We start from the raw sequence: 279,755 nt of genomic DNA on the forward strand, positions 1-279,755 counted from the left end.
GTCTTAGTGTGTGGATTACTTCATCTTCCTTTGGGGGATGGAGAGGCCCCGTGTGACAGATGACCTTATGGGTACTGACCAGAAAATTCTTGACTGACCAGTTAAGACTACATTTCTGGAGGAGATTGTAAGTGCAATTAAGTTAGGTTTTAAGCCCCAGTTTGGTGACATGCCCTAGCATAAGTGACTCCATTTGGGGCCTGTAGCTTTCTTTTTGACATTGGAGAAGAGTGAGTTCAGGATATGAATACAAGTTTAAGGTCATAAACTCAGATGCTTTTGGGGGCCAGACAAATGACATGCATGAGGGGCATGTGCCAGGCAGGGACGAGGGGCAGTTGGAGAATACCTGCCCATCTGCTATACTCCAAGGAAGCATGGCCCTGCAAAAGGGAGCATCAAAAGGCCTTGGGCTTCTTCTATGTCATTGTTGGTTTTGGGTTTTTGTTTTTAATGTTCAGTCTCCTGATTTTCAAACATTGAGCATTATTTTTCTGGAAATATTGTGTGTGGTCTGTGAGCTGCATTTGGCTTACAAGCCAATCATCTGCAAGCTGATAACTGTGCACAAGAACATCATACTGGGAGCTAATCCGTTTACAACAATAACTTATAAGAAGAAATATAATTGTTGGGTCCCCTCAGTGGCTCAGTCAGGTAAGCATCCTACTCTTGATTCAGCTCAGGTTATGATCTCACCATTTGTGAGATCAAGCCCTGCATCGGGCTCTGTGCTGACAGCCAGAGCCTGATTGGGATTCTCTCTCTCTCTCTCTCTCTCTCTCTCTCTCTCTCTCTGTCCCTTCCCCTGCTCAAATAAGCATGCATGCACATGCTCTCTCTCTCTCAAAGTAAATAAACATTTAAAAACTACATAACTGTTAAGTTCAAATGAATTCTCATGCTGGCTGATCTGAGCAGTGTATATGAGAGAGTCAGCAAATAGGAAAAGGTTGCTTGGTGGCTTAAGAATCACAGTAAATAGAGCTGCAGGATCCTTGATGATAATATCATCCAGTGATAATAACTTGACACCCTCATTTACTCAGCAGATTGAGGGTCCTGAGTGTATTGAGTGCCCTGCATGTGCCAAGCACTGTGTCAGGCACCAGAAATACAGCTGAGAACAAATACAAAGTACCTGTCTAGAGGCAGGAGGTAGTAAATAAATAAGTAAACGAGAGAACAAGTACTTAGCAAGAGCTATCACCCAGAAGATTAAAAGAGGGTAATGAGATAGTGGGTGCCGGATTGGCTCCCCCATACTAGCTGGTGAACCTCTATCCTTACCCTGAAGGTTATCAGAGTGTTAAATTCTCCCTTCCTTCTTGCAGTCTAGCTTTCTCTGTGAAGCCATTGGTGATGTCTTAATGAATTGAAGTCCAGTGTAATTTAAATTAGTTACTTTTTAATCTTGACTACATTTGGAGGGGGGAGAACCTTGTTCTGAGAGGGATTTAGGGAAACATCTAATCTAATCAGGAACTTAATTAAAGTTAAGTCAGGGCTGGGTCAGGGCTGCAGACGGCTAATTGCAAACATTTTATATTGGTTCCTTTTAGTTTGAATTTTAGAGGGTACCATTTTCTAGTGCACTTCCAAATTCTGAGAATGTACCATTTGAGGATTTTTTTTTTTCAACGTTTATTTATTTTTGGGACAGAGAGAGACAGAGCATGAACGGGGGAGGGGCAGAGAGAGAGGGAGACACAGAATCGGAAGCAGGCTCCAGGCTCTGAGCCATCAGCCCAGAGCCCGACGCGGGGCTCGAACTCACGGACCGCAAGATCGTGACCTGGCCGAAGTCGGACGCTCAACCGACTGCGCCACCCAGGCGCCCCTCATTTGAGGATTTTTATCACCTTTGGGGACAAGGACTAATAACAACATGGCAATGAAACTTCTCCCCAGGGCTAGGGTTTCTCCCACCTAAAAATGTATATTAACAAGTATCTCTTAAAACTCTTCTTGGGTCATCTGACTGGCTCAGTCATTGGAGGGTGTGACTATTGATCTCAGGGTTGAGTTCGAGTCCCACTTTGGTATAGAGACTACTTAAAAATAAAATCTTTAAAAAAATGTTTTAAACCAAAAAACCCCCAAACTCTTCCTGTGGTATTATAATCTGCCCCTGCATGTTAAAATGGAGACATCCTGGAATGTCAGGTCAGAAGATCTGGGTTCAAAGCCAGTTATTTGGCTCTGCTGTGGGCAAACACTGTTATCTGACACACTTGACCTTTATAGCCTCATCTTGGAGACCCACCACTTGGGGGTCCTGTGAGGACTGAACGAGAGTGTGTATTAGAAAACTAACCTTGCAGAGTTCAATATTATTTATTCTTATGATTGGAATGGCCGTCAAGGTCACTGGCAATCCTTATTTTGTGATGAGTTCTAAAAAAATAAATGTGTCCTTGTGACTTCGGGGTACGGAGGCAGAGCCCAACACAAAACAGAATGCTTCTGGAAAAATCAGCTACTGAAAAGGAAATTAATATCTGTAAAGCCATATTTAAATTCAGAAATAAAACGTAGATTTTATATAATAGTAACAGCGGTGGTAATAAGAAACAGCTACTATTAAGCACTTTCTCTGTTCCAGGCATGGTCAGCACTTTGCATTTATAATCCTTTCTAATGGCGAAAGGGGAAGAGAGAGAAAAAAATCAAGGTAATAAATAATATGAACTTGGAAAAGAAATCATTACTATACAATGTGCCCTATCACCCCCAAAAGCTCTTTAAATGCGTGCAGGTTTTGAGACCCATTTCTCGGAAGATTGGTGTCTTCTGCAGCCCTGCTGGCCCCTTTGGCCTACAGTTATCTAATCTCCCCTTCCAGCCACCCAAGAAAGTCCATGACCTCCTCCCATCCCCAAGGCCCAGCTCACCAACAGCCTTCAGAAATAGTTCTCTCAGATGTGCCAGTATTTTAGTAGTAAGCACATAATGCCCACAACAACAACAAAAAGAACTGCAGGTTTAAAATGTAAGCAAATAACGGAAATGCAAACGAATACCTTTTTTATATGTAGCTTAGAGTGTATTCTTTTGTAAAGCAAAAGCATTTCTTTTACATTCCCCCCCCCCCCCCAATCCTACTGGAAATGGATTGCTCTAAGACTTCCATTAATAAACTTCTCAGAATGTGAAATGTCTCCAACATGCGGGGACGCTGGGGTGAAAGGTGCCACGCTATTCTCATTTCTGCCAGTCCCCGGGTGCAGGAGGAAATATGCTAATGCAGCCGTTTGCCGCAGGGCTGGTGTTATTTATATAGTGCTGGCTGGGCAAGGTTCGCGCTGGAGCACGGGAGAGGAGGGAGAGGTTTGTCTTCATGTGTGTGAATATAGACGCGTGCGCCTGTGCACTTGGCATTCAAAACGTGAATTCAAGATCTTGGGGAGGGGGTGGGGAATACCATCACCATTCACGTTTATGTGTATACAGTATAACTCGTGTTGGCCATGTATCCTTCTAGCATTGTACTTATACAGCATGCACTCTGGAGTGGGGAAGAAATGGCGATTTGGGAGTAGGTGCCGCGGTCGGTCGCGGGTGACCCGACGCTGCGGGTGACGAGCGACCTGATATTGGCAAATGCGCATTCTTGACGCTGCTCCGTGGATACAAAAATCAACCGTATCTGAATCCCTAAAAAGTGCGAGGGGGTTGTCCCCGAACGCTGGCTACTCTTGGGCTCAAGACTGGGAATGGGGTGTGGACAGCGGGATTGCAGGCACCTCTGAAGCCAACAGAGGTCACCGAGCCCCGGCGCAGGGGGTGGGTGGAAACCCCTCGAGGCTTCGGGAGCCAAAGCCTTGAAGACAACCCGATTCACACGCTCCGCGCGCACGCCGACTCCTCCGGGACCCTCAGCCCACCCGCGCCCGCAGCTGCGCGCTCCTGCTCCTGCTCCTGCTCCTCCTCCGCCTCGCTCAGCGCGGAGGGGGAACAAGCAGGGGATCCTCCAGCCTGGCAGGAGCGGGGTGTCCCGTTTCCCCGCCCTCCCCCACCCCTCGGCTCCCGTGGATCCCGCGGCGGCGGCGGCGCGTCCCGGCTGGAGGGGGCGCTCGCGCGCAGGAGCCGGGCGCAGCAGGTGCCGCGGTTACCTCCACCTCGGCGGGGGGAGAGGGGGCGGGCCGGGGGCAGGGGAGGAGGAGGAGAAGGGAGGCCGGCTCGCGGAGCCGGAGAGCGCGGCGGCTCGGCAGGCTGGGACCCGAGCTCGCGGCTTCCGGGAGGCGCCCGAGGCCGGATAAATACATCCCGGGCTCCCGGGGAGCAGCGGACGCTACCCGCACCGCCGCCCGCGCCGCCTGCACAGCGGTCCGCAGAGCACCGAGCCGCCCGGCTTAGGCGCGGAGCCCGCTCCTCCCCCTGCGGCCGGCGCGGAGCAGCGGAGAGCGGCGGGCTCGGCCGCCGGCGCCCGGGCCTCGGAGCCGATGAGCGGCGGCGGCTGAGGGCCCGGGCCGGCCTCTGCCCGCCCTCTGCCCGGCGCCCGAGCGGGGCCGCAGCGCCCGGGGCGCAGGGTCCGGGCCGGTGACATGGGGGCGGACTGAAGCACCCGGGGCGGCCGAGCGCTCTCTCTCGAGCCGCGGGCCCTCCTCCGCGGCGGCGGCGGCTGCGGGCGCCCGGCCCGGCGCGCTCTGCTCGGAGCGCCCGCGGGAGCCTCCGCCGCGCTTCTATGCGCCTTTGCGGGCGCCGTGGGCCCGGGCCATGGCGATAGACCGGCGGCGCGAGGCGGCGGGTGGCGGGCCCGGGCGGCAGCCGCCCCCGGCCGAGGAGAACGGCTCCCTGCCGCCCGGAGACGCGGCGGCCTCGGCGCCCCTCGGGGGACGCGCGGGCCCCAGCGGCGGTGGCGGGGAGATCCAGCCGCTGCCCGCCCCGCATCCCGCCGCCGGCGGCCAGCACCCGGGCTGCAGCTCGGCGGCGGCGGCGGCCCCGAGCCTCCTGTTGCTGGACTACGACGGGTCGGTGCTGCCCTTCCTCGGGGGCCTGGGCGGGGGCTACCAGAAGACCCTCGTGCTGCTCACCTGGATCCCGGCGCTGTTCATCGGCTTTAGCCAGTTCTCGGACTCTTTCCTCTTGGACCAGCCGAACTTCTGGTGCCGCGGAGCCGGCAAAGGCGCGGAGCTGGCGGGAGTCACCGCCACGGGCCAGTGGGACTCAGGCGACGTGGCCAACTGGACCAGCCCCCCGACCACCCCCTTCTCCACTGCCTCCTGGGGGGCCGCAGGCAACCTTAGCAACAGCAGCGGCGCGGACGGGGGCGACACGCCACCCCTGCCGTCCCCTCCGGACAAGGGGGACAACGCCTCCAACTGCGACTGCCACGCGTGGGACTACGGCATCCGCACAGGCCTCGTCCAAAACGTGGTCAGCAAGGTAAGGGCTGCGACCGCCCGGGCCTCGCGTCCTTCTCCCGAGCCTTTTACTCCTGGATCTCTTCCACCCTTCCCTCCGTCTCCCTCCGAGCAGACCGAGGTCCCTCAAAGCGATGCCAGCCTGTGTGTATGCATCTCGCGTTGGCTTCGTCCTCCGTCCCCCAAACCAGATGCGCTTGCTTGGGTGTGAAGCAGGGGCTTTTCGCCTCCCTCCTCGGGGACACTGCCTCCCAACCCTAAGGGGGCTCCACAGCCTTTTCTAGTTTTCACCGGAACTCCCGTCCGAGTGCACATTTGGGGAGAGCGCCCCTCCCCCTAAAATGACTTGGACTCCCTTCACCTATCCTTCAAACTATCACCCCGGTTCAGCCGGGGGTGTCCCTTGCAAGGATAAGGCTGCTGACCTGTCAGCCGTCCAGCTCTGGAAGACTCGCCTCATCCAGGGTCTGATGGCTAGAGCCAGGACCATGGCTCTGGCTCTAGTCTTCTGTGGGGCTAGAGTGTCCTTATGCCTCCCACAAAGAAATATCTATCCGTGGGACCGATGTCATATTCCCAGGTGTTCATTCCCGCAGACCTCAGTCATCCCGCGCCAGGTTTGGAAACAGACTATTAAAGCCAACTAAAGAACCCAGGTGCTGGCCACAAAAGCAAAGAGCTTGGGAAAATTCCCTTTCCCCCCTCATCATGCTCATCCCTCTCCAAAGATTGGGATGTTTGACTTTAGATTTTGCCACCCAAGTGTTCCCTCAAGTGTTTTCTTGGGACTTTAGTCATATCCCTATAGAGTAGAGGAAGGAAACTAAGAATCTGTTTTGTATTCCGGGCCCACCACTGCTCTTATATAGCAGCTGCTTTTGTCTGAGTGAGGCGTTGAGACCTTGGTAAGATTTTAGCAGAGCGGCTGCCTTGCTGAGAGTCCTGTAGCCCCTCTACAGAGGTGTTGCATTGTGTGAAATGGAGCAGCAGTGTTTTTTGAGAAGATGTGTGCCAGCAGAAAAATGCAGAATGGGCAATGTCTGAAATCCAGTCCCTAAGACATCTGTATTTTCTGCTTTTCTTAACATTTAGGAGACATCGTATGCCCATTTGTTAAGCAAGTTGTGTTTTTTGCCCTTTCTGTGTTTTAAATAACAAATTTACATTTCCAAGTAGTGTAGACCTTTCCCCTCCCACCCTTCTGGGCAGTTCTGGGCAGAATTTTAAATACGTTGTTTAAAGTGAGACTGAAATTGGACAGTTTGTAAAAATCAATGTGCATGCACTTTCTCCCCCAAATGAGTGTTAGTAAACAGTTGTAGCTCATGGATGTGTAAGATGAAACTCTTACATCATCATAATCGCTGTTTTAATCTTGTACCAGACTGGCAAGAAATGATCTGTCCTGTGGGAATTGACAGGATTCACTGTTAATGGGGAAGATCCTTCAGGCTAGGTTCACCTTGAGGTGTACCCCACCCCCAGCCCCAGCCCCACAGCCTCTCCTTTCCAAAGGTGTTTTGCTGTGACCCTCTCCCATCCACGGAGGGCAGTGTTTGTTTTTTTGTTACCATCATGGAAAAATTCAGAACAATGACTACAGTGACAATTTTAATACTCTGTGAAAGTAAGAATTTGGCAACATTTTCAAATACTTTAAACCCCTTTTTTTAAAGTAGAAGAGGAATAATATAGGTGAAAGCGAATGTGTTTAGAAGCTGTTCCATCCTGGGGTCCAAGGGGAGGGGAACTTGAAAGTTAGGAGGTGGGAGAGAGCATCATTATCCTAGTGGTGGGGACCCATGAACAGCTATTTACACTGCCATGGAGGGCGGGATGAAAAAACTAAAATAGTTCTTGAAAACTGGCTTTTAAGGCATATTGGAGAGCTGGACAATTTTTCTAAATTAGCACTCAAGAGGGTCAAAGATGGTAGGAATGTGTGCACTATGCTTTAGGGGTGCTTGATAGCTGTGCCATGGTTACGTGTAGCAGACACAGTGAAACTGGGAGCTGAAGACCTCCGGACAATAGTTAGAGATGCATTTTCCTGTAAAATAAAGACTAGAAAGGACATATTGATTTTCACGCACAAATGAGATCTAAATAAAGGACTGTCCTGCCACAGCATTCTATTTCCATAACAAATGCTTCAAAGAGCTCCTTGAGCACATTTGGCATATACTAAGGCCAGACTTGCACTGAAGCGGGCTGTGCACAGCGGATACTGTATCAGATGTACAAATATGGAATGTATACTGTGATGGGTGCAGCATTCTAGAGGTCAGGTGCCTGTCAGCTTTGTTTGTATGTAGGAGCAGAAGTGGAGACGGTTCGCTTTCTGTCTGTAGATTGAAAGTTCAGAGTCTGAGAAGTTGCCTTTTGTACCCTCTTTCCTCACTCCAAACCATGATCTTCCCACTTGCAAATAATCTCACGCAGTGCCTTTGTCATTAGATTTGCCTCAGCCTATCCGTGGCCCTCCAATATGTGTCCTGTTCTGTCCCTAAGTGTTAGGTGGGGTGGGGAACATAGAAAATCTGCCAGGCATATATTATATTGTATTGCATTATATTATAAATATATATTATATTCTGAACATAGGTTGTATTATAAATATACCATTATAAATATACATTATTAATATATATTATATGCATTACATAGGCTATCACATATTTTATACGCATATAATACTACCTACACATGTGAAACTGCCAAGCCACTGGAATCCCAGGTTATAACACTTAAAAGGGATCTTTGGGCTGATGAGCCTATCTCCCCTCCTGATTAATATCCCTGACATGGATACCATTTCCAGGATGGGAAGGGAGGGCCCCATTGGCTATTGGCTAGGCAGCTCGCTCCATAATTGCAGCCAAGCTTTTTTTTTTTTGGTGAATATAACTCAGGTCATCTCACACTTATTTGTATGGCTTGCCCCCTCTGAAGGGTTCTTTTTCCTTTGTATAATACGTGTTCAGATATTTGAGGATACCCAAGTGGTTTCTTCCCTGGCTAAAAAATCCCCAGCTACTTCAGACATTCCACACATAACAAAATTGGCCATAGCAATTGCTCTACTTGACATATGTGTGTCTTAAACAGGACACTCTGAAAACAGCCTGGCAGACCCCATGTGTTCTAATTAAAAGGGACCATAGATGGACCCTATGCTTCCGATGACAAAACCTGCAATTGATGCATGAAAGGCTTTCAGTAAACATGACAAGCTTCTGTCTTTATAGGATTACATTAAGTGAAGAGATTTCTCAGGCTGCACTTTGGTGACATGGCACATGATGTAGATTTCATCATAGTTTTGCGTTATTAAATCTTTCCTGTTAGGATCTTTTTATTTCTGTTTTATGCCTTGGTCCTTGGTATTTGTTATCTGTCCCAAAATTTCCAATGCCTTCAAAATAATCATAATAATAATATGACTTTTTGTGTGCAACCATATAAAGTTCTCCAAACATTTATCATGTTATTTCTTTTTATTAAGAATGTTGAGGGGCGCCTGGGTGGCTCAGTGGGTTGAGCGTCCAACTTCAGCTCAGGTCATTGTCTCGCAGTTTGTAGGTCCAGCCCTGCATCAGGCTCTGTGCTGACAGCTCAGAGCCTGGAGCCTGCTTCAGATTCTGTGTTTCTCTGTCTCTCTACCACCTCCTGCTCATGCTGTCTCTCTCTCTCTGTGTCTCTCAAAAATAAATAAACATTAAAAAATTAAAAAAAAAAAAAGAATGTTGAATAATCCAGGTACCTGGGTGGCTCAGTTGGTTAAGCGTCCAACTCCTGATTTCTGCTCAAGTCATGATCTCACGGTTTGTGGGTTCGAGCCCTGCGTCAGGCTCTGTGCTAATGGCATGGGACCTGCTGGGCGTTCTCTCTCTCCCTGTCTCTGCCCCTCCCCTGCTCATGCACACTCTTTCTCTCTCTCTCTCAAAAATAAGTAAATAAAACTTAAAAAAAAAATGTTGAATAATCCAAAGCCCACCTTAACACTGAGCATTATTGTGGATTTCCAGGTAACACATACCTGAGTGGGCCAGGTGTGGTGTACCTTGAGCCCTGTGTTCAACTGCATAGCTCTGCATTTTATCTCCCAGCCATGTTGAAAACCGTGTCTGTGTCTTCCTGAAACGAATCTAACCAAGCTCTGCAGTCACTTAGAGGTCAGCTGTGGAAGAACTGAGGCCGGACGTGAGCATTCCCTGGCAGCTCAGATGGTCAGAGATTTTACACAAGGTTAACAAAACCCCACGATTCTGTTGCCTTTAAAATATTCTTCTTAATAATTTGCATCGTTATCCCACGTTGTTCCGAGTGAATCTTCCTTGGTTTCCAGTGCTCACGACTTCCTTGAGTAATAAGCACGATCCTTTTCCTGTATATGAAGCTTTGGATGTTTGTCCCCAGTCTGATTCTTCTTCTGTTCTCCATGAATTCTCAAAAATTGCTGGCTTTCATCCTGTAAGTACATCTGAGAGTTGTTTAAATATCCTGGGAAGTAATTTGTATTCTTTTTCTGGGGCTCAAGTCTAGAAGTATTTAAAGTGATTCAGTACAATTTAATTAGGGTTAAAAATAATTACAATTTCATTGCAATGGTAATATTTTAAAAATAACCCAGTGTTAGGTCATCCTAATGGTATTTCATTTATTTTGTCTAGTGTATACAACACAGTAGTGAACATCTTTATGCATATCTATTTTTAGAAATTGACTGTAATAGATAATACATGCACATGTTACAGAAAGCGGACAGTAAAAGTAACATTTCTAGCCATCCCTGCCTCCAGTTTCCCTCTTCAGAAGCAACCATGGTTACCAGTTTCTTATGTATCCTTCCAGAAATAGTCTAAGTATATTTTCATTTATATATTTTCCTCTCACAAACAATGACATAATATATACATTGTTCTATGCCTTTTTTCACCTAAATTGGGGATGGGTGCGTATCACTACTTAGAGAGCCCCTCATTGTTCATCCATTGTATGACCAGGCCATAATTTATTTAATTAGTCGCCTACTAAGGGGGCATTTAGGTTGTTTCCAGTCTTTGCTGTTACATAATATATAATGAAATTCTGATATGCATGAAATTCTTAGAAGTGAGGGGTCATGGGCACATTGGTGGCTCAGTGTGTTAGGCGGCTGACTCTTGATTTTGGGTGGTGATCTCACACATTGTGAGTTCGAGCCCTATATTGGGCTCTTGCTGACAGGTGCAGAGTCTGCTTGAGATCCTCTCTCTCTCCCTCTCTCTCTGCCCCCTCATCTGCTCTTTCTCTCTCTCTAAAAGTATAAATAAACTTTTTTTTTTTTAAAAAAGTGGAAGGTCAAAGTAGGCTCTGTTTTTATTTTGATACATGTTGTCAAAATGCTCTCTCTAGAGATCTTAACCAATTTACACTGCCATCAGTAATGCTTGAGGTCCTCTTCCCCACACCCTCCCTGGCCAAGGACTTACACACTTGAACATGTCTCCTAGTTTGATATGTGAGGTGCATATGGTTATTGTTGTATTCTGCATCTCTATTGTTATGAGCCAGGTTAAAGACGGCTCTGAAATTTCTTGAGCCATTCATGTGGCCTTTTCTTTGAACTGCCTCCTTAGGGACTTTGCCTTTGTGTGTGGTTTGGGGGAGGGGGTTTATTTTCTTACTGATCTGTCAGAGTACTTCAAGCAGAAAGTAAATTAACTCTTTGGATGTCATGTGAATGTTTTTTCCCATGGTTTTTTTGTGTGTCTTTTTATTCTATTTATGCTGGTTTTGTTATGCAGAAACTTTTGATTTGTAGAGAGTCAAATTAATCTTTTCTGTTACGATTTCTGGGTTCTGCATTAAGATTTAGGGCTCCCGTAATCCTGGAATATCAGGAAAACACCCGTACTTTCTTCTAATTTTTTTTTTAATCTTAGTTCCTCTTTAATTTAGTGTTGCAGGTATCAGTTTTGTTTTTATTGAGCTAGTAGGATAAATTGCTAGAAAGGGAAGTAAATATTGGGTCTGTGGGTATAACCAGCATTTCATGTGGGCTTTGACTTGCTCCTAACAGTGTCCTAAACATTGCATTTGGCAGTGGCCCCGGCGAGAAGACCAGAAGCTACACAGTTGTTAGCAGCTCTTGACATGTTTTGGGATGTTTTCCCCACGCACCAGGGTTCACCTTTCCTTCATTGTCTTGTCCTGAGCCAGCTGCAAAACCTCTTCTTTCTTTCTTTGTTTTTGTTTTTGTTTTTTTTTTGTCTTTTTCCTCTATTTGTCCGTAGCATTTTCTGCAGGTCTCGATTCATTTTGGCCTTCAGCCCAAGGTAGGACTGAGTCAAAAGTTGATGTCATTTAAAAACATGATAGGCTTTGTGGATCTCAGTGTGGGCGTCGCCACAAACCAGCATTGTGCAGGGGCCAGCTGGGCCTCTCCGGACTCTGAGCCCGTGCCCCCATCTCCATCCACCTGCACACTCAGGAATGTCTTACCGTGGCTTGGAATCAGCCATGGTGGGAACAGTTACCCCATGGAACTGGCAAACGCTACACATGGGGTTTTCTTTTTTCTGCAGAGAGCCAGTTGTTAAACAATTATTGTGCCACCAAGTGTGACCCTAGGCCACCCCTTTCCTTTTTTTTCTTTCTTTTTTTAACTTTTCTGCCTCCTTCCTTCCATAGATGAGTCCCTTTTCTGGGCCAAGCCTTGTGCTATGTGTTCGGGATACAATGACATGTAGACAGCTCAGCTCACATAGAGCTTATAGACTAATGAGGGAGTCACACCTTAACTAATTAATAATAATCCTTTGAGGTGCCTGGGTTTGCTTTTGGCTTAGGTCATGATCTCACAGTTCGTGAGACTGGCCTGGGCTCCAAGCTGATGGTGCAGAGCTTGCTTGGGATTCTCTCCCTCCCTCTCTCTGCCCCTTCCCCTCTCTCTCTCAAAATAAATAAGTACACATTGAAATAATAATTCTTTAATTACAAACTGAGTTAAGTGTGTAGAAAGAAAGGGAAATGAAAGACTAAAACAAAAAGCCTGGCCTAAACTGACTGGTCTCTGAGTGCAGCTGACATCTGAGTTAAGATCTTAGGTTTGAGTGGGAGAGAGAGAGAGAGAGAGAGAGAGAGAGAGAACGGCACTTGCACAGGCCCTCTGGTATGTGCCAGCTTAGAACTGACAGGAGGCAGGGAAGGTGGGAAGGTGGGGAGGGGTGGCTCATGAGTCATGTTCAGAACGTCAGCCATGAGATGAAGAGCTGAGGGGGTGAACCGGGATGGAGGGCGGCCAGGCAGAGCATGTGAAGTGAGAAGGGACCTAGGACTCAGGGTGTGGGGCTCTGAAGAGAGGTTGGGGGGAGCGGAGGGGGTCAGATGGGGAGAGGCAGTCTGACCAAAGTCTCAGGTTGGGAGGTGGGGCGGGGAACCGGGTAGCTTGGGCTGTAGGGAGGAGGCCGGCCAGCCCAGACCAGACCCCGGGCAAGTGGGCCTGAAGCCTCTTTCCAGGGCTATTGATAGGAAGCAGCACTGGCCCATTCGAGTGTTCTAGCATTTTCTCCTGCTCTCCTGGTCAAAAGAGGAGAATGCTGATTTCCACAAAGCTGAAAGACCCTGACAGGGGAAACCATCAGTCTAGAATTTACTTTGATTCAACCAGCTTTACCTTTACCGAATGCCTAGTGTAGGTTAAAAAAATGAATTGTCCTGGGCATGGCTAACGTATAATATTCTCTTCCTAGTCCAAAGTCCTCAGTTTACGGATGAGAAGACTGAGGCTGGAGTGAGTGTGGGGGGTGTCGCTGACTTAGAGCCACCAGCCTATTAGGGCTAGAGTCTGGTTCCCCTCACCTGTAGGGTACTCTTGCCTCTGGCCAGGAGCAGCCCCCATGAGGGGAGAGGGGCCGGGAAGAGCTGGAAGAATGGCTCCTGCCCATTCTCTTGGACTTGATCCCTTTCACTGGCCTGTCAGGGTCCATCCTCCTGTGCTGCCTGAGGGGGGTCATACCTGTCAGGAACTGCACGCTGAGGTGTGGTTGGCTACACTGTGGCTTCTGGGGTGGGCTCGTGCCGACCACCTCTCTGTGCAGATGTCACTGACCTCTGCTCCTTCTGCCTTGTTAGCCCACTTTCCTGGGATGCCCTTTCCTCCTTCCTTCATCCGTTTGGTCCCTGTTCCTTCTCCAGGTCTGCTCATCCTCACTCGGTGTTTCTAGCACCCAACCATCCCTTTGTCCTAACACTGGCTGTATGGTGATCAATGTGCTCCCTGTCCCCCTCCCGACCGGAGGTGTGCCTTGTTCGGCTTTTACCCACAGTCTTCCCTGTAAATGTCTGAGCTCACCTGAGTTTGCTGTCATGAAAAGAGGAAGGGCTTTTTAGTTTGGCAGGTGTGGGTTTAGGTCCTGACTCTGCTGCTTACGCTCAGCAGTTATTACCAGCAGCTGTAACAGTTACAGGTCTAACTCTATTATCTGTATCTTTGGGAGCGGCAGGAACCTCGTCAGCAAAGTGGGTCATTGCTCACCTTACCTCGAGGGCTGTTGTGAGGCTAGGATGAGAAAAGCTGGGGAGAGCCTACTGCCCTCCCTCCAGGCACCTGGCAAATCAGGAGGAACCTGGGAATCTCAGATCCCTTTCTCCTTCCTATCTGTGGGGTGAGGACCAGCGGAATGAGTCATCTGAGAAATACTTAGGTGGGGAGGAGCTGACAGGCCACACCTGGAAGTGATTTATTCCTCGGGCAATCCGAGGTGTCTTTCTCCTCCGCCCAGAAACTGATAACATAGGGGAGCAGGTGTGCCCTTCTACAGGACACAGGAATCCAGGGAGGCCTGAGGAGTCAAACCAAAAAGGACCCCTAGTCTGATGAAAAAGACCATTTAATGGCTTTGTTTTCAGGTCACTGGTCACAGAGCTCCAAAGGATCTGAAAAGGAAACGCCTTTTCTGGCCCACCTTGAGGAATGGGAGGGCAGGGCCCTGCCAGAGGCTTCATGCCCCCACAGAGGTCTTCGCTCAGAAACCTGACTTCATGCCCCTGGGTGGAGAATGATCTAAACATGTTAAAACTTCTGGGTTAGCTGTGCTGTTGAAAACAGATCAGAGAAACCGTGGACTTTTAGAGGAGTTGATGGTAACTTTGGACTTCAATGGCAGGCATCAGGGGGCTAACTTCAGGGGGTGGGTGAAGACCAGCCCCTGCCCCACCCACCTGGAGTGCTGTCCTTGCAGACTGACCCCAGGAACCTTCAGACTTTGATCTTCTGCAACTTGGGGTCTGTTCCTTCGTTTGCTCCAGGCTGCTCAGTGCTGGTCATTATGTGTGGGCAGATCTTCCTCTGAACAAGTGACCTAGAGATTGACAAGCCCTATATTGCTAGGAAAGAGGAACAGTGGTTATTGACAGATTTAGCTGGATGTCCCCTAAAATAAATCTTTGCTGAAAAAGAACCCTGCTGGGGGCTCTCCAGGCCACCCCATTTGCATAGGATTATATTCTACAAAACCTCTCCTGGGACTCTTTTGGTTTGCAAGTAACGAGAACAAATTTCAAATTCACAAAACAGAAAGGAAATCTCTTGGAACGATGCAGAAATGGCTCACGGAACCCGGGATGGGATCTGAATATTGAGGGACAGGGGGTTGGATCTTTCGAGAGTCCACATGTGCTCTCGACCCTTTCTCCAGAAGTCCGCTTTGTTCCCCCTGCGGACTGGCTTTGTCCATGCTTTTGCTTACCTGGTCAGGCAAGTCAGCACAGAGGCCAGCATTCCTCTGTCGATTCCAGATTTTCGGGTGTAGATCTGATGTCCAGCTTGGGGCTGGGGTGTCAGAGCAGGGGATACAGTCACCTAGCTCTGGGACAGCTCCTTTGAACCGTGTGACAGGAGGTGGGAGTGGCAGTTCTTTATTGGGATGCAAGGGATTAGAGATGAATCTTTTTGGCAATTAATTGGGAATAATTGAATATTGACAGTTTAACTATTAAATGCTTTAAATGAAGTATTCTTTTTCTTCCCAAAGACTCGGGATGTAACTTACCTGGCTGCTTAAGCTTAGTATGGAATTGGCAAGAATACCCTCCTGAGGCTTTTTTTTTTTTTCTTTTCTAGAAATAGTGATAAATGGTTTCATTTATTAGCTCCAGATCACAGAGGGAGCTTGGAACCAGCCCTTGGGCGGTCACTGAAACAGTTTTACAAATAGTCACCCCCACCCCTGCGTCCACACAGGGTGAGTCTCCTTGTTTTTCCAAACCTTTCTGGTCAGGACCAGCAACATGATTTGTGGGGCCCATTGCCAAAGGAAACGCAGAAGATCAAGACAGTGACTGCCGAGCATGAAGCCAAATGTGGGCCCTTCTGAGTAGCAACGCTTCTGGTGACCTCCAGCCTGTGGTCTCTCACCAAGCCAGCTGTCACTGCTAAGCAAGCGTCCCCAAGGCGTTCCAAGCCTTTCTTCCTGACTTGTCAGTGTCTTTTCTGCTTCTCTGTTCCTTGGTTGTGTTTTGTATCTTTTTCTAGATTTCTTGTAGTAAAAGTGAAACACACTTTTTGTGGGTCTGTTTTTCCCAGGGAACAGCTTCAGAAAGTCCTGGCCAGTTTCGTTTTGAATGTTGAGTTTGCTCAAGGTGTGCCACAGCCAGAAGGAGCCAGGGAGCATTCTTACATTTGAAAACACTGCCCCAGAAGTGGGACAGTTGGTTTACTTATCTGAGCAGTAAACCAAACAGCTGAGTCATAGGAATGTGTGGTAAAGAATGTTAAGTCATAGGAATGCTAGTTAAGTGTTTATCAGCCTTTTTTTCTTTTTTTTTTAGGGGAGAAGAGGGTCAGCCCTCCCTCTAATTTAATTCTGTTTTAGCTAGCAGTCACACTTTATTTCTTCATATCATTTGAAGAAGTGCAAAGGAGATGATGCCAGTGTAAAGCCATCACGAGCATCCCAGTGGTCATATTAAATTATGGATGGGTTATGCACTCGGCATAGTAATTTGCACTACAGAGTGTTTCCTCCCAGATTAGATTAAAAGCTGCTTTTTTTTTCTGTGTGTTTAAAAGATGCTTTACAAATTGGGCACCCTTGATTGTTACATACTGAGAAACTCCACTGTTCTCAAATGAATATACATGAGCATTTGCAGTGAACACAAAGTTTTGTCCTACTTTTTCAAGTTTTTTTTAATTGTGGTAAAATGCACATAACAGAAAATTTACCATTTTAACCATGTTTAAATGTACAGTCGAGTGGGATTCAGGACAGTCACACTGTTGGGTGATCACCACCACCATCCGTGTCCAGAACTTTGTCATCTTTCCAAACTGAAACTCTGTATCCATTAAACACTAACTGCCCACTCCCCTCCCCCAGCCCCTGGCAAGCACCCTTCCACTTTCTGTCTCTGAATCTGACTATTCTGGGGATCTCGTGTGAGTGGAACCATTATAGGACTTGCTCTTTTGTCACTGGCTTCTTTTACTTCGCGTGACATTCTCAGGCTTCATCCAAGTTGGAGCCTGTGTCAATTTCCTTCCTGTTTAATGCCGAACAATATTCCATTGTACGTATAGACCACGTTCTGCTTATCCAGTCATCCGTTGATGGACACGTAGGTTGCTTTCACCCTTTGGCTGTTGGAAATAATGCTGCTGTGGACATAGGTGTTGTCCTACTTTTTTGAAGACAGTTACATACAGCCCCTCCTTCCCTCCGCTCCCCTGTTAGAGGGATTTCCGCAGCCACATGTGTGGCACTTGGCCCTGGCCCATCTCTGCAGGCAGGCCTTCTGCCCTGCCTTGGGTAGGTGACACAGAGGGGTAGAAGATGGTTTGTGCCCTGGAGAAGGAGCTCATGATGTAGCTGAGACCATCAGTAAGTGGAAGGTTAGTGTGGGACCAGCTAAGAGGAGGGTGTGGGGGCCAGGAGCCGAGGGTGTGGGGTGCTGAAGTGAGCATGCCCAGGAGAGCAGGTGAGGTATGTGCCCTGACCTGTGAGTCCTCACCATGGGTGAGGGGATTTGGGTGCTATGGCATTGGAGCTGGGTCCTGAAGGTGGGCTGGGGTCTTAAAAGATGGAAAGGATTGAGAAAGGGCCTTGTGTGCACAGGAACTGACAAGGGCTGGGAAGAGATGAGTGCAGGGTGCAGGGCGGGGGGCCGTCACACAGGCCACCAGAGTCAGTCCTTGGAGATAAGTTTGGTTTTCCCCCAGTGGACAGTGAGTCATCTGAGCTTTGTAATGGAGAAATGACAGTAGAGACCCAGGGCAGGGGTACGCCCAGCCCCAGCCTGGGTCCACATGGCCCTGTGTCCTTGGGACCCCTGCAGCAGCCCTCTTGGCCTCTCCGGCTGCCACATGCATCTCCTGCAGCACGCATGTTGGTTTGGGCCTCCATGAAAAACGCTCGCCAAGCTCCCATCACAAGTGTGGCCAAGTCCCAGGGGCTGCGGCCCTCCCCTGGAAAGCACTGGCTTGGCCCAGCATCCCTGCCTCGCCTGCTGGGCCTTGTGGTCTCTGTGCCACAGATGGTGTCAGTTTGCCTGATGCCAGATCACTGGGACTGCTTCAGTGATCTTGGTCAGCCTCTGCATGGCATTGGCAGTGACCATTCAGTCTTCAGCACTCTCTCTTTGGGATGGGGGCAGGGGGCAGGGGCTGGTGAATGCTGCTTTTCCTTGATTTTTCTTCTGCCTCACTGGCTTCTCTTCTCTTTCGGGAATCCTTTCCATCACCCTCTATCTTCAGATCATTCCCCAGTGTCTCAGTCAGCTCGGGCTGCGTAACAAGTACCATAGACTGGGGGACTTACCCAACAGACATTTAGTTCCTCTTGGTTCTGGAAGTCTGAGATCAAATGTCCACAGGCCTTCCAAGGCCTCTCTTCTTGCCTTGTGCATGGCGTCTTCTCCCTGTGACCTCTGTGTATGTATCTGTGTCCTAATCTCTTATTACAAGGACACCAGCCCTGTTGGATTATGGCTCATCCCAATGACCTCACTTTAAGTTAATCACCTCTGTAAGGGCCCTGTCTCTATTTACATTCACATTCTGAGGTACTAGTGGTCAGGACTCCCAACATTTGAGGGCTTGGGGGGCTTTTTTGGAGGGTGATAGGCCACAGTTCAGCCCATAACATCCAAGTTCCAGCACACCTGAGTAGGGCAGCACCAGATCTTTATCTGTAGCCTGAATGTTTCCTCAAAGCCCTAAACCTGTGTATTTGGTTAACTACTGGCCTGGACCTCTCATCTGGCCCCTGATCTTTTCCACCCCCTTGCTTCAAATCCCAGTGTTTTGGTCCTAAATTGAAGATGAGAAGCTTCTTTGACTTCCTTGCTTCAAATCATTTGTGGTTTGTGGTGCCCCATGACCCTCAGGATGAGGTTGGGTCTGGTTGGTTGCTTCTCGGGGTCCTTGATGGTCTGAACCCTGCACACTTCTCCTGCACTGCCCCCCCCAACCACCACCATCATGCCTGTACAGGGACTCTGTGCTCCAGCCCCCAGTTTCTCAAACAATACTTGACCTTTGTATGTGGTGCTCTTTTGGCCCAGAATACACCTGCCCTCCCCATCATCCTGTCACCTTCTTCAAGCCTTTCCTGCCTCCTTATTCCTCCACCCTAATCCTCTGTCCCTGCTTTCCTGGCCCAGATCTGCATCCATGGTACCTGGATCTAGTAGGTGCTCAATTAACATTTCTTGAATGGTGAAGGTAAAGGAATAGTAAAGGGGCCTTTACTCTCATCTGGGCAAAGTAAGGTGATTTAATTCTAGGATGATAATAATAAGCCAGAGGACAGGTACATAGGCCAGCTCAGACCTAAAGTCTAATTTCAGTGAGTTATTAAAAACTAAGGAAGGTGATGTAATATATTTGAAATAGCAGCTAATCAAACTTGAATTCATGCTAGGCTATAGAATAGATTGTATGTTTACTTTAAGTCCTGGTTTTTCAGAACTTTAAGTCACAGAGCCTTTTCTTCTCATGAAAGTGACACATAGAACTGGTCTGAATCTAGGACTGCAGTGGTGGTGGCTGGGGCTCTTCAGGTCACCCGGGAACTTTTGGAACCATCTATGGGACCCCAGCATCAGTTGTTTAAAAACATTCTCTGGATGATTTCCACATGATACAGTTTTTCCCCCAGGGGACATTTGGCAATGTCCAGAAACATTTTGGGTGGTCACAGCTGAGAAGGGAGTGCTACTGGCATCTGGTGGGTAGAGACCAGGGATGCTGCTGAATATCCCACAATGCACAGGACAGCCCCCACAGCAAAGAATGATCCAGTTGAGCATGCCAAGTTTGAGAAATCCTGGTCTAGGCTAATACAGAAGTTCATTGTTTTTTCTAACCATACCCAGCAGATGGCCGGGGTCAGCCCGGGTGAGACCTTGGTTCCTCTGTAACCCACAAGGGGAGCATTGGTATGCAGGCTCAGGAGTTATAGAAGAGAGATTCATCACACCAGGAATTATCACAGTTCAGCCAGGGCCCCTCTGCCCTCTGTGAAGAATGGGTTTGCTAAGTGCATTAGTGGTGTAAACTAAGTGTCAGCAGGCACGTTTAGCCTACCTAGGGAAGCACATTATGAAACACTGCCTTAGCATATTTATGTACAAATGAATGTTGCTAAACGACCAAGTCACTCATTAAAGGAGGTCCTTTGAAACTGCTTGGAATAATGGTTAATTACTTGAAAAGGAAACATTTATTTGGAAGTAAAAGGTATTTATTTTCAAAACGTCTCTAATTCAGACCAGCTTTTTCCATAATTAATTCCCATTAAGGTGGTTTGATAATGTTTTCAGCAGCAGGAAACAAGAACTCCCCCAGGGGACAGAGGCCAAGAAGTAGAGTTCAGAATCAAACATAAGCACTGTTTACATTGACTGAGTAGCAGCTCAGGCTTGACCTTTCCCTTGGGCACAGGCAGTGAACCTTAAGTGGTCCTCTTGTGACATTTACCTGTGCTTATCTGTGAAAGTGAGGATGTGAGGTATCAGCTAGGGATGCTGGTGAGGCACCCCCTTAATTAACCTAAGCCAACTCCCCACCTCAGGGAGGTCCTGACCCCAGTCAGCTTCCATGCCCTCCTCAGCAGTGGACTCTTTCCCTCCTTAGATGTTCATGGCATAACCTGGCTGTCCCACTCATTTATATTACATTTGGAGAGTTTGTGCTTGATATCCTTGATATCCCTGATAAAGAACTGTCAAGGGCCACAGATGGTGAGACAGCTGAGTGTCCTGGGGCAGGGCAGAGAGTCCTATCTCGCTCTTAGAAGGAACTTTCAAGTAGTAAATAAAGGTGCTTCAACTAGAGGTCATCCAGTGAGAGGTAGTGAAATGCAGGAAGGCGATGTGTCTTCATAGGAGCCTGGTAGTTTCTGGAGCCGTGATGTATGGTGAGTCATCGGATCTTCTGTGTTCCAAGGTAGGATTTTTATTGTTTCATCTTAATAGAAGATTTATTTTTAATCTTTTTTCTGGGAAGTCCCATAAGAAACAAGTTTTCAAATATGTGTATCATCTAGGCTGTGAGAGTGTTTTGGGGTTTTGTTTTTGTTTTTGTTTTATTTTTGGTTTATTTTATTTTGTTTTATTTTTGTGTAGCTGCTGATAACACGTTTGAATTAAACTGAATTGTGCTTAAGTATAAGCAGTGGTTTCTCTAATTAATTTCTCATCTGCCATTGGATTTATCCCCATTTATAATTCTAGTTCTTCTTTGACAGGACCTCAGATAAGTGACTAATGGGAGGGATGGTGAAAAGGAAAACTATAACCTCGATTATGAATCTCATCTCCAAAATCAATTTGGGGGAAACTGAAATGACCTTGAACAGGCAAAAGGTTACCAGGGAATTTAAAGACTCATAGTTTATCCTACTGAAAATAGGTTTTTAAATCTACATTCCTTTAGTATGGGGAGGCAGGACACACAGCAGTCTTTTTTCAATGATCTGTTTGTATAGCAAATATAGTGGCCTAATCTCATATAGTTAAAAGTATGTGCAGGGAAGACACCCCCGAGAAAAGTCCAGAGCAGCATGTGATATGCACATGTTCACTGAGCAGGCTGTCTGGGCAAGGCACTGTGCTGGGGCTGCTGGGGAGAAGGAGCCCGTGGGCCGTGCCTTGAAGATAGGCAGAGACGGGCAGTAAGAGAGCAGTCTGGGCAGAGGGAAGAATGGAGCAAACTGATGATGAAGAGGGGGAGCAGGTATGAGCGGGGGAATAACCAGAACGTAAGGCCTGTGCAAGGAATGGGAAGAAGTATGTGTTTTCAGCGAGATGGGTGAGCACGTATGATAGTGTAAAGGGTTTGAAAGCTTGGAGGGTTCATGAGGGTGCTGTCTGCTGCACATCGTAGAGAACCTCAGAGCAAATGCGCTTAAAAATTATCTAGAGGGGTGCCTGGGTGGCTCAGTTGGTTGAGCCTGAGTCTTGGTTTCAGCCCAGGTCATGATCTCACAGTTCGTGAGTTTGAGCCCCATGTCAGGCTCTGCGCTAATGGTGAGAGCCCCACCTCTCTCCCTGTCTCTCTCTGTCATAAAATAAATAAACTTAGATTTTTTTTTAAATAGACAGAAATACGTGTGATGTTTCCAGAAATCCAGAGATAGAATGGGCTCCCCTGCATGCTTCTGGGCCTTCTTCAGCATTGCTTCACACTAATGCTGTGTTAGTCCATACTGCAGACTGTGGGCCTTGAACCACAGAACTCCTTCTTCACAGCTCTGGAGGCCAGAATCCCGAGATCAGGGTGCCGGCAGGATAGTTCCTTCCGAGGCCTCTCTCTTTGGCTTGCAGATGGCCATCTTCTCCCTGTGTCTTCACATGGTCTTCTCTCTGCGTGTGTCTGCTTCCGAATCTCTTCTTATAAGGACACTGGTCAGCGACCTCATTTTAACTTAAACCTCTGTACAAACCCTTTCTCTAAATACAGTCACATTCTGAGGAATGGGGGTGGGGAATGGAGGGGGTTAGGACTTCAACAGGTGTATTTTTTTTTAATTTTTTTTTTTAACATTTATTTATTTTTGAGACAGAGAGAGACAGAGCATGAACGGGGGAGGGCCAGAGAGAGAGGGAGGCACAGAATCTGAAACAGGCTCCAGGCTCTGAGCTGTCAGCACAGAGCCTGACGTGGGGCTCGAACTCACAGACCGTGAGATCATGACCTGAGCCGAAGTCAGATGCTTAACCGACTGAGCCACCCAGGCACCCCTCAACAGGTGTATTTTGAGGGGATACAATTCAGCCCATAACAAACACCGAGTTCCTTATAGTGTCAAAGTGGCTTCCTATGACAGGTTATTTGCTGTCCCCCCAGCCCCCTGATGACTTGGAGAAGAGGGAACCAACAGCCTTCTCCTTGAGCACCGGGCACAAATCCTTCTCTGTCATCTGCCCTCCCTTATCACATGCCTGCCCCTGGACTGACACCACTCACTGGGAAATGCTGTGTGTGCACTAGGGATGGGCCACCTTACCCTGGGTGCTGTGGAAGGAGGGTGTCTGTGTAAGCTGACTTCTGCAAAGAATGGCACTGGTGAGAGGAGGCACTGTAAGTTACCAGCACAGCCCATCGCTCTCTGCAGAGAGTTCAGATTTCCTCTGGCAGGTGATGGGGGGTATTGAAGGATTTAAAGAAAATTTTTTTATGTTTATTTATTTTTGAGACAGAAACAGAGCATGAGTCGGGGAGGGGCAGAGAGAGGGGGAAACACAGAATCTAAAGCAGGCTCCAGGCTCTGAGCTGTCAGCACAGAGCCCAACGCGGGGCTTGAACCCAGGAACTGTGAGATCATGACCTGAGCCGAAGGCAGACGCTCGACCAGCTGAGCCACCCAGGCGCCCCAAGGATTTTTTAAGCAAGGTCACGGCAGCATGACCTTCCCAGGTGCCTTTTATATTCCCAGCCGTGTACTGGCTGCTCTAAGCGGGCCCCTTGATTCACCCTTGGGAGAAGCCAATGAGGCTGCCCTGTTATCAGCATCTGCCAGGTGAGGAAACTGACATGAAGGTGCTAAGAAACTCGACCGGGGTCACGCTGTGGACAGGTGGTGAAGTCAGCAGCCTACCAGGCATCACCCCAGCTCCAATATCTATGCTCGTTCTATGATGGCAGTGCCACATTTTCAGAAGACAAAGCTGGCTGTGCTGGAGGAGGGGGTAAGGTGCCAAGTGGTGGTGCTGCTGACGCTGGAGACCCAGGCCAGGGGTGCTGGAGAAGGAAGATAGAGCAAAGTCACTGATGTATCTGACGGAGGGAGATGGGAGGGCATGAAGCTTCGAGGGGGTCTGAAATCCAGGTGTCTGTGGGGTTGCCTCCTTCCAATGGCTGGGGGAAGACTGCTCCAGCCCCTGGTGGTTGCTGCCGTCTTTGGTTTCTTTTCGGCTCATAAATGCATCACTCCCATCTTCCACCCTCCCGCAGCCTTCACCCCATGTCTTCCTATCTCCACCTCATCCTCCCTCCCTGTGTGTCTCTGTGTCCAAGTTGCCCCTTTTCATACAGATACCAGTCGCACTGGGTTGGGGCCCACTTTAATGATGTCATTGTAACTTGATTACCTCTGTGAAGGCCCTGTTTCCAAATGAGATCACGTTCTGCGGCCCCCCAGGGTAACACTTCACCAGAACTTAGAGGGGGTGGCGGGGGTGGGGAGACACAATTCACCCACCACAGAGCCCTTTCAGGGAGAAGGGAGAAGGTTCCAATCACTGGAACTCTGGTGATTGTATCTTTCACGTCAGTTTTGCAAGAAGGGGGCTTTCCATCCATTTTGGTGCTGTTGGAATCAAGGTGGTGACAGAAAGGGGCAGGTAAAGAGAAGAGGTAGCTGTGAACAGTGTGGGTACCTGTGGGGTACTTCACACGGCGGGGAGGGGAAGGAGGAGGACACAGAGGCTGTGGCAGGTTTACTGGGGCCCAGTGTCTTACATGTGTCATCGCTGAGTCCTGACCACAGCCCTTCTGAGAAGTAGGACTGGTTCCGGCTTACTCATAAGGAACTTGGACTTAAGAGAGATTAAGGGAACGTGGCTAAATGGACCCAGCTGACCAAAACGGCAGGGGTGGTGGGATTTGGGCCCCTGAGGATCAGTGTTCCAGTTCTGGGGATGCATCACTGTCCCTGTGAACGGGCTTCTGAAGGCAGGCATTCGCGGAGGCTCCTTACCAGGGTGGTCGTAGCCCTGCATTTCTAGGGAGGAGCGTAAACCCAGGGTAGGGATCTGTTTTGCTTGCGTTTTGATACAGTAACAATAACACTCTTGTTTGGAACTGACGTACAACCCATAAGCACATTTGTTTAGAATCTCAGGCCTTGAAATAGCAACTGTGTAATTCCCTCTGTTCTGAGTGCTTGGCCTCCAGATCTACTGTAGAAGGGGAAAGTACAAACACATGCCTTCCCTCTTTGTGGTTAATCCAGCTATTTGAGATGTATTGTTAGCCAGGGGTCTGTGCCCTGTGCGGCTCCTTCCCCTTTCCCTCTGGCCAGTGGGAGGAGGAAACTGGGAAGCCTCCTGTCTTTGGGTATTCCTGTCTTATCTTTGGGGACCCATTTAAAACAATTTCCCAGATTTTTGAAGGTGGAGGTATCATTAACATGTTGGTAAAAGGCACATATCTTTTTTTTTTTTTCAACGTTTATTTATTTTTGGGACAGAGAGAGACAGAGCATGAACGGGGGAGGGGGCAGAGAGAGAGGGAGACAGGAATCAGAAACAGGCTCCAGGCTCTGAACCATCAGCCCAGAGCCTGACGCGGGGCTCGAACTCATGGACCGCGAGATCGTGACCTGGCTGAAGTCGGACGCTTAACCGACTGCGCCACCCAGGCGCCCCAAAAGGCATATATCTTAACTGTATAGGTTAGTGGGTTTCAACTCCTCTTCCACCCATTAAGTACCATCTACATGAAGACAGAGAACATCTCCCTCACCCTGTTCAGTTCCCTCATGCCTGTCCAATCAGCTCACCCCCACAGGCAGCCACTGGTTTAATTTCCAGTACCCCAGCTTAGCTTTGCCTGGTGCAGAATGTCACAGAAATGCAGCCACACAGTATGCAGGCTTTTGTGTCTGCTGCTCCACCCAGCCCCATCTTTGAGACTCGTTCCAGCTACCGTGTAAACCAATAGTCTCTCCCTTTTGCTGCCACACAGTATCCCATTTTGTTTCTCTCTTCACCAGTCGATGGACCCATGGGTTGTTTCCTGCTTCTGGCTATTATGCATTGACTGCCAAGAACATTCATCCTTTCTGGTCCTTACTACCTTCTAGCTCTAATATTTAAAAGTTGATTGACAGAATCAGAGCAGCTAGAGAGAAATCTTGACTTGTTTATAATCTAGGTAACTTTCCTTCTTTGTCTTTTCTTTTTATGGGTAGAAGCAGGAGTGACAGGGTGCCTGTGGGAAGGAGGGGCCCCCGACTCTGTGGGGTGGGAATCTCGATACTATTTCCCTGGCCCTAGAGAGTTCTGGCACCACAGCTCCAGTGACTCACTCCCCAGGTTGAGGAGGAGGCCCTAAGGATGGTGGTTGCGACAGACCAGGAATAAGGACAGGCAGGGAGAGGCCACACCTGGACAAGGTACTGCCAGGCAGCTGCTGTCACCAAAGGGTTCTGATGTACACTTGACCCTTGAGCAACACAGATGTGAGCTCCAAGGGTCTACTTATGCATGGATTTCTTTCAAGAAATACAGGGCACTAAACTTATTTCCTTTCTGATTTTCTTGATAACATTTTCTTTTCCCTGGCTCACTTTATTGTAAGAATATAGTATGTAATACATATATAACACATGTATTAATCAACTGTTTATGTTATCAGTAAGACTTCTGGTCAACCGTAGACTGTTAGTAAAGTTTTGGAGGAATTAAAAGTTCTATGTGGATTTTCAGCTACATGGGAGGTCAGTGCCCCTAGCTCCCACCTTATTCAAAGGTCAGCTGTAGTTTCCTCCCATCTCTTGTGACACAGAGCCCCGGGCAGCTGCTCCTGTGACACAGAGAACCCCGTGCAGCAGCCAGGCCTTCCTGCCTGTTTTGTAGCTACCTCCCACTGGTGGCAACTTTGCTGACAACCTCCTCTTCCTTTCTTTCTTTAACAAGACAAAGGTCAGGGGCTCCTGGGTGGCTCAGTCAGTTAAGCATCTGACTTTGGCTCAGGTCATGATCTTCCAGTTTGTGGGTTCAAACCCTGTGTCAGGCTCTGTGCTCAAAGCACAGCTCAGAGCCTGGAGCCTGCTTCAGATTCTGTGTCTCCCTGTCTCTCTCTGCTCCTCCCCCCACCCCTCAAAAAATGAATATGCTTTAAAAAAAAAAAGAAGAAGAAGATGATGATAACGACCCAGGTCAGTCTTGTGAGGGCAGAGACCTCAAGGTTTAAAGAACCTTTGGAGAAAAACCCAGACAAAACACATGGTACATCCCCTATCAGCCAGCCCACAGCTGGATGGAAATGGTGGCAAGGCCCCAGTTTGCAGGGGCCCTAGCAAGGGGAATTCTTCTCTGATGGAAAACCCTGTTTGTTCCCTTCACTGGATTAAGGGCGGAGTTAGGGGAGTATTTTTTTGTTCATGTTTATTTTTTGAGAGTGAGAGAGAGCACACCCATGCACACACACACATAAGCAGGGGAGGGGCAGAGAGAGGAGGACATAGGATCCAAAGCAGGCTCTGCATTGACAGCACAGAACCCGACACGGGGCTTGAACTCACAAACCACGAGATCATGACCTGAGCCCAAGTCGGACACAACTGACTGAGCCACCCAGGCACCCCTAGGGAAGTAATTCTCAACAGGAATGAGGGAATGAGAGGAGAGTAGGCCCTCCCAGGCTCTCAGTACCTGTCTGAAAACCTTAAAGGAAGCCATAAAATGTAGGCAGACGTTGCCCACCATTTTTAAACATATGACCATGTGGCATTTTTCACAGGGTTTTCACATTTCTGTTTGCAAATCACTCGGCGTTTTGTCAGGAGGTGTGTTTGTGCCTGTGCACACGTGTCAACCCAAGATGACCTGCATTTTTTTAAAGCTGGTGAAGCAACCAGGGGTGCACTTTTAGTGAATAACCATTTAGAGATTGGAGACCCCAACACGTTCACCGTACTCACCCATTCATCATGATGGCTGTTGAAATGACAAAGCCCAAGAAGAAGGTTCTCCCTACATTTAGGCATTTAGCGTTTTGAACAACGTTTTTACACAGGAGCAAAGAAGCTTGGTCCCTTTAGGCTTTGTGAAAGCAGTCCCATGATTTGAAAAAAGACGTTTTTTTTAAAATGATTTTCGGTGTGGGCTTTTTCATGGTCTCGCAGCCAGCTCCCCTGCAAACCCTGAGTGGTTGGGAGGAATTCAGTGCGCGTCCAGCGGGGATCCGGGCTCTCCTGCGTGCGGGTGCTGCGTGGAGTGGCGGTGGGGAGCCCAGCGTGGAGCTCAGTGCAGAAGACCCAGGTCTGAATCCTGGTGCTGCCTCTTCGCCTCTATGAAAAGCTGGGGGGTTCTTTAGCCTCTGGGAACCCCACTGCCAAGGTGGAGACGACGTTTACTGCATGAGGCTTTGTGGGGATTAAACCAAATGACTGATGTGCTCGCTCTGTCTCAGCAGAGTGTGTATTTTGAGTCCTTCTCTGCAAGAGGCTCGCGTTGCACTTAGGAGGGCAGTCACGCAGTCAGCTCTGTAATGCACCTTGGAGCTTGCTGCACTGTCCCAGCCATTAACGTTAGACCTTTACAACAAGTATGGAAGGTCACCGGACGTAATTAAGATCAGCCCTGGCAAATGCCAGCGTTTGCAGCCTGTGGCCAGCCAGCTGAGCCATGGAGACAGGCGGCTATTCCACTCTCTCTCACTTTGAGAAACCCTCTTCCTTTGGCCCCACCTCATCTCCAGGCTAGTCAACTGTTCCTCATTTAGGTGCATTTTCCTAGGTCTCCTTAAATGCTCTGGTTCTCAAAATCTCCTCTCCCTGTTTTCTAAAACATCCAGGGGTGCCTGGGTGGCTCAGTAGGTTAAGCGTCTGACTTCAGCTCAGGTCATGATCTCATGGTTCACAAGTTCGAGCCCTACATTGGGCTCTGTGCTGACAGCTCAGAGCCTGGAGCCTGCTTCAGATTCTGTCTCCCTCTCTCTCTGCCCCTCCCCCACTTGCACGCGCTCTCTCTCTCTCTCTCTCTCTCTCTCTCTCTCTTTCTCAAAAATAATTAAAAACATTTAAAAACAAAATATCTGTGCAACTCTCCTAGCTAAGAAATGAAAGCAGTTCACACCTAGGTATAAATGACTGATAGGATTAATTCTCTTCCTTTCTGGGTTCATCCACATTTTTAAACCTGTTAATCAATGACTAACCAACAACCTGCAACCCTCATGCTCACCCATGGGCAGGCTGTTTTGAAAGTCTTTACCACCCTCCCTCCCACCCTGTCCCATGAAGAGCCAGGGTCAGGGATTTGGTTGTCTTCCTCTGAAAAAGGCTGAGATCTTTGATCAGGATATGTGTAACAACAGCAGCATCAAGCAAAAGCTAAAAGAAGGTTTTCTTTCAGTTAACATTTTAATTCCATTTAAAATTTGTTTTGGATCAATTTCAGCTCTGTAACATGGTGTGGGAGGCCCCCCGCAGCATTTGCCCCCTTGCTTGTTCCCACCTTTGTTCTAACTCCGTGTCGGGCCCAGGCGTGGGTCTCCTTCCTGCCCCATGTCAGGCCCAGGTGTGGGTCTCCTTCCTTCCCCATGCTTCTGCCGTCTTCTAGTGCAGCTTTCTGCTCACCCATAGCCCCATACATGCCCAAGGCTTGGAAGGTTCCCACAAAGAAGTCATGATGAGAAATGGAAACTTAGACCCCCTCTGATGCACTGCTCGGGCACCTAATACACATCCACCATCAAGGCCCTTCATTTCTCAGAGTTGTCATTCTTATTTGTGGCCGTTTTCCATTCTTAGACTTTCAACTCTTCAGAGCCAGGACAGTGTTATTCACCTGGGGTGTGGCACCCTGTAGGTGAGCAGTACATGGTCATTAAACACTGAAGCTGTGCCGTACTCTGCAACACGCAGATGAGCTCCTGGTGGGCCTGAAGGAGAAAGCAAAACTGCTTACGTTGAGGGCCGGCCCTAAGAGCTTGGGGTAACCTGCCTGGAACGTCGTGTGAGGTTGATGGTGAAGGTTGAGGGGCACGGGTGACAATGTGACACAGGAAGGTGCGGTCACTCTTCCTTTATTGTGGGGGATTTTCCTTTCCACTGTTCATTCATGGGCAAGTTGGAGGGGAAAAGATATCTCCCTGCATGATATAGTCACTCCAGTGGCAAGAGGGTGCCATGCAGAGGGGTCCGGACCTTGCAGATTTTCCTTGGTGTTAGAATCCACAGGGCTGATGATACACAGGAAGGAAGTGGTTGCATCACTATACTCTGCTAAGATCTTAATTTGGGGCTCTCTTCAAAGCGGTAATGCTGTCTGTGCGTGAGTTACATGGAACACTGGTGAGCCCACATCCCCGTCCCACATCTTGAGTTTGTCATTAGCAGCACTGGAATACAGTGAACAGTTGAAGCTAAGACTTGAAAATACACTAACAAAAATTGTTTTCTCAATGGTGGTAAAATACACATAAAATTTACCATCTTAGCCATTTTTAAGTGTAGAGTTCAGCGGCAGTAACGCTCACACTGTCGTACATCCATCATCGCCATGCTTCTCCAGAACTTCATGTTGCCCAACTGAAGCTCTGTCCCCGTCTCACTTCTTTGGTGTAGACGACTTTTAAAAGAACAAGAGAGTGTGTGCAGTTTCGTACAGAGTACACGCAACCGGTTGTGGGCTGGTGAGGGGGTGTCCTCCTTCGAGGGAAGCAGGGACGCACAAGGGCAGTTACGTTGCTTTTGGAGGAGGCTGGATTTTACACAGCTGATTGTCTCTTGTGGTGGTTGACCTTTTGCATATCATTTCCTAAGAGTATTTCATGTTTGTCCATCTGTTATCAATGATCTTTTATGATCTCTTGCAAAGACAGAGGAAAATAGTTATCATTTTTTTCTCTGACCAAAAGGAGGGAAAACAAATCCCTGTGCTTGCTTTCAGTGGCCCTCGAGTCATGTGATTAGCGCCCCGCCTCCCCACACGTGGCTTGCTGGAGTTGACGGGACTCCTTCACTCCAGCCTTAAAATCCAAGAATCGTCATGTTGTAATTCACATTGTGATCAGAGAGTAGTATGTCATGAAGGGCAAACAGAAAACACATGGCCAACATCTCTCGTATGCTGTAGTCCAAAAACACACCCTTTGAAGGGGGAGAGGGTTTCCAAGGTCAAATAAGTTTGGGAAATGCCATGTGTAGATCCCACCCTTCAGGATTCGTGATGCATGTGAACATAGTCAAGGCTCTGACAGACCCGGCAAATGAGACCCCAGCTGCACTTCGTTTAACTGGATGTCACCACAAATTATGTGACCGTCCATTCCCTTTTTGAAATGAACATTTCCTGGTGCTTTTTCAGGCATGCTGCCTTGAGAAAATGCTTTAAATGCTGACTCAGAGGTGAATGGGTTTTAAAGATGCAGCCACACATGGGAGCACAGTCCAGGGGCAAGGTTTCGTTTATGGACCATTCACTTTATCTCATCGTTTGCTTCCTGTCTGCCTTAGAAAGAGGAGGAGTGGGGAGCACCTAATGTGTGGACAAGCTTTGTAAAGGCTGCTCTGTTGAATCAGTGGTTAATGGAGAATAGTTTTTTTTTTTCTTAACGTTTATTTTTGAGATGCAAGTGGGGGTGGGGCAGATCCCCAAGCTGACAGCACAGAGCCTGATGTGGGGCTTGAACTCACCAACTGTGAGATCATGACCTGAGCTGAAGCCAGCCGCTTAACTGCCTGAGCCACCTAGGCGCCCCTGTGGTTAATGGAGAATATGAATTTGGATTGTATGAATTGAACCTTTTCAGAGCACGCCTTAGGGCTGGGATGGAATTCAGATGCCCTGGCTTAGCTAAGCCAGGCCAAGTTCATCCAGATAGTGATTGCAGTTAGCACTATAGCAGAAACACCACGGTTTTCTGAGGCTCACTGGGATCAGAACAGCTGTTTATTGTGTTCACTGGAAGGGGCTCCTCGAGACAAGTTCCCGGGTCCTGTAACTTAATTCTAGCCCATTAGCAGCAGAAGGATGTCCTCTCTGGAGCTAGCCCCTCCAGGCCTGTCATCAGCATTAAATACGATATAATTCTGACCACCTGCAGCATTGGGTGGGCTGAGGACATCCAGAAAAGTCACATTGGAGGGCCACTGGGAAACCACCTGAAAGCCATGGTCTTATAACTTTGCAGCTATGTTGGCTTGAAAGGGTCCCTTGTAACTCTTTCTCCTCTTGGTGAGATTCAGAACACCTAGCACATTCTCCATTTCCTTCTCCCATACATCTGGCTAGGCCCACGTGGGCTCCTGGGATCTGTCCTCAGGAGAATGAATTCATGGTAGGAAGCAGGGCCCCCAGCGAGATGATTCTGGCTTTGACTTCAGGATGCTTTTGAGTTTTATTTGAGGCAGAGTCTTAGAGAACTGTCTGCCAGTGAACTTGTGCCCAGGGTGTCAGAGGCATCCAAAGTGGAAGGTAAAGGGCCCTTTCCTGGGGCAGGGCAGCCCCCCTACTGCTCCTCGTGCCCGTGGGCTGTGTCTGCATGTTAACACCCTCCCCGCCAGCCCCGGGCATCTGAGGAGACAAAGTGCATAGTCACATTTTGCTGTCACGTTGCCAGCTCGGCACAGTGTTTGTAGAAGATTAATAGTTCAGGGGGGAAAAATATAAACGTGGCTTTGGGTAGAATAGTGTTGTCTGCTGCTTTTTCTCTTTTTGATCAGAGAAATAGTATTTTTACTGAATGACTGTGGAGGCTGGGAAATGGAGCTGTTGCTGCTGATGAGGTCAAAGTGAAGGGCGTTGCATCCTGAGATCTGGCGGGGACTTGGAGAGCATGTAGAAACCCTGTGCAGAGCTGTGCCCCTTCTCCTGATGGTCCCTCCCCAGCCGTGAGCACAGCTGTCCCCTCGGGGGGCAGCTTCTTTACTGGCCTCTCCTACCTTCTGTTCTGGCAACTAGCTATGCAGACAGTATATACAGCCAGTAAGATACCCCTTCATTTGGATCCATTAGGGGTAAGCCTATGTGAGTAACACAGACTCGAAATATCAAAACCCCTTTTGAAAATAGCTTAATTATTCTCACATTCAGGTGTTACTTATCAACAGACATCAGCCCCCAAGGAGCTGCTTAAATGACAGAATTAATGAGTGATCCTCACCTTGTACCAGTGACTACTAGAGGCACATTCTTTATGTTATTGACTCAGAACAAACCTACAGTGTAGGTTTTGTGACTGCCCTATCACAGATGTTGAAACTCAAGCCACTAGAGGTGAAATTACTTCCCATGGTCACACGACTATCTGGGGCAACAAGGGAATCAAAACTCAGGTGCATCTGATGCAGAATCTGTGCCTCCCAGACATGACACCACCTCCCAACAGTCACATCCGGACCCTGGGCTCAGCCCTCATGTTGGGTTAGGTTTCATTCTTCCAGTGTTCTTGTTCCTCCTATGATGCTCTTCCTCGGGGGTGATGACAAACAGCTCAGCCCAAGTGCAATGAAGACAAAATTGGTAAAAATTCAACGACTTGTGCTGTCCTCTAGTTAGACCATTTGTTGTGTGCAATAACGTGGGCCAGGGCACAGGCCAGGTGCAGCCTGTGGGCTCTGTGCACGTTGTCCTCAGCAGGTCCGTGTTGGCTGTCTTCATGGAAAAGGTGGTACTGCTTTCCAGTCCGAGTCAGACAAAGCAAAAACATCCTTGTTCAAAGAGACCTTTTCACCTAATATTCACGCCCTTTCAAGATGCATAGAGCAGAGTTGAAACAGAAGAAAAGCTGGGTTAGCTTCTCAACTACTCTGGTTCGTACTATATTATAAAAAAGATAGCCATTCGACAGGAAGCCCAAAATTTGGTCTCCATTAAAATGCTGACCTTGACTTTTCCCAGCACTTTGGTGCTAAAATTTTTCTATGAATACTAAAGATACTGTGATATTCTTATTTTTAACAGTTACCATTTATGAAACACCTGCTATTCACAGGCACTTTCTAAGTTGCTTTGGTTCCGTCACTGTAACAACGAAATAACACCAAAGCCTGTCCTACTTCCACTATAATGCTTTGCTTCTGTGTCCACGAAGTGTTGCATACCCAGCAACACCAAAGCTGTATAACCTATGACAATTGGGGCTCCTGAGTGGCTCAGTCGATTAAGCATTTGGCTCAGGTCTGATCTCACCGTTTGTGAGTTTGAGCCCTGCATCAGGCTCTGTGCTGACAGCTCAGAGCCTGGAGGCCGCTTCAGATTCTGTGTCTACCTCTCTCTCTGACCCTCCCCCACTCGCACTCTGTCTCTCTCTCTCTCTCTCAAAAATAAATAAACATTAAAAAAAATTTATAACCTGTGTAATACAAACCAGGGAGTTGTTTTTATTTGCATGAACTAGAGCTGTTTCTTTGAGTTTACTGGGGGAAAGGATAGTAGTTTTCATCAGACATGGATTTCTTATCTTCTCTTAAAGATCCATTTGACCTCAGACTAGTTGCTTCATGTCTCTTAGCCTTGGTTTCTTCATCTGTAAAATGGGCACACTGATAATGATACCTGTGTTGTAGGATCGTTGTGATATCTGAATGAGAGAGGCTGGTCACAGCAGCTTGCAGAGTGCTAGACTATGGTAGTTAACAAATGTTAGTTCCTTTCTTCTTAAAACAATGCCTAATTTAGAATAGATATTTATTCTATTAGAGAGTTCTTTATTGTTTTAAGAAAAATTTCTCATATATTGAATATTCTATTGGTTTTTGTAATAAAACTAGAATTATCTTTCCCTGGAGGTAAGTTGCTAATAGTGGAAAGGTAAGCGGAAACATTTAAAACTATATTGCCTATATAAATTTTGTATAATAATTATGTATTAATTATTTAAATTAAATTATATTTGAAGAACTACAGTCACGGTGGGGGGAAGAGTAGAAGATGCATGGTTCAGTGAACACAAGCAAATACAAAGAAATTCTGGGAGTGGGAGCTCCTGGGTGAGGATGCAGCTTTGCATATCCCCCCTTCCAGACATTAGCTTAGAGATTAGGGTTATAGAAATAAGACATGGTCCCTTTCTTGCAGGGACTCACAGTTTAGTTTTGGGGTTGGCAAGCTTTAACTGCGAAGGGCCAAATAATAAATATTTTCAGCTTTGCAGGCCTTATGGTCTCTATTGTAACTACCTAACCCTGCATAAGCAGTGGAAATGCCTAAGCAGTCAGAGACAATATGTAAATGAATGAGTGTGTCTGTGTTCCAATAAAACTTTATTTACAAGTCAAGTGGCAGCGCAGTACTTGGCCTGCAGGCTGTAGTTTGCTGATCCCTGAGCTAGTAAAGAAAAACTTGTAAACAATAGGTGATTACAATATGCATGTTACATAGTCTGCATGTTTGTCATGATACAGGATGTCATAGAATAGGGAGAAGGGGTCTCTGATCCAGTACAGGAACAAGAGACACCCTCAATTGAGTTTATTGAACTTGATAGATCTATGGAAATGTGTTCATTTGAATCTTTGTAATTTTGTACCCCTCTCCCTGTTCATTTAATTGTGTGCTTACAAAGATAATGCATGCTCATTGAAAGAAAACAATGCAAGCAGTACAGAAAGTCAGCACACTACAATGCACTGGTGATATACAATGTCATTGTATATCATTGGCTGAAATGAGTTTTGTCCTTCAGATGGGCATTGAGCCCAAAAAATTGGGGTGTATGTGGATATTGTGGGGCAGGTGCAGAAGAGCAATGCAGGCGAGGACCACGAGGCTTTTGGGGACCTGGCGGGTGCTTTGGTATGGCTGGACCATGCCAGGGGTTGGCAGGCAGGTGGGGCAGGCATGTGAATTGGAGGGGAGGGACAGCTCAGGTCATACAGAGAACTTAACAGGGCTGTGTTAAGTCAGGCAGTAGGATGGGATTGAGGCATTTGTTTTCAGCAAACGAAAGATGATTTTCCTTCTGCCTCTGAATTCTTCTATGATTGATCACCTGGCTCATCAAATTCTTCTCATTCCAAAGGTTCCCTGATCCAACTGTCAAAAGTTTCCCATACTTGGCTCCTTCCAGAATTAGTGGAGCTATTTTAAATGTTAATGTTACAGTCCAGTTTTGCTCAGGCATTGTGTCATACTAAAAGATGTCCTCTAGTAACATATGAAGCAACTTTTTAATTTTTCAAGTTAAAAGTCTTCCAGTTACTTAAATATGAATTAGTGTGCTAAGGAGCCTGTGTGTTGATTTCACTCAGGGCATTAATAGTTCCTCCTGTTTAATGCCTAGGACTGTGGAAGTTTTTCTTTCTTTCTTTCTGGCTTTGCAATAGGCCTCTTTAATTTAGAGGGCTTACTCTTAATTTCCCTTTATAAGGGTAGCTGGTGAGAGCCATTAGTAAAATATGCATTTTGGAATTTGGAAAGACTCTCCAAGGTTTTGGTTGGTAGAAGGGCATTACTTATTTATAATCTCATTGCCTTGTGGGATATAGATACAGTTTCCCCAAATGCCAAAGGGGGCATTAAACCAAATGAATAAGAATATTCAGTAATATAAACCTCTGCTGAGAACAATACATGTCTTTATTTCCTTTAAGAAAAAGTAAAGGAAAATCAGTGTCTCCCATAGATGATCCTACATTGACTAGTAAGGGCCTGTTCAGGTGGTTATTTTTCTGTTTACTTTTAAAATTCTCTTCGATCACAGTTTTGTATTTCTAGCCCTTTAAAAAATGGTCAAATTCAGGAAGAACCAGGGAAGCCCCCAGTATCAATAACTAAAGCATTGCAGTTTTCATTTCTCTTCCTGGGAACGTGACAGCAGGAAGTGGCAGGCAGTAAGAGTTGTCATTGGAAAAAGAAATGAAGAAACGAGATAGAGATCCCTGCATGAGGGTTAGAATGAATCCAAAATTACTACATTAATCAGAAATGGGGCTGTGTGAACTTTAAGAAACATAATCAACTTTAATGCCTTGGTTCTGGATTGGGTGTCCTGCAAATGATTGGGAATGAAGGATTTCTAGTCGCAGTGTGTCTTATATCTAGCATGAACGGGCTTGCAATAGATTTTTGGTGCAACTGTTCCCTTCGACGTGTCTTGGTTTTTTGGCACTATGTTAAGAAAAAAAAAAAAAGAAAGTTAAAGAGCAATTTCAGTAGCAATTAATGAAAGACAGAGAAACAAAGCTAAAAAAAAAAAAAAATCCCCCCAGAGTACCTGGCAAGGGTGTTTATTATGTCATATAAGGAAGCTTGCAAGGATGCCAACTTTAATTGTCAGTTGTGTTGGCTACTGTTGGCAGTGAATCTCCTAGAATTGGAGGGTGAGCTTAGAGGCAAAAAGCAGAGAGCAATTTGGGGTTTTCAGGACATGCAGTATATTTTGAATTTTGATGAAGTCTTTTAGGGAAAAAAAATCCACGTACTGCTAGACTAAAAAATTATTTAAAAACACAGGGTAGAAGAGGCTGCCTAAATGTCGAGGAGCTGATTGTAGCTAATGTGCTTTGTCAGATTGCTCACGTAGAGTGTGTGCGTCCATGACTGATCTTGCAGGTGGATGGGTGTGTGCGCACTTGCCCATTTCTATATTCTCTAATTAAGAAATGTGGAAATGGCAAATCCATAGTCTATAAACCAGTGGTTCATGAGAAGCTGCTGGAATGCTACTTTAGGGAGAAAAATGGTGGCAGAAGAATGCTGACCTTATATCTCTCTAAATTCCTACAGCTCAGTTAGGAGTTTTATTTAAGCTTTTGAAATTTTAGGTGGCATTATCCCCTTTGTAGTGCTGAACAGAAATGTTTCCTTTTATCTCAACAGACTGTCCTCAGCTTTAGAACAGAGGACTTGCAGAGTGATGGGTGAAAGCATGTGGCTTCTAATGGAGCGAGCTCATCACTACAAGAGATGAGCTTGGGGAAAATTTTCTTTTTCCCATTTGTAAGAAATATGCCTTTGCTTTAGTCAATGAGCATTAACATAAGCAATCTTTAGGCCCTGAAGATCTGGTTTTAAGTCAGTTTCCACACCAGCTTCCTCTAGGCTTGAGTTTTTAAATTGTGTTAAAATGCACATCCCTGAAAAGGTGGCAAGGTTTTTGAGTGTTATTTTTAATTTTTAATGATTTTTGTCTTACCCTCAACCACCACCATTTCTGCCTACCATTGTGGGAGTTTACATTATATTTGCTGTATTTTTTCTGTCATTATAAGGTTCATAGATTCATTGTAGAAAGTTTGAGAAAGTCAAGGAAAGAATAAAATAAAAAATAAAGCTCAGTCTTAATTCAGCCCTCCAGAGATAATCACTTTAATAGTTTGGAATACCTTCTAATAATATTCCCTACATACTTAAATATCTCTTCTATTCACTGGGTTCTTTTTTATTCTGAGTTTTTTTCATACCATTACATCATGAGCATTTTTCTCAATCATTAGTTTTCAAAGGTAAATTTTGTTTTAATGGGTGTTTTGAATTTTATTTATTTTGAGAGAGAGAGCGAGAGCGCATGCACACATGAGTTGGAGAGAGGCAGAGAGGGAGAGAGACAATCCCAAGCAGGCTGCGCTATCAGTACAGAGCCCATTGCAGGGCTCGATCTCACCATGAGGTCATGACCTGAGCTGAAATCAAGAGTCAGAAGCTTAACTGACTGAGCCACCCAGGTCCCCCAAGGCAGATTTTGTTTTAACTGACACATGGTGTTACATTAGTTTCAGGAGTCCAACATAGTGACTCAACAAGTCTCTACATTATGCAGTACTCATCACTGTAAGTATGTTACCATCTGTCATCATACAACATTATTATAATATTTATTGGCTGTATTCCTTATGCTATACATTTCATCCAGGTGAAACTTTCTACCTGGAAGTTTGTACCTCTTAATCCCCTTTACTCATTTCACCCATCCCCTACCCCATCCCCTCTGGCAACCACCAGTGTTTTCTCTGTATTTATGAGTCTGTTTTTGTTTTTGTTTGTTCACTTATTTCATTTTTTAGATTCCACATGTAAGTGCAATTATATGATATTTGTCTGACTTATTTCAGATGGCCCTCTGTGTCCATCTATGTCATCACAAATGGCAAGATCTCATTCTTTTTTATAGCTGAGTAATATTTCATTGTATATATCAGAGGCAAAATTTTAATGACTGTATAGTATTGAACATTTAGTCAAGTTCCCATTTTTTATTTTTATAGGTTAGCAATCAGTGAACATCATTGCACTGAGACCTCTGTGGGTATCTCTGATAATTTCCTTGGGAAAAAGTTCCAAGAAAGGGAATTACTGGGGTAGAGTGCACACTGTTTAAAGTAACGTGATGTGTATTGTTAAACTGCCTTCTGGAAACAGGGTCTAGTTTACATTCCTAGCACAGATTTGCACCTTGGTGTTTCTCCTACATCTTTAAGAAATTTAAAAAAAAAATCTTTTTTTTTTTGGAATCAAAGTGTTGTGCTTTGATTTTCATTAGAGGAATTGAGTATTTCTCAAATGTTTTTTAACCATTTGTTTCATATTTTGTTAATTGAGTGCTTGACCCATTTCTAGTTGGAGTATTAGTCTATATTGTTATGTAAATGCTTATTAAATATTAAGGATATTAACTCTTTGGATATTGTAAAATACACTTTTCCCTCTACCCTCCTAGGTTCTGTGGCCGGGGCCCTGGAAATTAGACTGGCAAAAGGTCGATGAACAAGAGAAAAGAGAGTTTATGAACGTATGCAGTGTGAAAACACACAGGAGAAACTCAGTGATAGTAACTCAAAGGGGTGTTAGAATCTGAGCTTATACAAATTCTGAACAAAGTACAGTAAATTTTTAGAGAAGTGACAAGACAAAGGAAAAGGGGGTTTGGCTGTCAGGGGAAGCAAACCTGGGAAGATAAATATGTGGGGAAACTCATGGAAGATAAGGTTCCCTGTAGTGAGTTTTGTTTGCAGACCCATTTCTGTGCAGACTTTCTGTCTTGTTCATGGCCATAAAACTTCCCAGGAGAGGGGATTTATAGCAGTCCTCATTTCTGAGAAGTTTCTGCTTTTAGTCAGATAAAAGAAACGGTGAGAAGGCTTCTTTTTGTATATGTTGACTCTCATTTGCCTTCAGCTCAAAATAATCTTTATGCCAACATGACATATTTTGGAACGGCATACTCTGATCCCCTAATATATTTGACAAATTTAGATCTTTATAATTTTGTTTATGGTATTTTTAACCCATGGAAGTTTCAAATAATAAATAAGCAATAATTTACATAATTTAAATCATAGTAAATAAATGAATAGTAATTAATTCATAAGGGTTAAAGTGTTATAAAACTGTCCATTCTTTCCTTAGGCACTTTTGTTTTTTCTCCCTTAATTTTTAGAGATTTCATCTCCATTTCAAAATTGAAGAAGTAATCTGTTTTCTTCCAATATTTTCATGTTCTTGTTTTACATTTACTTTATCATAGGATTTATTATTACCGAAAATAAGATTGCTTTTCTTATCTCCCATTGATTTTGCATCTTCTTTAGAAATTTCATTAGTTTCCTTGATGAATATTTTTCTACTCTGGCAAGTCAAGCAATTAGATGATTCCTTTGAAAATAATGCAAATTTTATTTCTTTTCTTTTAGCTTATCCTTAAAATATATAGATAGAAAACAGTCTGCCAGATTTTCCACAACCTCTGCCTTTTTTTTTTTTTTTTAAACAGAACATGTGCAGCTAAAATTGAGAACACTTTTTAGGGTCAGCTGTCTCACCATTTAGTCATGGCTGGCAAGCATCATGAGGCATCTCCATAGAATGTCCCTGGTTTGGGAACAATGGCAAAGAAAGCAAGCCTAAGATTACGAAACGGGGCCATGACTTTAACGCTTTTATGGTCGTGTTAAACCTGCTGATGAAGTGTTAACATGCTTAATTAGAGGATTGTTTTCATTGTTCTGTAGGGAATGGATTTGAGGGAGTCCAGAGTTAATGCATGGAGACGCTTGTATTAGTTCAGGAAGGGAGAATGGTGACATGGCCCACATCCTGTCCTCACCCTGCCAACTCGTCCCAAGGAAGTTTAATCAGGTTCTTTGGTTCAATTTGCAGATAACAGAAACTACTCCAGGTGTTTAGGGAGTAGGGATCAAATACAGGGAAACAGTGCTCACTAAATTGCAGGAGCAGCTGTAGGCTGGGCCTCCAGAAGGTTTCCTAGAACAACTCCCTAGAACTGGCCCGCCCAGTGAGGAGGCTAAAGAATCAGGAGGTCACTGTCCAACTGCTGGGTCACGATTACACCTGAGCCACCTCCAGATGGAGCACTGCTAGATCCAAACAGCAGAATGGATGGCCCACTTACCCCCACTGCACACTCTTCCTAATGCAAGTGATCCCCCAAATTAGGTCTGGGTTGTGTACTGGAAGTTATTTTAGGGTGTGCAGCTGATTGACAGAACCTAAATCACCGCCGAAACCTTAGCTGGAAGGGAGTCCGGAAGTGGTTTGTTTTTAGCCTCCCAGCTCACATTGCAGAAACACACACCAGAATGATGAGTGCATCCCTGCCAAGTCCAGGTCAGTCAGGTTGCCCGTAGTGAAGACGGAGTGTGGGGGATGGGGGCAGGATATGTTTGAAAGGGAGAATCCTCTGGATTCTGTGATTGTTTTGGTGGCATGCAAAGGGTGTAGAGACTAATGTCAGGGACAAAGTACATTTTAGATTCTTTTTAAAAGTCTATTTGTTTATTTTGAGAGAGAGAGAGAGAGAGAGAGAGAGAGAGAGAGAGAGAGATTGATTGAATCCCAAGCAGGCTCTCTGTAGCATCAGTGCAGAGCCCGACGCAGGGCTTGAACTCATGGAACCATGAGATCATGACCTGAGCTGAAAACCAAGAGCCAGACACTCAACCGACTGAGCCACCCAGATACTACATACATTTTAGATTTTTAAAAGTCTCTTAGTCCTTGCTTAGCGAAATGACTAATTGCTCTATTTTATCAAGAGTTGGTGTGAACATATTTCAAGAGAAAGGTGATCTCAAAGCTTCCTTGTGCTTCTGAAATTCTTTTGGAGATATTACTGTGTCTGAACACATTTTGTCTTCCAGTTACTTTTGTCCATCCTAGAAGTAGAAGTCAAAGGAAGGGATGCCATCTCCATGGATTCCCTCAGCCCCACCCTACCCAGCTTCTGGAATGTGCCCCAGGGGTGGTGTTACAGACAGATCCCCAGGCATGAGACACCTTATCTTGGGGAGTCTGGAGGCAGTTTGCTTATTGTCTCAGAGAAGTTGTCTAGTCTTGTGCCTAATTGAGGGGGTCAGGGCACCCTCTGGGTTCCCTGACCCCCTACCCCAAGCTGAGAACAACCATGCTGGCCGACACTTCTAGGCAGGCTTTCTTTCCTTACTGGCCGTGGAAGCAGTTCTGTCTCTCTCAACTGTGTTTTCTTTCATTCCAGCACTGTTAATTGATACAAGTTGTGTTAGGTAACCATGGAAAGTCTTATTAGGTAGCAACTAAATGGGGTTGTGGCTGCCCTCGGCTGGGTACCATTATTGCTCAGGTGGCTGAGCTCACAACAGTATTGGCATTATCCCCATCTCCCTGAATGTTTTCATTAAAATCTCTTTTGTCTCCTGGCCATCTAATGTAAGCATAATGTACTCTTTTGCATCACTTAGCCTCAAATAAACTCATCAATGGGAAGTTTGGGTGGAGACATAAGCCAGTGATTCTTTGCCATAGAGCCAGCAGCTGGTGCCCTCCTCCTCAGCAGCAGCCTGGGACCAGGAGGCTCTCCTGCCAAGAATGTGCCATGCTGAGGTGCAGGACAATCTGACGTGATTGGGACATTAATGATTACAGGTGTTGTAGGCACCTCCTCTTCAGATTGGCCAGGTGTGCTTATAGACGTAGCTCTTAGTCTTGGAATCAGTTGCTCTGTGGGCAGGATCTGTGCTGGGCAGAGAGGAGAGAAAACAATTCAGAAATGGTTTCAGAATATATAAACCTAGCCGGAGAAACCGAATATACACACATAGTTATGATGCCGTAACTCACATTATAAAGCAGAACCTGTATTTCTGAAGATGGGTTGCACCTTGAAAGGTGTTTATTATTAAAATATATATTTACTCCAGGGGTACCTGGGTGGCTCAGTCAGTTAAATGTCCGACTTTGCTCAGGTCATGATCTCACAGTTCGTAAGTTTGAGCCCCATGGCCAGCTCTGCCCTGACAGCTCAGAGCCTGGAGCCTGCTTCAAATTCTGTGTCTCCCTCTGTCTCTGCCCCTCCCCTGCTTGTGCGCTCTTTCTCTCAAAAATAAATAATAAGACATTAAAAAAATTTTTAATATATTTATTCCTGGAAACAATATATACATGAATATTGGTTTTCCAGATTTGCCTCCAAAAAGCCCACTTAAATCTAGTTTTACATTCCTTCATTTGCAGTACCAGATAATAGACAGTACTGTCGTATGTGTTTCATGCAGTTTTTGGCTGCATCCTGCCTTTGGTGAGTTGATTAAACCCCAGCCTTGGACTTCGAAGCTCATTCACCAACCTCAAAATGACAGGGAAATGGCAGGACAGGGCTGGCCACTGGTTCTCAGACTTAAGCAGGCATCAGAATTGCCTGGAAGGCTTGTAAACTACATTCCTGTGATTCATTCCAGGAGTTCTCATTCAATAGGTCTGGGGTGGGGCCCAAGAATTTGTATTTCCAACATGTTCCCAGGTGATGCTGAGGTTGCTGGTTGCTGGAGCACAGTTTGAAGACCACTGGAGTAGACACAGGAGGAAATTCACTCCCTAACGTATCTCAATTCTTAATGATGAGATTCTGTGCAAGCAGCAGTGCCCTGCTCCCAAACACCTGAATAAATCCGGACAAGAACCAAGCACAAACCATCCTTTGTTGACAAGGCCTGTGTGGTCTGTGCTTGCATTCCCTTTCTTCCTGAGCCTGGCATTGGACATCACTCTGCAAACAGATGGGGTAGAAGAGAAATTTATTCTCTCCAAGGTCTCTGGAATTCGAACATGCCTTGGGGGCATCAGGGAACAAATGTGTGTCCCAAGGAGTCATGGAACAGTGTGACAGGCGGCTGCCTTCCTGCTTTGTCTAGGCCCAGTGCTCTACTCTGCAATGGCAGGTGCAGAAGCTTGGCTTTTCCCAAAGTCTGTTGAAGTCGAGACCCACAGCTAAGAGTTCCCAGGGAGGCTCCCTCAGGCTTTCCAGAAGTTTGGAAACGGGGGACAGGACCAGAGCTTGCCATCTAGGTCTCAAGATGGACAGAAAAGGGGGCAGTGGGAGGTATTGAGTAAGACACAGCTAAGATCAGGTTTCATCCCAACGAATTCCCATTTCTGCTTCCAGAACTTCTGACATGTCCAGCTCCCCTGCCTTTTGTGCATCTCTCCATCTCCACTGACCTGAAGTTCTTTAGCCACTTCTTTGTGCCAGAAGGAGGACATCAATGGGGTGATGTGGGGTGGGGGCCGCAGCCTTCATAGCGTCACCAGCGGAGATCCTGCTGGTTTGCTCCTGGGGCCCAGATATTTGTGGATTTGAACGCTGTGCCCTCCTCACATATCTTCCACTTGGACACACATCACCTCCAGGGAACAAACATGGTTTTCTCTTCTGATTTTGCAAAAGGACAACAAAAACTTTGGAGACTTGTTTTATTTTTTATTAAATAATAAAATGGAATTGTAAAAAGCGTCTAAATGCTGTATTTACCAATTGATTGGCTTTCTCTCTCTTTTCTAAGCAGATAGCCTCAGAATGGAATAAGGGAAAGCATAAGGGACACTTACAAGGGAAAAAGTGAGAATGTTTTGTTAGTTGATATTTCAACATTAACTATTAAATATTTTTCAGACTGCTTATAAAGCACAGGGGAGGTTTGGAGGATGGAAACACAGAAGTTGCCTTTAATTTTCTCATGTTGTGATACCTCTTGCAAAAAGTTGACAGGGCCTTCCCTCCCTGCACATGTGACAGCTCTGTGGGTGAGAAGGGGTGTTGGTGCCCAGCCTCCTAGCTGCTTCCTCTCCCTCAGGTTATGTCCCCAAGTAGCTGGCACAGAAGAGCATGTGCCCCCACATTTCATGGGGTGCTCCCTGCAGCCTTTTATGGTCTGTTCTGGACTAAAACATTACACTGCCTTTTGTGGGCAAATTCTGTTTCTCATTGTTGCATTTTCAAACACATGGAAGGGAGTCTTCATGGGATGTGTGACTTGGTGCTCCAAATAGTGTCATGATCCTTACTGTAGTTGTTATATTGCCCTTATGATTAACTACAACTGGCATCTGTGTATGTTTCTCTCTGATTTATTTTCTATTTGCCCCTCTCTAGTGGGATCTTGTGTGTGATAATGCCTGGAAGGTCCATATCGCTAAGTTCTCCTTACTGGTTGGATTAATCTTTGGCTACCTAATAACTGGATGCATTGCTGACTGGTGAGTACCAACATGCCGTGTGCACGAACCTTTGGAAGCCACAGCAAGCCTTTGCTGGCTAAAGAAGAATGGTCAGTGTTAGCTTACTGTCACTAGGTTTTTTCTCTGCCCTGGTGTTGGTGCTGGTGCAGAGGGCTGAAGCCATCACCTGGAGAATCCAGAACCAAAAGGATTGGCCAGTGCATACAACAGACCCTTTTGAAGTGAGAATTTAAAGTCATTGCAATTTGCTAGCTGCTAAGTCTAGCAAAACCTGCATGCAACTTGCAGCCCCATCTGCTCCTGATGTTTATTGTTGTGTTGGGAAGAGTTTGAGGGCATAGGTTCAGGGCTCTGTGGGCTGGGCTCTGAGGAGGTAGGTGTATGAGATGCATCAAAAAATGGGGAGAGGAGGAGCTAGAAAGTCCACCCACATGATTTGAATGGGTAGGCTGATGACATTTCCAAATACCATGCAGATTTCAGAGAGGCACAGTCCTTTACAGTTGGCTTGGCCAGGAGACACCTCTGCAGGGTCCATGGGGAAGGTGGATCTTGTAAGGTAGACAGCATTTGGATAATGGATGGATATTTGCAGGTGGAGGAAGGGTGGTGACCAGAGGTGAGAATGAATATGCTTTACTTGGGTGGGTAAGGAGTTCTTAGTGCCTGGAGCAAAGTGTGTGGTTCATGATAAAGTGAGAAGGTTAGAAAGATGGAGAGGAGTAGTGAAGAGAATTATAATGATGATGATAATAATGATGATAGCAACAATATTAGCAGCTAACACTTACTGATTATTGTTGCCAGGCACTGTGCTAAATATTTCTATGCATTAAAATATCCCATCCTCAGAGCACCCCTGTTAGGTAGATACTATTTATTATCTTTGTTTTTTGGTAGAAAAACAGAAGCACAGAAGTCTAAGTAAAATCCCAGGTTTACTCAGCTTTTCAAGCTGGATTTGAACGAAAGCCCAGTGGCTCCAGAGCCTGCCTCTTCACAAGCATGCTACAGCACTTTTATTTAAGGCACCATGTGGTCACAAGGACAGCAGCGAGCACACATCTGAGCAGCATTGCCCAATGGTGACAGGGTTGTCCAGTAATGGGACTGCTCTAGGAGAGAGGTGTGGGGTAGCTGTTCTCCCACTCTTGACATTGTTTTGTTTTTAAAGGGACTTTTTGTGAATAGGGACTTCTTGGACCCAGTGATGTAATAAGGGCTAAGAGTGATATGGAGCAAACTCCTGACATCGTGGCTTTGCTCTGCACTGTTCCTGTACCCTGGTTAGCTGACACAGCTGGTTGAGGCCGTCCAGCAAGAGGCTGGAGGGGTGCAGGGGAGCAATAGAGCAGCAGGTGGGGCCCAGAGGGGTTCCAAAAGCACTTTCAAGTTCTGGAAATTTCTTTCCAAAAGCAAACATCTATTTGGGAGTTCCTTGCATTCACAGGTAATGTGACTTCCTGTGTGTTCAGAATTTGCTTTATCAGCATTTGTAAATGCTTCTTAAGGACAAGTTCCCTGGGAACGGTAACAGAGAAGCTGTCAGTGACCTCTGAAAACCTATACTACAGCCCCCTTGAGGGTTTTTTTTTGACATGGTCATGGGGAGGAGTGGGGAAGTGGGAGGAGCGTAGGGTTTTTTTCACCAAATACTTGAGCGTATAGGTTATCAGAGTAAACTGTTACTAATTTGGAACATACTATAATCCCAATATTTTCACCACAAGGACTTTTGTTTCCCAGTGATCTGCGTTGAAATAGATGAGGAAGATATACTAATATAATCCATGTCACTTCTTTCTAAAAACTGCAGAGTTGGCTGAGGTTTGAGTGTCCTTATTCAATTATATAATGGGAAAGTAAACATGGACTTCTATTAATGGATCAGTCTGTAATGGCTTCAACTGTTTAGAAGTTGTTTTTGTGATTTCTTATCTCTGGCACATACCTGCTGTTTGGCGTCCCTGATCACACACCAGGCCTGGGGACAAAAGGCAGAGGAGTTTGGAGGTCTCCTTTTGCAAATAGCCAGAGCCTCGTGCTGCAAATCCACGTCTCTTGCGGTTGCTTTTCCAAAGTCTGGGGTGAGTGGGCGAGGGGTGCCCGGAGAGCCAGGCCAGGCTGCTTTGTGCTGTGGTTCTTGAACATCTTGAGAGGGCCTCAGTTCCAGCTTGAAAGTTTGGTGTTTTCCACCCTGTATTTATTATAATTTATTTTTGGCCTTTGACTCCCTGCTAGAGCCTTGCTGAAAGGAAATAAGCACAATTAGAAGGAACTTCAAACTTCACAGCTGCTAGCACCCGTTTCATGGCTACATAGGGAAGTTGACCAAGTCCTAGGTTAAGCTTTCTAAGACTGAAGTCAGCATATAATGAAATTCAGGAATACACTTTTTTTTTAAAAGTCATCTCTACACCCAATGTGGGACTTGAACTTACAACCCTGAGATCAAGAGTCAAATGCTTTATTGGCTGAGCCAGCCAGACACCCCAGTACACCTTTTTCTTTAAAAAGGTATCATTTTCCACACAAATCTTGTTTGGGGATATACATTATATACTGTCCTATAATGTGTTAGTTGAGACGTTTGAAAGGGAGTAGCCCAGTCTCTGTTCTTGCTAGATGAGCTCCCTTCCTTCCGTGGTTGGTTCTGTTGCTGGATATTGAGCACGCTTCCCTCCACGAGCCCTCTACATAGTCTCCAACTGGCACTGGGCCCTGGGTCCTGGGCCCTGGCCTTTCTAGACTGCACCAGAGGACCCCTTGCCCTCTAGCTCCTGGCTGAACCTGGCCATGGGGAGAGAGTACCAGCTAGAGGTCTGAAGGAGAGATGATAGTGAGGCGGGATGTTTTTGTCCCCAGCTGGGTCTCTGCAGGGCTATCAGAGGCTAGCTGCCTCCCATTAGGAGCCCCTCCACATGGCACCTCTCTCTCTGGGTTCCCAGACCATCTTCCCCCTTATCCCCCTTCTGCTAGCAGACCCAAATTTCTCTTACAGCCTGCCCAGCCTTTTGCAAATAATCCCTTTATTAAAATCTCCTCAACTCATTTTGAGTGGGGCATCTGTTCCCTATTGAGAGCCTGTATTACTTCTCAATGGCTGCTGTGACGAATTACCATGCGCTTGGTGGCTTCAATTAATGAACTCACAGGTCTGCAGTTCATGGAAGGCTAAATTCTAGGTGCCGACAGAGTTGCATTTCTTTCTGGAGGCCCCAGGAAGTAATCCTTTCCTGTGCTTTTTCCAGCTTCCAGAAGCTGCCCACATTTCTTGGCTTGTGGCCCCTTTTCTAACCTCAAAGCCAGCAATGGCAATCAGGTCCTGTTCACGCTAATATCTCTCTGGCTCCCTACGGCCAGAAGAGGGTCTCCATGTACTTAGACTGGATCCACCTGAACGAATCACCACCTCGTCTCAGGGTCTTTAATCGTATTTGCATCTGCAGAGCACTTTTGCCATGAAAGGTAGCATATTCACATGTTCTGAGGAGTAGGACGTGGACATCCTTGAGGGCCACTCTTCTGCCCCCCCTTAGGTCCCCCCTCTGCATTATAGGAGTGTAGTTTTGTCAGACATCTCTGAGCGGGATCCTGCTCTGGATGGAGCCAGTTCACACTAAGACTCCAGCGATTGTAACAGTTGTTGAATGCTTACTGAATCACATATCCCCACCTGACAGTAGCCCCCTTAGGTCGGCAGTAACTGGTCCCTCCTAAAGAAAACTCAAGGCCCGTTTGAACAAGCTTAGTCTTTCCCAAGATCACATAGTTTCTGAGTGGTGAGCCTGGATTCAAGACCAGGGTGTCTGCTTTCAAAGACCATGTTTTCCCCAGAGTTCCTAAAAATAATTTTTACTTCATGATTTTAGCAACCATTTGGGATGGAGAGATTTAGAATAGTTTCTACAAGTTAAAAAAAAATCAGGATCTTTTCTAAAGTATTGGAACAGGGCAAACCATGTTTGGTGGGCAGCTGGGGTGTAGATGTGTAGGAAGGAATCATACAAGCTAAACATTTAACTGTTTGGTCTGTGCTACACATTGTGCCTGTATCTGCCATCTCTTAATGATCTTGATGCTGTGAAGTCAGACTGTTATCCCCACTTTACAAACAAGGGGAGTAAAGGGAAATAAAAATGGAGAAGGTAGATCTCATCTTTGTTTTCCTTCATTTCAGGAGACCAACTAAGCCATATTCTAAATTTATTTCTTTAAATGAATTGGGTTTGGATAAAACTACGTATAGAGTCTTACGCAACAAGGGCTTAATGACCCCAGCACCAGTCAAAGGGACATAATGGCTAAAAACTCTTGACAGGATAGTTGACTTCCATTGGCATTGAGTTCATGGCCTTGGCTTCATTTCATTAAACTAGTGTGACTAATGGGGATGGTTAGAAGCCTAAGAAATTATGGATGAAATTGTTTCCTGTAGTACCCTCCCCCCAAATTTTCTTGAAATTACATCCATTTCTTTCATAGGACAAGGATATGCATTACAGAGTATTGGTTTTTTCTTAATAGCTTTATTGAGAGGTAATTTATATACCATAAAACTCACTCAGTTTAAGTGTATAACTCAATAAACATTAGTATCTTTACAGAGTTATACAACCATCACCACATTCTAAGTGTCAAACATTTCCAGCACCTTAAAAGGAAATCTTGCATTCACTTCCAGTCATTTCCCTATTCTCATCCTGAGCCCTAGGCTGTGAATCTACTTTCTGTTTTTATTGGTCATAAGACTGTCACAAGGATGTCTAGGCGAGCTTAAGCCATTCAGCAACTCTTTAGGTGTTTGGGGTGCCAGGCTTAGATTTTTTTTCCCCTTGGCAGATAGTCCACTACTCCAGTTTTTCTGTGAGCTAGCCTTCTAGTTCAAGCCGATTATATTTATGTTAATTTGTGTGATGGAGAGTTTGGTTTTGTTTTTTGGTTTTTTTCCTGATGAGTTGATAAAGGAAAAGATGGAAAGGTAGCACTGGAAGGATGGAGAACTAGTGACTTCCTTTCCCTGGGACCACCCCTACTGTCCTGCCAGCCCCACCTAGAAGCACATCGCCCCCTAGCGGTCACCGATCTTGCACAAGCCCACTCTGTAGCCCGCCAACCTAGTGTTTGTGCTGCCCTTTTCAGAAGCACAGTGGGCTGGGTTCTTTCCACCACCGCCACCCCCCCCCCCCCCCCACCGCCTTGCTGCCTGGTAGGCTTCACTTTCAGGTCCACACTCCTTATTTAAAGTTCAGCCTGTCCTAGTTTAGCCTGTGATCCCTTAAAAAAAACAAGCCAGCAGCCATCAGGGCCCTGATTCTGATAGGCCACATGTACCTGAGGTCAGGTAGGACGACTTAACATCCCAGAAAAAGGAAATGAAGCCACTCAGCTCAGTGTCCTTGTTGACTTTGGAGCCAAATCCAAAGGTCAGCGATTTCTCAGCACATTTTATGCTGGGTGTGTCGAGGTTTGTGTTTGGGGAGTTACTATTGATTTTGTTACTCTTGCCTTGAATCATCCTCCTACATACTTAGAAACAGACTTGCCAACAGGAATGGAGTCCCTGTCTCAATTCTGTTCAGTAGCTGTTTGACCTCTGTCCCCTTATGTACAAAACAAGGGTTTGGGCTGAATGTCTCCTGAGGGACCCCTAGATCTACCAAGTTGGTGTAGACACTACAAAGCCTTTTACTGTAGTGAGTACAGATCAAAATCTGTAGAGCACCAGCTGGATACAGGGTTTCAGCATCTAGCATTCATCCTGTTTAACGATGATTCCTAATTTTTTCCCTCTCCATATGCAGGGTTGGCCGGCGGCCTGTGCTGCTTTTTTCCATCATCTTCATTCTGATCTTCGGACTAACTGTGGCACTGTCAGTGAATGTGACAATGTTCAGCACACTCAGGTTCTTTGAAGGATTCTGCCTGGCTGGGATAATTCTTACCTTGTATGCATTACGTAAGTAAGAGCCTTCACAATTGTCTTGAAAAAATTAGTAAAAGTAATTGCTGCTGCCTATGAGGTTATGGGCAGGGCGCCCTGCGTGCTGGTGGTTTGGGATGACAGTCTTTTGGAAGCACAAACTTTAGTGGCCTCAACTGTTCTGGAAAAGTTTTTCAGGCAATGTCATCCAACACTCCGTTCTGATTTCCAGCTTCGGCTCAGGGCTCATGAGAGGACGTGGAGGGTCACACAATTGCTTGGAGGAGTGGGGGTCAGCCCGCTCCTGATATGGAGGGGCTTTTGCTTTCCTCCAGAATCTTCTGTGTTGACATTCTGTGTACTTCCAAATCCAGTGCGTAATTGGGCATCCCTGAACTTAGTTCCGGAACAGCACACTGAGTCCCACTGTTGGTTGGTCTAGACTCAGCATTCTGATTGGCTGTTTCTTACTTTTTTTCTCAAGGGTTATGTGGAGTCCAAATTTTCCACATTCTGTCGTGTCCAGATGTGGCCTTATGTAATCTGGACTTGAACCCTCAGCATTGGTATTTGAAGAGCAAATGGTAGCATTTGTTAGTATTTGCTCTTTTTAGGGTGAAGAAAAATGTCCTGCACTGACCTATCATGCTCGTTGGCTGTATTAATTCCCTTGTCAGATGTGGTTATATGTCACCTCTTTGTAGTTGAGATATAGCTGCAAACTCACAGGGAGGAGGAAGGTTTTAGGCATTGATGTTTTACTTATTTCCTGGTTTTATACTTTCTAATTACCTTGTGGAAAGATCTGTTAGGGACAATGTAAAATGATTCATAACGTATTTTGCCTGTTTCTTTCCTTTTGACAACATGGGTAGGAATCACATCAAGTGGCAATGCCCTATAGTTCTGATTTTCTTAGATTTGTATATTAGACTCAGTAGCACTTTTGGGTAACCTGAATTTTTGCTCCCTATTGTAGAGAATAGAAATAGGATCACTTTATAACATAGGCTTATAGTCACAAAGGAGGAATGAGCACAGAGAAAGGTGACAGATGTATTCTTCCAGATCCACAGCGGGCAGGGTCTGTCTTCCTCTTCCAACACTCAACTGAATTTTACTTTCTTAGAAATCACCGTTGCCAGTTTTTATTTGCATTTATTTTGGAACCCTTGCTTCTGGCAAGGAGGGTTTCTTTAGGAATATGTGCATTCAAGGTCAGTGGGTCTGGGTGATGGCTGTTTGGAGGTTTTGTTTCTTTGAGCAAACAACATGGGCATCAGGCTTGAACGTTTGCAGACAAAATGCCAGTGCCAGTGTTTGGCCCTATCCACCCTGTGGTCTGTGGAGAGGAGGAGGTTCCTTGCTCTGTTTTCTGGAGGAGAGCCCTGGCCCTGCTCTCAGATGCTCACCTGCCCCACACGTGTGCAGGTGTGATGGGTTTTCCCCTTTAGGCAGCCGTCCTTGCCAAGCTCCAGGTTCTCTCAGGAGGACATCAGCCCAGTGCATCCTCACGCATGCTGTGAGAGGCAGAATAGAATGGCTCTGCTCAGGAGCATTTCCTCCATCTCACCACCCCGGCACTTCTCAGACTCAGAGAGGGAGTGTTAATGGAAAACTGTCGGAAAACAAAGATGGCATACCAGTGTACCTTGCATGCCAATCGCTAGTGGATGTCTGAGGCTGCCAGAGAACTCAGAGAAGCCTTCGGAGGACACTGGGTGAAACCACCTGGAGCCATTGGCCATGTCTGCCCATGATAAGCGAGGAGGGTGGGGAGGCACTTGCCATCTGTACGACTCTCCCTGAATGAAGCCAAAGCAGGAGACCAATTCTCCTGACCTGCATTGTTTCAGCCTCACATGGAATGGTTTCACTGACGTGTGTGGTGACATCATGCCATCCGCCCTGCAAAACCTGTTGTTGTGTTTACTGTGGAAAATAAAGCGAAGGATGTGTCTTCATGAGATTACACAGTAGAAAGTTCTCTGCCACTACAGAACCATGCTTGGGTGTGCTTGTCCCAGGAAACTGCTGTGCACAGAATCATATAACCTGGTCATCTTCAGACTTTTTTCTGTAAAGGGCCAGATAGTAAACACTTCAGATTTTGCAGGTCTCTGTTGCAGCCACTGGACTCTGCCACTGTATCTTGAAAACGACTGTAAATAATATGTAAATGAGTAGGTGTGGCTGTGTGCCAACAAAAATTCACTTACTGAAACAGAAAGCGGGCCAGGTTTGACCAATGAGCCATAATATTTCAGCCACTGATATGTGTGAGTCTCTCTCTGTCCACTGGCTTCTAGGGAGCTCTAAAAAGCTTAGACTCTAATCTAGCATGTGTGTGATGGGCCTGTCAAGCTGAGCTTTAAACTCTGGCCTCTCTCCTAATTCCTTCTGAACGTTCCTGCCTTCATTTGTCTTTCGCCCCATTTTCCTATTTCCGTAATGCAAGTGTTAACTTTTGCATGTGTTTGTGCTAGGAGCCTTACATTTTTTTGGGAAATGAAGCCAGGCATGAATAAATAATTATTTTCTTAAATCGGGATTCCACGTCAAATACTGTGACAAATATCATTGCAACGAACATTTTCAAGTATCAACCTAGCAGTCCTCTGAGTTAATACCGTATCTGATAGAGCAAAGTTAAAGCAAAAAAGGATGTCAGCGAGTAGTGGGAGTTCATTGACTAATATCTAGACAGTGTAAATTAGGGGGAGGTTGAGTCATAGCAGGAGAGCTAAGACTGGCAAGGGGAATCGAAAGTGGAAATGAAGTTGTAATGGGCAGACCAGATGGGGTAGGATATGGAATGTGCTGGGCTGAGATAGCCCATCTCTCTGGCAGTTTGGGGCAAAGACAGAGGCTGGTGATAAAACGTTGAGAGGCAAGCTCCCCAGTCAGTCGGGCAAGCTGAGTCTACGTGCCTGCTAGTGTTTATACCTGGGTAGTATATGTGCTTAGTTAATGCTTGGGAATTTGTTTTGCATAAAGGAAAGGTCACAGGGTTGAAATATTTATTGACTCTGAAGAAAAGTTTTTATATTTGGGACATTGATTATTTGGAAAATACATTCTTAATGGTCCCAACGTTTTCTCCCTGCTTCAGCCGTGAGGTTTTTTATCTCACTTAATGCATCTGCTGGAAAGGCCTGTACTGTCTCAGAAGAGAACTGGATATTGTCCTTTTTTTAGCCTTGCAGGTGCTTGGCGATGTAAGGAGGGGAAGTACTGATTTGTGCACATTTTGTTTCTTGTGTAGCTTGCCGTGAGCGTGGACTCTCAGTTTTGAGAAATGCTGCTGACTCGTGAAAGTTTTCGGCTTTATGTGCAAGGCGGCCTGAGGTTTTTTGCTTTTTGGGTTTTTTTTTGTTTTTGATTTTTGTGGGTTTTTTCTGCTTTGGAATTTTTCTAAGGTACATTCCAGTTAAATACGCCATCCTTTAAACTTTTGTTTCTTTCAAGTCATCAAAGGGAGATGTGGTTGTGTAATTAGGACATAAAATAGAGATTATTGGCATCTTCCCCAGGAGTTTTTACATGGAAGCGGAGTGCTTGGCACCAGAGTGAACCAGTGAAGGTGGATGGGTTTGTGTGTCCCTGTCTTCCTGGGAGGCCATCATGAGACACTGAAATAATTAAATATACTTGGGCTCAATCGGGGGCTTAATTGTATCCCTTTGCCTCTGGACTGAAAAAAAAAAAATAAGGGAGAAAATCTTGACTCTGCTAAGCAAGGGGTGGGGAACCACAGACTGAGAAAGGAAGCAATGGATTACATTTCCTTATTTGTTTATGAATGAAGTCTTCTCAAAGACTAAAGAAATAGTCACTTTTCAGTACAGGCTGTCATGATGCCTTGTGGTATGAATTCTTTCTCCAGCTGGGTTTCATAACATCACAGAAGGGTACTGCAGTATCATTTCAAATGTATCTTTCTTCAAAAGAAGCCCATACGAGATGATTGTTTTTAAGTTAATTTGATGTTGATGTAATAAGTCTTATGGGAGACAATTTTTTTAAATATAAATAATTTTTCTAGTCTCTCTCCTCATTTGATCTCTGTCTTCCCCCTCCCCATCACTGCCAACCTCCCCTGCCCCCAATTTGAAATAATGAACACTACTTTTTGCTGGCAGAGACCATATTTTAGTTAATATGGGCAAATGAATGTCACCTCCTTTGTTTTGTTTTTGGACCTAACAACTGTGAACACTTTTCTTGAAAATTGCTCTCAAAGCTTCATGTTCTCAGTAGAACAACCCTCCCTAAACCCAATCAGCCTCAATAACTGGATGATTTTTACACATAATCAGGCAGTAACCAGAAGTGTCACAGGTGACTAAGGTACTGAGTATTTCACAAAATTAGAAGCCAGGTCTAATTGGCAGATAGACTCAGAAAAGGCTTGAGTTTGCTCAAGGGGTGATGTTCTCTGTCTCACATGGCACTGATGGTTTTAACTTCACACTGAAGTGGTCAAGTAATTCCTAATGTGCTGGTGTTGGGTGACTCTTCCTCACAATTGCATATATTTCTGTAACATGCTGTCTTTCTTAACTATTATTCCTTGGAACATATTTCAGTCAGATGGGTTGTTAACACCAAAGTCATACTGTACATTAACAAGAAGAAGAAGAAGAAGAAGAAGAAGAAGAAGAAGAAGAAGAAGAAGAAGAATTGACTGAGCCAAAACTCTTCAGGTAGTGAGTTGCTGAACTGTGGAATAAATAGAAAGAACGGTGATTGCCACTATCCGGTACAAATGACCTCCCCTGGCTTGTGGTTCTCTTCTTCTGCGGAGCAAATATTGGCAGTGCGTTTGGGCAGAGGGGAAGTTTCACGTGAATTTGTGGTTGTCCACCACAGCCTTCCTCTTTCCCCTCTCACCCCTCCCCATCTTCAGATTCTGGGCCCTCCCCAGAGCAGCAAGACAGAGCCAGAACCCCGATCTTCTGGCAGGACCAGCTCTACTGACAGGGCTTTTTTCCACCAAGGAAATGAATCAGAGTTTACCAAAAGCCTTTGACAAATGCTTTTTTTTTTTTTTTTAAGCTTGGGAAGAATTTTGGGTTTATCCAGATTCAGACTGGAGTAGCTGGGAAATCAGAACAGACTGGGGCTTCCCCACCAGTCTTTTTCTTCACTGGAAACTTTACTAAGCACGCAGACAGACTGTGAAGAGTAAGGGAGTAAATCTATAAGCAAATACATACATACATACATACATATATATATATATATATATATATATATATATATATATATATATATATCCTCTCCCTCTCTACCTGCCTCTGTCACAGCTCTGAGGAACCATCGCTTCTTGGGGGTAACCAGGAAATATTGAGTCAGTACAGAAGCTCCTGGGTCTGTGAGCTCTAGTCCCCAGGAGGGAGACAGTGTGGCAGCCAGTTAGGGCCATGCTTCTCACTGGCCCCACACGCTGGGGATGAGTTGTCCAACAGAGAACCAGAAAATGCCACTGAGGACTGATTTTTCTCACTTTAAATAAAAATTATTAAACATCTCTATCCCTACTTACATGTTAGCCCAAACTTGAATTTATATTGAGACTTTTCTCTGGAAAAAATACAATGTCTACAGGGAAAGTAGAAAGATCTAGAAATCAGGAGATCTGAGCTATGGTGTGAGCTCTGCCATGGACCGACTCTGTGTCAGTGACAAATTGCTTTATCTGTAAGCTTCTGTCTCCCCTGTCTATTAAGTCAGGGCACAGGCTTTCAAACTGTGTCCTGTGGAACTGTGCGATCCCTTCCTGGAACCATGTGTGGGGGAGATGGACAGAAAACAACAAAAAACAAACAAACAAAAACAATGGATTCTATATGACAACACTTAATATTGCTGTAAAAAAATAAACCAATAACAACAAAACCAAATGGAAAACCACAAGTCTCCACCATTCCTTCTATGGCTCTTGAGTTCTAAGCTCAACTTCAGTGTTGGAGGGGCATGAAACCAGATGTGCTTGGACCTTGCATTGTGTTACTGTGTCTTGCCAGATAAACCCTCCTTTCAATAGTTTACCTTTTGGTCTTTGGTGACCCTCATGGAAACACAAGACTGCTTTCTTCTTCACTCACTTGCTTGGCAAACATGTGAGGGCTTACTAGGTGCCTGGGGAATGACTTGGGCACTTACCAGGCACTGTCAAGTGCTGAGCACACAAAGGCAGACGCACCTTCCTGCCGTCCAGGACCGTCAGAGGTTAATGAGTAAAGATGAGAGACAGGCCCTGGTTGAAGTGAGAGTGTCAGGAAGCGACCTCTGAACCATGAGGTTGGGGTCAGGGAGAATAGGTGCTTGCTGTTTGCAGTGGGTGCTCAGAGGTCAAGGAGACTAGTAATTCTGGGGACTGTGGGTGATTTGGGACTGATTGGAACCCAGAGTCTGAATCACGAATGGCACAGCCTGGGAAGGAGGCTGGGACATGCACAAAGTCCCATCCTCCATGACCCTGGAACAGTGTCAGGCTACTGAAGGGTCTCAAGCAAGAAAAGTAAACCTTTATGTGCTTTGTGGGAATCACTTAGGCTGTGCCAGTGGAGAGCAGACCAAGGAAGAAGGTCGTGCTAAAAGCTGGGAGCTGGTGCAGGATCCAAGTGCAGAAGAAGAGCCTGAAGAAAGCCATGGCCACAAGGAAAGAGACTTTAAGGAGGTGGAATCCACAGCCTAGCTGATTGAAGAACTGGGAGAAGGGAGAGGGGGGACCAGGTGGCCAGCTTGGACAATTGGATGGATTTCCCCCCAAGTGATGAGACAAGGGATGCAGCCCAGGCATCCTGATTCCAAATCCTTTAGGATTTAGAAGCTACTGTCCACTCCCTTCCTCTGGCAGGTTTGGTAGGGGAAGATGACAGCTTCAGTCTCAGGGTGACTCGATGGTGCCTTAGGGATATCTGAGGGGGTTGCTTAGCAGGTGATTGGCTATTCAGAAGTTCAGGAGTAAGGTCTGTGTGTCCTCAGCATAAAGGTAGCAGTTAAGGGTTATGGATAACTGAGATCACCCAGACTCTGTGGAACATGAGGAATAAATGGGTGGAGGTAGAAGAACTAGTTGAGGGAGATGGGAAGGGATAGCCTGCATAGTCAGTGGAAAGTCTGAATAGGCTAATAAGCAGGGAGTCAGGGAAGGGGCCGAGTGTCAAATGATGCAAGACTGGGATTGAGAAATGTCCATTGGATGTAGCCATGATTGCCCAGTAGGTCAGAGTTAACTAGAGCAAAAGCTACCATAATTCAATTTAGTGATTAATGTAATCTAAATCATTTCAAAGATAGGTTTTACTTCCTGTCCTCCCCAGAGCAGCACTGCCTTGTCCTTAACGTCAAGTATTTTGAGAAAGGAAATAACGGGGTTTTTTTTATTGTGATTAAATATATATAGCATAAAATTTACCGTTTCAACCACTAAGTGTACAATTCAGTGGCTTAATTATACCCCATGTTGCTGTGCAAGGAAATACATTTTTAACAATGGCAAATGTTCATTATAATTGAGAGAAAAAATTGAACTGGAAGGCAAATCTGGAATGACTATTTTTCTTTGAAGTCACCTGAAACAGTACATTTTTATGGCTCGAAATGGGGCATTTAGAACTACAGTTGAATTAGAGATGTGGTTTTCGGGGTATTATTATTATTATTATTAAGTTTATTTATTTTGAAAGAGACAGCATGAGTTGGGGAGGGGCAGAGAGGGAGAGAGAGAATCCCAAGCAGGCTCCACACTGGCAGTGCAGAGTCCAACACAGGGCTCAAACTCATGAACCATGAGATCATGACCTGAGCCGAAGTCAAGAGTCAGACCCCTAATCAACTGAGCCACCCAGGTGCCCCTTTTATTCTCTATACTTTTATTTATCTTTTATTTTTTTAATGTTTATGTATTTTTGGGAGAGAGAGACAGACAGAATGTGAGTAGTGGAGGGGCAGAGAGAGAGGGAGACACAGAATCTGAAGCAGGCTCCAGGCTCTGAGCTGTCAGCATAGGACTCGAACTCATAAACTGCAAGATCATGACCTGAGCTGAAGTCAGACACTTAACTGACTGAGCCACCCAGGCACCCGTTTTAAATGGTAACTCAGAAAACTTGCTTGCAGGCCCTTCATGCAGCTATTGGCCTATTGTGGTCCTGTTGTCTGCCATGTTCTGCCATGATATTTCCAAACCCCCAAGCACATACACTTTAAGGTCCAAGTGAGATTCTGGGGGTCTGCTTAGGATTAACTGATGTGTCCCTGCACAAGCATCCTCCTTGTCTTTGGAAACTGAAAGGTACTTGTGTCCCTTCCAACCTGTGCCTTTTGAAAATATATTTGTGTCATTTGCCCTCCTCTGTGTCAGGAAGATGGCAACTCCTATTTTTGACATGATTTGTGTGAAAATGTCTGCTCCCAGGACAGGTGTGAGTGGGGTGTGAAGAGAAGTTTTACTTTGACATGGCACAAGGTTCGTTTTCTGTTGTTCTTCCCAAATGACTCTTCAGGAGGAAAAGCTGTTCAGGAGCCACTTTCCAGTTGCTGGTCCAAGAATCCAGAAGACTTGGCCACTATGTGGGATGACATGATGGACAGCACCTGGTTTTATTTGTTGGTTTTGCTGCCCCCTCTGGAGAAGTGTTCCCTCTGCCGGAACAAGGCCCCCCAACCCAGCATCCAGGCTTTTAGGGACCATGTGTCAGAGGCTGAGCTGGGACGTCCTGTTAGGCTCTCTCCTGGGTTGTGGGGACCCACTCGGTTCTTCTACCTGGAACCCACTAAACTCTATGGCGGGCAGGCCCTCCCTTCACCCCGTGTACAGCTCTTGCTGGCCGGGTCTCTGGATGTGGTGATTCTATGTGAAGTTGGACCCCCCGGGGCCTCTGGGCATCTTTAAGGCTGTGACTCTACCCTGATGGAAACCAGTCTCGGGGAGTCTGAGGAGCCCAGCAGCATAACAGCTGGGCCAGATGCCCCAGAATGAGACCGCAGGGCCTCCCCGGGCAGCATTCTCAGGTGACCAAGTAGGACAGCTCAGAGGCCCAGGTTTCGAGTTCCCCCTGAGCCTCCTGCATGCAACACAGAGCCTGGAAAACTATGGGTCTCCGATTGAGGGCTACTATTTTCCCCTCCTTCCTCCTTCTGTGGGGCCTTTGACGATTTTTGTAGAAAAGGGTACTTTGTGTCCAACCGGAGTTGGTTCTGACCACACTTCTTTGAAAACTGAAAGGTGCCTGTGTCCCTTCCAACCTGTGCCTTTTGAAAGCATCAAGGCTTGATATCTGCTTTGTGCCAGTTCTGGGAAAGGGCTCAGAACTCTCTCCAAACCCCTGTCAGAGTGGGGGCAGGGGAGGAATTAGGGCCATTTAGGTCTAGCCCAGCCCCCAGTCACAGCAGTTTTACATAAGAAAGAGCTATTGCTAGTTCTGCTGTGACTTGGAATTTCTGTTTCTTCCCTGACATCTATGTAATTTGTCAAGCTGGCACAGCCCTGTCTATCTGGCCATGGGCTCTAATTGCAGAGGCGACCAGGGGTTCCTGAGATGGAGTAGTGTGTAGGGATAAAAATGATTTACTATGTTGGGGTGTCTGGGTGTCACAGTTGGTTAAACATCCGACTCTTGATCTCGGCTCAGGCTCAGGTCATGATCTTGCGGTTTTTGAGTTCAAGCCCTGTGTCGGGCTCTGCGCTGACAGTGTGGAGCCTGCTTAGGATTCTGTCTCTCCTTCTCTCTGACCCTCCCCTGCTTGTGATCTCTCTCTCAAAATAAATAAATCAACTTTAAAAACAAAAACAAAGGACCATGTTTGTAAATGTTATTAGCTTCTTTTGTGTGTGTGGATGGGAGGGCGTGTGACTGCCCTTCCTTACTGTGTAGGAGGTCATGCTGGGAGGCTGCCTGGCCCTTCATCCCCAGTCATTTGCTCACTCTTTAGCTGGTCTCAGTGCTTGAAGCATGATTTTGTCTGGTATCTCATTATATCACTCCCTTGCTTGGATGGATGGATGGATGGATGGATGGATGGATGGATGGATAAGTAGATAATGTCCCTTCTTTCCTTTTAGAAAGAGGCACAGGCAACTCTAATGTGCAAGGGTTCGACAGAATATCTAAGGGAAGCCTTGTCTGTGACCTCCCTTTTCACACAGTCCATCATGTGCATGGCATGTATGTAGCATGGTATTTCACAACTGAGTAGTATTTTGATGTTGAGGAGTAAAAAGGAGAAACTGAAGAGGTCACGATGATAGTTGTTTGGTAACAATAATGTATTTATTGAGCATTTTCTAAGTTCAGATACTATGCTAAGTTATTAATTTATACACACACACCCACATGCACACAACGTTTCAAATTTCATACTAACCTAGTAGATCCTAATAATGGGCATGTTTTAGAGATAAGGAAACTGAGACCTCTAGTCCCTGTACCTGCCTGCCTACCTCACTAGTAGGGCCTTTAAGTAAGAGCTAATACTTACTGGGTTTTTACAACGTACATTGCTGCTATGCTGAGTGTAATACAAATATTTAATTTAATCCACCCCATCATTCTATGTGTGGGCACTGTTATTTAACCCATTTAACAAATGGAAACTTGACATGTGGGTGAGGGTAACTTGCCCAAGGTCCCTTACCAGAGGTAGAGGAGCCAGAACTGAAAGCCAGGTCTGCATGGCTCCAGTGTTGTTTCAAACAGCCCTCTTTTTCTTTTTCTTAAAACATGTTGTTATAAGATTATTTAAATGTGTAAAAATATCTTATAAGGAGTACATTACTTCTTATAACTTCAAAATAACTATAAGATCAAAATATTGACAACATCCAATTGGAAAACCGATACTATCCAAATTAATTGCGATACTTTAATGTGATAGATGATGGTCTTTTCTTGAAGGGGAATCCCCGCTCACCCCTGTTGGGTTAAATAGCAGAAAGGCAGAGCTTCAGGTGCAATTTCATATTTAATCTACTTTGGCATTTGGACTTGAAAAATTCCAGTGTGCATGATGCCTTTTCACATATTTTGCTGTCTAAACCACTGCGAGCCATTCTAAGGCTTTGCCGTCATGGAACACTCCAACCTCCTCCTGTCCCATCCCTGCCCATGAGCGCACCCGTGTCACTCATTCTAACAGGGTGCCTCCTGAGGGCTCTACCAACCCATCTACTTCTCTTGAAGGTAAAGGTAGATTCATGGCATTATTCAAATACTAACTAAACTAGTGTTTAATCCACTTATGACTGGAATCGAGACTAGAAACCATCATTACCACCTGTTGCCTAGTACTCTTGTGCTATGTGATGGATACCCTCTGCCCGATGCCAGGCTCCACTGAGACCTGTGTGCCTATGCCATGGCACACATGTGGCCACTCCATTCTCTTACTACTGTGTGTGGACTCCTGGGAAGCCTGCATTTGTGTAGCCTGTCATGATGACATTTGGTCTTTGTGAGTATACATCCAGATGCAGATGTAAGCTTGGAAATCTTAGGTCCACACTGGGTTACAAACTCCTCATCTAGATGAGCCAGGTTACGACTAAGATTTTCATTGACACTAGAATATAAAATTTAAAAATTCTTGTAGACCTCCAAGAACGCATCCACAGATGGCCACAGTCTTCCCGCCCCACTTCAGAAGTCCGTGTTCTAGAATGTGACCCTACCGAGGTGACCCATTCTCCCTGTCCTCTTTCCTTCTGCCCTCAATTCCCACTTTGTTACTGTGCTGCGGCTCAGCTCAGACCTGCTCCCTGCTCCGTTGTCCCTGTCGTGGTTCAGCTTCCACTCTGACTCTTGGCCTCATTCTCCAGCATCCCAACACCTACCTCAGCCCCTGTCACTAAGAAGCCTGGCCAGCCCATATAGGACCTCTCTACAGGTGGCGGCCGTGCAAAGATGGAACAGAGGAGGAACTGGGAAGGTTTTCCCAAAGGGGTCAGGCCATGGGGACAAGATGTTTGGGCTTTCTCTGTGGGCAGTGGAGAGTCGTCATCAGCTTTTGTTTTCTTTTGTGGGGAGATAACTCTCGGGATCTTTCCCTTGTCCCATGGGCTGCCAGGAAGCAATACTCATTTGAGCAGTTTGACAAGTTTGACCCCTAAATTCCCCCTTTGATGTATATGGCATCCCTGGGAAAAGTTAAATAGAGAACTAGTCTTCCAAATCTGTATTTCCCACAAATGAAATTTACCAAAACCATTCCTTTTCTTGACAGTGCTGTCACTGACAAGATGATCTTCTTTGGAATCATCGGGCAGCTTCCTCAGGCTTCTGGTGGACTCTTGAGTCTCACGCATAAAGAGCCTACGAACCACATACAAGAATTATTGTTAGAACTTTCATGTGAGCTTGGAATTGTCAGGGAGTATCGAGCTCCCCTAGGATACATGAATCTTGTTCTTTAAAAGGGTTTAATTGAATTACAGAAGGCGCCACCCAGTGAGTCCCCGGATGAAGTCCTGGGATATCACAGTGCCCAAATCCTGTTTTACCCAAGAACACAGTGGTGTTCTCTGACCTGTCCATGGTTGGATCTTATTTTCCATTTCCTTTGTGGGGTCACTGTACGGTCTTATTTCATGTTCTCTTCAGGGGGTAATTGCTCTTTTGCTGTTTTTCCAAACTCTCCTTTTTGGCCTGTTTCCTTTCTGTCTTGTGACGCTGGAAGTGAATGTTTGCACAGTTGGCCTTTCCATTCCGTCACTGCTGCTTCGGTGTTTGTGTGGAGTGGGGAGGGAAGGGGACATGCAGGGGACAGCCTCTGCCGCCTCCAGCACACTGAAAGATCACTTTTGCTTCCATCCACCCTTTTTTAAAGGGGACGACAAGGCAATTCGAAATGGAAGAACAAATGAAACTCTTTGGACAATTACCTTCTGAAGTTGTAAAAAAAAAAAAAAAAGAAAACCAAATGGGGAACGTATGCTTTTATTTTCTCTCCCATTCTCTCTCACATGTGATCCTATGAGACAAGGCAAAGCAATCATAATAAACTATTTCTAAAGAGTTTTGGAGCACAGCTTTCTAAGAGGACTTGCTGTAACAGTGGGAATGTCCTCTCTCTGCACTGGCCAGTGCTCTAACCGCTGGTCACACTGGACATGCGGGTGGTGCCACTGAGGAACTGAATCTGTAATTTCTGTTCATTTTATTGTATTTATTTTTCAAGTTTTCTAATGTTTATTTTTGAGAGAGAGAAAAAGAGAGAGAGAGAGAGAGCAGGGGGAGGGTCAGAGAGAGAGGGAGACACAGAATCTGAAGCAGGCTCCAGGTTCTGAGCAGTCAGCACAGAGCCCGATGCAGGGTTCGAACCCACAAACCATGAGCCGAGGGTGGACGCGGAACCGAGTGAGCCACCCAGGTGCCCTTTCTGTTCATTTTAATTAATCAAACTTAAGTAGCTTCAAGTGGCTAGTGGCCACTATATTGGTAGATCTGATGGAAATGTGGCATTTAATCATCTCCATATGGTTTATATCATAAACTTTGGCCTCACTACCAGGTTCGACACTCCTATATCCACCTGCCTAGTGGATATTCCACTTGGTAGTCCCATAGGCATTTAAATTCCGTCTGGCCACCGTAGTACCCTCCTCCTCCTCCTGCAGCTTCAAACCTCCTCCTCCCTCATCTTTCCAGTCTCAGTAAGGAGAAACACCACCTGTGCACTCGTTTAGGCAAAGATATTTGAGCCACCCCTTCTTCCCTCTCTCTTGATCAGCCTCAGCCCTTCTCCAGAGTGTATACTGAGTCCCTGGATTTCTGTCCACCTCCACCGCAGCCCCCGAGGCAAAGCCTTTCATTTCTTGCCTGGATAATCATAACTTCCTGATGGATCTCCCAGCTTCCTGCCCAAACCTCTACAACTAATTCTTCCCCTACGACGAGGGTGATATTTCTGCAACGTGAATCAGACCTTATGCTCGCCTACTTCAAACGTTCTGTGTTAGTTAGCAACAGCTTCACTGTGAAACACTGAAAACTAAAACAACAGGGATTTAAACAAAGTAGAAGTTTGTTTCTGCCATCAGTATAGTCCAGGGCTGACAAGGAGAGTCTCGTGACACTGGGGTCCCAGACCCTTCCTGTGTGCCAGTCTGGCTGTCATGTCCATGTGCTAGCCAGCAGAGGAATGGAAAAGAAGAGGAGGGAGCCCTTCTTCCCAGTAAGGTTACTTTCCAGAACTTATAGTTACCACTTTGTACACCCCACTGGCCACAGCTTAGTAACCTGCCCACCCCAGTTGCAAGGTGGCTGGGAAATACTGTCCCGTTTTGTATAGACATATGCCTGCAGGAAGAAGGGGAGAATGGTGTCTGGGATGACTACGGTCTTTGCCACACCCTCCAGAGGCTTTTATTGTGCAATGTAAGCTGCTCACCATGGCCCTGAGGTTCTATGGGGACTGACCCCTGCTGATCTCCCACGCATTCCAGCCAAATTGACCTTCTTTTGTTTCTTTACATGCCAAGCTCTCACTTGTTCCCTAGATCATTTGTACCAGCCTTTCCCCTTGCCAGAAACGTTCCATCCCTGACATCTGTGGGCCCAGCCATGTCTTGTCACTATGATTCTGCTCCTGTGACATCTGCAGAGCTTTCTCAGACCACCTATCCAATCCGCACTCAAAATTTCCTTAAAATCATCTGCCTTGTTTTAAGCATCTACCATTCCCTGAAAATAGATTTATTTATTTGCATTCCCATGCATACCACTCACCCACTCTAGAGTAAACTGCACAAAAGCAGGACCTTATCATTCTTTTTCTCTACTATGTCTTCTGCATCTGGCACAGAAAAAGCATCTAAATATGAGTTGGATGAACGAATGGACTCATGGAACATGATGAAAATCTATGCAGCAGTAGTTCCGAGTAGATGTAGGTGTATGACTGTAAATTAGTAAAGCTGGAAGGGCTGGAGTTCTTAGTTCAATTCCCACATAGTAAAGATAAGGATAACGGACAACTGATGTCACATAGGAGGTTATAAATAGTAGAGATAATGTGCTGAGACTTCCCGTGACATCTTCATGCACTGGATCGATTTGGACAGGACACCAAAAAAGTTGGTTGGGTTTAAAGATGGCCTCAACCATGTCCCACAACTATTGATTAATGAACTGGTAGCAGTCAGATAAGCTCTTGGCGACTTGATGAGGACATTTATGTGCCAATAATGTTGTAATGAGCATAAAGTTAAGGGCTGGTCAAGAATGAATGATGACATAGGGTCGCCATCTTCCTTTTATTTACCATAATTAGTTGATTTCCCCCAGGGTCATTGCTATTATCTTCATCATAGCTCCATGAGAGAGGGGACAGAACCTGTCTTGCATCCTCTGTGTGACACACAGTGCCTTCCCAATAGCCCAATAAAAACTTCTGAGGAATGATCAATGCATCACTAAAAGATGGGGGGGGAAATCCCATCAGGGGTTTCTGGTAAGTTTGGGAAACTTTCCATTGTTATAAAGAATCAGGGTATTGTTCTGTCCATGCAGTTCACCAGATTCATTTAAAAAGTGGAACCAACGTCAACAGTAAGTCTTCTGGTTCGCTCATACTGGTGTGTGAGGCTTTTCGGCAGGACTCCAGCTTCCGTGTTAGAGTCCTTGGCTCTAACTCTGTCCAGCCAATGGTGTGATTGACAGCCAGCATTTTATTTCAGCCCATAGGACCTGAAACCAATGTTTTGAAAATAAAGAAAGCAGAGTTTCATATATTCTGTGTCCTCCCTCAGGGTCCAGTGACACATAGCAGTCCAATATGGGGTACATGCCAGCTCCCCCGTTTTCACCCAACCTTCCATATGTGACACAGATTGATCATGAAATGGAGCCAAGGTGGCTGTAGGGGAAGCGTCTCAGCCCAGATCATTCCTTAGCATATATTAAAACCTGCTGGTGGGCATAAAGTATACCCACAGCTCTGTCCGCCTGGAAGGACTAGTTTACTCTGGGCTCTAAGGCTCTCCCTCATGGAGAGCCTGGGGGCTAAGGTCATTGCAACCATGAATAGAATTCTGGGCCTGCATAGGTTTGAATGGGGACTTGACTAGGCATTCGCATGGAGGAAAGAGGCACTAAGGCAGGCAGAAGGACACAGGATGTGCCTAGATCTCTCTCCATTCTCATGGAGGGGATCTTTAGAATTGTGATGAGTGTGTTCTGTGATTTGAAGCCAGTTACTTGAGATGGCTGAGTGTATGTAAATTTTCCAGGCAATTGTTCATTTTTCTTCCAAACGTTTTCTTCTTCAGTGTCATCAGATATAAAATTTAGTTCAGGCCAAGAGGTTGTGAAGAGAGCACCATTCCCTTATGCCTGACTGTCGCTTACAGCTGGTAGCTGTTCCAAAGGAGCTAAGAGACAGATGGCAGTACCCAGCCTGGTGATGGCATGCCAGGAGAGGTCTGTGCATTTTATCCAACACTGGACCTTTTTTGAAACACAAAATTATGATGTCACTTTCATCTATTAACTCACCCTTGGACTGGCTGAGTATTCTCTTTTGAGGACAAGTGACATCAACTTTGCAGAGTTAGCAAAAAAGGCAAATATTTGAAACTGGTTCCAACAAGGCACTTCTTCAGTAACAACTGCATAATGCTGGTTGGTTTCCAGCATCTGGCCACAACTTGAAATGTGCTTTCCCCTCATGCCTGGTTTGCATGTGTTCATTATGATGCTTTCACAAATCAGGAACAATAGCCTTTTCCCTCGCGCGGGCCGAATACCTGTATATTAGCTCCTTCACCCTGATGAGTCTAGACCTTCATGAGGTTGGAGTAGGAGGGGATTGCCAGAAAATAGCCTGCAAAGGTAAAAGACATGGAGTGGTCAGAGAGCAGCAGAAACAAAAGCTGCCAGAGATCTCTGCCTAGACATTTGTCCTGCCCCCCACCCAACTTCCTCCCTCAGAGAGCCCTTCCTCGACTCTTCACTCAGAATTCACTAGCTTACTTCTATAAGCACACTCCAATTCTTTGCTTCCAAGAACATTTCAATTGTGGTAAAGTAGAAGACCACATAAGATTGACTATCTTAACCACATCTAAGCTTGTAGCTCTGTGGATGGTATTGTTGTGCAGTATCACCACCATCCATTTCTGACTGAAACTCTGTCCCCATTGAACACCAACTCCCCATTCCCCTCTCCCCGCCCAGCCCCTGGCACCCACCCTTCTGTTTTCTGCCTCTGTGAATCTGACTGCTCTAAGGACCTCATAGAAGTGGGCTCGTCCACGTTGGAGCCTGTGATAGAGGCGCCTTTTCATGCCTGGGTAATAGTCCAGTATATGTATATACATTTTGTTTGCCCCTTCATCTGCTAACGGGCCCTTGGGTTACCTCCACCCTCTGGCTATTGTCAGGAATGCTGCAGTGAACATGGCCGTACAAACACTACTTTCAGTTCTTCTGGACATTCACCCAGAAGTGGGATTGCTGGATCCCACAGACCCCCTTTCCTCATCTGTGAAACCAGAGGTTGGTCCTCGAAGCCCACTCTGTGCTCTGGTGCTATCTCCAGCAATGCTTGGCATGACTGCTGAGGAACAAGGGCCCTCAGAGCCCCCAGCCTGCGGGGTGGGAGTTGCCCAGCGGTGCCAGTCACCTCTGTGGCACTAAGAACAAGGCTCTTGGAAGAACTTCCAGCCTCCGTGGCTGCTTTGTTTTGAGCCCCTCCTTCGATTTTGCAAACAGGCCAAGTGTTTGAGGAGGGATAGGGAGAAATGAGTTACAAGTGCCCACTTCCAGGGCTCATAGATGTTGGCTTTGTGTATGGTTTCTGTGGAACAAGTGAGTATTTCTTTTTCCTTCTCTCTTTTCATCTGGGAGGCTTGTCTGCCTCCTGCAATATCTGTATGGCCACCTCCCCACAGCAGCCCTGCCTGCTTTCCTCTCTCCCCTCTCCTCTGTTCCCGTTCTAAACTCCTAACTGTGCTTTCTGAGCCTTGGTGGCGTCCGGGGCATGTTTCTAGCTAATGTTGAGCGGGGTCACTTAAAAATCCGTCTTGCCAAGTACGTAAAGATGTAGGAAAGATATTTGTTAAAGCTTATTGGCAATGTCTTCTCCAAGTCCAGCAGGGACTGATGTTTAATGGGGAATTTTCTCGCTGCATCAGTTAGGGCGCGATGCGTTTAATTTGGCAGCATGCTGCTTGAACTCAGAGCGGGGTCACTTGTCACAGTATTTTGGCAGCCTAATGGATTATTCTGTGGATGTTCTCTAGAGAAGATGAACTGAAAAAACTTGGGTGACCAAATTTGCCCTCACAGCATCCCACCTCTAATGCATCTTTCTGTCCTGGCAACAAAGTGTTCTCTGAGGAATGTTTGGCTCTGAGGACAGGGTTTTTTGTTTTCCATATGGGCCAGTAACAGGTGCTTGTGTGGGGTACCATAGATAGGTGGTCGGCGATACTCTGACCCCAGGCCAAACACTTGCTGTGACCTTAAGGGACTTCCCCAAGGAAGTTTTTAAGGGAACCCAGACGATTGAGTCCAACAATGAGGGGCAAGTCTAGTCTGTAATAAACTCAGCACTTGTGTGGCATCCATTGAGGCATCCGTGTTTTGGAACTCTTTTGTTTCATTGTGAAAAAACATGCATAACGTAAAATTGACCACTTAAACCATTTTTAAGTGTACAGCTCAGTGACATTAAGTACATTCACACTGTTTTGCAGCCATCACCACCATCCCTCTCAGAACTTTTTCCATCTTGCAAAAATGATACTCTGTACCCATTCAGCACTAACTCCCCTGCCCCCTCCTCCCTGGAAACCACCCTTCTGCTTCCTGTCTCCAGGAGTTTGACTACTCTAAGGACCTCATGTAAGTGAAGTCATCCAGCATGTGTCCTTTGTGCCTGGCTTATTTCACCTGGCACAGTGTCCAAGGCTCATCTGTGCTGTAGCCTGTGTCAGAATCTCCTTCCTAGTTAAGGCTGAATAATGTTTCATTATATGTCTCTACCACATTTTGTTTATCCACTTATCTGTTGATGGACACTTGGATTTCTTCTGCCTTCTGGCCATGGTGAATAATGCTGCGATAAACATGGCTGTCCCCTATAAACATGACTGTCTGAGTATTTGTTTAAGACCCTGCTTTCAATTCTTTTAGATACATCCTCTGAAACAGAGTTACTGGATCAGAGTTTTAAGGACTCTTAAACTCACTCTGTTCTTTGGAGAATATCTTTGGAATTCTGGCCTAACTTGTCATAAGAATTTAATCCATAAAAGATTCTGTTGACATTTTTCAAAATAGAAGTAACAGGAGGCAAAAAACGTGGTCATTATTTAGTAATTAAGGTACAAGTTTGAACTAGGAGGCGTGATGATGAAACCAGAAGAGAAGACAGTGCTGGGTTTGTTTTTTTAATCTGAGAAAGAGAAAGAGCCCAAGCTGGGGAGAGTGGAAGAAGGAGAGAGAGAGAATTTTCAGCTAAGCGTGGAGAGCTCAATCCCATGACCCTGGGATCATGACCTGAGCTGGAATCAAGAGTCAGATGGTCAACCAACTGAGCCACCCAGACGTCCCTTCTTTGTAACATTATGTATATCCAAGTTTATTCTTGCCACTAGAGAAGTGTGGTTTTTAACTTATTTTCCTACTGCTATGATTTAAAGATATTTATAGCACTCACAGTCTTCACTTGTCTATACTTTAAAAGTATTTTTAGGTAAATTTAAGCATTTTTAGATAGAATGCTTGTTTAAAGATAGAATGCTGATAGATTAAAATCTATTGTTGTAAATTTGGTATATTGTAGGAGATTCTTTATTTTAGAGAAGGAACATCTGCTTTGCAAAGATCCACCATAGAGTGTCTTTACCATTGTTAGCTGGTGCGCTAATATTTATTTATTCCAGTGCACTAATATTTAATTCAATGTACAAAAAATTCACTTACACAAAATTTTATATTTCTGCTTATAACAGTCTCTAATCAATAAGCATCTGCTGTATTAATGAAGTACCTGGTAATTTTGGCCTGACACCTTCTTGGTTTTGTTCATAGGTTTAAGTAGTAGGAGTATACATCATTGCTCCGCACATAACAGGAACTGTCATTGTTCTCAGCCCGGCAGAAAGCAGAGGAGACTTTCGGATAGCAGAGTAAACATGTTGCCACGGCAAGAACCGTCTTTATAAAAGACAACTCTGATCACATCTCTGTACTCCCTGGCTTCAATCTTTCAAAGGCTCAAGTTGCTTTTGGAATACAGTACACATTTTTCACTGCGGCTTGCAAGGCTTACTAGCGTGGCCCCAGGGGATCCTTGCCAGCCTGAGTTCCCTACGCTGCATGTTCCTTGCTGGTTTCAATTCCTTGAAAACGGTGTAATCTGTTGCATCTCTGGACTCTTGTACAGACTATTCTTAGCTAGAACACTCTTTCCTGACTTTTTCTCAGGGTGAAATTTGCTTTTTAAGTCCTCAAGTGACATGTGCCATTTTCTCTAGGGATTCTCTCCAGAGATCCGCGTCTGAGTTAGCCGTGCCTCCTCTCTGCTGGCCCCTCCCCTCCCAAAGCATTCTCTGCTGTCTTTTTTTTTTTTTCATGTTTATTTATTTTTGAGAGAAAGAGAGACAGAGCTCAAGCAGGGAGGGACAGAGAGAGAGGGAGACACAGAATCCAAAGCAGGCTCCAGGCTCTGAGCTGTCAGCACAGAGCCTAACACAGGGCTTGAACTCACGAGCCATGGGATCATGACCTGAGCCACGGTTGGAGGCCCAACTGACTGAGCCACCCAGGCGCCCCTCTGCTGTCTTTCTTACTGAATCCTAGCGCCCATCACAGTGACTCTACTTGTAAAATTCAGTTCAATTAAATATCAAGTACACATCGAAGGACCAATAAAATACATCAAGTATAAAAGATTCTGACACTATGCACATTTGTGCATATACCACCCAGTTCTAGAGAAGGAATATGGTCATGACTTTTGAAATGCCCTGTGTGCCCCGCCCAAGCCCTCCCTGTGTCCCTGCTGACCTCCCAGTAACCATGAGCCTGGCTTTGGTGTTCCTCCTTACCCTGCTTTTCTGTATGATTTTGCCTCATTTTTTAGGATCCTTAAACAATATATCATTTCATTTTGCATGGCTTGAGGCTTTTAGTAAGTCGAATCATAGAGCGTGTGTTTTTCTGTGTGTGGTTTCTTTTTTTCACTCCTCATTATCCCTTAGATGCATCTACATTGACCTTTATAGCTGTAATTCATTTCACTGCCATGTGAATATACCACCATTATCTGGCTTGTACTTGTCTTTTTACATATTTCTATGCCTTTTCTTTCCCTTATGCCCCATCTTTATCCCAAGAGACAATTTTAAATTCCCCAAGGGCAAAGATTGAGTTTATCTTGCCCACTGTTAGGTCCTAGTGTCCTGCATGTAAGAAAAGATCTGTTAAATGAGCCCCAGCAAATTTTGGTCTGAGAGTTTTCTGGTGAATGGTAATCAGTACAACCGCATTCTTGGTTGACAGAGGCTTTTCCTCCCTGCACCTTCCCGGGCTCTAGCACTCTGGACCAGGGCTCAGGTAACTTTTTATGTATCTAGCCAGATGGTAAGTATTTTATGCTTTGAGCCATATGGCTTCTCATGTGACTACTCAACTCAGCTACTGTAGAGTGAAAGCAGCCATAGATGATACATAAACAAATGGGTGGTCCAATAAAACTTTATTTACAAGAATAGGCATTGGGCCGTATTTGGCCCACAGCCTATATAGCGTGCCAACCTCTGCTATAAAGTACTTTCCTGGTTCCATGTGTCTGGTTCTGGCCAGTGAGTAGAAATGACACGTTTCTTCTGGTCTGGAGCATTTAATTACTATTGACCAGTACAGCTACTGGGTCAAGAAAGGAAGCCTTGATCATCTTGTGCCTCCCAGGGGGACCCTCCCAGTCTAGCACAGACAAAGACAAATATGGTGGGCTATGGCACCTTATCAGGCCTTAAGCAATATGATACAGCTATAGTCAAAGTGGAAAAGTAGCAGTTTTCAGACTAGGACCAACATGCATGTTCAAGGTTGTCATGAATGTATATAACATAAAGACTATGTTACAAAGGCATGGATCAAAATACTACTATAATATTTGAGTTGCAGGCCGGGTAAGAGTTTGGATACCCATCTTACCATCTTTTATCCCTACGCTTTCTTTTCTGGTTCCTTTCTAACATCTGAGGCTTGAGCCTGGCTGGCTCTGCATACAGACAACTGAGAGCTGGTGTCTTAACTGTGTCAAGCACACCAAATATAGCCTGATGGAGGAAATGCTGACTTCTGTTTGTTGAGTTGAGCAGAACAGCTTCTTTGGAGAGTTCTAAGTATAAATGGAGGGATGTGATGTCCTGGGTCATTTTCCTTACATTAAAGTGGACCCCCTTGTTTTCATGATATGGGCAAACCCATATCATGGGTAGAACGCCACAGTGCAAGAATGCAGGCTCGGACAAACAGATCTGAAACCTGGCCCAGTGTTGGTCTTCTCATCATTTAAGTGAGAATACTTATACCTGCTTCACAGGATTATTGTGAGAAATACAACTTGCTCGTTGCGGTAGCAAATTAGTTTCAAAGCAATATGGCTGAAAGGAGGTCCAGATGATGAGGATAAGCAAAAGAATAGGAATGACAAAAGCCAGAACGTACCATGCACTGCCAGGCACTGTTCTAGCTTGTTAGTCCTCCTTATACCCTCACAGTGACAAGGAGGGTACTGTTACTGGCCCCCTTCATAGATGGTGAATAAAGCACCAGAGAAGGTAGGTCACTTCGCTAGTAAATGGTGGAAACAGGATTGTTACACATGTGTCTGGCTGGAGAGTCCCCACCCTTCACCAGGGCACTGCTTATCATGGTATTGGTACTGAGGCTTTAAGTCTGGCTATAGCAATAGCCAGTTGTGATTGGGGAATGCTCCTGAAATCCCTCACCACTGAGGTGACTTGGTCAGCCCATGCGGCTCTCCTGTAGTTGATTATACCCACCTATGGCAAATTGAAAAGAGCCAAAGCTACACTGTGATACAGGTGCTGTGGTCATTGGCCAGGCAGACATCGCTAAGCCAGGAGTCCTGTCTCCCACCTCCTCAAGATGTTGTGCCTCAGTGCTCTATAAACATAACATGGCAAGGGACTTCAGTTAGTCCCAGGGATGGTTCTAGGGCTCTGATGAAGGAGACAGGAAGTGATCTAGAGATGTCAGCCATTTCTCTAAGGACACAAAGCAACCAGGAAATCACGTCAGTGTCTTCACATATGATATGTATTTGGAACATTTTAAAAGAATTAACTGCACATAACAAAGTATAGATGTCACTGGTGCCTTTTGCCAGTATTTCCCTTGAGATTGGGCAGGTCTATGTGTCTAGTTCTGGCCAATGAGCTGTGAGCAGAATTGACATGTCCCTTCTGGTCTGGAGCATTTAATTACCCATGAGACACCCTCTAGGCCTCTAGCATTTCAACCAACAACCTTCAAGATGGAGTCTGATCTTTGAACCTGCATCCCAAGTGACAGTGATGAGCAGAGCCGGACCCCCCCGCCCCACCCGCTGCCAACCCTCAATGGAAATGTAGTGTGAGCAAGAAATAAATTTATGGTGTTTTAAGCCTCTAAAATTGTCAAGAGTTGTTTATTACTGTAGCATGACATAGTTCATGACTAATATATAAACATACTGCAGTTTTCTTGCAAACAGCTTTTTTATACAATTTTTTATTACTATTACTTGATAAGAGTTAAGCATGAAAGAAATGTTAGTGTTGACCTTGGGTGTATAGAGTTTTTTAGAGAGTAAATAAGTTCCAAAAATAGAGTCCAGTTCCATAAGACCTTGTAACATATTGATAAATATACCAAAATGTCTGGGTTCCTGATACTGTCAAGAAATGTTTATTTCCTTGGCAGGCCATTGTTAGGGGACTCAGATGTTTATAAATACTGTTAACTGATACATGCAAGTTACTCCCTTGATATTCTTCCTATCAATTCCTTATTGTGGTTTGAAATCACTCTTTATAGGAAGACCTTCTACTAACATCTTACCCAACTATGTCAGACGTTACAGGATAGGTCAGTGTAGGTGTGGTGTTCAACAACATCATTCCTATTGGCCTGAACTGATTTCTGTTCATTTGCAACTTCCACCTAAATATTTTAAAAACCTGCTTAAATTGTCAAGTTTGGGCAAACCATTCACCCCACTAGCCCTGTAGAGTTAGTGTATTGTCCCTATACAAGCACTATTCCAGCCCAGAACCTGTTTTCCATTCATCATGTCTTGAACAGCTACCATTTAGGATTTCTATGTCTTTCACCTTCTCTCCCTCTTATCCCTCATCATGTTCTTCATATTTTTCTCTTTCTCTCACTCACACACTGGCATTCTCTCTCTCCCTCTCCCTTGTCCCCCTACACCCAAAGATTTAAATTGGTCCTGTTGTAAGATCCCTGACACTGGGGAAAATGTCTGCACGTTACTCATCACCCCCACTGAACACAGCTGTAGGAACCCTTTGAAACGCTTCTGCTGGGAACTTAGGGAGACTGGAGTAGTGCTCAGTAATCTGAGCCCACCCAGCTGCATGACTTCAGTTTGAACTGCCTAAGTTTCTGCCTCAAGCACGTACTCCAGAGGCTTAGGTTTTCAACTTGTGTTCAAGGTGATAGGGAGCAGGGGTAGAATGTGTGGGGGAAATTTAATATTGAGGGAAAGGAAAGATGGCAGTGTTCCAATCCCCACAAGGTATGTTTGCCTTTCTCTTTCACATAAGCTAAAGTTTCCAAAACCAAGTAGAAATGCTGTCCATCCTCCCCTCTCCCTCCCTGTGCGCTGTAAGTGTGATGCCTTGAGTTTGCCACATGGTGCCCTTTAGTTCACTGACAGCGTCCCATAGCCTGGGATGAAAATTTCATCCTTGAAAAGGAGAAGCACAAGGAGAACCCTGAACTTTCTCAGGGAGCCCTTGATGATCTTTAAGGTTTATCGATTATCATTAAAAAGTGGGCCTTTCTGGGGCACCTGGGTGGCTCAGTCAGTTGAACATCCGACATCAGCTCAGGTTATGATCTTGCAGTTCCTGGGTTCGAGCCCTGTGTTGGGCTCTGTGCTGACAGCTCAGAGCCTGGAGCCTGCTTTGGATTCTGTGTCTCCCTGTCTCTCTGCCCCTCCCCCACTTGTGCTTGGACTCTCTCCTTCTCAAAAATAAAAAAGTAAATATATGCTTAAAAAAAAAGTGGGACTGTCTCTCAGAGAGCTTCTAGTTTAGTAGGTTATAAGACATTTGCCAAGAAGAAAGCACCTGTTGGGGAGAAGTCTCTAAAGCCCCTTTGCTCTGCTCTCTTGCCTATACTCAGCATTAGAGTGGAGCTTGTCTCAGAGGTAGGCCAGGTAGAGGAGAGAATCTCCAGGGAGCTTGTTAAGTAAGGACTCAGGCTTACATCATGGAGAAAACAATGCAGACAGGGGCAGGCTGGCATGGAGGCCCAGACCAGGCTGTCCTATAAAGACAGGCCTTGCTGGAGCTGTAACATTGGGCCCAGACTGCAGTCCAGCTCCTCCCTCCTGGGAAAATCTGATGCTACGGGAGGTTAAGAGATGTACCTACGTCCAGACAGTGTCTGAACCAGAGTCAGAACAGAAACCTATGAATAACTGTCAGATGCCCCTCAGATACTAGAAGGAGAGCGGAGTTGTCAGGGAATGTACAGAAAGTAAAGGGAATGATGGCTTCACATGGAAAATGGAGGTCCATTGCCTGAGTAGTAATGATGGCAATGGCCACTTTGTAAAAAGTTTTGTTTCAGTGCCCTTCAAGTCTTGCTGACACATGGGCTTTTAATTCCTGGGAGAACTACCCAGATTCCCCTTGTGCTCACCTGATGACCATGTTGACCACAATGGCCATGGTGACCTCTGACCTTCCAGTGCACCCATCTAATGGACTAATTAATGCAGGCCCCCCTGGAGGGGCTGTCCAGAGTGTCAGCAGTGCTAAATATTATAGAGAGTTGAGAACATGCAGGAATTAGTTACAAATGTGTTAAGTGTGTACCATTGTTGATACTTTCCTGATAAACAGATGGCATAGCGATGTCACCCATCTCCGATCTGTGCATCCTGGTCGGTAGTAGAACCACTCATAGGAGCTGCCTAACAGCATTGTCTTCAGCCAGCAGACTGTGTATGTCCTTTTGACCTTGGAGTGGCCACCAAGCCATGGGGGAGACTTGATATGTTCTCGGAATGTACATTCTATGGAAGAGATAAGACCCTAGATGTGAGGCATCACCACCTCCTTCCCATGGGGCAACTGCCCTGGCCAGGAGTGTGGAGGCCCCCCTGGAGGAGGTGCCATCTGAACTTCAGGAGGGGTCTTTGATCCCCTTCCCGGGGCTCATTCCTGTGGACCCACCCCCCCCCCCCCGCCTTTACTCTGCTCCTAACCCCTTCTCCATGCCTTCGTTTGTACTTGAAATGCCTTCCCCCTCCATCCACCATTTGCAGTTCCAAATTCTACCAATGTCTCATTGAGCCAAGTCAAAAGGCCCCTTTTTTTTTTCTCTTTTAAAATCCGGGATGCTTCATGAATTTGTCTGTCATCTTGTGCAAGGGCCATGCTAGTCTTCCCTGTATCATTCCAGTGTTCGTACATGTGCCGCCCAAGTGGGCACAAAATGCCCTTTTTCTACAGAGATCCTCCACCCCCCACACACCAAGCCAGGGTGCAGCCCCCTCAGTCTCTGAGCCCCTGCCCCACTTGACTATACTTTTTGTATAATCAGTGTTCCTCTCCAGCCAGCTTACAGGGTAAATGTGTGTCCCACTGGGCTTTGTCCAGCTGACCCCACACAGTGTTTGTACAGTGAACTACACCCAAATACACTGACCTGTATTTAACGGATCATAAAGTATTTGTAATAGCAGTGCGTGAATTAAGGATTGATGCAGGGGGCGTTAAAAGTCATTGGAAATTCAGGAGTAGAGAAGAAGGACATGAGCACTGAGAGCTGAGAAAGCCTTCCTGTGGGAACAAGGGCTGGAAGCAGAGGTGTTTCGTGGCAGGGAGAAGAAGGTACATTCTAGAATGAAAGAAGGCACGAGGTGACAGTGTCAGATGCCAGCTGCAGGGTATGAGCACAGGGGCAGTGGAAGGGGGCAGGGTTGATAGGGGCTCACACCTAGCCCGGAAAGGCCGGCTTGCGAGGAGAGCTAGGGGAGCATTCGCTTTGCACCATGATTTGGTGTTGGCCTTGTTTGGCCAAGGCTCACATGAATTGCTCAAATCAGACCATGAAATGAAGTGGGAGGAGGAAGAGGCTGGGTGTCCATCCTTTGGTCTGGCTTCCCACTAGTGGGTGCCACCCTGAAATGATTGCACAATAAATGTTTGTCTTCTGAAGCCAGCATTACTGTTTATTGCTGTGTTCTTACTGGCACAGTTGTTTAATGAAATCTGCAGGATCTTTATTACCCCAAATGCAATGTGTTTTTCCAGAGAAATATCTATGGCTATAAAGCATTCAAAGATGAGATATAGAAAAGTCTTCCTAGTGCCTGCTAGAAATGGAATGGAAATACACACAGCACCAAATGAATTTGTTGCTAGTATTAAAATTCCTAGTTTGCCAAGTACTTGAAAGGCAAATTCAAGTAAACAGAAGAGACATGTGCTTTCCTCTAAGGGGAATGTTTTAATCAGAATAGAGACAGTTGATAGACATTTATATCCGGATCTCTTCTTTCTGCCCCATTAAACTAGAAATTGGTGTTTGCCAGTAGTGACCTAGTATATGTGTACAAGGCAAGATAATTAACTGGAAGGGGGCCATTTTGCAGAACTGCTTAGCCTGTCGTATTTAACACCAGCCTTGTATATTCGGTACAGATATACAACATTAGAGGCTTTACCTCCCCTCCCTGGAAAGAGAGATTGTACACAGAGCAGTAAGTCCGGTAGGACTGAACCATTTCTCCCCAGAGCTCCTCTCTCTGCCGCACTCACAGCCGCGGCACTGGCCCACTGGCCCTCGATACTCCCCAGTGATCAAGTTCGCTATAATGCATGGCCACCGTAGTAGGAGCGAATGGTTTAGCTGGATGTGTAACTGTGCAGGATATGTGGAAAAGCAATTAGCTTCCTGAGGGTCAGGAGCTGATATTCTATTTCAAAACACAGAGTGTGCTCAGATATAATCATGAGAATTAATCTGACTTAACTGTAGTCGTATAAGCAATATTGTGACAGGGGGTGGTTTGTTTTGAAGCTGGGCGTACTGGAAACTTTAAATGATGAATAGCGGTGGATAAAGCAACTATCCACTCATTCATTTCTTGTTGGGCTTGCTTTTAATTTTTTTCTGCTTTTTTTTTTTTCTTGTAGCTTATTGTCATTTAAAGGCTCACGGCTTATAGCTCTTAAGATTGTTCCTGTAAACACATTGTTTGTGTGTGAAATAGACAACGTCTGTATTTTCTTTCTGGACTTCCTTACTCCTGTCCTGTTAGTATCACCATGACTCACTCAGTTGCCTGCCTTTAACACTCCTGCTACTGTCATTAGATACCAGATCCATCCATTCTCTCTTTAGAAATGGTTCTTTAAGAACACAGCTCCCATCCTACTTCCATCCTGAATTTGTTGGAATCCTGAAGGGTGAGAGCGGGGGAGAATGACTGAGATGGTCAGGGACCACACGTCAGCTGGTTGCATTGTCCTGACCCTGATGGCCTTCACAGCAGACCTGGCACCGGCCCCACAGTGGGTCTGGGGCTGTGGCCACACCTCATGCTGGGTGGCATCACTTTGTCCAGCAGCCTCTAACCTCCTCACCCTGCTGCGGGGCTCTGGCCCATCAAGCCATCCATCTCTCTGCCCCAAGATAAATCTTACCAAATCATCCCTTGGAACACCATCACTCTCTTCCTCACGGGCTGCCCATCGGTTTGAAACTCTGTTCATTTAAGGGTTGCCATGGTTTGGTTTCACCCGGTTTTACCCAGGCACACCTGTATTCCAGCCAGTCTTCTCTTGGTGCTCTCACCATATATGCTGGTCATTGCAGGGTCCACCTCTTTGCTCATACTGTTACTGCCACATGGATTGCCTGTTTCCCCTTCTGACTATTCAGAACTTACCTTTGAGATCCCCCTCAGTGTTCCCTGAGACCTGTCATTACAGTTTCAGACCACGCTGACTTTCTCCTCCTGAATGGTGGTTCTCTTCCATCCATCTGTGCCTAAATGCTTATCGTCTGCAAAGTGCGGTGCCATACAGGAGACCCAGAGGTGTGCTGCATGTGAGCCTGGCCACACAGCTCAGAGGCTAGCACAGGCATTAAAACATGCATATAAATGATGTTAATGCTGGGTGGAATGTAATAAGGACTGTGGTTGTTAAAGATGTAGGTAAAATTGAGCCTGTTTACACTAGTTCAGATTCACCTCTGGGTCCAGAGAGGGAGATGATGCAGCATCGTAGTTAAGGACTCAGATTCTGAAGCCAGAGGAGGTGTTGGCAATAACAAGGCAGGTGTGTATTATGTGACCTGGGGCAGTACGTCTCCTTTATGAGCTTAGCTTCCTCCTCTGGAAGAATGGAGATAATAACTGTGCCCACCTCCCGGGGCCGCTGGGAGAATCAAATGAGTTAACACTGGAAGTGCGCAGGAGAGTGTCAAACACACGGTAAGCACCAGGTGAGTGTTAGCCATTATCATCTCCACCTGCCATCACCTTGGTTCTCATGGTCCTCCCCATCGTCATCTCTTACACGTGACTGCAAATTTCAGGGACAGAAATGACAAGGTTAATATCTCCCTGAGCATGTGATGGGTGCTTGGTCAACATTTGAATAGAACAGTAGGTCATCTGATACCTGGTTTCCCGTGTACTCTGCTTCAGGACCAGCAGAGTAAGTGGGCTGTCTTTCTGCACCCCCCCCCACCAACTTCCTATGCCTGGCACAGCACAGAAGGACAGTGTTCTGAAGTGAATTGGTTGAGGGTGGTTGTGTCAAGAGTCCCCAGGAGCACCCCCAGGATCAACGGGGGAGTCACTAGGTCTCACAGGACTCAGCATCTCAGCATCTAGTTTGGCTTATAGCAAAAGGATACAGAGAAAAATTAGCAAAGGGAAAAACACATGGGACAAAGTGCAGAGGAAAGCAGCCTTCGAGAGTCCCCTCCGAGTGGGGTCATACGGGATGTGCTTCGCTGCTCCAGCAGTGAATTGTGACATGTGACAATTGTGACAACATAAATGTTGTCTACCGGGGAAGGTCCTTAGAGACCCAGCACCCAAGGTTTTTCCCAGAGGCTGTTCACACAGGCACCTTCTGCTGAGCATGTACCAAACTCCAGACTCTCAGAAGGAATGCAGGTGCTCAACATGAACCACATTGTCTGTACAAACAGTATGGGCACAGTGTGAGATACTCATCAGCTAAGGAATGGTAGGATTCCTGAAGTCCAAGTTCCCAGATGCCCGCCGAGGGCCAGCCATGCAAGGAGGCCCTTACTGAGGATGGCATTCTTGGGTCTGCTGTGTTGACGCCTCTGAGCACAACAACTCAGACCGAAGCTACATGTTGAGCAAGCTTTTGACTAATTGGAATTTTACAGGGAATCTCATCCCACTGAGCATATTTTAAGCACTTTATTAATATTTGGTGATGAATTAATAATGGGGAGAAAGAGATTTGAGGCTAAACTTTTGAGAGGAGAAACAATTCTAAATTTGAAAGCGAATTTTGGCCCAGATTCTTCTGTAATTTCTGCGTTCACAGGCTTGCACCTAACACCTGCACTGTGCTTCCTGCTCTCAGTGGCTGACATGGCGACTAAGCCAGGAGGCCAGAATGTGTCCTGAGCCCCCTGTGCAGAGACCCAGGGGAGCATGATTCCACAGGCACCAGAGCTGCCGGCTGGTCTCTGGCCTTGGTCTCCACCCCCAAACATTCCTTCCCCACAAGAAAATACATCTCAAGGATAGGAAACCTCTCCCTGGCCTTCTCTGCCCTGCTCTGCCCATGATCTGGACAGGATGCCCAGTATAGCTGTTACAAGGAATCTGCAAGCTTAGATGTTAGTGCGCCTTGCCATTGTTACTCTGTATTTTAGAATTCCTATTTTCCAGGGGTGCCTGGGTGGCTCAGTCAGTTAAGCATCTGACTCTTGATTTCAACTCAGGTTATGATCTCACGGTTTGTGAGTTTGAGTCCCTCATCAGGCTCCATGCTGATAAGTGCAGAGCCTGCTTGGGATTCTCTCTCTCCCTCTCTCTGACTTTCCCACCCTCTCCCTCCCCCCCACTCTGTTTCTCAAAATAAATAAGTAAACTTAAAAAAAAAAGCTTAAAAAAAACTTAAGAATTCCTGTTTCCCATTACCTCTTGCTGCACTAGCACCCTACTTTGAAATACCAGAGGGACATGATTGGTGTGAGGTGTGTCCCCTCACTGAAGAAAAAGTTCACTTGTGCCAAGACTCCTCGAAGTGGATCGTGTTCCCGAAGTTCCAGCTGTTTCGGCTTCCAAGTGTTCATGCCCTTAAGGCACAGCTTCAGCTCTAGACCAGGTTAACCTGCCTGTTTTACAAAGCACTGACACTTCTAGGTTTTTGAGCACAGACCGAAACGGTCCCTCAGTTTCCTCATCTGTAAACTAGGGATGATAATAGGGATGATAGGTAATACCTATCCTACAGGATTGTTTTTGGCTTAACAGAGATACTGTTTTTATTGGTTCTAAAATGCATCCTCCCCTGCCCCCCCCCACACACACATTTCAGCATTTGTGAAATCAGAACGCATCTTACAATCAATGCTGTGTCAGAGGTTAACTGGCAGCTTTTTCTTTTTAGTGGTACATTCAGTAATGGTACACCCTAAAATCAATAGCACCATAGATTAGATGAAATACTGTAGAAGTTTATAGCACTTAACACAATGCCTCATAGGGAACAAATGTGCAGGATAGTTAGTTGTCATTGCCATTATCAAGTTCATTGTCATCATCAAACAGAGTACTCCTCCAGGAAGGAGAACAGCTCTTTTTCCTGTTTAGGTATAGGAGCTTTAGAACTCACAAGACAAAGATTCCTATCCCCACTTGACAGATGAGCCAAGTGAGGTTCAGGAAGTCCTGGTGGCTTAGCTTCTCCCACGGAGCTGGCAAAGTGCACACCTGGAGTCTGCAAGCTACAGTCCACGACCAGACCTGGGCAGCCTTTCTAAAATTTTTTATTTTTAATGTTTATTTTTGAGAGAGAGAGAGAGAGTACGAGTGGGGGTGGAACAGAGAGAGAGGGAGACAGAGAATCTGAAGCAGGCTCCAGGCTCTGAGCTGTCAGCACAGAGCCTGATGCGGGGCTCGAACCCACAAACCGTGAGATCATGACCTGAGCTAAAGTCGGATGCTTAACCAACTGAGCCACCCAGGTGCCCCTAGCCAGCTGCTTTTTTAATGTAGTCTGTGAACAATGAGTGGTGTTTAGATTTTTTTTTTAATTGTAAACATCAGAAGAAGATTCATGTTTTTTGACACATAGAGATTATAAGAAATTCAAGTTTCAGTGTGTATTCAATAAAGTTTTATTGGAACCCAGCCCTGTTCATACATTTACGTCTAGTCTGTCATGGCCTTTGCACGACAGTGGCAGAGGTGAGTACAACAGAAACCACATGGCCCCATGACACCTAAAATATTTGCCATTTGGTTTTTTTAAGGGGAAAATTTTGCCAGCTCCTCTTTGCACTCTGACGGGTGTCCTTTTGAGGAAAGAGAGTTTCTTGTTCATCATTTTATCTTCCAGCCTCGGTAAGCACTCAGTAAGTGCTTGCTGAATTGAATTTCTGTAATCGGTCCTAAGTCTAGGAAGTAAATCTCAAGTCATGCTGGTTACCATGGCACCAGATAAACATCAAAATAAAATGCCCATAAGCTCAAGGAGAGGAAAACCAGTTACAGAAACTCTCTAAGACACTTTTTCACATGTTCACATTTGTTTTGCAGTATCTCTTAGAGAATAAATAAAATAAAATGATTCCCTAAGGACAAGGCCACATTCTAGGAGCAGCTGAATGGGTAAATAAGTCTCAGGTAGGAGATGTTTTCAGAAAACCGAGCACTTACAGTTCCCTGCTCATCAGCCCTCAGAAGGTGTGCCATACAGCTGCCACAGGGCCAAGTGCAGATGGCAGGGGGTTCAGCTGTCAGAAGACCCTTCAGCAGGTGTGTGAAGAAATGAATCCATGATGTCCTGGCATTGAAGGCCCTGTTAGTTTCAAGAGATCAATCAAATTATTGAAACTAAACCAGGATCAATGTTTCCTCCTCATTAAATGTTTACAACGTAGGCAAGCATAGACACACGCAAGGTCATTGTAGGGCTTGCTCAACTTGGAGTTTGAGCCAGCTGTGGGGCACATGGGTCCACAGTCAGGCGATGGGTGCTGAGGTGAATGAGGAGCTCCACTCTGTCTGACTGCAGGAAGTAAGTGGCACAGGAACACCCTGGGGGCTTCCTGTGCTGGGAGCTAGAGCAGACTTAGACCAGCATAGCTGGCCAGTGCCCCAGCCAGCTCTGCAGTTATAGCCCTCTCTCCCTGCCCACCTGGAGACTGCTTGCTCTGGAGCTCAGGGGTCCCTCAGGAGAGAGCTCCATTATTACACCCCAGTGGAGAAAGCCTCATGCAAAGTCAGAACCAAGAGCTGGGGCCACCTGCCCTTGGAAGTTTGCATGGACACTGCCCCCCGCCCCCAGCCCCCTGGGAAGACCTGAAGTTCCTCAAGGACCAATTCAAGATTCTTCAAAACTAGTTTTAAGCATTTAAATTATTTTACCAAGTAATTTCCCTTTTTAAGTCATTCCCCCCACCAAAAAACAATTTTAAAAATACTTCTTTGCATTCCTACATGTGGCTAACCACCTTCAGTTTTATATAGAAAATCAGTGGAAAAATAAGTTTAGGAGAAAAAAAGCTCCAACCAAGGGATTTTTTAAAATAGAAGTGTATGTTACATAAAGTGAAGTTCAGGACACTGTAATCCATTCTCTAATGGTCATCCTCATAAAATTGGATCTATTTTCATATAATTTGCCTCATTCTCTTAAAAGTGTGATGCATAACAAATATTAATTGTGGTTATAATGTAGTGAGTTTTTTTTTCTCTTGAATATGGAAATGTACCTCTATGGGGGCACCTGGGTGGCTCAGTCGGTTAAGCATCTGACTCTTGATCTCGGGTCTTGATCTCAGGATTGTGAGTTCAAACCCCATGTTGGGCTCCATGCTGGGCATAAAGGAAAGGAAAGCAAAGGGAAGGGAAGGGAAGGGAAGGGAAGGGAAGGGAAGGGAAGGGAAGGGAAGGGAAGGGAAGGGAAGGGAGAAGAAAAGAGAGGGGGAGGGAGGGAGGAAGGAAGGAAAGGAAGGAAGGAAGGAAGGAAGGAAGGAAGGAAGGAAAAGAAAGGAGGGAGGGAGGAAGGAAGGAGAGAAAGAAAGAAAGAAGGGAAGGAAGGAAGAGAAAGAAAGAGAAAGGGAGGGAGGGAGAGAGAAAGAAAGGAAGAAAGAAAAGGAAGGAAGAAAAAGTATCTATATGGAAGGGAAACCACTTCTAATATTGAAGAAGTATTGATTGTTTCAACATAGACATGTTTTAAGACTGACGCATCTCAGCAGTCTTTGGGTTAAAAATGCTTGTGTGGATGAGGCTAGGGCCTCTAAAAAAAGTGCTTCTAGTTGAGAATCTAAACCAATGTTTACACCATTATTTCTTTTTTTTTAATGTGTATTCATTTATTTTGAGAGAGAGAGCACATGCATGCATACCAGCAGGGGAGGGGCAGAGAGAGAGGGAGAGGAAGAATCCCAAACAGGCTCCGTGCTGTCAGTGCAGAGCCCAGTGCAGGGCTTGAACTCAGAACTGTGAGATCATGACCTGAGCCAAAATCAATCAGTTGGATGCTGAACAGACTAAGCCACCCATGCTCCCCTACACCATTATTTCTAATAAGCAAGTTACACATCAACTTTTGAAAAGCATTTGTGAGGTGGAAATTGCCTCGAACATAGGGTTAGAGGAAAATTATAGAGAGTTGTGACTATAGTCCTTGCTTGTCATAATTTTTTTTTGTCCTTGTGTTTTTAATTAGGGGCCCCAAAGGGTGGGACACAGGATTCACCTGCTTTCATTAGTTCCCTTCTGCCTGGAGTGTCCCTATCTGTCTTGTGAAGAGATGCTTGAAGGGGTCTGGAGGAATTATCAGCTGCGCTAAATTATTCATGGGAATATTAAGAAGGAAAAAGTGTATTTTCCTTAAAAAAAAAAAAGTAAACCTTACACGTTAAGTGACAGTCAGAATGAGGTTAAAAATAGAGCCATCTCTGGGAAAGACCACAGAATTTTAATTAGCTCATCACTCTGAGCAGTTCTGACGTGTCAGCAGGTTGGTCCCAGAGGGGATGCCAGGACCTCTGTGCTGCATTCACATTTTTTTCAGTACGTTGAGGTAAAAATAGGAACTGGTGCGCAGCCTCGACAGGCTGCCCATAGAGCCCACCTTATGAGCAGCATACATCTTGGCAACTGGAATTGGTTGGTAGCAAGCCCCGTGTGGAACTCCCTTTTCCGTTTTTCATTTCTGCTGGTTCTTGCTCTCCTTCCCTGATTCCTATTCTTGTGCCCCCGCCCCTTCACAGCTGGTGAGCCCCCATTCTGTGGGGATCCTTTTTGCAGAGCATCAGAGGGTTTGTTTTAATTTCCCTGAAATCTTACAGATTGAATTGCCCATCCTTGACTTTTTTCAGCTTTTAATCGCTCTGACCCACTTTATGTTGAAATTTGGCCAATTTGACAGAAACGAAAGCTCCTTTTAAAGCAATACTTTTGAGTCTTCTGAATCTTTTTTGGGTCAGAGACCCCTTCAAGAATTTGATGAAAACAATGGGTCCTTCCCCTGGAAAAAAATGCATCTCTCTGTCTCTCTCTCTGTCTCTGTCTCTCTCTCTCTCTCTGTGTGTCTCTCTCTCTCTCTGTTTCTCTCTCTCTCTCTCTCTCTCTCACACACACACACACACACACACACGTGCCCACACAGTTTTACATAAAACTACAGAATATTCATGGTTATCCCTAAAACATATCTGTGGATCCTAGGTTGAGAACTACAGGCTCTGGCTGAGCACCAGGGCCAGGGGACCTGGACAGAGCCTGACTTGTGACCTAAACACTAGGATCTTGTGGAAGATGCATTCTGGGAAGAACCAGAGTGAGAAGCATAAAACCAAGATGGAGGTGCTGTCAATTACTTTGTCATATTGAACCAAGGATTCAAATTTGGGTTGAAAACCCCGGTGCCAGAAAATACCTTTGGCCAAAAGGGTGGGGATTTCAGTGGTTGCGACTTCCCACCCCAGAAGGCCTCCCAGCTTCTCTCCACCCTCAGTGGCCTTGACCTCGCTGGAACCCAGTGATGGGCTTTCCACGTGACAGGCGCTTGGGATGCCTGTAAAGCTGCAGAGAGCCTGAGTTTCTGGATGAGGCTGAGACAGCATAGTAGGACTTAGCATTCAAGAAAATGTGACTTAGCCCACTGAGAAGGGTGTGGGGACCAGTGCCTGGGTTTTGCCCTGTGGTAAGCAGAAGGAACGCTGGTTACTCATTTGAGTCCCAATTGAGGACATGGGGTGTAAGTGGGGATGGGGCACATCTAATCCCTTTTTTGCCTCATGTAACTAATCTTTAAGTGCTAATGAGATCCTTCGGCAGAGCAGCCACTAGAAAACCTCACCTAGGATGTAGTCTGCGTCCTTCTGCTACCACAGCTGTGTGAGTTCGGGCAACCTGACTCACTTCCTTGAGCCTCAGTTTCCTCATCTGTGAGATGAGAATACCAGTATCTTCCTCTTGGGGTGGTTATAAAGCCATGTAGTGAATGTCTGGCCCCTCCTCTATGCTCTCCATGACCCAAATGTGGCTCGGTCCTGGCTGGGGTGGCCATGGGCCTGCACTGATTGTGGGGGAGGGGGCATTGGCAGCGAGATACATAAGGCTATCTGCAGGTGCTGCTGAGGCCTGGGCCTGGGGCTGCGAGAGGATGGCCCTGCAGGTGCCATCAAGCCTGGCTCACTGATGCCTGAGGTGATGGCATATAGAAATAGACTTTTTCAAAGATGACCAAAGGACAAGGCTTTGAATATCCCAACTAATTGCACTTGCCTGGACTCCTCATCCTGCCTTGAAAATTTGATTTCTGGACTACTTATGTGCTTTGAATTCCTGAAGCTTGTGAGACAGAAGCAGCAGTGACCTCCGAGAAGCCCAAGAAAGCAGGAAGCTCCTCGAAAAAGAGCATTTCCCGTGATCTACACGTGCGCTTTCTCTAAAGGTTTGCTAGCAGCAATGTCTGGCATGAAAAAACAAAGATGTTTGATCAGAAGTTCATGGGGCACATGGATTGACCGATGGCTTTGTTTGTGTGTAGGTAGGATCCTGTTCATCTGCTCACTGCCCCAGACTTGAGATAGTCCCCTGCCCTTTCCTTCTAGAGGAAATACCTAGGGCGATTGCTGTAACACTGACAGATTTCAATGAAGTTTTATTTTTAAGTAGAGGACGGGGTGGGGACACAGGTCACTTGCTTAAGCTAAATTTTGCCTACCATTGCTCCAGGGCCCACAGTGGCTCCTGGCAGGGGAGAAGTGGGGTGAACTCTGTGGTTTAGTATTCCTCTAAGACTGATATTTGGGGTGGGTGTTTTGCTTATAAAAAAGGTCTGTGTGAGTTCTGTGGACTTCAGCTCAACACCTGTCTTACAGTAACAACAGAAAAGGAGATTTTTAATGGAATTATTCTGGAAAATCCATAATGGATAGTTTCCATGGTTATAGTTTTAAACTATGTTTTTTAATGTTTAATCCTTTGCCAGAAATGCTGTGAAATGGAAAACGTATGCTCTCCAAGGGCAGGTGTATCCTGCCAGCTTTGCTCACTGCCACATCTGCAGAGCCCGAACAGGGACAGGCACACAATGGGGACTCAGCATATACTTAGTGCCTGATTGGGCTGTTCTGGAAGCCAGTGTTAAAGGAAGTCCTGTCCTTTCTCCAGGCTCTGTGCCAAGCTAGGTTGATTGTGGTCTCCTTCCATGTTCTCCAGACCCAGAATACTGGTTGGAGGACTCGTCCATCTCTAGTCACAGCTTAGCGACAAGCAGATCCCTGTGTCTTATCCTCTTGTTCCTTTCTTTTCCCCGTGGCTCCCAGGGACCAAGAACAGCTTCTGATCCTCCCTCTGATCCCTTCTCCACTCCACAGCCAGAGTGACCTGTCTAAACCCCAAACCCATCACATCACTGTGTAGCATCAGATCCTTTCAGGGACCTGTGTCCCAGGCATCCTGAGCAGAAGGCCCAGCAGTGGATATGGGGCATGTCTCCTCCTTCCCTGGGTGGCTTCCTTAGCCTGGAGTAACTGTTCCCTCTCCCGCAGCTCCTTCACATGTGCGCTTCATGAACTGACGCTGAAATGAAGCAGTGGGGGGACCTCCTGAAACCCTCCCTCACTTCTGTATCAACTTTAGATGACCTTCCTGTAAGACCTCATCCCATGGTGTGAGCAAGGCACTTGGGACAGGTGTGACCTCATCCTGTAGGAAGAGCAAGGTACCCGGGCGGGTCATCACACAGAGGGAATAGGGCACGTGGGACAGATGTGACTTCATCCACAGTGCTTTACTTGTCCTGACTATTGGTTTTTGGTTTTTGTTTGAATAAGGGAATGAGCATGAACGAACTTTAACCTAGGAGCCTAAAAATGTGGATTATGGCCCTAAAGTGAGAAATTTACTAGCTCTGTAACCGAGGCCAATTCACTTCAGAGAGCTGAGAGTTGAGTTATACCTATTCCATTTTACCCCCATCACACAGGATCAAACATGCTCGCATGCATGGAAAGGGTTTTGTAAACTAGAAAACTCCGTGCAGGTGTTCATTGGCACTGTCAGGGCATTTGGTGTTCATCTTCAAGGGAGGGAATATTGCATATTTGTGTGCAGATTGGATAATGAGCTTTTTTCTTCTATATATGCCTTACCTTTGTCCAATCCCAAAGGGACTGGTAAGAGTGCCCCAGCAGAGCTGGACGGCAGAGGCAGAGTTTGGTAAGGGGCATGGACGTAGGCCCACGCTGAGGTCCTGTGCTTTCTGGGCCAGTGGGTCAGGCCAGGTAAAGTCAGCATTCATCTGGGCCTCTAGACCAGACTCGAATCTCATGGCCTGAAGTTTAATGATACCCTTTGGCTGTGCCTGGTAGGTGGCTAATGACTCGTGGGGCCAGGCAGTCCCTTGCTCTGTCCCATGTCTCTGTGTCCTCTTGGAGACATAAAGCTAGTACCGGTGAGTGTGCCAGGATAGGAGGGGTGGGGGCAGTGGGGTAATTGCTGAAGTGGAGCCTGAGTAGGGGTTGAGTTGGGCCCCTCTCAGCACTGCCCCTGGAAGAATCTGCTTCTTTCTCCCCACAGCATGGCAGTGGCTGGAGCAAGAAAGAGCCAGCCTACAGTGCTAGGGTTTCCTTTTTTTGGAAAGGAAAACCATTGTCCTTGTAGAGTAGGAGGCAGAGAGAGTAGGAGGCAGGACCCTCAGTTCCTAGTCTTAATCTGGGTGTGGCAGCAGGGCCCCCCACTAGTCCTGGAGCTCGCCTCAGGCATCATCCTGTCTCATCAAGGTGACCCCTGGATGGCCAGGCAGTGAAAAGGGAACTGAGCCCCTGAGCCATGTTCTTACTTCCTCCTACTCGCTTTATCCCTCCCAGCCTCCCCTAAGCCTGTGCCCCCTGGGCCATCAGTGTTCTCTGAGGAGGAAGCCTGCTGTGGCCGCAGCATCCCAGTTGGGCCATGTCTTACGTCCTGTTTTGGCTGGTGGCCTGGCCCCTGGGACAGAGCACCACAGGCCCCTGCTGGCTGTCAGCCCTGATGTTACATGGCTATCTAAGCTCTCTGAACCTCTCCCCTGCTTCTGTGCACAGTGAGGACAGGTGAGGCAGGGCTGCAGAGAGAAAAAAACTGGTGAAGGGAGAGACAACTGCTTGTGTTTTCTTGTTTGTTTTGAAACAGTACAAACCTGAGTCACATGGAAAAAATGCCACTGCTCAAGCATGTCACACTTTTTTTTTTTTAACAAAGAAAAATCGTCCTTAAGGAAAAAGCAAAAACAAAAAACTGAGGTCAAATGGTTAGATTTCAAATACTGAAAATTGCAGTTCTAATTATCCCCTCTTAAAAGAACTGTAGAAGTGAAGATTCTCCTAATCTGGCCCAACCATCACTATTAGTGTTCATATCAATGTGAACCAAAATAAATATTCATTGAACAGCTGCTTCCAAACTGAAAAAGAAGCAGCATTCTGGCCTCAGTTTGTAACCACTGAATCTGGACCTCCTGTCTACATCTTCTATCACACCCTGTACCCTATTTCCTGCAATTGTCTGCTAAAAATGGTGCCTTCCACTGCTGCCTCTGAAGCAGGTTAGCAAACTATGGCCCGCCACCTGTTTTTGTAAATAAAGTTTTATTGGAACACAGCCAAACAAAACAAAACAAAAAACCCACGTTATGTCCTCAGCTGAGTGGAGGGCCCGTTTCTGACCTCGTCAGAAGTTACGGGTGGTGGGCTGCAGGACAGACCCTGAGGGTAGCAGGGAAGGGCCCTTGCTAGACTTTCTCAGAGCAGGGGATGTCACCTGCTTTAGGCACAGGGATCAGGCCGCCTAGGCTGGCCGTAGACTGCCGGAAGCTGTGGTGGGCACAGATCCCATCAAGTGCTGCCAGCTTGGTAGGAAGTGAGGTGAGCAGAATGCTAATAACAGCAGAACAGGAAACTGTTCCCGGCTGAGTGCTGAGCCATCAAGTGCGAATGCGGATCAAAACTCAGTTCCTCAGCCTTGGAGCATCCGTCACTGAAAGGCTGTTAATTGGCTGAGCCTGTTTAATATTTCATTCACACCCATGGAAACAAAGAGGCTGGCCCGTGGCAGAGGCTGGCACAGAACTTTCCCCTTTCCCCGCCACCCTGTCCCCCTTGCCCTCAAAAATCTTGATTTGATGGTCCTCTAACATCTCCACTTAATTCAGGTTGTGTCTCCTGGCTAAGAGGGGCCCACAGGCTTCTGGGACCTGCAGCTGTGAACTGCTGTTTTCCACTGTGCGGTCTGAGTGGTGGAGAGACAAACCACGTTCATAGATGACACATTGGGGATCTCCTCCTGCCCCAGAATTCTGGTCCTGCACTATCTTCTTCAGGAAGATTGGTCTGGGGCTTTGTGAGTGTCATTAATCCTAATCCTACAAAGCTTGGCTCCATGAGAGATCCCAGGAGGACCCCAGCAGGCCCTTGCCTATTGAACAACTATTTAGGTTAAGAACGGGTTTCAATGCCTGATTAAAATGTACACTAATTTTTTTTGTTGTTTTGTTTTGTTTTTAATGTTCATTTTCTTTCTGAAAGAGTGCGAGTTGGGGAGGGGTAGAGAGAGAGGGGGACAGAGGATCCAAAACAGGATCTGTGCTAACAGCAGACAGCCTGATGCAGGGCTCAAACTCAGGAACCATGAGATCATGACCTCAGCTGACGTCAGACGCTTAACCAACTCAGCCACCCAGATGCCCCTATACTAACATTTTTTGAGTATACTTTAAGATGATACCATGTGTGTGTACATGCACGCATGCCCAGTAGAGGTTTGCAGAGCCTTTAACTTACTGATATGCATATGAATCTCCGAGGAAGGTGAGCCACATGTTTTCTGTGTTTCTTTATGGTCTCTGCGTAGCAGCATGAGACAGAGCAATGTTGGGATTTGGGGGGTTTTCTGGATCTCACTGTAGTTCACCCAGGGTAGGGACTGTGTCTGTATGCTCTTAGCTATTCACATGGGAATGACTCATGTGTCATACTTCACTAATGTTTATTGCACAAATGCCTCTTATAGTCCATGGAGATGGCCTTGTGTTTCTTATCACCCCAATGATATGTTTCAACAGAAAGAATATTAAGAAACAAAGCTATTGAGGGTTTTTCTTGGATCACATAGGGCTTGCTCTTGTCAAGACTGTGCTTTGTAGAGAGGGTGTTCCCAGCACTTTCAAAAGAGAGTGAGGTATTGGTGATGCAGAGAGATCTCTCCAGGGCATCAGCCCAGTCACTTGCCCTGAAACTGGGAATAAAAGTGTAAATCTGAGGAGCCAAACCCCAGAGTTTTGGAAATTGAACTAGTGATAGGTAGGCTCCCCACCTCCTCTCAGGACCTTGGCCTGTGTGACCTCTCCTAGCCGCTGAATTTCAGATACCTCCATTACTGTGACAGGTTGGCCCTTACCTGGCCATGCTATATGAGGTGACTCAAGGCACTCGAAGGACAGAGAAGGACAGGATGTGGGATAAACCACCCATTGGCACAGGTTTAATTCATCCAAGTTTTTAAAAAGATGAAAAATGATGTAGAAATCATCCTAAAGCATCTTAAAAAGGGAAGGCTTAGGGAACCCAACATCCTCCCTCTCAAAATGCCATTTGATGTGGATTGTTGATGTTTTGGTAGAAAGGTGACACAGAGGGTATGTTTTGTGGGATGCAGCTACAGGTCTTCTTTGGGAAGGAAGCCCCAATCTAAATCCCAGCTAGTTGATGTCCTAAGTCATTTGAAGAATTTAAGTTGGGGACAAACATAAAATGCATAGAAATAGAAAATAAATTATCTGTGGATATGTAAAATGTGGGGTGCTTTCTGCAGCCTGGATGTGGGGTCCTTCCAGCCTCGTGCTCCTCTGTTGCTGCGTGCACCCTGCTCTCCTTCATTACTGACCCACTGTGCTCTAGCTCCTGGTGTGCCCCTCCTCCCACCATCCCATCCTAGGGAAGTCCCCTTCAGTTCGCCCTTCTCAGCCTGCTCTTGGCCCAGGCAGGATGCCCACATCATGTGCAGTGTCTGTTGGAGGACACCTCCTTCTCTCCTGTCTCTATCATGGAGGGCTCAGCTCCTGGTTCTCTTTGTTCCCTAAGTACCTGGGACAGCATCTGAGGCTGAGTTGAGCATTGAACCATAGGTATAAGTGAAAGTATGGAGATGTGTGTAATGAGATTGTCAGGGTTAACCTTAGGAGATGAAAAGGCCCTGAAGCAACCTCCCCCTGCTATTGAGCCAGTGCCTGAAATCTGACCATTCGAATGTCATTTTCTATTTTAAGCCACATCGGACAGAGACTTGACCACTGAGAATGGTAACACAGCAAGCTCTATGAATCACTTCCATGTCTTGGTGATTGAATTTATCTGATCCTCTGAAGGAAAAGAGGGGCCAGCACGAGGATCCTTGTGTCCTTGTGCAGGTAGAATAAGGTAGGGATGGTCATAGACCCTGGGGGTCAGTGTCCCCAAGGGCAAATACACCTACTTTACATCTTGGGGTTTTTTTGTTTGTTTGTTTCTTTCTTTCTTTGTTTAGAGGAGGCTTTTTTTTATTATGATAAAATACACCTTAAATAAATTTTACCCATTTTAATTATTTTAAAGTGTACAATTCAGTGACATTAAGTACTTCACATTATCATTCCAGAACTTTTTCATCTTGCAAAACTGAAACTCTGTACCCATTAAACACTAACTTTTCATTTTCCCTCCCCGACCCCCTGGCAGCCACCTTCCTACTTTCTATCTCCATGAATTTAATGACTCTAGGGACCTCATGTGAGTGGGATAATACGTATTAATCCTTTTGTTACTGGCTTATTTCACTGAGCATAATGCCCTCAGGGTTCATGCATGTTGTGTCCTGTGTCAGAACTTCCTTCCTTTTTAAGGCGGAACACTATTGTATTAATGAGGGATATACCCCATTTTGTTTACCCATTCATTAGCCAGTGAACATTTGGGTTGCTTCCACCTTTTGGCTGCTGTGAATAATGCTGCCGTGAACATGAGTATACCAATATCGTTTTGAGTCCTTGCTTTCAGTTATTGTGGGTACATATTCAGAGGTGGAATTGCTGGGTCATATAATAATTCTGTGTTTAGCTTTTTGAGGACCCACCATGCTGTTTTCCACAAAGGCTGCACCATGTTAAGTTCCTACCAGCAGGGCACAGAGGCTCCTCTTTCCCCACATTCTTGCCGTTCTGGCGGGGGCAAAGCGGTATCACATCGTGGTTTGGATTTGCATTTCCTGAATGATCAGAGATGTTGAGCGCCTTTCCATGTGCTTATTGGCTATCTTCTATCTTCCTTGGTTTCTATTTTGTTTTAAGCTTGAACTCATGATACTCATTCATGTGGATACTTATGTGTGTGACCTGAGAAGAACCCCTCAATGATGAAAGATAGATGAGATGAGCAGCCAGCCTGGCTCACAGCATCTGCTGCCTGCCCAAAGGAGGCAGCTCCTCAGGGAGATGCTCATTCTTGCACTGCCCCAGAGTGACGTGTTCCAGGGTCCTACTCCTCACTCCCCCTTCTCAGTGCCCGTCCAGCTCTCAGTTGCAATGATCTGTGACTTTGGGTGTGGCCTGTCTCTCTGTGGCACTGAATTTATCAGGAGTTTTGTTTTTTGCAGGCACGTAACCTGGACTTCCCGTCCTGTCATGCTAAGTGACTGGGATGCACAGGGGTGAAGGACGGGGAGGAGGGGGCAGCGAACCTGATGGAGAAATACCACAGGTAGGGGGAGAGAAAGCAGGGGATGCCAGAGCTTCCGTTTGATGTTGGGCAACATCTCCCAATGCCTTTGCCAGCCTCCCAAAGGCAAATCCCTGCTGTCTGCTTTTCACCAGAGCTGGGGCTCCTTATGGTCCTGTAGTTGGTTGATGACACAGAAACCCTCCCAGAGACTTTTCGACACTGATAACCAAACCCGTTCTCTCAGCCTCTTCTGCACAGGCCCTTTTTCTCCAAGGAGTTGCCTCCCACCCTGTCTTAGTGCCCTTTTCTCCCCCAACACTCTACCAGGCAGGACAGTCCTACTGACTTTCCCCTTCAAGGTCAAATTCAAATGCTGATTCCTCTGCAAAATCCTCCCCAGGATTCACTCCTGCAGCATAGGCATCATACCTGGGTGTGCCTTGTCATGTGTCTCCTCCATCAGACTGCTGGCCCCTGAGGCCAGGAATGCGGCTTAGTCATCTCAGCATCTCCCCAGGCATAGCACCACTGCATCATCTTTGCTGCATAAGTAGACAGGATGCATTCATTATGCACAACCATCCTTCTGTTTTCCCTTATTCACCATTATTCAGTGTTTTCCCTGGGTCAGGAGCTGAGCATGGGACATTGAGTAAGAAATGTCTCTAAACTCAAGGAGATGTTAATTTGGTTTAAAAAAAAAAAAGACACTAAGTTTCGATTTATGACATGGTTTTAGATATTGTTTTGATACTTAAAACAATTTTTTTTAATCTTTATTTTTTTGAAGGGGGAGGGGCAGAGAGAGAAGGAGACACAAAATCTGAAGCAGGTTCCAGGCTCTGAGCTGTCAGCACAGAGCCGGATGCAGGGATCAAACTTAAGAGCCACGAGTTCATGACCTGAGCCGAAGTTGGACACTTAACTGACTGAGCCACCCAGGCGCCCCTTGTTTTGATATTTAGAAAGGCATAACCAACACAACATATGGAGTTGAGTTTTTGAAATAGTTGAGATCTGTGGCTAGTACAGTGTGTAAAAAGCTGGGGAAAACACACCTACTCTGTGCTTGAAGTCATTGTTTCATGCTAATTGACAAAGGACTAGTCTGTGTAACATTGCTGAACCACATGTGTTTACATATGAAAGCTGTCTGGATAATTATTAGCGAACACTTTACTGAGGCTATGACAAGTCCTCCCAGCTGGTTGTTTGCACTGGGGGTTTTACAGTGCATTTGACCTTCGCTTAAGGTAAGGGAGGGTTTGTTTGGCAGAAACAGTGATAAATATTCCCATGGCATTTCAGAGCTGCCGGATTTTTGAGACTGGTAATGTGAGGTGGGCGCTGCACCGAATGGAGCTTTTCCTACAGTGCCTGCCTCGTTCGTGTCTTATTTCTCGTTCTGTTTTGGTTTTCTCTTCTAGGCTGCATTGATAGATTGTCTGCTTCAAGGTTGGGTGTGTAGTCTTGGCTGCTTTTCCCCCCAGGTGTGTTTTCCCCAGCTTTTTACACACTGTACTAGCCACAGATCTCAACTATTTCAAAAACTCAACTCCATACATTGTGCTGGGGCTTGCCACAGTGGTTGGAATCTAGAAACCTCTCTTGGAGACACTACTTGGCATCAGTGTGCCCATGAACTGACCTTCCAAAGGGCCATTTCCTATGTTAGAGATGGGAATAGTACTTCACGTCCCTATTTATAGGATTTGGTGAGGGCCTAGGAGGTAACACCTCCAAAAGTGCTTTGAAGGGCTTGGGCGTAACTGGACACCTTAGTATGTGTGGTTGTTGGTATCCAAAGCCAAGGGTCCAAGCCAGCCAGTCCTTACACCACACGGGTAGGAGGGAGATGGCCCGGCTACAACAAAGCTCCTGACTTGAGAGGTTGCACACCTGGCCTCCCAGCTCAGTGCTAAAATAAACATCCCTGTGTCTTGAGCTGAAGATTTGCCCAGAGAAATAGAAAGGCCCCATGTGTAGTGGCAAAGTTTAGGGTCAGCTGCATTTGCAGAAGCAGAGGAGGAAGTGAGGGGCTGCCAGGATCACTCCCCAGAGGTTTTCCTTTCCTTGAGAAGGTTGGCGCCCCCCCCCAGCCCCACCCTGCCCCATGGGGGTATGGCCCTTTACCCTTGCAGGCCATTAGGTTGGGTTTAATACATTATTTTATGATCCATCCGGTTCTGTGAGCTGTTTAGTTGCTCACCATCTCCTTCTGAACAGTCCCTGTAGCCCCAGGTCCACATGCCAAGGGCTGACAGGCTTAGGGAAGGCACTCAGAAGAAGCATGTGTGCTTTGATTTCTTCTATCATTATTAATGATGAACTAATTCTGACATCAGGTATCTACCCGCCCACTCCCCAGACTCAGAAACAGAGCTTTATTAGCGTAGTCTGACCCTCTTGCCCCACATCTTCCTCTTCCCCACCATTTCCAGAAGTTTTGCATTGCTCTTTATCATCCCTGTGAATTTCCTTTGGTTTTTACTAACATCTCTACTCACCCTGCCACCTAGTGCTCTCTAGAACGCTGGAGGGTACTGTTTTGCCCTTTTTAAAAGCTCAAAATAAGTGATAATCATACTGTATTTGTTCTTCTGAACTCCCCCCCCCCACCTTTTTTTTCCTTTTTGAACACTCAGTTTTATGTTTGGGAGGTCCCTACATGTCGACAGGGGTAGAAGGGATGAACTGGAATAGTACCAATTTTGATAGTTGGGGCTGATTCAGGATTGAACAAGACTTAGACCCTCCCTGAAGAAATAGCACAGGGGTGAAGTAGATGAGCCAGGAAATAATGTGGTTCTGTTTCGTCTGTGTTAAAGTTTGGAAATTGTCTTTCTCCTAGTTTTTAAGTTCAAAGCCTTCTACCACACGTAATAAGTTCATCTCTCTCCTCTGATACTCTTACTTCAGATTTTCAGTTTGAAGATAAGACAATTGATAGTTAGGGCCTTTCTGTTCATCCTATTTCACAATGTAAAGATGAAGAGATTCTAGTCCATACTGGGGAGTGAGATGATTTTTTTGATTGGTGAGGGCAGTAACCACCAAAGGAGGGGACCGTTTCCAAGCTGCTGGGGGACAAGAACCCCAAGATAAGGATTTAAATACCAACATGCTGTAGAGGTATTGAAGCAATGTGTTGTTTGTTTGTTTCATTTTTGTGAACTCATTAATAGAAGCCTCTGTATTTTTCCTGTTTCCTATTTAAAGAAAATCATGGAGCACAAAGGCATTCAAATACTTCATGCTTTTAGGGACAGAATCAATGCTGTAATCCTCTGACCCTCAGATCATTGCTTTTCTATTACACCATCTCACCCACCCATGAACTGACAAAGCCACCATCTTAATTGACGTGGAAGGACAATTACTAATTGAAGGAGATGACATTGAATTATGAGATTCAGCAACCAATTACATGGTAACTTGGCTCAGCATATTACCTTCCCCATTATAGACATTCACTAATTATTTGATTGATTAGTAGGAAATTAGAGATGGTGTTGTTAATTGAAATCTAAGCAACCCCTCCAACTTCTTGTCTTCCCCCTAAGGCTCTTAATGGGCATCTACTAAAAAACAGAGCATGTTTCAATTTATGCTGTAGTTTATCCACTAACAAATGGCTCACCCATCATTTATTGAGTGCCTGCTGGATGCTGGGGCTCTAAAGATGAAAAGATACTGTCCTGACATTGAGGTGCATGGTCTCTAGTATGACTATGGCATCTGACCATGGTACAGTGTTCGCTGTGATGGAGGCACATACTGAATGCAGTGGAGATATCAGAGAAGGACAGTCTCAACCTTTCCGAGATTTTCTTTCCTTCGCTTAATTCGCCTTTAGGTAAAGGTGTTGTTTAACAAAAGGCAAGAGAAGGGGGAGTCTCTGAGTACCCTTATTTACTAGCTTTTTGGCAAACGTACATGTCCTGCTGATTTTACTATGGAGTCTTCTTGAAAGGAGTATCTGTGCCTCTGTGGGGAAAGGATCATTCTGTCATGCTAAGCTGTCTGTGTGTTTCTGGCTTGGAAGTTTCTCCCAGCCTTTCTTGGGGCTCTTGTCTGGGACTTGCCAACTCTAAGGAATAAATACCTATGATTGTCATTGAAATTCGCACAAGCCATTCAAGTCTGCCAGTGAGGTTTACCTAATCGGGAACTAATCAGTCACTCCTGGGAACACATCCGAGAATTCAGTCAACCTGCCCAAGGAGTGGTATTTTTTCCCACTGTCTTCCTAGAAAAGCAAAGCAGCCCACCCCCAGGAGATCTAGAAAACTGTCTGGCTAGGATTTGGAAGGAGCCTCTGCATGTGGCTTCTTTGGTACTGTCATGTTCAGAGCTAGGGTCCTGGGAAACATTCGCCAGTGGAGGAGAGGGGTCCGCCCCTACTAAGAAAGGGGCTGCAGGGGCTCCTTGAGTCGAGGCCCTTGGGGACAGCATTCCTGGAAGGAGAACTCACAGGAACACATTGGAGTGGCAGTGGGAGGGACACAAAGAACTTGTCAGAGCTTCTGTAAGAAGAAGAGGAGGCTCCCCCACGACCTCCCCACCCCCTTCCCCACCCCACCGCCCACCTGGGAGAGTAACACTTGGCCCATTTGGTGATTTGGGACCAAAATACTAGCAGTTCTAGTCTTTTTGTTTTCATTTGAACTTTTTTCCTGATGGCTATACCTATATGATTTTTTTAAGGGTAATAGACACCTAATTTAGAGCAGTGGGATGTTTCAAAACCAAGGGTCTCAGCGTTCTCAACTGGGTATGATCCAGGCCACTTGACCTGAGAGATTTTGAGGAGACACGGGCTGTTGTATAAACTAAAACAGCCACAGAAAAGGGTAAATTTGGCAACTTGAGAGGCTTGGGGAAGGGAGGCACCTCTTAATTGGAGTTCTGGCTGCAGTGTGGGGAATCGAACAGACAGAGCCTCTCTGTTTTTGTTCATTTATTGGAGAACAAGGTTTCAGTTCCGGCAGCCAGGTAAAGCCCCTAGTCATATGTGTTTTGCAGCACTCTGCTGTCTCTTCTTCCAAAAGATAAAGGTTATTCTTTTGGGCACAAGCAATTCTTATATGTAATTTTAGATTAAGCAGAGTTTTGGCAAGTCTTGGCTTCACCTGATGTATTGTGGGACAGTCAATATTTGTACAGTAATTATATTGACTTACCGCCTTCCTTTTTAAGTAAGACTTTTTGCCCTGCTTCTCAGCAACAAAGTTCTCTTGAAAGCAAGCCAGTCATCAGGGGTTGGTTCTGTTCACAGCAGGAAGGTCAGGTGGGCTATCTAATGTTCTCCCAGATGTTTGCACTGCTCTCAACACATCCGCATGTCGGACCCGAATGAGTTTCCAAAGTGTTGTGCAAGCTGAGGTTTTGCTACGTGCTTTCCCTTCTCAGCAAAAACCTCTCACTCGGATTAATGACAGAATTGTAGTCTTTTCTTTTACCACTGGTAAGCAGCACTAATCGTTCTCAGAAGTCACAGAAACTTGCTGCTAAGACATTGGCAGTTTTCACATGATGTGAGAATATGATTTAAGGACCCAGGTGATTCCTTTTTCCATGATTCCGGTGAGTCCCCGTAGAGACTTCTGATTTACAGGTGGAAAAATGAGACTCAGATGGAAACAAAGGGCAAAGCCTGTAGAAATTAAACCCTTGCAGTGAGCTTTCTTCAAACCCTTTTGTTGTAAACCATTGTTATTGTTGAAGCTTGACACTCTAGCGCACTCCTGGTCTCTCACTCTGTGTGTGTGTGTGTGTGTGTGTGTGTGTGTGTGTGTGTGTGTGTGTTTAGTTTTTCCCTGGCAGGGTACAAAGACAAGAGACACTTTTCCCTTCATAACCTGCCCTTCTCTGTGGTCCCTGTAGGCCCAGGTTTGTTCTTTGCCTTTCTTGCCCACCTTCCAGCAGAGGGAGGCTGGAGAAAGCTTCCCCCTCCATTCTGATCTCACCCATCTGGGAAGGAGCAGCCCTGCCAGTTGGGCCTTGGGCGATCACCAACCCTGAGCATTCCTTCCTGCTCTCCTGTTTGCCAGGCCATGAGGGAACCAGGGCTGCCTCAGGGGGATCCCACCATCTGCAGAGCACAGGACAGGCCTTGGCATTGTTTTCCTTATTCCTTAATCCTGCCCAGGTAGGGGTATGCATATCTAATGAGAATACATTAGAGCCTTGGTCTCCTGACTCTGTCCAAAAGGAAGCAGCTAGTTTCCTTGGTACCATTTTGGTACCAAATAGCAGAAATATGGCCTCCATTAGGCCAGCTGCTATGGGAAGTGGCGGGGGGGGGGGGGGGGGTTGGGAGAGAGGTGGTGAATCTTCAGAGTGGCCAGTGGTACGTTCTCGGGCTGAAGCTGGGACAGGCAAAGAGGAGAGGTTTTTAGAGCTGCTAGGGTTGGGTGGGAATGGAGGTCGGGGAAGAAAGGGCCATTTATTCAGCCATAGTGACTGCTCATTAGTTCTGACTATACACACTTGGCGAAGGCTGCACATGGGCCTCGCATTCTCAGACAAAACCCCAGGGTTTGTCGTCCATTGCCCACCTCAACCATCCCACCCCCATAAAATCTTGAGATTTCTTTCTGCCAGCATGAGTGATAACATCAGATTACTTTTCCCTTCACCTTTTCCTTCTCCCCTCCTTTTTTCTACCCCAAGAGGCTAAATCCCCAGCATTTTCCACCATACTCTGATTACACTGGACAAAGAACCATGTGCTGTGATGCTAACAGGGAGATTTCTTTTCTATGCCGTGTGAGCCTCACAAAAGCCGAGGCTTTAGCTGCGGGGCCTCCCCAGCTCTCACTTTCTTTCCTGTAATTCTATACAAATGGCATTAGCCTTTTACGATGCCTTTGTTTGCAACTATTCTGAGGGTACTTTTCAGCTGACATTGGTTTCCTGAATTTTAAGTGAACTTTGTTCTAATCAGCCTGGTGGTATTTCTTGTAGAGGAAATGCAGGCTCATGATTTGTAAGTTACTAAAATGCAAAAGAGATTGCTTTTTAAAAATCTTTCTCTCCCACCACAAATTAAATGCCTCAATAAGAGAAGAGCATTAAAAATTAAAACGCCCTTTGATGATGCTAGCTCATTGCCCTCGGAATACGTGAGCATGGCCATCTCCCCCACACCCTGAGAAATTCCATTTGTGTTATCTCTGATATGAAGATAGCTCAGCCTCCTTGAGGACTCTGTTCTCATAATAAAAATCATTATTTGCTTTCTTCAAGTGATATTACTGATTTTTCTGTTACAAGCTGAAGTAAAACTAGAACGTCTTAGCTCTGAAAACCAATTTGACAAATTAATCAGATAATCCAGTCTGCACCTATCATAGCCTTAGAACACATGTCAGCAAACTTTTTCCGTAAAAGGTCAAAAACTCAGTACATCAGGCCACCTGGGCTGTACAGGCTATGTTACGGCCACTCAGCACCAATGTTCTGGTGTGAAAGCAGCCACAGACAATCTGCAAGTGAATGAAAGTGGCTGTGTTCCAATAAAACGTTGTTGGCAGACACTAAAATGTGAATTTCACATAAATTTCACACAAGAAATATTATTCTTCTTTGGTTGTTTTGAACCACTTGAAAATGTAAAAACCATTCTTAGCTCACACGCTGAATAAAAATAGGCAGCAGTCTGTGCAAAAACAGGCCGCGGGCAGCATTTGGCCCACAGGTCATAGTTTCCTGAGCTCTACTTGACATTTGATCTTAACCAAAAGGCCAAGCGATGATTCTGAATCCTATTATAAAGCCATATTTTATTTTATTTTTATTTCTTTAATGTTTATTTTATTTATTTTGAGAGAGAGAGAGGTAGAGTGCCAGCAGAGGAGGGGCAGAGACAGAGGGAAAGAGAGAGAATCCCAAGCAGGCTCCAAGCCACCAGCGCACAGCCTGGCATGGGGCTCAGACTCACAAATGGTGAGATGTTGACCTGAGCTGAAATCAAGTCAAAGGCTTAACTGGCTGAGCCACTCAGGTGCCTTCTAAAGCTGTATTTTCAAACTACAGTTCAGAACGAATCAGTCAAGGGGAGCCTGGGTGGCTCAGTCGGTTGAGCGTCCAACTTCGGCTCAGGTCATGATTTCCCGGCTGGTGGGTTCAGCCCTGTGTCAGGCTCTGTGCTGACAGCTCAGAGCCTGGAGCCTGCTTCAGATTCTGTGTCTCCCCTCTCTGCCACTCCCCTGCTCATGCTCTATGTGTGTGTCTCTCTCTCAAAAATAAACATTAAAAGAAAAAAATTTTTTAATGCATCTGTGGGTTATGAAGTCCATTTGGGGGGTCCTCTCAGCATCTTAAAAGAAAAAGAAAAGGATTTAGTGCATCACACATAGTAAGAGTTAAATGTACTGGGTCACTGTGTTGAGCTTTCAGAAAGAATTTTATGTCAGCCGTGGCCCTCCCCATCCCCAGACTTTGTATACCCCAAGGAACATAAAGAGTCAGAATCAACAGAGTGCTCAGGTTGTTAGCCAACAAGAGGGACAGAAGCGAGTGTGGTCACCTTACTTCATGTGTCAGAGCAGTCAAGACTCAACATCGATTTTCTCTCCTAGATCTGTAGTTGGAGAGAGATAACAGCAACAAGCAAATATCTATGCTTATGATATTAAGTTGGTTGGGGCACTGCACATGAAAGAAATTGCCTACTTTCATGCTTTGTTTCTTTCTAAGCAGTTCTAAGAATCCTTCTTTAGCTCTCTGCTCTTCTGCCACCCCAGACTCTGTGATATTTAAAGCACTTCGTTGGGTATTCAGTATTCTTCACCAAACAGAAACACAATTGTGTGTGGGAAGAGGGGTGGTGCATTTTAATCTGATAAAAACAACTTATGCCAACCATAACTGTTAGCCTAACTGCAAGCCAGGCTGTGAGGAGGTGGAGGAGGAGGAAGCAAGGAATATTTGGGCACTATAATAATTCCGGGCCCACAGGGGATGCCCTGGAGGTCATCCACATCCTAGAGAAGGTTCCAGGAACTCCAGGGGCCCTAAGGCTCTCTGGGACTGTGGCTTTGCATTCTGGTGGTCAGGGTCGGTCGGTCGGGCTGAAGAGTGTTCCAGCCGGTAAGATGGGGGAGGTGGCAGGAGAGATGGACCATTAGTTTCCTGCCTCTCAGACCAGTTCTAGAAAATGAGAGTGGGGAGGAAGAAGAAAAAGTGAGGGATAGAAACATGTCTGGAAACTGAACAGTGTGAAGCTTCAGCTCAGCCCTGTGCTTCCTGGTGCTTGGGGATGGCCTCCCTAGAGGCCTCTGGGCCTCCTCAGCTCTGTAGGCCTCCACAGAGGGGACATAAAAGGAGCAGGGCGAATAGCCCTGAGGCCAGCTGGATGCTTCTGGCCGATGAGTGGGAAACACTCCATCTAGGAGCTTTTGGGAGGAGAGGAGTTGCTGGCTGAAGCACAAGGAGAGTCATGCTTCCGTGTTCTCTGGCTGAGATGATGCTTTGTGGCTTTCTTATTTACCCAAGGGGAGAAATGTTTACTCTTCTGAAGGGATAATGAAAGATTAGCTTCTATTTCCAGGGTGGTGATGAAGGTTGAAGTACAGGGTAGAAGGGAAGAGTGTCAGATGCTTCCCCTTCAGAACAAAGACTCTAACTGACACCAGATGTCTTCTCCCCTGCCCTGACCTTTGGGTAACTGCTTCTGACCTGTAGGTTGGCTGGGAGGGATTATCTCCTCATGGTCAAGGACCCTTGTTGTAAGGTCCTTGATCAGGGAATCTTCCCTAGGTGGAAGGTGTGAAGCCCCCTGTCCCCCGTGCAGTTTGTCAGTTGGATTTGGAGTGAGTAGACATGTAGTGAGGTGTCGAGCCTCAGATGTTGGGCAGGCAGGTCCTGGGAGTAAAGGAAAGCTTCACACCCAGCTCAGTATCTGAAACATGGTGGACACTCAAGGAATTGCTGAGTTAGTAAATGCAGAATGGCAGGGTGTGTCATTCTGTCAACAGGGCCAATGTCCTATATGGATGGGACAGATGGGAGCCAGCAAACCAGGCAGTGGCCCGCCTCAACACAGAATCATGAGAGAGGAAGATGAATAAAATACAGATTGGTATTGTCATTCGAAGCAAATGGCCACAAATCAGCCAGAGCACACCCTTGCAGATGTAGGCAGGTAAAACGGAAGCTCATGGAAAATAGAACCCCTGCTCCAGGGAAGATGGTGGTTGGGCTTTGCTTTAAAGTTAGGACCCCATCATTTGGAGTAGTTGTATTGGGCAGTGGTCAGAAAGCAACTTCCTCCCTCCCTTCCCCACTTCCTTCCTTCCACAAGCACAGAACACCTCTAATGTTCAGGAGGATTAGAGATACAGTGTTAAAGATGTGATATGGTATGTCCTTAGGTCTAGGACAAGATGGAGATCTATATCTGATTATACAGATAATCAGCCCCCCAGGTGGGACAAGTGCTATGAAGGAGGACTCTAGGGTGACTTAAAGTAACACGGAAGAACTGATTTTAGGTGAGGGGACAGAGGGAAAAAAAAAAGGCTCTCTGAGGACATGTCACCCTCACAGGGACCTCGAGGGCTAGCAAGGGGAAAGACAGGAGGAGAGCATCTGGGCAGAGGCTTCAACCCCAGATGTCCTGTGGCTGGGAGAACAGAGTAGCCCAGCATGGGGACAGGCAGAGAGGGAGAAGATGTGGCATGGGGATGGCTGGGAGAATGAGGACAGTGTCAGGAAGAATCACCAGGTCTCCAGCATGAGCTGTGAGCAGGTATAGGTGCTTCTTACTGAGGAGGGGAAGCTGGAGGAGAAACAGTGTGGGAGATCCAGGAGACCCAAACAGAGATCCAAGCCCTTGGGGAGTTCATGCCGTGGTTGGGTCTTGCTTCCTGTTAGGTGGGAAAATGACCAGGTATTTCTGCTGCAGTTGAATTCCATACTCTACATACAGTTCTGCTATTAGAAGTAAGATCTGGGGAAGCTCAGACATTAGCAGGTACAGCACTTAAATCAGTCAACCAACTGACCTTTATCCAGGGCTGGGTCAGTTTTTACTACATCATGGGGGACTGCCAGGAAGTAAGCGAGGAGGACCTGACCCTGACGCAAGTTAAGATGCATTTTAGGAGCTAAATACATATACATATAAGATAAAATGACGATACAAAATGGGAAGAAGCTAGGTGTCTGGCAGTGAAGAAATGGGTAGGGTCATTAATGGTGTAGCCATCAGTCACACCTCACACACTCACGAAACACCATATTTTAGGGGAATATTTAATGACTTGAGAAAATTTTTACAATGTCATGCTAAATAAGGAAAGCAAACTTATAACCAATATCGTTTTTTTAAGTAACTCTTTAAAAGATGGAGAGGAAATGTTGTGGAATATCAACACTGGGCATTTGGATTACTGGTGATTCACTTAATGTAGACTTAACCTATATTTTCAAAATTTCCTGCATTGTTATGTGTCTTAATGTTTGAAGTTAAAATGTAAGTGTTGCTCTTTAAATGCTACAAGGGAACATGTGCCCTGTGTCAAATGTATGTCCTGACCCCAGGCAGTTTCACCAGGTCCTAGGACTCTAAGCTAGATCTTAGAAGGTGAGTAGCATTTGTCTTGGGGGTCAGCAAGGGCAGAATGTTTTTTGTAATGTTTATTTATTTCGAGAGAGAGAGAGAGAGCGTGCACATGTGCACACAAGCAGAGGAGGGCAGAGCTGGGGGGGAGTGCGGGGCGGAGAGACAGAGAGGGAGGAAATCCCAAGCAGGCTCCATGCTCAGCATGGAGCCCCACACAGGGCTTGATCTCACGACTGTAAGATCATGACCTAGGCCAATGTCAAGAGTTGGACACTTAACTGACTGAGCCATCCAGGCATCCCCAGAATATTTCTAATGGGAGGACTGGGATTAGCAATGGCACCACAGAAAATAGACCAGAAGGCATCTGCAGGACAGCAAGGGAATGAGTACCGCTCAGGTGCGCTACCTGGATGGTGGTGGGAAGGCACAGCTAGAAGAGTCACAGGAGGTGCTGGAATTCTAGCAACTATAGGAGTAGAATGCCAGCAGAAGGGTTTCAATAGCAACTTGATGGTTGAGGAATGATCTTGTAAGCTCTGTGGCAGATTTGGAGGGGGAGAAGAAGGGGACCCACCTAAGCTGGAGCAGTAGGACAGAAATGGGGAGGACAGTCAGATCTTAGATCCAGAAATCTTGCTGGATCCAAAGACAGAGTCCTGACAGGGGGAGGAAGAGGCCCCCAGCTCTCACCTGGGGTGGTGAAGGGGTGTATATGCCATTAACAGATGTAAGAGGTCAGCAGAAGAGTTGACTTCTGTGGAGGAGGGCAGGGGCAATGAGCAATTTCGTTTCAGATGTTAAGTATTGGGTTTTCAACACAGCAGAAACTTGCAAGCTGAGAAGCAGAGATGTAGAGCTGGAACTTAGAGGGAAGACAGTGCTGGCAGGGCACGGTGGCATCCTTCACGTACCAGAGGGGAGTCCGTGTCTCTAAAGGACAGCAGCCCGTCTCTGGCTTTGAGCAGCTGGAGCACAGAAGAGGTTCAGTGGTACCAGGGTGAACTGCACCCAGGTTGTAAGTAGTCTCTGTGCCCAACATGGGTGTTGAACTCACAACCCCGAGATCAAGAGTCCTGTGCTCCACCAACTGAGCCAGCCAGGCACCCGTGAAACACTTCACATGCTTGGATAGAAGCCCTTTAGTAGCCCAGGGCAGCTGACAGCAAGGCTGGGTTCCATGTCCCTTCAGAGTCATGTGGTGTGTTCTCCAAAACCAAAGAAGCCTACAGCAGACTACATGCTTTAGAGAATAAGAGACCCCCAAATAAGGGAAAGGCTCATCTGTATGTGTAGTAGGTTATAAATACAAAACAAGAACAAAACTGAAATCTGTTTACCATCAGGTAGGCAGTTCTTTTACAATGATTATTTGGGGGCAGAGCAATTATTTGGGGTTTCTAAGCAATGGGAACGTATTACTGTCGTCAGCTGCTCAGATCACATGGACCATGCCACCTCGCATTTGTGTGAATACAAGTCCCACTTCTTATCCTGGGAAAGATGGCATGTTTTTAGAAATCTAGGCTACGTGTACTTTCTTTATAATTTAAAAGTGAGTGGTTTCCTGCTAAGAAACTATTTTCTTCGGGTGAGTAAAGATGGATCGCACGAAACTAAGCACGTGTCTTCGCATTTTTTTCTCCATCATTGAAGTCTCTGTGGCCATTGAAACCCTTCCGTGCTCATTCCCCAAACGCTGATGCCTGGATTCTCCTGGATTTGAGAACATAATAGAAGTGGCACTAAAGTAGAAGAGTGTAAAGAATTCTGACCAAGCCATGCATTCATCACATTTGGATGAGGGACATATTTATTACAGACTTAGCAATGGATCTTTTGTCAAGTATTGGACGATAAAGAGCCATTTTCTTTGTATAATGGAAGCTTACTCAGTGAGGGGTCCCCTTGTTTCCTGACACTGAATATTTATTGAATGATTTACCAAGAGTACAGAGATAGCCGCCTCAACCCAGGTTCCCAGAGCTGCCTAAAGACAAAGCAAAACAAAAACAAACAAACAAACAAAAACAAAAAAAAACAGTGCTTCCTGTGAATTTGCTTATAGCTACACAAGCACCTTCATTCTGTTTTAAGGAGGCAGCTGGCAGATAGCTTGCAAGAAGCTTGTTCCTGAAGTTATTTATAAAGATCAAAGGTTATGATATTGAGGGAGGGGTATGTGATTGCATAATGATTACTTATTTCAATATGCTTAAAGTTTGAAATTGGTTCTTTTAAGATGTGCTGGCCATTTCTACCTCGAGAAGAAGGATATTTATGAATCATTCCCTGCATTCAAATTAGTTTTGCTTTAACATTCAAAGAAACTCCAAACATTCTAGAATTGTTCTTAGTTGTCCAGGAAACTTAGAACCCCCATGCAGTCTGGTTCTAGAGTCCAGGCAGGATCTTAACCACAGAGTTGTGTCGAACACCATTGCTTGTATGCTTTGAACTCTTCAGTAGAGCATTTACTGGATTCATTTAAGGGGTCCAGGGGGGGCTTCTATATCTGTTGTGTTTTATTTCTTATCCTCACTTAAGCAAAGGGGGAGAAGGAAGATGACAAATGGAAAGATTTGACCAAGCCAAATGTTGGACACCCAAATGTTTTCTATTATCTCTTATACTTTTTCCATTATACAGTTGACCCTTGAACAACACAGGTTTGAACTGTGTGAATCCACTTATACATGTTTTTTTTTTCAATAAATACAATGCATTAATGTAAATGTATTTTCTCTTCCTTACTATTTTCTTAATAACATTTTTTCTGTAGATTACTTTATGGTAGGAGTACAGTATATAATACATGTAACATAAAATGTGTGTTAATTAGGGGCTCCTGTGTGGCTCAATCAGATAAGTGTCTAACTTTGGCTCAGGTCATGATCTTGTGGTTCATGGGTTCAAGCCCCACATCAGGCTCTGTGCTGACAGCTCAGAACCTGGAGCCTGCTTTGGATTCTGTGTCTCCCTCTCTCTCTGCCCCTCCCCTGTTCACACTCCATTTCTCTCTGCTTCTCAAAAATAAATTAAAAACATTAAAAATGTTTTTAAATGTGTGTTAATTTACTGCTTATGTTACCAGTGAACGATAAGCTACTGATAGTTAAGTTTGGGGGAAGTCGAAAGTTATATAGGGATTTTCAATTGCATGAGAGTGTCAGTTCCCCTAAATCCCTTATTGTTCAAGGATCGACTGTACTTGAAATATTTCACGATGTGAAAAAAATTCAAGTTCAATTTGACCTTTGTATTTATATTTTCTTGCAAATGTCTTTACTTTGACACTTTAACATCAGAGTTTAGATCAGTGTTGTCTAATAGAATACTTGAAATGTGGCTAGTGCAACTGAACAACTACATTTTAAATTTTATTTAATTTCAAGTTTAGTAAATTTAAGTTTAATTTCAACTTTATTAAATTTAAGTTTAATTTTAAATAGCCATATGTGGCTGCCATAGTGGACAGGTGGAGTTCTGGAAGAAAAAGCTGCAAAAACCAGGATAGTCCTTCAGTGCTATCAGAGACTGGGCTGTATATTCTAATTTGTGAATCATTCCTTAGGAAAAAAAAAATCCTCTTAAAGGCTTATTAGGAATTAATGAACCAGTCTAAAATTTACCAAAGGAAATAATATCCTAAATATTTATAGAATGTAAGTTCCTTCCAGTGCCTTCTTGTACTTCTCCTTGTCCTTTTCCAGATGAAACCTCTTGTTCCCTTCCTGGTAAGAGCTACTCTCTAGCAGATACTAGTGTTTGACAAAGATTAGCTCTTCACTAGGTTTAACTGCATCCTAGTCCCTGAGGTCATCAATCAGTGTCATTATGTTTGGAAGCAGATGGACAATTCAAAAGCAACCTATGGTCCTTAGACATTTGACTGGTTGCTGAGTGTTTAATTATGTCTCGGCAAACACTGGATAGAGCCCTCGTTGATAAGCGTAGTTTATTAAGGGCTGGTCTTGTTAACAGTCCTGGTGATAAATTGTGCTAGTCTTATTGAAAAGACATGACTAAAAGGAAGCTAGTGTGTTTGGAGGATGTGTTGTTTGCTTTGTTCTGAAAGGATAAATATGGTGTTTAAAATCAAAAGCTCTGAATTCTGGATATCATAAACCATATGACCTGATGCCTAGTTGGTAACCAATCTCCTGGGACCACCCTGTAAAATGGGATTAATTCTTGTTTACATGACAAGAATATGGTTAGGACTAAATACAGGGATGCAGCTGACTGTGTTTGCTAATGAAGGAGTCCAGAATATACCACTGTGGCATAAGGGTTATTTTGAGATGAAGACATTTGAGAATCGATAGATGCAGGACAAGGCTTTCTCTGTGCTCCCTTTACTGCCTGAAAGCAGATCCTTCCAAAAGAATTCAACTGTCATAAATCCTCCTTTAAGAGAGGCTTCCTGTACCAGAGAGAGGAGTGACCCTGTCACCAGAGATGAGAAATTGCTTACATAGACTTTACTAAAACAAACTTCGCCTTTCACTGCTTTCATTCATCTGTTTTGCAGTCATTTGCCACCATTTACTGTTTGTTAAAATCCTAACTCCCTCCCCATGTTAAGATGGTAGATAAGCCCCTAAATTCTAACCACTTCTTTGAGCCACCTTCTTTATGATCCCTTGCAAGCACACGTTCACCAACAAACTTTGTCTTTTCTCTTCCTAATCTTTTGTTGGTTTAATTTACAGGCCCCAGTGATTGAATATAAGAGTATATAGAAAAGATTTTCCTCCCCAACACTAACAGGTGAAGGTGTTCTTTGTACAGTAGTGGTTTGTGATGGATGGAAAATCCCGGCAATTTTGCTGACACTTGATGACAAAAGTTCTCAAACTTTAATGTGCATCAGAACCTCTTGGGCCCCCTGTTAAACTCTGGCCTCTGGGGTTCTACCCCGAAAGTATCTTGATACTGTAGGTCTGGGCCTAGGGCCCCAGGGAAGACTGATGCAGAGGGTTAAGGAACCCACACTTCAAGAAGCACTGTTTTCAGGGACCTCTGCATATAGGAAGATCAAAAAGTGTAGGCAATGACCCAGGATGGCCCAACCTTGCATGGTTTCTGGGCTGTACTTCATTCTGAATTTCCATTTTAAGTTTAGGGTTTGGTTTATTTCAGTTTGTTAGCTACGGTTAAATAACAAAAATTCAACGGAGTAAATTTTCAAGCTCTAGTTGGCTTTATTAATTGATTTGTGATGCAGGCAGCCTCCCATGTAGCAAGTAGAGGGCAGCTCCGAGGAGTTGTACAAATTGGAAGGCTTATAGGAAGAAGGGTGGGACAGGGAAGAGATTAGCAAAATGAACAAAGAATTGTTGGGGCGCCTGGGTATCTCAGTCGGTTAAGCATCCAACTTCGGCTCAGGTCATGATCTCAGGTCTGTGGGTTCAAGCCCCGTGTCAGGCTCTGTGCTGACAGCTCAGAGCCTGGAGCCTGTTTCAGATTCTGTGTCTCCCTCTTTCTCTGACCCTCCCCTGTTCATGCTCTCTCTTTCTCTCTCTGTCTCAAAAATAAATAAATGTTAAAAAAAATTTTTTTTAATAAAATTAAAAAAAAGAATTGTTTCAGGCAAGGTCACCTTCCCTTAGGGGGAAGTGCTGGGGGTCTTATTAGGTGGACTACTTCATCCTCCTTTGGGGGATGGAGAGGGCCCATGTGACAGATTGATTGGTGTGACCAGAAAATTCCAGACTCAATGGTGAAGACCACATTTCTGGGGGAGGTTGAAACTGCAATTAGGTTAGGTATTAAGGCCCAGTTTGGTGACTTGGCCTGGCAAAAATGACTCCATTTTGGGCCTGTGGTTTTCTTTTTAACACTACACAAAGACTTTTTGAAAGAGTTGAATTATGATAAGGAGATATATATCCTTGAAATATCAAACCATAACGAGTTGATTTGAAATTCAGAGCTCTTCTGTAGCTGGGGCACAGGGATGTGGGAGCATCTGGCTCGGGGGGGTCCCAGATGGACTAGGTTCGGCCACTCACTGCTGACAAAATCCACAGGCAGAGAGATGAGGGGTCATGATGCAAGAAAGGAATTTATTTCCATGAGGCCAACACTGGGAGGACGTGGACTAGAGTCTCAAAGACTGTTGCCAAAGTACTGACAATCCTAGCAGGTTTAAGTCAGGAAGATGTGGGACAGAGATGGGCAGGTACGTGCAGGTGGGCCATGAAGGTCAGGTGGGGTGGCTGTGGGATCAGTCACAGGGGTCTTGATGGCTCAGGACAGCCCTTGATGCTCAAGGGGGTAGTTTTGGCTCCCACAGGGAACACAGTGTCTTCTGCCCCAGTTCAGAGATGAGCAGGAATGAAGAACTTAATCAGTTAGAAAGTACTGACAACAGAATGCAGGTGCCAAAGTCCTCTTTCATCAGCTTGAAACAAAATGGTCACTAAAAATAAGTTTTCACTCTTGACACCCCTAGCACTTAAACCGACACTATTTACCTAAAGGAAGAAAATGCTAGCTTCGGAATTGTTAAATCTAGATGATCTTCCTACCTCCACAAGTCAGATTGCTTCCTGTCTCCCTGAACCAAAGTTTAGGTGCACCTGAGTGGCTCAGTCAGTTAAGCACCCAACTCTTGGTTTCGGCTCAGGTCATGATCTCATGGTTCACAGGTTCGAGCCCCATGTCAGGTTCTGCAGTTGGCAGCACAGAGCCTTCTTGGGATTCTCTCTCTCTTCCCTCTCTCTCTGACCCTCCACTGCTCTGTCTCTCTCAAAACAAATAAATAAACTTAAAATATATATATGTTTAATCACTTGGGCCCTAGGAATTGTTTATGAAATGAGAGAAGTACATGGAAATTAGTTATATGACTTAAAAAAAAAACTGTTAACTTTTCTTTGAAAGTATTTACTTCAGTTATTTATTTGGCATAAAGCACATCACTTGAATTTTATTTTTTTCCCCAAACCAGGCATGGGGAGGGTGAGGCATGGGCTGGAGCTGTTCTCCATTTGTATTTCGTGGCCAAGCGGGGCTTCGGCTTCTCTCCCTCTGCCCCACCCCCAACTCTGGTAGGAAAGCCATGGCTTTGGTCTCATAGATGGTAAATGAATTGTTCACTTGGTTTCTGCTCTTTTGCCTCCTTCTCTTCTGTCAACTTTGTCAAAGGCAGCCCAGCATGAGTCAGAAGTGCTGGCTGAACATTTACCCCCAGAGTCTGGGAGTGTTTTGTGTGGTGGCATTTCCATGTGAATGTCGTCTGATACCGCAGAAATGATTAACCAGGGACTGCTGCATCACCTCCAAAGTGCTGTAAATGGAATGGCTTCTTCTGTGTTTTTATGTCCTGGGCCGAAGGGACAGGGGGAGAGAGAACAAAACAAACCCACCAAAGGAGTTTTCCAGTGAGGTTGGACAGTTGTCTTACCAAACATGAGCATCAGGTGTGCCCTCGCAACTTCCAAATGGCCCCTTGGGCCATATAAAAGGTAGACTTCTGGAATAACATCTTTTGAACAACAAAAACAACAAATTTCTGTGGCGTAACTTTTCTAAACTTTAAATCCTTTGCATTTAAGGTTTTCCTCCCAACTCAATATGAGGGAATGCTTTCTGAGAAGCTCATCCCACTGGGAAGAGCATTTGAGAATAGGGCCAGCCTGTCTAAGGCATTAATGTGCAGAGTATTTCTCTTCAAAAAATACTATGTGTTCTGAACATTTTTCTTTCAGAACCAAGCACTCGCAGGAGCCATATAATCCCTGACTTCACAGCAGGCCGTTTTCAATAGTATAAAATGATCGGAAGGCATTGTTGCGTGCAAAATGTGATTTTAATGACCATGTGCACACGGAACATAAAACAGGCCTCCTGACCGCTCAGCTTTCCCCCTAAAGAAAGAATGTAGTGTGAAAACACTGCCCTTTTAAACATAAATATTCCAGACCTATATTATCTCCATTTCTGCTTTTCCAACTACTAAATGTGTCTGTTCCAAGTGGATCTCCATCAAAATCCACAAATATCTTGAGGAGATCTCCCTGCTCTCCCATTTTCAGCACACTGTGGGGCTGTGTGTTCTCTGTCAACCCCTGTCTGTTTTCCATAAGAATTGCACTCTGTTGCTCTGTAAATTTGCTATGGCAATTGTCTCATCCTTTTTCACGTAGGACCTTGGAAATCTTTTCTTTTTTCCCCCTTTACACAGTAGATCATTTAGCAAGGCCTTTATATTGTGGTTAGAAATCCAGTCATTTTGGAAGTTGCCATTCTTAGGCAAAAAGTCCCCAACTTTTGCAAGAGTTAGAGACTTTTACAAAAGTTCTTTTATATCATGGTTACCTGGAACTAAAGGGACATTTTTGTCACAGTCTCTGTTATGGTTGTGAACAGGCCCCCTGGCCAGCCCACAGTCGAGCTATGTCCTTGAATTATACTGATGTGCTATGTCAAGGGACTATCATTTATTTTCTTCAATTCTTGCTCCCATTCTTCCAGATGGTGCCTATGATCATTTCATAAGAGAGACAGGAGTACGCGAAGTACCCTGCTTAATGCCACTCACTTGGTACCTAAGTGGGAGATGGAAAGTCCAACCAACTTCAAAGCTTCCATTCTCTCCACTGCCTTCTCCAGTCTGTCACGCTTGGATAAAACTGTTTTTGTAGGAGAGCCTATGGGGAAGCAAGAAAAAGAAGGTGGATTCTCGTGGATACAGTCATTTTTAATCCCATACATCTGTCTACATCAGGAGGCCAGCCTTTGGGCATATATCCGAAAGCATTATGAGTTGGAAAGCTAAAGTTCTCACCCCAGGAGGCATGGGGCCAGGGCTCGGGAACTCAGCTGCACTGGGGAGTGGGCAGGAAACAAAAAGCTTTAGAGCAAAGCTTGACACAGTCTTTGAAGACGGATCATCATCTGTCTCCATCGAAGGCCTGTGCACGCGGTGCTATATTATTGGGTTAGGGATAGCATGGGGAGGGCAGGGGAAAGTATACTAGTTTTCTTTTTAATCAGAATTGGTGGGGAGTTTTAAGAGATGTGAAACCCTGATTGGCAGGCAGGAAGCTGGCATGGATTTGAGTTGTGATGGGAATAATAGCCACAGAGCCATTGTGTCACCTAAGGGATGACCGACTACCCTCTCCCTTGACCCTCCCTTTCTCTGTGTGTTCTCTCCACACCCCATCATGTGCCACTGCCACCACATCTCTTAGGTTTCAGCTTAGGGATTCATGTTCTCTGTTAAGCCCTCCTGTACCCCCACTCCCTGCAGCTCTCCCCCTGAAGCCCCTACCTTGATATCTCTCTTGCCTCTTATTCTCTATCTTATCATTCTTGCTGGAATAGCACTCTGGGCTGGAAAGAGCCAATATTCTCAGACAAAAGGAGAAAATTCAAACGTCTACATCTTCTTGTACAATTGAACACTTTTATTTTTGCACACACACTTTTCTTTCTCAACATTGTTCCTTTTTAATAATTACTACCAAAAAAAATCATCACACAATTATAAAATGTTACAATTTTAAGAATGCAGGGGCACCCAGGTGGCTAAGTCAATTAAGCATCCGACCTTGGCTCACAGTTCGTGATCTCACAGTTTGTAAGTTCAAGCCCCTCATCGGGCTCTGCAATGACAGTGTGGAGCCTGCTTGGGATTCTCTCTGCCTCTCTCTCTGCCCCTTCCCCACTAGCACTCTCTATCTCAAAATAAATAAAACTTAAAAGAATGCAACTGTAGGAGAGGAAAAGTCTTTTCCTTTACTCTCTTAGATTCAATTATCTGGGGCCATGTAAGTTAAATGGACAAAAGGCAGATTAACAGGAGAAAAGACAAACAAATTTTATTTGATGTTAATATTGTAACTTTTGTGTGTACATAAGGTCTCACAGAAAATAAAGTGAAAACCCAAAGAAGCGATAGCTCTGAGAGGTTATATATAATTTTAACAAGGGGCGATAATAGCAATAATATATGGAGATGGAGAGGTTACCTGCAAAAGAAAAAGGGTTTAGATTTCTAAGATTGGTCAGTTGTGGAGATGTAACTATGTGGGGGAAAGCAATGGGAGATAAGGGCAACTTCAGAGAGTTGTGTTATGAGGACTCTAGTTGGTGGCATCTCCAGTGACAAGAGTCATCTCGTTTCCTCATCCTGGAAGAGGGACACCTTCAGACAAGCAAATGTATTGCCCTGCTTTAGGCAGAAAGGAGGAGGGCAGGGGCACCTGGGTGGCTCAGTGGGTTGAGTGTCCTACTTCGGCCCAGGTCATGATCTCGCAGTTTGTGGCTTTGAGCCCCATGTCAGGCTCTGTGTTGACAACTGGGAGCCTGGAGCCTGCTTCCAATTCTGTGTCTCCCTCTCTCTCTGCCCTTTCCCTGCTTGTGTGCTCTCTTTCTCTCTCTCTTGCTCAGAAACAATAAATAAATTTTACTTAAAAAAAAAAAAAAAAAAAAAAAAGGAAGGCCGAGAAGCTTTTCTATATCTGATGTTTCTCAGCTGCCTTCAGCTCAAAGCAGTTTTTCCACCAGAGTGGCATATCTTGGAGTGGCAAACTCAGATCTCCAACGTTCCTTTTACAAATGAGAAAACTAAGTACCCAGGGGAGTGCTCGAGGGTCACTGAGGCAGAGCCGAGCCTGGGGCCTCGCTGGGCCTTTCTCCCACTCTGGCTGTCTACACCCTTTGTAGAGCGCGTGCACACCAGCACACAGGGAATACTGACCCGAGTCCTGTGCCGTCCTCTCCTATTACCATTCCACTGGGACTCCACAGAGACCTGGGCTTCAAATCTGCCCCTTCCCTTCACCAGCTGTGTGTTTGTGAGCCAGTCAAGTAACTTTGCTGAGCCTCACATAAGAATGTTAACACCTAGGGGCACCTGGGTGGCTAGTCTGTTAAGCATCTGACTTCAGCTCAGGTCATGATCTTACTGTTTGTGGGTTTGAGCCCCACGTTAGGCTCTGTACTGGCAGCTCAGAGCCTGGAGACTGCTTTTGATTCTGTGTCTCCCTCTCTCTCTGCCCCTCCCCCGCTCACTCACACGCAGTCTCTCTCTCTCTCAAAAATAAATAAACATTAAAAACAAGAAAAGAATATTAACACCTACCTAAGAGGGGGGCTGTGCAGATGAAATTTAAACAAGATGTGTGTATAGTACCCCACCCCACCGTGCATGAATCTGTGTGCATTACTGAGCCTGTCGCAGCCTGTTCATTCATTGGCACAAAACAGATCATAATCACACACTTTCGAGTTTCCCTGCAAGAATACAAAGAAAAAATAAAATAAAAATACAAGGTGCCATGCACAGTGACTGGCACATAGAAGCCCTCTGTAAATGGTACGTGTGTCCCCCACCCCCAGCACCACCATAGGAGCTCAGTAAATATCCATCGGAAGCCCTAGGGGGGGAGGGGGAGATTCTCTAACAAATAGGCCTGCAAGCTCTTCTGTTGTAGAACAGCTTTGAGAAGCTCATCACATCTGTGTTTGGTGCAAAGAGCCCTCCCAGGCTCTACTCATGATGGATCCTCATGCCCTCACGTCAGTGTGCTTCTTAATAAAAAGCTACAGTCCTTAGTTTACCAGATTCTCTGGCTCCTGTAGAAAATTGTGCCTCTCTCATTCCTGTGTTTTAAGTCAGCAGACACTTACTGAGCATCTGGCAGGTGCTGAAGCAACGCTAGATATGATGGAGGACGCAGAGAGGGGCAAGCATGCATCCTCCTTCTCAAGGATCCTGTGTCCGCACAAGGGGAAGGCTGTGTAAGAGCTGCTAGAATGCACTGGCCGAGTGCTCTGGGGTCCAGAAGGAAGAGGTTGCATCTGGCTTGGCTGTCAGGGAACGTACAGAGACAGCTGGGCCTTAGAAGGTGGGTAGAGAGAGGCATGGCAGCTGGGAAGGGCAAGGGTGGAGGGCACAGTGTTAAGGCTTGGAATGGCCTGATTTGCCCGGCACATTGAGTTATGCAGGGAGAGCAGAGAATGAGAGAGAAATGGGCCAGGAAGGCGAAATCAGAGAGAACTGTCAACAGCATGCTCAGAATTTGGACTTGACTGGGCATTTTCAGTAATAGTGAAATATAACGGAGCCATGCTTTAGGGTCAGTAGTCTGTCAGCACTCTCAGACGAATTTAGGCGAGAACCTTCTTGAGAAGCTATTGTAGCAGTCCAAGTGAGAAACAACGTGGGTAGCAGAGGAAACGTGCCATGAAGACTCTGTCTTCTGCCTCCAACCGCCTGGAGTGGATGACCAGGAGGACATTCTGGGAGCATTTGCCATCTGCCGAGTTGAGTGACTTGCACATCTCTGTGTGTGCACTCTCCATAGCTTCCAAGAGCCACCTGTAGGAGACGGCAGAGCAGTACTTGAACATAGTGCTCCCCCAGGGGCTGGCTTGGAGTCTGCTGTGTTATAATCTCCTACGTCCTAGAACTGGAGGGACAGACAGAGTCCCCCCACGAGAGACAAGCACCTGACTTCCAGGAGAGAAGAAGCACACACTCCCTAGAAAGGCGAGGCCCCTGACTAAGGTTTAAGAAGATGAATGGTTGCCTCGAGGCCACACCACTGTAATTGGGGTCACTGTGGGGCAATACCCAGTGGAGTAAACTTGAGTCTGGCTGTGGAAGAGTTTGGCAAACTGGTGGGGGATTTAAGCTGAGGAGTATTCTGTTACTTGAAGCTTATAAAGATGTTACTCAGCATCTATTAACTGAGCCCACACTGTGCATGCAGCAGGACATGGGTGTGATGAACACCGTGTGACCTTTGGAGTTCCCTAGATTGGACTTCAGAGCCATGCCCTGTGAGGCTTTGTTCCCTCTTGGGACGAGAGGCTTTGCCACAGAGGAGGCGTTGTCTCACAATTTCCCAGGCCGGACTTGGCCAAGAACTAGTGCTCTGTAGTGTCAAATTCCTCACCTCCCCTCCCTCAACCCACATATGAGAAATTCAGAGTCAAACACCAAGTAGAGCAAACTGTCAGAAACAAGATGGCAGGAGTGCCTGGGTGGCTCAGTCAGTTAAGCGTCCGACTCTCGGTTGCAGCTCAGGTCATGATCTCACAGTTCTTGAGTTCAAGTCTCGCACTGGGCTCTGCGTTGTCGGTGCAGAGCCTGCTTGGGATCCTTTCTCCTCTCTGCCCGACCTACCGTGCTAGTGCTCTCTCTCTTTCTCTCAAAATAAATAAATAAACTTAAAAAAGAAGAACAACAACAACAACAAAACAAAACAAACAAGATGGCCCTGGGGCAAGATGGCAGTGGAACTTAGAACATCTCAGAACATCTTAGAACATCTCACACTCACTTCTGCTAAGAATACTGCACTTGGTTTGGGAGGAAAACCACTTGTTACTCCTTCTGGCCAGTATATCCCCTCACCACAGATCTAGTTCTTGAAAAATCCCTTCCCAGTTGCTGGCCTGATCTGACCCTTTGTTGAGTTGGTTGATGTTCTTAGGTTGAATTGAGTACAAGGGGGTTTTCCAGTTTGGTGGAGGGGGAGAAAGCTAATTTTAACTGCCCTGTGGCACGTCAAGTTTAATTTTTGTTTTTATTGTAATCTCCATTTAAAAATAAACCAGAAGCAATCCAAGTGGCTTGTATTCTCCAGAAGCGAGGCAGTAAAGCCCAGAGAGTCCCCGGCTTGGAATTCATGTTTGCTTTTGCTACCAGCTAACTCTGTGACCTTACTTTCCCCTTGAATAAAACGAGCAGTTTGGGTGAGGTTCAGTGGCTGCAGGCTGCCAGTGAGTGGCCAGACCCTGACCCTAGGTATGTTTTGTGTGACCCAGACAGTGTTTTATTTTCTAATTGAATTTAAAGGCCTTTAAATGGGTGAGCACTGGGTGATTTGCCACAGGCCCCACCCCCCCATGCCAGGTCAGTTTCGCACGTTTCTTATCTGCCTGGCATTTGACTCCAACAGCACTGGTGGGTGTTCTCTGAGTTTCCTTTCATCTGAAATAGACTAAGAGTTGAATTTCTTTGCAACACCAGGTCTTTTGTGCCTCTGCCTGCCTTGCCCTTTGGGCATTGGAAGAACTATTTTCTTCAATAGGGAAAATAAATCACATGTCTGGTGACAGGAAAAAAGCAAGCATCCAGTCTTGCCACAGCCAGTGGGCCAACAGGTATTATAAGTTGTAAGGTAGCTTTGTTTTGTTTTATTTTTTTTAATGTTTATTTATTTATTTATTTTTTGAGGAAGAGAAAAATAGAGCATGAGTCGGGGAGGGACAGAAAGAGAGAGGGACAGAGAGAGACTAAGAGAGAGACAGAGAATCTCAAGCAGGCTCCACACTATCTAATGCAGGGCTTGAACTCACAAACAGTGAAATCATGACCTGAGCTGAAATCAAGAGTTGGCCACTTAACCACCTGAGCCACCCAGGTGCCCCTGTTTTAATATGCTAATGCTGCAGAGGAAGAGTCAGTTGTGAGATCTCAGGCTTGAGTTGTATAAAACTTTGCCTACATTGTTCAGAGCACTGGCTTGCAAAGTGTAGTCCCTGAACCTGTAGCATCTGTAATACCTGGGAATTTATTAGAAATGTAGATACTGGGACCCTGAATCCAAATCCCCAGACGTGGGACCCAGAAATCTGTGTTTTGTCACCTTGAAAATAGAATGATAAAATAGTACCTACCTCATAGGCTGATTAGGAGGATAAAATGATATAATATTTGTAAAGTCCACTACAAGAGTTCTTAAAGTTAGCAGAATCACTACAGGGTTTGTTAACACAGATTGCTGGACTCAACCCCAAATTCTGATTTGCTCAGTCATCTGGAGAAAGGCCCTAAAATTTGTGTGTCCATCATGGTCCCAAGTGATGCTGATGCTGCTGGTCTGGGTCTACATTTGAGAACCAGCCTTTTTATAGACACTCTCACCCGCGTGATAAGTCATCAAGGAGAACTGGGGGAATAAGGATTGCTATTCGGTATAAGCTGGTCAGCCAGAAAGCTTCCCTGATGAGGTGACACTTGGACACAGACCCAAAGGAAGGGAGGACAGACTGCTGTGACTCTAGGGAGGGTGCTCCAAGCACAGGGGACAGACAGAAGTGCAGCAAAAGGCCAATGTAGCCAAAGTGGCGTGATGGAGGGGGAAAGTTGCAGATGAGGAGGTCTGAGGGGTGAGGGAGGGGTGGAGATCACATGAGGTCTTGAGTTATTGTGAAAGGCGTTGTTTTGCTCTGAGTGCAGTGGGAGGGTGACATGACGTGTGAAATTATCCATCACCCAGAGTGATCATGATTATATACTGCTGCCTTTTCTGAATTAACTATATTTCTGAGTGAAGAAATAGACCTCGTTGGTGAATAAAAGTCCTTTACAAAATAGTTCAAGGTGAAAAAAAATGCACAATGAATGATGGAATTAGAAAGTCACATCACGATTTTGTACCTCCTAATGACATAATTGATAACGGGCATTGATCATCAGAGGATGCCAAAACCAGTAATGAGAATGTTGGTAAATGAATCCAGGACAGGAGGCTGAGAGGCCACCACTGGAATCAGGTGATTAATCTTCACATCGTCTGAAGCAGGTGAGCCCCTGGGTGCTGTGAGGTGAAGTGCAAACCCACCCAGGAACCTTTCTTACCAAAAATGTTGAACTTGAGTCCAGTGAGATCTTTTGGTCTAGCTTCCAGTTTAGGGATAAGGAACCATGGGAAAGTAATCCCATAAAACCAGAACCCCTCTGGCTTCTCCAGCAGAACCGGGCCATCACGGAGAAGGAGATGGGGAGGGGCTTTTCTAGCTTGAAGGAGACCTAAGAGATGTGCCACATATAGATCTTACTCGGACCTGATTTTTAAAAAGTACACCCACATAGGGACATTTTTGAGGCAACTGAATATTTTGAACACGAACTGGAGAGGAAATAATATCAAAGAATTATTATTGATTTTTTCCAATATGATGACAGTATTGTCTTTATGTAAGAAAATGTCCTTTTTTAAAGAGACATACATTAGTCTTTAGAAGTGAAATGACATAATTTCAAGCATTTGATTTAAAATATGGGACAGACTAAAAGAGAAAAGAGCAGAAGAACCAAGAGAAGCAAAATATTGATCATTGCTGATCTTAGCAGATGGTGTATGGAGATTGGTTATCCTATTCTCTCTTTGTGTATTTGTGAATTACAAAAGTTCTTTCAGAAACAAGAGAAGATGGGAAGCTAAGAAAATAAGAAAAAAGAAAGGCCTTATTTAGAAAGACTAAGTTACTAATAATTCTTGCCTATTTAGGAAAATTACTCCACAGAGTGAAATGCACTTTCTCTTACTACATGTTACAAGTAATGATACTATGAACTCGTACTGAGATATATTCCATTTACTGTGAACCCAGCCCTGAAACTCCTGGTTGCTTGCCAGTCTCATAAAATAACGACAATATCACCAGTCATTGCCCTCGGACATCTGGGGAGCTAAGTACATGCCGCTTGAAGTCAGAGCTGTAAGTAATTTAGGACTGTTCTGTTTGGCCACACTTGTTTCAAATAGCAAAGCCTGGGAGGTTTCCATTTGTTCATATTCATAATCTAATTATGCAAACATGATCAGTTCATAAGTGTGGTTTTAATCCAAAGCATGGACAGTACCAGAGAAAAGGAAGAGTGAGGATTGTTACTTTGGAACTGCCAGGTGGAAAACCTGGATGATAATTTGTAAAGTGTGGAATTTCTAAAGTGTGGAATTTTAAAGGATGATGATTTCTAAAATCACCACTCTCTGCCTCTGTGCTTTCACTCAGCTTGAATGATCCACAGATCTGAACTGCAGGGATTTCAGTGGACTTGAGGCTGTTTTGGTGTTTGAAGTCATTTCTCTCCTTGGATTTTTCTTCTCTTATTAAATACCAGGAAACCAAAAAAGTGGTATTAATTTAAATTCTTCAGCATGTACTGCTGGATGTCAGGCATCACTGTTTTTGTTGTTGTTTTTTTTTAATGTTTATGTATTTTGAGAGAGAGAGCATGAGGGAGAAGCAGAGAGAAAATCCCAAGAAGGCTCGACTGTGTCAGCACAGTGCCTAATGCAAAGCTTAATCCCACAAATCGTGAGATCATGACCTGAGCCGAAATTGAGAGTCTGGTGCTTAACCGACTGAGCCACCCAGGCACCCCCATCAGTCACTGTTTTTTAAACAGTGTTTCTGAGCAGAAACATTCCTAAGCATTTAAACCCCCATGCCTCATTTTGAGTAATTGTAATGTTATTTTAAAAAAACATAAAGTAATTGAAATAATTTATTATCTGGAAAGGAAACTGAACTTTTTACAGTTCATAATTGGGTAGCTGGGTTTTATGGTTAAAATTTCTCTCAAATTTTGATCACCATGTGACTGCATGCACATGTAAGACTAGCTTCTGCAGATTTACTGACTGATCTCAGCCACCGTAACTGATTCCATCATAGAAATCTAAGAAAGGAGGAACAAAAAAGTGACAAATCTAGACAGGAAGAGTCCATGATGCAGCTTTGCATCATGCAGATATCCGAGCCCCTGCTGTGTGCCAGGCACTGTCCCAGGCTCTGGGGGAGGGCAGTGAGCAAAGCTGAAGAAGCCTTGGCCCTCAAGAGCTTAGACTCTGGCAGGACACAGCACAGAGGCCATACACACCAGGGGTTCTGTTTGAAAACAGCGCCTGCCTGTAGCAGAGGGCTGGAAATGCACAGGGGGGACCTGGCTTCAATTCCTGCGTCATTTCTCCCTTAGCTCTGTGATCTTGGATGAGTCACTTAACCACCCTGAGCTTCAAGGTCCTCTTGTGTAAAATGAACATTAAAAACAATATTTATATCATAGAGTCATCATGCAGGTTAAGTGAGTTTAATGTGTGAAAAATGCCTACCAAAGTGTTTGGCCCCCAGTGAGTGGGAGTTGTTACTCAGGCCAGCAGTGGAGACATTATACTAGGTTACTGGACTGGTAATTAATTCAGTACTTCTACATCCGACCTTTAAATGCCTCTGTCCACATGTCTGGCAGACAGTAGAATGTGATTTGTAAGAAATATGTCAATTTCTGTGCTTTTTATTTTCCCTTTCACTAAGTGGAGAAGGCAGCCTCTCGGACTCTTCTGAGCATTCCTTCATGACAGCAGGTCCTAAATGAAGAGGAAAAGGGAGTTTTCCACAGGGAAGATTCAGAGCTGTTCTGATAATAGCAACCTTTTACAGCCATACCCTCAAATGCTATTTGAGTCGACATGACTGGCAATTTCAGGCCCTCTTCTATAATAAGGAATTCCACAATCACATGCGCAGAGGTCTGTTTTGCAGGATCCTGGGGGGCCCTGTGTCCTCGGCCAGGGCCGTAATTACTGAGTGACACATTCACTTCCAGGCCCGGTGGGTGAGTGGCCAGAAGGAGAGGTTGAGTGCAATGAGGAGGAGAGAGGCTCACAGGCGTTGGGAGACCAGAGGCCAGTGAGAGATTGGAAGGACTTCTTCTTGCTGGGAAGGGAGGAGGAAGGGGGAGCCCACAGTGGCTCGGGGGCTGCTTGGAGGGGGCTCCGGTGGCCGCTGGGTGGGCAGCGGCAGCCATGAGGCTGAGCCAAGTGAGCCAGGCTGGAGGAAGCCAGTACCCGGGTGAGGCAGGTGGTGTTGCCAACGTCTGGTCTCCCAGATGAGGTGGGAGGACACCACTGAGCGAGCAGGGCCTCCTCCCACTGGGCAGTTTTTCTCCAGTGGCTGCAGTGAGTGCGCTTCTGAGCCATTTGATTGATAACAGAGGAGGGTTGGCAGAGGAGAGGGAGAGTGGGCTCCCTTTGAAAGGACCGTGACTTTGGTCAAGTGGTCTCTGAGAATGGCATGCATTCTTGCATGGGGCTGTGTAGTGTGGTCAGTCTTTATGTGGGCTTGCCCCCTTGCGGGGCCGCCAGTCAGAGTGTGCTGTTTCCATAGGTGTCTCATTCCCTGGGCCATTCGGGGAATCGTGGTTAATTTTGGTGCTTGGATATGGTTTGGGGAAGACGCTGCCCTTTCCTGAACAGGTCTCGCCCCCCTCTCCTCCCTAAACTTGTGCTGGCTCATCCTGTGTGGACAGGTGTCTCAGATCCAGTGAGAATAACCTGGGACAGTGCAGCCAGGGAAGCTGCAAAGGCCAAAGTTTCTCATAAAGCAGGGTGTGCAACAGAAGTGTGCTCACCCCTTGCCGAACCCGTGAGGAGGAGTGTGTGCTCTTATATGCTCACAGGCCTATCCCCAGTGCAGCTGGCTCTGCTCCCTTCCTTAGAAACTCATGTATGAATTAATCAGGGAGGCAGGAGCGGGCCTGGGCCTGGGCTTCATGGTTAGAATGAAGGACCACAAGGGGGACGTGGATGGCAGGAAGAGAGGGATCTCAGGCTTCGCCCTCCCCCACCATGCCTCACAACCTCAGGTGGGGTGAAGGCCCTTCCCAGAAGAGACTCTTTTCTTTTTTATATATAATTATTTTTTTTTATTTTTATTTTTTTTTGAGAAAGAGAGAGTACAAGTGAGCAAAGGGCAGAGAGAGGGAGAGAGACAGAGAGAATCCCACAAAGGGCAGAGAGAGAGGGAGAGAGAGAATCCCATGAGGGGCTTGAGCTCACCTGATGCAGGGCTTGAACTCACGAACCCTGAGACCATGACCTGAGCCAAAGTCACATGCTTAACCAACTGAGCCACCCAGCTGCCCCCAGAAGATACTCTTCTTCTTTCCAAGGAGCTTTGTCAGCTTTCCCTGGATAGCAGAGACTATTAAAAAATAAGAATCCTATTATGGGGCTTGTACATCATATCACATCGTTTCAGTCAGTTCTGTCCAAATTTTGCCTAAAACACAGGATAGTTTAGGCCCCTGGTGGAAGAACTTCATTCACTGGAGTTAGTCTCTTAGCAACCTGAGCCCACCCAGACCCTTGCAGCAGTGGCCTGAGGTCTGTAAGGACAACAGTAAGTAGGAAGCCTTCTATACCAGTTAGGTATGCGCCAGTGTGAGCCAGGTCCTATTATTATCTGCTGTATAGATGACGAAACAGGAGCACAGAGAGGTTGAGTGATTTCACCAGGCCTGGACGAAGCAGGAGGAATTTAACCCCCACTGTCACTTATACCTGAGCCTCTACTAAGCTCCCCCTGCAGAGCACACTTCCTTATTCTCTGGTGTAAATATGATCAGTCAACTGCACAGATTCCTTCACTAATTGCCAACTCTGATCCAGAAAAATCCCAGAGACTCATTGTAGGAGAGCTGGGAGCATTTAGCAATCCCAAGAAAATGTAGATTCCAGCAAACATGCACAGAGCTTTTGGAATATGTATTTTAAGAAAGAAAAGGCCCGTGGTTTTTTCACTTACATATTCTAGAAGGATGGGACGTGTCTTTTTAAGCCTGGTTCCAAAGTGATTGTTTTTAAATCAAATATTGTAATTCCCAAATCCAGTCAGCAGTTAGGTAAGTGTGCTGACAGGGTTGGAAGGTGGGGACAGAATACTTCTGGCTGGCAAATACCTTAGACACTGACGCAGAGACGAGCTCTCCCAGCTAATGCCATCACAGACCCTCATCTCTCCCCTAGTGCTCCTTGGCTGGAAGCTTCTCCACACACGGAGTATGGCCCTGGTCCAGCACCACATCACTCACCCAAGGGGGCCTGAGCAGGAGGTCAGGTGCACCTGCTACTGAGTGCACATATCCACGAAGACTGCTTTATCTGAACAGGGCATCTTTTTTTTCTAATTAAATTATATAAGCAAGGAGTATCTAAAGTTATTGTTTGTCATTGAATACCAGCTAAACCATAGGCTTTTAAAACCCATCAGGCTGAACATTATGACACAGAATAAATGAGACGGCAGAAACTTTGGTCTCAGCCCAAGGAGGACATTGAGGTTCTTGGTGGAACTTCAGGGGTGTTTTCTAGAAGAACTTTCCTCCATGGTTGTCACCTGAACTTCTAGGCTCTGCCTGCAGCACCTCCTAATTATCCAGGTTCCCCTTAAGGTGCCCTGTTGCCCACAGAGTTTGTAGCATTTCTGGTTCAGAGGTCACAGTGGAGCTGGATTTGAGTGCTGGAGCCACCTAGACCCACCCTGGGGACTCTGCACCTTTAAAACCATCCAGACCACATGGCTAATTTCAGCTACTTCTGCTCTGATGCCATCACTTCGAGCAGGAGGGTGTTTGAAGTTTGGTCCCCTTGAGTATGAAGCTTCTTAGTGGCTCTTGTAGAATCATGGAATTTCCAAGCTGGATGAGAGATGTTTGTTCCCTTTTCAGATTGACCCTCAAATCCCAGGTGGGGAGGTTGTCAGTAGGACAGAGCATCCTCTCCTAACCCTGTGCTCCCAAAACAAAAATAAAAGCCATCGTGGTGTTTCTTAGTGCAGAGGGAAACAATGCCACCATCACAGGTTTGACTTAGATGTCCCCTTGAGCTTGGCAGTGCCCTGTGAGGCTGGGGAACCGGGTCCAGGCTGGCCTGGAGAGAGAAGCAGGTAGGAGGTGTCGATCCCCACTGGCAGCACTGTAGGAAGTCCAGGTGGCCGGCTGGGCCAGCAGCTCCTGAGACAAGGCTTCACGGGGAGTCCTGTATGACCCTGCATCAGTACAAGAAGCCTGCCCTCTGTATCAAGGCTCAACCAGAGAAACAGGAGTAGGAGGAGATCTATAGGAAGAGATTTTCTGCAAGGAAGATGCTTACACAACTGTGGGGGCACATGAGGCAGATCTGAAATCCAGAGGGCAGGCCAGCAAGAAGAACTGGCTGGAACTGAGCAAAGAGTGAAGCTGCTGTCCACAGGCAGGATGTTTTCTTTTTCCTCCGGGAAGCCTCAGCTCTGTTTGCTAAGGCCTTGCTACTGATTGGGTCAGGCTCACCAAGATTAGGATAATCTCCCTTACTTAAGGTCAACTGATTATGGACTTTAATCACAGGTATAAAATACCTTGATAGTAGCACCTCAATTACTATTGATTGAATACCTGAGACTGTAGCCTAGTCATACTGACCCATCACTCTGACCTTCACATCCTTCTTCCAAGGAGCAGCTGTGGGCCAGCTAATGACCCCCACACACACTTTGATGTCTGGTTCCCCTTGGGTCTTTGTCCTCCCTCACATGGAGCAACTGACCTGGGCAGCACGCTTCCTTTCCTCCAGGAAATTTGTAAGAATCTGAAAGCTTCTGAAAGCACATCCTGCTAGGGTTACAGCCCCTGAAAAGCTCTCCTGTCCCAACACCACATCTCCAACAGAAGTCACCTGTGGTCCCTGGGTTGCTCCTGTCCCCTGCGTGATCAGACTGCTGTGGTTGTGATCCCCTGTTCTTCTACAGGCCAAATGCCTCAGTTAAGTCTTAATTACATGCTGTTAATTCTCATAACCTTTTGCAGTTCCTCTGTTTATCATCAAAATACATCAATCTTGGAAGAGTAGCTTTTAAGCCTTCTCCATGAAGGCATTAAGGGAAAAGTAATTTACCAGTAGGGATTTTTGATGTGGTTTTCTTGGAATCACTTGATTCTGGTTTTTAATTGGTGGATTGTTGCAAGGCCTGAGAGAATCTCCGTGAAATAAAATACAGGATAACCTTGGTTTGTGAGCATAATTCATTCCAGAAAGATGCTTGTAATCCAAAGCACTCGTATATCAAAGCGAATTTCAAGAACCATTGGCTCCATTGCAATCGTGTGAAATTCAGCATTACATACTACTCGTATTGCAAAACATTGCTCATTTATCAAATTAAAATTTATCAGAAATGTTTGCTCGTCTTGCGGAACACACGCAGAACAAATTTCTCACGATCCAGGGTTTTACTGTATATGGAGAAGAAAGAGTGCAGACTGTCACTGTGGGTTATTTCTCTTTTTCAGTCTTTTAGAACAAAACTCAGTCCTACCCTGAATCCATTCATTCATTCATTCATTCGTTCACTCATTCATTCATTTATGTTTTTTAAAGTAATCTCTATACCCAGTATGGGGCTAGAACTCACAATCCTAAGATGAAAAGTCTCATGCTCTACCAACTAAGCCAGCCAGGCATGCCCCTTCAGTCCTACCCTGAAATTCACCAGATCAGGTGAATAATAATAAAGAGGTCAAATGAGACAAAAGAGTGACTTGCTAGTAATTACATTATTATATATGGTAATAATCCGTATTATTACTTTAAAAAGCCAAAATATCACTTTTTCCATATGCAGGCGCTCCATGCTTATTTAATGCTCACAATGGCCCATTTTACAGATGACAGAACTCACAGATGACTGAACCACGGTCACAAGCTTGTAAGTGCTGGGGACAGGATTGAAACCCGGCCTGTCTGGTGCCAGAGTGCATGTTCTCCACGTTTGAACCTGTGATGCCTCACCTAAGATGATCTTTTTTTGTGACGCTTAATTGTTTTACATAATGAAGGGGGTGGGAGTTGTTTGCCACTCATAAGTGAAAATCTGCTAAGATGACTTTAGGTTGGGCCTACAGTACAAGTGGCTCTAAGGAGTATTGCATGCAGCATGCAGCCCAGGCCACCCACTGCTGACCGGCTGGCACTTCAGGTCTGTGGATGCCTGCCTTTGGGTGACCTGTTCTGCATGATCCCCAGGTCCTGAGGAGGCAGTGGGACTGGGGATACCATTCCCTGCTGGTGGCAGGTTTCTCTGACTTTCAAGACCAAAACCAGTGGCCCTGGCCTGGTGGCTGTAGGCATCTCCAAGATGTGTGAACCCTTACACCAACTGCTCCTGTTTGCAGAGCTAGGAGCAGGCCCTTTGTGGGCAGAAACCATGTATGTGCCGTCCCCATCCCTTTTTACCGGATGCCAGGACTTAAGGCTTTAATGCTCTGATGTATTTCTTCCTGTCTTCCACTTCAGGAAAACTGATTTCTCATCATCCAAAAGGGAACATGTGATTAATGGCAAGTGTAAAGTGCCCACGGTTCTTTGATAATTGCTTCTTTTTTTTTTTTTTAACATCTTTATAGCCACCTTCAGACTGTAGTTGATTTCAGGCAGTTGGGAAGGCATTTCTGGTGAGTCAAGGCTAAAAAGGTCATTATATGCAAGTGTCGTACCTGTGTCCTTACATCAAATCACTGTGTTTCCCCTGCCCTGGCAGGAATGCTAAAATACATATGGATCAGCCGGACTGCTCTTACGTTTTTCTACCTGATGAAATAAAGTAAAATCTCTGCTAAAATTCCTAGCAAAAACAGAAGTGGAGGGGTCAGAAAATTATTTTACTTATTCAGCTCTCAGATAGTGTGTCTGGGAGGCAAAAACATTTCTCCTGCTATGGGTGAGGGTAACCATTTTGGGGAAGGATACTTAGCCAGTGCCTCTCAATGAGTGATCTGGGGATCTTGATGAAATGCGGAAGGTGGTTCTGGATGTCTGGGTGGGGACTGAGGGTCTGTGTCATCCCTGGCAGTCTCAAAGGTGGTGCAGATTCATCTGGACGTCTCAAGGAATTAGACTTGGACCACCTATGGGAGAAGGCTGAGAGAACCCTACTGGAGAGAAACTGACAGTTCATCATTGTCATATCGACAGTAACACTGACATATGCACCGGTCACAGCATGTCATTTGCAGCAAGGGAAGGGTGAGAAGTCAGACTGTGGAATCATTTGCCCATCAAGGGACAAATTTGGCCTCCACAAACCTAGACCCTCCTTCGGAAAGTTGCCTTGTGATCCTTCATGTGATAGCATGGAGTGTAGACTAGTGTGTGGGATTAGATGTCCCAAAGTGGGTCTTTGGTAAAGGAATCTAGTTGTGGATAATTTTCATACTTACCATATTACAGAATTACCTATCACAGGTGGTGGAGAGATAAACCGCTAGCTGTGTGCTGTGCCCACTGTGCCAGCAACCCACTGACATGAAGCCATTGTGCTATTTTGACATTATCTCTCTGACTTTGTTTAAAGGTTACCTGGGTGGCCAAGTGCTTCATTTTCTCTTCTGAGGGTACCTGGGTGGCTCAGTCAGTTAAGTGTCTGACTCTTGATATCGGCTCAGGTTATAATCCCACGGTTCATGAGTTTGAGGCCCGCACCAGGCTCTGTGCTGACAGTGCAGAGCCTGCTTAGGATTCCCTCTCTCCTTCTCTCTCTCTCTCTCTCTGTCTCTCTGTCTCTCTCTCTCTGTCTCTCTCTGTCTCTCTCTCTCTCTCTCTCTCTCTCTCTCTCTCTCTGCCCATTCCCCACTTGTGTGCACATGCACTCTCTCTCTCTTAAAATAAATAAACTTTTTTTTTTAAAAAAAAGGTTACCTGGGTGGTGAAGTGCTCCATTTTCTCTTCTGATAAGAGCCTGTGCTGAGCCCAGAGCCATGAACTTACCCTGGCTAATGCCAGTTTCTGGTTTCCATGGCAAATCTATGCATGTGCTTAATAAGTGAAAGCTAGCACGTGCACCAGTTTGCCCTTTCTAAAAAGCCCCTGATCTGTTATTTTTAAGAGCAGAAATGCCAGGTCTGGAGCGAATACCTGAGTCCCACCAGAAGTGATCTTTAAGTGAGCCTGATCTGTGCATGTGGAAAGAAAGAGCATCACAGTAAATGGCCAGGAGAGGGATGCTTAATCCTGTTTTCTTAATTAAAGGGCAAAAAGTCCTTTATAAGCTACATTCAGTGAGGCCAGGTTTCTCTCTCACTCCCTGGTAACTGCAATGATGGTCTGTTTGTGGTGGAGCAGGAATGGAAACGTTGATGACTTTGTTCTTCTTTCCTTGCAGTCGAACCAGTGTGGATATTGGCTGGCATGATGTCCTATCCTTGTTAGGGCTGATTCTGTCCTTGTGGCCAACTGTAATTTGTCTGTTTTCCCCTCAAACCTGCCCCCCCTCATATTGCCTTTTGATCTGCTACCTCAGCTCTGGTCTCTAGACAACCAGCAGAAGGGGCGTAGCAACCGATCTACAAACAATCTTTGAATAGAGAGGCATAAAAAGTATTCTCTCCTGAGAGTCTTTCTGCTTTTTTAAAAAGTCATTTTAACTCTACTTTGGGGCCACCTGGGTGGATCAGTTGGTTAAACATCCAACTTCAGCTCAGGTCATGATCTCGTGGTTCGTGGGTTCGAGCCCCATGTCAGGCTCTGTGCTGAGGGTTCAGAGCCTGGAGCCTGCTTCAGATTCTGTGTATGTGTGTCTCTCTCCCTCTGTCTCTCTCTCTCTCCCCTCCCCTGCTCACATTCTCTCTGTCTCTCTCAAAAATAAACATTAAAAATATATATACTTTTAAAAAAGTCAGCTTTGAGGAATACTGCATATTGTAGAAGACTAGCAAGCAAACACACATGTTCTGTAAGGGAAATGTAGAAAACCTGGCTCCCATTCTAGCCCTGAGGACCTTGAGTATAGGAATTTACATACTAATCTGTACTGGCTGGCACTTGGATGCTACCATTTAAGCTTTGTGACCTTCTTTTTTAGGTCAAATTAAGAGCATAGATTCTTTTGCAAACAAGGGGGACCATGGTGCCCCCGCCTTCAATAGACAGTTATTGAAGGCAGACAGTGGTGTTGTTTTGAAGCTATGAAGATGAACCAGATTTGCCTCTGTCAGAGGAGCTGACTATCTAATAGGGACAGAGGAAGGGTAGTGGGACACACCCATGTCATCATGGGCTACAGAATTCCAGTATGGAGGAGGAGATACTACATGGTCCAAATCTGCTTTATTGATTGTTTTTTGTGGGTTTTTTTTTTCCATTTTTTTTGTTTTTGTTTTGTTTTGTTTTGTTTTGTTTTGTTTTGTTTGGTCTTGTTCAAATAGATTAGGTATGATGCAGCTTGGTCTGTGTTGGTCTCACAAGTGCAAGTAGGTTGCCCGGAGCTCTGAACTCCGAAGGAGCACTAGAGTCGGGGCCAGAAGGAGGGATGGTGCAGGTGGGTGGGAGTGAGCAGGTGCTCTGTCCAGAGGTTGAGGGGGTCCCCTAATATGGCATCATGAGGGGAAGGAATGGGAGCACATGAGTCTGAGAGGGATCCTGCCTTACAACAAGCTCAGTAACATCCAGAGGAAGTAGAATTGTGTGATACAAATACTATCCCCATACAAAGCAGCGTTTCCTAGTTTCTGGGCTGCGGCCACTCTGAATTAGAGCGTTCTTTTGCCACTGACTTGCTCTGTGACCTCGAGCAATGATCGCTCCCTTCCCAGTTCAGGCCTCAGCTCATCCAGCTGTAAAAACAAGGATCTCAACATTGACATACGATGTAGGGCTGTCGTGGAGTCCAGCAAATAAATACGATTTTATAGTTGTTGGCTGTTTGAGAAGTACACTGACCATGGTGCACCCGTGGTTCCTCCAGGCTACAGGTCAGGGCGCTCACATCTCTCTTGTCCCTTCTGTGTTCCAGGAATAGAGCTGTGCCCCCCTGGAAAACGGTTCATGATCACGATGGTGGCGAGCTTCGTGGCCATGGCGGGGCAGTTCCTCATGCCCGGGCTGGCCGCCCTGTGCCGGGACTGGCAGGTCCTGCAGGCCCTCATCATCTGCCCCTTCCTCCTCATGCTGCTCTATTGGTCGTGAGTATCCTCCCCACAGGCGTCACCACCTGGTACATCTGCAAATGCTTTCTGAAGGGCGCATCCCCTGGGGAGGAGACACATGAAGCAAACGACTGGGGTCCCACAGTGCCCCGGCTTCTTGCCGGTTTCAGCTTGTGCTTTTTTGTGTGTGTGAGGGAATTTTCCTCTTTTATGAAATTTCATTTTTTAAACACTTTATCTTGGGAAATGTTGAAACATACACAAAAGTAGACAGAAGAGGGGAGTGAGTTCCCAGGTGCCCTTCACCCAGCTCCAGGAACCTGCCCTCTATCAGTCTGCTCAGACTCCTGCTTGCTGGGTTCTTTTGACACGATTTTTATGAATTGATTTGCAAAGGGCGGGTTCTTGTATTGGAAGGGGTGAAATACGGAGATGTTCAAGGAGTGATTTAGGAAAGCCCCCTTATCACTTCCAGATTAGGGATGGTCAGAGAGACTATGGCCCATGGACCAAATCTGGCTCGCCATCTGTTTGGGGAAATAAAGTTTTATTGGAGCACAGCCTGCCCACATGTTTGCATAAGTGTCATCATCTCTGGCTGTTTTCACGCTATAGTGGCGGAGTTGAGTACGTTCCACAGACAAAGTGGCCTACAAAGCTGAATATATACCCTCTGCTCCTTTACGGAAGAAGTTTGCCCGCCCCTGCCTTCGATGAGTCCACTGGGACTTTTCGAACCATGTGTGACTTTGGCTTTTGGCTGGGGTGACTGTAGGTGGGAAACAACTGAACACACAGGGCCAGGGGGTCTGACGTGGGCAACCAGATTTTTAAAAACATCGATGTTTATCAATTGGCTGAACAGCCGAGGTCGAAAAACCCCACTTGTGAATAGAAAGATGTTTAGGGGAAAAATGATTGTTTGGCCTTTTTTATAAATAACTCTTTTCTTTCTTTCCCGGCCCCTCCCAGCCCCTCTTCATGCCAACAGTCACTTCACACCCTTAGCGCGAGACACTGTAGTATGGATAACGCGTACTGTGTTGTGTTGCTCTTGTTTAGTCACTGACGAAAACCAAATTTCTGGCAAGAGGTCAGTTGTGTCGTAGCTTTCAGGAGCAGAGAGGGCTGCTCATCAGGCTTCCTTTTCTAAGGTGCCAGGGAGGAGAAGAAAGCATCTACCTTCTAACTTCACGATGCTGGGCCCTGGCCCCACCCTGCCGGTAGGTCCTGCGGCAGAGAAACCGTTGGGTGAGGGCACAGGTGCATTTTCCTCCAGAGCCCAGCTCTTGCTCACTAGATCAGGAGAGCCTCAGCAGCAGACAGCTGGCGGTAACAGATGAAAAAAGGCCACCTGCCGGGGAGCCGCGCATCAGGGGCCAAAACTGCGCCTGTCTCCTCTGCTTCTCTCCCCACGCTTCCTCCAGCCTTGCCAGCCCGCTGGGGTTGGACATCACACCCCCTCCCGCGGGAGCTGTGCATATTTCAGGACATCCTGCTCCCTCCAGCAGGGTCGCAAGAGGCAAAGAATGAAATCGTTTCCCAAAGAAGGATGGAGTAGGCAGTTCTTCCTTTTAATCTTCTATGCAAGTCCTTCCTGTTCCTTCCCTTGGTGCATCCAGAGTTTGCTTCACTTGTTTTGGAATTCAAGGGCATTGATTTATTTAACACATGCTTATACCGTGTTTGCTGCATGTCAGACACAAATTGCAAGCGCTGTACAAATAGTAGATTATTCAGTCTTTGTGTTTCATCACCCCATTGTACAGATGACAAAACTGAGGTCTCCCAGCTGGCCCTTGAACCCAGGCCTCTCTCAACCACATGCAGCACGGCCTCCTGCCTTCCCTGTGCTTCTGTCTCTTGTCTCTGACCACTGGAAACCCTCGCTCTGTGAGGTCTGGCATCATCTCAGCCACCTCCTCTCACTATTGCCCCAAGGGCCCCTAGGGCTGTCTGCCGGCCCCTGGGGGACTGGACAAGGTAGGCACAGCCTCTTGGAGGCTCACACTCCCATACAGGAAGATGGGGTTGTCCCCACCACCTCTAGGCTTTGAGTCTCAGCCAGTGCTGTTTCCATCTGTCCCAGTTAGGAGGACACCTGGCAGGGGAAAAACGGCAGGAAAGGGTTTCCTGGAATAGGTCTGTGGACCTGACCCACATGGTAAAGGACTGGGGGTTTTGCTTATCGTATTTTCTCTCTTATTTAAATTTAAAAAGTATATCAAGGTTTAATGACAGGTAGGACATTCGTTTATTTAAATATGTTATAAAACCTAAGGAAAAAAATCCTTTAAAACTCACAAATGTAAAAATAAAACTTTATAATGAAAAAGGGCACCCAGGGTAATTTAATAAGTGAGACGTGTGTACACACGAACAGATAGACGGATGGATGTGCCGAGGCACTGACGCCATGTGGTTACAGCTCTGGTGCCCTCCTCTGGGGTAGACCAGCTCTACCCAAATATGTTACCTGCTGCGATCATCACAGTACAGTAAAACCTTGGTTTGCGAGCATAATTTGTTCCAGAAACATGCTCGTGATCCAAAGCACTCATATCTCAAAGTGAATTTCAAGAACCATTGGCTCAGTTGTGATCATGTGATGTTCCATGTCACATACTACTCGTATTGCAAGACATCACTCATTTGTCAAGTTAAAGTTTATTAGAAATGGTTGCTCGTCCTGCAGAACGCTCACAGAAGTTACTTGCCATCCAAGGTTTTACTGTAATTATTTTTTATTCATATTATTCTCTAAGGGGCTTGGCACATGTTTGACCTACAAGTGCTCATAAATATTAGCTACTTTATGACTGCGATTGTATCACTTCTTCATATGCATGGAAACTAGGATGTAGCCAGGGGCAGGGTAAAGAAATCACTGGTGAGGGACATATTCCACCTTTGTCTATAGCCTTGAAAGTCTCCGTAAGAATCATGGTCTTTTTATCGCCTGCCACCCTTCCTCCCACCTGCTGCGGTAGGAAGTTCCTCACTCCTGAAGCCTCCGTAGTTGGACAGGATGAAGTGGGCTGCTGGGGAGCGGACAGAGCTGCAGCACCAACCAGCAAGGCCAGCTGTTGGTGACAAAATGTTGAAAGCCTCTCGCTTTCCTTTTAATGAGCAAGTATATATGGTGGGTACCCAGGGTGCTCTCAGTACCTCTAAGAACAGATGCAGAAGCAGGTGTGTAAACAAGGACCATAAGCCAAACTGCATAACACAACGTCACCAAGACGTAGGGTCTTGGCTTGGGAGCAGTAAGACAAAGGATGGAGATTGGCTAGAAGGGATTCTGTGGTCCAGAGGGTTGGCTAAACTGACAGGGACCCTCCAAACACACACCCAAGGCTGGATAAGACCCTGCACCAACCAAATATGTACACAGTGCTGAGTTCCAGTGCCAGAAAGGAGAACTCCTGGGGCCCAGACCAAGGAGAATGTTCGAGCAGGAATGGACACAGACACAGCCTGCATGGCACATGAGCCAGAAAGAAGCTCAGAGAGCTTGAGGTTTAATACCTGCATTGAGGGCTGGAGCTGAGATCTCAGGCCCTTTCTGCACTTCGAACTGAGCTCCTTGAATGAATCCAGGCCTCCAAACTGTGCTGTTCTAATAACAGGATTAGAAAGTCTTTTCCCATCATAGGGACTCCCCTCCAAAGGTGGCCGACACCTTGGACTGTGGGCATAAATGATCCACCCTTACGACAGTGGAGCCTTGAAGTCTTGCCCCACACATGACTATGGGTTCCAAATTTCAACCGTTCTCCAAGATTGAGAAATAAGAACCAGTGAAGCTCGTTGGACCCTCTGGGTCAAGAATAAAACCTCCCCTGGAAAATCACTGGAGCCAGATACTCAAGACTCACGCAGAAGAAAATTTTCACCAAGGATGCACTCACAGCCAAAATTCACAGGGTCCACAGGAATCCATTAGGAGGGCCCAGAACTATAAATGGAGAAGTTTGCATCTCAGGAACCCTAGGAAATACAGCAATCTGAAAGAGAAGTGGATTCAAATAATTTATTAAAGTAGTTACTACCACCTCATGCCAAATTCTGTCCTAGATACTAAGGGTTCTAGAGAGGACCCAGACATGTGAGCAAAAATCTCATTTGAAACATACATTACAGTGGGTTATATGGGGGTGGGAGGGAAGCCAGAGACCATAAACCCATAAACAAGCAAATAATATTTTTCAAAGAACCACCACTATGTCTATGAAACCAAGCGGTAGGTAGAGAGGAACAGTGGTCAGGATGGTGTCTCTGAGGGAGTGACATTCAGGCTGACACCTAAGGAAAGGATCAAAGAGAGGAAGTCACACAAGGTTCTGGGTGAGAAAACAGGCAAATGGGAACAGCAGGGCAAAATCTGGCTTCCACTGGAAGAGGAAGAAGACCATTGGGGCTGAGAACAAAGGACAAGCTCAGACACACAACGGGGTTGTCTTCAGCATGATTGGGTTTGTTCTAAAAGCCATGAAAACACGTCAAGGTTTAAGCCAGGGAGGAGTGTGCTCTGGTCGGTGCTGTGAGAAAGTCTCTTGGTGACCGAGGGGAGGATGGCCACTGCCACGGGGCCAGGAGTCTGCACCGGGGGCAGGCAGGTTGCTCACCTGGAGAGGCCTGACTCCAGGTGTGTTTGGGAGTAGCCCCAGTTAGGGGTGCTGCTGGGCCTATGAGGGCAAAGAGCAGCGGCTCGGGCTGTTTCCTGGGGTGGAGAGACAGGGCTCTCTGTGGTGTGGAGGCCCCACCAGGGACTGGAGCATGGAGTCCTATCCTGAGGGCAGAGCTCAGAGAGTACATGCCCAGAAACAAGGTGACCAGCTGGGGGGAGCTTCAAAAAGGGATGGTTTGCTCCTGAGGGCAGTGGGATGGAGAGCAGCCATGATTGAAAGCCAGCCTGATTGGAAGTGTACGTTTTTTATTAGCCAGGTGTGGGGTGAGGCTAGCAGATCAGGAGATGACCTCCACAAAGAAGACAGGTTGTTACTCTCTGTTCCCTAGAGAAGGGGGCACACCACATCCCAGGGGCCCCACAGGAAAGCACCAGCTGGTCAGGAGGCAGAAGGAGGGAGGGGAACATGGGCAAGAGCCTTCACTGTGGTTTCAGCCAGAAGAAAGGGGTGAGGAAGGGTAGGCAGGCTCCAGGTTAGCTATTTGGAGTAATTTCTGCAGGCTGTGGGGCTCAGGGGCTGCCCCTGGTTGTCTGGCATCTGGCCCTGGGGCGATCAGAGCAGGTGGACAGCGGCTGGAGTGTGAGAGCCACAGAGGAGGTGGTGGGGGTTGTGGGCTCTGATTGGTTGGTTTGTATCTGAAAGGTGTGCTCACAGGTGAATTGTTGGCTATCCCTAAGAATTGGCTGACCCTGGGAGGGGAAGTCTTTCCTCCCAGAAACATCAGAAAACATAGAAAATAAAAGGGCATGATTAATACACGGCCCTACAGCAGCTACAGGGTTACAGAATGCTCTCGAATGAAGTGAGCCCAGGACTGGAGAAGCCAGTCAGGAAGAGGTGGCAGCAGCAGAGGCATGATGTGCCTGGGGACCAGACAAAGTTTGACAGGGGGTGTGGTGAGGACAGGTGAATTCTGGGGAGGATGTGGCGTGTGCATGATTTGTGCCCCACCAAGTGGAGCCAAGATAGGAGTTTGATGTCACTTCATGAGCTGCCTGGGGATGCTCATACCTCCCAGGTCCAGGCAGGACCCACTGCAGTTGGCCTGCAGGCTTAGGTGAAGGGAGAGCTTCACTGGTGGCCCAGGAGAAGGAAAGGATGTGCTTGCTTGGGAGCTGGTATTCCAGCATGCTTCACAGAGTCATATTTAGGCACATTGTCGTGAAGCAAAAACAGAGGAGAGGATTCTGTGAATATTTCTTATCTGAATGAAAATCCTGTCAGAGGTAGTGGGTAAATCCGCTGGCGGATGCCAGTGCCTGAAGCCAAGATCCACACTGCCTTTGTCCCTCAGGATACTAAGACCAAATAGAAGTGCTTCCTTAGTCATTTTTCTTGGGCATTCATTATCACTCAAGTCAGAGCAGTAGAGCTTCCATGCTAATCTAAAAGGAAATCCTATCGATCCATCCTTTTTCCAGAAGAAATGTGGAATTCTTCCAGGGTCACAGAAAACAAATGGAGGCAGGGGGCAGAGGTGCAGATTCAGTAGCCAAAATACTAGAGGAAGGGAGAATCTAAGAGAGCATCTGCTTGGATGTGGAAGTAGCCAGTGACCCCAGAGTGGAAGAAGGGGCTGGTTGGAAGGGCTTCTGCTTTCTGATTGCACAGTGTGTAAAAGGTGTCCCTTCCAGGTGGCTGCAGCCTGCTCCAGGACACACAGCTCGGGGACAGGGTGCCCTTCTCGGCCAGGAGCCCTTGTGGGGAACAGGGTGTTTGGGGCTCCAGGTCTGTGATAAGCGAGAACATCTAAGAAAACCACAGGGTGGAAAATCAGGAAGGCGATACACAGAACAGGTGGCACCTGGCCTTCTGGGTGGGTCTCGTTGTAGAAGAATGACACAGGAGTGAGAAGGTGGTGGACAGGGCACCCACATGGTGTCTATATAAAGTGTTTGGAGGAAACAGCACCAAGTATGGATTCCAAGAGATGATGAAGATGTTACTGCCGCTCTTCCAAGATGTCAGTACGTGACATCACCATGCCTTAACATGTAAATTAGTGATGCTGGGTATGCGTGATTATTTGTAAAAACAAGTGTATGCATGTCAGCTTTGGACCCGGCATGTGCTGGGGAACACTTGTGATGCCAGTTCAGTAAGGTCCCCATGAGTGCTGTCATTGCAACATGAGGACATGAGCAGAACGTGAGTGTCAGGGTATCCTCATGAACATGGCAGACACCATCCTAACTCTTGGAACAGCTCGGCAAGGGAGGGAAACATCACATTTCACATCTCAGGCCTCCTTTGTGGCAGAGGCACAGTAATATATACTGATTTGAACATGTCTTCAGATTTTAGGAACACACTTTTCCCGAGATCAGCTGCAAGCTTCTCTGTGTGTGACACTATATTAACCATTAACCCTTGGATTAGGTTGGTGGGATTATTTCTGGTTTTAGCTGGGGAAACCAGGGCATTTAAGTGTTCACCAGAACACTCAGAAGTGTGAGAAAGTCATTAAAAGCTGGCTTTTGAACATCAGTGGTTCTTTTATGTGGTCCCTGGACCAGCATCATCATCACCACCTGGGAACGCATTAGAAACACAGATTCTCAGATGCCACCCCAGGCATCCTGACTGGGTCAGAAGGTCTAGGGTGGGGTGCAGTTCTGTGGTTTAAGAAGCCCTCCAAGGGACGTTGATGAGCGCTCAAGGTTGAGAAGTGTGATGGGTGTATCATAGAAGAAAAAGCCAGATGTCCTGCACATGGACTGAGGGACCTGGTGCTCCCCAGATAAAGGTGCTGTTGAGGCGGGAGGGAAGATCTGACTGAGTCAGCTGTGGAGAAGCCACACGTCTTGTAGGAAGAGGTTTCTCGGCTCTGTAGGGAAAGAAAACAGATGCCATCCTTGAGGATCAGTGAGATATCATGCAAGACCTGGCTGTCCAATCCAATTCCACTGTGGAGAGCAAATTTGTCTCGTCATCTCAGACAGCAGATGTCATAGGTATTCCTGGAACTGATGAAAGAAGGCAAAAACTCTGGGTGCTGGATCTAACACTTTTATCCGCACTATGCAAACATAAACCTATACACAGGTATGTTTGGGAGTCTTAAATTACAGCCTGTGATCAAGGTTAATGGGAAGGAAAGATTTCTCCCACCTTGCTTACCTGCCCTCTGAGCAGGCTGCTTTGGGGCATCTTCCTGTGAGTTTCTACCTTCAAATGCAGGAGAGCATTGCATACAGTTTTCTCTTGCTCTCTTCCAAGACTGTTAGCCAAGTACCGAGTTAGGATGGATTCTCATCTTGGACTCACCTAATGCGTGTTTTGCATGAGCTGCTTCGAGAAAGAACAGATATGTTGGAGAGTGCTTTGTTCCGTGGGAGTTTCATCCTGACGAGAGAAAAAGTGCTGTTGGCAATCCGCGTGATCATCAAAAGCATCTGGGAAAGCAATAAGAAGATAATAAACCGTATGGGAAATAATGAGGAAATTAGAGACAGATCAAGCAGCACTGAATAACACGGAGAATAAGTAATAGTATCAATTCCCCAAATGAAAGATAAACCTTGAGACAGAGGAAATTAGAGCACGCTGTCATAAGGAACTCACAGGGTAGAGGAGTAAAACAATTAAAACCCTTAGGAAAAAAGAATGTGCTAAGAGGGATTTTAATTTTTAAAAATTTCGAGAAAAAACCCATTGTAAAACATTTAAATGGCCTCAGGTTAGATAAGTATCCAGCATAAAAATTTACTAACAATTCCAATATGTAAATGGTCCTAAATATCATTGGCTCTTTTAAATATCATCAGAAATATTTTGGCCAGAATAATTCCACTTCTTTTTTAAGTTTATTTATTTTGAGAGAGTACATTAAGCAGGGGAAGGGCAGATAGAGAGAGAGAGAGAGAAAAAAAATCCCAAGCAGGCTCCACACTGTCAGCACAGAGCCCAATGTGGGACTTGAACTCATGAACCATGAGATCATGACCTGAGCCAAAATCGAGTCAGATATTCAACTGACTAAGCCACCCAAGCGCCCCCAGAATAATTCCAAGTTTTAACATATCTGGAAGGTTTGCTCCTATCCAGGTGCTGCCCAGCATTTTCAATAATTTGGTCCCTTAACTCCTCTCACTAATCCTCTGAGGTAGGGACCAGGATGGCCTCCAGTTCAGGTGGAGAAACTGAGGTACAGGGATATTTGCAGCTTGCCTTGACGTCCTAGTACTCATACCTGGACCCAGGATATAAAAACCTGCAGGCAACCCGGAGCCAGGATGAGGACCACAAGCCTCTTGGCTCAGTCATACGTGCAGTGGTGCTGCTGGGCCCCAGGGATAGGACCGAAAATGTCAGGCAGATGAGCGGAGCCCTGGACCACCGAGAGCAACATGCACCAGGCACAAGCAACACTTCTCACCAGGGGAGTCTTCTCTTCTAGTTCCTCTTTTTATATTTGTTTAACATTTACAAAAGTATCCTTTTTTTAAAAAAAACTTTTTAATGTTTATTTTCGAGAGAGACAGATCATGAGTAGAAGAGGGGCAGAGAGAGAGAGAGAGACAGAATCCAAAGCAGGCTACAGGCTCTGAGCTGTCAGCACAGAGCCTGACGTGGGGCTGGAACTCAAGAACCATGAGATGATGACCTGAGCTGAAGTCAGATGTTTAATCAACTGAGCCACCCAGGTGCCCCACAAAAGCATTTTTTAAAATCATTGGGTTATCAGTACCTTCCTTAATGGGGGGCTTAATAAAAATTTGTTAAATTGATGAATTAATTTTGCTTCTTGTCATTGTTAAAATTATTTCAAAAGACCCTTAAATTTTTTTTTAATGTTTACTTTTTAGAGAGCGGCAGGGGCGGGGGGGGGGGGGGCAGTGTGCAAGTGGAGGAAGGGCAGAAAAAAGGGGGGACAGAGGATCCAAAGCAGGTTCTGTGCTGACAGCAGAGAGCCCGATGTGGAATTTGAACCCACGGAGTGTGATCATGACCTGAGCCGAAGTCAGACGGACGCTCAACCAACTGAGTCACGCAGGCACCCTGACCCTTTAGATTAAATTTTATACACAGATACATAAATATATTCATTCCAGCGATTATCAGTCTTTTTTCTTGCCCACACACACTTGAGGGACCCAACACTTTCCTCCATCAAAAACAGTTTTATTTCAGAAGGGGGTCAAAGTACCACATGCTGAAAACTCTATTACTGGTAACATAAGGGCCGCAGGGCTCCCTGCACAGCAGGAGGGAAACGGAATTCAGTTATACCAACAGTAAAGTCACTAGAGAAAATTCTTGCCTCAAAGGCAAGAGTGAGAGGTAAATCATAAAAAGCATATAGCCTCTGGGAGCTTGAAAATGTGCAATAATTATTTTTACAGGTTATCAGATAGTTAATTTGGGGAGACTTCTAGGAAATTTAAAGCCAAAAAAAAATTACTCAAATCCCATTTGTCTACCAGTTATCCAGATGGCGGGAAGATTAGGTAATACTTACCAAGGCAAGTGTGCAAATAAAAATGGTAGCCCACATTTCGATCGTAACAATTGAATGAGCAATTAAAGGGGAGATCAAAATGTTCTGTGACTTGGTGTTTGGGGATTTGCTAATGGCATGGAATTTTAGGGAACCCTCAGGCAAGAGGCTGCCCATTTTTAATTTGTGAGTTGTGCAGAGATTATGTAAAATAATAGGAACCCCTGTGGTCAACAAAACCACTTCCTCTTCGAAGTGGAGAAAGCCTGGTGAACGTGGCAACAAGTGATCCTTAAAAACCACGTGCTGTGCCAGAGGATATAGCCTCTGCTCTAAAAGCCAGTGTTACCAACTCCTTTGTCGCACTGTCCCCACACCTGGAATGTGCTGCAACATTCCGTCTCACTACCCTGTGGAAGCTGGGGTGCTTCGGGCCAGCTGGAGGAGCACTGAGCCTTGGAACCAGGCAGACCTCGGGGGGGGGCGGCCAGTGTGTGCACGCATGTGCATGTACATGCATGCATGTGTGTCTTTTGTGGGAGTGGTGGGGTCGGACGGCTGGGAGCAGGCAGAAAGCAGGTAGATGGCCTCCCAGTGACAGATGTCTAGTGATAGCTGCTAAGCGGTTGCCCCCCGGACTGCTGGCAAGTGTCCACGTGGACAGGAACAGAGAGTGAGGCCAAGGGGCCCAGCCCCATCAGCTGGCCACTCTGGCAAAGTACATGCCTGGTGCTACAAAGTGGGGGTTCCGGACAGATCAGGATGACCTCACTCAGTCTCAGAGACTGTTTCTGTTGAGGTTGGGAGGGTGAACGTGCTAATAGCAAGAAGTTGCTTTCCAGAGTCAGGTACAAGGTCAGGGTGGAACCGGCAGGGGCCACCCTCGTGATGAGTCCATGAATGTGTGGCCTCCGTGGGCTCCTTTGTTATCAAGATTGGACCCAGAAGGACAGAAGCAGACTCTGGGGAGAAGGTTGACAGGACTCCCTGGACAGACTGCTACGACAGAGGTGCCAATAAAATTCCAGTTAGAAGCAGGTGCCGCATAAAGCCCCTGTTGCTTCTGCCTACTTCTCTCCTCCAGTTGTTTCCCAACATCACAGTTTTTTTAGTGTGATTTGCAAAAATGCCTGCCAAATTAATTCCCCCTGTAGCATTATGTTTTGAATGCCCTGGGTGCCTTATACTTTCTGTGGCCTCATAATTGCTTACATGGATAAATTAGTAAAAAGAGCTGGAGAAAGAGAATATAAAGAGGGAGAATGTGGAAAAAAATCAACCCAGGTACACTCAAGGCTACAGAATCTTTTTAGGGGAATTCCAAGCATTCATCTGTTTAGAACGTGAGCTGAAGGATGTTTTCAATTTATCACAACTGTTAAGTATTCTGGGGTTGCTTATTTAAAAGGCTAGCTCTAAAGACATTTTAGTTACTGACTTCATTCTGCTTGGCAAAAACGTAAAGCAGTGTTAGAATTTGTACAGTGCATTGCCCTGATCAGTATCTTTTTTACCTTTCAGAAGAAGGCAACAGTCACCATTAGCCCCATGAAATAAATCTAGAGAATGTTGGTGCCTGGTAAGGCCTTGGTGTCATTCCATACCCCCCACTCCATTCTATAGATACAGGGAAACTGAGGTCTGGAGGGTGATGTGACTTGCCCAAGGTCGCAAAACTAGTATATAAACACAGGGTTCCTGATGTATTTCCTCTATAATTTTTCTGTAACAGAAGAATTATGGCTCTTAGGTGGATACCATTTTGGAAAACATTAGAGACACAAAGTTCTGAGTTTCTGTGACAGATAATTAAGTGGAAAGGCCATGTAATTATGAAAGAATTTTATATTCTACAAAGAGATTTATATGAAGAGTTTATTTGTCTCGGGAAAACTTTGGGGTTTAACCATCCTAAAAGCCAATTTTTATTTGATTTCATGATACTCATCCCTTCTCACTTAATTACTAAGTTTAACTCAAATCATGATTTAAAGTTTTGTTTAAAAAGAGCTCATTTATATTCACTTGCTATCCCCTGAATTGAAGTGACTTAATTTTATATATATACATACATATATGTACCTGTGTACACACATGTATATGCATACATACATATACACATGTGCATATGTATATACATGTGTGTACATATGTATATATCCGTGTGTATAAATATATATCAGACGGAACTAAAGTTTTAAAAAAATCCAAGTGAAAGCTTGTTTACAGGAACCAAGCTTATATTATTATAAGAGCTTTGGACCAGAAACTTAAGATATTCTCCCAATTTGTAACTCATTCAATTCTAGACTTTGATTTTATTTTTTTTAGTTTAGAGAACCTTTTCAGGATTTTATGTGATAACTTGGTGATAATCTGAAGTACCAACAGCTACAATTACCTCTAAATCAGAAGCACCCTTAGTACAGTCTGAGATTTTTTTTTCACATACACATTCAGGGAAACTTGACTTCTACAAAGCCTTTCATGACCCTTGTGTCCTTCCCTCTACATTGGATGGCCTACCTGCCGTAAGCTTTTACCTGTAAGGTGTCTGTTAAATGACATGTTTTTCTCTGCTGGCAGGTTGATCATGCCCCGTATACATTTATTCCATGAATGATGTAATGTTGTACTTGACAGTGTGAAGACATACCTCTCCACGTGTATCGCCCTAAAATTAATACTTGAAGATAAAATTAATAAGAGTATTAGCTGTTAATCTTAGTAACCTCTGTCCTATATTTCCTTTATGAATAAATATTCTAGGACAGTAATTTAAAGAGTATAGACATGCTTTTAATGTAGAGAATTGCCAAGTTGGCGTCTCATCAGAGCTGGTGTTAAATGTATTAGGAAGAAGACAGCCTAGATAGTATACTTGTCTGTGTCAGGTTCTCCAATTGGGTAGAAGAAATATGTGGTTTTATCTTTAAATGTGAAAGAAAAATACTGACTTCGTAGTATTAGGAAAGGATCACAGTATTGAGTTTTAATTACTGATTCTACTGAGTGACTGCACAGGTTACAAAGACCAACGTGCGAAAACAGGTCAATGAATGTAAATCAGATGGGCTTATGACTTAGCCAAATAACAGAGAAAGCAGGAATGAAGGCAAAGATAGGAAAGCGTATCAGAAACAACACATGACTGTTAAATCATAGAGTCTTGTGGTCTGAAAAGCATGTGGTGAATTGGGGTTGCTGGAGAAGCAGATAGCGTTCTCCTTGTCTGAATTGCTCACAGACACACAGCTTTGAAGAACAACCACCTCATAGTATCAATTAGGCAAACACAGAAAATTTATCCGCCTATGATGACATGGTAATATCAGTTGTGACGCTATTGGGAAAATAAGGTTTATGAAAATAAATTTTCCATATACCTCTTTAAGAGTTAACACTTTAGGGGCACCTGGGTGGCTCAGTCAGTTGAGCATCTGACTTCGGCTCATGAGTTTGGACTCTGTGCTGACAGCTCAGAGCCTGGAGCCTGCTTCAGATTCTGTGTCTCCCTCTCTCTCTCTCTGCCCCTCCCCTGCTCGAGCTCTGTCTCTCTCTCTCAAAAATAAATAAACATTAAAAAAATTTTTAAAGAGTCAACACTTCATTGTAGCTATTTGGTGGGCATCTTTCTTTTAAAAGTTTTTTTTAATGTTTATTTATTTTTGGGACAAAAAGCACGAGTTGGGGAGGGGCAGAGAGACAGAGAGGGAGACACAGAATCTGAAACAGGCTCCAGGCTCTGAGCTGTCAGCACAGAGCCCGACACAGGGCTCGAACTCATGGACCGCGAGATCGTGACCTGAGCCAAAGTTGGACACTTAACCGACTGAGCCACCCAGGCGCCCCTGTAGGCATCTTTCCAAAATAGATTTTCCTGGTTTTGAAGCAATGTGGTAAACAGCATGACATGCAGAAAATTACACTGATCTAGAGATCTAAAGACCAAGTTCCAGGTCTGACCCTGCCACTGATGTTACCCTTTTCCCCCAGGAGGTCATGGCAGAGCCTCAGCCCATGTGCTTGCCCTGAGGAGCTGAATTAAGTGCAAATGAGAGACACCGCCCTCAGACTCCGCGGTTTATTTTTGTAACTTTGCCTTTTCTTGGTGGGTGATGAGAGGGTTTACGTCATGGCACTAGGCACATCTGTGTTATGGTGGGATGAGCCTTCACGGCACCTGATCAAGGTTGGAACATCTGTGTTTTCCCATGTTGGCTGCTGTCCTGCTGTCTTTCCCAAGCCGGTGTGCACCCTCTGCTCCTTGGCCTGGGGCTGTCTAGACCACGGTTGTCTGAACGGGAGCCTCAGAGTTCTTTGAGGAATGTCTGTGTTTCAGTGGATGGCCTCTGAAAGCTGCAGGTGATTGAGTCAAAGACCCTTTTCACTTGACTGCTGATTCTTGGTTTTTTGTGGAATAATTGAGGCCACAGGGTGAGTGACCTATAGAACGGTGGTTCTGTCATGTTCCAAGTACATGCTGGAAAATGATGCTGCTCAGCTTGTTCTGATGTTGGACCAGCCTTGTGTCAGGTGCCCCCAGCCCACAAGTAGGAAGTTAGTGTAGGTCATATCTAGGACCTGGAGATAGAAACCACTATGCACACATCTGAGGGTGATGCTCTCTGCACCACTGATGCAGTCTGTCAGGAAGGGAATTTTTGAGGGTGAAACTCGCATTTGTCACTGAAAGTGGGGGCAATGCAATATAGCAGAAGAAACACCAAGATCTATCAGTGTACAAGTGCCCACAGTATGATTGGAAGGATTCACCCCCATGAGGCAGGTGTATTTGCCCCTGGAGGGGAGGACGACGGGAGGGCAGAGGCCTTCTCGAGGGCACCAGGATTGGGGGAAGGGTTCCAGGAGGGCTAGAATGCTTTAATTTTTTAAGTAGAGAATGGATTTGTCTGTGATTTGCTTAATGCAAAATGAATTTCATAGCCCAAGCCTTTGATCCAGTCTCCCCAGCTGTAGTTCGGTGGATGGTGGCCTGCCTGTGACTGCCAGGAGGCCATCAGGAGAGCCAGACAAGGCGCTGCCTGTGTCATTCAGGCAGGCACTCGGCAGGTGCCCCGCACCCCCCTCATCATCCATGTGCAGCTCTACCCTCGCCTGTCCCAAATTCTGAAGTGCCCAGCCCCCATCCCATCTTCAGCTACTCAGCATCAGATATTCGATGCTTCTGCAGTGAAATGTTTGTGCATTCATGAGGAGCTGTGCCTGAGACTTAGAATGCTCGTATCCATTAGGTCTGGTTCTGCCTCTGGTGAGGCCAGGCCAGTTCTGGCTTCATTGCCAAGTGAATTAAATCAGTAAGGTTTTTGGATTTCAGAACCTTTGGGATTCTGAAATTGTGACTGAGGGATCAGGGACCTTCTAACCATCCTGATGTAGCTCGGAGAAGGCCTCAGAACAATCCGTCATTTGCCTTGGGGCGAGAGGCCTGTCAGACCTGTGATCTTCAGCAGAGAGAAAATATGTCTGCCTGACAGGGTCCTCCATCTGCCCTTACTGTGCTCTTTGCTCACTTCCTTTGCAGGGTTTGAGACCAGAGCATGTCGAGTGGAGACTTCAGATTTGCCTACATCCTTCTTGCAGAAGCCCTGGGGTTCATTGAACCACCTGGCTTGGAGCGATTCCAACCTCTCTAGTCATGGGTTCAAATTCACCTCTGTCACTTACCAGCTGTGCAAGCTGGACCATGTGCCTGTACTTTCTTTGCCTCAGTGTCCCCATCTGTAAAAGAGGAATAATAATAATACCTCATACTGAGCTTGAAAGAATTCAATGCTTGCAGCTTTTGAAACTTCCTGCTCTGCTCCTGGGGGTTGAGGCAAGCCATTTGCTCCGTGGACACTTCCTTCTTCGGAGGCCACGGCCTCCTCCAGCAGCCATCTGCAAAGCTATCTCCCGGAGAAGCCACTGTGGCTTTTCTGCCAGGTTACCTTTCGTGGTAGCAGAAGTCACTCTCACGGCCACTTTCTCACCATATCTACACAGGAGGGGACACCAGGCAGACGTGGCCACCCACTGCCTGCTGTGCTCTTTTATTTTTGTTGAAAATGATCAATTTCTCTAAGGTTCAGCTGCATTCCTTCCAGGTCCTGGGCTGTCAGCCGGCTTTTTAATTTGCATGATGTTATTACATTATGTACTTGTCAGGAGAGATTTCATTAAATTCCCATAACGTGGCCACACTACATGTTATCCAAACTAAAAAGCCATCTCTGGGCTTTCTCAGAGGCCGATGGGCCAACAAGTTCTTTATGACTTTGCAGTAAATTTAAATATGTGGAGGGCATCACAAAACTTTATTATTCCATACATGTGCCCATCGGGCTTGTGGTTTTCTGGAACACCTGAGGAAGCATCACTAGAACGGTACCTCCTGAGCTGCTGTCACCTGAACACCATCTGGGCATGTGGAGTATGTTTCCTTGCCGCAGCCACTGAGGTTAAGGATGTGGGCTCCTGAGTCAGACTGCCTGGATTCTGATCAAGCTCTGCCACTTAACTAAAGGTCTGGACTTTCTGTGCCTGATTGTCCTTATCTGTGAAATGCGGGGAGTATTACTCTACCCCATCACAAGCTTGACAGAGCTTAGTATGTGGGAAACATGCAGAAGGGTGCCTGGTGGTCGTAAATCCAGCCCTAGGGAAGGTGGTTTGCAGTGCCATTTGCCACTGGCAGCAGGGTTGGGTGGCTAATGGGAGCCGGCCCGTGTTCTCATGCTCAAGTCTCCCCAGAGAGCACTGCTTCTTCACTGCAGGTCCTTCTGGTCAGACGGCCGCCACTCATGAGACTCCAGGGCGCTCAGGAGCCTCTGCTGCCTGGGTCCTGCCGCTCTCCCTCTCCTCTCTCTTCTCACCTCACCCCCAGCGTTCCGTTTTACCAGCTTGCAGCCCCACCCCCCGCCAGACACATCCTGCACCTCTTCTTGGGGTCCTGTCCCCACACCCCTCCCACAGCCATGCTGTAGTACCTGCCCGTCTGCCTAAGGAGCCCAAGCACAGTGCTGCCCGACAGTCTTCCCTGCACCTCCTTTCTACAAGTGCTCACTCTCCTTGGCCCCAGTTGTGTCCCATACTGCACAGGCTTCTCTCCAAATCACTTATTGTGTGTGTGTGTGTGTGTGTGTGTGTGTGTGTGTGTGTGTTATTTACTTTGTCCATCTACCTGTTTATTTACAGAGATCTCCTTGTACAAGACTCTGACGTTGTGGTCAGGGATACATCCATTTGGGATGATCAACACATATTAGAAAAAAATACTTTGGTGACTGAATGGGTGTTTGAGCTCCAGAACAGGCCCACACCCACCTCTTAAATGCAAAGATCATGCCATGCATTTGCAAAGGTGCTGTCCTTGAAGCCTCTTCCACAAGCTTTGCAAGTCTCAAATATTCTCCAGGAAGAATCTTCCTCATTGTCCTTTCTCGTAAAGGGTATTTAATTATTCTTAACCATTTTTAGTTACGCAAAGTCTGTTGTCCTCAGGCACGATTTGGGTGTGACAAAACAAGTGATAGAGGGTGACGGGGGCAGCCAGCCGGGTGGGGCAGCATCCCTGAGACCCATGAGCCTCTGCACTGCCAGACTGCACGTGACTCCTTCCCGATGGGACTGTGGTCTCTGTGGCTTTGAAACCTGGGGAAAAAACCTCTTCTCCTGAAGGGCAAGGGCTCTATGGGTCCTGATAAGAGGTGAGCAGCTGTCCTCACTGGAGTTTAATGCCTAGACTGATGGGATTTCAGTAACAAAAATGTTGACTTTTTATGCGTAATGCAGGGCTTTACCTTGAAGACAAAATGGCATCAAATAGACATCACTTCGTATTTTCCCAGAACTGTCACCTGCCTCCCATTCAGGGATCAAAACTGTTCACAGTGAGCATCTCCCTACAGTTCTCCACACCTAGCCCTACCCTGTTGGCAAAGCTTTAGGGTAAATCGAGGCTGAGGACCTCAGCGTGCTGGGGACATGCAAACCTTGTGTTCTGGTGGATGACGCTCCTTGCTTGTTTACTGGCCCTGTGCCTGGAGCCCTGGGCACCTGGGGATCGGCCTCAGGGTAGAGGTGAGCTGTGCTCCTCCCCACTGCTGCCTCCTGTGCTCTGGGCCCTATTCTTCTCTCATCATGCTTGTTTATGGTCTTGATTTTCAAATTCCGCTCCCTGCTGTAGAGTTCCATAAACATTGGGTATAAATTATTTTCAATTATTTTAAAAGAACTCTAAGCTTTCTCATGTTGTATACCATATTTTACACTTCAGAGACCACCTGCAAAACCACCATGTTGTCAGAGTAATACATTAGCTGGTGTCCTGGGATGCCTTTTAACAAGATTCTCCCAAAGTGGCGAAGCATATTTGGACCACCTGCAAACGTGCCCACGTGAGAAAGGCAGCAGCTGTGTGCTGGTGCTGGCGAAGGGGCCTGTGCGCTGCCCCCCACCCTGAACGGCACACCGTGGTCCACGCGGCCCCCTGGTCCCACGCTGAGGCCACAGCCATGCAGAGCCAGCGAGGCCCTGCACTGTCGCTGTGCCCAGTAGTCAAGTGCCATGGCAGGTGTCCCGCCACGTTGGGGGCTGTCGTGTGGGGCATCCGGAAACGGGGGTGCTTCTTGGCTGGCCTGAGGCTCTCTATCCAGCCTCCCCAGCATTGTTTATAGAAGCACCTTGATCAACACACAGGTCCCCACCATCACCCGCCGTGGGGCCGGCCACTCAGAATGGCCTGTGCGAGGAGTGCTCTCTACCCAAATCAGGACCTAAAATCTGCAGTCAGGAGCAGCTTAACCCACTTCTCAGAGCTCAATAACTTGATCAGACAGATTAGAGGACGCAGAAAATGAGCTTGATTTAATAGTTGTGTTTGGGATCCTGCATGAAGAAATGGAAGATTTACAATCCAGCTTCTGGATTACTTTAATTAGAGGCTCTCCAGAGCTAGTAGTATGGCCAGTGTGGAGCAGTTGCAATAGTAATGTCTCAGCAGCATTCGCCATGACTCCTTGATACTGTGTAACTGAAGTAAAGTATGGTGATAGCCGGAGCCCTGGCCTGATTTCTAGCTTTTGCTTTTCTCCCAATTAGGGGGGCCACCTCCTCTATAATAAAGGTCTAAGGGAACATAGGGAACCCCTGTTCCTGCATGTGCTGTCTGTGGCCGCTTCTGCATATGGCAGAGTTGAGAAATTATCACAGAGACCTCGTCGTGTGCGAAGTCTAGAATATTGACTTTCACCTTGTACAGAAAAAGCGAGCTGACCCTGCTCCAAACAGGCACGTTGTTCTGTTTGGCTGACTTGTAAATGTCGTCATAAAAGGAAACTTAGAAAGTGCTTTGATAATAAAACACTTGTGTTTTTTGTTTTTTGTTTTTTTTTATTGGGATCCTCACAAGATTTCAGACTAAGAACAAACAAGGAATCTGTTGCTAATAAAACTTGAAAACTGCTGTCTTGCAGCATCATCTCAGAGCAGTGTGGCATGTAGTTAGCAGCAAGATGAAAATAATTCTATAGGCAAGTCCTGTGAAATGTTCGAAAACTGAAAATAACTGTCCAGTTGCTCGTGCCGGGCATTTTTTAAACTTAAAATAATTCTATTAATGTTTGTTTTCATGACAACATATAACAAAAGCATCCCTTCAACAAACTGCTTAAACATGCTTTAGAAACACATAGTTATTTGGAAGAGTTTACACTGATTTCTTGATATAATTGGTAGGATGTTATTCCTGTGTGCCACATTTTAAAAGTCGTAAGCTTTATACTTTAACTTTTTTTGAGAGAGAGAGAAAGAGAGAGAGAGACCCTATGAGTGGGTGGGGCAGAGAGAGAGAGAATCACAAGCAGGCTCCACGCCATCAGCACAGAGCCTGACGTGGGGTTCAAACCTGTGAAATGGTGAGATCATGACCCGAGCCGAAACCAAGAGTCAGACACTTAACTGACTCAGCCACCCAGGCACCTCAGTTTTATACTTTCTCAAAATAACAGTTAGACACCGTCCACTGCTATGGTTTGGCTCAGGAGAGTCCTGAGCATTCACTGGCCTTCACTGCACGTGGGTAGGAATGAACACCACCCACCTGTGAAGCTTCCAGGCTCAGGACAGAAGCTGTGCTTCTGGATGCCCTGCAGAGTTGAAGACATTCACCAATTCCCTTTGTCTCTTTGAAGGATATTCCCCGAGTCCCTCCGGTGGCTGATGGCTACCCAGCAGTTTGAGTCTGCAAAGAAGCTGATCTTGCACTTCACACAGAAGAACTGCATGAACCCTGAGAGTGACATCAAAGGTGTGATGCCCGGTGAGTACTGCTCACATCAACCCTGCAGCCCCACCCAGGTGGGGAGAGGTGCCTCCCATGCTGGACCAGGAGTCATCACTCTCCTACCAAGCAGCTTCCTTAGCTGTTTATCTGCAGCCAAACTAGGAATGTGGGTGAATTGAAATTCTCTCCACCTTCCTTTGGAGAGAATTGGATTCTCTCCTGATTGAGTCTAACACACTGTGGCACCCCACATAGCCTCTCCAGACCCAGAAGTGAGGCCTGAGCCTAATATGCACCCAGCTGTCAAGGAATATTTGGGAGGGGGACAACCTGAGTCTGGAACACAGCCTTGCCTGCCAGCCAGGTTTATATACCAGCAGAGTCCTGTCTGGGGGTAGGACTTGTCTGTACTATCTCTCTTTTCCCTAGCATGACCTTCATAGATGCCATTGTTGGTTTCTGTTGTGACCTGTTTGTTGGGCATCCGAAGCAGTGGAAAAGTGAAGTATTTTAATATAGCAGTTCAGATCCATAGAATTTGTCTGTGCCAGGAGCATCACCACAAGCTAGATGGGGGCTTTCAGGCTAGGGATCCTATATTAAGTATCACCAGGACATCATTAAAATCCATATTCTTGGGCCCCTCCCTGGTACCCAGAGATTCTATCCAGTAGATTTGGAATAAGCTCTGAGAAGCTGCATTTTTAATAAGCACCAGAAGAAATTCCGAGGTACATGGCACACAGACCTTTTGAAAGTCCTGATAAAACCAGTCCCAAGCTCTGACCCACTGCAACAACCTGACAACCTGGTGTAGACAGAACTGTTGTTATAAATTTCCCAGGAAAATAATCTGCAGGCTCTAAGACAGAACATGTATATCCCCCTCTGCATGATCTGAAATTCTGTCCAACAGATATTTTCAAAACACCTGCTGTGTATCAGGCATCAGGCACTGTTCTAGAACAGAGAAGGAAACAGGCAAAGCCTGGCTTTCGTGGAGCTTACCGGCAAGCAGGGGAAGGCATGCAGTGAACAATTAAGTGTATAATACATCAGGAGGAATGAATGCGGTCAGAAAAATCCAGAGTAGAGAGATAGAGGGTGGTGGTGAGGGGTCACATTCAGATGCTCAGGGGTAGCCCGGCTCCAAGGTAACAGGTGAGCAGAGACCTAAGTGCAGGAGAATGGACGTCTTCATTCACAACAGGAAAGGAACATAGGAGGTCTGAATCACACTGGCTAGGAAGGGCTTCTGGAATCATCTATTCCATGGTTCTTAGGCTTTTAATTAGACTCCTGATTCAGGTCTGGGGTTCATGGTCAATAAAAGTCCCCCAGATGCTGCTGCTTAACCAGGTGGCACCCTTGCCTTGGCCTGTACCTATGACCTGGCAGATGGGGACAGCAAGGCTAGGCAGCCTCCACCTATAGGGCAGGCTTGATCTGCCAGGCACTTCAGCACAGGCAGAAGAGTTCAGGAAGCCTGGAACCCTTGCATTACTGGATTGAGGAAGGACATGAACCAGGTCTGCTTTACATGAAGAGTACTGAGTGCTCGTGCTTTGCAGAGGGACATCTGTGGTCCCTTTTTATCCAGTGGCAATGATAATAAACAGAATAAATTTACATAGTGCTTATATGTCAGTCACTTTTCCAAATGATTTGCAAATACCAGCTTCTATTTAATATAGAATCTAAGTGCTCCACATATATTAACTTCTATTTCTTCACAATAGTCCTCTGAGAGAGGTACTAAAATTATCCAGAATTGCAGATGAGGAAACTGAGGCACAGAGAGGTTAAGCATCTTGCTGAAAGTCAGACTACTAAGTAATTGAGCTGGGACTTGAACCCGGGAAGTCCAAGAGAGGCAGCTTCACTGTGCTACTTCTGAGAGATCAGGGGGAGCTGAGAGACAGAGATACTACCGTAACTGTGGAGAAGAATGAGAATTGGATTCATTTCCCCTTTGGGGCCATGTTTGCTCATTTTGGAATGTCCAGCCATCTTCCCAAACTTCTCTGGGCCACATTCATTAGCAGGTTCATGCTCTTAAGTCTTACAGTATAATTTGTTTCTGGCATTTCCCTAATTAAATCACCACAATCCACTTCTTTCCGGTTAAAATATTGTCTGGGAAGAGCTTGTTTTCTCAATACTAATTACACTGATTCATTTTCCTCCTATTTTTGGCAAGTGGTATTCCATCTTTTTTGCCTGTCTTTGCTTATGAGTTCTGCTGCTGTTCCAGCAGGAGGCGGGGGGAGAGGTAGCTTGATGCATGTGACTTTCCCCCTCTTGGGAGGGTTATCACTGCCTTCACTCCCAGGGGATACATGTTTCCCCTCTGCCTCTGGAGTTCTGCTCACTCCCAGCTGTCAAATGTGTTGAAGCCAGTGCTGGGGGAAGGTAGGTGAAGTCTGCTTCATCTGAATCGGCCACTTCCAACTTTCTTAGGCTGGCTTGTTTTTCTGCTTGGAATCTTTTTCCCATCACCTCATCTCGTCCACCTGCCAATACCTGTCCTTTACTGGGACTCACATTAATGAGTCTTCTTGTCTCTGACCTCACTGCCCCTCCCCTCACATCACCTGCTCAGAAATCCCTCAGCAGTCTCCAGGGGCCTTCCAGCTAGATCCCTAAGACCTTCACTGAAGTTGCTCAGAGACCCTGTGTCACCTCTGCCTGCCTCTCCAAGGCGCTGCAGCCTGCATTAGGCTCTCAGAATACACCGAATGCCTCCCCTCTGCAGGGCCGTCCCCACACTGGGTCCTCCTGCTACCCCATCTATACTGTGGTCAGCTCCTCAGGGACGAGGTCAGCCCTCCAGTTAGGTGTTTTCCCCCATCATTCACGTGCAGCTGTAGCTGACCAGTTTCTGTGGCTCCTTGTTGGGGCTGATCACCCTGCCATGGACGAGAGCCGGCATGGCAGCCTGGGTGTGCAAGGCTGGGCTCCCTTGCATCCTGGCACCAGCAGCAGACCTGACACGAAGCAGGCTTGCCCTGAATGTCTACTGAACAATTGAATCGAGGCCTCCTGCAGCCCAGGAGGGGGCAGGGCAGTTTCACATGGGAATCGGCCATGGTTGCCGGACACCTCACCTCTGGGTAGATGAGAGTCTCAGGCCTGGATGCATATGGGGGTTGGGGTGGGGGCAATGCTCATGCCCCTGCCAGCACATCCTTTTGCATTCATGCTAGAAGAAAACCTGACGTTCCAGAATTATCCATGCCCTTTCCTCTTTTAAAGCCATCTTGGTTTATCTTTGAACATGTCAGCTTTCCCCAGCAGAGTTGATAGCTGAATTTAGGTAGATAAGCGGATGTGCCTCCTGAGTGTCATGGTCAGTGTCATTCCTGCAAACATTAGTGTCACAGAAAGCGACCAGGAACTGGCATCTGTCCTCACGTCCTAATTCCCAAGACTTTCAGCGTCCTCTCAAGAGTCCGAGTGCTGCTGGCCCCAGCTGTAGACTGCAGCCCACCGTGAGAAGACATCTTGGAGTCAGACCTGTGCTCAGCCCCTGGCAATAGTAACGGTAACACAGGCAGTCATTGGGCAGTGACTCTGCAGGCATGGGTGACACTCTCCACCGGCATTTGATTCTCACCAGAGTCTTAATGAGGTCAGTCGTCACATCATCCCTGCTTGACATATGGGGATGTGGGGCCCAGAGAAGCTAAGTGTTGGGGAGCACTGCTTCTTGCTGCCGATGTGGCTCCATGTGGAAGGAGCAAGCCCCGTGCGGGGAGTGGGTGTCCTCTGTCCTCATGCATCAGGCCCTCTCTGGGAAGCACCCCCCCGGAGAAGCCCACCTGGCCCAGCATTGCCCGATGGGAGGGTGAGTCCCAGCATGAGGCCCATGTGGGGCTGCCCCCTGCCCTTCTCAGTAATCAGGCTTGGAGTCTGCCCTCACTGCCCCCTCTGTCTTGTCCATCTGTTCGGAAACTGAGGTGAGAAGAGGGTCTGTGAATTACTCCTCAGAGTCCCCAGGTTAGGTAACTTGCCCAAAGCCACACCACTAGAGAGTGATGACACCAAGGTTGGCCCAGGCAGGCTGACCCCAGCGCTCCGATCCTAACCTGAGTGGTTACAGAAAATTTCTCCTTCGGGCTTCAGGCCGGCTGCAGTCACGTGCACAGAGAGGGAGTCGCAGAGGTCAGCACTGCTGGGTCACTTGTCAAAACTTTGGGTAGATTTTGAAGAGAGAGCTGTGTGAGGTGACTTCGCTAAGGTCCGTATAGTCGCTCTCATCTGCTTGCTTCTGAAGCACTTATCCAAATGGCCAAGTGCCATCATTTCTAAATCCACACCTGAGGACTGAGGGGCTGTGTGGGGGAGACAATGGGCGCCTTCTGAGAGTACCAAGGAAATGACTCCTTCTGACCTTGGGCCTGGGCCTCAGAGCCACTGCCTTGGAGCTTTTAGTGCATGTGATTGACAATGGCTGTGATGGGGGTGGGGGACTGCTGTGCTGCTCTTCCTCTTCCTCCTCCTCCTCCTCCTACTCCTCCTCCTCCTGCTGCTGCTCCTCCTTCTCCTGCCATTCCTCCTCCCCCTGCTCCTCCTCCTGCTGTTCCTGCTCCTCCTCCTGCTCCTCCTCCCCCTGCTCCTCCTCCTGCTGTTCCTGCTCCTCCTGCTCCTCCCCCTCCTGCTGCTGCTCCTCCTTCTCCTGCCGTTCCTCCTCCCCCTGCTCTTCCTCCTCCCCCTGCTCTTCCTTCTCTTCCTCCTCCTCCCCCTGCTTCTCCTGCTCCTCCTTCTCCTGCTGTTCCTCCTCCTGCTGTTCCTCCTCCTCCTGCTGCTGCTCCTCCTCCTGCTGCTGCTCCTCCTGCTGTTCCTCCTCCCCCTGCTCCTCCTCCTCTTTCTGCTCCAACTCCTGCTCCTCCTGCTGCTCCTCCCCCTCCTCCTGCTGCTCCTCCCCCTCCTGCTATTGCTGTTTCTTCTCCTTCTACATCTGCTTCTCCTCTTCCTGCTCTTCCTCCTCCCACTGCTCCTCCTGCTCCTCCTCCTGCTGCTCCAACTCCTGCTCCTCCCCCTCCTGTTATTACTGTTTCTTCTCCTGCTACATCTGCTTCTCCTGCTTCTGCTCCTCCTGATTCTGCTCCTCCTCCTCCCGTTCCTCCTCCCCTCTTCTTTCCCCTACTTCTCTTGTCTTCTCCTTTCTATAACTGTTGCTTTCCCAGTTTCACCCGTAATGCATTAACAGTGCACACAAGCATCAAAGCACAGCCAGTTAATCTCACACCCCCATCCAAACAAACACAGATTATCGTCTGTGTGTGCTGTCCCTGCATCTCTGAGCCTGGGCTTCGGTGCACTACCACCGTCTTCTCCCTGTGCTATCCTCAAGAAGCACGGTTTGGCCCCTCGCCTGGATCTCTTACATACGTAGAGGTCATGTCTCCTTCTGCGTGTCTGCAAGGACACCTCTCCCTTCTACAGCTGTTTGGGGGGGAGCCAGGACAGTTTTGGTCAGCCAGAGCACTGGGCTAGGAAGGCTGCCTGCCCACCAAGGGCCACGTGGGGCTTCATCTGCTTCCTTCATTTGGGCCTTGTAGGAGCATTGTCCCGCTTAATAGCTGAGAAACTGAGGCACAGAGCAGCTTTCCCAAGGAAGCTCAGCAAAGAGAATCAAAAGTGGGATTCTGCCAGGTCTCTCAGACTCCTTGCTGTATCCCAGGTTAGGTTGTGACCAAACATGCAGAGGAGAAGGGGCAGGGAAATACAGGGTGGAGTGGGAGCTGCTGGCTTGTCAAAACTAAATAAGCCCCACTTGGTTTTGTTTTGAAATTATTCTTTCTTTTTTTTAATGTTTATTTTTGAGAGAGAGAGAGAGAGAGAGACAGAGGGTGAGTGGGGGAGGGGCAGAGAGAGAGGGAGACACAGAATCTGAAGCAGGCTCCAGCCTCTGAGTTGTCAGCATAGAGCCTGATGTGGGGCTTGAACCCACGATCCATGAGATCATGACCTGAGCTGAAGTCAGATACTTAACCGACTGAGCCACCCAGGCACCCCATTTTGAAATTTTTCTAATGGCTGTGAATCCAGAGGGTCAGAGAGCTTGGGAGGAGAGACAGGGAGAGGAAATGCTTTTATCAGTCATTTCCTTGGTGCTCAGAGTCTGATCAACTTGCACTTCCCCTTCTTACTCTCATATAGCCACGTTCAGGGACTTTAGGACATCCCTGATTTCTGTCTGATGACTACAGAGACAGAAAGGCCTCCTGTATTCAGTTACCTTAGGGTGTCTCAAAAGTCATCTGATGTTTCTCACAACTCAGAGATGGGGGATTTTTGTCCCAGAGAAACAGACCTAGTGCTGAGGAAGCTTTATGTTGTTATTCATAGGCTGGTAGGGTATGTAACAGAGACAACATGTCAATAGCTCCAGACAGGTTAATCTAATTCCATTTAGAATAATGCAGTTACCCCTGTAGACTACAGTCAGTTCTTTAGACCTTGGGCTCTACAGTTTAATCCTATAAAAAAGAAAAATTAAGTCACAATTGAAATTGCTGCAGTTTCTTTAAACATCTATTTCATATACAATAATGTATTAGCAGTTAGGTTTGGACCACATTACAAAAAGAGATTTTAACTTCTGTAAACATGCTAATAGACATTTAAATTTTCTTCTTGGATGACTTCCATGGTGAGCAAGTGTGGCTATTATAGTTGATTCCTGATGAGTTTTATAACCGTGAAGATACTAAGATCATTGGATCCCGCATTATCTGTTAACCATAACATTGCCATGCTCTTTAAAAGTTTTTTAGTGTTTTAGCCATGGGGAAAGGATGTTTGTAAATCAGATTAGTCTGTTTTTGCAGAGGGGAAAATAAAGGTTCCGAAGAGCTTGGGAGTCGAGGGGGATCCATGGATAGACACCCAAAGTGCCAGCTGTTCTGGCTTTTGCACACACCTCAGGCTTTGCACCTAAAAGTGGGAAGGAAGAAAGGTCTGGGAACTCAAGTGGCATGGCATCCCTTCGACATCGAAAAGGTTTTTCCTTCTCCCTTCAATGCCCCAGCTGGTGACATTGATCCAAAAATTTTTTTGTTTAAGTAACTCCTAAAGCCTTATGGTTAAGCAACATATTTCCCTTCAAACTGGAACCAAGGAGGTGGAAGAGGCCCTAGGAAGTGCCAGAGAGCACATCAGTAGCAGTCCCCATGCACATGGCTGCTGCAGGGTCTGTCCCGAGGTAATTCTGTTTCCTCCAAGCACAGAAGCCCTGCCCTCATTAGATGGGGCCTTCCCACCCATACTACTTGGCTTTGTTTGTGTTTTTGTTTCTTTCAGTAAATGTATTTTGCAATAATTTTAGGTTTACAGAAAGGTTACAAAATTAGTACAGAATTTCTGAATATAGTCTCCCCATTGTTAACATAGTACCATAGGACCTTTGTCACAGTTGAGAAACTGCCATTGGTAGAGTAGTGTTAAGCAAACCCCAGCCTTCATCTGGATGTCGCCAGTGTCTCCATTAATGACTTCCTGTTCCGGGATCCCATCCAGGATCACACTTTGTTGTCATCTCCCCAGCCTCCTCTGGTCTGGGCCTCGTTTCTCATGCCCTTGACAGTCTTGAGCACGGGCCACCCAACCAATGGGTTAGGTCTCCTTTTTCTTGGTGAGCTCCTGAGTAGAGAGAATTACTCCCTGAGGACCTGCTGGGCTAGGAGAGCACGGAGGGGCCTTGGGGGCTGAATGTATGGCATTTCTGCTCACAGACACAAGGGCAGATCCTGAAGGCTGGGGCATTTCTGTGTTTTGACCCTCCCTGTTAAACTGCCAGGTTGACACCTGGGCTTCAGCAAATGTCAATGTGGCATTGGAGCACTAGTGGACTCTGTTCAGAATGGCTTTCAGAGCTAATTTGAGCCTCATGAGGAGTTCTGTCTAATAACTTTGTAGTTGGTCATATCACTCTGAGGCAGAACACTGTCTTGCTCAGCCCCCAAAGACCTTTGTTAACTAAAACGTACATATACACATATGTGCATACACACATATATGCACTTCTGTGCATACGTGCTCATGCGTGTGTTTATTTCTCTTTCCAAAGAGATGCACACCCTTAGGGGCCGCATCAGAAGGAGCAGCTACAGCCATAGCCACTGTACTTCCCACCTGTGAAGTTAGGGAGCATATGAGCACGTGCTTCTCCTGGTCTCTGAACAGTGGGTGAGGTGGACAGATCAGACTCCACACAGAAAAGAACTGCTTGTTTTAATACGACCTGAACCTGATTAGTGCCTCTGTAACCCAAAATGTCATTTGGGTTTGTTTGGGTTTTTTTTTTTTACATGTTTTAAAATGTTTATTTTGAGAGAGAGAGAGCATGAGAGCATGAGCAGAGGAGGGGCAGAGAGAGAGAAGGAGAGAGAGAATCCCAAGCAGGCTCTGTGCTCTCAGTGCAGAGCCCGATGTGGAGCTCGATCCCAGTAACCATGAGATCATGACCTAAGCCTAAATCAGGAGTCAGACACTTAACCGACTGAGTCACCCAGGCACCCCTGTCATTAAGTTTGGTACTCAGGCAAAGTGGAGTGAGTCTACACTCATTGTTTATTTGTATGTACCCTGCCTCCCTCGCAAGAAAGGCTTTGCTGTGAAAAGGTACACTTAGGGTGTGCCTCGGCTCCCTTCAGGCCCCGTGGGGAAATTTGAACGGCAAAGTCAGTGTTTCTGTGAATGCGTTTTCTATCCTGAGAGCCAGACCCTATCCTCTGGCTTAAAGGAAAAAAAAAAAAAAATGCCCCTTTTCATGATGCCCCAATTGAGGAACGCCTAGGAGGCTGCCTATCCAGGGTCTTGCCGACGGGTCACGGGTTCTCTTTGTCTGCAGAGCTGGAGAAGGAGCTCTCCCGGAGGCCCAAGAAGGTCTGCATCGTGAAAGTGGTGGGAACCCGGAACCTGTGGAAGAACATCGTGGTCCTGTGTGTGAACTCGTGAGTCACAAGAGGGACACAAGCAGGGTGGAGGTCAGGGAGAGGCTGGAGAAGAGAGTGTCTGGAGGGGAGGCCGGCAGGGCCCTCCTTCTCCCACAGCTGCATCTTGAATTACAGCCACAACTCGAGGGCCTCGGGTCAGCCCAGGGCTTTGTGCTTGACCACGGGGCCCTGGATAAGTCTGATAAGCCCCAGGGTCCCTGTGTAGACCAAGAAGGTCTTTCCCATCTTGACTCACAGCTCAATAACGCTGCCCTTCCCTGACCACACAGAGTGGCCCTCACTCGGGGTCAGAGGTCACCTCAGGTGAGGGAGGATGTTAACTCTCATTTGATGTTAGAGACTATTGGAGGGCAGGGGGCAGGGTTTGCAGTCAATTTTGAAAGGCATCAGGACTCCTGTCCTGGAAAGAGAGAGACCCAGAGTCACGGCTCTGTTCCTACCATTCCCCATGGCTATTTCTATCAAAGCCACTCCACTTCATCAGTTCTCGATGTTGGGGCTCCTCCTGTCACCCTTGTCCTACAGACAAGGACATGGAGGCCCTAGCCACTCCGTTGGTCAGGGCCCGAGCCCTCAGGCTTCAGCCTCCCTGCCCAGAGTCGGCTCCAGACCTGGCCACCGTGCTGCTGTCCAGTCTCAGGCAGATGCCGGCTAGGCTAATGGGACCATTACAAATGGAGTGCCTTTTCCAACTTTAGTTTGGAAAAAAAACACAAATTGTGACATAAGGGAGATGCCAAGTTTCTATTTTAATGCTTCTTGTTTGGGGAAAGGGGGATCAATCTCTCTGACCTTGTTATCTTAAAATTACCTGTTATGATCCAAAGACTTCCTTCTTCCCAGAACAAAAAGACGATTTCTCTGAGACCTCTGTAGGCCAAGAGACAGAGAAAGTCATCTGGGATCCCCAGAGATTAACCGAATCTCCCCAGTTGCAAGATTATAAAGCGACTGCCCCAGCAGGTCCTTTGCTGAGTATGTTCCAAGTGGAAATGAGTTCATTTGGCAAACAGCAGCTTCCCCTGTGGGGGCAAGGCTCTGCCGCAGTTGACCTTGATGCATCCTCACAGTTTGATGAAAGCACTTTGATTTCCCCAAAGCACGGAAGTGGGGGTTGGGAGAGAAGGACATTTGTCACTCTGGGGTGGGTGCCGAGCGCTGATGTAACAGATGTGCTCCCGCAGCACTGCCCATGCCCTGAACATGCACTTGCAGCCTCCCAGGTGCATGCGTGCATTCGTACCCCCCGTCTCCCCAAGTGGACATCTGTCTCCAGCGGGTGGGACACACATTTCCCAGCAGGTTTATACGAGCCTCTGGAGGCGATAGAGAGGCTTGACCCAGGGCAAAGGGAGGGAAATGATGATAAATTAAGAACTGAAACAAAGTCTCTAAAACCAGGTGTCTTCATTTGGCCTGGCTTCCTGCTGGCTTCCCCAGGGTGTGTTTGTCAATAGCAGCAGGAATGGGTTAAGCAGGTAGTTCTCTGGGTGGATCCCCAAGTTTCCAGAACCCTGAGCACTGAAGGAAAAGTCAGAGATCCAGATAGGCAGTATGTCTAGTAACCTTCTGCAAGCTGCTTACCCTCTTTAAGCCTTTTTTCCCATCTGTAAAATGGGTCTGACAGCAGCTCTTACGGTGCTGACATGGGATTAAGTGAGTTGACGAATGGGAGCGCTTTGTCTTACATGTTGGATCCATTTGATGGTGTTTGAACAGAATGTCTCACCGCTTTCATGCTCACACTCTCTGCTAAAGTGATGGTGAGGAGAGTGATCAGGCACCCCCATGAGAGGGCTGCTGCTGTCCTTTCTCTGAAGTCTCTTTGCATTGCACCCCATCAGACATGCGGTCGTGGTAACAGCATGTTCTCTGCGATGTGTTGAGCTGCATGTCTGTTTCCTGGTCACTGAGCCCTCCTGTCCTTGTACGCCTGCACACCGCCCCCCTCGGCGTGTGCGTCTCCCACAGGCTGACGGGGTACGGGATCCACCACTGCTTTGCAAGGAGCATGATGGGCCACGAGGTGAAGGTGCCGCTCCTCGAGAACTTCTATGCCGACTACTACACCGTGGCCAGCATCGCCCTGGCGTCCTGCCTGGCTATGTGCGTGGTGGTCAGGTTCCTGGGGCGCAGGGGAGGGCTGCTGCTCTTCATGATCCTCACCGCCCTGGCCTCGCTCCTGCAGCTTGGGCTGCTCAACTGTGAGTGGGGGTTGGGTGTGCGGATGGGCCACGGGGGCAGAGCCTGGGGGAGGGGAGCTGGCCTGTGACCAAAGGGTGTTCAGCAGAGCTGGGGGAGACTTTAGGAAGTTTTCTGTGACCCGAGCTATTATTCCAAAGCCAACAGCTTGAGGGAAGTACCTTGGGAAGGACAGATTTTAACTGGAATATCCATGGTGACTGTCCCTGAGTGCACTGTGCCTTTCCCCCTCCTGCCCCAGCCCAGCCCCCGGGCTGCCACTTGGAGCCTTCCTTCCTGGGTTCACCACGATTCCCTGCACGTGAGGCCTTCCCAGTCCTGGTGGACATGACTTCACTGACGGCCAGACTGTTTCTTTGTGACACATCACATGACCAGAAGAACAAAGCACTCTTTCATGGGAAACAAGGGGGACATTTGGACACCCCTGCATCGGGACACTGCTTGTCAGCAGATGTTCCCAAGTTTACCAGCTTGCGTTTGGGCCAAAGAATTCCTCAGTAAATGTTAAAAATAATTCAAATGAAAAAGAGGGAATCCATGTAGCGCCTCCAGCTGTGGGAGGCATACTTGGTACAGCTCCTCATGCATGGAAAAGGCACCAGGCATCTCTCTCTGACCTGCCCAGAGCGAGACACAAAAGAGCCGGGCAGCCGAGCCTGCTCTGAGCAGGCGCAGTCCTCCTGGGACAGGCTGGGACACTGCAGGAAACAGATGCCACCGGTCATCCCCCAGCTTCACAAGGAGAGCCAGGAATCAGACTCACGACTGTCCAGGTGCAGTGGGGCTTCGGGGAAGACAGCCTTCACGTCATCCACGGTGCGAGAGTCTGTATCCAGAACAGAAAGAAAAACTCCACACTTTCTCAACCTCATTGTGCAAACCAGATTAAAGAGCAGCTACTTGCAAACCCAGGAGCCCTTTCTCTAATTTGGTCACATCCTCATGCACTCCGTATCTTGATGGGAGACTGATCTTATTGTCAGCTGTGACCAATAAGGAAATGGAGAAGTGGCAACTGGCTCCTGACCATCCCATCCCCTTATGCAAGCTCATGAGCTTTGGGTGACAGCAGCAGCCCCTGGGAGTGTCACAGAGGCCCTTTTTGTCCCTGAGCAGGAATGTCCCAGGCACTCCTTGCACACAAGTAACTATGAGTATCAGGACTCAGAGCTCGCAGAAATGCTGCCTGATGGGTCTGCCCCCGCAGAACTTGCTGCTTCCTTGAGCACAGACCAGCAATGACTCTGGGATAATTTTTTTCACAATGAAGTTAACCCTTTGGCTTGAGGACTAGAAGGTGTGCTAGAGTCTCTGTTCTGAAGAGTTCCATTTTCTCCCCACACTTGGAGGGCAGAACGGTTTTAGCCCTCTCCCCTCCAAACAAAACGAGTTTTGTTTAGTCAGGTGCTAATCCCAGGGTCCGGGGACTCTGTTAGCCCCAGGTCTCCATGTCCCTCTAGCACTTGGCCCCTCCATGGGTGTTGGTTCTGCTCCCCAAGTGGGCCTGGCGGGCTGGCAGTGGGGCCAACCCAGACGTGGAGGGGAGTTGGCTTAGAAACTGGTCCCATGGAAAAGCACAGTGACAGCTTTGTACCTAACATGCTTTCTCTCTCCCCTCTTTACCCACCTTCTTCACCCTCGTCTGCATGGGCCCAGTGATTGGGAAATACAGCCAGCATCCAGACTCAGGTGAGCCCCAAATGCCTGTGCTGTGCACATCACCATTTTTTATTGCACCCAAATATGCGTTTTCATAAAGACTCACAGACCTGTGGTTTCCCTTCCCTCTCTCTTTCTCCTCCTCTCTTCCTACCCTTCAAGAGTTGCAGCTGAAGTTGGCCGTAGGTTGGACACTATAAGCATACATTTGTATTCTCTACTCCCTCTTGCCTCTAGAAAGAGCACCTCGTTTCCCCGTTTGCGCCCGGCTTGCACGCATGGCCTTACGTCTTCCGCCGGCATGGGCGGTCAGCACAGGGCACCCTGGTGCCGACGCAGTGCCGCGGGCTATCTTTCGGACAGTGCCTGGGTGACATCAGAGAACCCCAGGGAGCATTGGAGGCCTGGCTGACTGTGCTGCCTGGGGAAGCTGCTATCCCCCTTTGTGAATCGTGAAAGCTCGCTGCTCTTGGCCATGGGGATGGCAGAGCTGGTGTCCCGCATCTTGCTGGTCACACACGCCTGGCCTGACCCGAGCCCATGCTGCCAGGGCTTTCTGCAGCGGGCTCCCTGAGTTCATAATGCAGCCTTGCAGGGAACTGAGCTGTGCCCCACGTGTATGACCCCAACAGCATGCCAATACCCTGTGCTAGATGATGCGTGGGTGTGTGGTCAGACTCTGGTGCCATTTGCAAATGCCTGGATGGGTTAAGTCTGACCCTCTGGGCTGTAAATTCTTCTGTTTGGGCTATTTGAGTTTTTATTCCCTTAAATCCAGCCTAGTAAACCCTGTCCTGTGTACTGGACGGGTCAGCCCTGAGGCCGGAATAGCAGAGACCTTCCTTCTCTGAAAGCTGGGATAGAAGGGGTGTTGCTAGAGCACCAGGGAGACCAGCCTTCCCCTCTTTACCCACCTTCCTTCCTGCCAGGCCCGGCTTGTGGCCTAAGGAACTCTGGCAGAGTCCGCGTGAGCTCTAGCATTCGAGGCCCACAGGAAATCACGGGAACCCCAACAAAGTCTCCACCAAGAGGGTCTGACCTCTTACACCTGACGTGCTCCTCGGTCTCCAGAGGGAACTGAGTGCCCTAGTCTGCACTTCTACTGGGGAAGGAGGAAGACCCTTCCTGTGGTCCCAGGCCTTCCTCCCACCCCTGTCCCACTGCTGTCTCTGCACCCCTCCCCCACCCCCTGCCTGCCATGCCAGCCTCCTTTTCCCTTCCCTCCTGCCCCCCTCACTGTCTCCCTCTGATTCTCCTTCAGGTATGAGTGATAGTGTCAAGGACAAATTCTCCATCACGTTTTCCATCGTGGGCATGTTCGCCTCCCACGCGGTGGGAAGCCTCAGCGTGTTCTTCTGTGCAGAGATCACCCCCACAGTAATCAGGTACGTAATGGGAGGTGCCCCCCCCAGGGCATCTTCTTCCTAGGACTCAGGAGAGGGCGGGAGGTTTAGCAAGGCTTGTGTGGAACGAACCAGCAACAGCTTTGTCCCACCCTGGCCTCCGGATGAGGGCGTGGCTTGTGTGCTGGGCCTGTCAGGGCTTTGGATGGGGAAATTTGCCCTGACTCTGAGGCAACCGAGAGTCAGCCGAGAACTTGACCCTGGGGTCCATCCAGGCAAGGAGCCTGAGGAATAGGGAGCAGGGACCTTTTCAGGGTATAGGAAGCTCGTGCTTAGCTACTTTTGTTTTAGTTCACAAGGTAAGGTTTGATCCTTTCTCGTGCTATGCCCACATAGTGGTACATGGATGCTCCATGATGCTATTAAGATCACAGCATAATAAAAGGGTTTCCCTTCATTTAAAAGGGCATCACTAAACTACAGAGTCATGTCATTTTCCTGGTAATTACTGTTTGTGACTTATGGAAGAGCTCATCTTGATTTACATCACACTGAACTTTGCATGGGAATATCATTAGCATGTTTAACACACATGCTTTTTAAAAAATATAAATTGTGAATAAATCAGGCAGTTACTCAGCCATGAATTAAAATGCAGAAGTCAGCTTGATGCCACCCATCCACCCTTACTTGCCCACATGAGCAAACAAGTGGAGCCCAGTACAGTTCAAGGCAGGACTTGTGCAGACTAATCATTTTAGCCCCTCGGGTGCTGCATGGGGCTCTGGGAGCAGACAGGCAGGTTCATGGACTTTCTTCCTACATTTCCACGAGTCATGCTGACCAGAGAAATTTCACATGACCTCATTTTGCTTCATTCTCCTGGATTATTACAATACATGCCAAGGAACTGTATATTTAAGAAAAAAAGCAATTAAATGCCAAGTAATTCATCCTGTTCCAACCCTCTGCTAAGCCAAAGTGAAGAGCCTAAAGCTTATTTCATGCTAGAGGTTGCAAAATGCCTTAGGCGGACAGCATCTCCCTCAGTGTCCTTTCTGTACCTAAATTCCCTTACTTTACGAAAGAATGCAGCAAAGAGGGTTCTTTCATTAGTGCCCAAGTCAAGGTTGGACCTTCTGGCTTTCCAGCTGGCCTCCCCGCAGATTTGTGTGATTATGTATCGTTCTCTGGGAGCGGCCAGCTACCCCTGAACTCTGGGAGTTGATAGACCTCATTAGTCATTGTTAGATTTTGCTTAACAAGCTAAACTGAAGGAAATATAGTATCCTTTTCCTCTTTGATGCAAACCTGGAAAGATTATTTGGGAATACAAATTCAACAACTATGTTCTTAGATTCGGCTTGCCAAGATGACAAACTGGAAAAAATATTTGACCTTTGGTGATGTTTTTGTACTTGCCGAGGATGAAAGGAAATCAAGTACAAAGGGGGTCTCAGGCCAGGAGGGAAGAGTTGCTGGTGTCACTCTCTTACCCTTCCCTTCAGAGTCTCTTTCTTGCAAATACACTCAGGGACAATTCCCATGGAGTCCCTGGACAATAATTGGCCTCCCTCCCCTCCCCCCACTTTACAAAGATAAATCCAAGATAAACTAGGATGAGCTGCTTGGGGTGTGTGAGCTTCGTTTTTGTTTTTTTCTTTTTCTTTTTCTTTTTCTCATTGAAGTCTCATTGACATCCAGTGTTATATTAGCTTCATTTTTCTTCATACTAAACTAACCTTTTTTTACAAGGCTGTTATTAAAAACGTACCTTCTGAACCAGGACAGTAGCCAAGGTTAAGATGCCAGGATTAACTAACTAGAAGCAAATAGAAGGATAATAACTTTTTTTGAACAAACACTTGTGGAAATCCATTGTCCAAGAATGACGGAGACTCAGGGCACCTCTTGCTTTTTTGGCTCAGGTCACAATCTCCGGGCCTTGGGATCAATCCCCACCTTGGGCTCCATGCTGAGCATGGAGCCTGCTTAAGATTCTCTCTCTCTCCCTCTGCCCTTCTCCCCCACTCAAGAAGTCTCTCTTTCATTCCCTCTAAAATAATTTTTTTTCGTTTTAAATTAAAAAAAAATTGACAGACACTCACTAGAATCTAATGAACTGATTAATACCATTGTTTCATGAGACTCCATCCAGACTTTATGTTACAGAAAAGCACTTCCCTCCGACCCAAGCGTGGTCCACATGCTGTTCATTTATCATCAGCTGATGCAACAAGTTCTTGGAGTCTCTTCCAAAGGCTTCAGGAGTTACGTGCCTCTGCAGGCAGACAGGGACAAGAGAGAGAGAGAGAGAGAGAGACAGAGAGAGAGGGAGAACGAGAGGGAGAGCAAGCGAGAGAGGGGAAGACCTGTCTGCAGCACCCTCTCCCCTTTGGCTTGGTGAGAAGTGGCCAGGGGCCCTGGTTGGTCTACAAGCAGTTGGTGGCTTTTTTGTGCAAGATCATCTTTTCCATGCAGTGTCCATCTGGAAGCTGCAGGTGGGAGCCCCTGAGGCCTTTGCTGTCTTGCTCACCCCTCACAAAAGGGATCAGTTAATAGAGGAGGCAGGCACTGGTGATAACAGGCCCATTTCATTTTCCAACAATTCCACACAGATTCCTCAGAGCCCCTGGGCCTTGGCTGTTAATTCTCTGTTCTGTCTGAGCTTACCTAATCCTTCCTGGTGTCTTCTCCTGCTTTCCTCCCCTCTAGGCTATCTCACCCCTTTCTTCTTTCTTGGAACTTGCCTTCTCGGAGACCTTCCTTCTGAGTAACTCCTCCCTATGCCCACGTCAGGACTAAGAACCTGGGCCCTGATGTCTTTCTCTCTAAAATGCCTCAAGGACAGAGATGGCCTATGTATAATGTGACATCTGGAGTCTGTTTAACCTTTCTAAAGATTTGTGTCTTACATAATCTACATACATACATATATTACAAATGCTGAGGACCAAGGAGCCAAGGCACATTGGCTAGTTCAAGAGCAGGGTGAGAACAACCAAAGTGCAGAGGATGTGGCCTAGAGCCTCAGACTTGCATCTCCAGCACAAGGAAGGAGTGACATGGAGCTGTGTGTGATCCCAAGGGCTGCTTTTCTGGGTGGCCTTAGGCAAGTCCCTCTGCCAGCCTTCATTCATCTCTTTTGCCCTAACATGAAACTCGTTATGACTGCCTTATTATTTGGCGGGGATGCTGAGGGGAAAAAGGATATATAGAAAGGATCCAGCCTCAGCAGATGACAGTTGATATTATTAGTTATTCCTACCTGAATGTTGTTGGCAGTTATATTTATTTCTGTAAGAATTGGCACAAATTTTTGTTTATCCTTGACTTACAGAAATAGAGTAAAGACAAACTAAGTAATATAAAAGAGGAAGTGAAAACTGGGAGGTTTGTTCTGTTTAAATGCAAGACGCTGGGATTCCAGTGTTTAAAAGCATAATTTCAAAATTCTAGAACTCTTAATTTAAGCTTGCTACTTCTAACAGTCGGCCTGTGTATTAGTCTTTATATCTTTAATTTAGATACTATCACTAGTAAAATAAAAGCCAGTGGATATTAAAATTTTTCTGCTTCTAAAGCATGGGGAGGCAAAATTTGCCCCCTGGTTCTCTTTTAACTGTAAATTGAGGTGGCCGCCTGCTGTGATATTTAAACATGGGCATATGCTGCCCTCTAGTGCCAATCTGAAGAAAAGCAAAAAATGCACAGAGTCAGCATTTAGAAGAGGAAAATTAACGTAATGTTAATAATGACCGCATTCTCTAAACTGAGATTTCAGAAAAACAACACCAAGCCAAAAATGGTATACCAAATTCTTCCAAAAGCGTCCCTCACCTTCCTGTGTAATTTCAAAGTATCCTTGATAGAAAACCAAATAGCAAATTGCTTTCATGGAAAAAATATATAAAGATATACTGCATATTATATATGCACATGGACTGTACCTTATATACACACACATATGTAGATACTTTTCTTAAATGAGCTGTCTAATCCTACCATAAATCAAATGTATATGGCAGGATTTATTAACATTAATATTACATATTTTTATATTATGAAGTAAGACTTTCATCCCATGCCAACTTCTCTAACGGTGAATCTGTGAACCCCCTTCCTTGTGGGCCTGTGTCCTCTACCCTCCTGTATATTAACTCATGTGTGGACTTCATTTGCACTAAGCAAGTTAAGTCTCTCTCACTGCTAGTCAGTGTCGTCCACACTTAACAACAAGAAGGTCAGGCAGAAACCCAGAAGGTTTCAGAGAAAATGATGTCTCACTGGTATTAACAGCCCCAAGGAAACACACCCATTACCCCCAGCATCCAGTATGTCCCTTGCAGCATCCTGTGGCTTCCAGAGTGGCCAGAATTATCAAAAAGACTGAGTGGCTATTTTGGGTGTTCATATTATCCATCTTACAGATGGTTTTACTCACATCACCCTTCATAATGGCTGTCTATATTTAACCTACCCCATTCATTTGGGTGAGCTGACCTTCCTACCTAGGAAGCCAGTATAGTCCACAAGCATCCAATATTTATTAGGCATAAATAATACGTGCCAGTTGGTATTCTAGAAAATAATTCTTGCCCTTGACAAGCTCATAGACTAAATGAAGATGGTGGGAATATGAGGAAATACTAACAAAAAGGTACAGAGTGTCTTTAAAAAGTGGTCTGGGACTCTGCCTGGGAAGGAGGTTGATATCTGGGAGATCCTCCCTCTCCAAAATATTGCTATTCCTTATTTGTGTCCCCTTGTTGGCCCAGTAGCACAATGGTGTGATTATTCCTACAGTACATCTGGTCTCTCTCCCTTGGTGAAAGGCTTTCTTTTTTTTTTTTTTTTTTTTTTTTTTTTAATGTCTGTTTATTTTTGAGAAATGGAGAGAAAGAGAAACCAGGGGAGGGACAAAGAGAGGGGAGACAGAGGATCCAAAGCAGGCTCTGTGCTGACAACAGAGAGCCAGATGTGGGGTTCAAACTCACAAACCCACAAACCGTGAGATCATGACCTGAGCCGAAGTTGGATACTTAGCCAACAGAGCCACCCAGGTGCCTCTGGTGGTGGAAGAGTTTCTAACTGGTGACACATCACAGCCTGGTGAGAGCTGGCTGTCTATTTTCTTCCATAGCTAAGGCTAGGAAATTCCATCACTCACTGAGTGTATTAGTTATCTATTGCTGTGTAACAAATTACCCCCCAGAACTTAGTGGCTTAAAACAGCACAGGCTTGCTGTCTCACAGTTTCTGTGGGCAGGAGTCAGCAAGGCCTAGCTGTGTCCTCTGCTTCAGGATCTCCCACAGGCTGCAGTGGACCAGAGTAGGATCAGTCTTCAAGCTCATTCAGTAATGGGTAGATCTCTTAGTCTGTTGGGTCTGCTAGAACAGAATACCACAGACTGAGTGGCTTATAAACAACAGTAATTTATTTCTTACAGTTTTAGAGGCTGGAAGTCCAAGATCAAGGTGTCAGCAGATTTGGTGTTTAGTCTGATTCCTGGTTCATTGATGGCCATCTTCCCCCTGTGTCCTCACATGGGAGAGAGATGAGGGAGCTCTCTGGGGGCCCCTTTTCTAAGGGCACTAATACCATTCATGAGTGCCCCACCCTCATGACCTAATCAGCTCCCAAAGGCCCCCTCCTAATACCATCACAATGGGGGTTAGGAATTGGGGGGTATAGACATTCAGACCATAACAGCAGGATCCAGTTCCTCTCTGGCTATTGGACCAAGAGCCTCAGTTCTCTGCTGGCTGGAGGTCACCTTAGCCTTGCTGCCTGGAGTGTAGCAGCATAATAGCTTGTTTCATCAAAGCCAGCAAGAGAATCTACTAGAAGTAAGTCTTTCATAACCTAATCACAGAAGGAACATCTCATTACCTTTGCCATATTTTACTGGTGAAAAGTTACTGGGTCCAGCTCACACTCATTTCTAAAGTGGAAATCTGACTGGCATGCAGAGGGATACCAAACTGAGTTCACCTGGTTCCTGCCCCTGAAAACCACTAATGTCTGTTAGAGACACAGACACAAACACAAAGGAGTCTTTGGGCTCTGTAAGGTGCACCGAGGGGAGGGAGGACGGGGCAGCTGGGCCAGAGCACTTTTTCGGCTTGGTCATTCTGTGCTCTGGAAACTGCCAGGACTGTGATTTGCAGAGAGACGGTGGCCCAGGAGGAGGGATGTGTGTATCCGAAGGAGAGGCAGGAGGGAGCGAGTGTTCATTCCGAAGGAGCAGGGAGCCTGGGCAGGGGTCCCTGGGAGGAAGAGGGTGGGTGGGTTTGAGGCAGCTTCAAGAGGCGTCCTTTGCAGGGTGTGGGTGGGAGGCCAGGGGGAGAAGGACGAGGAAGGACCAAAGTGGCACCGGCATCCTCTGCCACCTGTGGGTCTCTCATCCCTGGAGGCTCCGGTGGACCCATGAGAAGAGCTCATGCTGTCTTCATCCCATCAGTTCTTGAACGTGCTCAGCCCCAGCTGGGCCCCTGCCATCAGGCTTCTCCCCAGCACTTGCGGGACAGACACCACTACCCGAGACCAACCCACCGATCTCCCACTCTTCCCTTCACTTCCTGCTCTGTGTCACTTGTTGAATATTAACGCAGCAAGAAAGAAGTTAGAAATACACCAATATTTCTGCTTTGTGAAGAGAAGGGAGAAGGAGCTTAGACAGCTGGGAATCAAAACAGCCAACGTGTACTCAGCACGTCCTGTCCCAGCAGTAGGGACACAGTGCCCCGGCTTTGCCGATGCATGACTTCTTGTCCCCGTTTCAGATCCTCCCTGAGGCTCACAGAGGTGAGGCTGCTCATGACAGAGCCAGAATCCTTACCCGGGCCCACCGGCTCCCAACCTGTGCTCTTAAATCAGTGCATCTCCAGCCTGGGGAGCAAGAAAGGTCTGTTCGGCAGCTGCTCTGGCCTGGCCTGTGCATGTGGGCCAGGCGGCTGCCCGTTTTCACAACCTCTACCTGAAGAAACCCCAGTGAGCCTCTCTGTGCCAGGCCCACGGACCGCAGGGGACAAGACTTGTCTCCTTCCAGAACAATGGATGGGGAGACCATTTCCAGCTGGGGAACCAGCAGAACTGAGCAGAGCAGAGGCGAGAGCCTCACAGAGGGAGTGGGGTCGGGGGAGCCAAGGAGTTCAGGGATTGGGGTGCAGGGCCAGGGGTCAGCCAGAGGCCAGCGAGCGTATTCTAGAAAAGGCACTTGTCAGCAGTGAGGAAAGAACCCGAGGGAATAGGAGGACACTAGATATGCCAGTTAGGGGGGTGTGACCCAGACAGGCTGAACTTGGCCATGGGGCTTGGCCATGGGTTGGACAGAAGAGGCTGGGAAAGGGAACAGACTCCCAGGCTCCGGCTCTGTCCTGGGGGCCGTGTGCTTGGTGAGCCAGCAAGGGGTGTCACCCCACCCCCACCTTGGCCTCAGCACAAGGGACATGAGGAAACCCCTCCCGCGTGTAAAGGTACAAGACCGCTGCTCATTTGGGGCTGAGAGAAGGGAAGGGAGAAGTGTCTTCTCTTGTTATGAAACATGACAAAATGGGGAAGGGAGACTCACCCACTGTCCCACCCAAGCACAGGATTGTCATTGTTCTGTTCCATTCTTTGTTAACGTGTTTCTTTACATTTCTTTTTCTCTTTTTAAAAAAATTTTTTAACATTTATTTATTTTTGAGAAAGAGAGAGACAGAGTGCAAGCAGGGAAGGGGCAGAGAGAGGAGAGGGGGACACAGAATCCGAAGCGGGCTCAGTGCTGACAGCAGATAGCCCAATGCAGGGCTGGAAACCATGAACCCTGAGATCATGACCTGAGCCAAAGTCAGATGCTTAACCAACTGAGCCACCCAGGTGCCCCAAAAAGTGTTTCTTTTCTGTGCTCCTTCCTGTCTTGGCCGTAGAGTTCTGATATGTCTGCTTTAAGGTGGCACTTAGGTACAACTGTCAACCTGGAGAGCCCCAAGGCACCTGCCCTCCCTGTCGGAGTCCCCCTTGTTCCTGTCACTCCTGCGCATCCAAGACTGGCCAGCAGGACAGCAGGAGCTCGCCCCACTCACTGTTGACAGCAAAGGCTCCAGGGAGAAGGAACCGGCTGCTCAGCCACCCAAGCCTGAGCAGGGGTGACAGAGAGGGGCAGCCACTGGAAGCTTTGGGGGTTTGTGTCTGCAGGAGGACCCAGTCCCCACAGCTGGAATAATTTGAGGTGTTTTTAACAGCTTTATTGAGGTATAATTTACATACCATATAATCTGTCCATTTTAAATCTACAATTCAATGATCTTAGTGCAGTCGCCACCATAAACCCAGTTATAGAACATTTCCATCACCTCCAAAAGTTGTCTCCTGGCCCTTTGCAGTCCGTCTCTGTCCCCACTCCCAGCCCCAGACAATCACTCATCTTTCTGTCTTGCAGATTTGCACCCCCCTTGCCTTTTCTGGTATTTCATAAATGGACGGTATTTCATATAAATGGAATCATACAATCAGTATATTTTTGAAACTCACCCATGAGCACCTGTTGCACCTCACCCCCTTTCTTCCTGTGGAATACTGTTCCGTTGTGCATGGCGTGCCTTTTTTTGTTTATCCAGTCACCTGTGGACGGACATCGGGATTCTTTCTGGTTTTTGGCTATGATGAATAATGCCGCAGCGAACCTTCGCTTCTAGGTTTTTGGGTGGTCTATGTTTTCATGTCTCATAAGAGTGGAATTGCTGGGTCATACAAAAGTTTATATTTAATTTTTTCACCAACTGCCAAACTTTTCCACAGGCGCCACCCTCCTTCCTCGCAGTAGGGTTTGTGGGTCTCATCCTCTCCTCAGCCTTGCCAACACAGGTTACTCTCTGCCTTTGAGATTCCTGCCGTCCTAGTGCATGTCGGTGAGGTGGTGTCTCATTGGGGTGGGGATATCCATGTCTCTAATGGCCAGGGATACCATACACCTGCTTGTGTGCTCCACGTGTTTTATAGTTTGTACAGTTTCTCTGGAGAAATGTCTGTTCAGATCTGTGCATTTATTACATTGGGTGTCTTCACACTAACGGTTCTTTATATATTCTGGATACAAGTCCTTTATCAGACATGCTCAGTAACCGTGTTCTCCCAGGCCGTGGCTTCCATTTTCATTTTCTTGAGAGTGTCTCTTGAAGGGCAGAAGTTTTTTATTGTGATGAAGTCCTATTGATCATTTTCTCTTCTAGATCCTGCTTCTGATTTCACATGTAATCTTTGCCGCATCTAAGATCACAACAAGCTTCCCTTATATTTTCTTCTTAAAATTGTTGTAGGATTGGGGCACCTGGGTGGCTCAGTCGGTTAAGCGTCCGACCTCAGCTCAGGTCATGATCTCACAGTTTGTGGGTTCGAGCCCTGCATCAGGCTCTGTGCTGACAGCTCAGAGCCTGGATCCTGCTTCCAATTCTGTGTCTCCCTCTCTCTCTGACCCTCCCCTGCTCATACTGTCTATCTCTGTCTCAAAAATAAACATTAAAAAAAAGTGTTCTAGGGTTAGCGCTTATACTCGAGTCCTCAAATCCATTCTTTGTTAACTTTTATGCGTGATATTACATAAACGCCCAACTTTGTTCTTTTGCATGTGGATTTCCAGTTGTCCCAGAACCATTGTTGAAAAGACTCTCCTTTCTCCATTGAATTTGCCTTTGTCAAAAATCGGTTGACTGTAAATGTAAGAGTTTTTTCTTCTGAACTGTCAGTTGTTCCATTGATCTATCGACACACCAGTATAATACCACACTGCCTTTATTACTAGAGCTTTATCCTAAGTCCTAAAATTGGGAAGGTAAGCCCTTGAATTTTGTTACGTTTCAAAATCATTTTGGTTCTTCTGGGTCCTTTACATTCCCATATAAATCTTGGGATCAGATTATCTTTTTCTGGAAAAAAAAAAAAAGTCATCTGGGAAGTTGATAGGGGTTGTGTTGCATCTATACATTCCTTCTAAGATGGAAGAATTGCCATCTTGACAGTATTGAGTCCTCCAAACCATGAACATGGAACGTCTCTTCATTTATTATATATTTTTAATCTTTTCTCAGCAATGATTTATAGATTTCGGTATACAAGTATTGCAATTTTTTTGTTTTTATTTCTAAGTATTTATTCTTTTGATGTTGCTATAACTGGAATTTTCTTAATTTCATTTTCAGCTTCTTTGTTGCTAGCATGTTGACTTTCGCACATTGGTTTTGTGTCTCATCCCCTTGTAGGTCAGCACTTTTGTGAGTTAGAGCCACCTATAGTGCCAACCAAGAGAATCAGAGGCTCCTCCGAGAGCCTGCTGGAGGGGCCTTCTGCCCAAGCACATCCAAGAATAAAGGTCACTTTACTAAAGGGTGGTGCATAAGCTCTTAAGCAACTCCAGTGAAAGTTCTTCCTTAAAACAACTGAAATCCACATCCCTGTACCCTCTGCCCACTGGTCTGGGTCTGCTCTCTGAGACGACCCCTTTCTTGAGACAAGACTGCATCCATCAGGCCCCTTCATTGTAGCTCCAGGGCAGAGACCAGACAGCCCTCCCTGGCCTGTTCATTGCAGGGCCCAGTGGGGCCATGACTTCCTGTCACCTGAATGTCATGGTCCCCTTTACTGCAGCCCAGCCCTGCACTGCTTTTTCAGTGGCCACATGATACCTTATCCCCCAAAATATGCTTTTATGTCAAAGGAGAGATGGAGCTTTGACGGATTTTTTTTTTTTCAACGTTTATTTATTTTTTAGGACAGAGAGAGACAGAGCATGAACGGGGGAGGGGCAGAGAGAGAGGGAGACACAGAATCGGAAACAGGCTCCAGGCTCTGAGCCATCAGCCCAGAGCCCGACGCGGGGCTCGAACTCACGGACCGTGAGATCATGACCTGGCTGAAGTCGGACGCTCAACCGACTGCGCCACCCAGGCACCCCGGAGCTTTGACGGATTTTAATGTTGCATATCTACTAATCTCTCTAGAACTTTTGGTAGGTTCCCTCAAATGGCAGAGGAACAGAGATAAATGGCACTCGCTCTAGGCTTACATTTAGAACTTTCTGAGCTCAGTGCTGCTGTGAATTTCTCTCAATCACAGTGCAAGGTTCCTGGTATAATAGCTCCCCAAGCTGGGAATGATGGTATGGTGTGCAACAATAAATAACGACTCATGGTGAGAAAAATTATTGTCCTTCAAAGTATCTCCCAGTCTCTCTAGTTATGGCCGAGAAAATCTGTTAGTGCTGGTATGTCTATATTACTCTCTTTAACCTCTGTTAATCCACCCCCACCCCTACTCCCCAGTTTCTAAATGAAGAGCAAACCTTGGGAAAGAGCATAATTTAATAATACTTTGTTTTTCATTGCATATCATTTATGGCAAGTGGTACTGGTTTTCCATTTATAGTAGTGTTGTGAAATTGCCTTTCAAAATAAAGTAAAACAACTTGCGCTGGTGAGAAAAAGTATTCTCTAGAGGTGGTACAAAGCTGGCCAAGGCAAAGGTGGTTTGGGATATCCATCATGTGGGATACACTGGGGTGGTGCCATGAACTTGCTCCGTGATCCTGCCCAAGCGTGTCCCCTCCCTCCCCCCTCCCCCAGAGTTGCCATGCCCTTCCATGGTGGCGTGTGACTGTGGACACTGACCGTGTGTGCTCGTGCCCTCCTGCAGGTGCGGCGGGCTGGGGCTGGTGCTGGCCAGCGCGGGCTTCGGCATGCTGACGGCGCCCATCATCGATCTGCACAACCAGAAAGGCTACTTCCTGCACCACATCATTTTTGCCTGCTGCACGCTCATCTGCATCATCTGCATCCTCCTGCTGCCTGAGAGCAGGAACCAGAGCCTGCCTGAGAACATCTCCAATGGGGAGCACTACACACGGCAGCCACTCCTGCCACACAAGAAGGGGGAGCAGCCCCTCCTGCTCACCAACGCCGAGCTCAAGGACTACTCTGGCCTCCACGACGCAGCCACCGCAGGGGATGGGCTGCCGGAGAATGCCACGGCCAATGGCATGAAGTCCATGTAGCTCTCAGCATGGCCTTCCCTGAAGGGGGGCGCTGTGGGCTCCAAGGGTTTGGGGCTGTTTGGGCACAGGTTTACAGACCAGGGACCGAACACGTGGCTGGGGGCAGGGAAACCCAATTCTGCTGCTGATGCCACAGATGGTAAGACTGTCAACTGGTGTGGGGAAACTCTGTCTTTCCAAGACTCTAAGGACCGTGTTTGAAGAAGCAGACTCTTTGGAAATAACCCTTTGGACTTTCTTTTCTGCCATGAAATGTTTGTATTTATTTTGGTCATTTTTACAAGAAGCACTTTATTCCCTTTTCCTCTGATCTCGAAACGGAACCACCTCCTTCGGAAGAGGGACACGGCCACCAAGGAGGACGCTGTAGGCAACCAGCGCAGCGGTCCTGGAGGTTACACGCCATCCTTGCCCAGCACCCCACAGAGGAGCCAGGGGTCGCTCCCTCTGGGCCCGCTCCCCCCAAGGCCGCCTGCCTGTGTGCAGACTGGTCATGGAGCATCTCCATGACCACATTGTAGACAGAGTGAAATGTAAATGATTAGGTTTTTGCTAGAGAGTCTGTGTATGGTTTTTAAAGGGTTTTTGTGTGTGTGTGTTTGTGAGGTAAGAGCTTCTGTTCCATGTGTTGGGGGAAAGCAGCTCCCAGATGTCATTAAAACCAGCTTAGTCTTCCTTCAGGATCATCCTTTCGTACTTGACGCTGGAAGGTGTCTGGGGAAAAGTTTGGACATTTCACCAGAAATCCTAAACAATGAGTGGTACTACGGCCACAGTTCGCTGACGCAGGCTTGCCTGGCCGAGCTCACGATGAGCAACAGTGTGGAGACGTGCGACATGTTAACATGATCAGGAATCCTTCCCGGGTTTGGCTCCAGCAGGAAAGCGCCCCATTCACACTCAGCTTCTTGGCCAGCGCAACTTGAAAACAGGCTACTCTCTGAACTGAAAACCACTAGGGACATAACTGAAACAGACACCTGAGGCAAACCCACAGGAGCGAGGGGTGCTCTCCCAGACACAGCCCGTCACCCACATCTCGAGCACACACCACTGCGTAGAGATCACCAGCCCGGACGACTGTCAGCTCTCACTGACCTCACGCTGAGAGACTGCGAAGCCTGTGGGAGCCGCTGCCCCCTCCAGCCTGCCTTTGCCTGCTTCCTGCTTCCTGTCACTTCCGTCAGCACAGAGGGGGGCTTAGGGCAAGGAGTGGGAATCTCACAGGTGAGTCCACCTGACCTCCAGCCTCTTTAAAGCATCAAGACCAGTGGAGAGAAAGCAATAACTCACCAAAGTTCAACACCCATCCCCGATAGCCAAGGGTTTTCATTGTGTTCCTCATTTTTGTCCCAGACAGTGAAGGCTTCTTCCTGCCTTTCCAGGTCAGGCTTTCTCCACCTGTCTGGGGGTACTTCAGAGGAAACTTGGAGGGCCTCCTCAAGGACACCCAGGGGGCCACTAAGAACACTGGCGCAGGCAGGCACTGCCTTGTAGCAACACAGGCACCCGATTTTTTGGACAGCCTGGGTTCTTTCTAGAATTGTCCACCTCTGCACTCTGTGACATGTGTCTTTGCTGTGAGCTGTGTTCTTCCAGGGAACTTGTGGCCTCGAGTCTGTGAAGCAACTAGGTGACTTCCAGCTGACAGCTGCTAGAACTCAAAAGGGCCAGAAGAGATTGCTATAACTTCCCCTTCTCCCTTTCCAGCTTTCCACCTGGCCTATTCTCAGTCCACCCACCTCTCTCCTCCAAAACTGCTAGACCCCAGGAGGAGCCCTCAGATGTGATAAAAACATTGCTGGGGAGGTGAGCAGACTTGCAGGCATGCGTGATTCCAGGGAGTCAACTGCACTGTGTCTGACTCATCACTAGTGCCTGGGGTGTCCAGCCTGCCTGCAAAGGAGGCCACCTGGGAAGCAGGCTGCCTGGGAAGGAAAGCCATCTGGGAAGGAGGCTGCCTGGGAAGGAAGGCCACCTGGATGGAGGCCGCCTGGGATGGAGGCCGCCTGGGAAGGAGGCCACCTGGGAAGAAGGCTGCCTGGGAAGGAGGCCGACTGGGAAGGAGGCCACCTGGGAAGGAAGGCCACCTGGGAAGGAAGCCACCTGGGAAGGAGGGCCTCCTGGGAAGGAAGGGCGCCTAGCAGTCTCTCCCCATTTCTACCTGCTCTGAGCCCAGCTCACCCAGGCCTTCCTTCATGTCGGTTAAGTCACTTTTGTTCCATGTTTCAATGTTAGTCTGCATTCACCTTAATTTAAAAAGAACTTTCTTTACATCTGTGCAGCCTTCACGTGCCAAACTTGTGACATACCTTTTGCCTTTTTTAGAGTACTTGCTACAAAGCCACCTGGCAGCAAGACCCATTAAGTCCAGGACACAACGTGTGCAGCATTCAGGCCACAGGGCAGCTGGGGAGGCGGGAAGGAGCCAGTGAGGTCCCTGGGGCTGCTCCTGGCCGGGTACATGTCTGCATCCCTCACCCCAGCCCCGGGACACCTTGCAGTGCTGGGACAGCCCCCTTGCTGTCCTGCAGGACTCGAGCGTGTTCTCTTCACTGGTCACGTAGACCTTCTGTAAGAAATGTACTGAAGCTGTCATGTGCTGCCAGTAATCTCTATCCAGGAAGGCAGAGGCGAGGCACAGCAAAAAGTCCTGTTCCTTGGTCTCTGAGCTCCATCTGACGTGACAACTGCAAAAACTAGTGCAGCAGAGACAGCACTGTCGCTTCAGCGATCGGGACTAACTCATCATCCACTAGAAGAGAAGCTAGCGTGAGGACTGGGCTCTTGGGACCAAAGTCTGGCAGATGTGAAGGAGGCTGTCTTGCCAACAATCAGTGAGGTCTCAGCAAAGAGGTCCCACAGCTCTTCTCTCCCAGCAGCCTCAGGGTCAGGCTGAGCTCCTGTCCTGTTGCTGGTTCAGCTTAGGGATTTCTGAAGCTCTTGAGGAATGCCTTTACGAAACGGAGCCAAAGCAGAAAAGCTTCCGTGTGGGCTGAGCACTGGGAAATCCCGTACCAAGTGAGCAAGGCAGCAGGGGCCCACCGGAGCCTGATCCATCTCTGCATGGGTGGGGGCTGAGGCCACCAGCTCCCTGGCACCTGTCAGTAGTGTTTGTGGACTCCTCGGTCCTGTTTCCTTCGTCGTTAGTGAGGAAACACTTCTCAGGCACCTGCTATTCAAGTCCGCCCTCCCCACCACCTCCACCACCCCCACCCCCCACTGCCCGGGGAGACATCCCAAGGTACGTGCTCCAGCTCTCCTCCTCCTCTGCCACCCACTCGTGCATCCCGCTATCCTATCAGGGAGCTGTGATCCCCTTTCAATAAAAGTTATGCACAAATGTGAACACTTGAGACAGGGCTGGATATTTCATTTTGTTCTTTTCCAGAAGTCAACAAGAACACCACATGCACTAAATATTAGCACCCAAGACAAATAGGAAACAGTTTTAAATGCTTTGTTTTCTAAAAGTATAATCACTTTCAACTAGGGAAAAGGGGCTGGTAAGTTGGTTTCGCCACAGAACAGAAAGAGAGCAAAAATAAACCTCGTAAAGGAAGTAATTGCACTCAAACATTACCACTTCCTAGAGCCAAACAAGAAATGACTGAAGTGCCATTAAATGAACCGTGTGACCATCGCATCGCCCAGCCCCTAGGTGGCGCGCAGGTGCACGCACATGCTGGGGGAGCCCACACTTCAACTCTTTTAAAGGACACCTCACTTTAATGTATTGTGTGTTTTGGAAAAGCAGTACAGTGTGTTATGTCTAGTGGGGAATACTTCCCTCTGTCCTTCCTGCAACCCCAACATTTGAGGTTTCTCTGTAAGAACCGTGTTACTGTACATGTCGACCGGGATTACTCTGGAGGTGCTCTTTCATAGCACAAGCCTAAATCGGGTTCTGAACTGTCGTTCAAAGCTAAACGTCTGCATGATGTCACATCTGTTGTACCTTTGGGGAAAATTTGTATGTAAATGTACAGAAATAAAAATGTTGCCCCATTAACAAATTTCCACTGGAATGTCTTCCCTACCTCATCTGATGGTATCCAATGAAGGGCATTTCACAACCATTGACTACAAAGTAATAAAAACTCTACCTGTTTATGCAGCTCTCACTGTCCCTACTTCAGCGCCTCTGTAAACCGAGTCTTTACTCTCACCCTGAGGGGACAGCGGGTGGCCTCTTACCTCGCTTGCAGGGTCCTAGTCTTAAAAGGCAGGCAGAGGCAGAGATTGGAGTAAACACAAACTGTTCACTTAGTGATAGTCTCAAACCACCTGAGAAACGGGAGTCATCAGGAAATTGGAGAGTTCTTTTCTCTTGTGTGTTGATGTCCTATTCTGTGGCCTGACAGTCCCTAGAGAGGTCAAGAAATGACTCTCTTACACTGTGATTCTGGGAGGAAAGACTGATAACCCAAACTCTCTTTAATGTAGTATTTTTTAACAAGAAAACACTATTTCTTTAATAAAGTATTTATACCAAACTCTTCTCTCCATATCCCTGATTTTGTGTTACTTACTCTTCTTAGAGAGGGGCCCACCGTGCTTGTAACCTACCATGTGGCCGAGGCCTTCGACATTAGCACAGGAAGTCTGCAAAGGAGGCAAGTGTCTTAAACCCCAGATCGGCTCCTCTCAAGTGCCTTTATGTCCTGGCCAGAGTGTACCCACCCCTGGTTGCCTACTAGCTCAGTATGAGACTTTTGCCACTGCATGAAACATGTTACAGGGCCCTCAACTATCTGCCTCTAGCAACAAAAGGGGTCCACATGGACCCTGAAGACTAGAAAATCCTTTGCCAGGGGTCCTCAACCCTGCCTCTGCAGAGCAACATTGTGGGGAGCTTTCCAACGCCACCAAAACCTGGGCCGCAGGCCATCTGAACCTCTGGGGAAGGTCAGGCGTGGGCAATCTGTGAAGGCCACCCCAGGGATTCAGATGTGAAGCTGGGGTTAGGAGCCACTGACCCATGAAATACTGGCTTTTAGAAAAGAGTGTGAAAGAAAATGTGTAGTGTGGGAAACTAGAAAGTCCGGAATCCACTACACGTGGCAGGCAGGAAAGGGCTACAGATCGAAGGTAGCCAAAGCAGGTTCTTAGGACTTGGCAGAAAAGAAAGTGATAGCAAGAGCAAGGAGGAACTAAAGCATTTGGATCCATAAAAATGAAGTGGATAAATACAATAACTGACATCTAAATTGTGAGGGCACTCACAGAGTCTGCAAAACATGTAGTTGTACTTAATCCTAACAACCCAGTCAAGGCAGAGATTATTCTTGATTTACAGGTGAGGAAACAGGGGCCAGAGAAGTTACAACTTCACCCAGTCCATAAATCCAGTGAGCAGTGTGAGGCAGGACTGGACCCAGGCCCAAGGGAGAACACGGCAGGAGGAGCCATGCTGGGAAAAGGCTCAGCCAGAATGGGACAGGAAGAACATAACGTGAAGCATAAAGACTTATTACCTTAATTCTAATTGGGAATGTACACAGCAGGGTCATAACTAATTTACCTCCTTCCTAAATTATCAGTTCCAACAAAATCCCTTTTTATTTTATTTAAAAAAAATTTTTTTTAACATTTATTCATTTTTGAGAGATGGAAAGAGACAGAGCATGAGTTGGGGAGGGGCAGAGAGAGAGAGGGAGACACAGAATCCGAAGCAAGCTCCAGGCTCTGAGCTGTCAGCACAGAGCCTGATGTGGGGCTCAATCCCACGGACCGTGAGATCATGACCTGAGCCGAAGTTGGACACTTAACCAACTGAGCCACCGAAGGGGCCCCAAAATCCCATTTTTTACCCCAGCTCCCTAGTACTGAGCGGTCACAAGGGGAACCCCACCTGCCCATTTTGCTTTTCTCCTCCCCCAAGCTGATCAATTGTAGCCTTTGGCCCACAAGCTGGTGAGGGGGAAGAAGGAAAGTTAGGAAGATTAACCCTTTAAAAACAAAACGTCAACACATACATGAACCTAATGACAAACAGTGAAATTCAATCCATTTATTTAAATGTACATTGTACATAAGTTACAAATCCTCACTTCTGCCACTCTGCCTAGAACTTTTCCGGAAAAGCCTCCATTTCTTCCTTGATCCTGTTTTCTACGAGTAATGCGAAGTTACTGTCCGTGTTTTGAAGGTTATAGCTGACAAACACTTGTTTGTTGGTCTTCCTGGCTAAAAAGAGAAAACATTGGCACAGACGTGACTGAAAAGCCTGGAGGCTGTGTGCACCTCACACCTACCTCACAGCAGAGAGATGCCTGGGACAAGACAGCGAGGTCGCAGGGAGAGAAGGTGGATCTAATCTGTAATGCTCTTCCCCAGCAGCGGCCACAAATGCAGACTACAGTCATTGAGACCCCCTCCTGCTCTCTGCCACAGTGGTTCTCCAAGCATGGCCCCACCTCAGCAGCAGCACCTGAGAGCTTGTTAGAGCTGCAGATTCTCAGGCCCCCATCCCGGAAGCAGGGGGTGGGGCCAGCAACCTGCTTCACAAGCCCTCCAGGGGATCCAAGCGCTAATCCACTATTCTACTTAAAAAGTTGGTTTGTTTTTTTGTGGGTTTTTTTTTCACTTTTTTAAAATACAGATAATACCAAAGTATTTAAAATACTTAATTTCTCCTTCAGTACCACCCTCTCTACCAATTCCAGTCTTTTCCCAAGGATAATCCTGGGGCTACATTTCTGTACATTTATATAACACACACTTACATGCACATATTGTGTGCATATACACACAAATGTAGGACTTTCAATTTGATGTTGAAGAGACATTTTGACCCTTTCTACAGAACCAACAGTTGGGATGTACTGCTCCAACTACAAAAATCAAGCACAGTCACATGCCCAGAATCAGAAAGACCTATCCTGAAGCCAATTCAGGCAGTAAGCCTAAACCAGTTAAATATCGACCACACCAGTGATGACGCCTCCTCACTCAACCTGGCCTCACCACACCCACAGGGCAAGTGCAAACTCCTACTCCCCACAGAGACACCCACCCACCCTCCCCCAGCCCACAGACATCAGATGACCATGCCAGCCCTGTCATCAAAGGTGAAAACACGGTGAGGTGAGGTGAGGTGAGGTTGGCATCTGTCAAGTCACAGCCCACTCGGCCTACTCTTGTTCGGTGGCAGGAAATTCCTTGTCCCCAGAAGGGGGGGGGGGGGGGGCAGTCACTCTACTTGTTCAGACAGGTTCTTACAGGGAGCAAAACTATCTGCCTGCACTGTTCACCCAGCAGACCCAGCTGTGCCCTCTGTGCTGCACAGAATGAGGGTGTCCCCATGCACACCAAAGCCCTCCAATGCTTCTGGGGTTACTCTGAACCCACTAGATCTTCTCTTTTTCTACTTCCTTTCATCCTCCATATAAGATACCGTTTCAGGGAGCGCCTGGGTGGCTCAGTCAGTTAAGCATCCAACTTCGGCTCAGGTCATGACCTCACAGTTTGAGTTCAAGCCCCACGTTGGGCTCCACACTGACAGCTCAGAGCCTGGAGCCTGCTTCAGATTCTGCCTCCCTCTCTCTCTCTGCCCCTCCCCGCTCATGCTGTGTCTCTCTCTCTCTCTCAAAAATAAATAAACATTTAAAAAAGTTAAAAACAAACAAACAAACAAAGATACTGTTTCAGGATGCTTCTCTCTTCTCATTACCCCTCTACACAAGCAATGTATTTTCAACGGCAGGGTCCAGACCTAAGCTCGAGATGACCAGAACAGGGAAGGGCAGTGCTGGACAGCCCCCTGGTGACCCCAGCACCAGTGCATCACCAGACCCAGCCACATCATACCACTGACTTTTCCAGCTTTTTCTGTGTGCCTGTCCTTGCTGGGACTCAGGACTCAGTACTGCCAGGTTTTGCTGATAACAAGGCAGGAGGGACCCTTCGTTAATATCTGAGTTTAATAATAAGTTGGTGAGGACTTATTTTGTCTATGTTCTGTCACAATTTATACAGATTATTATAAATTGATGGAAACCACATAGGAAAAATATTTGTTAAAATTTGCACAAAACTAAAAAAAAGTAATAGTTTGTTGCATACAAACTGCTCCTAGGCTTTCATCTCAAGGGTACCCTTGGGCCCATCTTACTTTATTGGCATAAACAATTTATTCGTGGCACAGCAAACAAGCCCCCGCCATCCTCTACCAGAATCCGTCTCTCACACTGGGGTGATCCTATAAACATGAACACTCTCCCACGTCTTCGTCTGACCAGGCAGGGCATGCAGTGGTCTATACGATATTATGTGTGTCAGCCCTTCAACGCTGGTAAACACAGAGTGATGCACGTAGAAGCCAAGGGGCATCTTGTCGTCAACTAACTTCACGTGGTTCAGAAAAAAAATAGTATCAACACAGGGAATGAGAGCAACTGGGAATCTAGGCGAAGGCTAAGCAGAAATTCCCTGTATCTTTGGGGCAAATTTTCTGTAAATGTAAAATTACTTCCTAATAACAAGTTACCAGAACTTACTAGTTTGGTTACTAGCGCACACTAGTTAGTAGCCAGGTTTCTCTAAAAAGGTACAGTAGATATTCCTAAAATGCCACAGCTGCCCTCGTGGTTGGCCCTCCTCACACACAGAACTCAGAGTGGCAAGTCTAGAATGACCAGTCCTCACCCTGCCCCTCCTCCCCCTCCCCCCCTCCAGTATGTGGCTGTGCTGTTCACCCAGTTGCCTCCCTGAGTGACCAGCATATAAACTTCCACTAAGCAGGGATAGGTTGATAGAAATGTCAGTGCCACTAAACCAGAAGCTTCTTAAATTCAGGACCCAGACCTCAGCCACTGTACACCCCAGCACCAGGACATGGGGCCCCATAATGGGCTCTGGAACCGAACTGACAGGGAGCACTGGTGAACACGATGCCCGAGGAGGAGACAGAGGTTGCCCGGCTGTCCCATGTCTCCAGGTGCGCTGGGAGACGTGGCGACTGAGCACTGGCAGAGGGCAGAACACATACCATCCTGACCCCAACTACCTGGGTATTTCCAGAAAGTATGTGTTTGGGGCCCGGGAGAGGGTGGCGCTTTTAACCTCTCATTCTTGCTCACCACCCTCCATGCCACACTCAGGTCAGGCCAGCCTCCCCTCTTGCGATCTCTGAACAAGGACAATCCCTCCTGTGCAGTGCTGGCAGGCAGCTGCCCGGGGTCTCCTGAGTCACCAGGCGGCTACCCAGAGCCACTGCCTGATAGGTACCGTGGGCACCACTCACACTCTCCTCCCACGAGGAGGTAATGTGTTTACAGGAAGGAACTGAATCACCTTGTCATTCATCAGCTTGCACAGCAGCCAAGGCATGACGTGGGAGGCCCTTAAGAACATGCTGGCCCTGAGACAGTGGTCATGGTCAAGGGCATGGACAAGCCCTCCTTAAAGAAGACATCTGTGCTCATCTCTCAATACAAGGATTCTTTCCTTCTAAAGTCACCGGCCTCATGGTTCCATTAAACAGCGAGGTCCCCTGGGGCGCCTGGGTTGCGCAGTTGGTTAAGCGTCCGACTTCAGCCAGGTCACGATCTCGCGGTCCGTGAGTTCGAGCCCCGCGTCAGGCTCTGGGCTGATGGCTCAGCGCCTGGAGCCTGTTTCCGATTCTGTGTCTCCCTCTCTCTCTGCCCCTCCCCCGCTCATGCTCTGTCTCTCTCTGTCCCAAAAATAAATAAACGTTGAAAAAAAAAAAAAAAAACAGCAAGGTCCCCACCCAGCTGCTCCTGCAGCACCAGCCGTGGGCACGTACCTAAGCGCTGGGCAAGGCCAGAGGAGGTCGTATCAGAAGTGTCTCCGAGGAGGGAGGTAGACACGGGGATGGAATCCTAAAAAGAAACAAAGAAAACAATGCTGCTTCTCCATCGGCCAAACTTCTGTAGCTTCTGACTCATCCTTCCTGGCAATGGCAGGTTCTGGTAGGTTAGACACTTCTACCAAGAGGAGGAAGGTCTGGCATCTGTGTCAACAGCCAGGTCGGTTAACCCTCTACTGTATGTGATGTCACAGAGCTAGTACAGACACTTGAAGCTGGCATCACAGTGCTGTTAATAAGCGATAAGACTTACTTTACACAAAAGGCTTGTTTTAGGGTTGGAAGCCCCAAAGCATGCTGAAGGGCAACATTACCACCAAGAGGTCATTAAGGGCACAGAGGAAAGTTCGTCACAGAGTCTGGGTGCCACTGCTACCAGGTCCCTCTAGCCCACAAGTCAGGCATCAACGGAGAAGGCAGGACGCCAATCTCCTCATCCAGACCTGTAAGAGAGCACACGGCTCCATGCCCCTGAAGGGGTCTACGCTCTTCAAGGTCAACAAGGGCCCTATGAGTTTGCAAAAGGACATCAGTCATCAGGGTCCAAATAACGAATAAAGGAACATCAGATTATGTTTGGCCAATCCTCATTTCAGATAAGAAGCAATAAAACTAAAGATAAATAAATGTGGCCCTTCTGAAATTTAGAAGAAATCTTACTTCCAATTACTTTGGGGTTTTGCTTGTTTGTTTATTTTGAGAGAGAGAAAGAGAAAGAGAGAGAGAGAGAAAAAGTGGGAGGGAAGGAGGGAGGGAGGGGGGGGAGGGGGAGAGAGAGAGGGAGAGAGAGAGAGAGAGAGAGAGAATATCCCAAGCAGGCTCCACACTGCCAGCCCAAAGTTCAATGAGGGGCTCAAACTCATAAACCAGGAGATCATGACCTGAGCCGAAATCAAGAGTCGAACGCTTAACTGACTGAGCCACCCAGGCGCCCCATCCAATTACTTTTGGAAGTAACTCCCCTTACCATTAAACTTCCTACCTAGCTTAGGAGAAAAAAAATCACTAACTTATAATATGGTCAAACTTACTTCTATCAAAATATTAGACTTCTAAAAGAAACAGCCTCAGTACAGAGGCAAGATTTTTAGAAGAATAAGCTGCCACCAAAGGCTCTGGGGTTGGTGCCCATCCCCCCACACTGTCCAGGTAGAGACAGGTGAACTGACCAAACACCTGCTGTGTGCCAGATACTGTGAGTAAAGCATGGATCAGAGACTGCTCTTTGTCTCCTAGGGGTTCAAAGTCACTTCAAAAGGAGAGAGAACTTGTTCAGGTCTATAAGAGATGATCAAAAAACACAGGGTAAAAACAAAAGCATTTACTGCAAGCTTTTTTTGAAAAGATAACAAAAACATGATCTTAATGAATATGCTGTTTACAAAGTTCAAGTTCAACATTCAGCTCTATGCTAATAGTATCTAAACTCTAGAAAATCTACCTTAACAAGGTGGTCATTTCCCACCAAAAACAAAACTAAAAACTCCATATTGTTACCCTTAGTACTTCGTTACAATTTCCAAAATCATACTGCACCCAACTGGTCTCCCAGGCACACATAGGCCTAGACAGTTTTACTGTGGATGGGGCACCAAGTGGGCCCAACACATGCTAAATTACCTGAGCAAATAGGGCCCCATGTCCCCTTTTCCCTGGTCTCAGGCCAGCCTCCATCATGTTGGGGGAATCTGTATCACCCTTGTTCTAAAGCCTCTTGTGGTGCCACAAACAGACCACGTGGGGCCAGCTGGAAGAAAAGCAGGGCATGTGATTTTGTTCTAGATGGTCTTGTCTTGCGTGTGGGGGTAGAGGGGAAAGGGAGGAGGGAGGAGACATCACAGACCCTTTGGTGCCATCCTCCATGCATGGGCCAACAACAACCTTTTCCTAGGAAGGGCCAGAGGGTAAATCGTTTAGGTTTTTGTCGTTGTTGTTGCTTTTTTTAAATGTTTCTATTTATTTTTGACAGTGAGAGAAACAAAGCACGAGTGGGGGAGGGGCAGAGAGAGAGGGAGACAGAATTTGAAGCAGGTTCCAGGCTCTGAGCTGTCAGCACAGGGCCCGATGAGGGGCTAGAACTCATAAACCACGAGATCATGACCTGAGCTGAAGTCTGACACTTTACCGACTGAGCCACCCAGGAGGCCCTAAATCATTTAGTTTTTTATGGAGAAGGTCCAGTTGTAACTGTTTGATGCTGCTATCAAATTACAAAAGCTCTGACAGACATTACTGAATGGATGGGCAGATCTATGTTCCAATAAAACTTTGTTACAAAAGTAGACTGGCAGCAGGCCAGCCTGTAGGTCCTGGTTTGCCAAGCCCTATTCCACAGGAATCTTGTGTTTCCTGCTGTAAGCTTTGGTCTACACTTCTCTCCGGTTGGCTGGGTGCTCTGTTCCTGAAGGACAATGTACAGGTACACAAGGTGGCCAATAAGTGGGGAATGAACTTCTGACAGGTCTGGTAACTGAGACTGGCCCCTTTTCCTTTTCCTACCTGATCTTCATGGAATGTGAGTTTCCATTTGAGAAAATACACCCTTCTAGGAACTATGACTACCAAATGGTCAGACTGCCAAACTGCACCAAAGCAGCCCACAGGAGGAATCCTGAAATTGATTCAAGGAAGCAATGCCTGGTTTTACTAATGAGCAGTCCTGGGCCCCATGTGACCCACAGCCTAACCCACTGTCTATGACTATAGCCTTAGGACTATGAAAGAAGGAGGTTCCAGGGCACCACAAGCTCCAAACATACCACCGTATCCATCACCCTGTGCCCCCGCAGACCCTCTACCTCTCCCCTCCAATGAAAGAAGACATGGAACTGCCACCTGCCCAAAGGCCCAGCTGCGGGTACCCACCAGAAAAGAAATCAAAGAAAACCCACCAGGAAAAGAACAGCAAGAAGGGAAAGGGCAGAAGAAGGACACTGTGTGAAGACATCCAGAGGTCCCATTCAGAGGCTGTCTCCTTCCCGAAGCCTTACCCAGGTCCTGCCTGATGGCTCTCTCCTCTGATTGCCCACCACCCCAAGGGCCCCTTAGAGATTCCAATCCTTACAGTCTGTCAAGCTGCAGGTTACTACTGGTAGCCCTCCCTAGCAAACCCAGAGTTCCTCCAGGGGGGCCTCATTGTTTCATTCAGCAATGATTTAATGAGCAGCTTGCCAGGCTACTCCTAAACCAGACAAACCTCACCTCCACCATGGATACTGACAATAAACTGCAGAGGAAGCAACACTGGGGCATGCCCATGTACTAAAGCAGGGAGGAAGGCAGTAGCAGGGGAGCTCTACCAGGTAGCAGAGCCTAAAGGGTTACTGTAAAGTCTCTGACCTGTACTCTGAGGTTACCTCTTGAAAGGTCTGCAGCAGAAGGATGACAGTATCTGATTGCCGTCTGCTGCCCTGCAGGGAACTAGCCACATGGCAGTGTTGTGGGCTGAACTGTGTCCTCCAAAAAGAAAAGTCCACATCCTAACCCTTAGCACTTGTGAATGTGACTTTACTGGAAATAGGGTCTTTGCAGAGATGTAAGTTAAGATGAGGTCATAATGGAATAGGGTGGACCCTTAATCTATTATGACTGGGGTCTTTACAAGAAAACACACAGAGAAACACACAGAGAAGATGGCCAGTGACACCACAGGCAGAGATCTGAGTGATGAAGCCACAAGCCAAGGAATGCCAGGATTGCCCCCAACACCAGAAGATGGGAGAGGCATGGGAAGATTTCTCCCTACGAGCCACCAGAAGGAACCAGCCCTGCCGACACCTTGACTTTGGACTTCCGGCCTCCAGAACTGTGAGGGAATAGATCTTGGTTGGTTTAAGCCCCCCAGTTTGTGGCACTTTGTCACAGCAGCTCTAAGAAATGAACACAAACAGCAAAGGGGGAATCAGGCTAGGAGGAAAGGAGATGCTGCGGGCTTCACCGAGGGCAGGCTGGAAAGGAGGTGAGAGGTGTGTAAGCAACCTTTTAGGCAACCAACTTGAACAATGGAAACCTGAGTAAGATAGAAGGGCCCACAGTGCCCTCCAACCCCTTGGCTGAATACAAACAGGCCCATTAGGTGACCCACCTCAAAATATCCTTAAGTCCTAGCTGACCAATGGGTGGGTTACTTACACTTGGGCACAGGTGTTGGAGAAGTAAAGAAAGTACGCCAAAGATGGCCAAAGGAACTAAAACAAACTCTGGTCTCTAGCTTAGAGACCCCTCCTCCAGGTTCTTCTTCCTTTGCTGTGTGCAGGAAAACCCCCACAGATATGGAAGCTGGCGGCTATAAATTACCCTCCTCACTTGCATTCCGGGCTCAGACCTTTGGAGAAACAGTCTCCTCTGAGAACACTGGTGTGAAATAATTATCTCCAATCCACAAAGATCTCCTAGTGCCGCTTGGTTTTTCCGCCAGGGTTCCAGCCTGGTTCCGTAACACAGGTACCAAAAAAGGAAAATTCCATTAGAACCCACACCCCCTTAACTACAGCCCCTCACCACTGCCTCCAGGCAGTCTCTCCCTTGCTGTCCTTCCCCCAGCTCCCTTGCGGTGTATTCAATAAACTTCTACCTCCTTTGTTCTGCCTTGGGTGAATTCTTTCACTGACCCAGCCAGGCCAACAGGGTGGTTGGATTCCCCCTGTGTTGATGGACGGCAGTGCCTACAGATTCACTGACACTCGCCATGGGGAGAGTGGGAGAGTAATCAAGGTTCGAACGGAGTTTCCACAACAACAGATGGGCTGGCTGTGAAAGAAGCAGGTCTGAGGGAAGAGGTTAAGAGTTAGGTCTTACTTTTCTAAAGAAAACATCCAGATAGCCAACAGGCACATGAAAAGATGCTCAATGTCACTCCTCATCAGGGAAATACAAATCAAAACCACACTCAGATATCACCTCACTCCAGTCAGAGTGGCTAAAATGAACAAATCAGGAGACTATAGATGCTGGAGAGGATGTGGAGAAACAGGAACCCTCTTGCACTGTTGGTGGGAATGCAAACTGGTGCAGCCACTCTGGAAAGCAGTGTGGAGGTTCCTCAGAAAATTAAAAATAGACCTACCCTATGACCCAGCAATAGCACTGCTAGGAATTTACCCAAGGAATACAGGAGTGCTGATGCACAGCAGCACTTGCAACAATAGCCAAATTATGGAAAGAACCTAAATGTCCACCAACTGACGAATGGATAAAGATGTGTTTTATATATACAACGCAATACTACTTGGCAATGAGAAAGAATGAAATCTGACCACTTGTAGCAACATGGATGGAACTGGAGAGTGTTATAAGGGAAATAAGTCAGGCAGAGAAAGACAGATACCCTATGTTTTCACTCATATGTGGATCCTGAGAAACTCAACAGAAGACCAAGGGGGAGAAGAAGGAGGGGAAAAAAGTTACAGAGAGGAAAGGAGGCAAACCATAAGAGACTCTTTTAAATACTGAGAATGAACTGAGGGTTGATGGGGGTTGGGGGGTAGGTGGGTGATGGGCATTGAGGAGGGCACCTGTTGGGATGAGCACTGGGTATTGCATGGAAACCAATTTGACAATAAATTACATATTTTAAAAAAAAGCAGCACCTTAGAAGTAGCGGGGGGGGGGGGGGGGGAGGGGGTTGGGCGGGGAGGAAGGAGTTGGATCTTAAAATATGTCTAGTGTGAGATGCCTATCAGATTTTCAGGTGGAGACACAGGAGTCCAAGGTCTGTACTGGAAACAAAGAAAATTAGGTGTGTTCAATACAGAGATGGCAGGAAAACTAAGACGTGGATACCATCCTCCGGGAGGGGGAGTGTGACCAGACAGAAGTCCCACGACAAAGCCCTGAACGTTGCAACTACTGAGCGGGGCTCGAGGAGCCAGCAGAGGGGCGCCCGCCTTAAAGACAGAGGAGGAAGGGATAGGCGGGGATCGCCTGGGGGCCCACGCCCGGCCGACGGCATTCGGCTCCCCACGGATGGTGCAGGCCAGAACCCCGGTTCCTTAAGACATCACAGGAAGAGTTCCGGAGAGCCCCGAGGCCCCCTGGGCCCAGGAAAGACTGAGGGCACAAGTAGGGAACCACAACCCCTACTATTCCGGGCGGGCACCAGGCGTGTGCCTGGACCCTCAGTCACGTGCCTGGACCCTCAGTCACCTTGCCTCCCAGCCCCCGCCCCCATACCCGCTCGACCCCTCGCACCCCAACCTTCCAAGCCGGCCGGCATTCCCAGTCCTTCCCCCAGCCTCCGCCCCCTCCCGACCCGCACTCACGTAGCGATTGCACATGGCCACCGCGAGGTTGCGCAGGTGAGGCGTGGCCCCCACCCACAGGAAAAGCGAGTCCGTCAGCCGCATGACGTGGAAGTGGACGAGCTGCTCCCACAGCCTCGCGCTGAAGTTGTGCAGGGAGACGTCCCCGCCAGCGGCGGCCGGCGGCCCGTCCATGCCGCCCGGCGGGCCCACGCCCGCAAACGCCGAGACTCCGGTCCCGCTGCCGTCGTCGGCCGGGCCAGACCCAAGCAAGCGAGCGACGAGAGGTCGAGCGCGCTTTCGCTTTCGGTCCGGGGAGGAGGCGGGGCTAGCCCGGGACGTAGGTGGGGCCGGGAGTGGGCGGGGGCGGGCGGCTAGAAAACGCCGAGTAGGCCGGGCCCTGGCTGCGCTGTCCCGCCGGCCTCCCCCGGCGCCCGGGTCTACTGAAAACCCGCGGTCCTCAGCAGCAGGGGCTGGGCCGGTGTCCGGCGGTGACCTTAGGGAGTCCGCGGGCGCCTGGCAGAACCCGTCCTTGCTTGTTCCTTCCCTCCTTCACCCCAATTAGTGTTCGATGAGTAGCATTCAAGGGCTGGAGCTAGCTGCCTCGTCTTCCCAAGTCCTGACTCACAGCCCTTCGGAGACAACCACTTTTAAATTAGTGCCTTAAGCGCTCTTGCGCAGCCGCCTCCCCTCACACCGTCTTAGGTTTGGTTTACCAAAATCCTCCTCCCCTAGCAGCCCTGTACCTTCAGGGAAGCCTTGAATGCAGCTAGGCTTTGAGAAAGGCAGCAATATTGGGAGAAAGCCTCTAAAAGTTGAGTCAACTAAATTGGCAGGAGGCTGGGCTGGAACTCTTGATTGAACTCAGACCCCCTGAGGTTTGTAGTCTTGGGCAAGCCTGGGCCTTGGGGTGACCTTTTAACCTTTCTGAGACTCAGCTTCCTCGTAGGCAAAACGAAAATAAGAATAGGTAACTTTCAGAGGAGTAGAAAGCATGAGTCTCTATGTAGGAAGCACCATCAATGGTGGCCATTATAACGCCTGCTAAAGAACCCGTTAATTGGACATTGCAGAGTTGAAATAAGGAAGCCTGCAATATAAGAGAATGTTTATGGTAAAAGCAAGCAGGACCCATTTTGTCAGATTCTGTTACAATAAGCCCTTGGGTTTTACATCAAAACTATCAGAATCCAGGGGTGCCTGGGTGGCTCAGTTGGTTGGGCGTCCGACTTCAGCTCAGGTCAGGATCTTGCGGCCAGTGAGTTCGAGCCCCGCGTCGGGCTCTGTGCTGACAGCTCAGAGCCTGGAGCCTGTTTTGGATTCTGGGTCTCCCTCTCGTTCTGACCCACCCTGTTCATGCTCTATCTCTCTCTGTCTCAAAAATAAATAAATGTTTAAAAAAATTAAAAATAAAACTATCAGAGTCCTACTTTTTAAATCTCTAATAGGTCTCAGTTGACTAAATTGAAATTTAAAAGGTTAAGTACTGGGGTGCCTGGGTGGCCCAGTGGTTTAAGCATCTGACTTCTGTTCAGGTCATGGTCTCAGAGTGCCTGAGTTTGAGCCCCCATTGGGCTCTCTGCTATCAGCATAGAGCCTGCTTCAGATCCTCTGTCTCATTCTCTCTGCCCCTCCCCTGCACGCCCTCTCTCTCTCAAAAATAAGTAAACGTTAAAAAAAAATAAAAGATTAAGTATTTTTACAGGTCTATTCTATTTGCTAATTAGCAATGATGCACTATAATAGTTAACTTTCAGGTCAATTTTTTAAGCAGCTTTATTAAGATATAATTGACATACAATAACTACCCATATTTAAAGTGTATATATTGAAGTTTTGACACAGTGAAACCAGTGAAACCATGGCTACAATCAAGATAGTGAACATGTCCATCAGCCCCGGAGGTTTCCTCAAGCCCCTCTTTAATCCTTCCTGCTGCCCATGACCACTAATCTGCATTTTGTCACTACAGATTAGTTTGAATTGTCGAGAGTTTTAGATAAATGGAATCATAGAGTATGTACAATTATTTTTGTCTGCCTTTTCACTCACCATAGTTACTTTGAGATCCATCCATTGTTGTGTGTATCAATAGTTCATTTCTTTTTATTGCTGAGCAGTATTCCATCGTATGGTCACACCACTCTTTGTTTATTCCTTCACACACTGATGCTCATTTAGGCTGTTTCCAGTTTGGGGCTATTACACTAAAGCCGTTACCCATATGCTTTCACTTCTCATATATAAAGACCTAGGAGTAGAATGGTTGTATCATATAGTAGCTGTATGTGTAACCTTTTAAGAACCTGACAAACTGTTTTACATAGTGATTATACCATTGTACATTCCCATCTGTGTATGGAGTTCTAGGTCCTCCACATCCCCATCAAACAGCAAGGACCATGCCAACTACTTGATATAATCAAGATTGTTCATTTTAGTCATTCTAAGTGGCATGTAGTGGTATCTCATTATGGTTTTAATTTGCATTTCCTTAATTACTAATGGACCTCAGTTTATACTTCACACCATGCACAAAAACAAACTCAGAGTGGTTCATAGACCTAAACATAAAATTTAAAACTATAAAACTTCCAGAGGAAAATGTAAGAGGAAACCTTTGTGACCTTTAATTAGACAAAGATTTCATAGATACAAGAAAGCATCATGAAAGAAAGCAAGATCCATAAAAGAACAAATTGGTAAATGGAACCAATGGAGCAGATGATCTCACCACATCTCACCTCTAACACCCTCTAATGCTTCATCCCCTAGACAACAAACAATTTTTAAAATGAGAATTTATATCTAAGGAATCCAGAAGAACTGTCTGGAGAAATTGGGCAACTAGTTAATAGCCTATTGCCTCGATGCTCTCCTCCACACGCACCCAGCACAGGTGGAAGAGAACCCCTCTCTGCACCCACGTCAGGGTACTGAGCACCCCTGGGAAAACCACCTGACCCAGCAGGTGAGGGTCACAGTCAGCCATGGCCCTCAACATCAGTTGCCCCTCAAACATTACCCTGCATTCCCTAGACTGTGTCCTCTCTCATTTATTCTAAGGACTATTCTCCTCAAGCCTTAACCCTACCTGAGCTCAAGTTCACCAGATAAGCTGCCTCTAATTTTACAAAGAAAACAGAGGTTACTCTTATCTTCATCTGACCTCATTCTTGCCATCTTCTCCTCCCTCCATTACAGTGAGTTTCTCCTCCCCTGTCAAAGGTTAATCTATCCACCTGTACTCTGAACCTGTCTTTCTCCATATCCTCAAGAATTCTGTCAACTTTAGTGGCTTCTCCAAAGGGTCAGTGGTGGGCTCTGAGATGTACGACCCAGATCCCCCTTCAGGAAAGGACTTGTCTCAGCTGCTGGAAAAGCTGTTAGCAGAAAGTCTTCTATTGTCACCTCCTTTGGAGTTTGAATACCCCTCCCAGGGCAGCTCACATCCAATGACTGATGGAGGTAACAGTATAGAGGTCAGGCCATTTCAGTCCAATGCAAGACAACTATGATGGGCCATTTTTGCTCCACAGTGCCCACGGATTCAACTGAGGCCGATTACAAGAGTTGTATTCACCTTACACCATCAGAGGAAACTATGGATGGATGATTGGGATGCTGAGTGTGTCACCCCAGTCAAATCTTATGGTCCCTTGCTCAGTTTCCAGACCTAGAACCCAATAACTGAAGACATGTCCTGGTCCCCTGCAACACCAGAGTAAGTATATACAGTATTACTATCCAGCCCTCCCCCAAAGAGACCGAAGGTCATTTACTCAGGTAACACTATGCTAGGGAAAGAGGAAGATCTGAGCATTTTAAGAGTCAGAGTTGGAACTGAGATATGCAGATCTGAAGTGTCATCTTGGTCTTCCTGCTAAAATGGGCACATACAGGAACCAGACATTAGATGGAGTCCCGCCAAGGGTCCATTTGGTCTGCAGCCCCATCTGGGATCATTTGCCTGGTCCCTGAATATATAATTGGAATAGGCATAGTTGAAAGTTGGCACAATCCCCACAGTGGGGCCTGTACCTGGGGGGTAAGAGCTATCATAGTGAAGAAAGCCAAGTGGAAGCCTATGAAACTGCCCCTGCCCCAGCCAAGCAATATTGCATCAAGGGGAGCATGGTGGAAATTAGTGCCACCCCTAAGGATCCAGAGGATTCAATGGTGGTGGCCTTCACCATATTTCTACTTCCCCAGTTGAATCCTGGAAGGTGGCAATAGACTACGATAAACTCAACCAAGAAGCAGTCCCAATTGCAGCTGATGTGATATCTTTGATAAAGCAGTGTAATAAGGCCTCAGGTACATAGTATGTGGCCAAAGCTTTGGGAAATGCATTCTTTTCTATTGCAATCAGAAAAGAGGAGCAGAAACAGTTTGCATTTACATGAGATGGACAATATTCACATACAGTTTCATCCAAGAGCATGTTAAATCTCCACCCTCTGTCAGAATGTCATTTGAAGAGATCTAGACTATCCAGACATCCCACAAAATATCACACTGATGCCTTACGTCACTATCACTTCTGTTTCACCAATGCCCTGTCTTGAGTTAGCACCTATGGCTGCATGGGGGATCCCATAGGAATAGCTGAAGAATGAGGTAAAAGCCAGAGCTTGGATTTGGGATGGGTCAGTGCGTGGGTGCAAGGTACACACGGGCGCAGCTGTGATGCGGCCTCACTCTGGCAGTGCACCTGGTCATCCATGCCATGTGGACAGAGCAGTAGCCCCAGGTCAGAGTGCACACAGACTTAGGGGCAGTGGGGAATGACTTGGCCTGGCCAGTCAGTTAACTGTGGGAAAGATGGGAAGACAGAGAATAGGACAGGGAGGTCGGGGGAAGAGGCATGTGGATAGAGGGCCCACAAAGTATGAAGATCCCTGTATCACGAGTGTTATGACCCAGCAGAGAACATGAGTGGGCAAAGTGACACAGCCAGTTGATGACAGCCCCTGTCTCCCACCACCCAGGCTGGTACAGTAAACAGGCCATGCACAAAATAGCCACAGTAACAGAGGCGAGGTTGTGTGGGGCCAACAGCATGGAATTCTGCTTGCCAAGCTGTTCTTGCTGCTGTCACTAAACATCTTACCTACCCACAGAGACCCAGGCTGACGCTCTGTTATGTGCAGCACCACTGCTCAAGGAGAACTGACCACTACATAGCAAGGTGGGGATGTTGGGCTCTTTCCACCCAGAAGGACCAGCAATTTGTTGTGACAGAAATAGAACCACGTGGTGGGTATGTGTTTGCCCTTCCTGTCCACAGAGCCTTAGTGCCATTATCTGAGTGCTTACAGAGTGCGTGATCCTCCGACATGGCTTTGCGTGTGATGTCACATGAGACAGCAGAAGAGGTGGGAGAGTGGGCCCAGAACCAGGGGAGCCAATGGCCCCCTCACACAGTCTGTGCTACCCACAAGCTGCCCACTGAAGACAGAAATGCTCAGAGATGGTAATTTACAAGGATGGAGAATCATCCCTGTGTCGAGCCCAGCAACTCAAAAAGAAGAGTCACCATCCTGGGGGAGGGTCTCCATCCTCATCATAAGGAGATGGGGCTGTTGTCACCAGGTGGGGGCAGGGAGGAAACTGTCTGGCAGTCAGGTGACCTACTTGGGTGCCACTTGGTACTCCCTTGCCCAGTTGTGACAGCAGATAACTGTAACTCTGGCCTAAGGGCAGATCCTCCTTCTAGGAAAGAATTGTTGCCCAGCTGCTAGGAACATAGGGCCTTCAAGAGTCAATCCTTTAGGCTACTGCTACTGCTACTGCTACTGAGAGCTATCTTGCCCCAAGGTCTTTCCTGGGACTGAGGGGGATGGGTGGGGGGGGGGACTCTCTGATGGGGGCAAGGGAAAAAAGATGCAGCCACTTTAGCCCAATGCACTCAACTCTGACAGCCACATGAGCTTCAGAGGTCCCCATAGGGTCAACTGAGGCTTTTCCTTCTTCCTCTGCCTACTCCTACTTCCTCTCACTCCCCTGCAAGGGTATTGATCCCAAGGGTACTCCCTAATAAAATATTCAGATTAAACTCTGAAATTGCTTTCTGGCGAACCCAACCTGGGACAGGCTCCTTCTATGGCCTGTTCTCCTCTCACCGTATGCATTCCTGGGCAATTTCATCCATGGTAATGATTTCCTTGACACCTAATCTCTAAAGTATGAATGTACGGCCATCATAGCTCTTTTTAGAGGCACGCACATGCTGCACTGCCAACTGGCCTTTACTTCCCAACTGTCCCCAACAACACCTGGACCCTCAGTATGTCCATGCCCAATATCATCATCTCTTCCATCCTCACCTTCCTGCCCCCCCCTTTTCCTTACTGTATTCCCTACATTGGTGAATGTTCCCGAACCACAACTAAAGAATCTTCTCAGTTACTGCAAACAGCACTGCCTGCGGTTTCTCCCACACTCCTCCTTCACATCCGCCCCACCTGCGCTTCTGTCCTGGTGCAGACCCTGCCCTTCTCTTCTTGCCTGAACTTCTGCCCTGGCATTCTGACCGGCTCCCCTGCTTTGTGTTGCAGTAGGCCCCAGTGTGTCTTTCTCACCATTGCCAGAGAGATCTACTGAATGGATAAATCTGCTCACAGTATTTCCTGTAATGAAAAATTCTTCAGGGATGTTCAGGGATGTTCTCAATGCCTTTGCAGACATACAAGGCCCTCACCCAGCTGTCAGTCTACTTATGCCTGTCTCTTCCCTCACCTCCTGCTTTCCTGAACCCCACAACACGGCCAGAACCCACCACCTCTATTTGCCTTGTGCACCATTGTTCATGCTTCCCCCTGCCTGGGCCCATCCCTGACTCACCTGCTGGAGAAACCCCTCGGCCTGAAGTCAGCCCCAGTACCACTCCTTGGGGTAGCCCTTCTGGCCCTTCATCTTCACCTCCCCCAGAGCACTCATTTTAGGTGCTGGCCTGTATGCAGGCTCATCATCCTTCTCAGGAAGCTCCTTGAGGGCTACCAGGGCTCTCATCTTCAGTGCCCTGCACCTAATAGGCACAGAACAAATATGCATTGAGTGGTTGAGTGAGTAAATGAGTAAATGCTGGAAAGATAAATAAGGCCTCCTAAGGCCCTTAGGCTGAGGCTAGGCCTGGCTCCACCACTAATTAGTTCTAAGCCTCTCTTCTAGGTCTCTGTTACCTTAGCTGTAAACTGAGAAGATCGGCTTAGATGATCTGTAAGGCGCCTTCCAGAACTAATGCCCTTTGCAGATCAGATAAGAAGGAGGAATGGTAACAAGAGCCTTGCAGGCGGCCAGTCCCGAGCAGGAGGGTGTAATTCTTCCTGGTGCCACTAGATGGCAGGTGGGAAGGAAACGGGCTAACTGCGCCTGAGAGCTTTCGCTTTCGGAAAGCAAGGGTGAGTGGCTGGATTCCCACTCTTTTTAACTCAGGAACTCTGTCAGGGGTAGTGTTTTCACCAGGCTCTGCAATTTTAGAATGCTGAGATGACACAACAAGTCTTGTTTCTCAGGAAGCCCACAGCCCACGGATGCAAAACACCCAGCTATACATCGCCAAAGAGGCCAGCCGACTGGCTGTCTGCTTGAAAAGAGGGCCAGGAGGGTATTAGTGCTTTGATTCATCCCTCTCCTCTTTCTGCCACCAATCTGGGCTGTGAATTTCAGTAGGAACCAAGAATTACAGGATTTTTTAGATGACAGATAAGGAAGTGCTTTGTGGGTAGGATTACCTGTCACCTCCCTTCCAGGTGAGGAAAGATGAGTCTTGGAATTATAATGCACGCCATCTGAAGATAGAGCTGCCCCTGGCACATTCAAAGTGCAATTAAATGAGTCATAAGAACATCCAGGATGTTTTCAGCATCACAGCATTCTCTCATGAGACCCTTGGGCATTTAATCCAAAACCCAACCCAAACTTTGTTATATGCCGTGACTGGTGATGTGGTGCTTGGTTTAGCAGTAGGCTGGGTTATGCTTTGGTAACATTTTAATCCTGAAAGGGCATTGGCATTGGGGGGTAGGAGGTAAGGTGGGAGAACTTTGCTCCATATAGTTTTTTAGGGACCCCAGACAACATCTGGTGTTGGGTCTGGCAAAACAGAGATCTACAGTGTTGGGTCTGGCCTTTTGATGCTCTGACCTAGAAGTGACATATCAAATCTTCTTGTAGCCCGTTAGCCAGAAACTGTCACCTGTTGTTGGCTCCCTACATCCGGGGGAGGGGTGTGTGCAAAAAACTGGGAGGCAGACAGAACATTTGGTGAGCACCACTGTCCTGCTGTGGAGGCCACCTTCAGGCCTGTTGCCTGAAATGCTTGAGCAATGGAAACTTAAGGCAAAAGGGCCCACAGTGACTACTGAGCTGACAAACAGTCTCATAAGTGACCACCTTGAATGACCACAAGCCCTAACTGACCAATGGGCTACTTACAACCAGGCACAGTTACCAAAAAGGGGAAAATTCCATAGGTTCCCAAACCCCCTCACTGCACCCCATAACTACAGCCCCCTACCACCATCTCCTGGCAGACAGTCTCTCTTTTGCTGTCCTGCCCACTGCTCCCTTACAGTATACTCAGAAAGTTCTCCTTTGATCTGCCCTGGGTAAATTCTTTCACCACCCACACCAGTCAGAATGCCCCACACCTGCCACAGTGACAAGATGTACGAATGATTTGCCGAGTCACTACATCTGCCAATCAGTGTTTGTCCAGATTCTCCACTGAGGAACCCCTGTGGCCTGGAGTCAAGAGGTATAGCCCAAAGCTCTGTTCATCACCCAAGTGGCCTCCCTCTGATCTAGAGAGCAGAGAATAATTCATGTTCTACTCCAAATCTGCTCCTCCCACCAAACCCAACAAACTGTCTACAACTGAACCCAGTAAGTCCGCTTTGGTTCCTGTTACTACAGATGAACCTTCTGTTGCCACCCGAAGCTAACCCTACACCTGTGCACCTGTCCCCTTCCCCCTCACCCCTCCTCAAGGACAGCATGCCATTGATTTGTATCTCTCTCTCCTGTATCATGGATCTTCTCCTCTCTACTAGGCTATTTTCATCAGCATACAGATATGAGCTTTAAAATATCTTTCTTTGCCTCACATCACTCTGACTACCTCCCTGTGTCCCTGCCCCTTCTACAGAAAAACCCCTGGGAAAGGCTCCCATGGCTGTCTCCAGATCCTCGCCTCCCTTTCTGTCCTGGCATGCTGCCCTCCCTTCACTACTCTGCTCTTGCCAAGGTCACTGAAGATCTCTAGATGTCAAGGCCTAGAGTCTCTTCCTTGCCCTGGGCAGCACTGACTCCAGGGACAGGATTCTGTCTCTTCCCTCCCTGCCCCTCCTCCCAGAGCCTCTGCTGGTTCTCACTCATAGTCCCAGCCTCCCCCGTGGAAATGCTCCATCGGCAGTTCTCTCCTCCAGCTGCCCTCCTGCAAGGTGCTCTCCCCCAGCCCATGGCTTCCATGCCTTCTGCACACTGATGACTCCCACATTTGTGGCTCTGAGCTTTCCTGAGCTCTAACCCTGTTCTAGAGTCAGCTGCCTACCCAGCACCTCCACTGGAGTGTGTGTTGGAAACTTCACAAGGGTCCCCCACAAAGCCTGCCTTCCTCACAGCCTTCCTCATTCAGAAAGTGGCACCTGTTTTCTTCCAGGCAGTCAGGTCAAAAACCTTGGCATCTTCCTTGACCCCTCTCATCCTCTCCCAGCTCACCCCATGCATCAGCAAATCCTGCTGGCTTTGTCCAGACTTACTGTGGCCATCCTCTCCACCATCAATCAGCTCTCGTCTGACCTAAATGGTCTCCCTACTTCCGCCCTCATCCGCTTACCATCTATTCTCAACATAACAGTCAGAAGGACTCTTTCAAAGCAGTTTTCCTCTTACCTTATTTATGAAATAGAAGGATTAGGTTCTAATACCAAAATTGTCTAATTTGAGCAGTCTGTGTCCAAGGGAGGCTTCCAGAATGTTAGACTTTCTTGGTGCTATAAGAACAATTCATATTTTTTAAAATTTCCCCTATCAGTCCTTGAATCCCCCCAAAGGCAAGTATTCTCAAGCACATCCACCTCTTCCCTGCCCCCATCCCTACCTTCTCCACCCTGCTTCCCCCATCCCCCACTCTTCACAAGTGCAGACAAAATATTTTTGCTGGCTGCAGCTGTCCCATAGCATTTCTCAGCACACGGAGGAAAAACTCCTGCCCAAGTTCTAATGTCATCAGGCTCCGGCACAAAAGGAAAATAAGCTAATCCTATCAGGTTGTTGCAGGGGGTGGAAAGAAAATCTCAAAGTGGATTGGAAACAAGTTGACTGTTGTCACTGTTGGTCACAGGCAGAATCCACCACAAAGAGATTTTTATAACTCTTTGAAAATGTCAATATAGTTTTCTTAACCAACAAAGCTTCGATACGGCTCTGCCTTACCCAGAGGACAGCTGGTAAGTCAACTGTACCTCTGCCATTTAGACTGGACAGCCCTGCCAGGGGCCCCGGAGGGGGCCATCCCCTTCTTCACTGCATCCCAGCTACACAGGAGCCCAAATTCTACCCTCCCACAGTGCAGGTGCAGGTCTGGAGCAGCCATGAGTGGGGAATAAAATTGTTCCTCCCTAGTCAGGCGAGCCAACGGGGCAGCCTATGCGCATACTTACTTGTTTTAGGAAAGGGCACAGCCTGAGGATTTAGGGAAGCAAGGCAGGAAAGGGGTTTCCAACAAGAAGCAGTTTGGAAGCAACAGACGGTGGCAGTTTGTCTTCACCTTCCTGACGCCTCTGCTTCTTTCAGCAGCTTTTACGATACACTGAGCTCTGAGCCATAGAGTATTTAATCTTGATCTCCAGGTACACACAGATTGTTGCAGAGACAAGACGATAATTAACAACGGAGGGCAGGGCACACGCAGGCCAGCAAGGGGTCCAGGGGCCAAGTACTCACAGGTCAGGAGTTCAAGGAAGGCTGGGTAAGGCTGGACAGGCAGTTGGGGCCTGAATGAGGGGAGGTGGATAACAGGCTGAAAGAAGAGAAGAGGGTGTACTGGGGCAAGAGGGAGGCAGATTTGTCCTGGGAAGTAGATTAGCCCAGCTGGAAAAGAGCGATGTCACACATTTGAAGACTCCCACATTGTCCCAATTGAGCCTCACAAAAATCCTGTGAAGTAGGTATTATGATTCACAAGGAAATGGACGCTCAGAGAATAGATGAAGTGCTCAGAGGCACCCACGCCCTGCAGGTGGAGCTGGGCCTCCCTTAGATCCTGCACCTACCCAGATACTCCTCTCTCCCCACTGAATATGCACTATGCCGCCTCGCACGTCAACTCCCAAGGGCTGTTCATCCACAGCAGGCCCTGAAGATGGATCGTGGCTCTGAGACCACGTCACTGAAGCCAGTGGGACTTGTATTCTGTCCCCTTGCTCTAGGTGTCTTATCCAATAGCCTGGGATTCCCCCACACAACCCTAATTTGTAATATTTCAATTATGTGTAGGCCTCAGTATGATTTTATCTTGTGACTCCACGCTTTTTCATTGAGCAAACTCACACATATGGAGGGATTGTTTTAATCGGCAGCATGTACCCTGCTGAGGAGAGGTGAGGAGATATGTGATAGTCCATATGTGTGCCTGTGTTTGGGGGTTACTTTAAGGCTCTGGGATACACAGAGGGTTAGTAAGACACAACAAACTCACCAGGAAGCAGGCACAACTCTACTCTCTCAGGGGAGGCAGAATTTACATCCCTAGGCCCAAATTAGTGCCTAGTGAAAGACCATCCTGTCTGCTGGGTGAGTCTTCTGACGCTTTATTAGAACCCTTGGCCTGACATCAGAGCCTTGTGCCAGAGATAAGCAATCATGGAGGATGGCAGAACAAAAGACTGTTTCTCTCCATCTCTCTTTCCCTGTCTCTCTCTCTCTCTCTCTCCCCCCCTCCTCCTGCTGAAACGGATCACGTGATGCTGAAGCAGCCTCCTTCTGCAGAGGCCTTGTGGATGGGAGGGGCAGGTGGGCTGGCTGTTCAGCACATTGTGGGGTTTTTTCCAATAATGTTGAAACCTTCCCCCCGGCTCCCGCCCCCGCATTGGTGCCGGGACACTGCATGACTCATGAACCATGGCCTGTCTGTCAGCCTGGTCACTTGGCCCTTCTGATTCCCCACACATGGCCTTTTGAGTCCTGATGGACTGTAAGTAAACCTCCATCTAATCCGAAGATGGTTCTATTCTTGGCACAAAAGAAATCTCCTTTGCAGAGAATATGGCTGCCTGGAGGGCCTATTTCTGCACTTGTTTTATCTTCTTGGCACCGAAAGCAAGCACAACTACCCAATACAGAAAGATGCAGCCCATGAAAGCAGCTGTATTTCAGGGGGAGTCGAATAAGCCAAGGGATAAATGAAAAGATCCAGTGACAAAATGTCCATTCATCGGGTTCACTCAGCAAACATTTACTGAAGCCATCTGTGCTCCAGGCATTGCACTGAGGGCCAGACAGACACAAAGATGCCCTTGAGAATGGTGACCACACCTCCCCTGAGCAGTCCAGCCCTGGAAGCTCCAAACAAGCGCACCACAGGGAGCGGGAGACACCGGCCCACGCAGATGCAGCACGGCTCACCATCCACGGTGCTACGGCGTCTGAGGAGCAGAGCACTCGTGGGAGGTGTGTGTGAGTGTGCAAGGAGATGAATGAATCTCAGAAAAAGAAGCAACACAACAAAGAGTACATACTGGCATGGGGTGCCTGGGTGACTCAGTCGGTAAAGTGTCCGACTCTTGATTTCTGCTCAGGTCATGATCTCAAGGATCATGAGATTGAGCCCCTCACTGAACTTGGTGCTGACAGCATGGAGCCTGCTTGGAATTTTCTCTCTCTTCTTCTCTCCCTGCCCTTCCCCCACTCATGCTCACTTGCTTGCTCTCTCTCTCAAATTAATGTTTATTTATTTTTGAGACAGAGAGAGACAGAGCATGAATGGGGGAGGGTCAGAGAGACAGGGAGACACAGAATCCAAAGCAGGCTCCAGGCTCTGAGCTGTCAGCACAGAGCCCGACGTGGGGCTCGAACTCACAAACCGTGACATCATGACAAAGTTGGAAGCTCAACCAACTGAGCCACCCAGGCGCACCTCTCTCTCAAATTAGATAAGTAAACTTAAAAAAAAAAGAGAGAGAGAGAGCGGGAACATATTGGCAGATTCTATTTCTATAAAGTCCCAATGTAACTACACTAACCCTTGGTGCAACAGGTTGGGGCAGTGTTACTTTTGGAAGTTGGGGTGAGAGGGAGGACATCAAGGGGCTTCTGGAAGACTGGTAGTGTTCACTAGGACTTGTGTTGAGCTATACACCCATGACCTGAAGGTTGTTCTGAATCTAGCCTTCAGCAGCTTAAGAATCTATTTATACATGTCTTTATATATATTTGTATACTGAATCGGAGAGCAGGAGGTCTTTAAAGGCAGCTATTCTATGTATTACCTTTGTTCAAGATCATATCTAAATAATTCTGGCCCCTTCAGTGTTCACCCCAAACTTTAATATGTCTCCCCCTAAGAGGTCTTCTTTATGGCCAATCTCAGCCCATGAAATGCAGCCATTATGCCCACTGATTATGATGATGGCGTCTGGTTTGCACTGGTGACTTCCCAAGCAGCTTTTCATTTACTCGTGCACATGGTTATCCTCCAAACATTTCTGAGTTCCTACTGTGCGCCAGGCACCAAGGATATCAAAAAAAGAAGACAAAGCTCTTTTTAGTGAAAGAAATGGACCAGTGAAAACTATAAGTCAGCACAGCAAGTGCTGGGCTAAAAATAAACAGAGTGACTTAGGAGGCTCTCCAAGGGCAGGTGGGGCTGATAGGAGAGCTTCCTGGAAGAGGTGAGAGCAGAGCAGAATGAAAGGATGATGAGGAGTCCAATGCACTTGGCAGGAGCCCCGGGCAGGGCAGTGAGGGCACATGCATGAGAGGGGGAGGAAGCCAGATGGGGGAACAGCAAGGCGATGGGAAGGTGGGGGCAGTATGGGAACAAAGGCAGTACCACAGGATGGAGCCCCTTAGAAAGCCATTACTCAAGTAGGGAGAGACATAATTAGCTAAGAAAGGGCAGCAATATGGAAGAAAAGGGCAGAACTAAATTCAGTAAAATGCCCCCTGTCGATATGATCCCATGTAAAACCCTCAGCTGAATGTCTGGGAACCCACTTAGAAAGGTCACCTTGTCTTAAAGAGGAAGGAAATTCTGGGGTGCTCAGGTGGCTCAGTCTGTTAAGCATCCAACTCTTGATCTTGGCTCAGGTCATGATCTCATGGCTCATAAGTTCGACTCACACGTCGAGCTCTGTACTCACAGTGTGGAACCAGCTTTGGATTCTGCCCCAACCAGCTCTCTCTCTCTGCCCCCCCCCCACTCATGATCTCTCTGTCTCTCTCAAAATAAATAATAAACTAAAGAAAAAAAAAAGGAAGGAATCTCTGACATGTGCTACCACATGGAAGAAACTTGAGGACATACGCTCAGTGAAATAAGGCAGAAAGTTCAAATACTGGATGGTTCCATGTATAAGGGGTTCTTAGTGTAGTCAAATTGTCAGATACAGAAAGTAGAATGGGGGTTCCAGGGGCAAGGGGAGGGGAAGGAGGAGTCAGTGTTTAAGTGGGACAGAGTTTTAGTTTTGCAACATGAAAAGAGTTCAATGGATGGATGGTGTGATGGTTACACAGCTTTAAGTGAATGTACTTAATGCCACTGAACCATAAATTATACATTATGGTAATTTATACTATGTGTGTTTTACCATAATTAAAAATTAAAAGGTAAAAAAGGAAGATGACCTTGGCTTGGAAAGTCCATCATCTTGTGAACGAATTTAACCAAACCCCATCATCCCAAGGCGCTTCTATGTACAGTGTTGCCCAAAATGTAACAGGTCCTCCTCCAAGAACCAAGAACAAGTAACAAATTATCGACTCTAGAATGACCCCATTTTACAGTTCTCCTAGCTTCTGAATCAACTTCATTTCCAAAAGCCCTACGGGGTCAACAGCCCACTTTCTGGACACCGCTCTGGAAGCTGTGGCCACAAGCCCACCATGCGCAGCTTCTCAGGGCAGGAAGAATCACTGCTTAGCAATTGTTAACTGCTTGCTGAGTTCCCTCTAGCCCTGACAGCAGCACCACGAGGAGAACTGACCGTCTCATCAAGAGGTCAAACAGTTAAAAAAAAAAAAGCTCAGTGTTTATTTCATTTTTGAGACAGAGAAAGAAAGAGACAGAGCACAAGTGGGGTAGGGGCAGAGAAAGGAGACACAGAATCTGAAGCAGGCTCCAGGCTCTGAGCTGTCAGCACAGAGCCCGACATGGGGCTCCAACTCACAAGCCATTAGATCATGACCTGAGGTGAAGTTGGAAGCTCAGCCAACTGAGCCACCCAGGTGCCCCAGAGGTCAAAGAGTGACTTGCTCACAGGCCCGCAGACATTGAGCCAAGAGGAGAAGTCAGTCTGTGCCTTTCCCATTTAACCTGCTTAATTAACTCCTTTGTACTTTTCTTTCCTCTCTACAGCATTAAAATGCATGTTCTCATTCTCAGTTCTGACACCAAGATTTTCTTCCCAAGCATTTGGCACATTGGATGATCCCCCATCCCATAATAGAACGAGGATAGTAGTTACAAATCAACGGTGCCTACCACGCGTTTGGAACTCTGCTCAGGGCCGTTAAGTGCTCACACTACCAGTATAGAGAGGTACTAATCTTCCTTGGGTTCACCATTTAATTACAAAATTCGATTCCAAACCTGATGCTTTTCCCACTCTGCTCTTCTTCATTCATGCATTATGGGCTCCCCTTGAAAGTATATTTAAGGCTTCCCTCCAGGTTAAAGAGAACGTAACAACATACTTAACTTTGTCACATACTCCTGCGACCTATTGCTTCTCCTATATCCTGCCCGGCCTGCCCCATTCTTTCCAGGCCTCTAACTGGACCTAATGTCTAGTCCAATAACAATTCCAACACCAATGGCACTTGTCTGCATGGAATACAACCCCAACGCACCTGTTGACTAGCCCATTGGGAAAAGACCCATATCCTCCTGGATGGATGCTGTGCCATTCCTGGATCGAAGTCCATCTGAGGCTGAAGGATGGGCAAGCAGCTGCCCAAATCCTGCCCTCCTGCCGATCGCTCCTTCCCAGATGCAAACCACAGAAATTCTTGCAGCCAGTGGGAGCCGACACTAGAGGGGAGGAAGCACATTCTCTGTCTCTTCTTTTACCTTTCAAAATGTCATTGCTAAGGTAGGGCCCAGAGGGCTCATGGTACAGGCCTTCATAAAGTCGTGGTAGAATCTAATAATTGGTAACTCGAATAGTTGATAAAGGCATAAGCTAGAGGATCTGTAACCCGGCTTCTATGGCAGTGTGTGCTGTCTTCTCCTGGCTGCAAATGAAAACCCCTCACATGGTCACCAGCACCCATCCCACTGCACCCTGAAGTAGACTTTTATGGAAAAGGCCCCTCCCCCCACTCCAACCCGCAACAAATCACAAGAAGCTCTGTGGGCTCCTCGCAGTGCTCACCCCGCGGGCTCCAAGCCTTGTGGCTGGAGGCTGGGGCCAAAAGAATCCCTGATTTTGCATTTGAGACCCAGGGGGGTTTGCTCCGCCACCCCCTCATATAGCAAAGTGGGCTTCAAAGTGCAATATACAAACACTGAACATGGGAACACAGAGACTTTCTGGGAGTGCAGTGACGTAGAGCTCTAAGGGTTTGTTTGCAGATCTAAGCCTTACACATACATCTTTTCTGTAAGTGTTGTGCCTGCAAACGTTCTGTGTTCTGAGGGCTCAGCTTTTCCAACTGGACTTTCATACTCCCCCAGTGCAGACTTCACAGAAGAACGGCACACCTCTCGCACCAGGGTTCTTGCTGCAGCGACAGGAAACTCTCTAAATTGCCCCTGAGTCCCATGCAGAGAGAGACAGAGAGTGTAGTGAGTGATGTGGAGGCGGCATGGCCTGATTTCATCCCAAAGTCAAACTCAGGGCAAGCCTGCACACCCAAACAACCCATCTCTCTTACAGTAAGAAAGCACCCTTTGTGGATGGAGGAAGGACATGGGTTTTGACCGGAACAGGAGTCTGAAAGTATCATACAGAAGTGCTGGATAGGGACACCTGGGTGGCTCAGTCAGTTGAGCGTCTGACTTCGGCTCAGGTCATGATCTCACAATTCGTGGGTTCAACCCCCTCATTGGTCTCTGTGCTAACAGCTCAGAGACTGGAGCCTGCTTCAGATTCTATGTCTCCCTCTCTCTCTGCCACTCCCCTGCTCACACTCTGTCTCTTTGTCTCTCAAAAATGAATAAACATTAAAATAAAAATTTTAAGAGGTACTGATTACAGGGATTATAGGGGAAAAGTGTGCATACCAAATGGAAAAAAAATAAAGCATAGTAGATGGAAAGACCTGAAAAGTAGAAGTCATTAAGTCACTTATTAACTAACATTTGAGCTGAATTATGTGTAGAAATGTGGCAGGGACCATGGTATTAAGTCTTACATTTACTTATGGCAATATAGATTAAGGTGACAGTTTATTAAAAAGAAGGACAATATAGGGGTGACCCATGGCTCAGTAAGTTGGGCGACCAACTCTTGATCTCGGCTCGGGTCATGATCTCACATTCGAGCCACACACTGACAGCTCAGACAGAGCCTGCTTAGGATTCTCTCTCTGCTCCTCCCTGATTCATCTCTCTCTCTCTCTCTCTCTCACTCAAAATCAATAAAATAAACTTTATACAAAAAAAAAAAGGAAAGACAATGTGAACATTTCACACACGTAAGATTAGCGAGGTGCCTCCATTGCAGAAAACAGGCCTGAAGGTGAGGCAGAACTGGCATTAGCCACGTGCAGTTTGCTTGTTAACACACATGCTCACGTGCAATAAAATTGCAAGTTTGGTAAAATAACGCACCTACCCTCTCTCTGCAATAGCAACTCTCGATAACTAAAGACTGATAATTGTTTGGGGGGGGGGGCGCTGGGAAGAAAAATAGCAAAGATCAATGACACTAAATGAACAATTTTTCATCCAATCTGTGTTCCACTGGTGCAGGCGAAGGGTATGGAAGAATATAGACAACGTAAGATTCCAGCATGCAGTTCTGCAGGCTGTGGGGGAGGTGTCACACCATGGCTGTGATAACACTCCGGGACCCCTGGGTGCCAACCTGAGAGGAGTTCAAAGCACACGGCGGCATTATCTCATCTCAGGAAAGCACGTTACTATTCTTATTATTCCCACCTACAGATGAAACTGCACTGAAGATGCACTGCAGGGGCAGGTGGCTGGCTTGTTCAAGGTCTCACAGCTGGTCGGTGAAAGGCTGAGAAAGCAAATTCAGTCGGGCAGCTCCTTCCTAGTGAATTCAGCTGCCTCGTGTTGTGTTCTGAATCCATTTGTCACTGTAAAAATAGTTGCCTAATAAGAGGACCTACCTTCCAACCCTCCCACTGGCTAACCTGACAATGAGTAAGTATGTCTGGTAAAATATTGACCTTTGTCTCTCTGTGTGATATTACCTGTGGATGAGCCCCAAGGATGGAATTCATTTAGCATTGAACTTCACCCTTTCCCGGCTATAGCTGTTCGATAAAGGAGTAATTTTTTTTACTTATTAGTATTATTTTTTTGGTGGTGGTGGTGGGGAGCACTGTTTAATTTGGGGTTTCCAACACTATTTTCTTAGCAAATTAGAGGTCACTCTAGTAATGATTCTTTAATAACTAAAGACACCAATGTTTAGGCTGTCAGATTATTTCTTTGTTTGCTTGTTTTGAATGAAATCCTAGAATCAGTCACTAATTTTCCTATACCAGGTAATCTATAGTCATTCAGATAGAGAAAAAGAGTGAAGGAAAGAGAAAAGATGGTGGGGGTGTGTGAGGGGTGTGGAGCCATATTGGAGGCTGGAGCAGTGTCATTACTGAATGTGGCAGTGAGATTCAGATAACCTTGGCTGCACCTGTCTAATAAAGCCATCCCAGACACTCTTTTATTATAGTATCACCTAAGTCCTTTGTAACCTTTAATTACCCCCTCATCACACATGCTATTTAGCAGAGAAGAGAGGTTATGGAAAAGAATCAAGACAGGGATGAAAAAAACTAACGAAGGGGGAAGGAAATAAGAAAGAACACAAAGGCAGGAAACTGCAGACTTGAAGAACTGTACGTTTCAGTTGGCAAGGCTAACTGCAGTGTCCGTCCCCGGGGGGCAGCGATTCACACCTGATTCATGCACTGCTATCTTTCTGGCGCCTAGAACAGTTCTTGACACACAGTACATATTTGTTGGATGAGCTTGATGGCCTCTAACATTGTTTTAAAGGACGAACTGGGTATGCCAGGCTGTAAGACAATGCAGTTGACCCTTGAGCAACACAGGGGTTAGGGACTCCCCAAAAATGTAACTACTAATAGCCTGCTCTTCACTAGAAGCCTTACCAAAAACATAAACAGTCGATAAACACGTTTTGTATGTTCTATGTATCATATACTGTATTCTTATAATAAAGTAAGTTAGAAAAAAGAAAATGTTATTAAGGACATTATAAGGGGGGGTGGGCGCCTGGGTGACTCAGTCGGTTAAGCGTCCGATTTCAGCTCAGGTCATGATCTTGCAGTTTGTGAGTTCGAGCCCCGCATCAGGCTCTGTGCTGACAGCTCTCTCTCTCTCTCTCTCTCTCTCCCAAAAATAAATAAACATAAAAGAAATTTTTAAAAAGTTATAAGGAAGGGAAAATACATTGACAGTATGGCACTGTATTTATTGGAAAGAAAATCCACATGTAAGCAGACCCACACAGTTCAAACCCGTGGTGTTCAAGGGTCACCTGTGCTTCCAAAGGCCCTGAGGGTCCTACACTGGGCTTCCTAGTTCACCTGGAGGAGGAGGCCAGAGCCCATTTTCCTTGGAAGTCCACCGGGCCTCTTTGCACATCTAGAGAAAGCACTAGTATGTCATACCTGGTCTACACCTGGAACCAAAGGTGGCTTTGGGAAGCACTGTGAGGCAAGCACTGTTTTCCCAACCTCACCTCCCATTGTGACATAACCCACTCTCCCTGGGTACTTCTGATCCTGAGGAATATAGGGTCAGAGAAATCCATGCACCTTTAAAGTGGCAGTGTGCCACCACTGTCAGGAACACATATGATTTCAAACCATTTCTAGGATAAAGACAACAATTCGTACAAAGAAACAAGTCACATGTGCTGCCACTCCAGATCACTGATTTCTTGAGTGAGGAAATTAGTGGAGGTGCAGACCATCTCACTGCACTTCAGTTTATAGAAACCTTTCTTTTCTCCAATTTAGAGTACCTTGACATTTCTTTCTTTCTTTTTTAATGTTATTTATTTATTTATTTATTTATTTATTTATTTTGAGAGAGAGAGAGAGGGAGGGAGGGGCAGAGAGAGGAAGAGAGAATCCCAAGCAGGCTCCACACTGTCAGCGCAGAGCCGGATGTGGGGCTTGAGTCCATGAACCATACAATCATGACCTGAGCCAAAATTAACAGTCAGACACTTAAAACTGACTGAGCCACCCAGGCACCCCACAGTACCTTAACATTTCTGAACGTTAAAAATATATATTAAAGGTAGTTCATTTGCATAATGTTTTCATAACATTTACAATAATTCACTAATCACTCAAATGATAGTAACCAAAACAAAACAGTTGGGTCGTACTGCAGGCGGCTTCATCTTCAGAGTCTTCTTCATTTGCAGATCAAAATGCACATTTTGTTTAGGTCAGCCTAAGCAAATAAAAAATTTAATAAAAGTAGTACAACGAAAATGGGTTTGAAGCATGGGGAATGTTTCCAACAGTCTGTTTGTTGTCACAACGAAGGTCTGACGAGGCCTGTGAGTCATCCTGTGACCAGCCATGAGAGGAGGGTCGAATCTGGACTCGAAGACATTCCTGAATCTCACAGAAGGTGGAGACAATAGTCCCTGGTCCTGGGTTGGGCCGAGGGTAGAGTGGTCTTTTCAGGTCAGGAGAAGAGTATGTGACGGCCTCGATTCGAAAAGGTGGACTCTCTTCAGGGCCAAAAGACACGTGTCTGGGTCCAGGGGAAAGCCTGCTTCAATTTTGCAGTATTCCCTAAGTCTGAAGGAGAAGCCCCATAAGAATGAGATGTGGATGAAGACGCAGAGGCCCCCCCACAGTGATGAGGTGTCCAAGTGGACTCTGTGGCATCTTCTTATTGAAAGTCCGTGTTCTCTGACACCAGCATTACCTTTGATAGTCATCACTATAAAAGGAAAGAGTTTCTTGGGTTTATTGATGAAGGCTCCTGGAGGCTATGTCCTAGGAAATTTTGGAAGAGAAGAGAAGAGAAGAGAAGAGAAGAGAAGAGAAATTCGGAGCTATGGATACATCATCCATGTGGGTACTGGGCACAGCTGGTATATGCCTCAATTCAGTGAGTGGAGAAGAGAAGCATGGTGAAAAGGATTTCTCTCTGTGGGTCCTGGTTTTAGCTGTGTGAATTTCTGTCCCAGGCTCTGGCATATTTCCCCATCCTCTCCAGAAGGACAGTGGGCCAGCTGTCGTGAGCTTTCTCACCATGAAGAACAGTCTGGTCATAATTCATTCAACGTGTCTTCATTCCCCTGCTTGTAACTTTTCACTTCTGCAGCTGATAGTTTCTGTTGTTTCTTTTCCTATTTATACCAACCATGAATCAGGGCCTTTTTCAGAACCAAGTCTTTCTCTAGTTAGAGATCATTAAGGATCTGTATTTTCTGCTGCAAGGTTTCTTCTTTTGTTTTCCAGCAGAATTATGGCCGAACGGCATGCCTAAATGACCCCTCACCACTCAGCTCATGTTGGAAACAAAGGATTTAGCAAAGATTCGTCTATGAGCACTTTATCTTCTTCCTTCTCTGATTAAAAAAAAAAAATCCCATTCCAATGATCTCTCTGTTTCAATTGCAAAATGTAATTATTTAAAATTTCAATTTCCTTCCCTCTGCAAGCAAGGCTTTTTAGACATCTTTCTAAGAGTTCTCATATGATTTTGTTGGTCCACTGAGCTCAGAGTGTTCCTTTTCCAGTCATTTTCCCACAATAACAGCTCCATGTTTCTCTTCAATTTGGTCATCTTCTTCTTTAGCCTGGTGGAGTTTAGACATCATCTTTTGTTAGGTCAGCTTCATTACAACATACTTTTCTCTCTGAAAGTTTTCTAACATTCCTTAGAAAAACATGATGTTTTTATAGAGTTTTGACTTCCCCATACATGGCGTTTGTCTTTTGTTGTCAAAGAAGCAGAATTTTCTGCTGCCACAGGATTCCTTTCTTCCAACCCTTTGACTGTGTCACTAAACCCTCTCACCTCAGACACTCTTATTTTGCATAGTGAGTTCAAAAGGCACCTTTGTTGCTTTGATCTTCTGTCTAAAATCTTACAATTTTCCACCTCTGGGCATATATCCAAAGGATACCAAATCACTAACCCTAAGAGATAAAATAATAATAATAAAATAAAGCAAAACAAAACAAAATAAAAATAAAATAAAAATCTTACAGTTTGTTTAGGATTTTATTTTTTATTTTTTTATTTATTTTTTCACGAGATATTTTTGAACGTCTGTGTGATCTGCTTTTCCATCATTTGATAATCTTCTGCTCTTTGTGGCAGAAGTAGCTTCCTGAATAAACTGGCCAACAACCAATTCCCTGGGAGGCGGTAATAGCTCCAATTTGTGGGAGATTGGTTAGCCTCAGGTCGTCAGCCAGGGTCACCACCAGCATCCTGGAATAGCATTTGCAACACCTTTCACTGAAAGAGTAGAATTTCCCCCTCTCTGAAGGATTTCCATATTTGTTTCCAGGCTATATTCAGACGTACCATTATCGCTTAGGTCACAAGCTATTACAAAGCCAACCTTTCTAAGATCTGTTTCTACATTCTTTAGGATCCCCTTTTTCCCCCACAAAATGACTCACAGATACTATATTTCCTTAGTTCTTCTATGTTCAAAAATACTTGTTACCTTTAAAATTAAAAGGCAGTGTAACTGGATAAACAAATATTGGGGCATACTGTGTTTGAAAATTTCATGAGAATTGTCCTATTATTGGGATGCCTGGTGGTTCAGTTGGTTAAGCTTCTGACTCTCGGTTTTGGCTTAGGTCATAATCTTATAGTTCATGCGTTTGAGCCCCGCATTGGGCTCTGTGCTCACAGCACTGAGCCTACTTGGGATTCTCTCTCTCTTTTTCTCTCACTGCCCCTCTCCTGCTCATGCTCTCTCTCTCAAAATAAATAAATAAACTTAAAAAAAATTGTTCTATTATCTTTTAGCATCCAATATTGTTTGGGAAAATCTGGGACAACTGTGATTTTTGTTTCCCACCTTTATGAATGACTTGATCTTTTTTCTGCATTGCCCAAAGGACTCTTTGTTTACCAATGAGATCCAGAAAGTTGATATTGACTGTTTCATCTTTCCCCTGGTTCATGAAAGATGGGATTTGCAGTTTTGGGTCTCCTCCTCCTTTCCTCATTCAGGAGGGAGAAAACCACTTTGTTCTGTCATCTCCAAACCTGCTCATGAAGATAGTTGTCTGATTAAGTCCCCTGATTTATATGGTGAGAAATAGGAGACAATCAATCAAACAATGCTGATTTCTAAGGAATGATTTCCTTCTCTCCTTCCCTTCTGCCGTATTAGGTAGGCTTAACCAGGGATCTCAGTCATGCATTACCAATGTGGATAAGAGAGTGTGCAAATGCAAGAGAAGGGCTGGGCAGCTGCTTGTAGGGAATTGGAAGATCATTCCAGAGAAGCCCTCATTTTCTGGACCCTACAGTATCAACCATCCTGCTGGAACAGCATGGTCTGGGAAAGATGGGACTCGGCCTGGCCGGGCTAGGAGGTAATGATGAAGAAGGAGAAGGATAGTTTCGTACTACTTACCTGCAGAATAGCCTGCTCCTGCTTCAGGTTAGAAAAGAGCTGGGTTTTTTGTTTTTTGTTTTTTTCTGGTTGCCGTCTGTTTGAAGTATTTTATTTGCTCAAGGACTATTTGTTGTTTGCCTATACTTAGTGTAGGAGATACAGAGGCTAATCAGACATAGTATGGTCCCTGCCACCAAGGAGTCACAAACCAGTGGGAAACTGAGGCATGTATGGAACTAGTTCTAATCTAATCTAGAAATCTCAGAGTGGGGCAGGCAAGGGCATCCTTTGTAGTGTGAAAAGAAACTATGAGAACTCTTTTTTATACTTATTTCCTATGGAAATAAATTACTGGTTTTTAAACGGTTATTTATGTATCTTGAGAGAGAGAAAGTGCATGTGTGCATACACACACACACACACACACACACACACACACGCAAGAGTGGGGGAGGGGCAGAGGGAGAGGGAAGGAAAGAATCTCAGCAGGCTCCTGCTGTCAGCACACAGCCTGTTGTGGGGCCCCGATCCCATGAACTGTAAGATCATGACCTGAGCTAAAATCAAGAGTCTGACACTCAACCAACTGTGTCACGCAGGCACCCCCCAAAATAAATTACTCTTTAAATAAATGTTCAAATGACACTGGTGTCCTCACAGGATGCTTATGTCTTTGGGTCACATGTCATGAATCATTCCGTAGAAAGGGAGGTTCATAAAGGAGGAATTGACAGTAGTTTGCTGACCATGTTACCTAGATTTTGCTCCACTGATCTTCACAACTGGGCAAGGGACTTGAAACACTACAGCAAAGAAGTGGTGAAGTGAAGGTGATGTTAATGATGTGAACACATAAGGAAATAGCAGAGCTGACACTCTGCTGCTTATGTACACTCTTAGTTGGGCCCGCTGCCAGGTAAGGGAACCACAAGGAACTCCAGTGTGGCAAGATGTTGGCCAAAATAGGGGCGCCTGGGTGGCTCAGTTGGTTGAGCGTCTGAGCCTGATCTCACAGTTTGTGAGTTTGAGCACTGCGTAGAGCTCTATGCTGACAGTTCAGAGCATGGAGCCTGCTTCGGATTCTGTGTCTCCTTCTCTCTCTGCCCGTCCCCCGCTCATGCTCTGTCTCTCTCTCTCTCTCAAAAATAAATAAACATTAAAAAATATTTTTAAAAAAGATGTTGGCCAAAATAAGATTAAAAGTTACAGAAAAGTGTATTTGAAATATTAACACCTGATATCATTAATGATGTATCTCAATCTAAGTATATACACCTTAAAATACTGACTTAAAACAATACACATATATAGTTTATATATATATATATATATATATATATATGCTCAACTTTTCTTTTTTTACTGGATAAGCTTGGTGACCATTGCTTTAGTGTAATAAATGCAGAACCTGTAGTAGGAAGGAAGAAACTTCTGGGTATGCATAACAGCTCATTGTTTCAGGCAACCAGAGGATATATCACAGATGGTTGAGCTGCATCATCAAGAATGAATGAAATGTCACCAGATGAAGAAGAGAAGAGGTTCATTTCAGGTTGATGGAAAAGTATGAGCAGAGACTCAGAGGCTCAGACAACATGACCTAAAAAGGAAAGCAATGGGCAAGTTCAAGTCTTCTAGAATGTACCATGTCTAGGCAGGAGGGTGGCAGGAAACACAGAAAAGGTGGATCACACCCAAATTCCAAAGACTTGAATTCTATGCTAGGAATTTGGACCATGCACTACAAGCTATAGGGAGTTAATAGAGATGAATGAGCAAGATCCAATTAGGAGTTTAGTTGTCTGATATCACTGTCAGTAGTATATTGGCCTGGGGAAGTGTTAGACTAGGCTCTACAAGGATACCTGGAGGTCAGCAAGGAGGAAGTCAAGGCCAGTTAATGGGAAGGTCAAAGGTCTGTCCTGGCAGCACTCCACAAGAAGCCAATCAAACCAGACAGGCCCAAGATGGTAGATGAGATGACAGGAAACCGCTGACTAAATTGGGAAGAAAAAGCATGAAACCCTGCTTTCTGCCCAAGTAATGAATATTCTGCTCCCCTAGGTAACAACTATCAATAAAAGATAAAAACCCAGGGATGCCTGGGTGGCTTAGTGGGTTAAATGCCTGACTGACTCTTGGTTTCTGCCTAGGTCATGATTTCATGGTTCATGGGATCAAGCCCCAGGTAGGGCTCTATGCTGATAGCACAGGGCCTGCTTGAGATTTTCTCTCTCCTCTCTCTCTGCTCCTCCCCAACTTGTGTGAGCATGTGCATTCACATGCTCTTTTTCTCTCTGTCTCTCTCTCAAAAAAAGAAAAAGAAAAAGAAACCCAACCCCTAGGGCAAGCAACACTAGCTCACTCTCAAACCCCCAGTTTACTTGGCAACAGAAGGAGCAATAAATGATGATATTGACATTGGTTTTAAGGATATCTACCTATTGGGTTCCTGGGTAGCTCAGTTGGTTAAGTGTCCAACTTCTGCCCAGGTCATGATCTCAGGGTTTGTGAGTTCGAGTCCAGTGTTGGGCTCTGTGCTGACAGCTCAAATCCTGGAGCCTGCTTCTGATTCTGTGTGTGTCTCTCTCTCTGCTCCTCCCCTGCTAGCGCATTCTCTCTCTCTCAAAAATAAACAAACATTAAAAAAAATTTAAAGGGTATCTATCTATCACCACTTATTTTTCATTGGGAAATGTAGAGTCCTATATTAGCACCAAGACAAAAAATGCCGCTTAATATTTAGGAGATACTGAGAAACCAATCTTTTTTTTAGTTCACTTTTAATTGTGGTAAAATGCACAGAACATACAATTTCCATCTTATTCACTACTAAGTGTGAATTCAATGGCATGAAGTACATTCTCTAAAAGTTGTACATCCATCACCACCATCCATCTCCAGAAGCCTTTTCATCTTGCAAAACTGAAACTCTGTCCCCATTACACACTAACTCTCCATTGTCCTCTCTCCTCGGCCCCTGGCAATCACCATTCTTTCTGACTATGAATTTGACTATTCTAGGGACCTCATACACATGAAATCATCAAGCATTTGTCCTTTGATAACTGGCTTATTTCCTTAGCAAAATATCTTCAAAGTTCATCTATGTTGTAGCACATGTCAGAATTTCCTTTTTTTTTTTAAAGGATGAGTAATATTCCATTGTATGTGCATGCCACATTTTATTTATTCATCTGTCTATGAATACTTAAGTTCTTCCACCTCTTTGAAGTTGTGTATAATGCTGCTACAAACATGGGTGTACAAATACCTCTTCTTTTTTTCTTTAATTTTTTTTAAAGTTTATTTTTTAAGGAGAGAGATACAGAGCATGAATGGGGGAAGGCAGAGAGAGGAAGACACAGAATCCGAAGCAGGCTCCAGGCTCTGCATGGTCAGCACAGAGCTCCAACTCACAAACTGTGAGACCATGACCGGAACTGAAGTCAGAGGCTTAACCAACTGAGCCACCCAGGCGCCCCTACAAATACCTCTTCAAAACTCTACTTTCAATTCTTTGGGGTGTGTATGAAAAACTTTATCTTTTAATAAGTTACAATGTTTTTCCTCTGGGTTATTTTGGGTTTTTAAAAAACTTTTTAATGCTTATTTATTTTTGAGACAGTGAGAGAGAGACAGAGCCTGGAGTGGGGGAGGGGTGGAGAGAGAGAGGGAGACAGAATCTGAAGCAGGCTCCAGGTTCTGAGCTGTTAGCACAGAGCCTGATGCTGGGCTTGAACTCACACTCGAACTCATGCTCAAACTCATGCTTGAACTCATGAGAACTCATGAGTTGTGAGATCATGAGCCCAAGTCAGACACTTAACGGACTGAGCCACTCAGGCGCCCCTCCTCTGGGTTATTTTGAAAGAGGTAGGTTCCCTTAATGCATTATTTTTCTTGAAAACATAAGGAGAATATGCGCTGGCACTCCAAAGTAGGCTGAGCATGTCAAGAGAAGAGTTCCTGTTCAGAAGCTGACCTATTTCTTTCTTCTGTGAAGACATAGCTAAAGTCCACCAGGCATCCAAATCCAAGAGGCAAGGGGGTTACCATATGTATCTATATCTATCTGAATATGAGTGTTTTAATTTTATTTAAATGGCAAGCAAAGGTCTAGGGGCCCATGTAGAAGAGAAACTGTGAGCTGCCTAGCTGTCTGTGAGCAGCAGCTGCTGGTGTAAGTTTCTAAGGTGTGGTGACAGAACTGCCATCGCATGAATCCACAGCAGTCTGCCACTGCCACTTAAAATGGCTCCCGAATGTATCTTCTTGTGTGCAATTCATTTCATTAGGGATTTATTTATAAATTTGTCTACTGCACGGACTGCACCTTGCAAGCTGCACCCTGTCAAGCTTAGTATTTTATAATGTTCCCATTTAAGAGTACTCTCTACTCCTGTGTTTCTGCTTTTGCACAGTCTGGCTCTGTATCTGAGATGCCATTTACCTAGGATTCACAGAGCGAGCATTCTCTGGCTTGCCCTCCCCCAGCCTAAGAGTCTTACAGATCATTGATACACTGGGGGAGGAGGGGCTGCTTATAAAAGGGCGGCGGCGCCTTGGAAAGCCGGGTTCTACTCCCTCTGCGCATTTGTATGACAAAGAAGGCAAATCTCTTCCGTGAAAGCTCAGCGCTCTCAGCCTGCACTGAGGCCTTTTTAACCCAAATTCGAACGCAGGCAACGGGAAAGCAGCCAGCTTTACCAAGGAACAAAAGTAAATATTTCCGCACTGCCCTGCATTCACGGGCTCGCAATTTTCTCTGCTCATTCCACTCTTTTGTTACCTGGGCCGGCTGGTCCCCACAGAGCCCCACGACTGCGGAAGGTCAAGGGCTCTGAGACTCACAGCCCCGCAACCCTTGGACCAAATAGCACGGGGCCGACTCTGCCGGGAACTGCTGGCTTCTCATCAGGGGAGGGGAAGGCCTGGGAGTGGGGGGAGGACAGTGGGATATGAACAGAGAGAATGACAAAGCCGAGAAAGCGCAGGTCTCAGTGGAGCCTAGGAAGCCCCCGCACCACCTTCTCCCCGCAGTCACAACATAGGGCTGCGACCCCTTCCCCTGGGCATTTGACTTCTTTACATAAAAGTTAGGATTGGTAGCTTTCCAATACCTCTAGCTGGAGAGTATTGGGAAGAGTTAAAAAAAAAAGAAAGAAAGAAAGAAAAAAGAAAGAAAAGAAAAGAAAAAGGAAATAATGATGGATTTGCGGTCTCTTTCAATCTCTCTTCATTCATTGGCCAAGTGTCAGTTGCCTAGGAAACCGCGTGCATCTCGCTGCGGAGTAGGCTGTTAGGCTAACCGGGCTTGGAGCTGTGTATTCAGTGGTGAATGCAGACAGGCAGTAAAGAAATGCGAAAGCTAGAGGTCTTGTGATTTCAATAAGCGTGTAAAACAAAAAAATCTTGCTTTAAGGAAACAATGCTTTAAAAATTCACTACCAATTCAGCTGTACAGTACTCCCTATCAGACTTCAATTAATTAAAACAGTGACTCTACGTGTACTAATAGATAAATGCAAAATCACTTGAGAATTTGCCATTTAAATACTCTCAATGTTGTGAGGGCAAATATAATTTTAATTGCTTAGGGGGTATCCTACCTCAGCCATACAATCAGTTATGCATAAAATAAATGTTGAATTTTATTTTACACCAAGTTACGTCTACAACTTCTGGTGAAGGGAAAATTTAGAAATATTAGCATATCATTAAAGCTACTTAGCCTGTAAGTGATGGTGAAATACACAGTTCTGACACCTTTAACGCCTGATATACAATGACCTAGATGGAGAGGAATTCTGTGTAATTCACAAAAAGAAATGCTGGAAGACGCAAATGCGGCCGGATCTCTTTCCCTCACCAGCCTCTCCTCAGGAACTATACGGAATAAGAACGATAAGGATCAGCAGATAAACTGAAAGATTTGGCTGTCACCAACGTAAAATCAGCTTCTTGTGAAAATAAAAATGTGCAGCAGCATAAATCCAAAAAGGGCGGGGTGTGGGGGGGAGGCAGGGGGAGATGTAAAACCGAGAACAAGAATGCCAGCTTCGCAGCGGCTGGGGGTGGGCGACAGTACCCGCAAATGTGTGAAAGGAAGGGCTTCGAGTTCCAGCCTCACTCTATCCCAAGCCTTTTCCCCCCGAAGTAAACCCGAGAGGAAGGGGTCCTTTTATCCACATAATCTTGAGCTCACGCTTTCACCCGACACTCCGCGGAAATCTGGCTCTGAAACCGAAGCTGAGAAAATAAACCGTTAGGTGAGGGAGGCTGGAGGCCGGCTCAAATTTCCCGGCATGGAGCCGATCCCCTGGAGCCCCGCGCGCCAGGGTTACCCCTCGGCCCTGGTAGCCAGGCGCTAACCGCTCAGTGAGCGTCTACACTGGGCGCGGGTGCCACCCTCGCTGGGTTCCTTCCCGCACGCCTCGGTCCCATCGCAGCCGCCCTCCAGGTCCGGGTGCTGACACCAACCACAGCTCTTGCGGCCCCAACGTGGCCCCCTTCCCGAGGCCTAGGGGCCCGGAAGACGGGATTGCAGACTGACCCCTGTTTTTAACTTGCTGTGTGACCTCGGGAGTCGTTCACCCTGGACGTTTCTGCATCTGTAGGAGCTGGATTAGAAACTCGGGGTCCTGGGTCCTTGGAACCCCGCAAGTGCGGCATGTGGGCGGACCTTCGGCTCCTCTGCCTCTCCCGACCCCCTCCTAACCCCAAGAAGGGAAGCCGCGTCTGGGGAATTCTGAAGGTTCAGTCTGGGCGCCATGGGTGTCTGGGGGAGGCTGGGCTTTTGTTCTCTCGGTTTCTCTTTGTGCACTGGAATTGAGTTGAAAGCCCCCCTTCCACCTCCCAGCGGGAAAGAAAGGCGGTGACAGCTTGCTGATAGTTCTGGGAGGGTCTCACTCAACAGCTGCAGGCTCCGCTCCCCCACGGGAACCCGGGTCATTCGGCCCTTCTCGCCAGAGGATGAAAAAGGGTCACGTCACCTTGCAGGCGACCGGTCCTGAGTCGACAAGGGGAAGGATCCTGCACCCATGATATTGCAGGGGTCAGGTTCCAGGTCCGTAGTAAACATTTCATGCACGCTTTCAACTCTCACCCTTAAACACAAGCAGATTCCGCACCCCGCCCCCAATACACACGTACACACGAAAAGTAACAAAGAGATAATCTCCTTCGACTACCTACAAACTGTGGATTTTAAAGTGTCAGTGCTCAGAGTCTGCGCACGCGCTCTGTACGCGTCAGGGTCTCGGGTGGCCTCTCCCTCGCTGTGCCGCAGTTTTTAGGCGTGTCCCTCACCCCCAACCAGTAGCACCAAGGTTGGGGACCTCGTGGCAGGCAGGCAGCAGGGTCCAGCACCTGATGAAAGATAAGAGTGTTAGCGGTGGAGCCGGAGATGATCACCCTTGAAACCCATCTCCTTAGTGGACAATAGATGAACCAAATCCAGACAGGAGGAGTGCCTGGGGTGTGATTTTTAAATACTCAGTTGTGAGAGGTATCCCACATATTTGTGAGCCCTTTGTTCTGCCGCAGCCCCGCCCCCCGTACCCCACCCACTTTCTGACCACTGGACAGTACCAGTGCGCGGACAGCCACACCCACCCCATCTACTCCCAAGGAACAAAAGCCAGTCCCTGGGGTGGAAGGGTCTTTGGTACCAGCCAGGGAGCTGGGGAGTCTTGGAGAGAGTCGGGTGGGGCTGGAGGGGGCGCGGAGGTCGCTCCACCCCTGGATGCAGCAACCGCAAGCGAGAGGGAGCCAGAAGCCCTTAACAGAGACAAAAGAGAGAGCTAGTGGATGCTGGGGGAGGGGTGGAGAGCCCCCTGGGGCTCCTGGGCTTTGGATGTCCAGGGGCACTGTTCTTCAGACCCCAAAAGCCTTATCACACACGATTTTCCTCTGGGCTCGCGTGTGTCCCAAGGCTCTGTGTGACCGGGGTTCGGCCGCTGGACAGTCGGTGGTTTCTAGGGTTGGGGAAAGAGGCAGTGGTCTCACGAGGGACGGGTAGCTTAGAGATCCCTGGCCGTTGGCTGAGGGGGCGCCTCAATCAACGCTGGCAGAGCAACCTGCCACATATGCCCTCCACCTCAACCTTCCACCTGCCAGCCTCCGGAGCACCGTGCGCTCCTTTCCAGAGCACCTGAGGGCCTCTCCACCTGCTCCAGTCTCCCTGCTCACCCCATCTAGTACCAGCTCTCCCCCCATCACCGGCCTACCACACGGGTTACCCTAGCTTCGCCCACCTCCCGCCCTCAGTTCCCTCACCTACCCCCAATTCTCAGTACCCATCTCTTCCACCTCCCCCCATCCAAGTCCTAGACAATGCCCACGCCCCCACCCTACTACCCTAAGCCCCCAGCCCTCGCCTGGTCCGCAAGCCTGTGCTGATTGGCTGCGGGCCCAATGTCCAGCCCCCGGGATGGTCCTTGGGGCTCGGAGCATTACGTCAGCTGGGCCTGGAGAGCGCTAGCGCGAAGGGGACTGGGGGGCTCCGGCTGGGGGCGCGGCCTACGCAGGCTGCCCCACCCTCCCTGCATAAAAGGCCCAGTCCGCCGGGCCGACGTTCTCAGCCAGTCGGTTCCCGAGCGCGTTCCCGGTGACCCCACAGTGGGTGTTTAAGGGAGGACGGACAGACTGACCAGACGCCGACCAGGGCCAGAAGAAGCTAGCTAACACCATGCGTGAGATCGTGCACATCCAGGCGGGCCAGTGTGGCAACCAGATCGGCGCCAAGGTGGGCGCGCCGCGCCGGGAGGGGTCGGGGGGTGGTGGGGTACCTTCGCCTGCAGCCCCTCGGGGCTCCCGGGTGCGAGCCTCGACCTGAGCAGGCCCTGGGTTCCCCAAGAACAGACCTTCCCGGCTGCTTTGTGCGGCGGTGTGGGGCGTGGGCTCGGAGGCGACTTGGAGGGGGGAGGAACCTCTCTTTCATTTTTGCTGTAACTCATTTGGAATCCCGGCCACTCCTCGGTCTCCGCTTCCTCCCTGCTCCTTACTCGGCAAGGCAAGCGTGCCTGGAGAAGGCTCGGGTGTGTCCCCGAGGCTGTGCGCGCGGGTTTACCGGAGGGGCAGAGACTCCCGGAGAAGTGGTTTTACCCGCTGGAACCCCAGGCGAGCTGTGGGGGAGGGGAGGAGAGCGATTGTCTAGAGGTCTCAGGACGTGCTTTGAATCCCAAACCACCCTCCTTCCGCTGCCTCCGGTCCCTGCTCCCCAGCCCACCCCCTCCGCGCCCGCCTCCTGCTGCCGCACGCAGCTGCGACTCTGAGCGCGCAATTCCGCAGTCGCCGGAGCCCGCAGCTTGCTGGCTGCCCCCCTCGACCCCGCCCCGACGAGACTCCCACCTCCTGCCGCCGGCAGCTGTTCGCCGGGGAAACGCCCAATTTCAACTTTCTCACCCTGTAAAATACAAGCCTTGAGGCTGGGCCGGGTCACGCTGCCTGAAAGTTTGGGTTTTTGCAACTGAGTCGAGGGCTTTTCATTGTGAGAACCAAGCTCTCTGAGAGGTCGGGCGTGGCTAAATGCAAACTTTTTTCTGTGTCTTAGTTTTGGGAGGTCATCAGTGATGAGCATGGGATCGACCCCACTGGCAGTTACCATGGAGACAGTGACTTGCAGCTGGAGAGAATCAATGTGTACTACAACGAAGCCACTGGTAATTGCTTTACACCTGCCCCCCAGGCCGCCCTTCAGTTTTTTACTCTCTAGTCCCCAGGACTAACTCCAGGAGTGTGGCCCCAGGGGAGGGAGGACTCTAGGATTCAGGATTCCCACTTTACACTGCATGAGTTCAGTGGGTTCCCCAGTTCACAACCAAAGCCTTTGAGCCCCTCCTATGTCCTTTGTTGGGGACAAGAGCAGTGCCTGCAAATAGGAGAAAAGCCTTTCTCTTTAGAGCTCTCTGCCTATGTGTCTAAGTCCAGCTGTGTTCCCTGCAGGTAACAAATATGTACCTCGGGCCATCCTGGTGGATCTGGAGCCAGGCACCATGGACTCGGTCAGGTCTGGACCATTCGGCCAGATCTTCAGGCCAGACAACTTCGTGTTTGGTGAGTGACTGGCATGGCTGATGGCATGGGAGGCTCATTTGACAGCTCAGGGTGGAGGGGTGTATGACTGCCCAAGGGAGAAAGTAGCTTACTGTGTGAAGAACATCCCTGTTGTGTGTGCCAGTTCAGTCTTCGTGTCGGCTAAAACAATTTGCCTTTCAGCCTTAATAGTCAGGTATTCCTAGCCTTTCTTATTTATAATTATATGTATAACCACATATTTTAATGTCTGGTCATTTTGGTGATAATCTGAAGTAATCCTAACACTGACTCCTTGATCTACATGAAGGGGTTTAAGGTAAAAAAAAGAATTTAATCCAGTCATCAGTGACTTACGAAGTCTCTCCCTCTGGCAGGCCAGAGCGGTGCTGGAAACAACTGGGCAAAGGGCCACTACACAGAGGGAGCCGAGCTGGTTGACTCGGTCCTGGACGTGGTGAGGAAGGAATCAGAAAGCTGTGACTGTCTGCAGGGCTTCCAGCTGACCCACTCGCTGGGGGGCGGCACAGGGTCTGGGATGGGCACCCTGCTCATCAGCAAGATCCGGGAGGAGTACCCCGACCGCATCATGAACACCTTCAGCGTCATGCCCTCGCCCAAGGTGTCAGACACGGTGGTCGAGCCCTACAACGCCACCCTGTCGGTGCACCAGCTGGTGGAAAACACAGATGAAACCTACTGCATCGACAACGAGGCACTGTACGACATCTGCTTCCGTACCCTGAAACTGACCACCCCCACGTACGGCGACCTCAACCACCTGGTGTCGGCCACCATGAGCGGGGTGACCACCTGCCTGCGCTTCCCGGGCCAGCTGAACGCCGACCTGCGCAAGCTGGCCGTGAACATGGTGCCCTTCCCGCGCCTGCACTTCTTCATGCCCGGCTTCGCGCCGCTCACCAGCCGGGGCAGCCAGCAGTACCGCGCGCTGACGGTGCCCGAGCTGACCCAGCAGATGTTCGACTCCAAGAACATGATGGCCGCGTGCGACCCGCGCCATGGCCGCTACCTGACCGTGGCTGCCATCTTCCGCGGCCGCATGTCCATGAAGGAGGTGGACGAGCAGATGCTCAACGTGCAGAACAAGAACAGCAGCTACTTCGTCGAGTGGATCCCCAACAACGTGAAGACGGCCGTGTGCGACATCCCGCCGCGCGGCCTCAAGATGTCGGCCACCTTCATCGGCAACAGCACGGCCATCCAGGAGCTGTTCAAGCGCATCTCGGAGCAGTTCACGGCCATGTTCCGGCGCAAGGCCTTCCTGCACTGGTACACGGGCGAGGGCATGGATGAGATGGAGTTCACCGAGGCCGAGAGCAACATGAACGACCTGGTGTCCGAGTACCAGCAGTACCAGGACGCCACGGCCGACGAGCAGGGCGAGTTCGAGGAGGAGGAGGGCGAGGACGAGGCTTAAGCTCGCGGTGTAAAGCGGGTTAGGGAAAGCTGAGAAGGAAAAGCACGGGGGAGGGGGGCTTAGTGGTGAAAATCTCGTGGCAGTCGAAGGAAAGAAGCATGGTCTTCTCTAGGTGTGTGCGCGGCATCTCTGGTGCTCTTCACTGTTGCCTGTCATTTGGTTTCCTTTCTTTTTGTAATATTGACGACATCAATGTAACATTTGAGCTATTTCTGAACTACTGTTGTAACGGCTAAAATCACATAAACGTTTGTGTCCTAATGGTGTCCTCTCTTCTGCCTCCTTCTCTTTATTGAGTTCTTTATTGCCATTTGAATGTAACTTTTGGAACACATTATATTAAATTCTTGCTCTAGCAAAGGCAAGGGATGGGTGAAAATGAATTTACTGATGGCATGCTAAAATTGAACCAACCACAGTCATACCCAGCTGAAGATGTGACATCAACCAGAATTTGTAAATGCCTTTAAATATTTTATTAGTTGAAAGGTTGCCTACTTGAAAGCCAACTAAGTGTCCTTTCATGTAGAAATCCTACTGTGTCTTCACTTGCTTTATCAAAAAAAATTTTTTTGAATAAGTTACTGCGTGCAAACAGCACAAAATTCTAAAGGATAGAGAGTGGAAAGTACGTCTCTTCCTCCTGTGTTTCTTGCTACACTTTTCCTCCCCGGAGGGCAACCATTCTTATCATTGTTCTTTCCTGAATCCTTGCAGAAATATCCCATATATCTTCAAATCTGGGTAGATTATTCCCTTTTTTTCCCTTCACACATTTTATGATAGGAACACTGTTCTGCTGACTCTTCTTCACTGAACAGTTTATCTTCAAAATATAGAGAGCTTCCCTCCTTTAAATGGATACACAGTATTGTGCCATACTTTATTTAACCAGTTCCCTACCAATGGACATGTAGGTTGTTTACACTTTTTTCCTACAGTATAGTGCCACAATAAATAATTTTGTGTATATGTCATTGTGTGTATGAGAATAGCTATCCCGTAAATTTTTCCATGGAAATTTTCTGCCAAGTTGTGTCATGCTCTGCCTTAGTTTGGGCTGGTCAGTTTCTTATTTGGGGAAGAGAAGCAGAGAGTAAGTTATAAACAAAGGTACAAAATTTGTTTACATACCCTTATAGAAAGAAAAATAAATAAAACACTGGAGCTATAATTTTTCTGATTTTTTAAACAAATGCAAAATTGGAAAAATTATTACCTTAAATCTGACCCTGTATTTATTTCATTCTACTTGCTTCTATTCCTACACAAATGTTTTTTTTTTAATTTATTTTTTAAGGAATTTTTTTTTTTTTACATTTACTTATTTTTGAGAGACGGAGTGAGCAGGGGAGGGGCAGAGAGAGAGAGGGAGACACAGAATCAGAAGCAGGCTCCAGGCTCCGAGCTGTCAGCACAGAGCCCAATGTGGGGCTCGAACCCACGAACCGTGAGATCATGACCTGAGCTGAAGTCCGACGCTCAACCGACTGAGCCACCCAGGTGACCCTGTTCTTTTTTTTTTTTTTTTTAAGAAGGAGAAGAAGGAGAAAAGATGAGGGGTGGGTAAGGGATTTCTGTTTTAAAGAGGCTGAGGTATTCATGAAAACAGTTCCAAAGAAAAAGTGTGAGCAGCGTCATTCTAAACGGTGTGAAAACGGCCCTCACAATGGAAAAGAGCAGCAGTTTACTTTACAAGAATTATATATTATAAAAACTAGACCTAGTGATGAGTAGGGGCACGAGTTAAGAGTCAGTGACTTCTGTTTCAATATTCTGTATTTAACAATGAACAGGCTGGTGCCATTCCTGCTGGGCTGATGTAAAGCTTCCAACAACCTAATTGAAGGGGAACATTGGTTTTAAATGCCCTGAACACTTGGGTCACCTGCCAGGGCCCCCTGGATCCTTGGCCATGCATTCCCCACAACCTGTCAGACACATGATCCAGTGACTTTGGAGAAGACAGGGATCACTGCCAGGTGCTTCTTGGCATATTGTAAGTATCCTGCCTCTTTCGCACCTTGTGAGAAGGGGACAGGCAGGCACCCAGCAGGCCAGCCTGCTAGCCTGTCAGCATACCCAGGTCTGTGTGCTGCTAGACCTTACTTCCACATGATCAGAACAGTGGGTGCCAGACTGACCAGTCCAAGCAGATGCTCTGGGGCAAAGCTTTAAAAGCACAGTTGTATACTATGACTTGGAATGCATACTTAGGAAACAGTTCAAAAGCAAGAAAATGCAGACTAACACTTAGATTAAAAGATACTTTTTGAAACTCTTAGTTTCTTTTGTTGCATTACCATTGTACATTGATGGAACTTGTAGTGGTGGGGATAGTCATGGCAGTGGGGCTGGTGGGGCTGGTGGTGGTGGTGGTGAGTGTATGTGTGTACGTGTATGTGTGTGGGTTTTCACCCCTCAACAAAGGAAATGTTCTATTGCTCCCTGAGGTGCCACCAAGAGGATATTCACTATTAGGCAGACACAGTATCCAAATTATAAAATCCACTGGGATGTGAGGCAGGATTCAAAGGTTGGGATTCAAAGGTTGGGGTTAGGGAGGAGAAGCTGGAGTTACCTTGAGGTCCTTCCAAGAATCTGAGAAGGAACAGAAATCCCATATGTTCCAAATTTGCCTGCCCCTCTACATCAGCCCCAGAGATGATCTTAGACTATGTTGGAGCTCCCATTTCATCACAAGTGTGTTCAATTAATCGAAATTTGAACCAAAAGTAACCTTAAGAGATCATCTAGCTTGACCTCTTTATTTTGGAAGGGAAGAGATTGAAGCTCGGTGACTTTTGTCTAAGGTCACTGGACTTTTTCTGTACAAATCAGATCTTGGACTCAGTGTTCTTCTCTCTACAACATCTCTCAGGTTCTGTTATATACAAGGCCACATGAAAACGAGAAAGAGAAATGTCCTGGCTTCCAGAAAAAAATTCCAATGCAATTCAACCTCCCTGGATAGGTTGGGCACAGATGAAATGCTGAAGGGCCTTTGTCTCTAGTGGCATCACTGTTTGACTGATGATGCTGAATTTCCTGGTTCTAAAACACTGCAGATACACTGTTCTAGTGTAATCATGGTGGCTAGAATGTTCTGTCGGGGGATGGTTGCTGTGAAAACGAGTAGGAAGTTAATGAGTAGGAAGTAGCACATTGGAGTGCCACCTTCTACACATCCCCATTTTAGTTAAGATGTGACTTATATACTAGACAAAGCTGTTTGACAACTACTGTAATGCTGATTTCCTTCCAGTATTTAAGAGAGATTCTATCATGTAGTCATGCTTTTTTTAAATGCACCTCAAAGTTGAGCTATTACCTTGAAAGTTGGCCCACTCATACCTTTGTTTCTTAGAAGCTTTCCCCCCCTATCTTCCCTGTTCCTCATGTTTTTCTTCAGGCATGCTTGCCAACACATACCCAGAGAAGCCTATTTGGGTGCAGTCTATTTCACTCAAAATGTTTCATAGTCATATTTTCTTTTCCTTTTAACTGAGATAGAATTTACAGGCCATAAAAATTCACCTGCAGAAGAGTACAAATCAGTGAGTTTTATTATATTCACAGAGTTGTGCAACTATTACCATGTAATTGCAGGGCATTTTCATCACCCAAAAAACAAGCCCCATGCCCATTGGCGGACCTTCCCTCTCCCCTCTTCCTCCAGCCCCTTGGCAACCACTACTCTTTCTGACACTATGGATTTGCCTAGTCTAGACATTTCATGTAAATGGAATCATACACTCTGGTTTTTTTGTGTCTGTTTTTTTTTTTTTTACTTTGCATAATGTTTCCAAGGGTCATCCATGCCATAGCATGTGTCAGTGCCTCAGTCCTGTTTATGGATGAATATTATTCCATTGCATGGATATGCCACATTTTGTTTATCAGTTCGTCACTTGGTGGACATTTAGGTTGTTTCCACTTTTTAGCTACCAAGAATAATGCTGCTGGGCACCTGAGTGGCTCAGTTGGTTAAAGGTCCGACACAGTTTTGGCTTAGGTCATGATCTCATGGTTTGTGGGTTCGAGCCCCACGTTGGGCTTCATGCTGACAGTGTGGAACCTACTTGGGATTCTCTCTCCCCATCTCTCTCTGTCCCTCCCCTGCTTGCTCTCTCGCTGTCTCTCAAAATAAATGAATAAACTTAAAAAATTAAAAAAATAATAACACTGCTATGAATATTCTTGTACGTGTGTGTGTGTGTGTGTGTGTGTGTGTGTGTGTGTGTTTCTCCTGGCTATATACCTAGGAGTGGAATTGTAGGGTCACATGTAACTCTATGCTCATAATCATTTTAATTTCCACCTAACGATGTAAATGCTTTTGAATTTGCCCAGATGGCCAAGATAAAATAGAGATTAGGAAAGCCTTGGGATTTTGTACTTGTGCACTCATATAGAGTCTTAATATTGTATAGTTAGAGGAATGGAGGGGACTGTAGAGATCCAAGCAAGGAAGAGGGGGAAGAGGGAGGGTAAAAAGGTACCTTCTAGCTAAGTAAGCCACCTTAAAGATAATGTCAGGAGTCCCCCCAAAGACTTCTTCTTCCATTGCATTGGCTACCCTTTTTGCAGGGAAGGCTGTACAAATAGGCTTTTAGATGGACACATTATCCCCCCAATAATTTAGAGGTTCTGTTAGAAAGGAAGAAGTGGAGAATGGACACTGGATGGGAAACTGGCAGTTTCTTTCATAATTAAAAAGTGGTCAAGAAGTGACATTAACCCAGATATCTCAGCTCCTTTCCAGTGCTCTCTGTAGATATAAGTTTGCAAAGGGCTTCATGTTTAAAGTGCTCATTTTCCAAAGCAGAGAGCTGAAGACCGAATGAAAGATTTCTTTTCTTGTCTTGTCTTTTTTTAAGTAGGCTTCACACCCAGCGCAGAGCTCAACTCATGACCCTGAGATCAAAACCTGAGCTGAGATCAAGAGTCAGATGCTTAACCGACTGGGCCACCTAGATGCCCCTGAAAGAAGATGTCTCTTCTTCAGGATTACAATATTTAGAAAATTTAGAGTCAAATTTCTAAATCAAAATGTTTACTTAGTTCTCAGCATTTCTAATTTGTGATCAACTGATGACAACACACATTCATGACTTCTAGAGAAATTCCTTTCAAAGATCTATAACGAAATGTTCGTAGTAGTAGGTTGTGCTGATCGTGAACATTTGGCCTATAGGTCAAAGCAATAGGATTTTTCTTTCATGAATGTATTTCACTGTGACTTGCAAACTTGATCACTGAGGAGAAAGAACCAAAGCTACTTTGGTGAATTGAGTGGGAGGAGAGGGCACCAGGGAACACACCAGGCATGAGCAACTGTGGGGCCACATGGGTCACATGGAAGAAATTATGAGAGACACCTGCTCAGGAAAATACTGGTAGGCGTCAGTGACTAGTGCAAGTCAAAGGGCTAGAGGGCCAGCCCATGCCAGGGAATCTGAGATACCCACATCCAGAAGTAGCTGGGAATCTTGGAGGTCAGCTGAGAGGGACAAGCTTTCAGAGGTTAGGACAGGAAGAGTCAAACATTAAGTAGGAAAGATTGTTCAAAGTTAATGCTCTGACGAGTGAACTATGCCTAAGTGAGCCAGATCTAGAGAAGCAAGTTACCAGACTCTGCTTTCCTTTAGATCGCTGAGTAGTTAGGCATGATTTTAGGGTCTCATTTACAGGAAAGAGGAAGGGAATCAACATTTACCAAATGCCTACCATGTGCTAGGGATGTTATTGCAGAGACTATAGTGTAGAATGAGAAACACCTCATTTATGTCATTTATTAACTTCTGGTCCTTAACAAGCTACCCCCCCCCCCCCCACACACACACCTCTCTAAATCCTCCTATAAAACAGAGTTCTTAATATCTACTTATCAGAGGTTTAAATGTCATTGAGGTATATACAGTGATAAGAAAGTGATAATGATCAGTATTAATCGAATGTGAACTGTTTGTTACACATTTTTCTCATTTCATCCTACAGAAATGCTATATAGTTTAGGTGCTTTTGACTGAGTCCAAGATAATTTAAAAGTTTGCCCATGAAAAGGTAAGTTTTGGAAATTATCGACTCACATAATCAAAAAGTCCAGGGGCAGATCTTTCAAGTTCCACCATGATTACATCTGGAGCCTCTAAATATGTTATCAGAACTTTTTCCTTTATTACTGTCCTGCCTCCGCATTCTGTTTCAGCTTCATTCTTTGGCAGGCTTTCCCCACATAGTGGCACCTTTAGGCTCATTTCTACCCACCCTATTGCTAGAGAACCAGAGAAAAGAAGAAGGTAGACTGGTCAGAACTGTGTCAGGTGCCCACCCCTGAATCAGTAATGCGAGAAAGGAAAAGACACACTGATCAACTACCTGTATCATGTGCCCTCCTAGCAGGTGTGCAAGGAAGGGCCACGTGACTGACAGTCTCATCGTTTAGGGAACCGACAGTTTCTAAAAGAATTCAGGGTTAGATTAAACAATTTGCCCCAAATCACTCGGCTCTAAGTGGAGGATCTGGATGTAAACCCCAGGGATTTCTGACTCCAAAGTGCATGATATTTGCAGCACAACACCAAAAAAGTGACAAGAGCCACATATAAAGGGATATCTAGAGCAGCAGGTGAGGACACATGCCTGATACACAGATAAGCAAATCTTCAGAGGTTCCATTTTGACTAGCGACTCAAGTCTAACTTCAAAGAACTGGACCATCTGGCAAACCTCTTTACCTCCCTTATTAGTTTCCAATATTCTGCACGAATACTTTCTTTTATTAATTTCTCCAACTAAAATGTCACACTTCCTCTTCTCCATCCTTCACCATTGTAGATACCATCCTCCCCCCTGAAGAATATCCTGTTTTACTTCTCTTCCCAAAATGCTTTTCAGCTCTTAGCATTATACTAAGGTTCTACTTCTTCTCAGAAAACTTTCTTTACCTGATGCCTCATGTGGCACATTCTTTGCATTTTGTATAATAAAAGCCTAGTCCTAGGAGCCAGGCCATTTCAACTCCAGTCCTAACATTTTCACCTTCAATTTTGGTTATTGTTCGTTGGTTCTCTATTATGAGTGAGGTTTTTTTATTCCATTTTTATCTCCACTATTGGTTTCATTGTGTGTATGTTTTTTAGTGGTTATTCTAAGTTGTTCTTTTTAATGTTTTTAATGTTTATTTTTTGAGAGACAAAGAGAGAGAGAGAGAGAGAGAATGAGTGGGGGAAGGGCAGAGAGAGAGGAATACACAGGATCTGAAGCAGGCTCCAGACTATGAGCTGTCAGCACAGAACCCAACATGGAGCTCGAACTCACAAACCATGAGATCATGACCTGAGCTGAAGTTGGTAACTTAACCAACTGGGCCAGCCAGTTGCCCCTCTAGGGTTTTTAAGATAAATCTTTAACTTACCATCATCTACCTTCAAAATAGTGTCTCATTTCACATACAGGATGAGATCCTTCCAGTAGCGTGCTTCCATTGGCCCTTCTGTTTTCTGTGCGTTTGTAGCCATATCTTATTTTCACATATTTGAAAACCCCAGTCTACACTGTCACTGCTTTGCTTTAAACAGTTATCATTATAAAACATTAAAAACTAAGGAAAACATATTTATCCACATATTTACCAATTCAGGTCTCTTCCTCTGTTTGGGTTGAATAACATTTTCTTCTACCTGAAAAGCTTCCTTTCACATTTTTTGTTCGCTGATCTTCTGGCAATGAATCTTTCAGCTTTTGTTTGGCTGAAAAAGTCTTCATTCTGCTTCATTTTTGACAGATATTTTTGCTGGATATAGAATTTTACATAGACGATGTATTTTCTGCCGACACTTTAAAGATGCCATTCTAGGGGCATCTGGGTGGCTCGGTCGGCTCAGGTCATGATCTCACCGTTCATGAGTTCTAGCTCCACATCGGGCTCTGTGCTGATAGCTCAGAGCCTGGAGCCTGCTTCTGATTCTGTGTCTCCCTGTCTCTCTGCCCCTCTCCTGCTCATGCTCTGTCTCTCTCTGTCTCTCAACAATAAATAAATGTTAAAAAAAAAAAAGTTTAAAGATGGCATTGTATTGTCTCCTGACTTGTGTTGTATGAGCAGTCACTAGTCATTATGTTTTATTATGTAGTATGTATGTAATGTTTTATTATGCCTAGCTGCTTTTATTAAGATGATCTCTTTTCTTCCTTTTTTAAAAAACTTGTTATTTAAGAAGAGTGGACATACTTGGAATAGGTTGGATCTTTTCAAAGCTTGCTTCTAAGCTACAGTAGGACAAGTCCAGAGTACTCTTAGGTCTCGGGATAATTTAGCCCCACTATTAAGGCAATGCCCAGGAGGCATTTCCATTCCAGCTCACAGGAACACAAATCATTCCTAACCCTGTGTGACCTCAAGGAATTGTTTGGTTTACTGCTTTCCAGTTGTTCCTTCCCTATTCTTGAGTAATTTCTAATTTTGTATGTGCCTGTCAATTCTCAGCCCAAGACTGGAGGGGACCTTTCTGCAGATCTCCAGAGCTCTCTGGGTGAAGTTCCCCCCCGCCCCCCATCTGTCATGCATTGCTTGTTGTGCAATGTCCTGAGAAACATTGATTCATATATTTTGTCCCCCTTTTTAGTTATTGCAGTCAGGAAGATATATCTAACACTGATTGCCTCATCCCAGCCAAAAGTAGAAATCCTCTCTTCATTTTCTTTGATTAAAATGTGTTTTCGGGGCACCTGGGTGTCGGTTGGGCGCCCAACTCTTGATTTCGGCTCAGGTCATGATCTCACGGTTCCTGAGTACGAGCCCTGCATCGGGCTCTGTGCTGATGGTGCAGAGCCTGCTTTGGATTCTCTCTCTCTCTGTCTCTTTCTCTGTCCCTCCCATGCTCGCTCTCTCTCTCTCTCTCTCTCTCTCAAAATAGATAAATTTTAAAAGTGTGTTTTCTTTCTATCTACTAATTCTCTTAGTGTCCGTCCTGTTTATTTGCTCTTGTGTTCCTTTTAATTTGGACTTCATTTATAACTTTTTCTTTATTTTTGCCTTTTTTTCTCAGTTCTTTCACTTATTTACAAATATTTCTTTTCTCCAAGAATCTCATGTCAGAGTTTTTCTAATTTTAACATATTTTTTCCTTATATATCTGTTATCCTTTGCTTGACTTTCCTTCTTTTTTTGGCAAATTTGAAATTTGAGGTGAGTTTTCACTAGTTTGTATCTGTTGTCTTTCTGGCATACTTTCATCATTTGTAAAGACATTAGTCTGCTCCTGTTTATTCTTGATTTTATTGGATTTGATCATGATCCTTTTCTGTTGCCCATTTTTAGATGAAATGAGTTTTACTGTGGTTTTAGGACTAAGAAAGGCCAGGATAGTTTTAAGGGGTGAATGGCTCTATAGCTCCCCCTTCTGTTGGCTTCAGAAACCGCCCTACTTTAAAGATCTGCTTCAATGTTGCCTCTCCTTCATTTTTACTGGGATCTTCTTTTTCCTTTGCTGCTGTTAATCTTATCCTCCATATCATGGAATCTCCTTCCAGCAGTTTTTACTCACTTTCAGGCTTGTTCTGAAAGGGATTTTGGTTTTTTAGTTTGAGCATTCATTTAGTTAGCTTCTTGGTCTGTTTTTTGTTTCTTTGTTTTTTTGGGTTTTTTTTGATTGGGGTGGTGCTGATGGGGAAGGATGGTCAAAGGAGATTCAAACCTATGGTCCCACCTCCACTATCTTCCACATCTCCCAGAATCCAGTCATTTCTAAAGTCTTGTAGTTCCATCTGTCATGTTTCTATTTAATTATTCATTTACTTCAACAAATATTTATTGGGTACCCACTGCGTGCATGATGTTGTGCTAAAAATTACAAATAGGAATAAACATACTCTAGCCTTCAAGGAGTCTCCAAAGTCAGTCAGGGAGGCAAGTATAAGCACAATTAAGTACAGCCAGACTGTGGTAAATGCTGTGAAGGTGCCATGGAGACACAGAGATGACAACAACTAATTCTTATTGGTTTAAAGCCAGGGAAATTTTCATAAAGAGGCAACATTTACATTCTCCCAAACTAAAAGGTCTAATGTGATCCACATAATAATAGGAATCAGGATTCTTGTAGGAGGCTGGACTGATTTAAACAGTAGCTCTTGAAACAGCCAAGCTATGTTATTAAAGAAAATGCAGCGAGATAATGAGTACTGTCTCCTATACAGAACTGTGTGCTTCTCGTCACCCTCAGCATGGACTCCTTTTCCTTCTATTGTTTTATTTGCTAGCAATGCTGACAGGTCTCTGGGAGGAAGACGGTATGACTGTCACTTGTTGTAGATCCTATCTCTTTCTCTTCACAGGAGACACACCAGACTATAGCTTGCCACTCTTCTGCTGGAAGCGGGGTCCTGCACTCAGCATTCCTGCCTTCTTGACCTGTGGTGTTCACTGCCAGCCCTGCACCATCCGGTCACCTGGGTAGGCTCACAGGCTGGCTCCTTGGCTAGCATTTCACACAATCAAGGGGTTGGTGTGTGTGCTGGCACAGGAAGAGGGCGGGCTGCCATCTACCCAGCTTTTACCCAGAGCAGTCTTTGTGGGCAGATCTTCATTATACAGCACCCATGTGTGGGTCTGACTTCTATTCATAAGAATTTTTAAAAAAAAATTTTTTTAGTGTTGAATCCTGTACTCAATTATGCAAGGCTTCAACTAGATTTTTTTTTTTTAACATAGAAGATGTGGTTATTTTCTGCAGTATTTCCTCAGTCTGTGATGCTATTGCTTCTTACAGAACCAGAAGCTCAGAAGCAGGAGGAGGCCAGCCAGGCAGGAGGTGGAAGAAAGGAGGATGTGAGCTAAAGAAGGCCTTCTCTATATGAGCACCAGTAATGACCTTCCAGAAAGAGGAGCCTGTTAAGGAGAAACACAGCTGGAAGCTGTTGACTAAAAGAGGAGGAAGAGGAAGAGAATTCACAGTCCAGGACAGGAGGGATTAACAGCCTTCCTAGATGCCCCTCATCCTGGCCCTTCTGGGTGCCCTGCCATCCCCAGACCAGCTTCTATGTCCAGGCCTTCAGGCAAGTCACTGCAAGATCACCACTCCTCCTGCAATCTAGGGGTTCACTGACACTCCCGATTTCTCGCCAGGTGGGGAGCCCTTTTGCAAGATCGTTCCTTTAAAAAAAGAAGGTTTGTTTGTTTTTTTAAGTTTATTTATTTAGAGAGAGACAGAGAGTGAGTGGGGAGGGGCTGAGAGAGGGGGAGAGAAAGAGAATCCCAAGCAGGCTCTGCACTGTCAGCATGGAGGCTGATGCAGGGCTTGAACTCATGAACTGTGAGATCATGACCTGAGCCTAAATCAAGAGTCAGATGCTTAACCAAGTGAGCCCCCCAGGCACCCCTGTAGGACAGTTCTGTAAGATGAACTTAGAAACTTCATTGAAGAAATTAGAAACTAGAAACTCTAAAGGCGCCTGGGTGGCTCAGTCAGCTGAGCATCTGACATTGGCTCAGGTCATGATCTCACAGCTCAAGAGTTTGACCCCGCGTAGGGCTCTGTGCTGACAGCTCAGAGCCTGGAGCCTGCTTTGGATTCTGTGTCTCCCTCTCTCTCTGCCCCTCCCTCACTCATGCCATGTCTCCCTCTGTCTCTCAAAAATAAATAAACATTAAAAAAAAAAGAAAAAGAAACTAGAAACTCTAAAGCTTGGAAGCAGAGGACTTCTAAGCTGCAAGATTCTTGTCCTAACTCAACTGTCTTGCAGATTGTCTCAGCTGACACCGTCCACTGGGCTCCCCTCCGCCATCTTCCTTACTTCAACCCTGTCTGAGTTGAGCACCAAGCAGAGAGACTGGGTCATCTGGGCCACAATGGACCTGGGATGGGGCCCTCTGTCCTCCTAAGTACTGGTTTCCTTCTTTCTCTCACTTCTGGGCATGGCCTGAGGTGGGAGCTCTGGCTTTGGGCTACCCAGGGTTTCTGTTTTGTTCTTTCAGTTATCCCTGAGCCACTGGCGATGCAGACACTTCCCCTTTGGACAGTCGGTATTTCTCTCTGGGGCTTCAAATCTTCTTGAACAACTCCTTCAGCTCCATGGCCTTAGCCTGGTATTCTCCCCCCACCTTGGCTCCATTTCTCCTGCCTTCCACACACACAGTCCACCGGTTGTTCATGACAACAGCATCTTTCAGTAAAGATCCCTCTATTTGTCCCAGACACATGGGCTGGAGTTTGGGACTGATTATGCTTCAGTTACGGGGACTTAGTAGGAGCACCTTGGTTCCAGGGAACACATCTACCCTGCAGTGAGATGGATAGCCAGATCTATATGTCCTGTTTTAACTCATTTTTTTTTATGTTTATTTATTTTTGAGACAGAGAGAGACAGAGCATGAACGGGGGAGGGGCAAAGAGAGAGGGAGACACAGAATCCGAAGCAGGCTCCAGGCTCAGAGCCATCAGTCTAGAGCCCGACGCGGGGCTCAAACTCACAGACCGCGAGATGGTGACCTGAGTTGAAGTCGGACGCTTAACCAACTGAGCCACCCAGGTGCCCCATGTTTTAACTCATTTTTAAGCCATTCACTAAGTCCCAAGTTCCTTCTGAATGCTTTCTCTAGCTTTTAGCTCGTATGTCCAACAATAAATGAGCAAAGCTCTTTTGCTGAAGGTTTTGTCCAATAGAGCATCAAGCAGCTCTGCCACCAGTGCCCAAATGATACTCTGGCATCGTTCTGATTATAAGCTGTGTGACTTGGGCGAGTTACTTAACCTCTCTGGGTTTTAGTTTCTGCATCATTAAACTAGGAATGGTCATGATGGCTGTTCTATAAGGTTATATACAAATGCAATACCTAGAACAGTGCATTTGTGTACCTAGAACAGTGCTAAAATAGCAGTGTTTTTTTTAATGTTCACTTATTTATTTTGAGAGAGACAGAGAGAGCGTGTGAGTAGGGGAGGGGCACAGAGAGAGGGAGAGAGAATCCCAAGCAAACCGTGAGATCATGACCTGAGTGGAGATCAAGAGCCAGACACTTACTGACTGAGCCACCCAGGCGCCCCCAGTATTTGATATTATTACTGATTGTGGTCAGGACTATGGATAGCATTAAACACGGTACAGAAGAACTGTCATCTCTCTCTTTTTTTAATGTTTACTTAATTGATTTGAGAGAAAGAGAGAGACAGAGAGAGAGAGACAGAGAGAGAGAGTGCAAGCGAGGGTGCACAAGTGGGGAAGGGGTAGAGAGAGTGGAAGACAGAATCCCAAGCAGGGCTCGAAGTCACGAACCGTGAGATCATGATCTGAGCCGAAATCAAGAGTCGGACACTTAAACGACTGAGCCAGCTGGGCACCCCAGAACTGTCATCTCTTAAACAGAGTGCCCTCCCAGCCAAGCCTCCTACCTGTCTGTCCTCAGGAGGCATGGCTGGTACTCAAGTCAGAGAGCAGAGGGATGGTGACACCACACACACACACACACACACACACACACACACACAGTAGCTGAGTGAGGAGAGGGCATGGACGAACCTCATTGTGGGCACTCCCAAAGTGTAAGGTTGAGCTCTTTGGCTTAGGCCCATGGTGCCAGCAGGACGGGCAAGTGTTGGGGGCTTTGTACTGCCAGGAAGCTCCATAGCCACCATTGAGATCAGAGGTGGTGTGATGAACAGCACAAGCGAGCTTGGGCACAGCCCCAAAGGCCAACCATTTTGGAGGTGATTCCTCTGCAAAAGAAATTGTGTTGGAAAAAGTAGGGGTTGAAGACAAACAGCCAAATTCTGTATCAGAAAGTGCGTCAGGGTCCAGGTGATCAAGAAAGGCAAGAAGTAAATAAATAAATAAATAAACAATCACAGCCTTTGTACCCAATGATGGTTGTTTGAATTTTATTGAGGAAAATGATGGAAGTTCTGGTGGCTGGATTTGGTCGCAACGATCATGTTGTCAGTGACATTCCTGGAGACATTAAGGATGTCAAAGTAGCCAAAGTCTCTGTTTTGGTTGTATAAAAGGCAAGAAGGAAAGACCAGGATCTTAAATTTGATGGTGCACACACGACAGTAATACATTTTCATAGGCAAAAAAAAAAAAAAAAAAAAAAGGAAAAAAAAACAGGCAAGTGTGAGGTTGAACTTTGTGAAGTTGCTGGGGTTTGGGAAGAAACTCATAGATTCCTGTTGGGTCCCACTTGGAGCCTCAGGAGAGGAGAAGTAGGGAAATGGGGATTTCTAGCTCTTCTCCCCTCTCCCAGGTCCTCCTGATGACTCCTTATGTAGGGCATAGCTTCCACACCCAGACTGACACCTCAAACTTTAGACTGCTTGCTCTCCCCCTCCCCCACCCCGGGGCACTTGTTAAAATGCAGATTCTGACTCAGCTGGGGACAGGGCTGGCTGCCCTACATTTCTAACAAGCACCCAGTGGATGCTGCTGCCGCCCCCAGACCATCCTGTGAGTAGCAGGGCTCTAGATAATGTTGTCGGTAGAGTTTTGACACATTCTAGCTCTGGAGCTCCCAGGATAAACCTTTCCCTGGCAACATTAGCATATTAAAAACAAAATGAAACAAAGCTGCACCTGGTTGTGCCTGTGACAGCAGTGTCACATTCCCCCGCCCCCACCCCACCTATCTGGAGAATTTCATAATCTACTTTTTTTGCTGCAAACCCACTAAGCCTATTAAAAAGGAACTTTTTCTTTTCCTTTATTCACTGATCTTTCATTCAACAGGTATTTACTGAGCACCTACCACGTCAGAGGCACTGTGTAACACAGAAAAATTCCCACCCATGCCTTGGACTGTGGCAGGAGTCATTATTGGAAATGAAACCTGACCCTCTATTATTTCTCTTACAATTCTGCTTCCACACCGTATAGTGCAAGCCCCCTATATGGCACTTCTGATACCTGCTGAAAGCAGACTTACCCTCTCAGGGACAGCTCACCCTACCTCCAGCCTTGCCCAGTACTATACTTCTGTCCCCACAATCTCCTGCTGAGCAGTTCTGACCTTTGGCACCTGCTCCATCCCTCTTCCTGTAGACATTCATTGCTCACCCATCCATTTCCAGATGTGGCTCCCCTTTCCCAATCCGTTTTTTCTGAACGCCCACGTGGATTTCCTGCACCCCCTTGGTTCTGACAATTTTACACTGAAATTCTGCTTCTCTCTCTGCTACACTTGAAGTTTCTTAAGTGTAGAGAATGGTCTCAATCACTTCTCCATCAGCCAATTTTTGCTGAACTGCGTTTTGTTATAAGTACTATGCCCCCTGGTAGGAACCTCTGCCTGGTGGTTTTCCCATCTGAGATGCCCATGGACCTCAACCTGCTTCCAAGTCATTAGTTTTGGCCTCACAGCTGCTGGCAAAGGGCTGGGCTACAGACTGCTGAGGAATGAAAAATGTTCCAGGGTGAACGTGCATCATCCGTGCTATGTGACATTTTACAGCCCAGCTGTCGGGCCAGAATCAATAAAAACCCTGTCAGCACAGGGTGAGGAGAATATGAAGTAGGCAAGCAAAGGGCAGGAGGGTTTGGTGCTGATGTCTCTGGCCAAGCATGTTACCACTCTAGAGGGAGAGTGGGTCAGGAATTTTAGATCTGCTCCCACCCTGGAAATCTCAACTTTGGATATAATGCAATGGAAAAGGAATCCAAATGCTCTGTGCCTTCTAAAACTAGTTCTATCTTGCTTCACCTAATGTTTGGCACGGCTAATCTTTCCTAATTTGACAGTTTTGTAACCATTTCACTTTACATCTTCGGATTGCTAAAAATCCATTCTTAACAGAAAACAAAACTTCTTTTTCCTTACTTAGGCATATTATCCACTTTTATTGTAGAAAGACATATACATATAAGTAAAAGGATCATTTCACTTGGTCTCACCATTCATAGGTAACCAGTTCACACCTGGTATATGTCTTTCCAGATTTATTTCTGTGCACATACACATGTACAAATATTTTTATGAAAATATGATCATACTGTGAATACCATTTATAATGGCCCCTTGGTATGGATCAGTTTAGATCCAGATCTTGTTTGGTGTCCATATAGGTCTGTACTGTTAAGACTGCATAGTCTTGTGCTGCATGGATGTACCAAAATTTATTTAATTCCCTGTCACTGGACATTTTTGTTGGACATTGTAAGCAATGCCTAAAATAACATTTTTGTACTAGTGTCTCTGGTATAATTATTTCCTTAGGATAGAGTCCAAGACACAGAACTTCAAGGTCTGAGAGATTAGCAGCATTTTTAAGGCTTTACAACGATGTCTATGAGGTGTATCTGTTACATCTTGCTTCATACAAATTCTTCTGTGTATCCAGAGCCCAGTCTACAGCTTTGAGCACCAGGGGGGCCAGCCGGGCGGCCTAGTCAACACTTCTGCCTAGTATGTCTGCCTCAAGGTAACTGAGCTGCTGAGGCATGGCCTGGAATTCAAATACTCTCTTGGCACTACAGGGGCAATCTGGAATACCCTTTTCTGGGGGGATATTTTCACCAGGAATCCAGATCAGGACAACACTTCCGCCAATCTCTGAGAATCTTTCCAGATTCAAAAGCTATGGTAGGTTTAAACTTCTGGAAGATTTTCTCTTCCCTGGACTCATGTTTTGCTGTGGAATCCAATTCTTTCTCGTGCGCTTCACCCACGCTTCCTATGATCTCTGCAACATCACCCTTTCCCACGACTTCAGGCGTAATGCCATCTTCTGTTTCTATTACAATTTCAAATCCTTAAAAGAGGAAGTGTGAGTCTGGAACTCAACTATCCAAAGCGGTAATGTGCTTTGGGACATCTGGAGCAGGTCTGGGGGCCCAGATAGCCGCAGGCCTTGAAGAGGGGAGCACCAGACTCCAGCTGGAGGCACAAGGATTCTCCTGTCTGTGGGGACGATCCTCAGAAGGTGTCTCATAGGAGTAATACTCCTTTTTCCTGATTCCTAAAAACTCACAGCCGTCTTAGCCTGGTGGCTCTGGTAGCAGAAGAGGAAGAAGCCTCGGTGGAAGGCATCCCACGGTGGCCAGGCAGCGACACGTGGACACGTGCACCTGGAGCACAAAGCGCTCCATGAGCGATGAGCGACGCACAGCTCACAGGCCGGCTGCTACCCCGGCGGGCCCCGCCCGGCCCCGCCCGGCCCCGCCCCCTCCGCGGGCTGCTCGCCCACCTCCGTCAGAACTGCTCCCAGACAGTTCTCTCAGCCCAGCGTGTCCTCCTCCCCAAGCCCTGCTCCGCCTCCCACTTAAATCCTTCAATATATTCATAAAAGCTGTTTTTAAATCCTTGTCTGATCCTGACATTTAAAAAATCTGTCATTTCTGGCTCTCTTTCTATTGCCTTGATCTCCGTACCCCCGAAATATGGGTCACATTTTCATACTTCTTTTCATGTCTACTATCTTTTGGTTGAATTTAAGATATTGCAAATGTTTTATTTTCGGGCATTTGGATTTTGTTGTCCTCTTTGACAGAGTGCTGGGCTTCCTTCTTGCAGGTAGTTCTCTTACCTGCAGATCAGCAGGGTCCTTCCCAGGCTTGTTTCTAAGCTCTGTTGGGTGAATCTGGAATAGCCTTTACTTTAGTGCTACTTAAGTTCTGTTCCTCAGGTGTGACCTTTCTGGGATTTCTACTGAATATCCTGGGTGTTCATCGACATATCTCCATGTGGCTGGTCAGAACTCAAATGTCTCCAGTGCCGTGCAAGCTATAATTACCAAATAGTTTCTTTTTTCTCTGGTAGCTGTTCTTTGCTTGGCCTTGTGGAATCTCCCCTGTATATCACAGAAGCTAGCCTTCAGCCAGAACCTTCAAAAGTGTCATGCAGATTTATGGAGCTATTTCCTTGCGTTGCTTTGCAACCTCAGCCTCCCTCAGCGTTCCAAACGTCTGTCTCTGTCTTCTCAGCTCAGCAAGACTGCTGTGCTCTGCTTGGATTCCTTCTCTCTGCACCATGGTTTAGAAGGTTCTTCAGGCAGAAAGCACAAGTGATTGTAGGGTTCAGCTCATTTCCCCTTTTTTTCAAAAGGTGTGTGTTTTCTGAGGACTGGAAACAGTGGTTTCTTATATCCTGTCCAGTGTTCTCATTGTTTATGGCACAAGAATTGGTCTGGAATCAATTTACTTCCTATATATTCTTTTAATGAGGTTTGGAGGGGGTTATTATGTGGTTTTAAAAAAATACAAATACAAAACCAGTATACTGGTTCTAAGAGAGGTTTTCCTCACTCTTAGAAAATAAATGGGTAAAAATAAATAGTACCTTTTCTGCCTCTGAAGACATGTGATGCCACAAAGGGTTGCAGCAGCACCCATGAGGGAAGCTGATCTAAGGGGAAGGCCAACAGGATGTTGACAATAACAGTTCTAGAAAACACCTAGGTCTGTGATAACATCAGTGAGATGACCAACCCTGAATCTGTCCTAGCTTTAAACTAGCCATTCTCAAACAGTCTCAGGGCCCCTTTACAGTCTTAACAACTATTGAAGATACCCGGGTGGCTCAGTTGGTTAAGCATCCAACTTCGGCGCAGGTCATGACATCACGGCTCATGAGTTTGAGCCCCACATTGAGCTCTCAGCTGGCAGGACAGAACCTGCTTTGGATTTTCTGTCTCCCTCTTTCTCTTCTTTGTCCCTCTGTCCGTCCCCCTGCTTGTGCACTCTCTGTCTCTCAAGAATAAGTAAATAGGGGTGCCTGGGTGGTTGAGTCAGTGAGCGTCCTACTTCTGCTCCGGTCATGATCTCGCAGTTTGTGACTTTGAGCCCCACATAGGGCTCTGTGCTGACAGCTCAGATCCTGGAGCCTGCTTTGGATTCTGTGTACCCCCCTCTCTCTATTCCTCCCCTGCTCATGCTGTGTCTCTTTGAGTCTCATAAATAAATAAACATTAAAAAAAATTTTTTTAATAAGTAGACATTTAAAAAAAATTAAAGAAAAAATAATTATTGAAGATCCCAACGAACTTTTGTATATGTGAGTTATAGCTATCAATGTTTACTATATTATTAATTGAAATTGAGAACATCAAAAACATGTATTTATTATTAATTTAAATAGATAATTGGGACACCTGGGTGGCCTAGCTGGTTGAGTGTCTGGCTTCAGCTCAGGTCATGATCTCATGGTCCACATTGGGCTCTGTGCTGACAGCTCAGAGCCTGGAGCCTGCTTGGATTCTGTGTCTCCCTCTCTCTCTGCCCCTCCCTGGCTCACAGTCTGTCTCTCTTTTTCTCTCTCTCAAAAATAAACATAAAAAAGTGTTTAAGTAGATAATTAATCTATTATAGAATCTAAAACCGATGACATATTACCACAACTAACATTTTTATGAAAAATAATGTCTTATAAAACAAAAAATAACTTAGGGATACCAGTGACATTGTTTTACATTGTTTTTGCAAATCCCTTTAATGTCTGACTTAATACCAGACAGCTGGATTTTCATAACTTCTTTTGAATTCATTTTGCTCTTATCTGTTGTTTTGGTTGAAAAAACAAACAAACAAACAAACAAACAAACAAATCTGGCCGCACTCAGATATGTAGTGGAAAAAGGCAGGAATATTTTTATTCGTGTTGAGAGAATTGTGGACATTCTTCTTTAGTAGACACCAAAAACTTAACAAGTTGCAGTTATTTACAGGTTATTTATAACGTGGGCTCTGAAAGGATCACCAAAAATACTTATACTCTGTTACAGGACTCAGGACATTTTTACTGTACAGGGTCAGACAGTCAATATTTTCCACTCTGCAGGCCTTGAAGTTTCCGTTACAGCTGCTGAGGTCGGCCAGTGTAGCTTGACAGCAGCCATTGATGATATGTGGACACATGAGTATGGTTGTGTTCCAATAAAACTTTATTTACAGAAACTTTTTTGAAATAAACTTTTTGTAAACAACTGTTGACTTCTGCTTTATTACAAATTAAAATCCATCAGTCTATCCTGCACTTGGGATGGATGTTTTTCACCATGCCAAGGCCCTGAAAGGGTTTTAGGGACTTTCAGGGGTCACTAGATCACATTTTGAGAACTACTACTGTAATATTTTTGTTATATGAGGTCAAACATTTCTTATTGTTAAAGGCATTTTCCGTTGGATCTTCTGTTCCTTGCAGCCAAAAACATCCTAGGTGATACATTCCTGGGTGGTTTCTCAAGCCAGAAATATGCACACTAAGTTTCTATTTTGGATTGTGGGAAATGGCAAATCAAACCCAACCACGTTCCTTCCCGCCAGTTTGGTGTGCGGGCAGTAGAATGGAAATAGCAAGTTGCATGTCCAGACTGAGAGGTCCTGAGCCCGCTGGGAGCCTCACAGCACTCTGGAACATTGCCAGAGAACTTCAGAAAGTTTCAGGTTTTCACTGGGAAGAACGGGGGTAACCAAAGAGTCCTCATTATCTAGACAAGGGGCATATTAGTCAGGATTCTCTAGAGAGACAGAACCAATAGGATTTATATATAAAGACATTTATTATAAGAAATTGGCTCTCATGATTATGGAGACTGGAGAAGTTCTGTGGTCTGGTTTCTGCAAGCTGGACATTCAGGTGTAGTTCAAGGCTGAGTCCATAGGCCTGAGAATCCAGAGAACTGTTAGTGTGAGTCCAAGTCTGAGAACAGAAGGTGGATGTCCTGGCCCAAACAGTCTGGCAGACAGCAAATTCCCCCCCTCTTCCACCTCTTTGTTCTAATTCAGGCCTCCAGTGGATTGGATAACGCCTGCCCACACTGAGAAGAGCAACTGTTCTACTCAGTCTACTGATTCAAATGCTAATCTCATCCAGAAACACCCTCACAGAAATGATGTTTAGCCAAATATCTGGACACCCCATGGTCCAGTCAAGATGACACATAAAAGTAACTATCACAATAGGACAAGGCAGGATAAGTCAGCATGAACTTTAGAATGTCAGACTACAGGGGAATGCGGGTATCTGAAAATGTGTGACCATGTAGGAAGACAGTGAACAGGACACCCCTGTCTGATAAGGTCCCTGTGCCAGCATCACATCTGCCTCCTACTGCTTAGAACCAACCTCAGGGAGCAGAAGGAGAGGGTGAAAACTCTGAGTTGACCGAGGGTCTCTTAAATTGACAAGTATTAATCTACATTGACTACATTGGCATTGTCATTTCTGCCAAACAGAATAGGGGCTCTTGAGATAGAAATTAAGATCAATTTTAGGAGGACTTAAAAATTTTTATATGCCTTTGTTTAAGCACTAAAAATTCATATTTCCTAACAATGGACATCATCAGACTCAAAGATTTTGCCAACCTGATGAAGAGAAATATCCCACTATCATTTTACTTCTTCTTTTTTTTTTTTTAGTTTATTTATATATTTTGAGAGAGAGTGTGTGTGCAGGAGGGGCAGAGAGAGAGAGAGAGAGAGAGAGAGAGAGAGAATCCCAAGCAGGGTCTGCGCTGTCAGGGCAGAACCTGATGCGGAGCTCGAACTCACAAACCATGAGATCATGACATGAGCCAAAGTCAAGAGTCAGATGGTTAACTGGCTCAGCCACCCAGACACCCCCATTTCTATTTCTTAATTATCAGTGAGGAAAAGCACCATTCATATGTTATTGGGGGCACTATTTTTGAATCCCCCACAGTGCTTTCGAATTCAGGGCAGTTAACATTACAGTTTAGAATCTGCAGACAAACCTATGTGCACAGAAATGGGTGCTGCTACTTTTACCTTTTTTTTTTTTTTTTTTTTTTTTGAGAGAGAGGGAGAGAGAGAGAATGAGGATGGGGCAGAGGGCGAGGAAGACTGAGAGAGAATTCCAAGCGGGCTCCATGCCCAGCACACAACCCAACTCGGGGCTTGATCCCATGACCCTGAGATCATGACCTGAGCCGAAATAAAAACTTAGATGCTCAAATGACTGAGCCACCCAGGTGCCCCTACTTTTATCTTTAAAGTGAGTAGACTTAACAGTTTGTCAAGGACTAAATAGACCACTTACAAGACATATTGCTCCATTTCAAGTTGACTTTCTGCCCTTTTTGTATGTTGATGCTGTTTACCATGGAAATTCCATTTGTTTTCATATATACACTTCCCTGCTATGCCTTCCACTCAACTCTGTTGACTGGCTTCTGGAAACAAGGCCAGGGCACTAGGCTCTGCATGATTCAGGATTTTGTTACTTCCCAAATCTCTCTTCTCTTTCGCAATACTCTAATAAAAATAATCATATACTTCTTTGAATCTACATTCCTCATGACAGGCAAGTAATTTTCCGTGTTGTGAAATTTTCTTATATATATTAAACAGCTTTGGTTTCCTTGCCTGCAAGGGTAATATCCATCTATAAATGACTTTGATTAAAAACAAACTGGGGGGCGCCTGGGTGGCTCAGTAGGTTAAGCATCCAACTCTTGACATTGGCTCAGGTCATCATCTCAGTTTCATGAGTTTTAGCCTCACGTCTGACCCTGCACTGACAGTGCAGATCCTGCTTGATATTCTCCCTCTCTCTCTCTGCCCCTCCCCTGCTTGCACGCTCTCTTTCTCAAAAATAAATAATATATAAAACAACTTTTAAAAAAAATGGTACACAGGATAAAGAAGATTCCCTGAAATCCCACTTCTCTAACATAGCAGTTATTTGCTTTTTTAATATTAGCTTTAATCATTGTTTAACTACACAGATATTTTACAAACTTATCATGCTGTGTCATTAAGCATTGGTTACCAGTCTGCTATATTTAGCCTACAAACATGATAAAACATAAGAACAATTGTATTATGGATTTTCACAGTCCTTGGCTGTTGTGAAATTCAAATATCATCACCTCTCTTTATTCTACATTTTAAATTAATTTATTTATTTACTCATTTATTCAAGAAATATAGGGGTGCCTAGGTGGCTTATTTGGTTAAGTGTCCAACTTCTGCTCAGGTCATGATCTCACAGTTCACAGGTGTAAGTCCCACATCAGAGCTTGGGGACTTCTTTGGATTCTGTGTCTTCCTCTCTCTCTGCTCTTCTCCTGCTCATGCTTGCTCTCTCTCTCTCTCTCTCTCTCAAAATAATTATAAATGAACGTTTAAAAAAATATTTATGGTGCTAGGCAATGCAGGTACAAATATAAATAAGAGAGACATTGTTCCTGCTCTTAAGGATATTACAGTCTAGGAAGGGAGGTAGATATCATCATGTGATTTTCATGCATTTACCCATTTGAGCCTTGCACTCATGTTATATTTGCACAAGCATCAAAATAGGAATGCCCATTTTTTTTAATGATCACACTAATTATGAACAAGTGGACTGATATGTGGCAGCTCTGTGTGTTTTGGTTGATCGAGTTATTTCCTCAGGACTATAAAAGCAGAACCATGGCAGGGATCTGGAAGACTTTCTGTCCACTTTTGTGGTTTAATCTCCAGACAGCACTCCCTTCTACTTCCTGCCACAGGATGGGTAGTCAGATAAAATGTTCTTCTGAATGAGAAAAACAATTAAGCATTGAAAATGTGAGAACAAGAAAACACCAGATAAAAATAGAACTCACCAGTCTGCTTTATGAAACACATTTTTAACTGGTGGATTTAAAGGTAACAGTTTTAGCTTATTCTATCCTTTGTGGACCACACCGCATCTATAAAGAGGAAGTCAGCAAAACATTAACTAACGGTACCACCTGGTATTAAAAAAAATGGTTTTATGTTTCAGGCCTAGAACTAATCATTAACCCTTTAAAAAAAAACTTTTAAAAAATTTGTTTAAGAAATATCACTTAAAACTACCAAGTTGAAAGAATGGCACAGTCAACTCTTGTATACCCTTCTTCTAATTTCAACAGTTTTTCATGTTTTGCCCATTTTCTGGCATTTGCTTGTGTATAGATATACATTTATATATATATATTTTCTGAATTATTTGAAAGTAGATTATAGACATCATAACAATTCACCCTTAAAAGTTTCAGTGTACCCCTCCTAAGGACAAAGACGTTCTCTCTTTTTTTTTAAATAATTTTTTTTAAAGTTTATTTTTTGAGAGAGAGAGAGAGAGAGCAGGGGAGGGGCAGAGAGAGAGAGGGAGACACAGAATCTGAAGCAGGCAACACAGAGCCCAATGCGGGGTTTGAACTCATGAACTGTGAGGTCATGACCTGGGCCTAAGTTGGATGCTCAATCAACTGAGCCACTCAGGCACCCCAAAAACATTCTCTTATATAACTACAAGGCCATTACTACCACCAAGAAACTTATCATTAATTCATTAGTGTCACCTAATATCCAAATGCCAGCCACAACATCCCAGGATCGTGAGTTGGCTCAGCCCATCTTCCTGCAGGCCTTGCTGCCTGGGCACTGGGCCTTGTCCCAGCCCTGTCCCCTGCCTGTCCAAACCTAGAAGTCTGACTTGGAGCAGAGACTATGTTGGACTGCCCAGAGCCTATGTCAGTCACCTCCATCCACCAGCACAGACCTCTGGATGCTGATGCCTTCCCACACCCCTATAATTGAGCTCACTGTTCCCTATCCCTGTGGGCTAGACTTGCAGCCAGGCTGATGCCTCTTGACCTTGACCTGTGGCCATTCAGTAGCTGTCCATTGATATTTCAAATGGCAAGTGAAGATGTTAATCATATGTAATAGGACTGGCCATAGACATTTCCAACTTGTTCTTGAGCACAACGCTACTAAAACAAAATGGCTTTTAGCAGCAACACCCATGCCTTAAATTTCATTAATATTTATGTCAAAAGAGATTTGCTCATAAAAGCAAGGTGCGTTTCATCTTCTTAGTGAAAGGAATGCCTTGGACCGATGAAGACCAAATTGTTGATGGTGGTGAAGTGAACTGCTTCAACTCTCATTCCCCTTGCTTATTTAATCTCTCAGCCTAAGTCTGTCTCTTGTAGCAGGGCAGGGAGAAAAAAACTCTTCAAGTCCCAGTGGCCACCTGCAATGACCGTGACAGGACTGAACACAATTAGCAAAGATTCCGTGCGAGGATGAATGGGTCAGGTGACACATACATTTGCCAGCCCTGGCTCTTGTCCTGGTCACTTGCACGTCCAGAGAACAGGGAGGACTCTGCAGAGCTCTTTGCCCATGGCAGAGAGATGCAGGCATTTCTCAAGGGCATGGGCTTATTTGAATAAGGAGTACTCCCTACTCCTGCCCACTAGGAAGGGGAACTTGCTGGAGGGACAAAAAGCCCAAGAGAAAAGGAAAAAGCCTAGGAGTGAATAAAAATAGAAACAGGCTCAATGCTCTGGCAGGCAAGATTCTCAGTGAATCTGGTCCTTCAGTGAGTAGAAATATCTCATTGAAGTGTAATCCCATGGGCAGGCTTTTGGGCTTTCTGTTTTCACCACTTTAACACCCTGACAAAGGGCTGCAGCATTGTTGATGCAGGAAGTGAAGGGAAGAGTAGATGGCTCCCTCCCCCTCTTTTTCCCTTTCATGCAGACAGTCCTGGAAGCTGTGTAGTGGTTACCTAGGCAACTGTGGATGTGAAACTCCAGAAAATGTGCTGTCAGGCGGCAGGAGATGCAACTGCTGAATTTTCTACTGGCATGACACGATGGATGCCAGGCCATTTTCTTAACCCCTCTGAACAGTTTCATCCTGCACCAGGAGGAGATCATCTCTACCTCATGTGTGCATGTGCGTGTGTGTGTGTGTGTGTGTGTGTGTGTGTGTAAGTGCCTGAACTGACACTAGAACACAGAAGGAGCTCAGCGTGGATCTCCCTTCTTTCCCACTCACCTCACAAACATGTTGTACTGAATAGGCACCACTGAATAAATGGGATAGAGATCTGATATAGAAACAGTTTTGGTAACGAACGAGACATTAATTCAGTTTCTGTAACTGGAATGATACTTAACACTTGATAAGAAAGTTTAGTTTTGGTGTTAGGTGGTAAATCTTTTGTAAATTGAAAGATCATTTGAAATGCAAATACTTCTAGTTTATTGCCTTTATTAATTTGAAAGTTTGAAAACGTAATGTTTTAGATGCTCCTTAAGCCAATACAGCTGCAATTAGTAGGGGTTTGATGAGCCTCATAAATAGCACTCCCTTTTTTTTGCTCTGCATGAATTCAGACCAAATGAGAGACGGCTGGAGGAGTTGGACATAATATCAATGGCGAAATGGCAGCATTATTACCGATAAAACCCATAGTACTGACCAAGCAACAACAATGGGCCTTTTGATGCTGCTCCTTAGAATTGGAAAGACTTCACATTCCCACCCCAGGCCGTGGCCCCTCCCCGTGTTAGCACCCCTGCCAGGGATGGGCCTCCTCGCCTCCTGGTACAGGCTGCCCACAGCACCCTCTCCTGGCAGGCAGACCACCATCCAAGCAACGCAGTGTAATTAGAGGTTGCGGACCATGTGGGCCTTAAGGACTTCAAAGGAGTTAAAACTAGACGTTTCCAATTGAATTAAAGAAACGAATTCCCCCTTCAGGACTCCGAGGCTCCTGGAAGTTGGTCACCAGTGGAAACTTAGCTGAGCCCCTGTCTTCAAGTGCCTTCAGCTAGAAAGCTGCCTCACCCACACGCATGGTCCCTTCCTCAGGGACATGTTGCATGTTGAAGAGGGCATGAAGGTTTAGCCCCCTTGCCTCAATTTGGGACATCCCTGAAGGATCATCTCCAGGGCATCCCCTGGGACTCCAATATCCTTCTTGGACAAATCTCTCCAAGTCTGTTTCCCAAGGGACCGTTGGGAGACAAGTAATTTTCAAGTAACTGGATCATGTATCCAGATTGTAAGGAGGTGATAGACTCTACCATACAGAATTATATCTGGAAACTCACATTCTTCTGTCATTTTCTTCATATATTTATACGATCATATTTCTCCCCAGTTTTTTTTTTTCTTCAGTTGCTTCTCTGTAGAGTTGCTATTCATCTGATGTTGGGCCTCTGGCTAGCCCTCTAATTTTTTTCAGCAAATTCTTTCCTATTTTCCATACCCCTACCCCTTTTAGATTTGCTTGACTTATATCTTCCAGGTTCTCAACTGAGTTTTCAATTATGTTCTTATATTTTCTAATTTTTAAGAATTTTTCTCAATTCTTTAGTTTTACCTTATATGTGTTCTATTCTTATTTCATGGATACACTATATCATCCCTTCTCTGAGGAGATTCATGAAACTTTTAAAAGATGTTTTCTTTTCCCTTCGTAATTTTCTCCATGTTTCTTTCTTTCTTTTTAATCCTTGTTTACTTGTTTGAGCCTCTGTCTTTCATGATAGAAGCTTTTTATAAGTATCTGGTAATCTTTAGTTGTATGCTCATTTTTTAAAAGTTTATTTAATTTTTTTTTTCATAGACAGAGAGCACAAGCAGGGGAGGGTCAGAGAGAGAGAGAGAGAGAGAGAGAGAGAATCACAAGCAGGCTCCTCACTGTCAACACAGAGCCCAACATGAGGCTTAAGCTCATGAAGAGCGAGATCATGACCTGAGCTGAAATCAAGAATTGTATGCTTAACTGGCTGAGCCACCCAGGCCCCCTGTGTGCTCATTTCTAAGACAGAGTCACTAAGAAGCTAATCAGGACCTCTGAGCCCATGCGTAGAGCGTTTTGAGCATAAGATTCATTAGGTGAATTATGGGTGATCTGTCCTGTTGTTTGCTTGGAGAACTGTCAGTGGCAGTGTACAAATTGGACAATAGCTGAATATTTGCTCTTTGATGGTGAAATTTTGTGTGTCAACTTAGCTGAACTATGGAACCCAGCTGTTCAGGCAAACAATAGTCGAGATGTTGCTGTGAAGGTATTTTGTAGACATGATTCACATTTCAACCAATTTACCGTTTTATTAACAGATTACCCTTTATAATATGGATGAGCCTCATCCAATGGTTGAAGTCCTTAAGAACAAAAACTGAGGTTTCCCAGAGATGATTCCCTTCCAGACTGTCACATAGAAACCCTGCCTGAGTTTCCAGCATGTGGGCCAGCCCTGCAGATTTCAGGCTTTCTTGGTTCTGTTTCTAGAGAAACTGACTGATACACACTCCTTTACCATATGATTTTGCTACTCCACCAATCAAGAAGTGGAGTCTATTTCTCCACCTCTTGAATCTGGATTTGGCCACATGATTTGCTTTTGCCAACGGGACATTAACAAGTGTGATACAAGGAAGGGTAGGAAAAGGACTTGTGGATTGGGGCTTGCCCTCTCCTGCCACTGGGGACCATTTTGCCACCACATAAACAAGCAAGATCAACCTGATGGATGATGAAAGACACATGGTTTTTCCAGCTGACATCAAGCCAACTGCCAAACATGACAGTGAGTCCCTCACTAGACCAACAAGCCTGCCAGCCAATAGACATGTGAGTGAAGCTACCCTAGAACATCAAGCCCTAAATGAACTGGCCCATAAAAAAACCACTCAGCCAACCCTCAAGCCTATAATTAGTAGTAAATATTTTGTCTTAACCCACGAAATTTGGTGGTGGATCTTTATGCAGCAAAAGATAGCATATATAATCATTATTATTACGTCTTTCTTCTTAAAATGATCATATGGCTCAGATTATCCCCACCAATACCCTGCTTCTTCTGCCTGGCTGCCAGCATTCCAACTGATGAGTAGAAGGCTGGAGTTTTGAGCATTCATAATGTAAATATTCATTTAGTCCCCTGAATAAAGTATGGCCAACTATGAAGTTTTAGAGGACATAAGGTGTTCACACAGGAGACTAACCTCACTTCTAACAACAAGTGCAAGTTCAAGGGGCCCCCAGAAACACACTCAGTTTTAGTAATTTGCCAGAAGGATTCACAGAACTCACTGAAAGCTGTTATGTTCATGGTTATGGTTTGTTATGGAGAAAGCATATAGGTTAAAATCAGCCTAGACAGTTTAAGTGTTTGCCTTTGGCTCAGGTCATGATCTCACGGTTCATGGTTTCGAGCCCTGCATCAAGCTATCAGGCTCTGTGCTGACAGCTCAGAGCCTGGAGCCTGCTTCAGATTCTGTGTCTCCTTCTGTCTCTGTCCCTCCCCCACTCACGCTCTGTCCGTCTCTCTCTCAAACATAAATAAACATTAAAAAATATATATTTTTAAATCAGCCAAGACAGGAGACACTTGGGGAAGAGTCCTAAAGGGTCCAAATGTAGAGATTCCAGTCATCTTGTCCCCATGGAATCAAGGACAATGTTAACCCCTAGGATATGTGTATGAAACACACACAACCAAGAAGTTCACCTGAGCCTGTGGGGTCCAGAGTTTTTATTGGGGCTTTTATCTCCTGCCATCAGGGACACATACTCCTCACATGGCCAACATTTAGTCTCCAGCCCCTTCTGATACCTTCAGTCTCTAGTTCCTGGGAGATCTAAACTAGTACCAAAGCCCTTATCATAAAGCACATTGACAGACTGTCTGGTGGCTAAAGCCCTCAAGCAAATAAAAACGCTCCTATTAGACATTCCAGGGCCTTAGAAATCACTTCCCAGGAGCCAAGAGCAAAGGCCAGACCTCCCTTTGGATAAGAATAAGTTTTCACTATATAGGTCACCCCCAAGCTTTTGGCCAAGACTCTGTTACAGCAAAACAATTACCTTTGTCTGGGCATCTATAATTAATATAGCATTTACCACACAAAGCAATAGTAACTCACCCTATAAAGCCATGACATACATGTTCATATTATTGTACTGGGTTGATTACTCTTTTCCCTTCTCAATGTATGCTATTTGTACTTTATGATAATCTTGTACAGAACTGTTTAGCATAAAAATTAGGTGATGGTTAGTTAAATCCAGTTGTTCCTCAAGCCAGTCATTTTATTAATCCTGATGAGGACTTAATTCAATTTCTCAATGTATTTGATTATCAATATCAGTATTACCATAAGACCTGTTTACTTAAGGTGGTTAACTCTGATCCACAAGGCCAATGTTACACCATATCACCATATCAGGTTGCACAGCAACCTGAAAAATAAGAGTCAAAAGATCTGCCATATTACCAGAGCCCCACTGAGTCATTATCAATTAGTCCAGTCCATCATCGAATCTTGTGATTTCTCTCTGAGTCATGTCACTCAGTTTGTAGGCTTCCATTTGACTGTGTCAAGGTTTCAAAGGCAAGAGTAGTCCACCAAAGTGTATGGCTCCACCCTTTCAGGCATCTGGTGTAATTGGGCTAAGAGACAATACCATCTCTTGTCCGAGTCTCTCTCAAGGCCCCAATATAATAGTGCATTTCCTTCATTGTGTAAACCATTTATTCATTCCTTCTATCCTCACCTTTTATCCTCACCATTCCTCCTTCTCCACATTTACCATTTTAGTTTTACCAAGCATTTCCGCCTTCTTTTTTGGAAAGGATTTTATGTTTGGCTACTGTATTGGTCTAGATTGCCAGCAGCAATACTAGTCTAGCAAGTACCTCTCCCTCAATCCTCTCTCATTCATGTAAGATAGGGTTTCATGTGTACAGAACTAGTGGACTTTCTTGACCTCTAGATAGTGTAGCTGCATTCACTGTTAACCTCAGTATTGCAAGATGAGATAAAGGCACCACCCACTCCATCAGACCCTTAGTAATTCTGACATAAGATTCAAAATTATGGTGACAGTTTCTTGCTTAGGGATCATCCCTCCTACTGGCACCTGTGGTTGTTGCTCTGTTCCCAGTACCACTGTATTAGGTAGGAAAAAAGAAAGTTGAGGTTATATGGGGAAGAATTGTAGAGTAATAGCATCCCCTCCTATCTCATTCCCCAGATCTCATAGAAAAATGGAGAAATCTACCTGATGGGTACACTTCATTGGCCCTCTTTATGTTGAGTGTGAGCACATACTCATGAAGGCATGTAAGCCAGCCCTTCATGCCTTAATCATCGACTGTTCTAGTTATCTATCAAACTATCAGGATCAAAGTATGTTTCTTGAGCTGAAGACATGTGACTTGATGGCACAACTTGGTACAATATCTTCTAGTTCAGTCCTTTCATAGTATTTTGAACATTCACCTCTATCACTAGGTATGCAAAACTCAATCCAGAGCAAGTGTCTACTATGGCAGGAACCTAGTTGTAATCTCTAGGAGCATCAGCTCGATTTGACAGCTATGTGCATAGCCTTCCCCTTGGAGACTGCCCCAGAGCCATCTGCAGCCTCTCTCTTTCTTGTGGGCAGACTGTACAGTTGGTATTTTGTGCTTCATAGGGTGCAGGAGGAATATGTCTAAATTTAGCCCATCTCTGAATTGCTATAGGACAACACAGGAGGCCACCTCAAGTGAGTGCACAAGGATTGCCACTGGCCAATTCCAGCTATTTCCTGATACCAGGAGGAGGTTCTTCTCATAGGCATTGACATGTCCTACTTTAATGTACCTCTTGTTGTGCCTGGGTGTCTCAGTTGGTTAAGTGTGTGACTCTTGATCTCAGCTCAGGTCTTGATTTCAGGGTCATGAGCTCAAGCCCTGCGCTGGGCTCCACACTAGGCATGAAGGCTACTTAAACAACAAAATTAATAATAATAATTATTATTATTACTATAATAATTATAATAATTATAATGAAATCATAATAAATAATAAATAAATAATAATAAAGTTTTAAAATAATAAAAATTCCCATAATGATTTTCATAAGGCTGTACCCCATATGGATATCCCTTTAATAGGCCAGCTTTCCATTGTCTATCTGCCTGACCCCACAGCCCGGCCATTGGCCACCACCATGAGTCAGTAAAAACCCAAACACAGAGGCAAATAGCAGGCATTCCAGCCCACTGAGCTGAATTGTTTTTATTTTCTTCAATACGAATGGCTTGGAACAGTTCACTTTGGAATTCTTACCCATAAACCAAGAGGCTTTGTGTTGGTCAATAGAGAGTTGGTCAATAGAGAGTGGTCAATGTCTACTCAAATAGACATAGGGGCTAGCAGCGCCTCAGGTGGTTCCAAAGTCAGACCCAGAGAAAAAGGAGCTCCCTGCTCAGGAATATATCTCCTTGTTTTCCCTTAGCACCATTTCCTATATAAATAATTTCTTTTTTATTATGGAACTCTTCTGAGCACTCCCCTCCCCATTATAATATTTTTAGGACATTATCCAAGACATTATAGGTATTTCAATATTATTCTATGTCTTTCAGTCATAGGAACAATTTCAACTCATGTCAAATAGCAAGCTAGTAATTGTCTTTCAAATGGGAATGTTCTGGAATTTTCAAATGGAAACCCCAGTGGTCATTGCTGGGTGGCACTCGCAGGCTTTTGCCATTAGCTCCAGTCTGCACCCAACATAGGGTTATTGTACAGATAATCTGTCTGTACCAGCACCCCAGTCGAATTAACAATCTGTGTGGGCTCAGGCAATGTTTTTGACTCCCATTTAGCTGTCTAATTAATAATGGCTGAAAGGAGGCTTTACATGACTTCTGTATGATGATACTAGGTAGGGGAAGCATGCCTCAATTAGACACAATATTCACCCCCATAATATATTCAGGTAACAGAGACACAACCACTTCTCATAGTCTGTTCAAACATTTCATACAACTTTTCACCTGAATCCCACTATTTCATTCTCATCCACCCAATCTAACTGTAGCCACTGTCAGAACTTTACTTTCAAGCATTGGCATCATGGCACACAGGGCTCCCATGTCAAGGAGTCCCAGAAACATCATTCTTAGACTCCTCAGCTATTTTACCCACTCATGTGCACAAACCCTTGGGCCCTTTGGCCAATCATTAACTTGATTAGGTTGTGGAACCATCACCTCAAGCAATTCTAGAAGGTTTTCCCATTTTCATCTTTGCCATCCAACTTTTGAAATTCTTTCAAACTAGGGTGAATAAAGCAGATTTGTGTAAGGCCTTTCAGTGTGGGGTCCTGCAGTGGCTCTCATCAGTCTGTCCAGTTTCTGAGATTGCTGCAGTAAGACCTTTATTTTGGTCCCTTCTATGTCTGCTTTATTTATCCAGTAACTGTGTAAAGGTTTCTATCTTCCTGGGATGGGTCTCTAGACTCTCCCTTTTGTCTTTTCCCCCCATTATCTTGCAAATCTTAACTATCTGTGGCTTCAGTTTATTTCCTTTGGTGACAGACAGAACAGACTGATTCCAAAGTTTGGCTCAGCCTCAAGATCCATCCCAACACTCTACCTTTCATTTTGGTTATTACAGATAACAACAACCAAGGGAGTGATATTTGCTTGTTTCTTGTTACTTTGCACTTCCTTATGCATCCAGTGAGACAACTCCTCCAGGAGCTGGAGCCAAATTTCTAAATTCTTTTGGTAACTTTTACCTCCAGTAACAAATTGTGGCACAGCTCCAGTTCTGTATCCTAGGTGACCCCGTGGCCACCCAGGAATCAAAGCCTCACCACCCCCCACCCATTCATTCTTCTTTCTTGAACAATGTTTCCATGAGTCAGGGTCAGGCTAGTGAATCCCACTTCTGACACAAACAGAAAAGCATTTGGGCCAACTGTGAAGTCAGAGGGAACAGTCTCCAAAAACATCCTTCCTTCTGACACGAGCTGCAAGGTCAACAGTCTCCAAGATTACCCTTAGGTTTGATTATTCACTAGGAGGGCTCACAGAATTCACTGAAAGCTGTAATACGCACAGTTAGAGATTTGTTTTTAAAGGGAAAGTCTATAAAAGATACAGATTAAAATTAAGCAAGAGAAGAGCACAAAGGGAAGAGTCCAGAGGAGAACTATACACAGAGTTACTGTTGTCCTTCTATGGAATGAGGACATGTCATTCTCACTGCATTGATGTGCAACAATATGCAAGGGGTACTTCCCACTAGAGAAGTTCACCTGAGCCTCAGTGTTCAGAGTTTTTATTGTGCCTCATGTGCTTGTGGATGTCCCAGCCCACACATCCAAACCCCATCATCCCCTTTTTACATGCAGTCTCCCCTTGGTCCTAGGGGTGCACACTGAAGGCATGGCCTGCCCTCAGGGAGACAAAGGGAGAGAGACTTATACATGTACTACAAGTGGGCTCAGAGCAATTTGGGCAGGAATTTCAGACATTCTGGGATTTGGGACATGATCCAAAAGAGGGGTACAAGCTTTGGGTGGATAGGACCTCTTGGTTCTACAAGTGTCTCCTATGGGGAGGTGCATGGCAGAAAGGAAGAAAGGAAGAATTAAAGAGAGAAAGAAAGAAAGAAAGAAAGAGAAAGGAAGAAAGGGAAAGGAAGAAAGAAGGGAGGGAGGAAGGAAGAAAAGAATGCCCATAATTGGAATAGATCCTGTTATTGAGCTAATCTTATTAACCCATATCAAATCTTTAGCTAGACTGCCTGCTTTCATCACCATAAAATTTTGATTTCAGTTCTTGAGGCACTAATTGATCAAAAAGGTTTACAAAAGCATGTTATATCTACGAGCCTAGATGTGGAATCCCAGTCCCAGACAAAGAGGCTTTACCTTCCTTCCTTGCCAGGTTATGAAGAAGCCTTAGAACAAGAGTCTAGGGGATCGAAGGACTCTCAGAAGGCTTGACTGTCACAGCAGATCACACAGGGAAGATTTTTGCACCTGGAGCTGCAGCTGTGTGGGCCAATGACAAGTGTGCCAGAACTCCTACATGTTCCATGTTCTGCTTCAGGAAATGACCAGAACTATGGACAATCTTACCAAAGACACCAACATCATCACCAGAGAACCAGGGGAAACTCCAGTGAATAGTCCTTAACAATTGTCTGGCGTTGGACAGGATTCTGGCTTGCCAAAAGGGTGCCTGGGCAGTGGTCAGAAGTACTACTGGGCATGTATTCCCATAACGTCTATGCCACCACCAGAAATATTCACTGCACACCCAGAAATCCACCAAATTGCCACTGTCATCTTCCTTCTGCCATTAAGTATGCTTCAAGTCCAACATCTCAGAGCCTTCTTAGCTAACTCCCTTCAAATTTCAAATTGTGGTTGTACTCCCTAACTTAATCCTTAATAATTATTCTTTTAGTGTATTCCAAAGTATACCTCTGTGACACCCCTGATCTCAAAGACCCTCTGACACCTGTCAGTCTTAGGACATGCCCAGCAGATGATAACAACTAGTCTTTCTGAGCCAACAAGAACATGGAAGCCAGCCCACCTCTGACAACCAACTGAACCAACACCAACCTCACAATGACTGTTATTCCATCCCCCAGAGCAGATTGTATGCATGAATAAAAGGAGTAAATGACCAAGTGTTCACAATTTTCCACTTCTTACCCTCTACTTTGCTTCACCCAAACTTATGCAGGCTTTCCCCTACCTACAACCCATAAATTTGGCTTGCCCCAAGTTTAAACAAGCACACCGGTGAACACCGACCTCCTGAACAGTTCAGTGTGAGAATCTGCTGACTTTGGAGAAAAATATTCCCCACTGCACAACCTGATATTACACCTGCAGCCCCACCATCTTCCCTCCTCACCTACATAGTCCCTGTTGATCCTGCCCACCTCCCCCTATAAAAGACAAGTCTGTTCTGATGGACATTGGATGCTTGCAACTTTCTGAGATCAGAATGTTAGATAATTTCCCTAATGTGAGCACCATCTGGACGTGATGATACATAATGTCAGAGTCTGACTTCCTGTCTGGGAGGCGGCAGGTGACCGTCCTAGGCCTGGGACTTCCCAACGCAGTGGGCAAGGCAGGAGCCAGCGTGGTGCAAGGGTGTGGGCGGGCGCCTGGACAAGGACGTGGTCTCTTTCAGAACCGCCATATTGCCCACCCCAACCTCCCCGCCCCCTTTCCTGCTGCAAATTCACAATGGAGCCTGTGCCCTCAGCGTGCCCTGCTCTGGCCACTGTCCCCAATCGGGCTCCCAGATTCCTCCTGCCTGCCCTTCCCCAACCATCCCCTGCTGGGGGCAGGGGCGACAGGCCACAGGATGTCAGTGGTAGAAAACTGTGCTGCCTGGAGGGCTGGGTGGGGTTTGCGCCAGGAGACATTGATCCCTGGAGGCAGTCTCTCAGGGCCAGGACCCGTCCATCAGCTGGGATGCTGTGACTTTTAGCCCTGCCTGGGGGTGATGGCCTCCCCAGCATCCATAGCTTTCCCTAGAAGGGGATCTGCTGGGCTCACCCTCCTGGTTCAGTGCCCTTCGCGGCTTTGCAGTCTGTGGCCATAATATGGCCGATGCTCTGCAGATTTCCAAGCCCCTCTGCAGCAGCTGCTGGAGGAACAGGGGCTTGCGGCTACAGGACTCCTCCACTGTCTGACCACAATGGCCACTGTTCCAAGGACATGACAGGGAGAAAAGGGCCATCCTTCTTGATATTTAGGATGCTAGGCCATCATGTGGTTGTTTTTTTTTCTCCCCAGTTTTGGGAGGTCATCAGTGATGAGCATGGGATCGACCCCACTGGCAGTTACCATGGAGACAGTGACTTGCAGCTGGAGAGAATCAATGTGTACTACAACGAAGCTGCTGGTGATTATTTCAGTGTTTTTTGTTTGGTTTTGTTTTTTTGCCCAGTCAACCTTGCTTTGCATACCGTGGCAGACGGAATGTGCTAGGAACATACAAATGCCAAAGACATGCTTCTTGCATTCATTTTAAATGTCAACTGGCAAAAATACACTTTATAGTTCCTTACGACTCCTGCATGTTTGCCATGACTAAGCATGCCATCATCTCTTTTAAAGCAGAAAAGCACCTCTGCTCACTTTTGCCTCAGATGCTAGAATTTTCTCTAATGATTCTGCCGTGAAAGGCACATAGAGCACAGTCTTGCCTGTGATTCCCTTGCCCACTGCAGGTCTAAGTCTGGCTCTGTTCCCCACAGGTAACAAATACGTACCTCGGGCCATCCTGGTGGATCTGGAGCCAGGCACCATGGACTCGGTCAGGTCTGGACCATTTGGCCAGATCTTCAGGCCAGACAACTTCGTGTTCGGTATGTAGTCCTGATCCATGGCAAATGGCTCAGTGAGTCTCCTTTCTCAACACTGTGGAAATCATCGTTCTTGGTGCTGAATGCTAAGGTGGAGATTGTGTGTCCATGGACAGCCTTGGGTCCTGGCCACTTCTCTGGCCCCTCTCTGGGCAGCTCAAAGAGCTGTCAGCCTGCAGAGGGCTTCTATGGTGTTCCTACTATAGAGCAGCCCGTGGCAGTAAAGAATACTGAGCAGTGATGAACCTTCCAACAGGAAGGTTAACAGGCTGCCGGTAATGTCAGAGGGCCCGAGACAGCAGGTAACCACTTCAGGAAGCCAAAGGCCAAAGGCACAGGTTGTGACCAGAAGTGGAGACAGCAGCTTGGAGCCCATCTTCTTTTTGGATCATATTGTACCCTTGCCCTTGCTTGTTTATTGATTGTACCTACATTAAGTACATTAAATACTGAATGCAGACCTGTACAAACTGGTCATGAACATGGTGCCTTTATCAGCCCCTAATGGTGCCCAAGATCATCCGCAGATGAAATGTCCTTCCCTACAATCCAAATACTAACAGCAGAGGAACAGGAAGAGTGAGATCTTAGCAACTCCGCAAAGAACCAGGACAGCTTCATATGAGTCACCAGTATGATGAGGCTGCCCAGAAGCTGATGTGGTCCGAGCTGCATTCATAGCTCATAGTCAAGAACAATCGAACTAGTTCTGAACTCAGAATCCTGTTTCATGGGGCTGCGGGGAGGGAGTCCAGGAAGAAACTTGAAATGTTTAGCCAGTGAGGCAATACCTTAGGAGTATGAAAACTGCGGGTATCTGAAAAGTGTGGAGAAGATACACATCTTTAGCTGACGAACCAAACCTGAACCAATGGCTAAATGGTATGTATCAATAGATAGGAAGGAACTTTCTAAGGAACTTTGTAGCAGACACTGTTGGTACCAGGCCATGTTCCTGTCACCCTCATTCTTCCCAGAACCCCTACTGCATGTCCTGCCCACAATGCCCCTTTGGAAGGAGGACTGTTAAAGGACAGACTAGAGGCAAAATAGGCCAGCTTTCCTGGCTCTTGGTGTGACAATTCTGGTCCCTTACAGATCCCTCAGTGTGGAGCCCTGTGCCCACCCCAGTAACCTGCTTGCAAATGCAGCTTGGGGACTTCCCTTTCCTGGTTCGGTTCCTCACTACCCTCTTGCTGCTTCCTGGAACCACCTCCCTAGTAAACTTCACTCCCTAGTAAGCCTTGTCTCAGGTTGGCTTGTGGGGGACTGACCTAAGACACTCACCAAAGAGGAGATCCTGTCGTTTTTTATTGCTGTGGGATAGGTTACCACACAGTGGCTTAAAGCATCATAATCATCTTATAGTTTCTGGGGGCAAGAGTCATGGGTCTCTGCTCATGTCCTCAACTGACCATCCTGGGCAGCTCCATCTAGAGCCCATGGCCCTCTTCCATGGCCTTGGGTGATTGGCAAAAGTCAGTTCCTCGCACTCATAGGTCTGAGGTTCCTGTTTGCTTGCTGGCTGTTGATCAGAGGCCATTCTCTGATCCTAGAAGCTGCCTGATGTTGCCTGCCACCTGGACATCTCCACAACGTGGTAGCAGCTCCTTCAAGGCCAGCAGGAGAGTGTCTCTACTGCTTCAAAATTCTGATGTCTTCTACTACCAGCTGGAAAAAATTCTTTGCTTTAAAGGAGTTCATGTGATTAGAGGAGGCCCACCCACATAATCTCCCTATTTTAAGGTCAGCTGACTGGAATCTTAATTATATGTGCAAAATCCCTTCACAGTAGTACCTAGATTAGTGTTTGAGTAACTGGGAAGAGGTTGTGTACACCCCAGGGCCAGGTGGCTCTCAGATATGTGTTAGAATTCTGCCCTCTCCAAATGGACAGTTTGGGGAATGGAAAGCACATGGTCTTTGAAACGTCTGGTTCTGACATTTGAATCTATGTTCACAGAGTAAATGATGTTTCTACTTACTAGTTGTATGGCCTTGGGCAAGTATTCATTCTCTCTGAGCCTTAGCTTCTTTTCCCAGAAAGTGATCATAACAGTATGTACTTCAGAGGGTTATTGCAAGGATTAAATGAAATGACATATGTATAGTACTTGTCACACAATAGTGCAACAGTTGGTGCTGCAGTGAGCATCCTACTAAGGCAGGTAGGTGTTCAAGGACAGGCTATATGACTTCTTGCTAGGAATTCTGCAAAGAGGGGGCAGAGACCAAGATAGATTTATTTTGGAATTTCTTTTAATTTTAGAAAATATGATTTTCAGATCCCCTTTGGCCACAGAAGTCTATGGATCGATGTGAATGTTCTTGGAAAAGCTAATATACTTATCAAAATAAGACCTTAGTTGACTGATATTAAATGTTTTTTGGTACAGATTTTCATAAAGGGATAGAGCTTGTGTGCTCAAATTTCAGGAAGAGTAGCAAGAGGTGATAAAAAGAATTAAAAGGGAAATTTAACCACCCTTACAATTTTACTTAAGACTGGTCCCAATTCAGTAAGTTAAATTTGCAACTACAGGTGGCTATAGTGGAAATTGCTAGCTTAGGCTGGGCTCTGAGTAGCAACATAAGATTTTTTGAGGCAGCCCTGCAGGGTTGAGGGCCCATTCTAACTTTCCTTCTACATGTACTTCCTGTTTTCCTTGTCTTGCTTTTCCATCACTTCCTTTCAACTCCAAATTAAGATTGGACAGCAGGTTCTGGTCCCAGCATCTCATCAGACTTGACAGTTCATTTGTTGACTCAGCTCCTAATCTTGCTGGGCCTTTTCCCTCTCTTACTATTCCTGTACTCAGTGTATAGTGGGCTCTCCCCACTATGGAAAGCCTCAGCCTGTGCACTATGTTCAGCTTCATTTCTCCAATATCAGTATTGGCATCTCAACAGGATCCAAATGCCTCATTCATTGCAAAACTATCCAATCTTAAAAGTCATCTGTGAATCAACACAGTATTCCCTGAGTTAACAGAAATTTGACTCTGAAACACCCAGTACATAGTTATGTCTGGTTGCACATTGCTCCTCTATCCTAAAACTCACCCAAAGGCCTAACCCTCCCCTAGTCCCCCAACACACACAGAGCAACAAAGCTGTGCTTGGCCAGTGCACCCCCTGCTGGCCAGTGAGGGGAAATGACTGGTCCAAGACCTCTTCTCCCCTTTCATTTTCACCAAGGTAGTTGCGCACACAATGTGCCCCTCCCTTTCCTCTTTCAACATTCTCAGCTCTTGTTAAATCTCTCTCAGAGGATGCCTTTCCCAACATATTTGTCCCCATACCTCCTTCTTTCTTCTGGTTATCAAAAGAATCTAATTATTTCATGTTTACACTAATTGTAATATTTTTATGTTATGATATAAAAGTTAAGTTACATGTGACTAATTGACTGCTATGTTTGGTAGGTATGCAATTAAACATTTATGAATATTACTATTGTAGTATTCTTTTTATATTTTGGAGTTTTCCTCCCCACCCCATCTCAAACATTTTCTTAGGTCTTGAAAACTAGTAAGTGCTATACTTATTGTGGTAAACTTGTAAAATGGGCAAAATTGGCTTTACTGGTAATATTAAAAGAGTGGAAATAACAAGTATTCCTCATAATTAAGAAAAACAAAAGACTATTGGTAGCATGTTACACAAGCATCAGACTATGAGTGTTCAACAAAATTTGGTATAGTTAAATAATAAATTTAACAACTTTCATCTACCACATATTTGAAATGCTGCCTATTACTATTTTTGTACTACATGACAATTAGGCATAAAGAATAACTGATTACAGGACTATACAGTGGCGAAGACAGTATAGTCCTGTAGCATGACAATAAATGGTATTGGGAAAATTGGTCAGCTACATGCAAAAGAATGAAACTGGACCATTTTCTTTCATACACAAAAATAAATTCAAAATGGATTAAAGACCTAAATGTGAGACCTGAAACCATAGAATTCCTAGAAGAGAACACAGGCAGTAATTTCTCTGACATCAGCTGTAGCAACGTTTTTCTAGAACTGTCTCCTAAAGCAAGGGCAACAAAAGCAAAAATAAATTATTGGGACTTCATCAAAATGAAAAGCTTCTACACAGTGAAGGAAATCATCAACTAAAAGACAACCTACTCAATGGCAGAAGATATTTGCAAATTATATATCTGATAAGGGGTTAATACCCACAATGTATAAAGGACTTACACAACTCAACACCAAAAAATAAAAACAAACCACAAACAAACAAACAATCCAATTAAAATATGGACAGAGGACTTGAATAGACATTTTCCTAAAGAAGACATACAAATGGACAACAGGTACATGAAAAGATGAGCATCACTCATCATCAGGGAAATGCGAATCAAAACCACAATGAGATATCACCTTATACCTGTCAGAATGGCTAAAATCAACAAGATAAGAAATAATAAATGTTTGCAAATATGTGGAGAAAAAGGAACCCTTGTGCATTGTTGGTGGGAATGTAAATTGGTGCAGCCACTGTGGAAAATAGTATGAAGGATACTCAAAAAATTAAAAATAGAAATACTGTATGATTCAATAATTCCACTACCAGGTATTTACTCAAAGAAAATGAAAATACTGATTCTAAAAGATATATGCACCCTTATGTTTATTGCAGTATTATCTACTATAGCCAAGATATGGAAGTAACCCCGTGTCCATCCATAGGTGAATGAATAAGGAAGGTGTGGTACACACACACACACACACACGAATATTATGCAGCCATAAAAAGGATGAGTTCATGTAATTTGTGACAACATGGATGGACCTAGATGGTATTGTGCTGAGTGAAATAAGTCAGACTAAAAAGACAAATACCACATGATTTCACTCATATGGAGAATCTAAAAGACAAATAAATGAAAAGCGGAATCAGACCTATAAATACAGAGAACAAACTGATAGTTGTCAGAGGGTAGATGGGGAGTGGGACATACAGGCTTCCAGTAAAAATAAAACAAAACAAAACTGATTACAAAAAAGTAGTAGTATTTCTACTCAGTCATAGCAAGTATTTCTGGGAATTAGTTGGGAAATCATGATGAGAGACAGTTTAGAGTTTTCTCTGAAGACTCCTGGCTGTACGATGGAGGAGGCCCCGCGCGACTATACTATTCTGTAACTTAAATGCGCTAGGTCCAATAAAGCTTTTAAAAAATGTACCTCAATATTGTAATTAAAAACAAAAGGCACTTTGTATTTTGAGTGCATTCTCCCCCTAGGTGTTTTCTGAGTGGTGGCGGTTGCTTGCAAAGACCATTCTTTAGAAGTGTTTTATTTTATATATAAATGTTTTATTTATTTATCTTTTTGAGAGAGAGTGGGGGAGGGGCAGAGAAAGGGAGAGAGAGAATCCCAAGCAGGCTCCATGCCCAGCACAGAGCCCTGTGTGGGATTCGATCTCATGACCCTGGGATCATACCCTGAGCCAAAATCAAGAGTCAGACACTCAAACGACTGAACCACCCAAGCACCCCCAAAGACCATTCTTGAGACAGCTGTACAGCCCATGTTGGTGGTGGGCAGAGAGGGGGTGATTCCTACATTATGAGCTAAAACACTGGCAGTTTGCGTTGAGGCACTGAGAAGGCCTGGAACACCTTCCAGGACGGCAAAGCCCGGCCAGAGCTGCAGCCACTGGGCCAAGGACACCAGGGCAACAGCTCCTGGCACTCCCCGCCTATGAGCTCTGGAAGCCTCTCCCTAGCACGCTTTCAGCAGAAGGCAGAGTTATTAGGCTCTGCACAACTTAATGGCTTTCTCACCACAGGGAGGAAAATGCTGATGTCAACCTTTCCATAATCACCATTTGCCTTGATGGTGAAACAGAACACAACTTGAGCCCTGGAGCTTCCAAGAAAATGACCAGCACCTTTTGTGTACCCGGCTTGGCCCCATGGGAGTCAGCATGGCTGGCCTCGCCCAGATTCTTTGCAACTCAGATTTTGGTGTGAAAAAAAGCCTGTATACAGAAAACAGGTGGCGAGGGAGCCAGAAAGTTGGAAATGATGAGAATAGGTTCTCTTGTGTTCCACGCCTCCTCTAGGAGCTGGTAGTGTCCTGTGGGGGTGCTCAGGCTCAGAGCTTCCTGCATGGTGTGGTAACACCCGTTGACCTGTAGGCCCTTGGGGTTTGGGAGGGGAAACAGCATTCAAATGGTGCCTCAGCTCACTGCTTGCCCAGTTCTTCTGTGTGTTTATTTCTGCAATAGTACTTTTCCTTGCTGTAATTCATCTCAGGGATTAATGGTCAAGATGATAACATGAAGGTGTGTACACAATATTATGAGGTACAAAAGAAGGAGCATCACAGAAAAAGTGACATTGGAGGTGAGCCCTGATTTATGGACAGGCGCTCCCTGGAAGGAAGGAAAGAGGGAAGGAAGGAAATAATACCAATTATAATAGCTAATATTTATATAACACTTACTATGGGGCAGGTGGTATTCTAATTGCTTTCACATATTAATTCATTTGGTCCTTGTAGCAACTCTAAGAAGTAGGTGCTATTATGATTACCACTTTACTGATGAAGCAATTGAAGCACAGAGAGGTTAAGTAACTTTCTCTCAGTCACACAGCTAATGAGTGTTAGAGTAAGGATTTGCACCCACTCCATCCAGGGCCTGTGCTCTTAATTCCATCCAGGCAATGTGGGAGTGGGCTGAATGGGGGGAAATTCATTCCAGTCATGTGAACAGCCCTGGGTGTGTGAAGCAGAGTTTGTTTGGAGAGTCTGGCATGTTCCAGATGCTCTAGATTATGGGGAAAATGGTAACAGTTGGGAGAAGGTTACATATGTTTGAGAATTTGTAAGACTGTGATTTAGGTCATGGCATAAAAAAATATAGTATTCCTTCATTTCTAATGTCCAAGGTGAACGTAACTGAAATGATGTTAAAAAAGAACAAACAGAAACACCCAAATTACCAGGAAAAGGAAGAAGAAAAGCACATACAGAGAAGGGTAGAAAGACACTCAATGTTCTTTAGTATTTTCTAAAATTTCTAATTTTGTAGTCAGAAAATATGAATATGTAAAATAAGTTTTCTTACCATAATAAAATATATATGTGTATATAATGTATGTGTATATTATACACACACACACACACACACACATACATACACACACCTATTTGTTGTTTTCTATTTTGAAAGGTCCAGATTGACAATTCTAGTAAAAGTAACACATACTGGGAATGAAACATTCTAGAAGGGGCTAAAAAACATTGCCATATATTTACTCCAAATTATTATTATCTGGTGCAAACATTTATAAACTATAACATGGTGGAAATGACATTTTCAAAGTAAGTTAAATTGGGGCTCAGACTATTTATACTTTAAGCAGTCTTTTAATTTTTTATTTTTATTTATTTTATTTATTTTTATTTTACTAATTTTAAAAAATTTATTTATTTTGAGAGAGAGAGTGACCAGGGGAGGGACGAGACAGAGGGAGAGAGAGAGAATCCCAAGCAGGCTCCATGCTATCAGAGCGGTGCCTGATACGGGGCTCGAACTCACAAACCGTGAGATCATAACCTGAGAGGAAACCAAGAGTCAGACGCTTAACCGACTGAGACACCCAGGTGCCCCTATTTATTTTTATTTTAGAGAGAGAGAGCACGAGCAGGGGAGAGGGGCAGGGGGAGAGAGAGAATCTTAAGTGGGCTCCACACTAGGTGCGGAGCTGGACCCCACAACCCTGGGATCATGTCCTGAGCTAAAATCAAGAGTAGGATGATCAACTGACACCTAGGTGGTCTTTATAAAGAGGAAGCACTTTAGGTGCTTTAAGTAAATTTCCTCCATCTTCATAAAGAAATGCTTTTATTCAAAAGCGTGAAGATGTGTGCTCACAGCACACATATAGCAGGCAAGGCTATTTTAGACGAGTTTCACAGGAAAGAGAAGTGGAAGTGCTTTGTCCCCTGGACCTCCTCTGAGGACACAAACAAATACACTGTGAGACTGTTCCCGAATAATTCATACAACTTTACTGCTGGAATGGCTCTTGGGTTTTCATTATTCTACTGATGCTCAAAATTTCAGAATCCCAATTAAATCTCTCTCAACCAGATCACATGCGTCGCGTTAGAGATGGCATCCACTGAGAGCAATGTTCATCATCATCCTACATCTCCAGGGTGCTTTCACAAGACTCCTCTCATGGAAGGCAGGAAATAAGAACAGCCCAGCAGAGCGAAACATGAGATCCTGAGTCCCTCTGTAAAATGCAGGCCCGGCCCAGCCTTCTACTGGGAATTCACTCCTTTCCTTTCCAGTCTGAATTTTGTCATCATCACCCCAAAGTGCCTTCAGGGCAGGGATGGCTCAAACACTCGACAGTGACATCAAGTCCAAAGCAGGAAATGACAGGTGGCAGGAGGATGCTGGCTCTCCTCCCCCACCACCCTGCCCAACAGCCAGAAGATCTGCTCCTTTTTATACAGGAGCGTAGGGGAGAAAGCCACCTTTCCCCAAAGCTTGCCAAAAGCCTATTCCAGGGAAGGGGAGGATCAGTGGGCCTTGTTTCCCCTGTTATCATCTGCATGGGTGCTGTGCAGCATAGCTTTGCTGTGTGACAATGTGGTGGTGCCGGCGACGCCCACATGGAGGAGAGTTGGAGCTCACAGCCATCGGATGAGTCACCTGAGGCTGGGCAGGCATTATTTAAAAATCTGCCTGTGTGCTTCTTTGATTATATTCCAACAGACAACAGGGGCGGGGACTGGGGGAGGAGTGAGCAGAGGAGAAAGCAGGCTGGGTGCAGACTGGGTGGCGGGAGGAGGGAGCCTCGGCCAAGGACATTTGTTGCCAGTAATCCACGGGCAGTCCTCATGTGCCTGGGCCTGGTGTAATCAATGTTGTCATTTATTTATTGACTGCATGTTCACTAAACGTCCAGCTCACATTGTGTCTCACATACACAACATAACAAAAACAGATTTCCATGTTTCGGATATGGTAACAGAGGCTCAGAGAAGGTAGGTGATGTGCTTAAGGACCCAACCAAAACAAAGCAGAGGGGGCACCAACCGTGAGGGTGATCTAGCCCTCCACAGGTAGGGAAAAGCACCCCTGTCAGGGTCCCATGTCCCCAGTAAGGTCCCTATCAGGTCACATCTTCTGCTATTTGGCCCCAAGTCCTCATCTTGAAGGCAACAACAAGGCCAGAGGCAATTATCTCCAGAAAATCTTTGTGGCACTGTGCTATTGGTGAAGTTACCTGGGGCAGGGCCATTCTCTGGAGGGGACCAAGCTTGGCTGGTCATGAAGAGTCCAAGATGTCCTAGTTGAAGGCAGACATGGGGAGAAGGTAGGAGGCCAGGCCTTAGGAACCTGGGAACAGCATCAGTGGGATGGACTGTGTACTGGGGGCCCATCTGCAAGGGGAGGGAGGGGAGGAGAGAGCCTAGGAAACCCATCCCTTTCTGAGACAGGGCATCAGGCACCTGACTGGTTCTGAGAGGACCCCAAAGGACTGGCTTCTTAAAGCAGGTGTGATGAAGCCATGGCACTGCCCGCCTCTGATATATGCCCACTATTAACATGGCAAGCAGGCTTCCTACTTATAACGACAGCATCAGCTTGGTTTTATGGGGGGGGGCAGTTTTGCTCCATAAACTTGACTTGCTTTCATATAGAGCTTCTCATTTCCTACTCACAAAGCTGGCTGCAGGGCACCTATAATTATCACCATTTTATAGTTGGAGAAACTGGCCCCAGAGAGGAAAAGGAGTATGTGCAGGGAAACAAAAACAGTCCCCAGATCCCTGCTCACCTAGCCCAATGTTCAGGATCATCTTTGAGAATAATTAAGATTGGGTGTTACGTCAACCTGACCAAGCCTTTAAAACTCACCTGGGCTTTGTCTTTGTAGAAGGAATCTAGATGTCCTCACTTACTAGCTTTGTAGCTAGTCAGCTCTTTGAGCCTCCTTCTCCGAGCTGCGAAATTGGGAGA

At 46.2% G+C, this 279,755-nt stretch overlaps 4 protein-coding genes, 1 non-coding gene and 2 pseudogenes across 8 annotated transcripts; 4 read left to right on the top strand and 3 right to left on the bottom strand.

Annotated features, from left to right (window-relative positions):
- Nucleotides 1–4,176: 4,176 nt before the first annotated feature.
- On the top strand, nt 4,177–185,409 carry SLC22A23 (solute carrier family 22 member 23). Of its 3 annotated transcripts, XM_043590924.1 has the most exons (11): nt 4,180–5,388; nt 44,890–44,993; nt 50,780–50,934; nt 134,545–134,713; nt 155,002–155,129; nt 163,951–164,053; nt 166,028–166,260; nt 167,918–167,950; nt 168,083–168,106; nt 169,182–169,305; nt 180,935–185,409. In XM_043590924.1, the coding sequence occupies exons 1-11, from the start codon at nt 4,720–4,722 to the stop codon at nt 181,290–181,292; spliced, it is 2,100 nt and encodes a 699-aa protein (XP_043446859.1). In that variant the 5' UTR covers nt 4,180–4,719; the 3' UTR covers nt 181,293–185,409. The 3 variants fall into 3 exon arrangements, with proteins under 3 accessions (XP_043446861.1, XP_043446859.1, XP_043446860.1); XM_043590926.1 differs by lacking the exon at nt 180,935–185,409 and having other exon boundaries at nt 4,177–5,388; nt 168,083–168,102; nt 169,182–169,299; XM_043590925.1 differs by lacking the exon at nt 168,083–168,106.
- LOC122490666 lies at nt 77,510–77,615 on the bottom strand. The gene has a single exon (XR_006299208.1). It is a non-coding gene; the product is annotated as a U6 spliceosomal RNA (small nuclear RNA).
- A 1,881-nt stretch (nt 185,410–187,290) lies between the features above and the next one.
- Nucleotides 187,291–197,685, bottom strand: PSMG4 (proteasome assembly chaperone 4). 2 transcript variants are annotated; one of them, XM_043590928.1, is made up of 4 exons: nt 197,385–197,685; nt 191,247–191,320; nt 191,062–191,137; nt 187,403–187,481 (listed from the first exon to the last, which is right to left on the bottom strand). In XM_043590928.1, exons 1-3 carry the CDS (start codon nt 197,556–197,558, stop codon nt 191,062–191,064), a joined length of 324 nt encoding a protein of 107 aa, XP_043446863.1. In that variant the 5' UTR covers nt 197,559–197,685; the 3' UTR covers nt 187,403–187,481. The 2 variants fall into 2 exon arrangements, with proteins under 2 accessions (XP_043446862.1, XP_043446863.1); XM_043590927.1 differs by lacking the exon at nt 191,247–191,320 and having other exon boundaries at nt 187,291–187,481; nt 197,385–197,647.
- Nucleotides 197,686–229,036: 31,351 nt separating this feature from the next.
- Nucleotides 229,037–233,105, top strand: TUBB2B (tubulin beta 2B class IIb). Its single transcript, XM_043590929.1, has 4 exons — nt 229,037–230,117; nt 230,925–231,033; nt 231,317–231,427; nt 231,784–233,105. Exons 1-4 carry the CDS (start codon nt 230,061–230,063, stop codon nt 232,842–232,844), a joined length of 1,338 nt encoding a protein of 445 aa, XP_043446864.1. The 5' UTR covers nt 229,037–230,060; the 3' UTR covers nt 232,845–233,105.
- Nucleotides 233,106–235,186: 2,081 nt separating this feature from the next.
- Nucleotides 235,187–246,873, top strand: LOC122490423 (annotated as a pseudogene).
- Nucleotides 246,874–249,036: 2,163 nt separating this feature from the next.
- On the bottom strand, nt 249,037–249,920 carry LOC122490424 (annotated as a pseudogene).
- A 19,047-nt stretch (nt 249,921–268,967) lies between these two features.
- LOC122489289 (tubulin beta-4B chain-like) lies at nt 268,968–269,773 on the top strand. The gene is made up of 2 exons (XM_043590930.1): nt 268,968–269,277; nt 269,633–269,773. Exons 1-2 carry the CDS (start codon nt 268,983–268,985, stop codon nt 269,749–269,751), a joined length of 414 nt encoding a protein of 137 aa, XP_043446865.1. The 5' UTR covers nt 268,968–268,982; the 3' UTR covers nt 269,752–269,773.
- The last annotated feature ends 9,982 nt before the right edge of the window (nt 269,774–279,755 follow it).

This window comes from Prionailurus bengalensis, chromosome B2 (genome assembly GCF_016509475.1).
Source record: "Prionailurus bengalensis isolate Pbe53 chromosome B2, Fcat_Pben_1.1_paternal_pri, whole genome shotgun sequence".
In the NCBI taxonomy this organism is placed as follows: Eukaryota; Metazoa; Chordata; class Mammalia; order Carnivora; family Felidae; genus Prionailurus; species Prionailurus bengalensis.

What these genes read in the sequence shown, in the direction of transcription:
- SLC22A23 (XM_043590924.1), top strand. Translation starts at nt 4,720, where the DNA reads ATGGCGATAGACCGGCGGCGCGAGGCGGCGGGTGGCGGGCCCGGGCGG. An exon ending in CTCATGCTGCTCTATTGGTC is followed by an intron (nt 134,714 to 155,001) that starts GTGAGTATCCTC and finishes GTCTCTTTGAAG; the next exon opens with GATATTCCCCGAGTCCCTCC. An exon ending in CATCAAAGGTGTGATGCCCG is followed by an intron (nt 155,130 to 163,950) that starts GTGAGTACTGCT and finishes CTTTGTCTGCAG; the next exon opens with AGCTGGAGAAGGAGCTCTCC.
- PSMG4 (XM_043590927.1), bottom strand. Translation starts at nt 197,558, where the DNA reads ATGGACGGGCCGCCGGCCGCCGCTGGCGGGGACGTCTCCCTGCACAAC. An exon ending in TGGCCATGTGCAATCGCTAC is followed by an intron (nt 191,138 to 197,384) that starts GTGAGTGCGGGT and finishes GTTTCTTTTTAG; the next exon opens with GATTCCATCCCCGTGTCTAC. An exon ending in TGGCCTTGCCCAGCGCTTAG is followed by an intron (nt 187,482 to 191,061) that starts GTACGTGCCCAC and finishes TTCTCTTTTTAG; the next exon opens with CCAGGAAGACCAACAAACAA.
- TUBB2B (XM_043590929.1), top strand. Translation starts at nt 230,061, where the DNA reads ATGCGTGAGATCGTGCACATCCAGGCGGGCCAGTGTGGCAACCAGATC. An exon ending in GCAACCAGATCGGCGCCAAG is followed by an intron (nt 230,118 to 230,924) that starts GTGGGCGCGCCG and finishes TCTGTGTCTTAG; the next exon opens with TTTTGGGAGGTCATCAGTGA. An exon ending in GTACTACAACGAAGCCACTG is followed by an intron (nt 231,034 to 231,316) that starts GTAATTGCTTTA and finishes TGTTCCCTGCAG; the next exon opens with GTAACAAATATGTACCTCGG.
- LOC122489289 (XM_043590930.1), top strand. Translation starts at nt 268,983, where the DNA reads ATGCTCTGCAGATTTCCAAGCCCCTCTGCAGCAGCTGCTGGAGGAACA. An exon ending in GTACTACAACGAAGCTGCTG is followed by an intron (nt 269,278 to 269,632) that starts GTGATTATTTCA and finishes TGTTCCCCACAG; the next exon opens with GTAACAAATACGTACCTCGG.